Genomic DNA, 288,358 nt, shown 5'->3' with positions numbered 1-288,358 from the left:
GATTGGGACAAACTGCAGCATGTTTTCATTAGTTTCACACAATATCCACACCCTTTTTTCAAGACAGTTAACACAGATCGTATAGTAGGACCCAAAACTCTGAACTGTGTTAAATGATGGGAAAACATCTATTCACAGCTGATAGAAATGACTTCCATAATTATGAATCTCTAATCCAACTGTGTGAAACTCCTTTGTGAAACTTTGCAATCAGCAACCAGTCCTCATCCATCTATAATAAATACCACCTCTGTGTTGCTATTTGCAAGCATGGATCAAAGAGGCCAAAGGCACATAAGTAGGGGAAGAGGCCACGGCACAGGGGAACTGAAAATTCAGCATTTCTGAATTGGAAAATATGCTAACCTAATATATGGCTGTTGCAGTCCAGCCAAAAAAAGACATTGAAAAATCTGATGCAGTACAATAAAAAAATATATATATATATTTGTTAGTGTTTGTTAGTTTGGATGCGGTTCTTTATTGGTTCTTTGGTGAAGAAAGAAGGCAGTAGAAAAGCTGTACCATAATGAATGTCTGAATTTGTCTCCTAGGTGTTTATTGTAGGTCTTACATTTCAATGACAATTGATGGGCACTGGCAGACTGTGCACGAGAATATAATGATGACAGTGTAAAAGTGCAGATGCAGAGTGCAGCAGGGTTTGTTTTCTCTAGTAAAATCATCTTCAGAGAAGAAGATACAGCCCATACTGTGGTGTTTGCGTCCCTCTTTAGGCACACGTAACTATGTAAAGTACCAACAAATGGCACAGGCATATAGCACACATTAATGTTAAAGTGGTTCATATTGATAGCTGTATTTTGTTATCCATTGCGTTGTGATTGATTGAATGAATATATTCATTTGACCACAAGTTGTGTTGATTGATGGAAATATTTGCTTCTGTTGCGTCTCTGTAATGTTTTGAGTGTGAGAGCATTTTGCAAACAAAGTGTGTCATTTTGGCCAGCGACTTCTAGTTTAGAACTGTGTGTGTTCTGTCTTGAAAATGTTACTTCTGAATGGACAAATGTTCTCAAACAAATGAGAAAAACTGTAATTGACAGTGAAAATAATTATTAACTGCAGCCCTGAAAATAATTATTAGTTGCAGACCCAACAGGTCAACGTTTCCATTTATCTAGTAAACTGATGATGGTTCATAGATGGTGAATCCTAATGGCATAGTCAACTTTTCCTTTTTTATTTTTGGGGGGATTTTATGCTTTTATTAGACTTTCATGATTCATTTTGAGCAAAATGTCTTGACAATTACTGGATGAATTGCCATGAAAATCGGTTCAGGTATTGATGTTCGTAACAGCATTGACTGAGGCTCTGGTCACCCCTAATCTTTCCATCTAGCATCGCTATCAAATAACAGTTTTAATTTGTCTAATTGTTTGGTTTAGACAAAACTAATATTAGTATTTCCATCAACCACAGCTGTACAGTACCTTCTTCTAATTCGCAAACGTTGTCTTGATAACGTACCGAACATAGGATATGGTAAACATGACCTACTTTCTTCATCATGTTAGCATGATCATGGGGATATGTTAGCATGTTTTATTTTTTCCCTTTATTCACCAATAAGTGCATACACATGTAGATATTATGGTTATATTAACAAATGCAAAAAGGCAACATCAGATGTAAATAGATTGAGCCTTTATTGTCTCCCTTACTGTGCGTTCACACCGGACGCGAGTGAAGCGAATTGCACGCGCGTGACGCGAGTAACGCGCCGCCCGTAACGCCCGAGTTTCGACGTCTGACCATTTTGTTCATTCGCGTCATCGCGTCATTCGCGCGAGTAGCGGGAATGACGGAGCTAAGCTAACCGGAGCTAAGCTAGTGCTAACGTTCATAGTACAACCATTCTGCAAACTAATTAAACACACATATTTACAGAACTTACCAAGTCGACCAGTCTCCTCGGCAACTTTCACCCAAGCCTGCTCCTTTTTGTTGCGGTCTCTGTAGAGTAGACACGTAGTATCATATAGCTCCGGGTAGCCGCACACCGCAATGATAAGTTTCTCCTTCATCTCGGCATCAACAACGGGACGTCGGGGCGTCAAGACGTCACTGACGACCATGGCAAGATAACCACCATCGCTGCTTTGTTGTTTACCTCCTCTGGAAGTCCCAGAAGCGTCGGAGGGCCAAACGCCGTCGTGTTTGGGTTCACCCTATCCTGCAGAAGCGCATCCAGCTCAGCGAGTTTCACCACCTCCTCCAGGAACTCCGTCTGGATGATAGCCGCTTTCAGCGGTACTTCAGGCTGACTGGGGCCCAGTTTGAGGACCTGTTGGCGAGGGTTGGCGCCAGGATCTCCCGGCAGGACACCAATTACAGCCGCTCCATTTCAGCTGCGGAGCGCCTGTCCATCTGTCTCCGGTGAGTAGCAGTTTATTGTTGTTGACACACGCCAGTGACGTCGGGAGAATCTCAATGCTGATTGGCTTTCGCGGTACAGAGTCACGCGAATTCGCCTCAAAAGTTCAATATTTTCAACTCGAGCGATGAGGCGTTGGACGCGAATTTCGCGTCTATCGCGCCGCGTCCATCGCGTCTATCGCGTCCATCGCGTCGCGCTAAACGCGTCCATCGCGCCGCCCGGCACGAATTCGCGTCTAATCGCGTCTTTGCATTGACTTTGTATGTAATCTTGACGCGCTAATTTGCGAATTCGCGTCCAGTGTGAACGCACAGTTAGGAGATTGATTTTTCTGGGACATTTAAGAGAAACAGGGGACATAGCATTGCACAACATCTCCATATGCACACAATATACAGTATCCATATACATAAACAATGAAGTACATGTAGTTTACATTCAGTAACACACAGATCCATATATACCAGAACATACCCACTAAAAATATTGCACAGATGCCCTACACCAGATACTGCACATTGACTCCAATAAAAGCCATAACATTAAATATTGCAGAGATGCATTACACCAGATATTGCCATCCCCCATCGCCAACACTACCACACACACACACACACACACATTATTAATTTACAAAACATGTAAGGACACAGACAACGGGGGACAGCATGTAAAGTAAATTCGAAAAGAAAAAAAATGCAATAACAAAACTGAAAATGAAGAGGAAGGGAGGGAGAAGATGAAAATAAAAGTGAGAGGGTGGGAAGAAATCAAAATAAACAGAGGGCGTGATGTGTTTGGATTCCAATGCATTTTTAGGTAAGCTCTGCAGGATGGGTTTGGTTGTTCTCTCTACTCATACATACCACAGTTACATGATTATATTTACATATTATGCATATTATTGTGACATTAGCTTATCTATATGTTGGCATGCTGATAAGTTAGCACTGCTATTGTACACCTTAGTCCAGCCTCACAGAGCATGATGGGCCCTTTTATGGAGGGACATGACACCTCGTCTTTATAAGACCCTTGTCTCTTGGCTCACAACCTACATGGTTGGAAAGTAATGCATTTTTCTTTGTTTTCTTCACCTTCCTCATTCATTCATTCCCTCTCCATTGCCTTCAGTCTTTTTTTATTTTGTCTTTCCTCTTAGCACTTCCACACAAACATAAATATCTAAGCATAAATGCATCTACTTGGGTTGTAATATTGTGTGCTCTTGTTGAAACCCCTAGAAGGGTGCCCTGCATGATGATGTGCGGCTCTGCTGCTTGGACATGCTTTAGTATTCACAGGTTAGGGATGCAGAGGATTCAGTGAGCGTTTCTAAACATTATCTGTTACTTACTGTGCTGTATACACAGGCCGAGGTGGGCCAACATGCTACACGTTGAGAAAATGAACATCTCCCCACAGAGAAGACACTTCTGGCTGTCCATCCAGCTTCATTTGTAGGAGGCATTTGAACAGCTGTATCCCGGCACAGGCTATTATAGTCTGACTCAGGTGGCAGAATGGCCCCTGGGTTCAGCAGCGAGCAGGGGGCTGTAGCTATTAAAGCAGTAAGCTGTGAATTAAATGCAGACAGACTCAACAACACATGCCCTAACATTGTTTGACCAGAGGGTTTTAGGCAGAGGACGGAGACCGTGTCTGTCCAGAGGCAGCTAACTCAGCTAGGGAGATGTATTTTAGCTTTGTGTTGTGTTGTTTTTCTCAGATTCAGTCTTAGCTCAGATGTGCCTTCCAGGAGACGGAGCAGCAGACAAGGAAAAGAAATGTAGAAAAAGAAAGAAGAAAATATCCATTACAGCTTCTGTGAATAGCTTCCACTGCTGTTGCCCTAAGCATGAGGAAAAGCTGGCACAATATACACTCTATTCCAACTGGATGAATCGTGTTGTGTTTCTTGATATGTAAGATGTGTAGCGGAGTAAAAGAGATATTTTCAACACCATGTAATGGCTAAATATTTCATATCTGCAACTCATCTTCTCTGGAAGCTAATCCTGACTGCTCAAGATTCCATGACATAGTGTGAGCTCCATTTGTCTTGGAAAAAAACTGGGAGTTCTTTCCAAAAATGTCAAATATACTTAGTTTATGTAAGTTCTTGCAATGTGATCTCATTTCTTCTCATCATATTTCCATGCTTGAGCAGAAGCCAGCAATTTACAGCAAGCCGTTTTAACAATTGATCGAACCACACTCCTATCTGTAATTACATTTTAGATATCCATAATAGCATTTTTTATTGTCAAGACTGCATTCTTGGGAGTCAGAATGGTAATTAAAGATATCCATAATACTTTTTTCCAAGTAGAAATTGTATTTCAGGATATCTACAACGTGAATATACTGGTCAGACTATTTAAGATATCTTTTAGATGGCAGTTTTAATGTTTAATAGCAAGACTGGTTATATATTGCAGGTATTTGTAATTCAGTTCTTACTATTTAAAAAGAACATTTTAGATACCCACAATAACATCCTTCTTATCCACAGTAGTCATTTCACATATCCACAACATCATCCTTCCTTCAACAAGTGATGTCACTTTTTCTGTTCATGTGTATTGGGCTTTCAATTTTGGATATCCACAACATTATAAAATTCGCAATAGAATTCTTATTAAATTCTTACTAGAAAAACAATCCAGTTGTTACTAGTCCTAATTTTAATTTCAGATATCCAAAAAACCGAACATTCCAGATATCCATTACGTAATTTTGAACATTCAAAATATAGTAAAATTGTCATTATGGATATCCACCATTGGTATTACAACTAGTAAAAATGAAATTTCAGATATCTACAATTAGAGTTGTGACTAGCAACAATTGGAAATGGGATTTTCCTTAGTAAGAATTATATTGCATATATGCAGAATGTGCTTTTTGGATATCAAAAGTGACGCTGAGAATATCTAATATTGAAAGCCCAATACACATGAATGGAAAAACTGATGCCATTTGTCCTAGGAAGCATGTCACTGTGGATATCTGACATGATCTTTTAAATTGAAAGAACTGAATTACAGATATCTGGACCCTATATCCAGTCTAGCTATTAAATGTAAAAACGACTTTCCAGAGCAGCCTTTTGCGTTGTATTTTGATGCAGGGGGTAGGTGTTATAGCCTGGAAATCCAGACTCAAATCTAGAAAGATTTTGAGTCTGGCCCTCACTGATACACCCTTTCTACTCAAGGGGCGGCACTAACTGAGGCATATTAAATGCCAGTGGGGTTAACTGATATATTATGCTTTTGCCGTATCCTGTCGGCAAAACAGCAACAACGTCCTTCGTCTAGGGCAGTCTTCTGTTCCTCTCTCAAGGAAAATGGTAAGTGTAGTTGGCTTAGCGTTTCTTCCAAACGGACACCTGCTCTACCCACGAAGCCACTGGACACCCCCAAAACTAAACTACTTGGTTGAGGTTAGGAAGATATCCTTGACGTTAATCATATGAGTCAACTTACGTGACTGACGGACTGAGTAATGAATGACTAAAAACTGACGTGACAAAATAACTCAAAGTTGACTTTTTGTGTCACACAGAACCCGAATGCTGGTCTCCTGGGTCAAAGTTTTGTGTGCAGCAATTTTTGATGCACTGGGGGTGAAGGCTGGTTCTTGAAATGTTGTCTAACAGAAGAAATGTATAGTATGAGGGACCTTAAACAGAACTAAAAGAAATGCACAGTCAGTAAATGCACACATCTGATTCATATTAAGTTTAAGTCTAAACATGTGTACAACAGATACTTTGAAGGTGTTTTTCCTGCACCACATTGTGCATGACTGTTGGCTGTTGGACAGACCACATTTATTTAGAGCAGGAAGCCACTGTGCATGTAACTTAACTCTCGCTACTTCTCTGAGACAGCAACAAATACGGCAGTGTCAGGTGTTGAAAGAATTGTCTTTTCTTGGCTTGTGGTTTATGTATTTCCTACTGGAACTGAGATCCTAACCATGAAGGTTAGGAGTTTAAAAACAGCTCTCTGCCCAGAGACAAGAGACTTAATCTGTATGTGACTATTTCACTGTCATCTGTTCAATTTACACATTCAACTCAGGCGAAGAACTCAAAGAATAAACATGTAATTTCCTGTCTTCTGAAGATTTAAACCAGACACTGATGTCATGTATCACTGCAGGATATAGTGAAGGCTGTAATGAATGCCCATTTATTATCCTTATGCTGTTGTTATGAATATCATTGTTTTGCTATTCAGACAATTAACTTGGCTTGCTGTCAACCTAAAACATATTGCATCTTTCAATAAAGAAATGTTTTGTGAGATAAAAGAAGACACTGAATGTTGGACATCAAAACAGTTTCTCTCACTTTGTTGCTACCCTCAGTTTGAGTTTACTAGATGTTTCTTGTGTTATTTATTAGTTCGTCTTACATTTGAGTTACATTGTTTGAAATATATTCCCTTTGTGTACAGATTACATCATAAGGACCTACTACATTATTGACAATTCACAGAACTTCACAGTCTCTGATGTAAAGGAGGCGCCAGCAGCTGTCTTCTGCGATGCTTACATGCCAGGAAACAACATTTTGTGTAGCTGTATTGTAGACCTTTAGAGTTATAGGGCTGGGCTTATGCACACTGTAGAGTGCCAGAGACAGGATGTGATAATAAAAAAGAGGGGAAAAAATGTGAAAATTTGTCATAAATCGGAAGAAATACTGGAGAATTGTGACCCCGGGAGGAAACCGTGAGAGGGCAATGGAAAACTGAGTCTCCCGGGAAAATCGGAATGGTTGGCAAGTATGACATGTCCAGTGAAGAAATAATACAGAATTTTGTGAGATGCATGAATAAGTTATGAGTACTGGGGAGCCAGAATGTTTTGGCCAGGTGTTAAAGGAAAAGTCTCACATTTTGGGCAATATGCTTTTTCGCTCTCTGGCCAAGAGTTAGATGAGAGGATCGATACCACTCTCATCTCAATGCACTGACTAAATATAAAGCAGCAGCCAGCTAGAGCAGAACTAAGACTACAGGAGTTTTGGGCTGATTTATCCCCGATTCATCACTTCAATCACAGGAGAAATCTAGTGTAGGGCCTAGATGTACCAGTGTTCGGCCCAGATTATCTGGTAATGTGAGAGATGTACAGATCCAGTCTTCAACCTCCAGAGCTGTTCACAGACCAACCCAGTTGCATTGTACGTTTTTTCAAATCACAGATGTGTTTCCATTTTTACATTATTGTGTAGCAGGTATGTTGAAGCTCTACATTTCAACCATGCTGTGGTTAATCTTTGGTTAGATCGAGGCACAGAAAAAAATTGGTTATAATTAGGAAAAGATCATTATTTTGGCTTTAAATACCGGCTTTTCAGGGCACAATGTCCAACTGGAAAAGCAGTGAACTCTCAGTAAAAAAAAACACCACTTTTCATGGGAATTTCCCCACTGGAAAAAAAAGCAATTGGTCATTACAAAACAGCCATGTTTGGTCCCTGAAAAGTCTCCTGAAATAATGGGTTGCTAAATCACAAGCGGTTTTGCTGTTTGTTTGTCTCAAACAGTGGTCTGCAGCTTGGCAGGCGTTTCGCCTGGGTGACATTTCATCCATCCTGATGACAAAGTCACCTCATATACATGTAATCAGAACTACGTCACTTTAGAAATTTTTAGATAATATGTATGGAACATGCAAATGTAACGTACCTGTGGTGTGCAGAAACATACAATGCCAACATTTTCTTTCATAATTTGTAACATATTCATGGGAGTTAAAATCTGGATTTGATGGATTATAGTTATGATGATGTAACCAAACTGTGTTGTCAAGCAACAGCAAACATTAACATAGCCCTTGAGGCTAACATTAGCAAGTATACTAGGTTACTGTTGACAGATATGACTGAGTGTTAAAACCTCACCTCCAGTTCTTAACATTTAATAATGGACAACCTCCGTTGACCATGCCTCCCCAAGCATTGTCTCATCCACACTCATGTTGCCCCCTGCTTTTTCTCACTGCGATGTCTTATTAACATTATGGCAATTTGTCAAACTACACCAGTCACTCCATTTTGTTTATCTCTGCTTCCCCATGAGATCACGTGAGGTGGTACATTCATGCTCCTTCTGGCAGGATAATCTTGATAATATTCTGTAGTGAGTGATGCGCCATTATTTTCAGATCTTGCAGTGTGCATAATTGAGAAGAGAAGAACATCTGTGAAGTTTTTTCTTATTGAATACATTATATTCTTATTATTGTATTATTAAATAAATTAAATACAGAGAATATTAGGCCATTATAAAAAGCAAAAACTCTCAAGAGGCCCAGTTACTTTGAAGTAAAAGGAAGCTGTTGATGGGTTAATGAAGACTTTGAAACCATGAGGTAACAGTTAAAGCAGACTATGAGACAGAAGGCTGTGGTGATAAACATTAAACCTCTCAGCCAGTCTCATTACTGGTCTCGTACCTTTTCAACAGCTGACATTTTGAAAAGAGCTCCCTAAAAGGAGAGGAGAGAGTTTCTCCAGGTAGGAAAATAATGTTTGAATGATGCAGAGTTTGTAGACGTGAATATAATAAGGCACAACAAATCTGCAGCCAAACACAGATGGTGCAGCATTTAAAGACGAATTGCAGAGACATTCAAAGTGCAGTTAGAGATGTGTCGTGTTTCCTATGATATTACCCAGAGACATTTTCCAGTGATCTACTGTACTTAACCTACAAACTCTGTTGTCAAATTTGTGCAATAACTATAGAAATAAATAATAGAAATGGTAAGAGTTTTTAAGCTGTTAAGTTGTTGTTGTTTTTTTTTGTTTGTTTGTTTTTGCTGTATCACATCATATCACAGCTATAAGTGCATTTCAAGTATTGAGAGATGCCACTTTGCCTGACAAAAAAAAAAAAGGAGGCCATGACGCATGGGAATTTCGCCTACTGCTAATGCGTTGTGTTTTTTGATGAGAGGAAGAGGAAGACAGTGAGAGCAAGAGAATGAGTGATAATTGCCTCAGTGTTTTTCACTGTGAGGTTCCTGTGTCCACTGTTTCCACTTGATGTCACAAACTGTGACAATAACAATCAGCAAGTTTGATGTGTGCAGAAGTCTATGTGGAAGTCTGTGTAGTCTCAAGGAGCCTGGTGGTGTTTGCACATGATTTAATCAGTGTAAACACAGTGGATCAATGTGTGCAGTGGCTGGGCCTAGTGTGCTACTTCTCAAATTGGAGGATGCAGATTTATCACATATATCTGCCCTGCCGTCTTTGGATGGTTGTAGGGACTGACCACAGTAACTGAAGGAGAAGGTTTTCATATTCTCAGTATAAAGCACTTGCAGATGACAGATACTGGTAAGAAGTACCAATTAATGTTTCCTACAGAGTGTTTTTTCTGAAGTCACATCTACTTGCTTGTGAGTGCTTAATTAAGACTGTTTATTACATTATTAGTGTTTTTCTCGGAATTGTTGCACATTTCCTCCAAAGGATTTGGCATGTGCTTATTGTCAGAATCACCAAATTATTAGCCTAATGAGGCTGCACCACCCTATAAAAAGACATGTATGATCCAGCCTTACCAAAATACCAACACTGTACTCTGTGCTGCCTCATGTCAATGAAACTACTATCTGTTTGTGCCTCTCCTCGCACTTTGTACCAACAACAGAAAAAAACATGTCAAAGTACTGCCTCCAGTCTTTGCATTGCCATGAAAATTAGGCAGTTGGTGAGCAAGCAAAAGATGGATGCTTCCCCAAATATCTTTCCATAGCATAGACACAACACAAAGACAAACAGATGATAGATGACAAATCAGTTGAGCATTGTGCTTTCCCCATGACATCTTTGGCTCAGCATTACTACAGTTGTACGCCGTCAATACCATAGAATGTAAAAATGATAGATGTGGCTACTGGGACATCACACATTCGTTTGTGGACTCTTGTTTTGAAGCCTGAGGTTTGGCATTTTGGCTGTCACCATCTTGATTTTTTAAAGCCAGCCTATCACTAAAAGTGGCTAGCCCTTAATTATGCCTAACTTTAAACCTTAATAAAATGTAAACAGGTGAGTTATTAAAAAAAAACACTCCCTGTACAGTCTTGAACAGGGAGATTAGCTATGGAGACCGAAACTGTTTTTTTCTATCAGGCTGTAAAATGTTTATTGCTGCTGTACAGTTGGGCATTTTAGCTAGACTCAAGTGGCTGTTCTAAGAACTGTAGTTTTCGGCACTTCCGTATTGGCTACACTTTCTAGCCCCGGAGGTTGCAGTTTGGTCAATACACGTAATGAAATAGAGAACAGACAACGTTTTACAGCACCTGTCTGTATGAACAAGTTGTTTTCTTAATCTGTTGAAGAAAAAAAACATTTTTTGGGGCTGTTGGGATTGTCTTCTTGATAGAAATCAATATCTAAAGGTGAAAGAGTGGGCAGGCTCTTATGTAGTCTAAAAATCTCAACAAATCAGAAACTGTGCAGTGTTACATCAATAACACACCATGGAATAAAAAGCACCTGAAGTATCAGTACTACTAATACTACTGCAAAGCTTGTTGGTGAGTCAGACATCCAGGCCATGGTAATCTAGTTTTATATTGTAGGCAGCTGGACTTGCATGAGTTTCTTGAGGACATATCACCTCTCATCCAAGAGGCTTCGTCTTCTACTGCAAAGCTTGTTTTTCATATGAATTCTCATGTCAATATTATCAATACTGAAAAATGGGCCCGTCCAACATTAGAGCACATATGAGACACACTGACACTTTTCTTGGAGCATGCACTCTTTGCCTCTTTATTGCTTTTGTGCACATGCGCGCAGCCATCACTTCATTCAGTTTGGAGAATTCACACTAAACATTTTGTCAGTGTCCGGTGAAAACCAGATATCTCCAATATCTTTTCATTGGCTAAGAAGAACAGCCCTGTTTGTTGCTAAACAATCTCCGAACCCACTGGCTATCATCTGACAATGATAAAACCTTGCGGGTTGAGGGCCAATATTTCAGGACATCCAGTTTAGCTAGCAGATATCTGGAACAAGACTTCCTTTGCCGTGCGCTGCTCATTGTTTGCAGTCTGATTAGCAACTTGAGAAAGGTCCAGGCAACATTGCAACAAATATATATAAACTGATATCTGTACAGTATATGAATGCAGATAAATTAGGGGGGAAAAAAACCACAAATAAACAGCTATATGTAAATCGTCATCAGACAAAAGCCGATGGGTTCCGAGATTGCATTTCAGCCAATGCGTTACACCTCTTTCGCTCTCTACATGGACTGTTTACCTGTAACCAAGGCCCGCTCAAATGTGATTGGTCAAAACTCTCTGAATACAAGTGGAACCGTTACCAGAAATCTTGTGTTGTTGCCTACAGTGTCTGCATACATATGCAGATATGTATTTACAGAGATTAGTAGCGATATGACAATTAATTTTTCAGATAATCCAAGGGGTTTTTAAAAAGTGTATTTATCTTAGGAAGCAGAAGAATTTTTTCACTCTATAAAGGGACACTTAATCCTTCAGTTTATCCAAAAAAAAACTCAATCTTCAACTTTGGACATATATGGTTTTCACTGGGTGGTGGAAAATTGTTCTGTGTTTTTGCAAGCATGTGATTAATAGATTAATAGAGAACAGTAAAAGGACATCCCTGATGTTTGAATCATGCAGTGACAATTAAATGTGTTCACATGTGGCCTATTAATAACACATACATCTCATTAATCATGGCACTTGGCTCTCGCCTACATCATAGTGCCATAAAAGGTTTTGATAATATAAAGCATCAGAATCAACACTGGTGATTCTGGCTGTTATTACTTTGTATTGTATCAAAACCAAACTGTTTTTTATCAGCCAGCCGTACTTCTGGTGGGTAATTAGGCCCACTGAGGGTTCAATGCTTGAGCAGTTTTGATGGACAAAACTGGGGAAAATAAGATCTGTGATGTGCGTTTTTAACACTGCAGAGCACAAATGTGTTTTTTCTAATGTCTTCTATCTTCAGAGTGTAGCTAGATCAGCCGCCTGTCATTGTTGTATTTTACTGAAAACGGTAACAGCGAGAGAAAAGGGGGAGGGCAGAGGGAAGCAGAATGTAATAGTCAGCCAGTGGGAGGCTTATTGCTGCAGTCCACATCTGTTGAGTCAGAGTGGGAATTTGAGTAAGTAAATGGAATTGAATTTACAGTATCTCATCAGTTTGGATATATAAAGATATTTTCCCACCGATTTTAGAAGCAATTCTGAACATTCCTTGTGGTGGTTGCAAGTTTCCCTGTGGGTACGCGTAATAGAATGAGGAAAAGGTGTAAATCTGTATCGTGCACACAAGAGGGAGAGTTTTACCCATCCACAGTGGATGTTATGATGTTGAGCAAACATAGTTTCTAGCTTTACGAGCATCAAAAGCTGTCATTAATGTCTGTGTGCCCTCGCTGTAGCACTAAAGGTAACTGGCCCAATGTGAACCATGAAACAGGAGACTGATCAGGCCTGACAGTAATGGCCGCCCCACACAAACACAAATAGGAGGGAGGTTTCTGTAGAGAACAAGTCCGTACTTAAATATTGTTATGCAGTTTCTGTGACTGTGATGGGTAGTCCAGACTAACACAAGACAATGTCTCAACATGTATCCTGAGAGTGAAAGTGAAATGCACCAAGAATAAAGACTGACAGGCGCTAAATTATAACACAGTAAGTTTAACATCCTAGATATTTAACTACATTGTCGTGTCGCTTGATCTGAAATCATGTTATTCCTTGAGTGCCTTCTTCGTGTTTGGTACAAAGATAATCTTTTCAACCAAAGTTTGGATTTTGTCAAGATAAAGTTGCATTGATCCACACGATTATTGCTGCTCAGTATCGTCAGATTCAGTGCAGCAGTGTTTATTTCCTTATCCCTTTGCAATTGTTAAGCCTTTTGATAAACCACAGGCAGACACAGCTCAGCTGGATATTCCATGTAATCATCGCTATGCAGATTTTAACCTCCCTTCAGGAAAACATCTCGCACTGATAAACTCCTCAGAATGATTTCAGGAAGCTGTTTCGAGTCTTTATAGACAGTAAATCAGTCAGCTTCTGTTATTCATAAGGGAACAGGCTTGCCTTAAAATTCCAAAGACAAAACAAAAGAAGGGCAGCTGTGGTAAACAAAACACAGATTTCTTTGCAGCACACTACGTACTGTGACCTATCACAGAAGACAACTTTATTTTTGTCTCTGTTGAAATGCTGCAAGAGGGGTGAGAGATGGAAATGAGTGATAGAATCCAGGAGATTATTGAAGGACAGAGTGAAAGAAGAGCAGAGAGGACGGTGGAACAGAGGGGATATCTGTGCCTATGGACCTCAGCTGAAAGCATGATACCCTGATGGAGAGATAAGAGAAAGAGAGGATAAGGGGGGAAAGAGGAGATTGGAAAATGGGTGAGTGAAAGAGAGGCTGGAAATGGATACCACGTTGGTTGTCTCGAGGAGGAGAGGATAGCAGCTCCTGCAGATTCAGTGATGAAGAGATAGTGATTGAGGGAAAGCGTTTGAATGTAGGGAGGAAAGGGGAAGTATGGATATCTATTCCTGTTGATGCTCTGTCAAAGACTGACTCCACTGTTGTGTATTATGATCCCAGCCAGCTGAGAGATACCATCACCCAGGCATGAACTCAGGACAAAGAGAGAAAGGTGGGGACTGGTGTGAGGAAGTGAGATGCCTTGGACTCTCTCAGTGTCACCAAGTATTAGTTGAGGAACTGGAAGTGAAACGAATGAAGTGGCCCACAGAGTGAAAACTACTTGTGTATGCAAAACTGGCTCCTAATAAGCAGACATGAGGTTTTTTGGATAAACATAAACAAGGCGACTGGGGGAATGACACAAATAAGGACTTGCAGCATTTTAATGGCTGAATTATCATGATTTTTTTATGCAGGGAGTAATGCGTCCCTTTGGTTCCGGGATTAAGTATGACACACACAGCTGGGACCAGACTGAAGATGTTGCTGGGAGCATGTTCCGCTTGTCTAGCAGGGTTCGTCTGTGTCTGGCCCACAGCCAGCCATCACAGCCCCCACATGCTGAGCTGCATGCCGCAGTGTCACATCACACAAACATTTCCCCAAAGCTGGGTTCACATCAGACAGACGCGCTCCTAAAGCTATACCCATCCACCTCAACCCACAGCCCACGCCGTGTCACCCACTATGTACACAGCTGCCACATGCGGATCCCTTAGACAAACAGAATTCTGAAAATCCCCATCCGACGTGGAGTGCGACAGAGACATCCTGGACCTGGTTGAGCTGAGCCGGACGAGACGAGCTCCACCAAGCTGCTTGGATCAGGAGCCACTTGTAGCTGGCACCGCCTGGCTCCCTTAGGGCCTTTTCATAGACGCAGCCAAGGCGAAACAATGGTCCAAAGCCGGGAGAAATCACACCACAGGCCCTTTGCCAGACAGACCAAAAGAAAGACGGGGAAAGAAAGAGAGAACGAGAGCAACGTGGGATGATAAGTGAGCATCAACATTGATATATATTTTCCTGACTCCTTTATAAAGGCTACATTAGAGACATATTAAAGAGCATGATTAAAGGGGCACGTGGAGGCTGCTCCACCGTGAGGACTGTTGTCGAGGCTTTGTGGTGCTCTGTCAAGAGCCACTGGCGTGAGCCTGAAGGAGAAGGAGGCAAAAAAAGGGGACAGGTGGCTAGGGACAGGCTCATGGAAAGAGCTGAATGGATGTTTGTATTCCTGAAGGCAGAGAAGTGACCGCATGTCATCGACATGACCGAGCAGTTATTGAATAATATCTGTAGCGCCGTGTCATTCCAGGCTACTTGGAAAAGGGACTAAGCTCTTTGATCTCTGCCTAATGTGAGGGGGAACCTGGGAGTCGGAGTGTCTTTCTGATTTCTGTCTTTGTTTATCTCGCCTTCAGCAGAAACACCATGGCCCTCACTCAAGCAAACAATGGCCATCCTTCAGTGTGGGTGTATATTTCATGCATTTGTGTTTGAATGTGTGCTTGAAAGCTGAATCTGAAATTATTTTTGTTATTGCACTGTTGATTGTAATATGAAATGGGCTGATATAGAATCGTTTTTTTGTTTTCTTATTTCATTGTTCTTTGGTGGTCAGAAATGTTTTCACTGTGTGCCAGACCAAAAAGAGCTCTTGGAGTGAATCTTTAGAGCTGTAGCTCACTCTGCTTTCGGTGAGTCAGTTTCTTCTGCTTTCAGCATAAAACGTTGCATCAGGAGCAGCATACTGTTGTTTATGCATTAGTTTCTTCTGTTTTTCTCATCATTAATAAAGATGAGGAAGTCTGATTGTGAAAAAAAAAAAACATTGTGAATTAAGAGACAACATGCCTAAACCCATTCCGGAGTCTCTTTAGTGCTTCAGGCGACTGTCACAATCCAGTAGTGAAATTGCTTGTCAAAAAGCACTTACTGAAGTTTAGAGGTTATATCAAAGACAGATATGGCATGAGGTTAGTTATTTTTAAGAATGTTCAAATTCTAAATTGACATTTTTAAGACTCTCTTCACACAGACTCCATATAGATCAAATCAGTTTTCCATTTCTTTCCATTGATCTAAGGCAAAATGCATGTTCTGTTAATACAAATTAAGTTAATTGATTCTTTCTGAAGTCAAACTCGCCCGCTGTGCTTCCATGAAAGAATATCACCATTAAGTCAGCTAAAATAAAGTTACTGAAGAAGAGAAAATTGAACCATCAGTGAAGCACCACACTCACTGCATTATAGAGGTGTAACACCAAGCGACCAACTGTATGTGTTAACTCACAAAAAAAATGTCTTTGTAGTTGTGACAAATCATTCAGATTTCATTAATTTTCTGTTCAAAATTGTTTTTTCACAGCCATTTATACTCCTAATATGCACTGTATCTAGCTGCAAACAAAATGTAAAAATCTAAAACAAGAAGTGGAATTGTTTCTCCTGGCTTCCATACAGTCAAGATGCTGGCAAGGATTACAAAAACATTTTTTTATCTCATGTAACACTGTAACATATTGGGTATGGAATTAATCTGCAGAAGCTGCGGTTCATGAGACCAAACTTTTCTATGGATGTCAGTTTTCTTTCTAAGTGTGACCTGCAACAGACTAGTTGTTTTAAACCCAGTTCAAACCAAAGATTGGCAACGAGACAAAACCACTTTAGAACATTGCAGAGAAAAGTTGCAGTGGTGTGAACTGGCCAGTCTGAGCTCAACTCAAGCCAGCTAATGGTGTCACCTGCAACTCAGCTGGTCAAATCGCCAGCGGCTTGTTTTAGAATATAAAGCACATCACCTGTTTCAGCAGCCAATCGCATTGTAGTTAAGTCTGCTGGTCAACCCAAATGACCGCAGACGGCATGATTACTTGCTGCGGCAGGTGCTCCGTCCCCGCCGAGCCCTCTGTTACCATCCGTGGGTTGCTGCTGCTGCTGCTGCTCGCTGTATATGCTTATGCTCCCCAACACACACACACACACACACACACACATACATTCTCACTGACTCATTAATTGGTGCTGGTTATTTATATTACTGTGACATAATTATTATGAATACAGTCCATCTGATGTTCGTTTTGTTTTCACTGTTTCTAGCATTCCCCTCCACACCCTTGTTGTTAGCCGATCTCCATTTCCCTCCTTTTGCCCATGTCTTTCTAATCCAGCTGTGTCTTGTTCTTGTGATTAGTTTTCTGTGTATATTTACCTGTGTGTTTCCCTTTGTTCTTTGTCAGTTCATTTATGGTCATCATTCCTGCATTCTTGCCTGTGTTCATCCTGTGTTCATCCCTGCATTATTCCTGGGCTCGTATCTGTGTTCTTGATGTTGTCCATGCTGCGTATCCTGCCTAATATCTTGCGTTTGGATTTTTTTTTTTTACCTGAGATCCTCACATTTTTCCCAGTTGGTTTTCAGTTTATTTTTTGCTCTACTTTCATTTGGACTTTCAGTAACCTGCTGTATCTGAATGTTTTTTATCAGCTGTATTAAAGCTCACTTATTGTTAAAACCTCAACCGGCCCGTTAGTCTGCATTTGGGTTCTCCTTGAACTGACACGTGACACTACCTAGTTTTTAGAGGTTTAGCAGTAGCGGGGGTCAGCGATGATGGTATAAAATGGTCAATAAAACAGGTTTTTCAACAATTGTAAATCACTGTAACCATGAGAGGTTCTCGAGCATACAGTCATTAATGTGCACACAAAATATAAGGCTAATTGGCCCAGTAGTGTGTGAGATTATCTGTGGAAAGACCGTACACACACACACACACACACACACGTGCAAACACACGATCAAACGCATGATCCCATCTATGATTAAGCTTGGAAGAAGTAATAACATAGAATTTTAGCATGTACTTTATTAATTAAACAATAAAACATGATCACAAAGGGTCCGGGTGGAAATGTTAGTTGGGAAGTAGCCGTGGGAAAATACAAGTAATAATTGCATTGGGGGTTTTGTATGATTTTTCTTTCTTTGTTTATAGAATAGGAAGAAACCCAGATTAATGTTTAATTATTTTGATGTATCCATTGAAAAGAAACAAGACGGCTATTAACAAATGTCTGCCATTTGCTTTAAGTTGCACACAGTGCAAAGCTTGAACATGTGATCATGAGTTAAATGTATCACCTGTTGTACATCTTTTAAGCTTTATCCTGCACTTTATAATTACTGTGGTTAAAACTGAGGAAAAGGTATTGAGGTTGAATCTTGCTGAATGTCTGAATTTCGCTCTCAAAGCTATCTGCACCATTTGTGTTGTAAGCCCATAGTCATGCTGCTTTGGGTACCTCTGTAGCAGCTCCTATTCACACAATCAGCTGAATTTATTCTGATACTGAAGAAAAAGTCTAAATTTGCCCCCTCACTGGAGTGCAATCTTGTGTTTTTATTTTCCTGTAGTTAAATGTGCCTCACTCTCACTTAATCAGGCATGTTGATTAAGTCTCTAATTTGAAGCGGTGGAAAGGAGGAGTAGATGGAGTGGGTGGGTGGGTGGGTGGGTGGGTGTGCGTGTGTGTGTGTGTGTTGTACATAATATCAGTCAGTCACTGCAGAGGATTACAGTGTCTTCAGAGAACATTTCTGTTTTACATTACTTCATTAGGCTCCCTTTGATAACCTTTCATTTCATATTATTAGTTTTCATTTAATCCCGGCCCCTGTCTAAGCTGCTGTTTGCAATGTACTGCATGACGGCAGAAGCCTGTGGAGAGACAACTCCACTACAAGTGTAGGGCTGCGTAATTAAGCAATAAGCCACAAGAGGCCAAGCTTTACAGTGATTTTTGAACAGCTGCTGTGAGATGTGTTGTCAGGCACGACTTGTTAGCTGTACTTGAAATCAGTGTAAAATACACTTTTTATTGATTTACTGCCATCAAAAAATAGGGTTGTAAAATTAGTAGATTTAAATCCATCTCTGTATATTTTCATTGTTAGTGCCGGAGTCCACCATCCCCACTCGAGATTCCAATTACCTACCTACACAAAAGGGATTCACAGGAAAGTATGCAGTATGTTATTTCATTAATATCGGCCTCACTGTTAACTGTTCACTTACAGCTGTATCACAGCTTTTGGTTACTTCTAATCCAAACCAAACATGTACTATTACTCCTGCTAACACATTAAATTATGCATGTATTTGTCAATGAGGTTGTTTATCAGAAATCTACAAAACAAGACAATGTAAATTTGTTTGGCTGCACTGTAAACAGAGACCACTTGCTCCTCTGTTGTTTTTCTGACATTGACATCGACATCAAGAAGAGTTTACTGCAGTACAGTACTTATTAACTGCCAGTGTTGCCAAATCAACCTTAAAGGTCCAGTATGTAGGATTTAGGGGGGATATCTATTGGCACAATTGGAGCATAATATTCATAACTATGTTTTCATTAGTTTAAAATTAGCTAAGACTAAGTATTTATGTGTTTTTGGTACATTTTAATGAGCCGTTCCTTTATACCAACATATGGAGCCGGTCCTCCTGCGCTGAATCCGCCATGTTGTTTCTACAATAGCCCAGAACAGACAAACCAAACACTGGCTCTGTAGGGCCATTCGAGTTTTCGCGTCAACCAGTGTAGTTCTCCTACACACTTGGCACACGGGACAAGTTTCAGTTAGTTGCAATCTGCACCCTCACCGCTAGATGCCACTAAATGCTTCACACTAGCACTTTATATCTTAAGAACTATAACTTAAACTAACTCTCCTTTAGCCAGGACATATAATTAGGTAATAACATTTCTTGGTTCCACTGTATTTAATGTAAAACACATACAGAAAGCGTTGTGCATATTTACCAACAACTTTGCTGAGCAAAACTGAGGACAGAATCTGTGAGTTTTACTCTAAAGCACATTCCTCTGTTTTAACAAGGAAAAAACAAAACAGGCCTGGCAGTAATCAGCAGTGAATACAGTGAAGTTCATCACTGCTCATATTTGCCATTTAACCAGCACCACCTCCACCCCAGAATCTGCCCATAGGCTTTAATTCTAGTTTTCTTTGAGGGGGATGGGTATTTGTTCCTGTACCTCTCCATTTCCTCCCTGTGCATGTGCATTCGTAATTGTATACTGTTGGAAATGACGAGGTCGGAGTCTAGACACCTAACATTAGCTGTTCATAACTCTGTATTCATATATTAATAAATCTATTCAAGTTGGCTGACTGAGGTTTCAGGACATCACATATGTTGGTTGAAAGCTGCAATTTCCTAGATGCCCAATAAAGCCACCCTATTATGCATTAATGGTTCGAGCCTGTCATCTTTTGTTCATAGTCTGGCATAATTGAAATAGCAGGCTTTTAAATTCCCATCAGTTGTCTCCAAAAATGTTTGTCTCACGCCTAGCTCATTATGAGCTGCATCCCAGACAATATACAGATATTAACGAAGGACCTGTGTGACATTAAGTCAAAGTTCTGCTGCAGAAAAAGATGATTTGATTGCCACAGGAAGTATCGGTGTTCAGATGAAGCATTTAATTGCATTGTTTTGCTCCTCTTTTCTACCTTAAATTATAGCCCCTTCAAATGATTTCAAAGAAAAAAATGAGTGCTCACACTCTCCCTTAAACAATAACAAGCTGGTGTGTTCCTCCTCTCAGTTAAAACCCACCACTGGAAAGCATTTAGTGTCACTTGTGTGTAAATGGATTATGTTTTCCAGATACTATAAAAGTGGATATGAGGGCTCACTACCAATGCTTTGCATTGCTGGCTTTCTGTCTGAAACTGAAATTTTAACAAGGGTTTGTCAAAAGACCAGTAATGATATAGATATCAATATTCACGATCTCTATGAATTTGAAATTGATTTGGTTTAAGTAATGTTCTCTCCTCCTCCTCCTCCACCTTCTGGCAAATGGTAGATCTGTTTACTGCTGATAATCTTATCATATTCAAATCTCCCTCATCAACCTGTCCCTGCAAATCTTCATCTCTCTTATTGATCACCCATGTGAGATAATGAAAGCCAATCTAAGCAATCAACCGTCTTGTCTGCAGGGCTAAAGATCCGCGAGGTGATGATCAACGTGTCACGTCAGCAGGTGGAGGACTTCCATGGCCCGGAGGATTACTGGTGTCTGTGTGTCGCCTGGAGTCACCTGGGAACCTCCAAGAGCCGCAAGGCAACTGTCCGGATCGCCTGTAAGCAACATGTCACTTTGATACTGACTGACCTTATTGTCCCTGAAAAGGTTATTCCTCAAACTGGTGGCATGATGTTGTAGAAGCCGTCATTCTTTTCCATGTTCATGTATGTGAGCGGAAGAAGGTCACACATGTACAAATTCCCCCTCACGTTGTTGTAGTTGTTCTTTAATACAGGTTGTTTATTCTCTTCCCTAGACCTGAGGAAGAACTTTGAGCAGGACCCCCAAGGCACCGAGGTGCCTCTGAATGGCATGATTGTGTTGCACTGTCGTCCCCCAGAGGGAGTGCCTGTGGCTGAGGTGAGGGCTTCTTGCACTTCAAACAATGAACATTTTCTCCTGTGTTGCCTGGAGAGGAGCAGTCATCCGTCTGGTTTACTTGCAGTGTAACTCTATATTCATGATACAATGTTTTGTTACTCTCCAGCCACAGACACATATGCGCTTTTTCCTTCAGTTTAGTATGAGCCAGAGCTGCAGTTGATGAGCTGAAGCTGCCGTTTGTTTAGTTTCTCAGGCTCACTCTGTTCAAGGCAGAGAGATCATTCACATACTGGGAGTAATATCTATCCATGTGCATCGCTATGTTCTCTGGTAAAAGGATGTACGGCTATAACTTATTTAGATGTCATGTATTCATTTCACTCTCACTATCATTCCCTCTCCCCCTTCTTGGCGTGTTTGTGTGTGTGTGTGTGTGTGTGTGTGTGTGTGTGTGTGTGTGTGTGTGTGTGTGCCTGAAAGAGAGAGCCTGCCGTTTCCATTTTAATTTTTACTATGAATATGAAATGAGGCTCTTGCGGACAGTCCTGTTGAGTGGTGTGTGTTGTGCTGCGCTCTGATGTTGTGCGCCTTCATGTGAAGGCTCAGCAGGCAGATGTGTCAATATCAAAGCCTGTGTGCCCAAGCATCTGAAGCTTTGCATTTACTTAAAGGCACAGTCCACGATCCATACGTAAACAAAGTGACAGCCCTACCAGCACATTTCAAAGCACAGGACTAGAACCCTGCTACTTCTCCCAAATTGACTGACAGGTCTTTTCATCCACTGACTCATAAGTTATGAATCTTTTATGGTGCTAATAGTAAAAGCTTTGTTTACAGTCCGTGATGTTTCTACACAGCAGCAAAACAGTTTATATAACAGTTTATATTCTTAAATATGATCAGCTGAAAATTATTGATGTTTCATCTATAAGATAAACCTTTTAATTACATTCAGCGCAGCCTGATTGATTAGGGCAGTGATCCTTTTTCCTGAGTTTGGCTCTCTTCCAGCACATTGGCTTATGAAACAATGATGAGGTTAAAGAGCTGACTTGCACTTTAAAACCTCAATAACTGATTACAGGGTAAAGTCTACATCACGTTTTCCTGCCATTAATCATAAATTCACACATGGAATAGGTGTATTTCCGCTACTGTAAAAGTAACATACATTTTGTGTCTTACTTTGTTTCAAATAGTTTACACTGCAGAATCTATAGCGAGGAAAAATGTGATGCTACAAAGTAAGGTGTTTCCATTTTTAGTTATTTGTATTCTGACAAAATGACTGAAAAAGGTTTAAGAAACAAACCACAGGGTCATGTCAGACTAACACACTTAAAGGTTGACTGTCCAACTGAGTATGCAAAAATTGAACAAGCACAAATAAGCCTGCCAGGCATACCTGGCAGGTCATTACTGCCAGTGGTGTAGTGGAAGGTATACCCACCTCTTTGTCTCACTGTTTAGAGTATCAGCCAAAAAACCATTGGGATATGGAAAATACTTTGGGAACAAGGTGACAAGCTCATGACAGATTTATTTATATGATCATCTGATCCAGGTACACTACTGCATGTGTTTACATTATGTAGCTGACACTGTTACGTGCTCATGTTAGGGAAACATTAGGGATGGGAATCACCAGAGGATCCATGATATGATATTATCATGATATTTTGGTCATGATACAATGTTATTGCAATTTTAAAATATGTTGTGATATAGTGAGTATTATGATAAAATATGATCAGAGTCCCCAAAGGAAAACTTTGTCAACATCTGTTTTATCTAAAATATTTTCAGTCGGTTCATCACACTTGAGCCATTTTTGCAGCAGCAGCAAAATGTATCGAGTGGACTGAAAACGCAATTGATTACATTATTCTAGTAGTTTAATTTGTATTCATCATACTAATAATTTATATAATAAAAATTGATATTTGGCACTTTGTGACGATACAATATTGCCACACAAAAATATCGCGATACTATGCTGTATCAATTTTTTTCTCCACCCCAAGGAAACCCCTGGGTAGAAAGTGTTGCGATTTTCACTTACAGTCATTCCCTGGCTGCAATGATGGTGCAGTGACAGCAAGATGCGGAAGACTTGAATGATGACCAGTCAGAGCAGAGTGGGATATTTTGGAATGATGGATTAAAAACACAGGCACTAAAATGGAGAGTCCTCAGACAGAGTGTGAATACAGGTGTTCCAGCACAGACAGTATGAGGAAATAAGGTGTTTTTTTGAAGATTAAACATGTTCTAGTAGAAACCGTATTTAGAAGTAGGAGCCTAAAAATGAGAATATTAGGTCCTCTTTTAATTCAAGCTGAAAGTCAACACTTGTTAGTAAACATGTACCTAAAGGATATAGCCCACACATGTCCTCCAGCTGGCTGTTTGTTCTGTATTTTCATGTTAATAAAACGTTGATTGCAAGACAAAAGTAGATAAGGGCTTTAAGACTCCTTAAAGATGACCATGCACTCCTTCCACAGCACACATAGCGCACGTAAAACTGGGTTTGTTCCTTCTGTGTGTGTGTGTGTGTGTGTGTGGTGTGATGAATGATTCAGCTCTCACAAATGGAGCATCGGTGTACCACGAGTCTCCCCCATGCATTGTGGTCATCAAATAGGCAACGGCTCATGCATTCATTAATGTGACTCTGGCTAACAAAGAGAATGGTAATAGTAAATAATGCAGGGACAAATCCAGCTCCCTCCAGTATGACTTGCTCCGGGAAAAAAAATACTCGCATCAAGAGTTGGGGATGTGACTGTACTTCTCGTTTCATGACTTAAGGCATTGCTGAGAGGTTAAAGCCTTTTTTTGTAACCAGCACTGTGAAATTTGGCTCAGAGAGAAGCTGTAGCTCAGCTACAGTTTGAGTTTAAGGAATTGAGGTCATGGTGCAGTGTATTCTGTTGAACCCTATGTGTATTCCGAGGCATATTTATTTTGGTCATGACATTCATTTGAATGTTTCATATTCCTGCAATTTGTAATGGATCCTGATGGAAATTAATACTTTAACAGTTGCAGTAATTGCTGAGTTGACCTGATGCAAATGAAATGACTTCCAACTTTGCGTGCTGTTTTAAGACATAAACACTGTACAGCCGACTTTACAGCTTGAAATCCCCTTATGTCGCCGCTCTCTTCGTGTTCTCAGAGGCAACACTAACAGCAAGAGAGAGGGAAGAACTTTATCCGCATCTCGCTGTAACTAAGCCACCCGGGAGTTTACTGGGCTGCTGTGTAGGATGTTAATGAAAATCAGAGAATGCCATATTATCTGTCCCAGCAGTGATAGAGGCAATAATCTGTGAACGCTGTAAGTCCGACCACAGAGAATGTATCATCGTAAAACAGCTTAAGTCCGCTTCAGTTTATTGGTGACAAGAGTCAAGATGGCCAAATCTTTTCACTTGGCTCCACTTTTTATAGACAGGGAGCAGTTTAGAATACAGATTATATGCACTGTGATGTTGAAGTTATGACATTATTGGTTCTGTTTAGGGCATGATAATCACATAATCATTTTTATTAAAGCCAAACTGAAATTAAAATCCCCTTTTGCTAAGAAGTCAATATATACTGGATGTGCTCAGTGTTAGTTTTTGGACTTGTGTACTTATTTGGTCAGAATGTAATCGCCAAACACAAGCCAGAGCCCTGAGGTCACAGGACGACCTGCTGCTGTATTGACACAGTGGTCGTTGTTCATCACAACAACTGGACACATGAAAGACCACTGTGGGATATGTATGTGGGAGCTGCCTTAGCGGATGCTGAAATAACAAACAAAGAAGTAGCACCCAGTGCAGAGGTAGGCAGCCTGCAGCTCTGGAGCCACAGATCTGCAGGCTGCCTACCGCATCATTGTTGTAGGCCTAAAGAAATTCTTACATTCTCTAGTTGTAAAAATGTGTAGCCTACAGAATTAAAAACATTTTGTCAACTACGTCTACGGCCTGGCACCTTTACCTTACCTTTACCTCAGTAGTGTTGGCTAGTCTTGAATCTCTCTATCAAGGCTAGCTACGGACTCCAAATCCAAAAACTTAAAAGTCTCAGAGGAAAATGGAGACATTAATAAAGGGTGGACAGAAACTCTGACCAAATGTTTATAAATAGCCCACTGCTGACGAGCCACCTTGTGCTAAAACATATGAATGCTCCATTTAGACCTATTAGTAATGTTGATAGGCTATTTTAGACGCAGTACTATTTGTTACCATCATAGGACTCACATGTTTTGTGGCTCCAGACCGTTTTTGTTTTGTTTTTGGTCAAAAATGGCTCTTTTGATTGTAAAGGTTGCTGACCCCTGACCTAGTGGGAATCAGTTCTAATGTTAGCAAGTCAGGCTACTTTCAGCATGGAAGCTGATTAGTCATGCTGAGTTTTCTAGGTTCCACTTTCTAAGAGGAATATGTACTCATCAGTATGATGGGTCCTTCCAAATGTTGAATGTTTTATAGGGTAGGGCTGTTATACTTGTGTTGTTTATGTAATTACTTGTGTTGTTTATGTAATTTCTCAAAGCTTCTGTGTTTTATGCATGTTTGTATTCCCAAGGTTCAGTTGAACAAGGTCCTATCTGTGCATTTTTTGTGACATTGTAACAGATTGTGACATTTTTTCTTACTGTGAATGCATTTCTCATATGAGCAAAAATGCTCATGATAGCGTAATATGCTCTGAATCTGAGACAACACCTGAAAAAGCACTGTGCAGTCCACAAACAGCATACATTCAATAACTTTAAGATTTGAAATTTATGTTTATAATTACTAAGATCCAGTTTTTCTGTTACACTCGTTAGATGCAGCACTGGAGGTGTGTCTCCAGAGCCTTTCAGAGCCAACAAACTCACATCGATACTAACAGCTTGACAGCAGTTAAACCCGTTAATAACCATTAGATAACATTAGCTGTGTGATACTAACAGTTGGCCCCATCACTGTGTGACAGTGACATAAGATTTTACCCATTTTAAATAGTGTTTTTTTAAAAAGACAATATGTGGCAGTCAATGTTAATATCGTGGCATGATATGAATGAAAAAAAATATTCAAATCCCAAAACTGAAAACTGAATACCTACTAGTATAGGGACAGGTGTCAGATCACTAACAGTAGGGGGGGGGGGGGGGAATAATCTGGTGTCACCGTCACAACTGCTGTCTTGGGAAACGCCCACTCAGAGCCCTAAAGCTTAGACACAGTTTTCAAAAATATGTCAAAAAAACAGTTTTGTACTCTATTGTAAAATGTGAACTATGCAGAGGAGTTATAGTAATGTGTTGTTTACTTTCCTACACCAAACGTTATGGGGAATTTCAAGTTCAGTTTGACTTGAAAACAGAGTCTACTGAAATCACAATCCCTGGAGGTTAAGAATCATGGCTGTAATGATGACAGCATAATTAATGTAGCTCAAAGAAAACAATTAGAGCACCATCAGGGAACATGACTGTCACAGAAAATTACACTTTTTTATTTACTACTCAAGATTTTATAGCTTTACAAAACGACACTACACATCTCAAGCTTAGATGTTATTATGGAATGTTATTAAAAAAATATAATACTGCTGACTGATTAAGCTCAGTTGCTGAAAGCTCAATCAATCAGTATAGGGGCCGTTTGAAATTTCCAAACACATAAAAACACATTTAAAATACATGTAGGTGTTGTAAATATTAACTGAAGCATGACTCTGGAAAAACATGGCCTATTTTTAGGCCTCAAATTTATTAAATAAGCGTTTTAGGAGGTATTTGTCACAACCAGGAAAGTGATTATTTTATCCAGTCTGACTGTTGGAGAGAACTGTCAAACATCTATTATACAGCCTACTTAAAATGACATCCAAGCAAATAGCTGTTGAGCCTTGCCAGCTCTGAACAAGTGAAGTGAAAACTGTGGCTGCTGTTGTGAGGGTAAAAGTTTACTGGTGGAGAGGAAAAAAAAGGTCTCCAATAACTTCAGAAAAAAACTGTTTTACAATCATTAGCCTCACATTAACCGCCCAAGTATTCTATACCAAGTGTAATTAATCATCAAGCCTCTCATCCAAAGTCATTTGAAGTACTTAAAATGTAATTATTCAGTGATGAACATAACATTTCCAGAGATGGTGCGGAGATAAACCAAGGACACAACAAGGGTTTAGCCACCCCCGCCTCTAGAATATGCTGCTGTCAGATTTGGAGGGCTCATTTGTTTAATGTGATTTCATGAAAGTCATTGTTGCATTGAGAAAAGGCCATACATGACTGAGGGAAGGCGGAGAGGGTGCAGGAATGAGGGAAGTGAGAGGAGGAAGGGCGCTTGTTAATGAAACTCAACCTTAATTGAATCAGATGGAACAAAACCTACTGCAATGCTTTGTAATCGTCTTCATGTCACTTTCACTTCCCATTGAAAGGATTGTAAATGTAGGTCATTACATTTGCTTTCAGAATAATTGAGTGTTTAGGCTTGATGCAGGGAGGATCTGGAATGACTTGAACTGGACATACTTTTTTGGGGTGTCAAGTTTAAGATGATACCTATCTGCACTCACACACAGATTGCTCCGGGCCTTTGGCTCTCTCATCTCACCCTCTTCAAACAGCTTGAAGCTATCAGAAAAATGATACTCTGCTGCATGCTTCATGGAGCCCCTGCTGACCATTTGATGCTGCTTTCAATACATATAATGAGTTTATTTCATTTGCTCTCTCTCCTCCAGCTGGAAGTGATCTGTTACTAAATAAGATGAAAGTTACAAGGAAAACTTTCAGAGGGACACAGTGTGGATCAGTTTTCATTAGCTTCGGTTTAAATTAGCTGCTGTTTAATGGTCAACACGGTGACCTTGACACCACGTAGCCCCGCCACCAGCAGACTGCCGTAAGGCTCAGCTGGCTGGGTTAGGTGTGGTATAGTTCAACACTGGTTGCTGCTATCTAAGTGGAACAAATTTGCCAATTAAGCAAATCCGTTTCCTGTCCTCCCCAGGCACTGGCTTATCAGGCTCATTTGAGTCTGTCCTGTCCCTGCCTTCTCATCAGCATGTGCATCTCTCTATCGCTTTACCCCAAAGGGGAGACTCTAGGACTGACACAGAATGCAAATCGCACTCTGGGTTTGTACGCTTCCTACAGTGAACACTGGAAAACACTAAAGGAGGGCCAGAGTGAGAGGGATAAATCAAAGTAAAAACATGAGACAGAAAAACCAACCAGCACAAGACGATTATTTTAATTTACTTTAGCGTAAGAATTCCCTGAGATAAGGGCCCTGGCAAAAGAACACTCGCCACCAAAGAGAATTCACATATATTCCACTCCTACGATCACAGAAAGACTAAAGGAACAATTATGTGGTCAGTTACACTGAAGAAGACAGCAACTGTGGCTGCTACACATTTCCTTTTCTGTTTATTTGACTTCACTTTTACAAATGCCTTTATAGTTTTGGTGGTAGTGGTGGAACGCAACTAAATAAATGCGCTCAATCACCATACTATGGTACATTTTATGTTACTTTATACTTCTACTCCACTACATTGCAAAAGGATATATAACACTTTCAACAGCATTTACTTAGCAGCTTTAGATACATGTTACTTTGCAGATTCAGATTATTAATGGTAAAAGGTACATGGACCTACAGTTGTTCAGTGCCTTTCTAATCTCCTGACTACTCAAAGTGCTTTTATAATACATGTCACATTCACCCATTCACACACTGGTGGCTGAGGCTACTATACAAGGTGCCACCTGCTACACAGTTTAAACAAACTTTGGAGCAGTTTGGGGTTTAGTATCTGCCCAAGGATACTTCGACATGCAGACTGGAGGAGCTGCGGATCGAATCGCTGATTTTATGGTTAGTGGACAACCCACTCTAGCTCCTGAGCCACAGCTGCCCACCTTTTTTTTAACAAAAAAGGATATTTATTAATTCATACATTAATTATATTCGGTCAATTTAAGTTTAAGCCAGTTGATCCAAATCCTCCAGCTCCACATTCAACCTCACACTCCAGCTGAGCAACTCTGTCGCCCTTTTTCACACTAAATGTGTCCTTGTTGTAGTTGAGTACAGTAGCACAACTCCCACATCTCCCCTATAGTCTTCATCTACAATCCCAGCACCAACGTCAATGAAGTGTCTTGCTGCCAGTCCAGATCTTGGTGCAACTCTCCCATGACAGCCATGCAGAACTGCTATCTGGGACGTCTGTCTTCTCAGTGGTCTTATCCATAGGACCAATGGTGTAATCATATGCATTGTAGAGATCATACACCACTGTTTTAGTCGAGCCTCTGGTACTGTAGGTGTTGTGGCATGCTCAGAAAGTTTGAGGACAGGTCTGTCTTCTACAGGCTTTAACTCTGTCCTTGCTCTGTTTGATTGCATATACATCTGTAACTTCTAGGGCAGGCATGTTGCCAAAGGTTTTACAGTTAAAGACCAAGTGCACTAAACAGTTTATAAGGACTAAAGGCTAAATACTTGCCAACCAGACTATTGCAAGGTTAAAATCTCATCAAGCTTCTGCTCCAGTTTCTTGGTGGTCCAGCTTTTTAAAGATGAATTTCCTGCATTGGAAGTTGCACCAGATTAGAACCTCCCCAACTGTGTAGTACAAAATATAAATCAGTGAATGAATGATGATGTTTTGAAATAATTGAAGCTACCCATAAATACATACAGAACATAAAATTAGGCCAGACTTTTCCAGCTGCAACATTAGCCATGATTGCACATTAATGCATCAATAGTCATTAGCTATTAATACGATAAATCTATTATTTTGAGATGTGCCAGTCTGCATAATGAGTACTTTTATTTTTGGTATTTGAAGTGTATATTGATGTTAATACTTTTGTACATCTAATTAAATAAGATTTTGAATGCAGGAATTTAATTTGTAATAGTATTTCCACACTGTGGTATTGCTACTTTCAATTTAGTGAAAGATCTGAGTGCTGCTTCTAACTCTGTTCCTGATTAGGGGGGTTTGTGTGAGCTCCTCGCTTCTTTAAACACATTTTCACACTATTTCCCATTCATTCATGAATTTCAAATCAAAACTATTATTTTTCCATTGACTTAAGTGTCTTAAATGTGTTTCAGAACCAAAACACAGGCCAAAACCCTTCATCCATTTGTTAATACATACAGTGCAGCCAGTTGTGGGACAGAGAGCATCACAAACACGTTGCATCTTAAACACTTCAACAGTATTGCAGAGAGGTGACTGAGTGATCCTTAGTGAAGGGCAGATCCATATCACAGTAATCAATACTTCAACACTCAGACCTGGCTCAGTTGTTATCGATACCAACTAAAAAGGATTGATTAGAAAGTTGCTGTCTTTTTAAGTGCGGCTGCAAGGTTCTGGCAGACATAAAATGCACTGAAATAGTGCATGTTGGTGCAACTAAACAGACTCTGGTGACACAAGAATCCCAGAAGTCCACACCACAGTCATCCCCCTTTAGTCTGTTTTTGTAAACACTGCAGTTAGTCATTGATTTTGAGTAGATCTGTGAAATGGCTTGTTTGTATTATTTCTTATTACATTGATTTAAGCAACCTTTTTTCCTTAGTGGAAACTTAATATTTAGATATGCTGGTAATTGGTACATTTATTTTATAATACAGTAAAAGTACAGTGGCTTTATGTGACTTTTATTATTACATTTACATTATCATGTCAGAATTGTTTTCGGAAATTAGTGTGAATTGTCAGCTGCTCATAATGATATTGCGCAGTTCACTTTTACGTTTATTTTGTAAACATTATCCTGCCTTTTTATGATCTCAGCACAGATCAGCTAAGTATTATTTTTCACTCACTATTGTAAATCTATGAACTCAAAATTAGTAGTGTTGGCTGTGATTTGTATAAAAAATCACAGGTGGAAGAGGTGTTCAGATATTCTACTAAAATAAACCGTGTTTTCACTCTGCAATTCTGTCTCGATTTATGGCACAAAGTGCGTATGAAAGAGAGTCATGCCAGTGCCACTGCACAGTTCCATTTGTAGTTAACAGAGAATAGTAAACCTTTTGTTTATGCTGCATTTAGCTGAACTTTCAGTGCCCTTTGTATTGTGCTTCACAGCTGTATCACTCTCAGAACAGCCTAATTAAGCCTTAAAGTAGGAGATACTATCTCCTACATAGGAGATAACATGCATGCATGCATGCATGTAGGAGTTAAACTTGAATTTTGGCTAACACTGCCTGGGAAAAGATGCTTTGCACTTTGCCTCTAAGGGCTTCCGTAATTAATCCATAATGATACATTAGTAGATTATATTTTCTATTAATAATCAAAATCTACAAAGAATCAAGCAACTAAAGCTCCTACATAAATGTATAGGAGTAAAATGTACAGTATTTCTGTCTGAGATGTAATGGAGTAGATGTATATAGTATCATAAAGTAGAAGTACTCAATCAAACCACCTCAAAATGTTCTTAAAAAGAGAGTAAATGAGTAAATGTACTGACAGATGGAGAGGCAGAGTGGCATGTCAGAGGGCTCTGCAATGTGTTCCAGTCACTTTGCAGTTGGTTGCCATAATGGTGAGCAAATGTCACATCCTTTTTTGGCAAATGGTGAAGTAATGATGATGATAATATAATGTAATGATAAATGACCAGTTCTCTTTGTATGTGAGAGGTACTTTCTGGTGTAAATCGGTGATGATACTGACCCCATGAAGCAGAGTGGGTACCATGACATGACTGATCTACAATAAGTACAGTTTATTTGTCTTTATCATGAAGACAATTGTGTTTCCAGTATCAGTTACATCCATTCATAAATGGCAGGCCACAGCAATCTCTGGCCTCATGTTAGCCCAACTATGACAGTATTTTGCTGTCTGATAGTAAACAACCTAAAAAGTTTTGATCGTTAGCCATGAGCTTATCGTCAAGTGTTACATTGGCATACTCTGCATCAGATGCTGCCGACGGGGATTGTCAATATAGGATCAGGGCTTGAGCCAAGGTTTAGAGAGAGATACAAAACAGCAAGAGAGGAGGCAGGCTTGTCACAGATGCCACTTTAGTAGAAGCCTAGTGTTTATACTGTGCCTGGAGAATGAAGCTTTGATTGTGTTCCTTTACTGTAATTTGTAATGTGTGTAACATTATCAGCAGGGGATGGACAACCCTACACCTACAGTACCAACATTATATAGGGTTATCGTGCAACATGTGTGCAGGTGTGTACCCTGCACACAAATAGGTCTGTCAGTAACACAAAAATGAATACACACCAATGACATCGCACTGTCTCTATGGAAAATTGTAAATGGGAAAATAATACTTCTCTGCATTGCTTTAATAACTTATTAATAATGCAAAATAGACAATAGAAGTTTACTTGCTACATCAGCATAGAAATAAGATTTGTCATTGAAAGAAATGTTTATAATGTAATACAGTGTAGCACATCTCCGTATTTCTTGCTTTAGGCAATGCATTTAGTTTTACTCAGTGTTTCCTGAGGTGACATTATTATCCACTAACTGTTGAAATATATTTAATTTAATGGTTAAATCTTGGTACCTGTCAAGTTCAATTTTGGCACTGCTCTATAAACATGCGTCCCATCTGAATACGCGTCGGGAGAGAACAAAGGGTTGAGGGTTAATTTTCAATTCAGTGAATTCCCCCGCATTATATTTCTCCATCACACTTGTTTATAGCCACCTGCTTCCTCCAGGAAAATAGTTTTAGTTTGTATTTTTTTGTCCTGAAATTAATGTGTATTTTCAAGTAATTTTCAGGTTATTTGGACATAATATGCTGACTAGAGATAGCAATTTGTGCTTGAATTGATATACAGTGTTTGTAGTTGCACAACTGACCTTATAACACTGAACTTGAATAATTATAAAAGTTCCTCTTATCTAGTAGCTGGTGACCAGGAGCTGCATCCCCTTTAAATGAATGTGACCTTTTCTCATATCTTAACAGCACATAAAGTTGCTGTGATTTAAAGGAACTCTATGCAATATTCAGAGGATTCATAAAGCAGCAATCCAGTGTTTGCTCTGTAAAAATATAGTGGAGTAATGGTGTTCTGAGCAGAGAATGAAGTCTTCTGTGTGTGTTGCAATATCAGCTTCTCTGTTGTGGTAGGCGGTCCAGTTGCTCATGCATGTTAGTGCATGTGAGTTCAGTGTGTGTATCTACTGGTTAGCCGCTCTGCACTGCACTCATATCATGGTTAATGCTAATATCGGGACGCCGTCATGACAGAGGTGTAGCGCCAACCCTCAGCCTATTTGGTGGGTTTTCTACGCCACAGTGTTAAGTTTCTGTGAAGTGCAGTAAAATTTGATTGATGCAACTAACACACATAAAACATGGCTTAACAGCAACAAAATTAAATCACAGTATAACTCACATGTTTCACTGATAAACCAGTTGACTCAAGAAGACAGGGTTTTCCTGCATAAACGTCATGCTAACATCATTAGCATTACCCTATGACATTTCCAATTGCATAAATTAGCCTAGCAGCTAGCAGACTTTTTTCTCTACTCATATGAATCTGTGAAATGGCATACAAGACTTAAAATCCTATTTTGCAGGGGCTTCATTTTCTTCACAATTTATTGTTTCTTATCTGTGAAATGAAAGTAAATAAAAGCTTTGTTTCCACTGAGGGAAATGGTTTTCACTTTATTAAAATACAAAACAGGACATCTGTGTCTTTGCAACGTGTAGTTACATTTCTGGTAGTCTCTATATACAGACTCTACATTCAGTGAATGTAGAGTCTGTAGGCAAACCCCGGAGATCTTGCCTCTGGAAGAAGAGCGGAAGAGCCCTGGTTTCCGGTTGTATGCTGTTTGTTGTCCGTGTGATATTGACCAATCACATTTGAGCTGGCTGCAGTTGTTGCCAGGTTAAACAGTCCGTGCGGTGAACTAACAAGGAGGAACATAATTGGCATCACTGCAAACTCTGAATCCATCGCGATGGTTCAGCATATTTACTTATATGCCTCCTCCGCAGAAATCAAACCGGAATGCCAAAAAATTGGGGGTCTGCCCTCAGAGGCTGTATCGCCATCTGCCGGAAGTCAGACGCCGAATACAGCGGATGGGTTTCGAGAATGCATTTCTGGGGAGGTACACGTCAGGCTATGGAGTAGGATACACATCTATGCAGAGCCTACATTGTAGGTACATCATTAATTCAAGGCAGAAGTATTAACCCAGCTGTTAGCTCTGTCAGTACTGTTGCCGTTGTTAGCACTGTTCACATTGTTAGCATCATTCGCTATTAGCTGCTAGTCAAGTACCTCTAGCTGAGAGCCCTGTGCAGACAACCTCTGAATATTAGATATGTTATGAATATCATATAGATCTCCTTTAAAATAGTCTGCATGGAATCTGCTGCTTGTACAACACCAGATAACCTGTTGTTAACTTAGAAAAATGAGCTGTTAATAATACAACAGCATCTAAAGGCTTCATGTCTCACATTGTCAGTCATTTCCTGGTGTCACATTTTCCTTGTCTGTTTTTTCCCCTGCCATGTACCAACTTTTTCTCGTAGTTTCAGATCCTGCCACTCTCGCCTGCCCTGCAGTAACCCCTGTGTTCCAGGTTTTTCCAATCGTATGTGATCCCCCACCTGCACACCTGTTCCCACTTACCCAGCAGCCCAGTAGCATATATACTGTTCCACTTCTATTCATTCCCCACCGCATCATCTATTGTGCTTCTGCTTTAGTGTTCCAGCCTTTTTCTCTGGCTGCTTGGTTTTGACTTTCGCCATTTTTTGACCTCCAGTAAACTTTTTATTTTACCAGCCTGGTCTCAAGAGTCGTGCTTTTAGGGTCAAACCTGTTTTTAAAGAGCCTTTACATCGTCTCACGCTGACATCAGAGATGCCTTTTAGGGAGAATCTTTTCGAATACTGCAGACAACACACAGACTGTGTATAATGTGACCGTGGTAAAAAAAAAACAAAAAAAAAAAAAAACAACAGTGCTCACCTCTGTCATCCTTTTGTGAAAGAGGCCGCGGTATTTGCAGAAGGGGTGATAAAGCACAAACCTCCCACTTGTCAAGGTTAATTCCCCAGCTCCCAGATACCAGACAGGGCGGCAGTGAATTAGAGAAGGCAAACTTTGTACAATTAGAGGACGAACTGTGTACCATACTTTACTCTATATTTGTAAGACTAGAAGACCTCTCTAAATAGATAAGGGCATGTGTCAGTGCATGAAGCAAAATACAAGAACATAATGTGATTGCATAAATAATCCTTTAAAATGCATAAAAGCAAAATAATAATTGCTATGATTAAACCACAACATAAGTGTGAATTTTGTGATTGAAATAGAAATTTTGCACTTTTTTCCCACCCTGGCAGGTTGAAACAGACTGCCTCCATAATTGAGTAGATTAATGGTGGCAGCTGTGGAGAATGTAATACAGCACTGACGGCAACATAGGGGTTGATTAGACATTGGAGGTGTGAAATAGCGAAAGGCAAAAAACTATAAAGACCTAGACGGATAGAATGACCGAAGCAGCCCACCAGTGTCGTTGCTTGGTTTGTCTTGAAAGCTCCGGAGCCAAATGATGAAAAGAGTGAAATTAAAGGCACATGATGAAAGACTTCTATGGCCATCAAAAGGAGAAAAAAACGTTTGCGACAACATGACTCCTGATTTATTGATTTCCCAGCTCAATTTTTTCATCCAGGGTGCTTCGAAAGAGCAAAGCAATCTATGAGTTTGTTGGCTGTTATTATATTCCCTTGGCAAATGGACACTCTCCACAAACACACACACACATACGCACGCAAACACACTGGAGTGCAACCCAGTGCACAAACACATGGAGCTCCCAGTGGGGCGGAGTTTTTAATCCTCAAATACACTGCCATAAATCAAACCCCACTCCCTCATGCCCCAGCTCGTCGCTCTCAATGAAAAGCTCAAGCCAGTGGCACATTAATAGCAATTTACAGGGCCAGCCATGCAAGGAGAGGAGCATCAACATAGCGTCCTTTATTTTGTAATTCCTTATTACTTTCACTTACTACACGGATGCTGAATTGGTAAAGAGAAGAGGATGAGACCTACCTACTTACTCCCTCTGAATGGATGTCATTCATGTTATACCTTTACCACGAACCCTCAATCTTGTATTCAGAATTATCTTCTATCAGAGAAATGACACATTTAAAATATATAAATGTATTTCAAAACACATTCTTTGGTACTGTCTTGCTCTACATTGTCTTTGTATTGCATGAAGGTGCCTCCTTGTCACTTAAGTCTGCTAGCAGGAAAATACCTAAAAGCTGCTGTGTGCTGGGGTGCACTACCAACAGGGTAACACACCCAGAACTAAGTTTTAATGCTGCCAAACCAAAAACCTGAGCCTTGAAGAAGACAGAAGTGCATTGGGCTGGGGTTGCCAACTATCATACTTCTGGCTTGTGACACACATTCACCTTTAGCACCTAATAATTCTCCCCTTTTAGTGGTTAATTGTCACTTAAGAAGACAGCAGTGTCTTGTGTAATGTGTAATTTTCTATCGTCTTTTTTATCATCAGTGAACAAAGTGAAGGCAAGATGAGACCAATCTGAGAGGGTTAACAGGGAGATATGTAGAAACAATCAATACTGTCACAATGTTTTGTTTTTTTCTAATACAAAGAAAGCAATAACTTAATTTCTCCCCTAAAAGGTTTTTAGGGAAGTCAGGTACTTTCTTCCTGGGTGATAAATGAGTGTATTGCAATTACTGTACTCTTTAGATTGTGCCCCAAACACATCGAATGAACTGCACAGTAATATTGATCTGACCCAACATCCTCTTTCAGAAGTCACATTACATAACATTATCTGTGGCTCCAAAAAACACTAAAACAGTAAATGACTTATTCATTTTACTGTATGTGAAAATCAAAACTCCATGATCCATTAAACTAATATCAACGTACAGTTTTTTCAAGTTAAACTAACTAACTGAAGCTGTCAAATTAAGTAGAACAGTAAGAAACACAATATGTGCCTAAAGTTGCATAAAATGGAAATGATCATGTAAAGTACAAGTACCTTACAAATGCGCTTCAGTAGGCCTACAGTATACTTGAGTCGATGTACTTAGTTATATAGCACTGTTAACATGAATACATTTAAATGTTTCTCCAATTATAGCAGTTGTTAAATATTCTGTTTGTACTCAGTAGTTATACAAATTACTAACTAATTTTCTTTACATCACAATTCACAGTTAATTGGACAGTAAACAGTTTGAGGTACAATTTTTCAATTTTTAAACAGTGCACTTTGAATGAAAATAATTTGCCAGATGCATAAAGCATCAAAATAGATCATTTATCCAACAAAAAACAAATTCCGACAGGGAGAACCCTCCCCCCCAACAGAGGTGCAGGCTAAGCTGCATATTTTTTTACACCCTGATGGTAAATTGAGTCCACACACAGTATGTGTACATGATTAAATGTACAGGTAAGTAGGCACATGGCATCATAATCTCACTCCAGCCAAGTACCCAAAGTCGGCAGCCCTGCAGGATATAACTTCATAAACCTGAGGCTAGTTTCCTTGATTAATATTTAATAAATCACAGTTATGGCTGGACAAACTGTCGAGGTTTTTGCTAACTAAGCTATGCAAGGCCTAGTTTTGATCTTGGTAGGTTTAATGATGATCTTTCCCAGTGATTTGATCAAATTGTTGTAAATATGTAATAAGTATGTCATACAGTGTTCATGTCTACATTAAAGCCTGTTAGTTACTCATGCATATACTCTGCTGTTTTCAGGTTGAATGGCTGAAAAATGAAGAACTTCTGAACTCTGATGGTGCCGTTGATACAAGAGGTGACCACAATCTGATCATCTCGGAAGCCCGTCTCTCTGATTCCGGAAACTATACCTGTGTTGCCAGCAACATTGTGGCAAAAAGACGCAGTGCCACAGCCACTGTTGTAGTCTATGGTAAGAACTTCAGATTTATATTTTCTTATTTGTCTAAAGTTAGATCTCAGCTAAAAAGACTTGACTGTCGAATTCTTTAGATTTGCAGTACAGATGATCAAAACAGTGTCAAACAGCTTTCCTGTCTGCATCAAAATATCAATTTTCACTACAAAAGCAGGCTGTCAAATTGGCACCTCAAGCAAATTCCCCAAAGTCATTAATATAAAAAGCACTGCTCAACCGCAGCGTGTGGTCTTTTTTCCACACAAGAGTCTATTGAGCAGGTAATGGGCAAGTGATCCCTCAAGTGTAAAAACAAGAAGACACAGGCACAATATTTACAAGAACTCAATTATTGATGGTGGAAAGGCAATGACGTGGGCTGTCACAACTCCCTGGCTTTTATCTGCCAGTGCTGAACACCTTACGTGGAACGCTTTGTATAGCTGCAGGCCAGCAGACAGTGTTTCCAGCATTTTTATAGCCCTGTAGAGAGCTCTGCGGAGACAAAGGAGAATAAGTGAAATTATAATGTCATACGAGCACCATCTCCTTTCACACCAGAGGAATACCTTGTTAATTGGAGTGTTTCTGTGCTCACTTTACTGACCTTTCCTCCTGTTATTTTTATGTTTTTAGGGGAGGACACTTAGCTGCAGCAGGATTTGATCTAATTCTTTCTGACAGCCCGTTGTTGAGGCCCATCAATCATTAATTTTCTTAATGCTAATGAAGTCTAGACAGGCTTACTACTCCCAATGTCAGACCCAATAGCGTCTGACAGATGTACAATGGTTGAATACTAGTATTTCTTCCTGTCGTATGACAGCAAATGAGCTGATTAGTCAATCATCCTGCAATATTTTAGGCAACAACTCAAAGAAGGAAGAAGACAGAGGGGAAGTCACCATTGATCATCTTTGTAAAGACACCTCAGTCACTTTTCCTGATAAGACGTTCATTGTCACTTTTGAGTGAACCCCTGTTTTTCATGACAGAAACTATAATAGAAAGTAGGCCAGCTTCCATTCTTGCACTATCTGTTGATCACTTTCCTTTCATCCTTTGGCACCCTCAGTGAATGGAGGCTGGTCGTCGTGGACAGACTGGTCTCCCTGTAATGTACGCTGTGGTCGCGGTGTGCAGAAACGTTCTCGCACTTGCACAAATCCAGCTCCTCTCAATGGGGGAGCCTTCTGTGAGGGCATGTCGGTACAGAAGAGCACCTGCAACACACTGTGCCCAGGTGAGCACAAGGACACATTCTTCGTGCTGTCAGTGTTTGTGCATATGCTAAAAAACTTGCTTTTCCACTATTACAGGGCTTGAAGTTCTCCGGCACAGTGCCGGATATTCTGGTGCAGGAATATTTTTTTCTCGTAAATATTTTATCATCTTGCCGTAGCAACAGTGATTCAACCAGTCGTTTTAAAGCAAAGCAAAGTGATAGTTCCAACTACCAATGGTGTATCACATTACTCAAGGTAAACAAGGACTTCTAGCCAATCAGAGGCAGAGTAGGGCAGGCCTTAAGTTTTCACAGTCTCTCATTAAGTCACGCCACGGACACACCGGACGCAGAACCAAAGTGCAGCGCCCAGCAGCGGAGGCAGTTTTCAGTCGGCGTCCATGTTAACCTATCTGACTGTTCACACAGGCCAGTGAGCAGAGCGGAGCACCCGCAGAGGCTCGTGCACTGCAGCGCTTCAGTTCGGCATCTGGTCTATTTTTCACATGAGCCGTGAGCGCCTCTGTCAAGCTGGATAGAGCAGATCATACCAAACAGGAAGTTGGACACAGAAAAGACGGGAGAATCTGGCCAATTTTCAAAATAAAATAAATTTAAAAAAAAAAAAACCTGTTTAATTATGATGTTGCTTGTCTGTCTATAAATATTTGTTCAGTTTGGTCTAGACACGAGAGAGATGAAAACACACACACACACAAAGAGAGAGAGAGAGAGAGAGAGAGAAATGGCTACAGGTTGGGGGTTGCAATTCACACATACAGAAAGAGAAAGAGGCGGTGTGGTAGAGATAAGTGAGATAATTTGTGAAGCCACCAATGAGTTGTCACTTGCAAATTAGCTCAGTCAGATAGAAGATGCTCCTTGGTGTCAGAGGTTGTGAGTTCAAGCTTCAACTGATGTAAAATGTACATTTTAATGCATTCTTGTTGTCTTCCTATTCTGCCACTTGTTGCTCAGAATTGCCTAAAATTGCCCGGCCCCAACCATTTTGTAGTAGCTGATGACCAGATTTTCCTTTTTTGGTGAACTGTTCATATTTCATTATTAAAAGCCTTGAAATTGTTATTCTAGCTCCTTGATGTGATACTTGATTGATACTCTCAAAGTGCACCAGATTAATTCATTTAGACGTCAAATGTTCAAAATTTTCTTCCGGGGGGGCATGCCCTCAGACCCCCCTAGTGCAGAAGGCCCTCTAAAAAAAATTTCAGGCACAGGATTTTTTCTTGCTTCAAGCCCTGCTATTATAAACGTCTTTGCACTAAAACTTGCATGTTACAGTTATATATCACTTATTGCACATCTGTTTTGTGCATGTGTTTACACACATACATGTATGCATAATACATAACCCTGTATCTGCCTTGTACATTAAATAGGCAGGATGTTCTCATACATTTCATATATGTATACCTACGAAAAATAATGTGCTGATGGGTGTAAAGAAGGAAGTAAAGAGCGAAAGTCCACATAAGTAAATAAGTTGTTGGGTGGGTCTAAGAAACACAGGACTTTCCCAAAGGTGACTGGTGTTCAGGACGTGTAAAACCAAATGAATTTTGAGTGACTTTCAGGAACATTGTCACCATGTATCTTCCCTAAACCTAACCAATGTAACTTTATGTGAACTATCTGACTTTACATCAAGTACATAACATTTTTTTACTGGGAGTTACATGCTGGGACTATTTCTTGACGGGACACAGTGACTTTCTGAAGTCTTGTCATCACCATTTCTGTGGCTGACCAGGATATAATGTGGTTCACGACCCCACGTAAAACTACAAATTGTTGTTTTTACACTTCAACCTTTGTACAGATTTAACAAACAAGATGTACCATATTAACCAAAAGGGCACTCAAAGAGCTCTGACCTTAGTGAAGACAGAATTCCCTATCTCGCAATGTTGAGGATGCAATATACAACATTTAGCACATTAATGTAGTAGAAAACTGTTATCTGTGTCCCCACTGGGTAGCTAATTGCCACAGCTCTGCACTGCACACCACCGCGTGATCAAACCCCACCGCCGACTAGGGTTTTATTACTGCAGAGCGACACGGACACGCCACCACACGAGTGTAAATGCTTGCAATGTTGTAGGCCAACAGCGTAGGCTCTGTGTAGAGCAGAATTCCGCCTTCAGGCCCAACCTTCACTGTGCCCCCACCAGGTTACCCTGGTGACAGTGAGCTAACCCTCACTAACACTGTTGATCACACACCTCCATGTTTGCTTGTGACATCCAAGGTGAGAGCCGTGTGCAATCCTGGCCCAGACTATGAATGTTGCACACTGCAAAAAAATTTTTAAAAAAATGTGTATCTGCCCCATGATTTAGATCTGCTTTGATATTTAATTTATTTGGTCTATGCTGCACTTTTTCAAATTAGTAGTTGTTTTTCTGTAATCCTGCTAACAAATTGACAAACAAATGCTGAATACATGATTTTCTCAGTGTAGGTAATAAGTGAGATTTAGGGTTGCTGGTAAGCAGCTTTTGTCTACCTTTGGACAGAGCCAGGCTAACATTTCCCCCTGCTGTTAGTCTTCATGCTAAGTTAAGTTAACCATCTGCTGGCACCAGTTTGATATTTAACCGACTAACACTTGGCAAGAAAGCAAATAAGTGTTCAAAGAACTGAAGACACTCCGTGCACAGCCGTGCCTCTCTCCTGGGTGCCAGCCGGTGAAGGATAAACCACAGAGAACCAAAAGGAAATCAAAGTTCCAGTGCCAACAGGATACTCAGGTTAACACCTGTTTTATTGACAGGTTACTTTGCAAACAAAACCCTTTTTCGTGTTTAAAGTGCCAGTGTGTAATATTTGGCATGGTTTATTGTCAAATCTGTATCTGAATCTGAATATTCTACCCATTAATATGTTTATATAAGTGTATAATCGCTATAAAATAAAATTTGTTTGGTTTTCATAGCCTTATAATTATGCTTTTATATACATATATAGCAAGGGCCTTGCTTTAGAGAGGTCGCCATCTTGCGCCGCCATGTATGTAAGGAAGCCCGAGCGGACAATCCAGCCAGCCAGAGAACGTGTTTCGCGTGTATAAATAAACCAACGAAGACAGTGGAAGGAAGGAAGAAGGAGGAAGAAACAGCAGAGTGTTAGTAGTTTGTTGATAGAGAGTAGTGAAAAGTTTTTTTAGTTATAAAGTTTGCGAATGGACCACACTTACCACGCAACAGGAGAGAATGAACCCGAACCGTCATCTGCGAGGAAAAGAAGACGCAACTTCACTCCTTGTGATGCACTCTCTGCGGCGCTTTTCCTCCTGATGATATATCTCCCCAACGATGGTAGCAGTAGCACCGAATCCCATTCTGTGCATTCAGCCTCTCTTCTCGCCCGCTCAGCATCCAAGTTCCTCATCTGTATGCTTCGGCTCAAACAGGCATGGCTCTGGATCTGTGTCCACTACAAGAAACTCTTCAAAATCGTGTTCAAAGTCGTCCATTGCAGCTACTATAGTCCGGAGATATCACTAGGCTAAATAAACAGCTGAGCACTGTTTACAGGCTACACTGTCAGTCAGTGTGTGGACTGGAGATTGGTGGAGCAGAGAGGGGAGGGGGTACCTGCTAGGTAATGTAAACGAGTATGTGTGTGAACTGTGTGTGTTACGCTAGAAGAGTCAGAGTTTGGGACGGAGTCTTTTACCCCCTGGAGTGTTACCAGAGTTTTTGGAGTGCTCAAATAAACTGGCCTTTTTCCCGAACGCTCCTCTGGTCTCCTGCTCGTGAGGGATTCATTACAATATCGTAACATGGCTTAGATTTCTAAATAAACATTTACCTCGTCGCTAGATAGACCTACCCCTGAAAAACTCGTGTCTGCGCAAGGCTTTTTGTCCCTACGAGGCCACCGATGGGAGGGGTGAGCAAGTGAGCCCTGCAATCTAGAATTTGACCACTGATGTCACTGTTTTCAACCCATTTTACACACTGGCCCTTTAATGGAAGTTGTCAATAAAGTGTTAACCTGAGTACCCTGGTGTACACTGGAACTTTGATTTCCTTTTGGTTCAAAGCAAATAAGTGTATTTCCTAAAACGTAAAAGCATTCAGTTAAAAAGACTACAAATGTAACAAAAATGGTCTCTGTCATCGATTGCTGAAGAGAGTAAAGCGCTTCTGTAAGTTGATTTTATTACCTATAATTACAGAGGATGCTGCCGGTGTCAGAGGTAAGGAATCAGTCTAAAAGCCTGAGGTAAGCCTCGCAGTCAGCAGCAACCAGTTACAATTCACAGTGAAGGCATTGCACGTCTGCAGTGCTGATAGTGACAGTGGTTTGCATCTGAAATCTTATGCAGTGGACCTTAAAAAACAGCAAATGAAGAGAAAATGCACGGGAGATGGAGAGAGGAGTGAAAAAAGAAAAGGATACAGAGAACCTGTGAGAGAGAAACAAACAGCAGAAGCTTAGGGTGTGAGAAGAGGGGCAGAGCTGCAGTTCCAGTTATCAAAACATCCGTGTAATCTGCTCTGCCCAAGTATTTTTTTTTTTTTTTTCCAAGACAAGCTCAAATTTATGATTTCAACCACAGCACCAACATAAAGGGAAATGCTCATCAGGTTTAAGAAAAAAAAGTTATCAGTGGAAGGCAGTGCACTCCTCCAAACATTATCTCCTCTTTGCCAACTGCCTCCTTCTGAAGGATTCTTTCTCCCGCATCAGAGTTTTAACATAAACAGGGTGCATTTGCGTTTAGATTAGCAGGAAGAAGGGAACCTTTAGAGCATTTGGAGGTGGAAAGGAGACTTGATAGAGTACGGCATAAGCAGGGTGTCTTTGTGCTCCAAGTCAGCAAGGCGGCACAACATTTTGGCACCCTGAGGAGGAAAATGTTTTCGTGAAGTTAGTGGTGCAGCTGTTACCTTGAAAGTGTTTCCTCATAAACTCCCAGGGAACTAATAAATGAATCAAATTGGTTTGAATCTTTTATAAGAACTAAGGACATCCTTGTCATGTCAGTTAAAAACAAAAATCTGTGTTTTTCTTTATCTTCTTTAGTCATTTGTGCTTTGTCTGTATGAGTGTTTTGTTCCCACATTGAAGGGATGGGGACAGTGTATTTAAACAATGCATTCTGCACATCAAACCTTTATATGCGCCTCCTCCATTTACTTAAACATTTGCATGTGATTCCCTCAGTGGATGGTGGCTGGGGAGAGTGGAGCGAGTGGTCAGTGTGCAGCTCAGACTGTGAGAGGCAACGCAGCAGAGAGTGCACTGCTCCGGAGCCCAAACACGGGGGTCGGCTGTGTGACGGGGTGGCACTGGCCATGGACAACTGCACCGGCGGCCTCTGCACACAGAGTGGGTAACATCACCATCTCCCTCCCCCCCGCTTAACAATGAAACAAAAGATAGCTTAGCATCATTACTGTCAGCCTCATTGTGTTCAGGGGCTGTGTCATTATAGATCTACTGTTCATAATTTTTGGCAGTGTGGGGCTAGATCATGATCATCATTATAATCATGCTCATTACCAGCACCGTCATCCATCTTCATTATTCATCCTCTCCACTCTACATACATAACACACAGTGTGCACGGGCATTGATGCATCCACAAGTAGAAATGAAATCAACCAAGACTTGTAGCATTTAAAAGGTCAAAGAGAAACTCTCAAATTCTGATGTTTCTCTGTCTTTGCAGATCGAAAGTTGCTACATGATCCTAAGCCACAGGGTGAGTTTCTCCTCAGCTTCCATTACTTACTATAATGTTATTGTAAAGATATCACTGTCCACAACCATGGCCTGGAAGAATACTTGTGCAGTAATTTAGTTTATAAAATGACCAAACAGGACTTGATATTGATTGGCTGGAGGGAGTCAGGTAGCCTCAGTGCTCTTATTTAGTGTCATCATCACCTTTATAAATTACTTATTCTTGGGCTGCTTGTTCCAGCTGTTGCTAGGCTACACCGTTTACTATTTGCTGGAGTTGTAAAGTAACATACACCACACAAGTCTGCAGTTGATGAGGATAGTGCCAACACAGTGTTTCTATTGAGGACCCTGACACGCAGGACCTTTATCTGCAGGGTGAACTGGCAGTAAGTGAGAGAAATATGTGTGACTGGTGTTTGAGCCAAGCAAATCAGTAATATTACCCAAAAAGAGCACATTGCCACAAAATAGGAAACAATACTTATTTTGTGATGGCTGGAAAGCAGCCATGGTATAAAAGGGATAAATCACTCTGACAGCTGGGTTATGAAAACTAACACACTCTGCATGACTCATTGTGAATTCTCCCATACTTAGAAAACAGACGAGAGGTATTTCAGATGTTCTGACGAACAGGTAACATACAGTGTGTATGAATAATAAGTGGAAAATACAAGCATATTTTTTGAGTTGATTCATAGCATGTCGTTTAGCAGATAAGAAAAGAAATACATTTCTATTAAAAGCATTGGATTTCCAGGCTGGTTGTGATTTTGGTGTCACAGCTTAGACGTTTCTGACTGCTGGCTGCTATCTAATCGCAGCTGAAATGGTTAAGCAAGAGACTGTCATGATTCATGAGTGTTTTCTCAACCCTTGGCATCCATTTTCACTCCATTTACAGTAACATACTACATGTCGGATCATGTTACGTGTTAATTGACTTAACGTTAATTAAAAAGAAATACCATTAACTCTGCTATTGTTAAAATAAACACAGTGGAGTTAAACTGGATTGTGTAGGTACAATAGTACGAAAGGGACAGTTTAACCCTCAGTCAAAAATACATATTTTTCCTCTTACCTGTGGAGCTATTTATCATTTAAGATTGTTTTTGTGTTTTGTTGTGTGTTGCAGAGAGATATTGGTCGTAGTGATGTCTGTCTTCTCTCCAGTATAATGGAACTAGATGGCACTCTGTTTGTGGTGCTCAAAGCACCAAAAAATCTGAAAAATTCAATAACAATGTCTCTGCAGAAATCATGACCCAGTTACTCAGGATAATTCACAAACCTTGTTGTGAGCAGTTTCATGTAGGAACTATTTTGTTTCTACCGAACTACACCCCCCAACAGTATGACCACACCGAAGGAAGCGTGCATTTACTACTGGCTTACCTAACACCTCAGAGATAGTTGACGTTACAGCTCAGCCAAGGAGGACGCCATTAATCTCCACAGATTCTGGTGATGGGACACAATATTGGTATCAGAAGTGTTCTGGTTTTCCTTTGTTTTCTGTAGTCCCAGTTGTATCATCCAATCTTGTTTAAACGGCAGGTTAACAGTCCGTGTTGACAGGCAGAGCCCATTGGCCAAAAAGCAATCTCAGAACCTGTCAGCTACAGTGTGACGACAGTTTAACTTTTTATTTTTTATTTTTATCAGTATTCAAGTAATATCTGTTTATAGAGATTAACCAAAATCACACAGTTGCACAGAAGAGGAAGTCTTGGCCTGGACATCGGCTGGCTACACCAGAGCAGCCCAAAATATTGGCCCTCTTTATCATCATCAGATGATAGCCAATGGTTTGCAAGACTGGAACGCCATTAATGTTCACATATCACACTGTCACAAGGACCAACCTCTCTTCCATGAGTAGATGCACACTTTCTTTTTTTTAAGATTATATTTGGGGCTTTTATGCCTTTGTTTGACAAGACATCTTAAGCGTGAAAGGAAGGGAGAGGGGACAACATGCAGCAAAGGGCCACAGGTATGAACCAAACCCACAACCGCTGCGGCAAGGGCATCTACTCCACCCACTTAGCTACTGAGCACCCCAGTGCACGCTTTCTTCTTTGCAGTCATACGGTTGGTGGGTGTAGTTAGGGAAAAAGAAAATAGTTCCAACATGAAACTGTTCACAACAAGGTGTGTAGGTCACCATGAGTTACTAAGTCATGAGGTAATTTTTGATAAGAGACATCGCTCTTGAGGGGTTTTTTTATATATTTTTTTGGTGCTTTGAGCACCACAAGCTGAGTGCCATCTAGTTCCATTATATTGGAGAGAGGGCAGACATCTCTACAGCCAATATCTCTAACACTCGTCAACTAGCATCAAAACTATCTGGACTGATAAATAGCAGGTAGAGGAAAAAATATGTATTTTGATTTTTGGCTCAATTTCCCTTTAATAACGGTAATGAGTGATTAATTCTGTCAACTGAATCAACTGTCCCCAACTTCATTATGACCTCACCAGTGCCTTTATACTGTAAATTTCCACTAACACCATTATTTTTGAGTCCATCAGGTATAAAATTTCAAGCCAAGCTGCCTGTGGTTTACCACTGTAGACCCATTGCTTTGTGCATTATTATCGTCTAGGATAATGGGCCATTTATGTGTTGATTGCTGCTGCGTAGGGTTCTACCTACTAAGCCACAGGCACATGTTCTCCTTACTTGTCCTTTAACACAGTTATGTATTTTTGTTTGTCAGAAATGGGAAAAAGAATGCAGTCAGGCTGCCAAAACTTCCCAAGCCCCCAATTAACCTGCTACTGTAGCTGTTAATGCCGCTTTGCATATTTTGTCAATTTCTCCTCATTTGAGCTTCAGGCTACTTAGAGGATTTCTCTGCATGTCCTGTTTCAGCACAGATCTCATTATCTTTCAAGAACAAGCTAGCAGCCCCTTTATTTCCCACTCATTCTTTTTCTTTGTGGAGTTGGACGCTGCAGTACTGGTGGGACCAGATAGAGCATAATCATTGCCGATGAGCTAATTTAATGAATTGGTTTTGTCACATTATCCCAGTGGAACGCAGAGTGCCTCCAACGCCAGAGCCAAGCAGTGTTTGAAATGACAGTCAGGTGCTGGGTTGATTATAATCGCCTTCCTTCCGAGGTTCCTCATTAGTAGCTTTAACACTCCACGATGGAACAATGAAGCTGTGCATAAGGAGGCAGGGCAGACGAGGAATAGAAAACAAAAAAAAGGCACTAAAGTAGCTCGGAACCAAGGTAGACTTGCCTCCTATAAAAGACTTCCATATCTGTAACTCAGCCGATGTTCTACAGCAACGTAGATTTTCAGTTTATTCTGGGAGAAAATGTCTTCCAGCTTCCTAATTAAGCGTTGTAGACTTAAAAAGCAAAAGCACAAAAAAAAAAGAGTTGCTCAAAAATTTGTTTCTCTCTCTTACTCACTCTTACTTTCCAAGGTGTGGAGAGCAGCAGTGATGTGGCCTTGTATTCAGGCCTTGCTGCGGGGGTGGTGACAGTGGTGCTGCTGATCATCGCTGTCACTCTTTACCGAAGGAGCCAGAGTGAGTACGGTGTTGATGTCATCGACTCCTCCGCCCTCACTGGGGGCTTTCAGTCCTTCAGCTTCAAGACCTCTCGACAAGGTGAGCCAGCGACTTTATATGTGTCTCACAAATCCGATTTGCACTCAAAATTGAGCCATAAAAGGCTACATCCCACTGTGAACATAGCCTTCCCACCACATAATGTATCCATAGTAGTAACATAAGAAAGTGGACAAAAGAGACTCTTAGTGTTACTTGTGGTTGAAATAATAGAGGGTAGATGGAAAAGACAGGAAAAGATGATGTGTTAGATAATGATAGAGTATGTCATGGAAGTTTTATTAAGCTTCCTGTAATAGTCTGCATTTAAATCTAATAGAATTTAGGACATATCCTGAGGAGGACATCTTTGATATTTCACTCTGTACATTCACAATACGCAGCATATCTTAGCTGTGTGGTGGTGTGTAGGAGAGTCTGGTGCCATGTTGGAGCATTTAATTAATTCATTAAGATATGCACGCTGTTTGACTCCGGTAGAATCACACTCAGCACACCCCATAAATTAAAGAGAGTAGAGTTGAAACACCTCTCATTACTGCTGCTGTACGATAGCTCCAGGTTTTCAATAAACTAAAAAAGAATGACACCATACAGTAAACAGGCACAACAATTGTATGATAGTTTAATTTAGTGGTTTAATTTAGCTCAGTACAGGCTTTACTGTTTTGGTATGCATTTAAACTTATACTAGTTAATAAACTTTTTATTCTGTATCAGGAATCCAAACAACTTTAGAAATACATAAAAGAGGTTTATGTGATTCCGAAGAGCCTCTTCACCACCTAAAGATACCAAACTTTTCTTTGCTCTTGACTTTGCAATAAGAGGTTGTTAAAACGCAGTTACAAGCAAGTACTAAAATTGCTCTCCACCACCTAATTTGCATAAATACAGCCCCAGCTGCGCTGCTTCACCCACCTTGGCACAAGTGGGTTCATCTGGATTCTCGAAATGGACAAAAGCACACACACACAAGCACAACTGGCATTTGGATAACACATGCTGTGAAGATACAGCCTTAAATGTGTTTGCTGAAATTAGAAATGGATTTAAGAATTTACTCATTTTGAGTATTGACTTTTTTTTATTAAAGGTCCAGGATACTGGCAGAAATGGAAAATTATTACCGATTCCACTTTTTCCTTCCCGATTCCGATCCCTGAACCTTAGGTATCTGCCGATACTGAGTACCGATCCGATACCAGCGTGTAAAATAAAAATGGATGGGATATGAATTGTTGTATGTCTCAACTCCTAAAACTCTATGTAAAATATTAAGAAATAAATCCATAATAGTAGAATGAATGCCATAAAACTTTTTATTATTATTATTATTATTATTATTATTATTATTATCCAGTGTTGACACAGATCAAGACACAGGTTAAAGTGCAGCCACACAATTTGGTAAAAAAAAAAAAGACATTTTAAAGGCTACAGTAGAATGCTTTTTAAACTCCGCTCCGTTTCCGTTTAGTCTGCCTGTAGCGTGCGTATGCGTAATTACGTGGTATCGGATTAGTCATAGGCTGTACTCGCCGCATTTTAGGCAGTATCGTAGACATTTCCGATACTGGTATCGTATTGGTACAACTCTAAAAATGATATAATGAAAATAAGCCTGAAAATAAGAATGTTGCGTTTTTGTTACCTCAGAATGAGCCATTTATATCTACATAGGGAGTGGACCCTCGTTCACAGAGTCCGCCATATTGCACCGCCATGTTTCTACCACAGCCCAGATTGGACACACCGAACTCTGGCTCTAGACAGGGCATTCGCGTTTTCGTGACCGGCCTCCAAAGTTAGCAGCCCTCTACGAAGAGCTGAACAGCGCCGAAATAAACCACAGATTTTTAATGTGAAACTGTTTTAGTCAGGGTTTTTCACTAGTATAATTTAGCTGTTCTATTTGTTCTGGAGAGCAACAGACCTCTGTGGATAATTAAGCTCCCTGAAAAAAATCTCCTGAACATCCGGATCTTAAGTAATCAGAGAAAAAAAGGTGAGCACACATTAGCAGTTGCTAGGCTACTGCCTGTATGCAAAAAGCTAAACAGTGTCAAAGAAACACTAGTTTGTAACACAAAACTGCCCTTTTCAGTGTTTTTACCCATTTTAATCACCAGGGGTCTCATTTATTAAACACTGGTAGGATCCATACTAAAAGTATACATGCAGACAAAAGCTGAAAAATGGCATACAGGGGGAGATGGTGACACAGCACTGATGAAATAATGACTGAAATTTAATGTGGTTACAATTGAAAGCTGCTTATTGAAAAGTTATGGCTCACTAGCACAAGCGCAGATAACACTGCTGGACTGAATGTTTCTGATAAAGTGGATCTGTAAGTAACGTGTGATATGAGGCAAAATTAAATATGTGAGAGGAAGGCATCATTATTCGTATAATGATTCCTCTCGCATTTAATTTCTACAGTCCGGCTTCAGTTCACCACCTTACCATCTGCGTCCCCAATTTCCCCGTCTCCAAAATGTTTGTATGCATAGGTCAGAGATGGCCCACAGGTGCACACATTCTCTGGTCAAGTTTGTTTTTATTGATCACGTGGGAGGTGGCATACGCCTCTGTCAGGCCTTATTATATACATATATGCAGTTATAAGTGAGACCCCAGGTCCATTTATTTCCGATGATGCAACTCCCGCTGAAAACCTCCTTAACAATGAACAATAAAGGAATCCTAAGGGTGAGACAGATGGAGCCTTCTGTCCGTTCATTTCATCCTGATGTGTGCACATTTCCTGAAGGCTTGTGGATATGGATGAAACAGAGCAATACTACAGAATATCATGGAGGCAGTGTAGCATATTTCAAGCAAGATTCAACCATAGGAGATGACGGAGAAATTAAAATAACAACATAACTGAATTAATTGGTAATATAGTGAAAATAATGCTCCGTCCACATGTTGGGATGTAACGTTATATGGCTGCACAGACCATCACCGCCTACAACACTGCCTCAGTTTAAAGGTACGATATAATGACCTCCTCCACTGTCGCCTTGTTTGTTGTTTCGTGAAACTTTTGACACTGCCCTCTATTGACTGTATCTATGCCAACATAAAGAACACATGGAGTGTGAGGAGGCTTTTTGACTACAACCGAATCACACTATTTCTATGAGGTCAATGTTTCAAAAGACCCTAAAATCCATCAAAAATCAATTTAACTCTGCACTTTTGCCTCGTAATACCATAAGATGGCATTATAATATAAATGAAGTGTCAATCTCCTTCAAACATAGGATCTACACACAGATAAAGAAGGGAGACCAGACACAGGTCTCATTTTTCAGCTTGTCTCTGTAGGTGAACAAAAATATACAGCACACACCCACACACACTTTCGCACTTTATGGAGACCACAGGATGCAAGATGTGGTTCTGAATCTTCATTGCACCTCATTTCCATTTCCAATACTATAAATGTACTCACATATTAATGTCATTGTATGTAAAATAAACTACAGAACATGTAAGCAAGCTGTACAGTTTTGTATTTATATGTATATATCTATGAATTATGCATACATTTCCTTGTATTGATGATATAACTACATCAATAATTAAACTGCTTTAGGGGCTAAAATGACTGGATTTAATTTTTCAGTGTGTTTACTTCAGCCTTCTGGAGATTCTTGCTGTCTGTGGTGTAGTGCACTAAATGTCCAATAACACAAACAGTGTTAAGCTTAATCTGTAAAGCACACCATGCATTTATTACTTTATTGCAAACATCAGTATACCCCAAGCAATAAATGTGCACTGAAAACTTATGGTAACAAGCACATTTTGTGCTCTTAACAATTTTACAATTGAACTCTTATCTATTATTACTAAGATCTTCTTAGTACTGTCACTTCAGCAAAATATTAAACAAGAGGTGTATCATCAGGGTAGTGAGTCGGTTTGTGGCATTATTGGCTGTTTTGGGCATTTTCTTACATACTACAGAACTTCAATCAATTATTCATGATTTAAAATTAAAAATTTAATTTATTAGTGTTTTCATTTTTTACACCCGGCTCCCGGATGGAGCATTTGTGGCCCTGTGGTTCCAAACACAGAAACATCTGAGCTCAGAAACGTGGTGTGTTTTGCCCCACAGATTGAGGCATATTTTTACAAGGCTGGCATTATGGGTCGCCACAGCAGCAGCTCTCAGCAGGGCATAATAAAGTTCATTTTGATAACACAGCAGGAGCCAGGGAAAGCTTTAATCTTGGTCCCTGTTCTCCTTGATAGAGGGGCTAAAACAGCCCAACCTCCATAAAATCCAATATGCCCTCCCTTCCTTATACATTGCAGCCCGCTATACACTGCCACAGTAGTTACACAGTAATCATTTCATTTCAGTTCTTTTTCTGCAATCACGTCCTTGATCATGAGTCACTATGACAACAATTCGCCCTATTCCCAGCAAAATGAATCGGCAATGAGCATTCTTTTGCTCATTAAGAGAAACCACGCTGTTTACTTAACCGTGTCTTTCGTCATTATTTCATGCTCGCTGGAACAGCTGTCAACGAGTCATTAATCACAACAATATTTCACCTCACAATAAACACATTTATCTGTAACTTTTTCTCTGTTTCTCTGTGTTTCTTGGTTGATCCACAAAGTACTGTCATTTGATTCCAGTACAACATACATGCAAATGGTCACAGTGTGTGACTGATCAGTGCATCATTCTTTTCTTTTTAAATCACTATGACAACAAATTAAAGCATATTACTACACTGCAGCAGTTATAATCTGCCAGTTGTCACTTTTAATTGAGACATTGTTGCAGTAAGGTGAAAGCCATTCCTGTTTCCATGGTGTTGATATTATAGCAATAGTTAAAGGTGGATAAAGTTGTCATGACACATTTTAGGTTTTTTTTAAGTTGTTGATAGAGGAAGTCCTGTTTAAAGTGTCACTCTCTGCCAATGTAATTGTTGCTTAAGGATGTCTAATTGTTGACGATAAATATAATTTTCACTTTGGTTTTTTTGGTTTTTTTTCAGCAAACCCCCTGCTTATTAATTCATCCATGCAACCTGATCTAACAGTGTCACGTACCTACACCAGCCCCATGTGTTTCCAGGACTCTATTGACAAGGAGCTGATGGCCGAGCGCTCGCTCCTTGACCCGCTGCCTGATCTCAAGGTTAAAGGTCAGAAAATAGAAGTGTTTTGAAATTCAGTTCCCATAGTTGCCAACTACTTTTGGAAAGGTGAGAATTACAGAACAATGTGCAGTTCTGCTGCTGCAGTTTGAAGGATAATTTATCTTGCTTTGAACAGGCTTTGAAGCAATCTCAAAGAAAGCTGTGATACAAGGAAAAATGGTCATCACCTTAAAGGGCATCACCGACTGACCATGTGCGAAGCCACGTCCCCCTTAGTTACTGTTGCTGAGCCGGTCAAGCTTTTTATTCTTGTGCTGCACATATGCAGTTTGCACATTTACCACTCCAAATTTGTGGTGGTTTTTGAATGAATGTGTTTGTGATTTCAGACAGAGGTAAACTAAAACAGGCTTTACATTTATATCCAGCAACAATCAGCTTTTGCTGGCTGAAATGATGCTGGCAAATTTTATCACCTGTAGCTAAATAGTTATTTCAGTTAACATTAGCCTCATGAGCTGGTTGAGAATGCCATCTCCAATTTTAAGACTTTATCTTATACCCAGTGCAAAGCATAGTGCAGTGGAATGCAATGCAACATTCATAGCTTGTTTCAGACTGATGCAGTTGTCATCTCCACAGCCAGCACCCACAGGGTGTAAATAGTAACAGTAGTTTCTCCATGGGCGCGTAGGTCTTAAAATGAGGTGTGGTCACATGTGTTGTCAGCACAGTGCTTATTTGAGGCAGCAGAAAGCAATTGCATCGTTGAACAATAAACACTTGGTCTGAAGGAAACAGTGCAGTATTTTCCTGCTTTTAGACTTAGTTAGACACACAGGGACACGCATATGGGTTGCAGGGGAGTAAAATAATACATCATGAATGAGGGAAAAACTAATTACATTTTTCTAAAATGTGAACATAGCAGAGATCAGTGCAGAGCTACTATCTGACTCCCCATTAAGACAGACAATGTGCACATAAATGCACATGATTGCAGAGCCTAGTTTTGGTTGCTAAGCTAAGCTAATTGGACAACTGCTTTTGGGTCAGTTGATTGGTGAGTGATTGGGTTTTACAGAAACCAAACTGTATTTAATTTTTAGAGTAATCTAAAAAAAGTGCAATTTTCATACTGATACATGCGTGACTATATTAAGCAGAAACCTATGAGGCTGGAAAAAAAGCAACGTGGATGTGCAGAAAACTGCAATTCCTTTAATGGCCACTTGAGGCTGTCTCCAAAAGTGAGTCAATCCCCATAAACCCTCATGTGAAAATACCCAACTTTACAGCAGAAATAAACATGTTTACAGCCCATTACAAAAGAGGTTTCAGTCTCTACAGCTAATTCACCCATTCATGACAACTGTATGGGAGTGGTGAGTTTTTATATAACTCACCTATTTGCATTTTTGAGGCCCTAAAGTTGCACATAGTTAAGGGTGAGGTTGCTTTGAGTGAAAGACTGTCTGCAAGGTGTCAACACAGTCTATGAGTCAGATCCACCCCTCGCTCTTCCACAGCTCCACCCATTAATTGCCAAATTTGAGGCTTTAAATCTGAGTCCACAAAACAGTGGGTGACGTCTTGCTGGCTATGTCCATTATTTTTATACATTCCGTGGTCTACATTGCTGTTGAAGTTCAAAAACTAACCATATTCCTGTCTTTTCCTCTTGGTCTGATGTTTATGATATGAGTTTATTTACCTGCAACAAACAACAAAGTCACTTTTATGTCATTGTATTTGTAGGGGTGGCAGAGAGGGCAGAGTACCATGTCATGTCCCACCCTCAGACATTTCCAAGGGGCCTGGCTCCAGACTACAGAGGGGTTGCAGTAGGGACGACGCTGGGCAGAAGAGGCAAGAATCTCTTCCCTCCACAAGTCTCTTTGACTCCCAGTAGGCCTCTCCACAAAGCAACTGCTGTGTTTGGTCATGCTGGAGGCAGGCTGGTAGTACCTAACACAGGTAAGCCCAGTGTGGGGAAATTCCATTTGACACGTTCCTGTGTGTAAACTGAAAATCCTTCAACATTAAACTAGAAATGGCAGAGAAGCTGAAATCTATAACTTACGACTTTGAAACTACAGCAAAGCTGATACAGGGAATCTGGTAATGCATTTTGAAGTTGTTTGACCTTGTCAGTGTTGGTCTGCGGGGAATATGTGAAAATGTCTTGGATCGAGCAAGTAACATGAACATGAATATATTATTTACTGAAGTGATGGAGTTAGACAGCATTGGCATTTTTAGCCGACCGGTGTGTCCTGACAAACCCAATAAATATTTCTCAGTTTTTCCTAACCATAGAAAATGCATATTTTTTTGTGTTAGACTTTATAAATTAATTTTAAACGTGTTTTCAGTATTTACATTTCAAAGAACACGCTGTACACTATGAAGAAAATGTAAACATGTCTATGTAATATAAGCCTGTGATGCTCAGTCTGCCACATTATTCAAGCAGCTCTTTCTGGTGGCCTACATTCATCATCCAGTCCCTTGAGGGTCTTTATTTAACTGCAGTGTAGATTGGCAGTAATTGTTTATCATACAGTAAAATATTGCGCATATGTGTGCATCTACGAAACAGTCTGTGCGTGTTTTTGTGACAAAGAGACTGCTGGCAGCATTGATTTACAAGACCTTGGGGACTTGCTTCCGTCACCTTTTCCTGGTGCCATCACCTCTCTGGCTGTCACCTGTAGTAAAGAGACCTGACAGCCCGGCAGGTGTGTGCATGTTGTGTATTTTGATCAGTTTTTGCATTCCTGCTTCTCTGCAGGTATCAGTCTGCTGGTGCCTCACGGGGGGATCGCAGAAGACACTACCTGGGAAATGTACATGATCATCAACCAGGAGGACAGCAGGTGAGGGACTCTCACTGAGGCGGTGCAGTCTGCTTCTTAGGCTGCTCTCTTTTAATCTTTCAGCCCGTCGCACCGCATCTCTCATCCCTCTTCCTGCCACGTCGTCCCCTCCTCTCTTTGCTGAACATGCACCACAACAGACACACACGGATCCTCTCATACGGAGAATGCACAGCCCGGTGTACTGTACACATACACACATACAGATACATATTCCCACACAGCATGGGGTTCTTGCTCATCTTGCAGGCACTACAGGGGAGGACATGATGTGTCACAAATACATTGGCAGCTGCAGACAGATTGCATTACTGCCTTAAGCAACTGTCTCAGCAGAGAAAGATACACTCCATGGCTCCGGTGGCCTGTTTTATGTTTGTAGACATAACGGTGACAATATCTCTCCCCATCATGACTGGTTAGAGTGGTGAATATTGTGAATTCTGTGATGATAGATGATATTGATTAGGTTTTTGGCTCCATGGAACACGATATGCTATAAAGTTTAGATGACTGTTGCCTACCAGCAAGAGTCTATTTCTGTAGCTTTGCCGTCAGGATTTTCACAAAGCTATTACTTGAGGAGGAAATGGCATGAGAGATAAGAACCGTTTGAAAGGGGGTGTAATAACTTTGACTTCTTTGCAAGAGTCTCAAAAGGTATCTGACAACCACAAGTCAGGTTTTTGGACAAGTACTTGATTTATAGCAGACAGTATCAATGTGTCAGCATGTCTGTGTGAAACCTTGCTAGCAAGATATCACCCATAACAACACAGCTAACCGCCTGTGCTTCTCAATGAAATTCGATTTGTACATCTGAGGGAGAATCAAAAGTGACATTTAGTGCCATCTGAAATCCAACTGTCATCTCACCTGCACCTCCCCCCGCCCATTAAGTGCCAAGGGTCATCTGGGTAAAGATACAGATCAAAGGTCACTTAGGCATAGGTTGTGGCTCAGAGATGAATTAGTGGGCTGGTTATACACTGCCCAGCCTGAAGTCTCCCTCAAATTCAGCCAAGCTGCTGCCCTCCAGGCTCCTGCTTTGCTCTGATAAGCCTGATGCTGTTTACTTCTCTGGCTGCTGTTTAAGAAGCTGCAGGAGCCGTGCACCACTGAGCTGTCAGTCAAAGCCTATCTTCTGACAGCTGCAGAGTCCAGGGGAGAAATTGGATCCTTTCTTCCCATTCAAACTCGGCCATCTACATAAGACGGCGCTTTCCTCTGCAAAGAATAGGAATCGATCAGCTCTGGCTCGGTTTCAGGTGTTCGCAAGAGCTTTCGTTCGTCCTCTGGGCTTTACGAGGTTGTTTTGTGTGTGATCTTCTTCAGCTCAGCAGGGGACAGTGGGTAGTCCAAGGACAGAATCATAGTGTGACCAAAAAAATGCCTGATATGGTGTGACTCACACAACTTTGAGTCAACAAGTTGAGCCGTATCCGCCCTGTTTTTTTTATCATACATTGCAGGGGGTCATCTATTACTCTGTAGTGTCAGTCATACTTGCCTCATACTAGACTCTCATTTAACTTTTTGGTTTGTGGTTGTTTTTGATGTTATGTTATTTGTACTGTTATGTCAGTTTCAACTGAGTTGACCAACTTTATTTAGCACTAATACTTTATTAAGTCTCTTGAACCCAGGTATTTTCTGTAAACCCAGCACTGACATATTATCACCTCACAGTTCTTGTTGATGACATGTAAGTAAATAGCGCCTGTTGACACATCCAGCAGACACAGAGCAGCATTAACATTATTTGGACTGACTCCTAAGGGAAATACATTTAGCTTTAACTAAATGCTTCAATATGGTCCCCAGCTAGTCGCTACCTTTGTCTGTCTGCCATTTGATATTGGGCAGATAGTGTGCAGTGACTTTTTAGAGCTTTATGGCTGAAAACAGCTGCGTGCTGCTCCTGAATTTGACGCTGATGAGAGCAGAGAGAATGTACCAAAACAGTAAAGTTTCGTACTGTAAAATCAAAGCAATTCATTAAAACACATTAAAGGAAAACTTCAACTCCCAAAATAACCATTTGTATATCAAATACACACCGTGTCACGTTGAATTTGTGAAGAAAACTTTGTTTTCCTTGCATACCTCCGAGGTGATCAAAGAATCCAAAAATGAAGAAAATTCTTGATGAATTGCAGTCATAAGGGTCCATCTTTAACAACAGCAGAAAGACATCAAAAAATCAATTTACAAACTCTCACACAGCTTGTGTAGCATAATCCTAGTCTCATTTATCCAGTTATAGGTCCAGTGCTTCTGAAACAGACAGCCCTTTTTGATAGTGAACTGAGCTAGAAGTGAAACTTGTCTCTGCTCTCTTCAAAACCAGTCTCCACTTACAAAAACAGTAATTTTACCTTGCTGAGCACGAGAGCTGCTGCTCTTCCACTACCTCCATCAAATTGTTTGCATTACTGTGTGATTTTGGTGAATCCCAACTAATCCTTTAAAAACTTAAGTCCCACAATAATGCTAACTAACTAAATGGTCGCGACAACGGTACACCAGCAGCTCCCATGTTTAGCAAGATAAGATTACTGTTTTAGTCAACAGGGCTTAGCTTTGTAGGGAGCTTAGATAAGTTTCACTTTTAGTTCGGTTTCCATCAGAAAGGGCTGTCTGTTTGGGAAGTACTGAGCATACGACTGAATCAATGACAATGAGGCTTGGATTACACTATACAAGGACTCATGGCTTCAGTTCATGAAAAATTTTCTCTGTTTTTGGATTCTTCATTCACTGTGGAGGCATGCAAGAAAAATGTTTCCTTAAAAAATTCAGCTAACAAAGGAAGTGTAATTGATACGCTCTTTTGCGGGGGTGACGTATTCTTTTAAAACTGCTTGTTTGACAAAATCATGTTATGTATGCCTTCTTTTTTTTATCCAATGTAATTTTTAATTGTTCACTAGAATTATGTTCTTGTTTGGTTTGAGTGAGTTTAAGTAAAATATTAACTCTCTTATTAAGTCCCAGCACCAAATTTTATGGCTGTATTTGTGTTCAATTCTGACTCCATACTTCTATAAGAGCTTGAAAGACAAGACTGTCTAACACTAATGAGGCCTTGTCAAAATTATTATTTTTGATTGTGGTCTGACCAGAAAAAAAGCAATGAATGTCATGCTGAATGCTGTTGTGTAAAAAAGTAAAAGGGGTGTGTTGTGTGTGCTCCACATATGAAACAGGACTTAACTAATAACCCCGATCTATTATCCAAAATTTAACCATCATCCTGGAGTGATTTTTCTTTGTTCTCATAACCACAATCAGAGATGCTAAATAACCATCTTTAATCTTTGCTCACAGGCAATCTGGCTAATTATCATAGTCTCAGCAGCAGGTAACCTTGGTTTTCTCCGAGCCTGGGGCTGATTAGCACAAAAGTGCAGCTGCAGGGCCACGCTGCTGTCTCAATGTGTGAAATTATTTTTAGACAGCAGATCATAACCTCTTTTAATTTTTTAGTGTTGATTGGTAACAGTATAATGACGAAGTTTCGCACAGCACTCTGCCTCAGAAACTGTTAAACAAACAGGAAGCAAACAACCTAACAGCAAGTGCTGCGGGGGAAGGCTACCGTCTCAGCACACACACACACTCTCTTGATTTGGAAGTTTCAGAACAGTTCTTATTGCTGAAAACTACTCAAGCAGGATAGCAAAGCACAAACAAAAAACAATTCATTCTCTCAATCAAGTAAAAATGTCAAACATTTGTTCCAGCTTCTCAAATTTGAGAATTTGCTGCTTTTCCCCATCTTGTATTACTGTAAACTTAATATCTTTGGGTTTTGGACTGCTGGTCTGACAAAACAAGACATCTATAGATGTAGCTGTAGATGTCTGGCTCCAGGAAATAGTGATGGACAACTGATTAACCTTAAGAGACTCATTGGACTGCTAGTGATCTCAGCTGTCGTTACTGTCTTTCAGAGCCTGTAGCCGCCTGAGTTTTGAAGCTAGAGTGAAGATACTGAATAACACTCCAGAGTTAGGCCAGATTTTGTCAAAGGAAAAACTGGCATGTCCATATTCACAGAGCTCCATTGACCTCTCACCTCAAGATATCTGAATGAAAATGGGTTTTCTGGGTACCCACGAATCTCCTCTTTGCAGACATGCACACTTTATGCTAATGCCATGCACTTGGGGGCTAAAACCATGCATTTTTTTGCATGCAGTCCAAATATGTTATTTTTGCCTATTGTATCTGAATATTTCGGCATACTGGGATCCCTAAACAGTCTTGGAATTGCATAAATTGGATATGACTGGAAAGATGAGACTGTATGTGTAATGATATTAACCCCCAGATCAGCCATTTCAATGTAGTGAGATAATTTTTTGAAACTGACCGCACTGTATAAATGACCTATTGTGACCTCAAGGATAATCATAGCCTTATTAAACTTTACAGCCACAAACTAGAGACCTCAGGCATTCAGAGGATGGATGGCTTTGATAGGCTGAATGGAATTAAGGGGTTTCTCAGCAGTTTCCAAAACAGAAGTGTTCGCCAACCAATCACCGAAAAAATGACAGTTCTTACAAAAATGTTAACAGTTCTGGATACTAAATCACAGCATGAATTTTTCTGTGGTGTTCCTCAGGGTCTTGGTTCTTTAATGTGGCATTTTGCAGGGATTTTGACCATTTTATCAATTCTCATGTGGTGCTTGAATGCTTAAATTTACCACTAAATCAGTGTAATGAATGGTACCAACCCAAGAATTGCTGCAACAACTTATGTGACACAGTTGAGCATGCGAATAACCATCATATGCATTCATCATAATGTCGCTCTAAACTATTAAAGTTTGAAGAGGCACCATACCAAAACATGATGTTTGTTACATATTTATGACTAGAAAATCTTTACATACAGTGCTGAGCTGCATCTCAAATTAATCCTCAGATTCTGTGCTTTCAGGTGACGTATACCACGTCTATGAGTGGCATATACAATTAACCTGCTATCTCCACCTATACATCCCCCACCCCCTTTAAAAAAAACACAAAAAATGGTTCTATGGTGGGTCTCAGAGGGTTAAATCCCAAGTAATCAAAACAATTTATTGGGAAATAAATTAAAAATGCAATTAGATTGGAATTAGGACACAGCTATTGACTTGGTTATCTCCGGAGTAAGGTGGTACAGTGTTTATGTGTCACCATGAGAAGTGGAACCTATAAAAACGATACTTCTGATGGTTAACTCATTCTCACTTTGTTGGTGTTTCCTGTATTTGTGTGCAAACATATGGGTCCATGCTCAGTGTTCACATTTGTGATGCATCTGTGCCTTCGTGTCAGCGCCTGTCCCCGCTGCAGTTGTATTAATGATGTTGAGAAATATCCATGCTGCTCCTGTGACAACAGCACCGCTATCGTGTCCTGTATATGCGAGGTGTCCAGCCGGGCCAGCTGCATGACTGATGGTGGTCCCATTGATTGCTCTCAGTCTTCAGGGCTTCCAGCCAAGATTGGGCCCCTGGCCAAGAGCAGCTTGGCCCAGCTAATCTGTCACCAGGCTGGCCAGAGCAGGCTTCATAAGCTCCATCGACCCACGAAGCTTACACGCTGTGTGCTAAAGCCTGTCCTCCCTAGCCCCACTGTCCATTAGTCTTGGTGCTTTAATCTTCCTCTATCTGTGCGTCTGTGTGTCAGCTACTCAGGGATTGATTCATTATGAGTGTCCAAGGATTTGAGTTTACTTTGTTCACAGTCAAGGGTCACACTCTGCTATCTGAATGCTTGTTTAAGCAGTGATTCATTAGTCTTTATTTTCATATCATCCTTAACCCTTTTTGCTGCATTGAAATACAGAAAAATAGGGCTTGATTTTATCCTAAATGCATATGGTATTTCAAGATGTGTTGTTTTAATATGTTCTTTTATTGTACCTCTCTATGTGCAGTACGGTGTCCGAGGATGGGCCAGAGATCTTCTTAAGTCCTGCAGTCACGTATGGCCCACCAGGCCTTGACCTGTCCTGTCCCATAGCCATGACAATAGCCCATTGTGCAGAGGTCGCTACTGATAATTGGACCATCCGCTTAAAGAGACAAATGCAGGACAACAAGTGGGAGGTAAGCAATTTCTATTAAACTTCAGCAGCGGTTATCAGGTCCAGATTCTCTGCTGCAACATCAGTGCAGAATGTTAACAAGTGCAAACACACAACTTTCACCAGCGACTGGAATATCAAAACGATCTGATAAAACTGCTACCACTTACTTTGATGAAAATTTTCATCCTGCAGTGTAGTCATGCAAGCACGGAGCCGATTTCAGGGTTGCCAGCTCAGATTTGTCATTCTGTATAAAATTCAGCCTTTCAAGCTCTACCTCATGCTGTCATACATCCAAAAGAAATGTCAGACCAAATGCGAATGGCGGCTATTAGTCATTGAAGCATTCATTTCTTTTCCCAGTTTAATGATAATGGTATTTCAAAGCATTACTCCTTCATGAATCTGTGATTTCTGCCTTGCAGCTGTTCATAAAAATTACACAACAAGCACAATTTATATTAGGAAGAGAAAAAACCCAATTGTGTTTGTACATACTGCACACCCTGTATGTCTTTTGTTGTTTATCATATGGCAAAACCATACAAGGAGATATGTATCATCTTAATTATATTTAAAAATGTTGTTATACTGGGATCACTGATTGATTGACTGATTTAAGCTTTGATTCATGTGAACAGTAGAAAAAAAACATCCACTAAAAAGATTCAGCTACTATAGCATTATTATTTTCGTCTTAATCAAATGGTGTCAAATGCTAACAAATCACTTCTTCGTTGCAACAGTGAGTAAGTGAGTGAGGGAGTGAGTAAGGGTGAGAGGGAGGGAGTAAGGGAGGTAGTGAGGGAGTTGCAGTTAGGAATAAAACACTGTGACATACAGTAAAATGACCAAGCTCTATTTGCACCCGGCCCCCAGGAGTGAATTTGTGTTTTCTAAGGCTGACTCGACGCCGTACTTACGCCATAGGCTCTACATCAACATAGAGACTATGCTATACCCAAAAATAGCATTTTATGTGTTGTGTGTGATTTATCCTTTGGGGATTTATACTTAAGCAATATCACACGAGAGGGAGTAATGTACTGTATATCGTCACGGCTGTGATTCGGTCATAGGCATGAGGCTGCAGGACCTTGAGTGTGATATTGCTTTTATACAACAGTTCAACAACAGCTTAAACAGTAATGCTGAGTAAGGAAATGTTAACAAAAGGTGATGAAATAAATTATTTAAGTATGTTATTTAGCTCCGCAAAAAAAAAACCAGTTCCCCCAGTCTGTTGCCAGGCAACGCAGCACACATGCCAGGAACTCACAAGCTACTTTGTATTTACATCGATCTGCAACTGTGTAACTTCGTCCACATCAGCTGATGAAACGTTGGCAAACCTGGATGTTGGCACGGCCGAATTCAGCTTCCTCATCTTCTCCTGACGACCACTCATAATTTAATTCAAATGTAATTTTGGGGAAAATATCCATCTTCTTGGTGTAACGCTACTGTCAGTTTGCGTCAATGTAGCAAGGGTGGCAGTTGGTTAATTAATGGTTGCATTTATATTTATAACACCTGTGAGCAGAGTGATTTTACTGTTACATGTCCCAGTGATGTTATACTCTATATCAGCACTCATGGAATGCCTCTCGTCCAATCAAATTACTCGGTCGGAACTAACTGTTGTATAATTTGGGATTTATCCTGGCTTCATATTAGCACCCACTCGTCACTAGGCTGACTTATACAATGTAAAATGCCCTAGGCTTGTGCTAGTAATGTTAGCATCTTATATTTGTTTGACAAAAGTGTTAAGTATAAGACAGTTGTTTTGTCTGTTAACCTTGTGAGTTGCAATGGAGCCAAATTTTCTAATGTTACCTCTGTTAAATGTTGCTGTTTTCCATTGCTTCATATGAGTAGAGAGAAGTCGGCTAGCCGCTAGGCTAATTTATACAATGAAAAATGCCTTAGCCTTGTACTAAAAACATTAACATGTTGTATTTGTGAAAATGTGTCCAGATAAAGACAAGTGTTTGTCTGTGAATGCTGCGAGTTATAGTGAAGCGGGTTTGTGTACTTGTGTTTGAAATTGTCTCTATTAAACCGTGTTTAATGTGTGTTTTGAATCAACTAAACTTTACAGCACATCACAGAAACCTCAGCCGCCGACTTGTGTTTTGGAAGTGTAACTGCAGAGTGACACAGACACACCACCGCACAAGTATAAATGCTCACAACAGTGTAGGCCACGTGCGTAGGCTACGGCATAGGGTCTGCCGCGCAAGTATAAATCCCCCTTAAGATAGCGAGGGCATGACCCGCCCTACTCCGATTTACTCTGCCACTGATTGTCTTACCCTGACATTCTTACCCTAACCCGAACCAATCTCACTCCTCTAACCTAAACCGAAGCAACCCAACCAACAAAGGCAAAGAATACTAGCCATTCAGAGCAAAGCCATTCAGCAAATTCACCCCCCAGGATGTGCGCTGGACTTTGAAGCCAATTAGAAAAGAGATGTCTGTAAATCAATGGGTAAACCTTATTGAGAGTCCAACCCCTTGCGAAATGACTTGTTTTGCTATTAGAATTTGATCCATTTGGTCAGATAACACTTCTGAAAGTCTAGAAGAGCTGCACGAATAAATCATTTCATCCTCATTCAAGGCCACAGCGGGTTAGCCACTCAATCAGCGAAAGTCTCTTGTGAACTTGCTCTATAAACCTCATTATGCGGAAGATGCAGGTAATTTTAAACCTGGGAAGTCTAACTTTTTTGGCCTCATGCGCCACTGAGCCACTTTCAAAGGAAAGAATGGGTCCCGCCCCCAACATTGTATTCAGTTCTCTTTATACATCCATGATTCTCAGGGGACTTGTACTAATTAGGGACCTCTGGTAATTTGTAATAATTGCTGGAATCGTCTGTGATCTTAATCCCATGTAATCTGCCATGTCCATAATTTGCCAAGTAAAAATACAACTGCAAATTACTTACCATGTCTCACCAAACACAGAGGTCATGTGATAATATTAGTCAGTAATTTGAGATCATATTTAGGTGTTTTGCTTTCTCCGTGCCTCTCTCTGTCTCTCTCTCTTTGTCAGGCAAGAATTGTGGAGGCTGCATTGGCAATTATGAGAAAAAAGTTTTACAGCATTTTGGGTGCAGGTGGCTCATCTTGCCACACAGCATGGAGACTGTTCACAGAAAGAACAAGTTTAAATCAGTCAGAGGAGTAAAATCTCAAAAGATAATAACATGTGATGCTGTGTGGCAGAATCAATTCTGTTTGTTTGATCCACATTTTTAAAAAAGAAAAAAAGATTTGAACACTAAACACAAATGTAGTGGTGCTGTGTAGTGTGTCTGTTACAAATGACTGTGCTCATCGTTTCCAGGGGAAAATGTCAGTAAATTTGAGTAAAATACAGACTTCACATATCCCCCACCAATGCACCCAGTGAAACACTGACGTTGGGGGACAATATCTAAATCACATGAGGTCCCATGTGAATAGGGCTTAAAATGGAGAAACGGTAGTAATTTATCCACAAGAGCTATTCATAAAAAGGTTCAACAGAAGAATGTTGTAGTTCAAATGATGTCCCTGAACTAGCTATTTTGCTATGTTGAAAATGAAATTTGCAGACATATAGTTAGATTTTTTTTTTAAACTGCTGAAATGTTTATGTATGTAGTCCAATATGATACCACAGTGTGAGGTCAAAACGGATAAAGTGTGCTTTTTAAAATATTTAAGAATCCAGTATATTGCTATCTCTGTGATAGCTGCTGTGAGATTTCTTTTCTCACATCAAGCGCTTTCAGTAAAATAACACCTCTGAAAAGTCCTTCAACTCTGTCCTGTAGAGCTACTTCACAGTCTCCCAGAGACTTGTTCAGACATCAGACTTCAATCCAAACACCCTCTATCCATATCTAAGATGCTCTTTTAATGTTTAACTAACCTCAACAAAAAGCTATGGGGACCTCATCGAGGCAAAGCGATCCCAGTTTGCGTGACCTTGGAGGGCCTGTGGCTCTCTCCGCAGCCTGGTCTTTTCACTTCGTGTGACATTTACACAGACGTAATTTGCCAGTGGACGTGTTGCACAAAAGGGAGCTATCAAAAGACCCATCACCGATGGTAGCTATATGCCATCGGAAAGCAGAGAATAGGAGAGAGAGTCGGCTGAGAAGGAAGAGACAGACAGAGAGACGCAGACGGGTTCAGAGAAAGAGGGGGAGATGTTCTCCAAGAAAATGTAACGGCGTGACCCGTCTCTGTCACTGTGAAATAATGAGCCCTTTATCTCAGGAAGGATGCTTACTCAAAACCTAATCTCTAGAATTAGTAATATAATGGGAGATTGAGGTCTTTTTCCCCCTCCGTCTTTCTCTCCTTCCTTCTCCCTCGCTCTGTCTGCCTCTCAGTGCCATTCCCATTAAAGCTTGCACTTTTGTACTGCTAGAGTTTGACTCCATCATTTCTCCCCGGCTGCCTGGCGGGGATGAGCTATGTCATGGAGATCCTTCATGTCTGCTGCAGCGCTAATGGGGCAGGTTTAGGAAGCTGTGGGCCACTAAATTACCCTGCATTGCTTAATATGGCTCAGCCAGGCCATATGCAGAGGGGACCTGTGGGTCACAGTTATGTTTCAAAGGTGATTTAGGGAGGATTGAGTACGAGATGAGGAGCAATTGGCCATCGGATACAACTGCACCCCGCTAATCCATTTTGTCAGTGTTACTGTATCCCCATCTGTTTAGTTGATGCGTCATTATTCATTTGGCCCTCATTCAGCTTCGCACAGTTCCTGATCCTGAGTCTGTATGAGGGAAAGTTTCCAATTTACTGTCTGTGAAGTGCTGAAGTACCTTAATAATATTCTTAAACAATACAGTCACCTCTTGGATTTGAAATGCTGAAGTCATGCCTCTCATGGACTGTTAAGTGACTGTTATTTTTCCCTTTTGTGTATTTTTCTACAGTTAATAAGCTAATAAATGGAATAATAGATCCTGCTAAATGAATCATATTAGCAATGAACAGTGTAGCTCCCATAAAACAGGTTGAATGGTCTTCAGCTTTCAGTTTGATGGTTATATTAAATCCTCTTTCTACCTCTGCAAACAAATGCTTGGCAGTAATTGAAATGTTAATAATCATAAATCTGTATGCTCAGCTCCACTGCGTGTAGGTCAGTGCTGAATTCTCAAAACCAAAAATCATCAGTGAGACAGCTTTCCATTATTGAGCTGTTCCCATGCTTAACCCTAAAAAGAAGTGTTAATTGCTCAGGATGTGTGCTTAATGCATCACAACTAAATCTGATGTTTCCTCCATCTGAAGGAAGTGATGTCTGTGGATGAGGAGAGCACGTCCTGCTACTGTCTGCTGGACGCTCAGAGGTGCCACGTGCTGTTGGAGCATCCGGGCCGCTATGCCCTTGTGGGGGAGCCGCTGAACCACCAGGCGGCCAAGCGGCTGAGGCTGGCTGTGTTTGGCAGTCCGGATACCAGCAACTCTCTGGGCTTCACCCTCAGGGTCTACTGTGTGGACGACACGCCCCATGCATTTCAGGTATGAGGGAAGAGAGAGGTAGCCTAGAAACCAGACATATCTGCAAGCTCATGTTTTATTTGCTCTGGCAGATGACCCCCTTCCCATTCAGACAGAAGGAAACAATGAAGAGCCACTGATGAGTCCGTGTAATGAGAAAGTATATTTCTTACTTATAATTGAGTAGTTTGTCTTGTCAAAATTTCCAAAACATTAATTTCCTTTTACTTCAGGCTACAGAGGTAATAGGTCATAACACACACTGTTGTATACAATAGAAGGAAAGCACAATTTTTTTTTTTTTTAAGAGGGAAGTAAAGAAAATTGATACTTAGTATGCCCTGCCTCTGTAAGGCTATACTTAGACACAGTGGTGCTCTTAACTAAATGCTACTGCATGCGTACATGCTCACAATGGCAAGTCTGTCATTGCATTCACTTATGTCAGCATTGTAGCACCATTGGTGTTATCGCGCAAACGTTTGCCAGTTAGCAATAAAAACAAAGTACAACTGAGGCTGATGGGACTGTCATTAGTTTTGTGGTCAAAAACCAACGTGTCAGACAAAGTGAAATTGAACATAATGTGACGATGGAGCTCAATTAACAGTTAAGGGATCATTTATATTGTTATCATTTCTCCATAACAGAACATTAGTGTCTAAACTAGATTTCATGGCATTCCATCCAATGCCACGATTCCCTCGATTTCCCTCAAAACCAGAAATGTCAACCTCATGATGCCAGAGGATTATCAGTGCCATTGGGATGCATCATCTGGTCATCATGAGCGTACGGCCAGAATTTTATAGCAGGCTTTAAGGGTTGGTGAGGAAAAGCTGTCACCCTATAGGTCACCTGCAAGCAGATCAGCCAAATTACTTTGCAATAATAACCAGGTTTCCACCAGTCAATTCAATTCAATTTTATTTATAAAGCCCAATATCACTAATCATCATCATTTGCCTGAGAGAGCTTTACAGCATACAAAATCTCTCTCTCCTTTGGACCCTCACTGCAGATAAGGAAAAACAAGAAACTGAGGAGGGATCCCTCTTACTTAGGGATCTAAATCAAATCAACTTTATTTATATGGCACTTTTCATACAACAGTAACACAAAGTGCCTCACAGAGGTTAAAAACAACAAAGATCCAAACAGAAAACGAAAAGAAAAGAGAAAATCCAACCCTCCCACCCAACAAAAAGCTATTTAGCTCATAAAATTGAGTTAGTAGCTAGGTAAGAATGATCTAAAACAGAGACATAAAATGCATCAAAACTAAAACCTATAGGCTAACTAAAATAACAAAAAATAAAGGTGAAATGAGATAAGGACGTAAAAAGAGGAAGGGTAAGAATATAAAAAATAAATAAAAAAATAGGTAATAGACGGATAAATCGGTTATAAGAGGAATTTAAAATAGATAAATAAAGAGATCAGTTAAAAGCCTGATTAAAAATAGTACTGCTAAATAGTTTGGGGATTCAGTTACTCTTTAATAGTTCTTGAGATACTTCAGTTTGGAGCAAAGCGATGGACAGAATATTCATGTCCAGTATTCTAATATGATATAACTAGAATGACACTAGTCCAGTCTGCAAGCACAACCACTATATATGCCTGCATACATCTCAAAAAATAATAGAGTGATGTCAAGCAAGTGCTCCATAACAACTGCTTTCTGTATAAAGTGTGAGCAGCTGCAAGTGTAGGCTACCCAGGAGGATCACTGGTACCTGTGAGTGTGGATTGTGATAATGAGTCATATTGCTTTATTTGGCTATGTTTTGTCACTGCTGAACTTTGTCACCTTTAAAATTATATTGCAAGTTTCACAAAAAGCAGGCCATTAGTTTCCAGTAATCCTGCTTACAAACGAATTGAACTGAAAACAAAACCTCCTCTGTGGAAGTAAGTATATAAGAAATTTAAATTGCAGGGGTTTGGTGGTTGTGGCTGATGGTTTTGCCTGGGAGAATTGCTGTCTGGGTTTCTTTGTGCTCCACTGAAGATCTGCCTGTTCAGTAACATTGCCACTGGGAGATGCTTGATGACTAGGAGACAAAGAGGGACTTTTAATTACAAAGACAACAGATGCTCCAAGGTTGCTTCTCTGCCCTTAATTTGCGTAATTTAATTTGCTCTCTGTTAATTAAATGTGTTTCAGCATTGCATTCCATGTGACAAGTATTTGAACACGTTAAAATGAGACACATTCTCAGATGCTGCACCAGTTCGTCACACTGCGCTCCTGAATGGTGCTTTGTGGAAAGTTTGCCCTCCTGCTTGCAGTGTGGGCACTGAAACACAAACACACTTAGTTCTGTTGAAGTGTTCTGCAGCCAAAATATACTTTTCTTGAGAGTAATTTGTCTCCTATCTTCATAAACACACACAACTTTTCTAAACAGTGCTGATAGGTATCCTGTGTTGCCACCAGCCTTACTTCACTTTCAGCTTCATTCAAGAGGTAGAACTGCATGTGAACTGAAAGAAATTGGATGTAGGCACCAAGAGCCGGTTCACCCCACCTCTCCATCAGTCAGACATGGTTATTTGTTCATTTGTTCTTTTTTCTTGTTGTTGTTGTTGGCTTTTGTTTGTGCTTCATACGACAATTAATTTCCCCTGTGAGCTTGAAGCAGGAATTGATCAGGTTCAAGACAAGCCCTTCTCCCCCTCTCTGTGCCGTGTGACTGAGAGAAACAACACCATACATACCGGACTCACCCCTCCCAATCCCAAGACACAGATAATGTAAACACAAGCATGCAAGTACATACCAACACATGCACACAGATGTTATTGTTCTCCATAGATTAAGAAAAATCACAATACCTCAAGACAGGAAGGAAAGAAAACATAATATTGACAAAAGACTTTTGTTGAGATTTTTTCTCTGTTTATGTCTTGTCTTTGTGAACAACCAACATGTTTGACTAACAACTTTATCTCCCTGTTTGGCTCTAGCCATGTCGGTTTGTCACCCATGCAGTGTGTCGGTTTCATCCAGTTTGTGTTGTGAGAAACAGTGGCTCATGGGGGCTGTTCCTGAGCTCAATGGGATATTTCACCCCAAATCACAAAATATGTATTTTCCCTCTAACCTGCAGTTCTATTTAGCAATTAAGATTGCTTTGGTGCGAGTTGACGAGATGTCTGCCTTCTCTCCAATGCCGTGGAACTATGGCAAAAGGCTTGTGGTGCTTAAAGCGCCAAAAAAAAAAAATACATTTAAAAAACTCAACAGTAATGTCTCTCTCCAGAAATCATGACTTGATTACTCAAAATAATCCACAGACCTTGTTGTGAGCAGTTTCATGAAAGAACTATTTTCTTTCAACCAAACTAAACTAAACCCGCTAATCATATCACCGTGCAGAAAGAAGTGTACATATACTGCTAGCCAGTCCCTCCTGGTTTGTGCAGGCTGTGTTTGTGATTGTTGCAGCCTAAAATGTTTGATTTCATGGCAGTATGTCTTTAAAAATTATGATGCATGTTGCAGTGTTTATAGTCCTTTTTTTTTTTTTTTTTTTTTTTTCAAAAAAATTTGCAGGGGGAAGTGAAAATCGCAAATCCTTTTGTGATGCCTCAGATTCGGAAAGCATTATTATGAGCATTCAGTGTTTCCCACAGAATTATTTGTGATGGTGAGGGTTGGGGGGGCAGCAACAGCTGATCACAACCTACCTGTGAGAGGCTCACTACCTGTCATATTTTGCCACTTGGGCAGAAGCCCCACATCCGACACTGAGCTGTTAATCTACACAGACACTGAAATGGCTAGACGCTGTCATTAAACCTGTAAATAACCGTTGGGTAACGTTAGCCAAGTGATGCTAACAGTTAGCCCTGTCACTGTTTGTGTGTGATTCAGAGTTCTGATCCCGCAGCAGTAGTCTCATGATAAACGGAGAGAGAGGGAGAGGGAGAGGGAGAGAGAGAGAGAGAGAGAGAGGGAGAGAGAGAGAGCGAGAGAGAGAGAGAGCGAGAGGGGCTGAGCAAATCAATACACTCTGCACAGCTCTACAGTGAAATGAGATTTTACCTATTTTGATAACTCAAATCGAGTACAAGGTGTAGTTTAGTTAGAGTTTTTCAAATGTATTTTTAGCACCTTGAGCGCCACAAGCTGAGAGCCATCTAGCTCCATTTGAGAGACAGCAGACATCTCTCACACCAGCTTACACCAAATCAATCTGGACTGATAAGCAACATTACAGGTAAGAGGAAAAATATGCATTATTGATTTGGGGGTGAACTGTCCCTTTAACCATCAGAGGCCAATTTAGCTGAATTTATTTTTCTGATTTAATGGTCACAGCATTACTCCTAATGTGGAGAACCAACAGATTAAAGTCTTCCAGGGCACACACAACCTAAAACCCAATAAATAGTCATTACTTAAACCTGTGTATTTGTTTTAGCTTTGTTGTCTTACTTTGGGCATTAATTTGTGTTGTGTGGGTTTTTCCCATTTTATTTTTTGGAATTTTGTTTCATGAACAGCCAGGTAATGAAGGCTGCATCTAACAATTATTTTCATCATCAATCAGTCTGCTTTTTCCTTTTCTAAATTAATCAGTTAAGTCATTTGCTCAGTGTGTGTGTGTGTGTGTGTGTGTGTGTATGTGTGTATGTGTGTATGTGTGTGGGTGGGTGAATAAGAGGCACAACATTACAAAGTTCTTTGTGCGTCAAGATAGAAATGTGCTATAGAAGTGCAGTCCATAAACTTAATTATTATTATGTATCTTAATAATGACCCATCACAGTTTCCTTTTTTTTTTTTAATTTCACTCTTCACCGGAGATGAACCAGGCTGAGATTGGTCTGTGCGTGTTTCCTGTGTGAGGACATAAATAAATATCAACAGAAACCTTTTGTTGTACCTGAAAAGCTGTGTGCTGTACCCGAGGCCTGGCTTGATACACCGAGTCTGTCAACCATATAAAATATCTACCTTTTCTTCTCCACTTCCCTAACCCCCGGCCCACCCCCTGAAAAAAACAACCCATACCTTTCCTTATCAGGAGGTGGCAGTGGGCGAGCGCAGCAGGGGCGGGCGGCTGCTGGAGGAGCCTAAAATGATGCTGTTCCGGAGCAACACTTTCAGCCTCCAGGTGTCCATCCAGGACGTCCCACAGTTACTCTGGAGCATCAAGCCTTTCACCACCTGCCAGGTAGGCAGTTTACAGCTGTGACTTGGTGTCATTTAGCGCAAAGGAATTCAAGCAGCCAGCAAGTTTACTGTATATGCATCTTACTTACTCACTAATGTATACCGAGCTCCGCTTTCTCAGGGTCACAGAGGGACGCTGTGCACCTTCATCTTCTCAGCATCCTCTGTTCCTCTATTAGAACTCTCTCCTCTACCAGTTTTCTCACTTGGTCACATCAAAGCCAAAGGACGGCAGCAAGGGCACAGCAGGAGATCACTAAAGCGAGCTATCTCACCCACACACACACCCTTACAAAATTAATTATGACCGCCAGGCAGGCACACACACAATACACACACACACACATACACACTCACACATCTCCCAGTTATCTTCCTGGGGGTCTACATGCTGCATGTTCTGCTCTGCCCTGTGATGTTTATCCCACCAGTGACATCCTATTAGTAGAATTAGCCCACCATAGTACATCCAGAATACCAACAAGGTATTCTTGGAGAGGGGAGAGCTGCTGTGTGAGGGTCCTACAGGGAAGATGACTGTAGACCTTCATTCAGAACACCACTCTTGTCTAAAGGAGGCTTTTACAAGTAGCCATCTTCCTGTCTGATGGATGTGAAGAGAGGATGATTCATCCGTAAAACAGTGTTTTTGACCTGTTCTCACTGCGCCACTGTCTGGGTCACACAGTAGTTAGTAATGGAAGTCGAAATTGGCCTTTTAGATCCCATTTACTCCAAAGCTCTGTTACTTTTGGTTTTTCAGCTGTCACTTTTCTGGGGAAATGCAGTGCAAACTGGGTAAATTAAGGCATCTCTGTCCTAATTCCATGATGACATTACAGTTCCTGATCTAACAGATTGGCATTTGCAAGCATATTCAAGGCATATAATCAGAATTAGGAAAAGAAAACATAACAAGCCAACTAAGTGCAAAAAAAAAGGCCTGGAAAGTCTGAATTTAATGATGTGGCCTGTGCGTTTAGTAAAAAAAATCTCCAGAGGATGATTTTATGTCATTACATAGACTATTTCTGCTAATGATGTGGGCTCGGGTCTGTAATATTTATTGACCCAGTGATTGCATGTAAGACTAGCCGCACTGTTGGTTATATGCAAAAGTTGAACAAAGTACGGTAACTTGATTATTTCTCCCAGGCAACAGTAAGAAACACAATGTATAATTTATTACATTTTTCTGCACTAATGACTTCAGCTCCCTCAGATGCTAACGGGATACATTTTCATCCCTCGGGCTCTAAATGCCTGTTGGTGCTCTGTCTAACGGGTAAACCGCTTGATTAGGTAACATCATTGATTGTCTAAAGAGGCCACTCATTGAGTCCTAATTAATCATGTAAACAGCAAAGTGGGTGACAAAGCAGGACTCAAATAACTAACATCTTTGACTTAATGAGTTTGTTGTCCCCTCTGTCTAATCCTTTCCTCCCTGACCGCTGTCTGTCTGTCCCCACTCCACAGGAGTTCTCCTTTTCTCAGGTGTGGGCCAGTAACCAGCGTCCCCTGCAGTGTGCCTTCTCTTTGGAGCGATACAGCCACTCCTCCTCTCAGCTCTCCTGTAAGATCGGCATCCGACAGGTCAAAGGCGAGGAGCAGATACTCCAGGTGTATACATCTGTGGTGGAGGTGAGTGGCACTCGTGGAAACGGTGTCCTCGGTGCGCGGGGCAGTCAAGCGGCTTGTTAATAGGTTCTTTTATTACACTGAATAACTCTTGATTTGATTTAAGGCCTTGCTTAATGAGCCTCTCAGGGAGCTTTTCATGTATAGATTGCAAATTGTCTTGATAAGTCTTTGTCCTTGTCTTCATATTGAGAATTCCAGCTGCAGTATCAAAATCACCCTGACACCTCTTTCTTTTCTGATTTTTGCTTGCTGTTAGAATGAAAAGGGAGTGGTTCCCTTTTTCACACAGTCAGACTGTACCATCACCTCTCAGACAGGGTCAAGGGCCTTTAAAATCCCCCTGTCCATCCGTCAGCGGATCAGCGCCACCTTTGACACGGCTAACGCCAAGGGGAAGGACTGGCAGCTCTTGGCTCAAAAGCTCCACATAGACAGGTACCAGATGTTAAAGCGCGCTAAACCTGCATTCAGTGTCTCATTCTTTAAAGTACGCAGTTGTCATTTACCTCTTGCTGAGTCATGCATGTCTTACACAAGCTTAGGTATATGCATCATATATATGAATAGCTTTGTTCAGGTGTTATTACGGATCGATGAAAGGAAAGCAGGAATGCTGCATGTTCAGGTCTCTCCTCTGTGTAAACGTTGTTCCCACTTTGAATACTATTTTTAATCTGGAATTTAGGCACCGTGTCAGCCCTAATCTCCCATCACCAACCAGCCTTCAGTTACACGCCACACTGCTGATTTCATTATAGATCTAGAAACACATGCACACAGAGAGAGAGAGGGAGAGAGAGAGAGAATGAGAGGGAGAGAGCAGAGATGTAAGGGCCAACTTTAGCACAGTCAGAATAACTGGAGAGAAGATGCCGTGTTTTGCAGTAATAAGATGGAAGGTCTGAGACCGCTGACAGGCCAGCCTCTGGCAAGAATATGTGTTCATGTTGGCACTCTTCATTAGCAGCATCTCTACATGTGCTCCATCCTTCAACCCCCTGCTAAACTTTCCAGAGGTTGTGCCAGGTCAGTATTTGCGTAGGCTGCGGAGGATTTTAGTTGCGTGGAATGGGGTGATCTCTATTTGTGCTTCAGAAGACAAGTCAATAATCAAGAGCTTATAGCCATGAAGACTCTTAGATCTGTGCAGTCAGCTCCATCGTGCAAAAAAAGTACTGAAAGTGAGTATTCTGTCTTTCTTGCCAGTTGGAGAAACATGAGAGGGAAACGTTAAGTAAGGAACTGTGACAGAAACTATGTGATTAAGGAATTTCACTTAAACTGAGTCTGAAAACAAACATCTGTGAACGAGGAATGGGGAAAGGATTTCAGAGCTTTTTCAACCCAGTCAAACACACCAAGAAGCATGTAATGGGAATGTGTCTACCTAGTTAAGCATATTTCTGTAATTGTTTCTCTGTATGTGTGGGAGCATCATCATACTAAGGAGGGAAAGTGGGATTGAAAGGAGAAGAGGGTAGAAGGCAACAAAGGAAATCCCATTGTAATGAAACAGTGCACTCTGTTGGATAGGCATTATAACAACAGCATGGGGAGGAAATCAATATCAGTGAAATGTTGCTTGGAGCTTGTTTTTTATGCAGTAAACCATGTGTTCATAATTAAATTTCACTGTACCCATACTTTTGTTGACCTCAGACAAATCAGTTTACTTTTGACTTTTACTGACTGACTAATGGTCAGATATCTGTGTGGCAAGACAAGAAGTAAAACATTTGAAAAAGAAACCAAAATGTGCCTGTTTTTGCCATTTACAGGCTCAGTGTCTGACAACATTATGGAACAGATCCCTATAGAGATAGACCTTTTTGTTAAAGAGCAACATCCTTTTTTTTAAGTTACATTGCAGCCTGTTTCGCCGCTGCTGGCCACAGGGGCCACACTCACTACTGGACCAGTTTCAGAAATTGATGTTCCCATTAGTCATTGAGGCACAACAACTTGGGAAAATAGGGTCCAGGATGAAACTTACCAAACTTACCCTTTAAAGGGGCATTCCACCAGTTTTGTGCATGGTGTTCGGCTTTCTCGACACGAGGGGAAGGTCACGACTCAGCCCTTGAAAACAGTAGTATGTTTTCTGTTGCTCCTCTGTTTGAAAAAAATAAATAATCCTGATGATGTCATAGTGATGTCATCAGGGTTGTCTGGGCTTTGGCTTGAGACTTGAAATTTTAAAACAGAAAGCTTACATGGCAAGTTTCGGTTAGTGGCTAGAGTCTGGAAGAAGTGTTTCTTCAGCAGGCAGGAAATGTCTAATGAAAGATGCTACTGACTTGTATTAAGGGAAATGTAGCATCTAGTGTTTCTGGAGTTTCACACATACTAGGGACTACAAGTCAGGACAGTTTGGCCTTGGCCGGTTTAATGTTGGACATTTGTTTTTTTAATCTGTCTCTTGTGATTGTATTGAAGTGCAATATTACCTTTTAAAATGTCTTTGCATTGGCCTTCTCAGCATAATTAGTGCAAAGCAATCACTTCATTGCTGAACTGCTATTAACTGGTACTCTCACTTGTTCTCAGCAATTACACCTCTCCATGTGATCCCCACTCTAATATAATATTCAATTTTCCTTGGCCTGTAGGAACCTGTGCTACTTTGCATGTCAGGAGAGCCCATCGTCAGTGATTCTGAGTCTGTGGGAGGCACAGCACCAGGACACAGGGGACCTGGACTCTCTGGCCAGTGCCCTAGAAGAAATCGGTAAGGTCCAGTCCCCCAGGACCGCCACTCTTGGCTGCAACAGAGAAGAACGGGACTCAGAATTCACTAAACTTGGGTAGGGTGGGTCTACAACAGATCAAATAATGATGAACCTTTACTGCATGAACACTGATGATCAGGTGTACTAGCTAACCTATGATGAGGAGGATGAGGAGGCGCAAAGAGGACAGCAGGGAAGCTCAGTTTTGGACTGTTACTAAAGGAACACCTCTGCTAAACCAAATAGCACATACAGACAGACGGGAATCAAGGAACAACCAAGAGAGAGAGGAGGAAATGAATGGGGAAGTGTCTGTGTTACTGAGAGGCACTGACAGGACATTTTAGAAAGGGATGTAAGAATCCCACACCCATTTTTGATTGAGAAATGTCAACTCCTGACAGGTTTGATAACCTGTATTCAAGGATTATGGATATCTGTGTGAGGAGGACTCTCCGCGTAGGATGGAGTGTGTTTTAGACAGACTGCCAGTCAGGCTGGTGTTGTGACCTTCCCAGGATTGGATGTGCTGGCACTTGCCCTCAAACAGTCTTCTGGGCTGTCAAAATGTTTAGTGTAATGTCATTATGTTGTCATTCATTTTCCAAGATCTATTAACACTCCTTTTTCTTTTCTGCAGCGTGTCTCTAATGTTAGTGCTGGAGTTAAAGGAGAAAACCGAGGGAATATTGGATATTAATTTTGTCAGAACTTTAGTTGGAGACACTGTTTAGCATTTAAAAGGATGTGATGTCCACCTGCTAAAAGATGTAAGGCTGTATTAGAGATGACTCTTTGGATCACATGGAAAATAATCATTTTTAAACATCCACATGTAAAACACTTTCAACCCTACTTGCAGAACACATTGTCAAAGCAAAGGCTGCAGAAGAGGGTAAGTTACCCCACTGATGATTTTCTGCTTATTCTGGAGGAAAATAAATGTCTCTCTGTGTGATAAGTGATTTCATACCAGACAGATAGTGGGAACATTACATACACTGCAAAGTGCTGGCGTTGGTTAACTGGTGTGTTCTTTCAAGACCCTCGCTATGGGACTTCTTTTTTTATTTTTTTGACTTTTGAATTTTAAATTTTGACTTTTGAAGTGTGGCTTGATTTGAGCTGCCCTTTTTTGGGTCATCTGGATCACTCTTGGATATCATTATTTGGAGACAAGTAGCCAACTCTCACTCCCACTCCTCTGTCTTCTCTTCCCCTGGCAGAGTTGCTCCACCTGCCCCTAAACATGATAAAGTGATTTCGTGTTGAACTCTGTGTTGGCTCTGTCTTTTCACCTACTTAATGAATTCAGTTCTTGAAAGGGCCTGACAGCACAACATACTGTACGGTGGAGGAATCAGCTTCTGTGAACCTTTAAAACTTATGTTCAGCAAAGAGATGAAACATTTAGATACAAAATCAAATGTTCAGAAAGAAATTTAAGAACACACTCTGCTGCTATTTTACCATGTTGATATTGCATTGTTTAGCTTTTTTAAACTGCACCAAAAGCCAAGTCACAAGGTGGTCACCTGTGAAAGAGGCTTCTTGTCAGTTCAAAATCTTAGTAATTAGTGGCCTTTTAAAAAAAACAAAACTGTTAAGTTAGTGAAATAAGCATTCATCGAGTTAGATGAGAAGATGGATACCACTGTTTGTCTACAGTAAATATGAAGCTACAGCCAGGAGTTAGCTCAGCTTAGCATTAGTGCTGGAAGCAGGGGGAAACAGCTAGTCAGGTGTTGGTTCTATTAAAGGAGCAGTGTGCAGGATTCTTAGGATTTAGCATCACCTCAGCGGTGGTGACTGCAAATTGCAACCAGCTGACACTTCTCCCATGTGCCAGGCATGAGCTCCCAGTTACAATTCCTTCAGTATTTATTATTCAGCAGGTATTTACTGGGAGCCAAATTATCTGGAGAGGTCTCCTCCTCTCCAAACAAACAGACCCGGTGATCTAAACCAACAAAAACATTAAATAAAGCAGTTTTACGTTAAAAATCAGTGTTCACGTTGTTGGTTCACAGAAGGGCTGCTAATTACAATGGCGAATGCAAAAACATGAATCGCCCTAAGATAAAAACAACAGTTAGCAGTTTAAAGTGGGTTAGGTGTAGTAGAGCTTTGATTCTCTGTGGCCCACTGGGTGTGGGCCAAGGCAGGCTGTAATTTCTGAAAAATTCACCCATTTTGATTTGGGTCAGGTTCTCTTCAATTTTCTGGTATGTGTTTGTTTGTTTGTTTGTTTGTTCTGCAGTTTTGTTGTTGTTTTGTTTTTTATTCTTAAAATGCAAACCTTACATTCTGTGTTATGTCAGGTATCACGTATAGGCTGTGTCATCATCAACCCATCCAGACCCCGCCTCTCGTTAATGAGGAGAAATGTTATACAATCTTTATTTAAGTTTACTTATGACAGTTTTTTGACAGTGCTGACCATTCAGTGAGAGAAGGCACATGTCTGAGATGGTGTCACAAATGTCTGTTCCCACACTGAAGAGACTTTAGTTGACTTCAGCTTGTAATAAATGTTTTAATATTTAAAAATTAAACATTTCAGCGAGATTTCTGGTTCAGGCTTGGGCCCAAAAACTGCTGCCCTGGCTTGGACTAGTTTCAGGTTTGACAGAAAATTCCCTGTAGGGTCAGACCCGATCACAGCTCTAATGCGTAGGACTGTTTCTTGGTTGGGTGCATTGACTTTCCCCTGTTTCCAGTCTTTATGCCAAGCTAAGCTAAGCAGACAGATTTGAGAGTGGTATCATCTTCTCTTCAAACTTTTTGCAAGGAAATGAATAAGATCATTTCCCAAAATGGCAAAGAATACCTTTAATTTGATAAGACTCCCAGTTTTATTTTCAAACTCCCAAAGAAGGATGCAGATTCAAGCGTGCTCATGCTGGCTCTACAGTGGAAAAGAAAATTCCTCTTGATTTATGTATTTATGGAAATATTCTGAGATATCTAACTACAGAGATATGTATGTCCTTCGATAGTCTGAGGTCCTGATAATCTGTTTTCACTGAACCGTGACTGCCAAATGATCAAACTGGAAATAATGCAAACATGTAGTCTATCTGCAAGCCATCTACATGGATCAGAGAACACCACATGTGCAGACAAACTTCTATGCGGAGGGACTGATTCTTCACTATCAGCTGAAAAGGTCACTGCATAAAAAGGCCAAAGCTTGGAATACATTTAAACCTGGAAGAAACTGACTCACATGGAGGCCACTTAAAGCACTGACTCAGACAGCAGGATCTAATGCATGTAAGATACAGGAAACAGCCCAGTGAAGTCCATTCTTTGTATTTAAAAATACATCAGTGATTTAATTTTTTTTATGCATTAAAGCTTAATTTTCTGCTGATTGACTAATAGATGAATAACCTAATCATTACAGCTCTATTAGTAACCATATAAGTGACAGTCCGACCTTCAGGGTCTCTACTTTACAGTGCAGTAGTTTTTATTTTGTCTCAGTCAGACAGACAATCCAAGATTATTGTTATCACAATCCTGACTGAAGACAAGCCTCACAGTAATCTAATGTAACCTCTTGATGCTAGTGGTATCTGTCTTTAGCATAGCTGCTTAACTAGCTTTAGCAGTAGTGGAGTCGGTTATTCTCATGCACTGTTCGTACGTATACCTACAAAAAGTAATGCACCAGAGTTTGTATATAACCCAAATAATCTTCAGCCAGTAACTCATAATGGTGAAGGTTGGGATCACGTGACCCAATGCGCTGTGGGGAGTAAAGCAGTAAACAATATAAGAGTTAAAATGTGTGTCGAAGGCAGGTTGGGGTGGTGGAATAGTCAAACCAACACAGGACTTTCCCCCAGGAGACTGGTGTTTGTTTCCCATGTGAAACCAAGTAAACTTTGAGGTAATTTAAGGTGTGTTGTCACAGACCATGAGTCTTCTCCAAAACTTAACCTTCTTAACTTTATTTTCCTAAACCTAACTTTAATAACTTTGCTTTCCTATCCCTAATCCACGTAACTATACTTCCCTAAACCTAACCTCAGTAACTTTACTTTCCTACACCTAACCCACGGAGTTTTACTTCCGTGTAACTTTATATTAAGCATGTAACCAAACCTAACCGTTGATGGGGCACTAATTCATAAGATGCCACATGAACCACTGTACAAGGATACGTTGACCAGAGTGCTTGGCCTCTGGGCTATAAGAGCTATCTAGCATACTGTCAGCTGCTTAAAGCAACTTTTGATTGACTGAAATCCCGTTTTTAATTACTCTTATAAGCACTGAAATTATTCAGATTGGTTTGTCCTCGTCTAATCAGATGAACTATAGAGTTCCATGAGCAGAATAATTGTTGAGATTTTCCAAGTATAAACCACATTAATATGGACCCTTTGTAATGTAAGTGAGCCTCCAGATTTAAAGGAAATTCCACATTTTGAAGTGATTTGTCAAAGTTACATGAAACTAATGACACTTATGCTGTGACCATACTCTTATCCTCAATAAAGGGTACCAGCATGTATCTTTGTTACTCCCATACTTAATACTACGTTGACTCTTTTATTGCAGTTGGATTATTCAAATACTTTTTTCTTCTTTCTGGGATCAACATCTTCTTTCCAGTAACATATGGTCATGGATTTTCTGCTAACTTCCAGCATGCTGACAACTGTGGATGAATGTCTCCCATAGTGCCACCTGGAAGAGCAATCTTATCTGTTCAAAGCTGGGACCTCCTGCAGAGCTGCAGCGTTGGTTAATGGCGACAAACGTGCTCTTCTTGGAAAAAAGATTATTTCTATAGCCGCTCTCAAAAGAGGAAAGAATCATTCGATTTGAGAGACCGTTTCCTGAGCTATTACCCACAACATGTCCAACTGATGTATCATCACTGTAAGAGCTGACTCCTCCAGAATCAGGAGTTGACCTTTCTGCTGAAGCACAGAAAATGTCCCACATCCTCCAGGAGGCCCTGTGTGATAAATCATTTATGGTAAACTCAGATTTTATCCACTTTTTTTCATCGTATTTACAGATGTATCACAGTTTGGGATGGGATCAGTCAGATCTCCTTGGATCAAAGGAAACAGGATGTGACACTCCATTCCAGCTGTGTAGAGAGACCTTTAAGTGCGGGTACTAGAGTCACAAAAAAGCCAGCAGAAGCATAAAGAGAGGACAGTAGGGTACACAAAAAATGTATATATGTAGGCAGCAGTTCCTCCATCCTGTACATTTCAGGAAAATATCAAGACTCCACCAACAACTTAAAAAATACTGGAATTATTCCATTACACAGCCAGCTTGAAAAAGGAAATTTGTCCTGACAACCACCCTGTTCCAAAGCTGATGGTCTACTGAGCAACCAAGCTACTAGTTGTATTTAAAGAACTGGACCGTGAGACTTGATGGAAATGTTGTCCTGTAGAGAAGGGACACAGCCAAGGCGCACCACATTATTACATTAGGAGACCTTTTTACACATCATTACTTTAGTCATCGCTGCACATCTGAGTGTGATCAGTGTAACACTTAACTCCCTAATTTTCAGAGATTTCCAGTCAGGGACGGAACCACACCTCGCTATGCAGATCTATAACAGGCGGTGACAACATTCTAATTTATGCCACCTCGTAAAAAAAATTTATGGACGCTGCTGGAGTGAAGATTACTTTGGACTTTGTATCTGGAAATCTTTTTGGCAGAGGGCCTTGAAACTTCACTGGAATTGACTTTTTTTTTTTGTCTCAAGGCTTGGACAACAAGGTGTCATGCTGCCAAATCTCACTTCAGTTTTTTGTTCCCAATGCATCGAATCAAAACCTCACACACCTACCTTGAGCTTTTTTTCAAATCCAGATTTTTTTCACCTACTTTGCTGTATCAAGCTCCCCCATCTGTCATATACAAACATGGACATAATAAAATACATGCAAAATTAAAAAGAAAACAGATAAGCTTTATATGTGTTGTGCACCGTAAAAAATCACACAGTTTTCTAACTAATTGTGCCTCTCCATGTGGGTTCGGTGTCATCTGAGAGTCTGACCAGAATGTCTTTTTATCTCACCATATCAAAGAAACTAGTATGTTAATATGCAAGCTGTATTGTTCATTGCCATGCACAGTACCCACCTTGTATACACTGCAGAGGTGTTTCCTGAGAATGCTGAAGCATTTAAACCTGTTATCGCCGATGCCAGGAACTTACAGCGACGACAAGCTGACTAAAAACGATCTGACCATCTGTCACCTGAGGACGCTCAGTGTGTCCGTCAGTGTCCTTTACATAAACTCAATGACTCAGAGAGCGTGTGCGTGTGAGTGTGAGTGCGTGGAGGAAAGTTGTGTGTAACTTTTAAAAAGCTGTATTATGTGTCCTTGGAAAATCCAGCCTACAGTTAGTGCTACTATTTCAGCTTATTCAGAAGTGTGATGTAATGTGTTTTTCTCACAGCCTACTATCTTAAGATCTGCATTGCTTTGGAGAAAATAGAAAACAATGCTAACTTGAGTAAAAGTATATCAATTCATCAAATGTGGTGAAAGTTTAATTCAAAACTTTATTACTTTTTTTTTTGGTTGTTGTTTATATTTCTCTGCTTTTCTTTCCAGGACAAAATCTACTGCCTTTTAAATCTTATTCTCATATCACTCTATTTATCAGATGAAACTGCTGGAAATGTCAAAAAAATATATTATTTTATTCTTCAAATTGGTTACGTATCCAGTGCAATGCATTTATATATGTTTGATTTGAAACATCTCAATACATTCTCTGTACTCAAGATTTGATTTGCGTGCTATAAGAATGTTTATGTTAAAGGTGAAAGGTGTGACAGTCATACTGCTTATCACCAGTGATGTTCCCTTATGGCCAAGTTCTTCTTTTTTTTCTTTTCCTTTTTCAAAGATTTGCAATTTTGAAACTGTATATACTGTATTGTGTTGAAATAAATATGCAGTGAAAGCAGAGGATTCCTTGTTTATCTGTGGTTTATAGATAAAGTGAGAAATGGGTGTAACAGGGCTTGGTTGTCACTAATTCTGGCCAGCTTTTGGGGAAAGAGACTTGAACTTCCTCTAACATGTATTTTATGAAAGGACCGCTCACAGTTTCATAAAGTTCCATGTTGAAGATTTTAGTTCTTAAATGTACTGAGGCATTTATTGACTAAGGAACAAGACTAAGAGTGTAAAGCTATGTTAAAGCAGCTCTGTGAGACTGTGCTTCATAACACACAATACTTGATCATACTGCAGATCTATGAGAACTGCATGCATATGCATAAACTGAATTATCTAAACAATTATATTGACTGCAGCACCTATAAAACAAAAGCACACAAACTCAAATAAAAAAACATATTTTATATGTTTCACTATTTCTATTGGCTTCTAGCAGGAAACACAATGTCCAAATGATTTTCTTTTGGAGTTACAATCTTTAAAGGAACAGTTCACCCCCAAAAAATATTGTTCGGTCACATTGTAACCTTTGTTCTCTAAGTAAGGGGATTATCTCCCCACCCAGTAGTTATTACCATGGGAATTATCCCCATCTGGGGTAATTCGACGTGAAAAATGAATAATCTTTGGGTGGGGAGATAAATTGTTAAGTTAGAGAAATATATTTATCTCTTGCCTGTAGTGCTATTCATCACTTAAGATTGTTTTGGTGTAAGTTGTCGAGTGTTCAGCCGTAGAGATGTCTGCCTTCTCTCCAATGCAATGGAACTAGATGGCACTGGTCTTGTGGTGCTCAAAGTGCCACAAAAAATAAATTAATAAATAAATAAAATAAAAAACTTAACAGCAATATCGCTTTACCTTGTTGTGAGCAGTTTCATGTAGAAACTATTTTTCTACCAAATTACACCCACCAACATACTACCACAGAGGGAACGTGTGCATCTACTGCTAGCTACAGCTCAGCCCAGGAGGACGTCATTAATGTTTACATCTGTCATGAGAACGAGCCTCCCGTCAGTCAGTACGTTTACATGCACAGTTTAATTCCACTTTAAATCGGAATGAACGGCCATTCCGATTAAAAGTGGTCATGTAAACGGTCATTCTGATTGAAAATTAAATCCGATTAAAAGGGGTGGTTTAATCCGTTTGTCATTCCGAATGAAAGAATTTTGTGTGCATGTATACACTCATTCCTCTTTAAGTTCATTCCGGTCTTTCTGCGCATGCTTGTTTCCTTGCCCTTCTGGTGCGATGACGTATATAGCGCGCATAGCAACGGGCTGCATAGCAACGGGCTGAGCTAGAGCAGTCGGACTCGTTGCACTCACCGGTTTCCATTTGCCACAGCACGGTCTTCTGCCTCCCTTCTCCTGCTCAACAGACGAAGCATTAGCAGAACAAGGTTGTTGTCGTACTGCTGCTTTAAGAATATAAGCAAAACACGCCCGAAAAACGCACTAAGAACGGCATCGTCAAACATCTTGTTATCCGGAGCGAGGACTACAGTGTTTTCTTCTGGTAAACCTAAACACATAACATCCGCCCCGCCCCCTATCCAATCAGAAACCTTCCCTGACCCAAACCTTGCGCAGACCTGAATAAAGGCGATTGAACTGATCTCCCATGTAAACCCTCATTCGGAATTAATATTTCCCATGTAAACTACCTGGAAAGACTTTAATTCCGAATGATTTCATTCAGATTTATTTCATTCCGAATGAGAAGCCATCATGTAACCGTAGCCAATGCGTAGATGCACACTTACTTCTGTGCTGTGATACAGTTGGCAGGTGTAGTTCAGCGCAAAGAAAATCGTTCCTCCATGAAACTTCTCACAACAAGGTCTGTGGATTATCTTGAGTAAGAATGTTATGATTTCAGCAAAGAAAAAATTGCAGTCAAGTTTTTCAAATGTATTTTTTGTTATGCCTTGAACACCACAGGCTGACTGCCATCTAGACATCTCTACAGCTGATATCCCCAACACTTGGCAACTCACACCAAAACATTCTAAATTGATAAATAGCACTAAATAAATAGCACGCATGAGGAAAAATATTCAGTTTTGATTTTGGGATGAGCTGTCTCTTTAAAGATGGAACACACAGGACAGTACAGCACTAACCACATGAGAGTTCTCATATTCCGCTCTTAATTCTGGTCTTATGTTGTGTTACGGTAATGCTTGACAAAAGTGTCACATAGCAAGCGCTCCTAATGAGGTATTTCAAGTGTTTCTTTTACTGCAGTAACGAAGGTCACTTCTACAACAAATCAACACTAACACTCACAGGTTGAGCTGTGAGCAACACCAAGGATTTGATTAAAAAAACTACACTTGTTTCCTCCTGTGAGATGCAGATTTCCACTCTACTAATAATTAGTCTCTTAAAATAATTAATGCATGAAAATGTGACACTTGTTAACCTATTAATGTTATTTTGGCATCAAAACTACTACTATATACTTTAAATAATGATCATACTGATGTTGTGTTATGACTTATAATTCCTTGCAGTACACTCACATAGCTCCTGGAGCAGTGTTTTGGTTAAACCAGCAGGTAATGCATGCACTGTCTGTGGACCACAATGAGGATGTGATACTGAACTCACTGTGATGTATTAAATTAAGTACAATATCACATGAACAGTTAGATGAACTGAAAAAAACATGTGCTTTCATGTGCTGTCTGTTTATCTGCATGTATAAATCAGAGTATATAATGAAAATAGAGCCGTTTGATGTTATTCAACTGACAGTGCCAATTAAACTCCAATCCAAACAGCAGATGGCACTGTATGCTTTCTTCTTATGAGGGGTTATCTTGTCTTAGCATGTACTGGCTGTCTGTGTGTGCGCATGTGTGCGCACACACACACACACACACACACACATGCAACTGTAGGTTGTTTCCATGACATGAGGCAGTCTCGCAGGCTTGCATGTGTGCCCCTTCACAGTGTGGGTAGGGTCTAGTCAGGCCTGGCACTCAGCAGCCAGCTACACCCTGTCTGACAACGCCACATGCAGCTCAGCGCTCACCCACGAGGCTGCAGGGGCTGCAACATTCCCATTCCATTTCGATTACAGTGTGCAGCACAATCGTCATTTTGTCACAGCAAATTTTAATTGATGTGGTTTTCATTATACTTAGCCCTTTCCCACAGTAGAGCATGAATACTTTAGTTAATGTTTATCTGTTCTACCTGCTCTAGTTTAGTACTGCCACTCAGCCGTGCAAACCAGCCGGATGTCATCCGTCCCAGGCAGGCTGCAGGCTCTCCCAGCAGGCCTCTCTCTTCCCCTCCAGACGCTACACACACATCCCTGGCACAACCAGAGCCCTCTCACCCCTTCTAATACGCCCCACCCCGCTCGCCCCTGGACAACTGCTCTGACTCAAACGGATTAAAGATGACTCTCTTCTCTCACTTTTTTTTTCACCCTCTCTCTCTCTTGACTTCTCTTTTCTTTCCATGCCGGATGAAAGGCCTCCCAGACACCCACTCCATGCACATACCATTCAGGCCAGGACACACAGGAAGTCTATGTGCTGTGCGGAGAGGAGGGGGAGGAGGAGGAGGAGGAGGGTGTGGGGTGGGAAGTGGCAAAGGAAAGGAGGGAGGGCGCTCAGTACAGAGGGAGAAGGGGGGGAGGGGGGTGAAGAGAGGAGGAGGAGGAGGAGGAGGGGGAGAGGGGGGCTAAATGCAAGTCATGTGAAGCTCATGAGAACTAACCTACAAAAGTTGGAATCTTGTTTTCCTCTCAACAACTCTTTACTCTGACTCTTTTGTTTCATCTCTCTTGTCTTCATACTGTTCATCGTAAATCTGTTTCTTTCCTGTTACCGTGGCAACTTTATCTTCATCTTTATATCTTCCAAATCAGAATGTGATGCAGTCGACAAAAATAAAATACATCTCTGTGCTGATGATTGGTTATGTAGCTCACAAACACTAATTTAGTAAGGCAATAAATCTTGTTTGCACACTACTGACAGTAAATGTGCTGCAATAATTGCTGGCCACTTTCTCGTATAAACTTTGGATGCAGCAAAGTCAAGTTACTGACACCAGTTAGTTAAATTCCATGCAGTTGTTTGGAATATTTTTTTTTTAAGAGGCGCCATGCCATTTAGTTATGAGATTAGCTTCAGCCCGAATTTGCTGGAACTGTGAATAATTGCATCACGTGGAATGGAGCGTTGAGTGCATTTGTTACTCTTACAGGGTGTATTGCTTCAGTGTGTGTGTGTGTGTGTGTGTGTGAGTGAGTGTGTGTGAGTGGGCGGGTGGGCGACTGCAGCCCCAGCTCTCAGGGAACGGCGTCACGTCGCATGCTTTGAATTACTGTACTTTCGCGGCTGGTAGACAGTCTGCTGCCAACTGTCTCTCAGTGGATCAGACAGCTAACATCAGCACTGTGGGTTCTGCCACGAGTCCTCCTTTAATTCCCACTCACTGTCTTTTTCCAACACACTTTCTCTATTTTGGATTTCTTTCACCACCGTCTCTCACTTTCTAGCCTATCCATTACACACACTCACATATGCAAACACTGCTCGCTGTCTCTATTTTTAATCATCTGCACTCACTCAAACTTATCTGTCTTTATTATTTATTCACACCATTTTCTCTCCTCAATCACAGAGTATATACAAGAAAAAACAGACACCGACACCCACACACATTCCTGTATGCAGCTCACACAAACACACAGATTTGTCAGTGTGTTTACACAGTTCACCAGGCAGCTAATCTTTATGGCACTGCTGACTGAAGCCTGTCTTTTGTCGGAAAAGGCTTTAAAAAAACAGAGTCAGGTGACTAATCAGGCCACATTACAACAGCTCCATCGCTGCCTTTAACAGCCCGGCCCCTCCTGTGAATCCTGCCCAGGTGGTGCCAGGGAAAGTACTGATGACATCACCGCAAAGGTCTCAACAAAGACAAGCATTCCTCACTCAATCGTAATCTGCTGTGTTAATATGCAGCCCGACTTCAACCAGACAAAACCAGTCAAGAAGCTTTTCTCTCACGCCTCTCGCTCCCTGCCTCAGCCTCACTTTTAACCCTTTTTTTCTAACTCACAAACACCTTCAGGGCTTTGATACGAATCCTGCGACTGTGTGAGTTAGGAAGTGTGAGCTGATCTGACAATAAGACACTTGACAATGTATTTCCAGTATATTTTGCCAGGAACTCCCACACTGTTTGTCTTCTGCTTTTGTCAAATGACTTTAGGAACTTCTCTTGACATGAGCTGAATTTTTTCCATTGGTACTAAGAGGTCATTGTTTGAAAGATACACAAAGGTACTCTTCAAACATTCTCTATTCTTTATTCTTTTCATACAGAAAAATCAACTAATTTCAAGGATTTCCTGGGATTGTGACACGTTTTATGTTAGTGCAGAAGTCTGCCTTATTCAGTCATTTTTCAGTTCAACTCATTTTTTCCATTCAATTGAAAGAATTTAGCCCTGCTTTAGCAAAGCTAGTTTGTGAAGGCAAGTGTGAGACTTGTTACAGTGGGGTTTTTTGCAGTGTATATAAGAAAGAACTCTAAGTAACCATAGAGCTGCTGTACACCTTTAGTTCTGTTAAAATGTATTCCCTCCCTCTTGTATTAAACCTTAAATAACTAAAGAGCCTTCCACACCAACAACGATAACTATAGCAATAAGGATGTGAGCATCCACGCTGATGACAATCTGTAAACAGTCACACAAAGCATGTGCTGCATGCTCCAGTTATGATGGCCTGTAAATTTGGATGGATTCTGATGGGCTGTCAGTGTTTCTATCATTTGTTAAATTGCTCTGAAATTGATCCCAATATTGCCTGGGTCCAGACCTTCATATCCAATGACTCCACAGAGTTGACTGCTTCATTTGGCATCATGAGATAAAACAGCAGTTTCTTGGTTGAAATACAATTGATCCAGTTAGCACCCAAGGGGGACTAACAATCAGCCAATCACCGCCACGGGCGGGACAAACGCTATTGTCAAGCTGTTGTCTAGAGTGGTCATGCTGTGCACTTGCCTGGGTCCAGACCCTTGAATCTGCCCACTCCACCAAGTTGACTGACTGCATAGGTGGCATGCTTTCTCAATATTGCTTGACAATTTTACTTCCATCTGCACCAGTTTCAACTTAAAAGGACATTAGATTCAGGCAACCACATTTATATCTAATAATTATTTGGGGAAATCGAACCCCCCTCCCCCAACGGAATCGTTAAAAATGGGCGCAATGTTAGACTGAAGATGGAAACAATGTGTGTGTGTGTGTGTGTGTGTGTGTGTGTGTGTGTGTGTGTGTGTGTGTAAGTGAGTTTACAATTCTGTCTGATATCCCAACAATAATGTTCACTGTTTCTCCATTATAATTGTGGTATGGATTCTGCCATCCACTTCAGCTGGTTGATTTTTCAAATGTAGCACTGATATATTATTATCCCGTAAGTTGTTATGACAAGCCTGTTAGCAAATATTTGTCTATTTTACACATCCAGCAGATATGGGGTAACATTAGGAATTATTAGAATATGACTTGTTTATGGCCATCTGACAAAATGTTAGTCAAACATTCAGTCCCTTTTAGCTCTGATTTTGGACTCCACAGGGACATACTAGTACTTGAGCTACTAAATTGTGTGTTCGTGTGTTCTATGTTTATTTGCTTATTGCTAACTTGTTTTTCTTCTTCTTGATTGGTGCAGAGCAGATGGATACAAAACTAATGACATCCCATCAGCCATAGCTGAACTTTAAATGTAGTGCTAATTAGCAAATGTTTGCATGTTAACATGCTTAACTAACATGGTGAATATGGTAAACAAATAAATCCATGATTATACCCTTTAAACATAAAGATGTTAGTAATGAGGCAGCTGTGGCTCAGGAGATACATGGGGTGTCTGCTAGTCGGAAAATTTGAGGTCCCATAACTGGCCCCAATCTGCATGTCCAAGGATCCTTGGGCAAGATTCTGAATCCCAAGGTGTGTGAGGGCATGTGAATGGTTAACTGTGTAGCAGGTGGTACCTTATTTGGTGGCTTTGGCCACCAGTGTCTGAATGTGTGAGTGTGTGTGAATGGAGTAATGTGACATGTAGTGTAAAAAAGCACTCTGAGTGGTCTGAAGACCTGCAAGACGCTATACAAGTGCATTTACCACTTAAAAGTAAAGGCAGTAAAAATACCCCAAAAACGCCTAGGGCCCATAGGGTTAACATGCTAATGTTAGTATTTAGCTCAAAGCATTGTTGTACCTATACACCCTCAGAGAGTTGCTAACATAGGTCTCTTAGGTCTTGTTTTTCACAGAAAACAGCTGCATGTGACAGCTGAAAATGACGTTGGTTAGAGAGTGAAGCAAAAAAGCCGTAACAACCAAAACAATGAGCTGAAAAAATTAAAATGCTCCACGGAGATGAGGAGAACTGAGGAGTTGAGTGATAATCCCCTGTGGGTTTCTCACTACGAGCGACCCTGTTCACGTACAAGTACTCCGTTGTTAGTAGATAAGTTTAGTCCATTTGTTGGAGTTATACAAAAGCCCAGACACACCAAACCGACTTTAGAGAACTAGGCAATTAAGCCCCCCCAGCATTGCGTTGAGAGGAAGTAACTCTTCATACCAGCAAAACAGAAACAGGAAAACCATCTTTATAGTAGTTAGCCAGTTAGCACATTAACAACAAAATCCAATGTTGAAATAACAAAGCATAATTACCATGCGCCATCGAACAATAAGACGCACCATCAAGAAACATTTCTGCTAAAGAGCTCATGGCTGAAGAAAAATAATCTTACTTTATGTAACAAGTTTGTTTTGGTCTCACTCCCTCTTGAGTTTAACTCTGTGTTTACTTTCCTCACTTCTGTTTCTCCTCTCATGCTCTGAGCTGAACTGCCAATCATAGTGATTTCCAGGGGTGGGCTGGGCATAGGGAGGTTCAGGAGTATTCCCGAACGGCCGGTCTGTTCCAGGCCGCACCGGCCGGTGGTCGGAACTTTTTTCTACCCCATAAAACGCAGCCGCGGTTGACTGCAGCAGCCTGCCCTTGCAGCCGCAGGTGGCACAGAGTGTAAGGTCAGACTGGGTCAATCCAATATTTTGCATATTAAGGGGAGATACGAGCGGCCCCTCCCAATTTGAGCTGATCCTTGTTTCTATTGAAATGTGATTGGCTCAGCCGCTCTGTCATTAAACTGTTGTCTTCCTGTTAGAAAAAAAGAAAAAAAAGAAAGAGGAGCGGGGTAAATTAGCAGACGCATAGTGCGTCCAAATTCACACCTGTTCTTCTCTACGGATTTTCTCTGCGACCGTGCGTCATAGCGAGAAGCCACACATATCACGTGAAACAGTGTAACAGCAGCTTTCCGACAAAACCACTTGTTGGTAGTCCACAGTTTTCACAGCGAAAAAAATGATAAAGTTACACTAAAATGATGTATAACAGAGCTTTCATACAGCTTTGCACACACATTACTGTTGGATGGATTACTCGCGAATGCAGGGTCGCACAGATATGCCACGCATATCACATGAAAGCGCAGGACGAGAGATATAGCATGTGCATGTAGCCTTTATAATGACTGTGATATGAGCTTAAAAGTAAAGGCAGTAAAAATACCCGAAAAAAGGCCTAGGGCCCATAGAGTTAATATCATTAGATTGTTTTTATACTGCAAATAAAGTATTTGTGTTAAAATTACGGTTCCACTTGCGTCTGTTGTGTGATCGGAAAAAAGGCCTCTCCAAACCAAGCTCCCAGGCTCAATTTCAACCCCAGCCCGCCCCTGGTGATTTCATTTACCAACAGGCTCTGCCATCACCATCGGCAACTCAACATGCTGAATGGGCCACTGAGGGGCAACGGTGCGGGACACACCCCAGTGACTACATACGCTCACTTAAGGCCCAACACTGACTGATGGCCAACTGTCAGCTTGGTGTGTCAGGGCCTAAAACCTAACCATTCAACCAAAGAAGGCAATGAGTAGTTACTAGCCAGTCAGAGGGGGAGTAGAACAGGTTATGCCTTCGCTATTGTGGGAAAAAGAAATTAGTTAATACTGCAGGATAGTTGAGGTAGATGTCTAAAACAGTCTACATGTTAAAGTGTCCTTGGGCAACATACTGAACCCCACATTGCATGTGAATGGTTATTGCTCCAGATGAGCAGGCGGCACGTTGTATGGGAGCCTCTGTCACCAGTGTATAAATGTGTGTGTGAATGGGTGAATGCTGGCTTGTGCTGTAAAGCACAGTGATTCACTGACACTAGAAAAGCTCTATTTAAATGTAATCCATTTATCATTTACATGTTGTGTTTTCACCTAAGTTGTGTGTCTGTATATGTGGAAAGAAGAAGCGAAGAAGCGCACTGGATGAGTTTCATGCTTCAATCCTCCACACAGACAACAGAAACATAAACAATATCATCAACTTCTGTGTCAGGCTACAGCCCCTCATCTCAGCTCAACATTCACACTGCGACCTTTCACCTTTGACTGTAAACAGGCTGTTCTGACCCTCAAGCTGTTGTTGTTATTATTGTTGAGAGCTTTCACAGAAACTCTTGTGCAGAAGGGTGCAATCATATTAGCCCCTTTTACAAATATGGCAGATACTGGGAGCCTAAATGCCCCAGATGAATTATAAACAAAGTTGAATGTCCCCCGTATCTTATCCCACAAAGATGCTGAGGTGATGTGGGGCCGTTGTCTCTGTCATGTCCCTGCTGTTAAAAGAATGTGGACCAATTTTTACGCAAGCTCTTGTCTAGATTTCTGTTATGAATACAGGCTTAATGTCACTACTATGCATTTTTTTTTAATTTCCTAACAAAATCAAATCAAACCAAATTATAGGAAGCACGCAACAGTCAGACTGCTGAAAAATAAGGGACTATTTTTGTGTGTCTGTTGGTAAAAATAACTAAATCAGAAAATGGCTTTAAGGCTTACGTCTTACATTTAGTTTTTCAGCTCTTTGTCGTCGTCTTTTTTTCACCTTCCTAAACAGCAAGCGAAACAATACCCAGCAGGCGTCACAAGATAAGTTACTGACGCTCCGGAAGGTTTCCCTTCCCTTTATTTTCTCTGCCTTTTCCTCCACAGGTCACTTCTCTGAAAAAACTCTCCAACTCACCATCTGCTGCACACACACTTATTGTACATACACAAATATACAAACACACACACGGCCATCACACTGCTCCCACACAGGATATGCAAATCATCCTGAGCAACTAACTTCCTTTATCAGTAAAGTCAAACATTCTCTTTCAAAATGCAAATGATGAATTGTAGAATTGTCAGTGATATTTGTTATTGCACATGTCTACTACGTGAACTAATCAACCCAGTGGCCATAAATACGGACTTGCTCAGGATAAGCCTGCAAATAACTCAATCATACACTTCCTGTTTTTGAGCACGTAGTCGGTGACCTCAGGAGGAGGAGCACAGGATGTGCTCCAAGTGGAAGATACAGAGATTTCCTAGATAGCTTTAATTGGGACACATGTTTAACTTTGGCAGGAGGAGATGGGATGCATCTGTTGTTGAACTGGATGTTGTGTTGTTTGTTCCAGAAATGATGAAATGAGTGGGTGTAGAGCCTGATCGCCTTCTTCCAATGCAAACAACATAACATCTTTTATATTTGTATTATTCGCTACTTTTTTTTTTTTTTTTTTTTTTTTTGTAGCTCCAAACAAGCACACACAATACACAACTTATTTTCGTCTCCCCCTTTTTCCTCTTTTGGAGCCTAAGGTCTGATTACCTTCAGCAGTTCACTGTGAGTAAACAACATAGTCGTGTGAGAACTGTCACGTCAGTATTTTTCTCAGATATTTAGCTGGGCAACGAGGTCAGCTCTTATTTTTAGATACTCCATAAAAACCAGAATCTCGGCTGTGACCAGATCCAACAATTTTCATCAACTTCATTTTCATCCTTTTGCAATAGTAACTGTTGCGCTAATTATAGTAACTTGACCTCCCTTATTGTCCCTACCCCCTCAGTATCATGACATTGGTCACAAGATATTTAACTAACCATCATAATGTTTCATAATGACAGTGCTTTTATAGAGCGGTGAATGAGAAGTGAGACATATGCCAGACAGCCTTTACTCTAAATGTGTCCAGATATTGCACAATCCCTCTTTCATCATGCCACTCTCTGGCTAAGTGGCAGGCCTGCTATTTATTTATACTAGTTGTTTGGCTCTGGTTGTTTATTTGTTTATTTGTTTTGGTAATTATCCTGGCATGGGCCAGTGTAGGTTTGCCCAAATATCTTCCGCTTTCTCGTCCCTAGACAGACAGGCTTCAGACCCACTTTAGATAAGATTTTGTCAGCAGGAACCACATTTAAGAGGATGTTTGTTGTTTGATATAGTCCAAGTACAAACAGAGGAATAATGTTACGGTGGCATTAAATAGTGGTTGACTTCCTCTATATATAATGCAGAGTTTTTAAATTTGAAAGCTAAGTTGTTCCACTTCTCACTGTGTTAATCTTAAGTAAGTGGGAAAAAAGTAAAATTAAAATGCTCCTCAGCAGGATTAGACCTATAATGTGTCTCCACTTGAGGATCCACTGGCCTGAAGTGTGTATTTGTGCCAAATGCCACACTTTGGAATCATTCATTCACCGGCACTTATCACACATGAGTTAGTTATTACTAGTAAGTTACACATTAGATAGGATAGTTAATGGCTAAAGTGAGTTAGTCACAAGTGGATCAAAGCATGAGATGACCCATGTGAGTTTTACGCCTGTTTCACTTTATATAAATCAGTGCTGCATATTTCACGCCACAGAAATAATACTGTAACCAAACAAAAAACATGTCAGTTTTGCACTGGTGTAAAGTAACTAAGTGCATTCCTTGCTAATTTAAAAGGGTAAATTAAGCTTTTTATTTTTCTCAACCAATTAGAAGTTGTAGAGAGTACTAGATATGATATTTGATAATAATTTCAAACATGTAAAAAAAGACATGAACATACAAATGAGCAGACAGAAAGAAAGAAAGAAAGAAAGAAAGAAAGAAAGAAAGTAATATTTACAAATAATGAAAAGCATAATGTTAAAGCAATTCTCAGTGTAAAGTTACTTTCATTTACACATTCGAAAAGGAGTGGGAGAAGTATAAACTTATTAAATCCCAACCCTTCTCCATTAGTCACTGAGTGAAATGAAATGAAATGATCTTATGTAGATAAACCTATACCTTCAACTTTTCTAAATATACAATTTTTATTACCATTTAACTTTTTCACTCAAAAAGAACGTTAAATGCAGTTGTGGACAGTAACTATGTACATATACTCAAGTACTTGTACTTGAGTACTGAACTAGTGTGTAGGTTTTAAGGGGAAAATACTGGCAGAAATGGAATATAATGTAAGAAGTATGTTTTCTTTCATGTATAATCACCTGTAAATAAGAATCGTAGTGTTTTTGTTTCCTTAAAATGAGCCATTTGTATCTACATAAGGAGCCGGTCCTCGTCTATGGAGATCACCATGTTGCAGTGCCATATTTCTACAGTAGCCCAGAAAGGACATATCAAACACTGGCTCTATAGGGCCATTCATGTTTTTGCATTTTTGCGTCAGTCATCATAGTTAGCAACCCTCCATGATGAGTGTTGGAAAAATACTGATTTTTAATGAGTAATTTCTTTACTCAGTGTTTTTACCACCGAGTCTGTTTGTTTTGGAGAGGTGGACACCTCTGCAGAAAATTCAGCTCCTAGTTACAACCTCCCGAACGTCTGAATCTTAAGTTATCCAAGAACAAAGGTGAGCACAGATGCCAAACAGCATCAGAGAAACATTGATTTGTAACCTGAAACTGCTTTATTAGGTGTTTATACTGGTTTTAATCACCTGTTCTGTTTGTTTTTGAGAGAAAGAGACCTCTGTGGATAATACAGCCCCTGTCAAAACCATCCTGAACAATAGACACTGAAAGAAATCTAACAAGGAGAACAAGGAGAAGCTTCAGCCGGTTGCAATAAGCAATCCTCATGGCAAGAAGCCACTAAATCCCCCTTAATTTTACACAGTGGACCTTCAAGTAAAAAATTTTGAGGTACTTGTACTTCACTTAAGTATTTCTATTTTCTGCTACTTTATACATTTACTTAATCACAATTCAGGGACAAATGTTGTACTTTTTACTTTACTACATTTATTTACTAACTGAGATGCAATATGATGTGGTATAAATGTTGCATGACAACCTGTGTTGTACTGCTGAGAAGAATATGAATGTCCTTTTCTTTTCCCTTATTTTTATTGGCTTTTAATTTTGAATGTTGTTTGTACATTTGTAATGCACTTTTTGTTCAAATGCTGAAAAAGCAATAAAAAGTTTAATCATAAAAATCTGGCCTGTCTGCATTATTACTACTTTTTTACTTTCACTTTAAGATTTCAGATTTGAATGCAGGACTTTTACGTGAGTATTCCTACACTGTGGTAATGCTACTTTTACTAGAGTACAAAACATGTGAGTACTTTTCTACCTCTGTTGAAAACTTAAGCCAATTAATATTCAAGATGAAATGTTGTGATTGGCTCCAGCACAGTCTGACGTCACATGCAGCTCCAGAGTGAAAAAAATAATCCCCCGTGCTGCTCAGACCGGGTCTGTCTCCGCTCCCTGAAAAACGCTGTAAAGTTTTGTCAGTGACGAATAAACTCATGAAAGAAACCGGGCGACGGATAGTTTCAAAGCTGGACTTGTGCGGCGTTTGGCTTTTTCACTGTAGTTGTGTTTTTTAGAGACTTTAAACTGGTTGGTTTGTTACGCGAAGTCGCCGGGATTTCCTCTCATCTCGAAGTTCCCAAGATGAACTTCGGTCCGGTGGTCGGAAAACTTTCTGTAAGTAAAAACGACAATAACCCCCTGAATACTAACTTGTATGAATTTGTATCACTTTCTTTGATTAACAGCCACTCATGCTATCTTTATTTAAGTGCTTAAAGTATGCGTTTAACTTTGGATAGCTTCTTATGTGAAACGCGCTCGCGGCGGGACAGTTACATTATTTAGCCACTAATACAAATAACATGATGATACAAAATGTCGCCAGGACGTCAGCAGATGTTTAAAAACATCAAATACCCACTGTCTCATAAAGCTGAAGCTTAAGCCAGACAAACTTAGAGTCTTTTGTGAAGCTGTGCTGTTAATATGGAAGCAGAAATCACTGCCAGGCCTGTGAACTTGTTGGAGAAGATGAAACAAGCCCGTTCATTGTCCCGCAAGAGCTCACATACACAGGAAGCAACACTGTGTTTGTTGTTGTTATTGATTAAAGTGTTTATTTCTGCCCTGATTAACTCATCTGATGGCTCTTGTGTCTGTGCTCGATGGTGTACATGTGCTGTATCATTCACTCAGTCTCCCCAGCCTCAATATTACAGCCACCATCTGTGTTGGACATCATGTGGTCATATTGTTCAGACATTCAGCATATGATGGCTCTTGGTCTGTCACAGCGGATGTAGCTGGCCCTATAGGCGCTATTAATAAGTACACTGCAGCTATGGCAGGCTGTGTGAGTGCACTTTTGCACAAGCGAACTTTAAATCAAATTGCGTAAAGAAGTGTGTGTTGAGAGGCACAGGGATTTTTTAGTAACATGTCTGAAGCTGTAATCACGTTGACCTCAGAAAAGCCAAGAATTCACCTTGCCAGTTAGTCAATTAAAGCTACAAAGTTCTCCCAACAGATTTTCCAGTTAAGTTTATTCCACTCTTAGAACCTCACAGAGACGTCTTTTCATTCCTCTGCTGTTGTTTTTTCCATCTGTGCAGCACCAAAGCTTGACACTACTGTGTGCTGACTGTGAGGCCTTCAACTGTAGCCAATTCATTAAAGGTTCTTTGGATTCATCCAAAATATGTGCAGTGTGTGTGGGACACTAGAAGGGTCCCTTCAAACATTTTAGTGGTTTACGTTGCAGTATAAGATAGGAAATGGAAAATGAATCACCGTTCCTAATGACAGAACAAATTAAGGCTTGGCTTTTTTTTGTGGTTGATCAGGGCAACAGTGTTAGTCATTAAACTGCAATGTTGTGGCATTTCATCACAGATGCCTTCTGTAGCTCTGCTCACTGTAAATGTAGTCACTAAAGTAAATGTAACATCTGCTGATGTGCCTGGAGCTTTAATGTTTGTTTTCTGCGTTGTCTGATCTGTGTTTTAAGTCATGCAGTGTTCCATTACTGAAATCAGATTTACTTCTCCGGGTGGCAAAGTCAATGTTTATCTCTTCTGTAAACCACGGTACATTCTGGAGGCCTCGCCAGCAGGCCTTGTTGCTAAGGGACTATGGGGAAACTTCACCCCCTCCCCTCCACCCTCCACCCCGATTCCTCCCTCTCCCTAATCCCCCTCCACCCCCCACACCCCTTCAAATTGCCCGAGTGTACGTGCCTGGCCGTCCAGTAAACTTCCTGTCTAGAGTACACAGATATGCTGATATTAGTGGCATCAATTTACTTCTGAGAATTGTCATGCCCATGCAAATGTACACTAGATTGTTATCGCTGATTGCTTACTGTATGTCTGGGTGTTGGTTCACACAGGAAATATCCCTCCATGTCTCTGTGGACAACACAGACAAGGGCAGGACTGACATCTGGGACAAGTGGAGGCCAAACTGTGTCACTGGGGACTAAGCAGTGGTCAACAAATTGGCCACTCTAGAGTCATACTCTTACTGTTGCTTATTGCTGCTTTGCTTAGTGACCATGTGAACAGTTATACCCAAGCCTGTGGCTTAGAGAGGTTATATGGACACTGAATGATGCAACGTGGTGCAACCAACTCACTGTCATATACCAGGTGGTTTTGCGCCTTTTTATGTTTGCCTGCCACAGTTTCCTGTCAGGTATTAAATCTCAAGAGTGGACATTAGCGACTTTGTATCGGCTCAGTGGTTCGATGTTTTCTGAAGGAGCCTGTTGCTGTTGTTGTTGTTGGCGGCATCGTGAATCACTCTCCATGTATCAAAGACCTGCTGAGTCATTTAGGGAGTGCCACCTGTTCAGGTGCGTCCCACTCATGTAATGCATACCAACAGAGGCAAGTCAGAGCTCACACATGAATGGTCCCGCTCTGAGATAAGTGGGGAGAATTTACTGTGTGTCAAACATCACTAGATAAACAGATTAACGTCACCTAGCTCCAATCTGATGTGTTTTTTAGATCCAAATAGCAACAGATTCCATCACAGACAGTGTAAGAAGTACTCTGAGGTGCAGTACTCTCATACATAACTCTCCCATGTGTGCAGAAGTCATCTGATGGGTCAAATCACATGAGTTAGAGGTTTACTCTTCACTTTGAGGACAATATAATAGGAATGGACACTGTTTGCCAAAGGGTGCAAAGGTTTTTATATTCTTGGCACTTTTTTTCCCTTTTTCCACTTCTCTATTTTTATTTTACCTTTTTTACAATGTTTAAAGATGGAAGTGTAATGCTCATTGGAGAGCATACTTTTCCATGTTAGAAGGTAGTGGCTTTTTTGTCATCTGTGTGCAAATATAAAGAGGTGTATTTTATGTCAGTGTAATACATATTTGAAAACATTCTATTCATTTGTCATTTAAATAAGAGGAAAATCATAAAGTAGTAGGAAATCACTATTACAAAACTCCTATGTTTTCCTCCCCAAATGCCACTAAAGCAAATGTTGGCGTTTCAGTAGAGCTGACCCAATAAGTCAGTTGCTCTTTAGCTATATTGTTAATCAAGTAGTCATTTCTGTATTTTTTAAGCTTAAATGCCAACTATTCTCTTGTCACTGTTGCTCCAGCGTGATAGTTTGTTGTTTTCCCTAAATCCTAAATTATTATAAACTTAATATCTTTGGGTTTTGGACAGTTGGTTGGAGAAAAGAACATCTTGCAGACATCCTATTGGGTTTTGAGAAAGTGTGATTAATATTTTCATCTTTTGGACCTTTAATAGACTCAAATGGCAGATTAATCTCCAATGGGAATAATAGTTAGTTGCAGCACTATTAATACTTATTCAAAGATTCTGTGATTCTGTCCGTACTGCATTTGATCCAGAGAAAACCATTAACTAAATGGAAATCACCTTTAAAGTGCTGTCACGTTTCGTAACAGCAAATGTTGGCAGTGATGAATTAGTCAGCTGACTACAACAAAAAAGTCAGCTATTTTAGTATTTGATTCATGGATTAAATAACTTTCAAAAAATGCCGGTCATTTCGGAGTTCTAACTTCTAAATTGTGAAGATTTGCCACTTCTCTTTGTTTTATGTGATCATAAACTGAACATCTTTGGACTTATGGCAGTTGGTTGAACAAAACAAGCAATTTGAAGCATGTTTTTAGTGCTTTTAGACAAGTTGTAGACCTAACAATTAGCAGTGGCAAAGAAAACATATCCTTTTCTACATTAAAATTCACATTTTTGGGTGGGTGGATAGCATACAGTGATGTAATGATGTATTTGTGAATATCTGCACAGATCCATGAGGCAAAAGTGATAACATTAAACATTTTTAGTTAGATATTTCTCTATCTAATGTTACAGGCAGAAAAGCGATCAGGCATAGGAGTATTGTTTGAAGTATTTCAACAAAATAAATTAAATGAATGTGCAGTGATATGTAAAACTAAACGTATCAGTGCTAATCTCTACAGTCTGTGTAGCACAGAAGTAGGCTTACCCTAACTCCTACCTGCATTTTTGCTAGGGTGTTCATTGTTGTTCCTTGTTCACTTATTAGATTTCTTTAAGTATTTGATAATAATTTAATGCAAGTACTCGAAATTGCATAAAATGCACATCCTTACTGACAATCAATTGATAAACGGCAAAGGTGACCAGCTGATTAACTGATAATGAAAATAATTTAGTTACATCCTCAATAAGCTGAAAATATTGCAAGACGTTATTTTTATCATTATTGATTTATCTGCCGATTATTATCCCAATTAATCAGTTTATCATTCAGTCCATGGTAGTAAAAAAATACTGAAAAAAGCTATTAAAAAAAATCAATGTACTATAAAAGAGAACCTTAAAAAAAAGAATAGCAATATACACATTTGAGACGTAGCAGTCTGTGAAGTTTTGGTATTTTTGCTTTAAAAAAACGAGTATTAATCGATTATTGAAATAATTGGTGATTAATGTTCTGAAGATTGACAAGTCGATTAGTTGTTTTAGCTCTACACTAAAGGTACAGTAAACATTAAGCGGCATTTCAGATATTTGATGTAATAAAAACCCAGAGTGGCTTAAGGTTTGCCTCAGTGCTTTATCCTCTGACTTCCTGCTCTCCTGGATGAATGAGCAGATTATAACAAAAGTTTAGAGTCTTTAAGCAAACTCAACCTTTGTCCAGAGAATGGACTTCTGTTTACAAAGACATAAATCCAACATAAATTCCAGCTATTGATGGTCACTTAAGGGCTTGTTGACGTGCTACACCGGCCACATATTCTGCATTTTTGCTGTGATGTGTTTATAAAGAAGACTATAAACTGCTAGCACTTCATGGACTTTTTTCCTTTTAACACAAAGACAAGCTTTAATGGAGCTAATGTGATTGTCTCTAGAGCGAGGTGATGGATTCCTGCACATTCTTTAATCTATTAGTCATCCTTTCTTGCTCTTTTCATTCTCACCCTCCTGGGGTTGTCTTATGAGTCGCTGCTCAGCTTCTCTGTGAAGGGCCTAATCAGAATTTGAAATGGCTAAGTTAATAGCCCCACTGCTCACAGATCTCTAAATTCAATTTGTGGATGGACGTTCAAATTCAATGTCCCTGAATAACATGCTGTATGACTCAGAATGATGTTCTGTTCATGTGTGAGCTCAGCAGCCAACCCTTAGAAACCACACTGGAGACCGACTCAACCTCACAACACAAACAAATGGAACATGTGTCACACTGCACCTGCTTACAACTTTTGAAACCTTCGAACTTTCTGCAGCCCTCTCTCTTTCAGTCATCAAAACAATAGGCCCATTTTATGTGGTCAACAGTAACGTCAGAGTGTCAGTCATTTCACCACCTTGTGGTTTTACATTAACTGCCAGGAAATTCATTATAACTGTCGTCATCACAGATTATTTTTGTCTTTACATTTTTTTTCTTCTCTGATACGAAGGTGAATGTCACCTAACCTGCTCGTGACACACTGTCACTGTTGTCTAATCAGTGAAGCATACCTCCTGAGGAAACTCAAGAATTTGTGTCGTGGAGCTGCAGCTTCCCTGAGTTATAAATATCCAGCCTAGCGGATATGTTGTGGGTCCAATCGGGTGCTGGGCCTGCTCTGAGGCAGGCTGCTGAGGAGGGAACAGTTTGGAGCTGAACCCTGCATGAAGCCTCTGTATTGTCTTGAGCTTCCTGTGCTCCCTGAGAGGAGGGGGCTGCCGCTTTTCACACGCTCCCACACATACACTGTATGAGTGCTTGATATTGTGTGTGTGTGTGTGTGTGTGTGTGTGCAATTTTTGTGACTTAACAATGGTTTTCACACTATGAGCACTTTCTTCCCTAACTGCTACAAATTGACATGGGAGTCATTCTCTTCTTTTTTCTATCATTTGGCTTTATAATGATGAATGTCTCCGAGCTTGGCTGAACTTGGATTTATTTACAGGGCCGTAGCATGTGTCAGACTCCTTTCTCTTGACATAAGCTGAGTTGTACATGTCTTCAGACAGGATGCCAGTGTAATTCATCACTCTTGGAAAAGTCAGTCATGGTCCCCCCCCCCCCCATCTTCAGGGAATGCCAGGCTTCATCTGTGAAGCAGAGAGCTTTCACTGTCCTGTCAAGGTCAGCCTCGAGGGATTAAAATTGTACATTACACAAACAGTTACTGAGAACACTGTAGAGTATAGTGCAGTGTTGTTTAAATTAGATTTAGGTTTAAAAAAAACAAAACAATGCCAAACTAATATCAGACGTAAGTTTTACTGATACACTAATGATATTACGGAAGACATCCGTTACAAGACAGTGTTCCTGTTCTGTCTGGTATTTTGCTGTTAATCTCATGTTCAGATTCTACTTCATCTGTTGCATTCCTTTTGGGTCAAAGAGCCATCTGAATACAACATGACAGTATAAATAAAGACTTATTCATGCAATTAGACAAGACAACTGAGCAGTTATGGGTAGGTAATGGTGAATACCATAAAATATCAGCCTTTGTTAATTTCTGGTTTTGAATCAGTCAAGCACAAAGCCAATATTTAACTGCACAGAGCACAAATGATTAGTCAGAACAGAAAAACAATCAACTATTTGCATGATCAATGAATTGTTATAGCCATTTTTTTAGCCAAAAAACATTCTCTGGTTTGTCCTTCTTAAATGAGGGGGTTTAGTTTGATAGAAATTGGACCTATTGTGCAACACATCAGCTTTCTCTTGTTTAATTGACAAAGAGACAGAATGATCACTGAGGATATGATTGGTACAATGTTTAAACTCTCACACAAGTTGTGTCTTAACACTGCAGCTGTAAGGCAGATCGCGTCACTTCTGCTGTTACGAGATGCGGTGGATGTTTCTCCTTCCTGTGGATGTGGGAGGCCATGGTGTTTTATAAAGATTGAGCTGTGGTAAAGTCAGGGGAAGACACATGCCGTTGACATTTGAACTGAAGTAAGTGCTTCATATTTAAGTCACTTATGATGTGTTACAATGAACAGCTGTGGCAGAAAACATGTTTGTTCCATCCTCCAGGCAGTGATGTGCTGGAGTATTTAAATATCATCTGTTGTAATTAATAAATAAATATAGTAGTAATGGTTGATAATTAGCGTTAGTTTGACCATTCAGCTCCTGACCATCAATAATCCGATGAACTGATGAAGTTTTGTCAAATAAACGAAACATCATGCAGTTGAGGTTACACTCCAAAACTGAATTGAATAAACTACAAAGTGACATCTTTTTAATGGTTTCCTATGGAGTAAGCTGAAAAAAGTCATCTGAATGCATTAAAATGCTGTTTGTATTATGAGTGACATAAAGTGATATTTGTAACATAATATTATCAGCACTTAAAAGATGCATAGTGATATTTAAAGTATTACCTTTTTAAGAGGTATTTTCCTCTATCTCATAATGTCGAAGTATGGATGTACTATACCGTAACTGCCATAAATGTCCCGCATTTGATTAAAAAAAAGAATTGGCTAATAAGAAAAGCATGATATGGAGAGTCAGGTCTTTCTCGGCATACAGAAGTATAATGAGGTACATCATGTCTTATCACTTGGCTATGATTGAAATCATCTGTCCAATATGAAATAAGCCCCCTGCCCCCCTCGCTTTATATGTATGTGTGTTGTGTTGAGTGTGTGCAAGAGTTCACTGCATTTTCTGTTTCTCTCCATTTTTTTTTTATATAATGGAGCTCACTGTAATTCCCTCAGGGATATGGAGTGATCATAGCCCTCTAAATGGCCCATTGATAACCCAGGTCAGCTGAAAGGATGTCCTGTCATTTAGTCACAAATGCATTCTCAGTGTACATGGCATGTGTAGTGTTTGTGCCAAGGCAATTTGGAAGAACCCAGAGTGTTTAGAGGATGTGGAGGAGAGCTACTGTTGTCAGATAAACAGACTGTCCCTCATTATTTTATTGTAACTTTTATTAGTTTAATTACGTCCACACAAGCACAGTACTAACCCGTCATACATACAGACTGAAAGCATGACAATAGGACGCTGTTGTACCAAATAATCTGCAGCCAAGCCCACTCATTGTACAGAGGATAGAGAGGACTGTGAAGTGGACTGAACCACTTCAGCCGGGGGTTGGAGAGTTTCCAGGGATTGTGGGTTTGGAGGGCTTTCGACACTGAGGTTATGGTCACTCTAGTCTTCCTCCTCGCTTGGTTCTAGAGGTAAAACTAAGCCACATAGTGGTTGCCCGTAGTGTTTATGTATACAGTGCATTTATGCCAATGTAGTTTAGCAGCCTAAGGACATTAATTTGGACACATGTTGATGGCGTTTTTCTTGTCTGCATGCAGGCTGAGTTTGAGAAATACCACACAGCGGGATTCCCTCAGACTTACGCAACTGGGTTTATTACAAAATAAAATAGCTGGATGGAGATTGTTTTTGATTCTCACATTTGCACACAGAGAAGTGATTATGACTCTTGCCATCCTATAAAGCTGTCCCTCTTAAAACCATTCTCAGTAGCAAATTCTGTTGTTTGTCCTCAGTCTCTTTAGAGCTGAAACAATCCGTAACGGGTTCGTTGCTTGACAGAATTAGTAATCGTCAATTATTTTTATTATCTATTTAAGTCAAAAAGTCAAACATTATCAGGTTGAGCTTCTTTAATTTGAGGATTTACAGCTTTTATCCTTATTATATCATAATCCTTTTTACACAGGCCCTTCTTTACGTCAGCTTAGCTTTTTTTATACAGAGCCAAATAATGCAGGCATCATGCTGCCCCAGTGTGTGATTTCAGATAGCATGCCGGCATTCCGGAAGCTAAAGAGGTGTGATGTGTTACACAACAGCGTCAGCTTCCAGTGTGACATACGTGTCAGGGCAGCGCTTTCTAAACAGTAACAATGGCATTACATGGCAGTAACAATCATGTCTGTATCAGTAGCAACCATTCTCAGTATGAATGGCTGCTGTTTGTTCTTCATCTATTTAGAGTTGCAACAATTAGTCAAGTAGTTGATTAGTTGCTCCACAGAAAATTAATCAATTACTTTGATACTTGATAAAAGTAAAAAATAGCTAAATGTTACCTGCAAAATTTGCTTCTTTTTTTCTGTTTTATATCATTGTAAACTGAATATCTTTGGACTGTTGGTTGGAGAAAAGAGCTTCTTGCAGATGTCGCCTTGGGCTCTGGAAAATTGTGATATGACACTTATCCATGAATTAATTAGCAGATTAATGAATAATAAAAATAATAGGAGATGCATCTCTACTTCTCTTGTATAAAATGAGATTGGATCTTCTGTGCAGCCAACTTGTCAACTGCTGAGCATAGCAGGTCAGCCACTGAGGACGGCTGCACCTGGGAGTGTTTTGAGTCCAAGGTCCTGGAATGAACAAAGACTGGAAATGATGTCATCTCTATGCTGTCTACTTCACTGTCAAAGAGACACCTGAGTTTGAACTTTTGACTGGCCGTCGTGAATTATTAGCTTCTTACGGCTGGATAAATATATTTTTGGACTTTAAGCACAATTTCACATTCTACTTGTGCTTTGTAGAAGTGTAGGGTTACCTTCAGACAGCTCATTCTTTCCCAGTTGTCTTTTTTCCCATCTTTTCTTTCCACTGTGTTGTCGCGCACATGTGCTTATAAGCAGATTTTTCTCTTTTGCCTTTTCACACGGCCTTCCACTTACTCTTTCCCCAAGTCCATGTCTCTCTACATCCCCCACCCTGCAGTCATACACATAGTGTATTCAAGTCTAAAGACTCACCCTGTGTCATGCAAGCTGTTAGTCCCCCCCCACCCTTCTCATTTTATCTCCCTCCTCTTTCCTTCTCTCTTCTGCCCCCCCTTCCCCAGAATGTTTGGATAGATCTAAATGGTGTGATTGTGACTGCTCTGCCGGCCGTCTGCCCCTCCACGTCTGCCTCTCAGCGTCTTTGGAAAGTCTGACGTGAGCAGAGGGAGAGGAAGAAGGGAAAAGGCAGAGAGAGGGAGAGAGGGAGAGGGGAAAGTTCTTTTGAACAACAAGGCATGGCGGCCCTCCAGAGAGCCAAGGCTAGCGTCAGGAGTCAGTCTCAGCTCCAGCCTGTCCCTCTTTCTCTACCTCTGTTTATCTATTCTCAGTCTTTATTCCTCTCATTCTCCCACACTGTCTTTTTAGACAACCTATTCCCTGCAGAACATCCCTTCTTCAACTTGCTGTCTACAGTTTCTCACTTTGAATCGACCCTCCTCCTCCTCTTGCTCCCTCTCAACTCGGCCCTCTCCACCCTAACCTGTTTCTTTCTCTCCTGGTCGAGTGAGGTGGAGGTGGACGGGGGGGGTTGGTTGCACACAGGAGAGACAAAACCTCCAAATCTAGGCCTCTCATTTACCCAGGAGGTGTCGCATTGCGTTTGAGGCGCTTCATGGCGGTGTCACATGTCGTGGCATTCAAAGAGCCGGGGTTTAAGAATGTGGGTCATTTGAAGTAGAGGCACTAAAGTGTGTTGTTTGCCAATGAATGGGGCCTTCTCACATTGACATGGTGAAAAGTGTGTGAATAAACACCAGCGCCTGGGGGCCGCACTAAAGTGTTCGGCTGTATTCTTCTCAGTACCCCACCTATACAAGCCTGTTATTATCTAGCACATGAATAGATTTCTGGAATCACATTTGATATGGGCACTGTGCTAGGGTTAGCCGAGATACCTTATCAAACCTTTTCTCCTACACCCACAGTAGAGGAAACAGAGTCTCTGCTTTTTAAACCTCTCCTCCAAGAAAACCAGATCATGGAGTAATTAAGTTTGGTTGCCTGTTGCGCTGCGTGCAGTTATTGTATACCTCTGTATCCTGCACACACAGGGTTGTTTTGCCTCTAGATCTGACCAGCTGGATGGCTCCCGTAATTGCTTTCCCACGGCAGATGTTCAGATCAGATGGTTCAAATTAAGTTGTAGATTGCTCACACAAGGTTTCCTATGAAGATAGACTCTCCTCTTTACTGTTCTCCATCTAATGAGTTTAAGTGGGTGAGTTTATACTATTACTATTGATACACAAAAGTAATACCTTTTTTTGTCTTACCCCCCCTATCTTTCTCTCCCTGACCTTGATGATTCAGGTGTTTGTGGCAACGCTCCTCATCGGGCTGGTTTGTCACGCAGCAGAACCTCCAGCATCTCAGTGGTCCAGCGACGAAAACAAGAACCTCACCCTTCGACGACACAGGACATGTGTCGAGAACGAGCAGTACCTCCACAAGGGACTCTGCTGCCTCAATTGCCAGGCTGGTAAGGAGAATCGCATTAAGAAAAATATACAGCCAACCATACGAGGAATGTTGGCCTGCTGCGACATTTAAGCCTGAATTTCCCCCTGATCAGCAAATTGAATTGTTTCCTGATTTATCTCTGTCTTCTATTATAACGAAGCGAGAGCCAATATTTGGAATGACATTCTGTGTGAAAAAAATGAGTCAAATGTCAAACCCATAACCTAAACTGTGTCCCAAATGAGTTTTGCAAATTGTCTCTGCCTGGTCTGGAAAGAATGCGTGATGGCCAGGAGCAGAGGACAAACTGCTCCAACTCAGCAGATCAGAGAGAAGCATAAAGTAAGGGGGAAAAGTGCAGAATATGTAATAGAGGTTATTTTTAAGTCCCACATAGTTAAAAGTACCATCCATATTATGTAAAGAATTTGGTAACACTGTTAACTTTTTTTAGCACAGAACATATTTAGCCAAGATGCAATTATTCCATGCGGCTGCTAGCTGATTGAATTATTTCATTTGCCCTTCTGAATTCTAAGAAATAATTGTATTTGATCAACTCTTGGTTGTGGTTTGGTTCACATTCACTTTAACTTCATCAACTAATGTCTTTTTTCTAAAACACATGCCTCTTCATCAAATTATATGCGCACAGACAAGTAGAAGCCTAAGTAAATAAAACCTTAAAGGAATGCTTCATCCACAAAATAACTATTGGCAAATCAATTAGTCATGCCGTGTTACCTTGAATTCATGAAGAAAACTTTGTTTCAAACATATGTATTGATTAATTGATTGTTTGGGGACCACATTTGACAAGAGCAAAACTATATCAAAACATCTGTTTATACCCTCTCTTACAACTCATGCAGTATAATCCAAGTCTCATTCATCCAGTTGTATGCTCAGTACCTCCCAAACACATGGTCTTTGGCTCAAACCTTATGATTTAAAACTGTACTGAAAGTGAAACTTATCTGTGCTCTCTTCAAAGCCAGACTCTAATACTAATGGGGTTTTTTTTTGTGGAAACTATTTGGGAAGTCCTGTGCGTACGACTGGATAAACTAGACTCGTTATATACAGCACGAGTTGTTTGAGAATTTGGAAACAGGATCCCAATCAATTAGTAACTCAATATATTTGCTGTTTTCCATGAAGGCATGCGAGAAAAACAAAGTTTTCTTCAAAGTTCAAGGTAACACGGCATAACTAATTGATAAATGAATGGTCATGTTGCGGGTGAAATATTCCTTTAATGTTACTTTTATCCTGTTGTGTGTGTTAGTTTGACCGAGAGGACCTTGAAGCCTACAAACCGAGAGACACTTCAGCAGGAGCTCTTGCAAATCACTTGATTTCTTATAACTGAAATCTCCTTTTACAGTAACAATGGCAATGAGGCCTTTAGAAAATCTGCAGTATGCAGACAGATGAAGACAAAAGGTTAAAGTTAATTACAACAGAACATCACTGCTTGGTTGTGGCTTGCAGAAAAATATTTGTGTCTCTTGGGTTCTACCATTTTCCCGTTATTTTGATTCTGTTTTTTTGCATTCTTGCCAGTTTTTACCACATACTTAAAAACCTCTGTGACCACTTAATGGTATGAAATGTTAGCTTCTTTTTGTCAGCATGAGCTTTTATATAACCAGGCTAATGCTTTTTTTCCCTGAATGCACATTGGATATCAGATTTACCCACACTGAACTTGAGCTAAAACAAACTGTATTACCACTGAAACAACCTCAATACTAATACTTTATTTACTTGATACTTGGTGTCTTTGCCCACTGTTACATTTTTCCCATTCTCTACTGTGTCCAGAGCTATAACTTAAGGGTGTTAAATCCTTGGGATGGAAAAAAAATATATTTTGGGATGGTTAAAGCGCTGAAGGTAGACCTTGGCTAAAAAATACAACTGTGATTAAACTATAACATTAATATCTTATGAAGTTGTCAATGTAGAATTACAAGAGAGTGCACAATTCAAGATTGCACAAGCCCTCTGTCACACACACTGATGTGCGCACACACAGCGGGAAGATGAGCGGCGACAATGACATCTGAAAGCAGTGTATCTGTCGCAGCTGATCTCTCTGTCTCTGTCTCTCTCATGTGGTTTCATGGCATGCGTGAACTGAGTATAAAAATTCTGAGCATGACGGTCGACCAGTGGAGAAAGTCAAATCACTGTGTAGCTAAGTGAATCGGTTCTTGTCCTTTTTCCAGTCCCCATGAAATGGGCACATTAGCTTCCAGGAAACCTGTCATCTCGTCTAACGCAGTGAATCACGTTCAAGTAAAGAAAACTCAAAAAGTCCCGTCCCTCTGCACTTTTATCAAATCAAACTGCCCTTCTCTTCTTTGCTGATATTCCGTTGGTTTACAGTACAGATGCACATAACACAGTGTGATCGCTGTGGTATGTCCTGTCCCAACATCCTACATCAACAGGAAATACACCACATTAAAGTCAAGATTCACAGATAGTTTAATCGCCTGTATTTTGTGTTTATTTGTCTTGAGTTGTTGTTTTATTGTTTGATTTGCAGGAACCTTTGTGCAGAAAGGATGTGAAAGAGACCAAGAACCTGGTACCTGTCTTCCCTGTGAGCATGGACAGACCTACACAGAGCACTCCAATGGGATGAACCGCTGTTTGCCCTGTACCCACTGCCGCTCAGGTAACCAGACTGTTCACATCTTGATGTGAATTTCACAATATCATCATTTTTATTGAGTCAGTGGGAAGAATTAATGATTTGTGTTGCCAAGTCAGCTTTGTTTAGTTGTCAATTGATTGTTTTCTTGGTTCAGTGATTAATGGTTTAAACTATAAAATGTCAGCACATAGCATCAAAATCGAGAATCAAGTTCCCAGAGCCTAAGTTGTTGTCATAAGTCATTTTTGTTCATACGAGTATCCATCCAAAACCCCAAATACTAAGACAAACTATATTTTGTGCAGAAAAAGACTTATTGATCAATCGATTATTAAAATTGTTGGTTACTACAATTGTGTAAAAGACAAATATGGATGACTGTAAAAGATATGTCTACTGCAATGGAGCGAGTGCCCTGTAAATATATATTTATGGACAGCTACAGTAACTACATCACATCAGGTTGAAGCAGGAAATAGCTTTGTCATAGCTGAACACTGAAAATAACTCCCAGGTTGTTTTGAAAAGAAACGAAGAATAAGAAATTAAATAACACATAACTGACTTGCCCTTTAATTCCAAAGTAGAGTCTCCAGTGTGTCAAAGATATATTGTTTGGGAAAGTTAATACCTTTTTGTCTGTGCCCCCGCCTTTCAGATCCACTCGTGAAAATGTGATCTTATGATGTTACACAGAGTAGCAGGGCGTGTCTTTGTTGTTTTGTTTCATGGGCTGAATGTGAGCATGTTACCCGTCTCAAGAGATTTGCTTGTGTGTCTGTCCTACCTGGCTGAACTGGGTGTGGCCGTGTCTCATTGTCTCCCACACTGGGCGTCTTTGTGTCCAATGAAAGGCTGGAGCTGCAGAAAAGAGACTACTGTTACATAGGATGTGTTTTGTGCTCATTCACTGCTGTTTAAAGATAGAGCTTTGTGTGCTTTGCTCTAGTTTTAATTTATTTACAACCATGTAATAATTGATAAGGACACAGCAAAGGAAATGTGAATCAAATTTTAAGAAGTTGTTCTTGGACCACTTGCACTTTCAATGAACTGTGCCGCTACACTTAGGAACCTCCTGTTGGGAAACACCTGAAATTGACAAGGCTGCAGTTTGATTTGATGAATCATTTATGATGCCAGGCAAAGCTTTCTTGAAGTTAAAGCCCTTGTTTCACATGTTGTCTCTCTAAAGCAAAGCCTTATGATAAATGATGTGGAGAGTATTTTACCTGTAAACATAGGCCTAATTTTGGTTTTCATTCAGAACATGTTATTATTCATATATGGTATTGTTCAGATTAAGTCAACTACATAAATTGCTCAGATTAGAAAGGAAGCACACAGAAGAAGCTATTCAAATTCAGACTGGGCCAAACAGACACTTCACTCTGATTTTGCTTCCCACCCCCAACACACAAATTTATACAAAGCACCTGCCAATTTAATAAGAATAACATAATCAAGAAATTATAGTATATTCCTCAAAACGCCAGCTGCTTGACTGGTAGCTGAGTATTTACTGCCACTGCCACTTCTGAATGTTTTTATTTTTAAATGGAGGTTTGTTCTCTGACTCAGATCTTATCTAAAGCTTTGTTGCTCTCCCCTGCATGTGTTACACTGAGCATAATTATGTAACAAAACTGGAAACCATGATTTGTCACAGTACCATTTGCTCTGTGCAATAGTACAACAGGCTCTATGTAGAATCTGTATCTAACACGACACAACGATTTTCAGTATATAAATGGGTTTCTTCAGCACAGCATGAAGGAAGCAGAAAATGCTGCCTTGTCAACGCTTTGTGAAATGGTTCCACTGGCAATTTAAACTAAAACACAACAACAACAACAACAACAACAACAACAACAACTCGATTTCTGGCTTTATAGAACTGATAAAATGGCAAACAAATGTGAAAACACGGAACAGATCAAGTCACAGAACAATGTCATCTCCATGGTCAAAGTCCATCTGTTTAACTACAACTTAACTCTGTGTGCAACTTATTATACACTCAGGCCTTTTTTAATTTTACAAGGAACATTTTTTTAAATCAGTAGGTTCATTGTGAGGAACTCAACAAAATTCAAACCATGGACACTTTAAAAGTTTTTTTTTTTTTTTGATGTGATATTTTCCACAGTTAATCAGCTGTTATTTTCAAATAACTGTGTGTTCTACAATCGCCAAGAGATGATAGTGTGCTGCACGTCTGAGTGTTTAACAGCTGTTCAATAAATGAGATGTCAGAGTGTCTACGCCCCGGCTTTAGAAATAAACAAAACGGCCCCAGAAGGAAATTGTTTTCTATTGGAAAATTGTCATTAAATTTTGATTGTTGTATTTCATGAAAAGTATAACAATCATACCCATTGTCCCAATAACTTGGCAGAAGTAGCAGTAAGGACCTTCTCTGGTAAACACTGTCGTGGTCACTGAGTGTTTGTGTATACAGCCAGTGCAGACACTAGCCAGCTCAAAAAACAAGAATGTTGACAAGAGGAAAAGGCAAGGAGGAGTTTTCCCATAACTTACGATATGTGCCAAAAGTAAACACTATGAGGTAGTTATGTAAATAGTCTCTTGCTTGCCTTTTGCAACTTATGAAAATATAAATGTCAGCCTACTATATTTTTTATACTTTAGTAAAAGACAACAAAAGCCCATGTGTCTATGCAAAGATTTGGAAATTCAAAAAACTAGATTAAGCACACTTTTAAACACCACATGAATCTGCTTGGTGACAAGTCCCCAGTCTGTGTATGTGTTTATGTCTGTACAATCCAGATTGTTGCTACGAGTCATCAAGTCACTCCTTATATAGTCTTGCATAGCATAAGTCACAGCTGTGACGTATACAGGCCCATTTAGGTCATTATGATCATTACATTGATAGTCACTTCTGGTTGATGACAGGACAGACCTTAAGAATTAAGATAGACCGAGAGAGGACAAACTCTGGAGTGTTTACTCTCACTTTACTTTAAGTCTTCCAGCTGGCTGCGACAAGTAAACTCAATTTAATATGCCATCACGTGTCAGAATCAGAATCTGATTTATCGGCAAAGTAATATGATAATACTCTTTATTTATAAAGCACTTTTCAAAATGCTTTACAAGTCAACAATTAAAACTCACAAGACATAAAAACAACAACTTTAAAAAGAATTGCTAAAAATACTTTGGTAAATAAAAACTGAGGAAACAAAAGACAGTATGTGTACACATACAAAGAATTTAACTCTGGTTTCTGTTACTCTCAATGTACATAAACCGAAATGACCTTAAACAAAGAACAAGAAAGCTAAAACCTAAACATTTAACTTCTATGTAAAGATATAAAAAAAAGTGTGTAATACAGAGTGCAAAGGGTGCTGAAGTTAATGTATGGACAGATGAAGACAGAATATCCCCCAATAAAATACACACTTTTTCTCAGCTCATCAACAGAGTGTTGCTGACGCTCCTCCCCAATTTCCTGATGAAGGTGTCAAAGTGTTTTTGCCCACAGATGACTAATTGTGGACTCTGTAACCCGGGCAAAGTTGTAACTCTCACCTGTGGAAAAGTTGACTAACGCATGTCATCATTTAGGTGGAAAGGGTCATAAAGTTTTGCTATAAATGAATATCTGAAAAGCTACTCCACAGAATTCTTTAAAACACTTAAAAAACACTTCATAACTTGCCACACAATGAGCTCAGTTGTCTGAATAAAATCATAGGAAAATCAGTTTGGAAGAAGATTAAGATAATAAGAGTGTGCTCGCATTTTGCAACCAAACCGGCCCAACACTTTTTCCTTAATTGGCGAGCATGGGCATCAAATTTCTGTGAAAGGTCATCCTGTGGAGGTGGACTGCTGAATTGTTATTAATTGTGATTGTATCTTAAAGGCAAGGGCTACTGTCTTTTATGGATCTCAATTTAATAAATGAACCATGCCAGATTCTTCATCCCTTGTTATCTTGTTAAAGTTTTATCTAAGAGAGAGACATAATTGGAAACCCAATTATCTAACTTAACTTTTTTTTGAGGGGTGGGGGCAAAAAATTACCACATAAATGCTGACGGCTCACAAATTAGCCAAGAAGTCCATCATGTTCTCTCTCTTTTAACACAGGTTATTATGAGTCTACTTGCTTCACAAAGTTACACCTCAACTTTATCACTTATTTTTAAGACTCCTGTCTGTTGATGTGTCATTCACTAAAACATCATTGTATGCCCTCATTGTTATATTTCACAAGCAAACAAACATCTGCCATGTCTTTCATCTTTCCCACAACTTCACTATCCACAGATGAGATTCAAACTGCACCCTGCACCACAACCACAGACACCAGGTGCCAGTGCAGACCAGGTACTTTCTGTGTCCCAGATCAGGCCTGTGAAGTCTGCAAACGCTGTGCCAAGTAAGTGTCATTTACTTCTTTCCTGGAGTAGTTTTCAGTTCTACTCATGAACCATATCCATATTTTCCTGAATGGATGTAATTCCTAAGGTTTGACAGAAAACCAGAATAAAAATCAGAATAAGAATAATACTTTTTTTTTTTTTTTTTTTTTTTACAACATTACAGGTGTAAATCAGGGGAGGAGGAGGTGAAGAAGTGCACTCCCTTTTCTAACACAGAGTGTCGAAAACGGGAAATGTCCCCTACTGAAACCTTCCCTGCCATCCCTACACCGACGCCTACTTCTCCTGCTGACATAGGTAACTTCAGTGATGCATGCAAACCCCTTCTGCTCAACATTGGAGGCTATTTTTAAACGTAACTGTACATCTTTACTGATTTATGTTTGATTTTTCCAGTTGGTCCAGTATGCATTTTCCTGGTCATCATCGTCATCATCATCATCATTGCACTGGCTGTATGGTGGTTTGTCATCAAGCATCGTTCATGTGAATTACCATGTGAGTTGTGTACTGTATCTTTGCAGTACTGTTTCCCTTGTGAAAGATGTATTCCTAATGCTGTTTATCTGTTTTAACAGGTTCAAAGAGCCACTGTGATTCCAGTGAAATTGTGAAGATTCCTATTGTAAGTTATTGTTTCATGTTTGATTTTTTCATGTTGTGTACCTTTTTAAAGGCTTTAGAATATTGGTTATTCCTGTGTGTTAGCAGTCACAATGAAGATAGATAATCTGTGCTACAATTTGTCACTGTTTTTGTCAGGACGAGAGTGGGGCCACAGCAGAGGAGAGACAGAATAATCAGAATGCAGGTCTGGAGGGAGAAGAATCCCGCCCAGAGTCACGGCCCCTGCTGCAGGAGACCCAGCCTGGGATGACCAAGGCCTCTCCTCCCCTCGAAGATGAGGACCGAGGACTAGGAGACAGTTTGCCCAACACCACAAGTTCATCTCAAACTAGCCTCTCAGCCCTGCCCACAGCAGCTTCCTCTGGCAACACCCCACACCAGAGCCCCACTGCCATCAGACTGCCCCCTGCAGACATGGTGAGGGAAAACTGGCAGGAGGAATTGAGATTTTAAAAAAGCATCAGACAGATCTCAAATTTGTGTTTTAATTCTGGTATTTAGTTTTGAATTTGAATCATCTGTGCCACTGTTCCTCATATTTGTATTTTATGTTGCAGGATGATCCTCTGCGACATCGATTGGTGCCACTACAAGGTATGATTCTGCAGTGGGAGGGAAAGAATTCCCTGCTGAGAGACCTTTTATGCCACTTGATTTGTGCTAAAATGCAGCTGTATACAGAAAGCAGCCCTTTTTTTGCAGTTCACATCATCCCACGGGATGTCAAATAAACAGGAACTCCTCAAGATCTCATATTATCTGCTTGATAGATTAATAATCTCATGAGAGTCAGGACATATCCAAGGCTTCAGGGGGAACATACTGTTTTTTTGGGTTTTTTTGCTGTTTGCTGTTTTTTTCTCATGCTAAATTAAACATGGCTTAACAGATTAGTATGATCCTCTGTAAAAATGCTAATGTATGTACCCCCTGAAGGAAAATGCACTGAAATGTCATGTTTGTTCCCACATAGGAAAGATATATATAAATATAAAGACTTTGTCCTAGCATTGATTCCCATGTGAGGTTTTTTTTTAAACATTTAACCTAGTTGGAAGTTAGTGTTAAGAATCCAGGTCCACTGCAAGCAAACACAAACTTCTTGAGCCCCTAAAATCCCAAAATATATATTTTGTGTGCACAAGTTAATTATCTTGTGGGGACATGTATGATTTTGTGCATAAAAGTTACCTTGTGAGAGCAAATATTACCATGTGGGAGCAAGTTATATCACCTTTGAGGACTTTAGGGGCTTCGTACCAACGGGTGTTATGACAAGATAAACATTAGATCCGGAGTTTCTGTGTCAGCAGCTAACATCGTGCCATTTTGTATCTCATAATCTAAATTGTATCTTTTTATCTTTTTTTAAGGGTCAGAAAAATCCCTCAAGAAGAGCTTTGATTTGTTCGACGAGTACCTGGATGTGCGGATCCACAACAAGTTTTTCAGATTGATTGGAGTCAGTGACAACAGCATTCGGATTGCAGAGAATGGCGCTCCTGGTGACAAAGTGTATGAACTGCTGAAGAGCTGGATGCAGCGGCAGGGACTGAAAGCCGACATTAACGACCTGTTGGACGCTTTGCTAAGTATGGACCAGCGACGCTCAGCTGAGTGCATCGCCTCTGCTGCCATGCAGAGAGGCTACTACAAGCACGCAGACACACCCTGAAAGCTGAAGTAACCGGGGGGGGACTGCGAATGAAGTAAACACAAAGTACTTAATGCAAGAAAAACTAAAAGCACACAGACACTGTCGGTGGACACCGTGTCTCACGAACAGGCTTACCTCTTTGTGGCTGAGCAGCCATGTATTCGAAAGCCAGTAGTTTTAAAAAGAAAAACACAAAAAGGGGAAGGCCGAGCCGCATTCAAACGAGCTCTGAAGATGTTGACTACTTGCCAAATGCGGGGTTGTGATTATGAAAATGAAGAAAAAGTTTTGTGGTCAAATTTAAGAACATTACCACCAAAGACAACCATGAATATGTGTTCAAGAGGAGAGCAGATGAACATGAAGGTGTCCGCTTCCACAGGGAGAAATGGCTGCATGTTTTAGGCTCTAATGAAGCAACATGCATCCAAATACTGAAAGCATAGATGTCTCCGGGCATGTGTCACTCATCTGGTCCCCTACCCAGATCAAACTACACTACCTGGAGACAAGGATATACACTGGTTTGTAGGAGTGGCATTAGCTATGTCACTAATACTGTGCCTCTTTGATGCACTGACCTCTGGCACATGTAGGATTTAAAACTACAGTCATGCTCTATTTGTTGTTTTGTAGATTTAGGCTTCTCTGAAACCACATGTAACAGTTTATGAACATTTTCCTGACTAGTGGTAGGAAAATATTGTCCATTTGTTATGAGGGTCAATGTGCAGCCATACTAATCTAAATGTTTTACCTCTTTAATGCCACTTGATCTAAATTTATTTAGCTATCATGATTTCATCGTGTTCATAGAACATAGTGATTAATAAAGATTTTGTACCATCAAGTAGGCATGGGACGATATGAAAATTTCAAGTCACAATTATCCTGAACATAATAAGTTGGATTCACCATATTATCCTAATAATGATCAAAATATGCTTAAAACTCTTAATATGGCACTAAAACATACTGGAATCACTTCACATTAATATGATAATTATATCCCAGAGAGGACCCACACATTTTTACTTAGTGAAAAATAATTTAAAAAAAACAGGCTTTTCAGCTATTTGGTATGGCATCGTATCTCTCGATATTAGATATGTTTGATTAAGATCTTTTGCGTTCTTTTGAGGTTGGTGCATATGCAGCCTGTTTCTGTAGTGTTTTTTTTATTGTTGGTTTCCCAGCAGGCTCTTTGGGTGCTGCTGGGCATAATATTTACGATGATCCTAATAATGGAAAGTCACCAATATCAATTTAATGGGTGTTTTTTATTGCAATCCGCAATAAAATCGTATATCGTCCCATCCCTACAATCACATCACATTGGAGATTTACTTTCAGTCTTTGTTGTCCAGTCTTTTATATGTTCAGTGTTATTATACACACACGACATTGTAGAAGAAATTTCACAAGCTGTTTCTGTTGGAACAACTGTTAATAGTATAGTCGAATGTTTCCGTAATGTTTCCATGTAGTATGGAGAACTTCAAAGGTCATTTTATTTATTGACATATTTATTGTAATGAATAATAATTAACTTTCATTATTTATACCATTACCAAAACAAACGTCCCTGGAAAAAAGGCACACACTATATTCGTGTTGTGTTTTGCTTCAGGGCTAAATGACTGACATCAAACATTTTCAAGGTATGGTTGAAACTTGTAGTGTTGAGTTAAACTCTATTCCTGCTCGCTGCACTGTGCTTAGTGTAGCACTCTGGTCCACACTGTCACTGTGTCAATGTTACGTGTGCCATTTTTTCCACAGGAGACCACAGTCAGCAGAGTGTGGAAGCTTTCATGATGCTAAATGCAGAATGGGTCACCTCAAATCGGAGCTGAGGTGACACCAGACTTAGAGGACTAACCTGATGAGTCGAAGCATTATAATGAAGCGACTGAATAAATAATCTGTCTGTACCCATCAGCGGTGACATGGGATACAGATCTGGATTGTGTTGTCTTGGTTAGACTCAGACAAGATGAAGGAAACCTTTTCTGGATTTAAAAAGAAGCTCAAATATATTTCCCTCATTCTGTCACATGTACATACAAATGTCCAGAGAGCATTAAAGCCTCACAAAGTGTTTATGTATATATGCAGCTCTATTAACAAACCAAAATGAATATAGTGAGGTATGAAGTTATGAAGAACAACAGACACAGCGACAAGAGTAGTTGGCTGTTGAAGTTGTGACATTTTAAACTAGATTTTGCCCATTTTTCTGCAGTCTCTAATGTATAAAGGAAAGAGTTACAGAGTTTTATATTATTGCTGAAGAGTGATGCTACAGTGCTGGCACTGCCATCTATTGACAGACAATGAAAATACAGCCGGCATCAATTTCTAGGGATCTCATACACCCCTCTCACTTTACATTCTCCCTTTGACATCTTTTAAACATTTCTCGACTCTCAGACTTTATTTCTTTGAAAATTCCTGTTAGCCTTTCCTGAAGTAGCGTAGCCGTGAATAGGCTCCAGTGCATGTTTTGTTCACTCTGTGGGAGTTCCTGTGAGTGTATGTCTTTCTTTTTTAAAAATAATTTCTGTGTTTTTACTTTTACATATTTCATTGCAAGTCCTAAGCTGTTCAATTAACTTCCTCTTACTTGTGTAAAAATGCTCTGTTCAGCAATTGCCGTTAAGCCATTTCTCCCTTAGTTATTGTTTGCTTGTCATGGATTTCAGATATAAATTATGCAAATATGAGCTGTTTTTATGTCAATTTCAAATAAATGTTTTGTACAGATTACCATTTTTGACTTCTGTGAAATTTCTGAAGACAAAAATAACACAAATTAACTTGTCTTACTGTTAAATATACACACCCCACGAATCATACAATGGTAGCAGGATGCATTTTTGAAACATGCCACTAATTGAAAGAGAAGTTAAATGTTCTAACTACAATGTCTACATGTCACAATGTTGGTATTAACAGAATTATCTTGAGATCTTGAGAAAGAAGGGTCATTCTCTATTACAGATGTTACATTATACATTATATTAACTCATACAGTAACATGGACTTAAATACAATCAAGAAGCATACCCATCAAATCCTTAGAACTGGCTGTAACTGATTATGAACATGTAAGGTATATAAGGTCAATGCCACATAAATGCTACTGAAAAATGTCAGCCATAAAGCCATTGTGTTCCTCTTAGAGCAGCATGAAAAAAATATTTGTGCAACCATCTCTTCTTAAATTAATGTTTATATTCTGTACAAGGAGAGTATACAACATTTTTGGCAAAAGTAGTACATAAATACAAGTTCAAGGATAGAGAGTTGAACTGTGTGTGTGTGTGTAAATAATAATAAGGGCTGCAGTCCATTTAGCTCTACCTATGCCAGGGGAGAAAATGTTTCCAAGTGCATATTTATACTAGTAGCCTTTACTACTTTGATTTACAGGGATGGGTCACCTTGAAATCAAAAATACATATTCATTTTCTTCTCTTGGTACTATTTATCAGTCTAGATTTTTTTAGTGTGAGTTGCCAAGTGTTGGAGATATAGACTGCAGAGGTGACTGCCCTCCCTCGAATAAAATAGACTAGATGGCACTCTTGTGGTGCTCAAAACACCCAAAAATACATTTGAAAAAACTCAGCAGCAATGTCTCTTTCCGGAAATCATGACTAAGTTACTCAAGATAATCCACAGAGCTTGTTGTGAGCAGTTTCATGTAGGAACATTTTTTTTTCTGCCAAACTACACCTGCCAACCACATCACTGCACAGAAGGAAGAGTGCATCTACTCATGAACTCTAATTCTTTGGTGCGGTCTAGTTCCATTATATTCAAGAGAAGAGCAATACCTCCAACACTTAACAACTCACTCCAAAGAAATGTGTATTGTTAAATAGCACTACTGGTGAGAGGAAAAATATGTATGTTTGATTTTGGAGGTGAACTGTCCCTTTAAATGGGTTCTTTTTACAGTATGCAGTCTCAGCAATCACTTAAGCACAAGTACACAGTACACAGTAAGGTATAATGAATTGGATTGACAGGCATGGACATAAATATCAGGTCTCAAAGTGTCAGTACAGTCAGAATTCTTACAAACACACATGAAGAAACATCATGCTTTTCATATTTTCTACACCTTCACACAGTTATTCTGACATCTGTTTTGATGATGATGATGAGTTGATGACTTTCTTTGAAGACAGACTCAAATCTTCAATCAGGATATTGCCTCTCATTTACTTGCCAGCAAGTAAAAATAGACAACAGCATTATTAATCCCTGAGTGTGTGTCTGCATTCTGCATTTTTAAATGTTTTAGAAGGTTCATGTCCCCCAGTCACTCCGTGTATTTAATTCATCTTCAGTGCTGGATCATTTGAAGTGACTGGCCTTATTCCTTAACGTCAGGCGTTGGATATAACTGAGGAGATTTTCATGAGTAAAAACACTATTCTCTGTGTTATCATGGCTCCTTTTTTGCCGCCTTTGTCTCTTGTAATAGGGGTAAAAATTATTTCGAACTCTCCTAAGTACTCCATCAAAATAATAGAAATGGTCGTATTCATCATCATTAGGAAGACTGTCTTTTTGGCCTCTGATATGTTCTGTCTCCTGCTCTCCTGTGTTTTTAAATGCATCCATGGGTTCCATTGAGGAAAACGTATTTGATCCTGTTCCTGCAGATCTCTCCATACAGTGTTTCCACCCAGCCTCAGTTCGATGTATTAAACCCCTGCAGAGTGGCATATTGTCATCTGTATTCTGTGGAGGAGAACTTTGCATCAGAACATTCACTGCTGACAAATGTGAGCAAGAGCAGTGATTCATTTCATCTTACAGTTTATTGTTTTGATCAAAATAGATATTTATTCTTTAGAATTAGGCCTAGTAAATAAAGATTTAAAGAAATAACTTATAACTTATATTAAGTGGCCCATCATTATGCCATTAAAAATATTTGGTCTCAAAGATTAGTAATTTATTGGATAAAAAAAAAAGTAAATCTAATAACATGGCTATTTCCCTTGTTGAATTACATTTTTTCTGATTATAATTCTTAACATTTTTGACATAGTTGCAGCATTATCAGTTTTATCTCTATTCAGATCCCCACTTCCTGTTGGATCTAGGGTTTTTTCATCTCTGCATTGTATTTAAGCACTGTAAAGAGACAGTTCACCCCCAAATTAAAAACATATATTTTCCTCTAACCTATAGAGCTATATATCAATCCAGATTTTTTGGTGTGACTTGCAGAGTGTTGGAAATATCAGCCGTAGAGATGTCTGCCTTCTCTCCAATATAATGAAACTAGGTGGCACCCAGAAATTATGACCCAGTTACTCAAGATATCCACAGACGTGGTTGTGAGCAGTTTCATGTAGGAACTATTTTCTTTCTACCAAACTACATCCACCAAGCGTATCACTGTGCAGAAGTAAGTGTGGACAAGAGGCTCTTGCTCATGACAGCCCAAGATGCAAACATTGATGCCGTCCTCCTTGGCTGAGCTGTAACATTAACATTAAGTCAGTGGTGCTAGGTGAACTATTAGTAGATGCACGCTTCCTTCTGCAAGATGATTTGGTTGTGTGAGTGTAGTTTGGTGGAAAGGTAATAGCTCCAACATGATACTGCTCACAACAAGGTCTGTCTCCACGGCTGGTAACTCCAACACTCTCCAACTCACATTAAAACAATCTAGATCAATAGATAGCACTACAGGTAAGAGGAAAAAATATGTATTCTTGATTTTAGTGTGAACTGTCTCTTTAATGCAAAAGTTTGACATTTTGGGAAATTTGCGTATTCACTTTCTGGTGGAGTGTTAGAGGAATATGATATCGCTCTCATATCTGTCTGGTACATATAAAGCTTCAGACAGTAGCCAATTAGCTTAGCACAAAGACTGGAAATGGGGAAACAACAAAATCCATCTACCAACACCTCTAGGCAACCAGTGTTACTGTGACAGACCAAAAATAGTCAGGCACATTGTTCCCTGTAAAATGAATTGTTGTTTTTATATTTTGGTTTGCATCGAGATTAAACAAACGTGATAAAACTTAATGGAGTTAATTAGTGAACTTAAAGGTCCAGCATTTCGGGGGACATATGAGCAGAAATGGAATATAATATATTAAGTATATATCACCTGAAAATAGAATTGTTGTGTTTTTGTTATGTTAGAATGAGCCACTTGTATCTATAAAGGAAACAGGTCCTTGTCCACAGTAATCACCCTGTTTCAACACTACGTTTCTACAGTAGCCCAAAGCAGACAAACCACTGGCTCAAGATGGAGTCATTCACGTTTTTACGTCTGCCACCGTAGTTCGCAGCCCCTCTGTGACAAGAGTGAAGCTGCTTTATTCAGAGTTTCTACCTGTTTAAATCATCAGGTCTGTTTATTTTGGAGAGGAAGAGACCTTCACAGATAATTAGGCTCCCAGTAGAAACCTTCTGAATGTCGGAATCTTAGATTATCAGTGCAAAAGTTGAGCACACATTAGCAGGTGCTGGGCTAGTGGTCTATCTCCAACATGCCAAACAGCATCAAAGGAACACTGATTTGTAACATGAAACTGCTTTTTTAGACCTAATGTGTTTAATTTGGTGAGGAAGAGATCTCTACAGTTAATTTGGCTCATACTAAAAACTCCCTGTACGTCTGGATCAGAAAAAGGGTGAGCACACATGTGCAGGTGCTGGGATAGTGGGAGAGAAAGATTGATTTGTTACATGAAACAGCTTCATTCAGTGTTTTTACCAGTTTTAATCACCAGGTCTGTTTGTTTTTGAGAGAAAGAGACCTCTGTGGATAATTTGGCTCCCAATAAAAAGCGTCTGAACAATAAACACTGAAGGAATCTTAACCAGGAGATGTTTAATCTGGTTGCAATCTGCAGTCATCACCAGTAGATTCCACTAAATCCCCCTAAATCTTACACACTGTTCCTTTAAACTCTGCTCTTTCATGTGAGTGCTTTCAGCTCTAATACAACTAATTGGCTGATAGCTCTAGCCTCATTCTTAACTGACACTAACACACACTTAAGGGATCTAACACTCTACCAGAAAGTAGAGTAGAGTGTATTTCCCAAATTCTTGACACATTCCATTTTCACAGAAGTCTGGTCCTGCAACTTGACTTACCTCTGCGAGTGTGTCTGCAGCTTGTTTGTGGATTGTTTGTAAAGGTTTTGCAAATGTAAATGAGCTCGCTTTTGGATCATTTTGGTCTTCTTGTCTGTCAGTTACAGCTCCGTCTTCAGTCCCTGTGCCTTCATGAAGTTTGTTTGTATCTGCTGGGATGTCCTGTCTCATCCTGAGGCCTGAGAAGGACTTTTCAATTGTAGTTTGTATATTCCCAGTTTTACATTGTATAAATCTGGGCTCTGCGTCACTCTTACATTCTGGACTCATTGTCATCCTTGGGGTCTCTGTACTTGGCAGTCTGTCTGCTTTTCGTGTGCTGCCTTGATTGAAGATTTCCATACTTGACGTTGTCTCTTTTATCTCCATGTTTACTGGAGTTGTCTCGGCTGTATCCTCTGTTTTTGCCGTTTCTGTCTCCGTCATTTTGAGTGAGGGAGGTGAAGGTATGACTGATTCTTCTGACGGCACATTTTCCTCTTGTTTATTATGATTTATGCCCATATTTTTATGAGGGGTATTATTAGTCTCTGTGTGTTCTATTTTCCCTTCAGTTTCTTTGACCTGCGCCTCAGTATGTGCAGACACTGGAGTTACTTTACTTTCTGCTGGTTTTATATCTTTTCTCTCTGCTCTATCTAGCGCATACATTTCTAATGAAAACAGGCCTTCTTTCAAGCACTCCGCTTCAATAATAAAGATTTCCTTTATAACTTTAGTCCTGATCGGGGGGTCATCAAGCTCCTTTATGGGTATATTCACTGTTTCCCACCCAGTGTCTGTGTTCAGAATAAGTTTTCTTTGCTGTGATGGTTCTGTTTGTGTCTCCCTCTCTGTGTCTGCAAGGAATAACATTAATAAGACTTCTCTCGCCTCACTGAGCATTTGCTTGTGATCAACATCATTATTATCTGTTTTATGGGTGGCTTGTAGGATGTATGCTAATCTTTTCTGGTTTCCATTTTCAATAGTATTTGTATGTGAGTGTTCTGTTTCACTTTCCCCCTCCGGGCGTCCAAACTCGGCCTGTTTTGTGATTATCATCCCACTAAAATCTTTATTATCACCACGAGAAGCCTTTATCTTGTGCTGCCGTCTATTTAAGGATTCTGTCTTCTCTCTAGATCCCAACAAGAGTTGCTTCTCACCATAAAATCCATCATCATGCACACTGGATGCAGCCTTTAAAGGATGTTGCTTCTGAGTGCTTTTTTGCAACAAGTTCAAATGTTCAATTTTCTTTATAATTCTGACTGAATTTCTAAGTGTCCCTACTTGTGATCTATCTGAGGTTTTCATTAAAGAGCTGCCAGAGTGCAGAGTAGCAGCTCGGAAAAAGTCATGTCGACTGACTACAATTTGTCCATCATAATTCTTGGGGACTTTAATGTCGATCCCTCGCAGTGTGCTCTTTTTTAGTCTAATTTGTGGTTGTGCAATCTGTTCTTTGAATAATTTCTTGATGTTCATTGCTGATCTTATTTCACCCTCTATAAAACAGCAGGAAATAATCACATTTGTAGCAGCACAGTTTCTCTTTGTCAGCATTTTCTGCACAATGATGGCGGGTGCCCAGCTCTTGGATTTCTCCAGTAAGAAAGCTTGAAAATTGCGGCCTGAGGCATCTGTGTAATGATTCAGTGCCCATGCAGACCCTGAATCAGGATGATCTTTATCCGTGGCAATATGACGGCTTTCACTAATAATATGCAGCGCTGGGAGGTAATCTGACCTCACCAGAAATGCTGAAACACTTTTTCCCTTTCCATGAAGGAGAGAAACAACCTGGAGTGACAGGAGAGGAAGACAGAGTTAGTTACAAAACTGCCACCAGGCAAATTCATGAGCCACGACATAAAAACAAACCATTTCCAGTACACTGCTTCATTTATGTGAGCAATTTTTAGCCACGCCAGCAGCATGGCTCCAGGGATGGCAATGTCATTTGGTCTATCCATCACTTTGGGTCCAGACGGAAATATCTCAGCAAGCATTAGACTAACTTTTTATCTGGCGCCATCATCAGGTCAAAATTTTAACTCCTCCATTGATTTATGACCAAATATCTGCACAACTAATTCCATTCCCATCAGCCTCAGCTGTACTAAACTAATGAGCAAATGTTAGCTTGCTAAGACACCAACTGGGTGACGATGGAAAAAATTAAACCTGCTGAACACAAGCATTGTTATTGTGAGCATGTAAGCATGCACGTATTTAGCTCATCGTAGCCTCAAGCAGCTGCTATCATGACTGTAGACTCTTGGTGTCTAAGGCCAGGAGCAACATTTTTTAACTGTGTTTCAGCGTGCCTCTCTCCATGGACAGCTTTTACTTAGAAAAGACAAGTGTGTAGGATTTAGTGGCATCTGGCTGTGAGGTTGCAGGTTCCAGATTGCAACCAAATGAAACTTCTCCTTTGTACCAAACATGTAGTGGAACTGAGGTACAAAAATGGCATAGAGTGCCTGAGAAATGAGTCCTACAACCCTGAAATGAGTTGTCATTTTACCACTCCTGGTTCCCACGTCCTGAAGTCAATGGATTTTTTTGAATGGGTCTTTGGTTAGATGCCTGAAATAAGGCCTGTGGTTGACACACAAGACGTTTTGCTCTAAGACAAAAAATACATCAGTAAATACCCCACTTGTGAACTTCAAAACTTCTATGTTCCTTAAAAAGATGGTCGTTAACAAGTGGCTAAATGAGACTACAGAATGTCATCATGCTGAGCCACACCAAACATGGCTTTAAAGTCTTGTTATGGTGGTGACATTAGGTTCGTTTGATTATTTGTTTATAGTTTGTTTATAGCCTCAGATTTGATTATCTCGCTGAACAAAACGTGTAAGTATCATAAACGTTTGTTTGCCACAGAGCCTTTTTTTCAGGAATAATCCAAAATCCAGTGGAAAAATCCCATTGGCTTTTTGACGAGGGAGCCAGTGCAATGCTAACAAGAAAATTGCCATCCCTATGGCACTCTATTATAAAGAGCCACTGTTGGGTTGGTCCATTCTGGTCTACTGTAGAAACAAAATGGCAGACTCTGTGGAAGAGGAGACATGGATGTTCAAAGAGAACTGGATACAGCATTTGAGGCAGGGCCCTATTCATTCCTATGAAAATCACCCAGATTGTCAGCTCTACTTTTTGCACTGTGTGGCCCTTAGAGCAGGTGCACTAGAGACCTCCACTGCCTGAGCTGACTACTTCCTGTTTCGTGCTCTGCTCACTTGAATGGAGATAAAATGATTCAGTTGTGCTGTTCTTCTAGGATCAAACCCCGATAGTGAAAGGACTCATTTTGCTGGTGTGGGGAGAGTTGTGCTCAAAAAACATTATCCACTGATATACAGACGTCTCTCTCGCCATGTAAGTCGATGGGAAAAAGCCCTTTTGGGCTCAACGGCATCACACGATGGATGTAATTCCACTGTTTGGCCACTACAAAATTTGGCTTAAAAGCATGGCCAAAGAGCATGGATACCAAGAGGCGAAGCTCGTTGAATTTCTGCCAACAGCCACTAGGGGCGCTACCGCCATTTTGGACTGTTGAGCTTGGACTGTTGCGCCCAGACAACATACAAGATGTCAAGGAGAGAGGAGAAAAAAGGTAAAAGAAAACAGTGTAGTGCAATTAACTGCAACAACTATTGGTGGAACACTCCACACCTGGCCTTCCACCGTTTCCCGAAGGATCCCGACAGGTAAGAACTCCTGAGGTGTAAGTTTTAAAGTGTTTTAATATCCATTTAATATGCCAGTTTTGGAGGGAAGATAACACTTATAGAAGATTAACTTAATTACTCCTTCAAAATCACCCCATAAGCCAATCTACCAAAAAAAAAAAAAATAATAAAATAAAATAAAATATATATAATATATATATATATATATATATATATATATATATATATATATATATATGGCCTCTTGGACCATTTATATCAGAACTGATTACTGCTTTAGCATTAAAATATATCATATTAAAATAGCCTATATATTACTATTATTATTACTGTCCCCTTACTGTACAAACTAAATAAATCTTTATTCCTGACTATGTGACATCGCCATTAATGTGTTTCTTGTTAAAATATTGATTTTTTTTTTTTTTTTTTTTGGTAGATTGAGTAATTAAGTTAATCTTCTCATAAGGCCGTTTTTCTTCTTTTTTTTTTTTAAGTCTATATTTTGCTTTACAAAAACGTGAAAAAGCAGCTGTGACCAAGCTATCACGAGGTGAGTAGCATTGTAAGCATAATCTTCAGTTTGTCTGTGTGTTTTTGTATGCAAGCGGGTCTGCTGCGGTCTGCTGACGGTCCAAAATGGCGGCGGTAGGACGAAACCATGGGGGAATTTGTTGCGATGGGGCGTTCTGTTGAGCTTCGCCTCTTGGTATCCATGCTCTTTGACAAGGCTTGGTTCAGGCCCCCAGGAAGTGCACTGAAGTGACCCTGACTTTGAAGCCAATTTGACATAGTGGCCAAACCGTGTAACTACAACTCCCAGGTTTGTCACCTGATGTCATTGGGCCCACAAAGTAGACTTACATGGTGAAATAGACTTTCAAAATCAGTAGATAAGTGAATCAGGATTTGACCCATTCAGTCTGATAACATTTTGAAAGTCTAGTGTACCTGCAATATGGGCTCAACAATGCGGAAGATCCTTTAAAACCCAGAAAGTCCAACTGTTTCGGCTTCATGCTCGACTTAGGAATGAACAGACCCCCAACATCATATCCAGTTCTCTTTATACATCCATAAAGAGGACCTGCTCCATATTTAATGGCCTCATTTTAAGGTAACGAAAGCATAATGATTCTTATTTTCACATTTCTTTATTATACACTAATGAAAATGTAATTATAAATATTGTATTCTATTTCTGCCGATATATCCCCCTAAATCCTACACACTGGACCTTTAATGGCACTTCCCTCAGCACACTACTCAACTATACACACTGTCAACCGTGCAACATTTATTGATATCTGAATATGTATAATGGTAAGTAGAAAGGGAGAAATCTCAGAGGTAGTACATGTCCAAAACTGTTGCAGTTATTCTTTCAGTAACTTTATTTCTTCAAATCTGTTTAACCATAGGATTCATAGTCTACTTTTCGGTCTTAGTAATCTTCTCAATAGTGTTCTAAGGTCAGGAGGCCTCCAAGGTCTTTTCTGCCCTAAAGCTTATAGAAAGGAAGTTTCACAGTTTCTCTTTCTCAGTCCAAAGCATTGGTTGGAGACTTATCTCTCTGCTCTCCCATAAATATTCGGAACAGGTGCAAAAACATGCTGTGTGTCAGATATTCTTGTTATTAACCATGTTAAATTAGTATAAAATTAAAGCTGGTTGTTATTGTTTGTGTTTTATGATCAGCTTTGTGCTTTTAGGCAGTGTAATTTTGAGGAGGCCTGACTGTGACAGTCCCACCTGTTGTGCTGATAATTCATACACACACCAGGGAGCAGCAGAACAGAGAAAATACAATAAGCTAAAAATAATTAATGTGCTCACAGAAGATATGAAATATAGTGGCAATAGCTGTGATCACATTTCAGTACATCAACAGGGAAGGCAACATAGGGACAAAGCCATTTTGTTGATAAAGTGCAAAAACTAAAGTAGCTGCATATTGTGTTGCATTTGACACCAATTAAGACTGAAATAAGCATACCAGTGCTCGGATATGACTCCTATGGATTCTTCTTGTAAACTCCTGATGGGACAAACTGCATCCATGATGAGCTATGTGTGTCCAGTAAAAGGAGAAGATTCTCTGTTTGTGCTGCACAGCAACATACACACAGTTTCTCTGGATGCACATGCACTGGGGTTCAGTTTGGGTCTGAAGTATCTTCAGTCCTAGGAGAGTCATCCTAAGCAATTTTCTGCATAAAGTCCAACAGTTGTAATCCATGACCCAGTCCCCATCTCCAAGGGGACTCAGGTCAGAGACAAGCAGGGCCAGCAGCAGCAACCACGGCCTCATTGTGCTGAGAATGAGTGCTGGAGGGCAGCATAAACCCAACAGTAATGCTGTTATCTTAACTGCAGTTTTCTTGTCTCACTTTGAATATGCAAACTGTGCAGCAAATAATGTTCTATCTAACAAGGTGCTGTAATTAGAGAGGAAACTTTTTTATCATTTCCTCAGTGGTGGATCTCTTATGAAAGTTTAATTTTGCTACTTGTGGGTTATGTAGCTTCTGCACTTCAAATTTAACACGTTTTTATATACAAGGACAATCGTAACATTTGTTCTATGATATCTCTTTTCCATATCGCATTTCAGAGGAACTTAAAACATAAGTCTATTTATATTCTGTATCGTCCTTATTGTCTACACATAAAAACACCCCAAAGCAACAATGAATTGATCCTACTAAAGTATTTTCAGTGTATCCAAAGCCTGATACAGAATATCGTATTCCTCTGTGCCATAGAGCTCCATTGTTCCCTGAAAACTGTAAACTAACTGTTCTTTTGTTACAGTGAGCATCGACACTAGGTTATTTTGACCCAGTCCCACATACACCTTCCTGCTGCCAGAAATTCTCACAAGAACACCAATTGTGTATATTCATACACAACTAAAAATAGTCCCCAACAAATGCACTTTTCACCCCGTTTGAGTCATGTTTGCTAAAAACTACAGCACCCAGCTGTTTATTTTAAAAATGATGCCACATATTTGTGAGGTGTTTTCAAAGATATACATCTTAGGACAAATGGGCTGAGTGTCACAGACAGTGTAGGGAAGTCTGGAAGAATTGAGAGATGGGCACATTGTTGGTTTTAGATCATTTGGTGATTTGTTGACAATGAGGATTACAGCAGCATCATCACTTAATTGACTGCTACTTGCCTCTTGCAAGTAGCAGTTTCAAATCAATTACCATTTTTCAAAGTACACTGGGTTAATTGTTCATGTCATTTATTTGTGGTTTGTAAGTAAAGGAGATGCTATAGGCATGTCTAAAGTCCGGCCCAGGGGACAGCTGCAGCCTGTGGATTAATTTTAAATGTCCCGCGACTTGTCTTTCGAAATACACAATATGTTGCCCACCTTACAATATTGGTTAATCGAGCAAGAGCTCTTAGCATTTTTAACCACTATCATGCAGTTTGTAGACATGTGCCAAGTCGGAATTACGCAAGTGGAATGAATGAGTTTTCAGTAACAGATGGAAAACAAGCAAACTTATCCAACAGCAGACATTTCCTGCTAGGTGGCAGGCATGGCCACAGCAAAGAAGCATAAGGTCACCAGCAAGGGACGGTGCTTTGAAGAGCAATGAAAAAACAAGTACTTTTCCGCTGAAAGAGGAAACCGTTGCGTTTGTCTCATTTGAATATAATTTTCTTTTTCAGTAACCCACATGATGCAAGAAGCAGCTGGCCTCCAGGTATTTTCACATTATCTTACCTACCCCCCTTAAAAAAAGTTTACACACCCCTGCTATAGGTGTGAGAGACACCACATTGGCCCTGCTTGTTTCAGACAGTGCATATACAGTATATGGCACTGCCATAGCTGAAAGGTTTTGCATATTATCAAAATTTGTCCATGAGTCACACAGTGCTTAGGTCAGGAGGGCAGCAACAGAGCAGTATTGTGCCTTCGGTGTAGCAGCAGGTAAGATTCTCTGCTTGATTCAAACTAGACTTTGAGAAAAGACTCAATTATAACTAAAGTTGTTTTGTCAACTAGTCTATGTTAAATGTGAGTGCATGAATTGCATTTATTCTCTTAGAAGACTTCTTTTCATCTCCATTAATATGGCATATGTTTTTCAGATGTGTTGAGCGGTGTTAGATACTGTATGTAAAACCTTTTTGCAGTATTCCAGCATTGTTCATTCATCCTCACCAGAGTAGAAAAGCAATATTACTTTTTACTGACAGCATCACAGTTGAAATCCAGAGACAATCATGGCTGTAAAATAAGGATGATTAAAGACTGAAAGGTTTTATTTGCCACATGCTCATTCAATATGCAGGTAAAATGCAGTGCGGCATACTCTTGAGTCTCTGCTCAAAGGCTTGTGTGCAGTAAAGAGGGTTAATTAGAGTGAAAATAAGATTTAGAACAAAATGAATATAGATTTTTTTTTAAATGTGTAAATAAACCCAATATAAGTAATAATATGTGGAGTGAAAACTCTGTATTGGCGTGGGGTGTATGTATGTATATAAAATATATGCATAATGTTATATATCCACAAATTTGAATCCACGTCACGAGGAACATCACTGTTTATTTCCACAGTACAGCCTCAAGAAAAACCTGCAGTCCTGACCAGTCACAGCAGTCTCATCAGACATAGCAAAATGGGAAATCTCAACTCTGCATGCCAGATGAGTAACTACAGCAAAAGGAACGTCCGAGTGTTCGTCACAGAGAAGGCTCTGGAGATTGACGCCTTCATCGCCTCTCAGTCTGGAGGTGATGATAAGATCTCGTCCGTGCTTCCTGGAGGCAAAAAGTTCAGCTTCAGGAAAGACATCCAGTGCGTCCGTGTGCTGGCCTCTCAGACTCAGGAAGTGCCCTGGGAAGCTCAGCACTTTCTGTCTGTCTTCGTGGAGGATGAAGATGATGAAAATATTTGTTCCAAACAAATCATACACAACATGGCGCTGAGTTCTCCAGTTACTGTGCTGCTTTATGATGTGTAGACTGACACCTTTACTCATGTATTTAACCACACATTGAACACCAGTATATTTTATGGAAGTCATAGTGCTGTTAACATGGCATATCTCTTTTGACGCCTCCAATAAAATTTCAGCTCAGCTTCATGGTCCTCCTGCCTTTGCATTTGTCATTACAGAGTGAAATGAGGTTACACATTCATGAGGCGTCTCTCTGCGTACGTGACTGGCCCTCTGTGATCATCTGCTTTAGTCCAGATCTCAGGATTGTTGCTAAACAGTGGAGGCTTTATTCAGACTGGAGGTCTGTGCTAAATTAGATGACTCGCTAAGAGGTCTGCATCACCCACATGCTTGTTTTGAAAAAGAAAAAATTCACAACACCTCAAAAAAACAATGCATGCAGTCCAGCATGTTGTAGGTCTGCTTGACTTCAGATCACGTCTGCTTTAATTTTGTGCAATATAAACATGTCATACAATGTTACAGTCAGGTTTGCCTTGTAATAAGATCCAGAGGGCATGGGAAATCAACATGATCAAACAAAAAGTTAAATATACATACATATATATGGGACCTGATATGTGAATTTGTAATGGTGTTTTTGCACACAACTTTGACTAATACACTAAGCAGGATAATAAAGGGATCAACCTCGTCCCACTAACAGCATCCCTTCTTTAACCACCAGATTTGTTTCACATTAGCAACAATTTGTACTCTAACAGCCCCGAAATCAGCTGTCATAGAAAAGCTGTAAAATAAAGAGCAGAACATCAAGTACAAAGAGGGTCAAGAGGCAGATTTCACACGAGGGACAGAAGCACTTCTGGATGAGGACAAATCACAACATAGACAATTTGTTTGTTATATCTCATGTAATAGATTTTTTAAAATAGTTTTTTGTGTGTAGTAATTGGGGGGATTGAATGTTACTTAGTTCATGTACGCAAGTGATTTTGAGGCACTCGTTCATGCTTCTTTATATTTCTTCTCCACTACAGCTCCAAGGTAAATATCATCTGTTTACTGCAGAGCTTCATCTATTTGTTTCCTTACTTTGTCATATAAAACATGTGATCACCTTTTCAATTATAATACATTTGTTTCCTGTTAAAATCTCTTTCTTATCAAGTCACTTCAGTCTGTGGTCTTTAAAATCAGCTTTCATTTTTCATAATTATACTGCAGCAACACATTTTATATCTCATTTGAAATAAAAACAGGCTGAAATACTCTTAGCCAATTCTAGCTGGAAGAGACACACTAACCTGCCCAGCACTATATAAAGTAGTTAAAATAAGCTTCACCTTCACCAGTTTCAATAAGAGCACGGCTAACTGTACTTTAGTGCGTCACAATAATCCAGTAAAGTAATTTATATATATTTGCTATTAACACTTTTTTTGTTTGTTTGACGTTGTGGCGGAAAATATCTGCATAGTATTGCTCTACTTTTCATGGCAATATTGTATCGAATCAAGCATACAAAGTATTGATTTTTTTCCATACATATGATTCTGTCACAAATACAAATTAAACTACATTTTGCTTTAGTAAAAATGACTAAAGTGAGATGAACAGACTGAAAATTGTATCTTATTAGATAAAACGGATGGTGACTTTTGAGGACATCATTTGCAATTAATTTTTTTTTTTTTTTTAAATATGCATTATAATGTAGTATATGTTATCACAATACTCAGCATATTGCAAAAAGTTTAAATCACAATAATATTGTATTATTGTATTGTGACTTAAGTATCATGATCTGGTGATTCCCACCCCTACTATTATCATTCAGTATTGTTTTGGTGTGAACTGGAGATATCAGCCATACAATACACCTGCCAACCGTATCACTGCTCAGAGGGAAATGTGCACTTACTCATAGCAAGACACTTGTATCATATTGTGCTTGTGACAGTTTAAGATGTAAAAGATGTTTTTTTTTTGGTTTTTTTGGTGCTTCGAGCACCACAAGCCGAGTGCCATCTAGGTCCATTATTATCTCTACAGCTGATACACTCAGCAACTAACACAAAATAATCTAGACTGATAAATGGCACCACAGGTAAGAGGAAAAATATGTAGTTTTGATTTTGGGGTGAGCTGTCCCTTTAAGTAAAGGATCTCTAGACCTGTTTTACTTCATATTCACCACAGATACGTTTTGCAACAGTCAAACAGTAACATAAAACCATTATGTTCTACATATTGTCTAATATGTGACACTCCCTATCTCTTAAACTCACCGATTTGAGGCCATCTGTCTTTTTCTATGTCACATATATGTTGCTCCTGTGTTTGGGCCTGCTCTGTGTGCTCTTTGTGAGCTGCTGGAGCTCACACTGGTGAGGTGGTTTCTCCTGGGACGGTTCAGCTCTGCAGTTCAACTGGCAGCCTGTCCTAACGGTGTACGGGCTGCTGGTTCTGTATGGCAATGGTAAGTTACTCGACAGTTGTGATGATTATATTTTTACAGCGCTACAGTATACTCACTCTGTCGCCAGTTTATTAGGAAAGCCTATCTAAAATGAATGCAGTCTATTAAAACAGTCCTGCAATAAATCTTACCTTCATGAGGCTATAATGTTGAGTTTTTGTTGAAAATGCTTATAACAGCTATATTTCAGAGCTCCCTATAGGCGTACACAGTAGATACAGGTCAATACAGTGTGCAAACATATTATACTAAAACAATTCTGAATGAAAAGAGAGTTCCAGCAATTGATTTAGTTTTTGTTTAGTAATGTAAAATCATTTCTCATAGATGTTTGAGCTGAAATTATTTTTCAGCGGCTGAGCCTGGAGCTATTGTCTCTCAGTGAAACTGATTAAACTGCGTGGATTTTGTTATTATTTTAATTAGACATCATAATAACCAGAAAACTGAAATGAATCCATGCAGACACTGAACTCATTACATTTTTCATTGGATGAGTGCATCAGCTAAATCTGACTTCTCACTTTTATGCTAAAACGACAATATCAAGTCATTATTCAGCAATTTAAATGAAAAGCAAAAGACAGCAAAGTATAATTAAAAAGACAAATGCACTGTTTACATCATTTAATATTCAACTGTGTGTCAGACCTGGACTGATGCTGCTGGCTCTGCTTCTGTCTGTCCTGGGCCTGTGTTTGATTGACTTCACACACCTCCACATCCCTGACCAGTACTCTCTGCACAGCTGGGTGAACATCTGCACTGTGGTAATATTTGTATTCCAGGTATGGACATAAGGTAATGGATTATTAAATACACTTGAGTGTTCTCCACTGTGGTTCTGTAGCAGCCTGAAAGCTGTCCATGCCTGGATGGGAAAAGCAATCTTGAGCCTCAGACCTGCATCAGTGGTATCAAAGAGAAACTGCTCCTTACTCTGTAAGTACTCAAATATCCAACAAAGGACAACACAATGTCCTCTTTATTTCAACAGGAAAACAGCCTCAATCACAACAAAGCATTAACAAATGAATGATGCAGGAGTTGTTGCATTATAAATCAGCAGGAGCCATCCAAGACATTTAATTAAATTTAATTTCTCCATCTGCTGTGGTAACAGAAGCAGTGGTAAACTTAACAACTCACTGTCTGTGGAAGCAAAGTTTGCAGATTCCCTTGGCCTCCCCAGCATTGCCTTCAGATAAATAAAAGTGAAAGTGTTCATGTGAGTATGGCTGCCATCATATTATTGTTGATCAGTGCCAACGAAAAGATACATTTTGGTTTGATTTGATATGGATGTAAATAATATATTGCATAGAGTACATTGAAGTAATTTAAATTTTAAAAGAGTTGTTTTGTTCAGCCTGTATTCATTTGAATTAATTGCACTTCAAGCGTTAATGACTGGTTCATTCTGTGTCAGTATTTTATCTCTTTGGGTAAAGTAATGATCTAGATGACATCTTAATTACAGCTTCTGCTCAATGAAGACAGCACAAGAACACTGGGTGCAATGTGCCATGGAGAGGCACCAGATGAAAACTACATTGCCTTTCACTGATCAGAATGTTTACATAAGATGTAAGAAAAAGCGTGTGTTTGCTTTATTAGAAACTGATTGATCAACTTTCTATCCAATTTAAAGTTGCTTGAAGTTTTGTGGAAAGTACCAGTATTCCTAGGATACTTGTAGTTTGCATTAGTCATGGTAGATGGATTTGTTTTACACAATTCATAGATAATTCGTTCTTCATAGCTGACTTATGGTGATCTGTGTTAGAAAATCAGGGAATCAATCGTATCTCTTTTCCACAGAGCTGAGTTTTTTTTTTTTTTTTTTGATAAATGACAAAAATGTTCAGTATTGTTGTGACAGCTTCACAAAAAGGCTTGTATCACTAATGTTACAAAATGATTTGTTATAGAGGTTGGAACAATATGAAAGATTGGAAAGCCAAAAATTGACTAAACTGTAGAGGTATAACCACAGGAGGGAATGCTTTTTTCTTCATCATCATCATCTTTCTTAGAAGTTTTATTCAGGACATTCTTCAGCAGCTCATCAAACAAAACAGAGCATAAGCACAAAATAAAGGATTTTTAAACAATAAAAGTTATAAAACTACAAAAAGCTGCAACTGAAGCAACAAAAGATACTACTAAAACATTACACTAGGCTGTATGTCTAACTTCTGCTGAGCTTTCCATATCCTGATTTGATTATTTTTGGATGAGGCCAAGTTGAGGATTTCTTTCTTTTTCTTTCTTTTTTTTGGATGGAATAATTATGTAGGCCTAATAGAGTTTTGTGGTATCTTATTAAGAATCTGCAGGCATCTCAGCTGTGCCAGTTTGGGTGCCATTATAAATAATTCAGGTCACTTTTGTGATTAAACTGATTAACTGAAGCTGCTACTGTCCTGGCCTAATGTAGTACAGGCTCAGACCACTAGAGGTCAGCGAAGAACAGCAGTAACTCTTCAGGATATTGTCTCGGATATTGTGGATTCATATGGTGTAACATTGTGCAGTGACAAATTAAATTTCAACCATAATTACAGTAAAGTAAAATTACAGTATTTCAACATACTGGACAGCCACAATAATATTTTAGCTATCATTTTACTTTTTACAATTTGACAAGCTGACATATTGTCATCACAATTACAAATGTCAACAAAATTAACAAAAACAAACTTTCTATGTTGTAAATAAATAAATAAAAGATTCAAACGCGTTTGCCCTTCTCCAAAAAGAGGGAGAAAAAGGAAAAAGAAAAGAACATTTAACAAAGGAAAATGACAACTGTCGGATGTTGTAGTTCCCCTCCTAGACTAACAATGGCAGCATTACATCCCGAGAGCATCCCAACTTAAAAGACAAGGAAGAAGAAGCACTTCCTGTAAGGTGAAAGTTCACAAGCTAGCCCGTGACAGCAATCAGTTAGCATAGTAGCTAACTTCTCCCCGATAAAACAATTAGCTCTGTCAAAATGGATGTAAATCAAGCGAAACAGGAACACCTACTCGCATTAAAAGGTATTTTAGTGTCTTCACGACAACATAAAGATAATGTTTCCACATGATGTTTTAGGGGTAAAATAGACGCGTTAAGTGTTTCAGAGCACTGGGTTGTTGACATTTGTTGATGCTAACAGCGCTAGCTAAGATAATATTAAACATTTGCAATTGATAACATACATGCAATATTGTTTGTGACATGTGTAGCCTCAATTAGTGCTTATTTTTGAATCTCGAAGCTGAAACTGAAAGACACTTTGTATCAGTATTTTATAACAAGAATTATACCATAATAACAGTTAGCCGAATGCTGTTGTGGTGTTAGCTAAGTTAGCTAAGAAACCTAGCGTTAGTTTACTGATATGTCAATTACGCCCTGAAAAACTCTAGCTTTTTTTCTTTGAGTTGTTATGCCATTGTTATTTGTCTGTAAATATGCTCTTTTCACTGTAATATAAAGTACATGTAGAGCTACTGACAGTGAAATTATGTGTCAGACTGAACTACTTAGATTCTTTACTTTAGTAAGAGTACAAGTACTAAAGTCTCAAAATACTCCATTACAATTAAAAGTAAAAATTATCAGCATAATGTACTTTAAATGGTTTTAAGTGTCAAAAGTAAAACTCAGCACTGCAGAATGTGTCCTTTCAAAGTGATAATATTACACAATTTTATATTATTCTGCTTCAATCATTTAATAAAAGATGTAAGAGCATTTTAATGTTTTAATGCAAATGAAGCCAGTTTTATGCACTTTAATACTGGGCAGATTGATAGCAGAGTGCTGTGTCATACCATATAAGCTTATCATGTGTTTTTGAAGTAAAAAAGTAACTAGTAGTAACTTTAAATGTCTATAATAGATGATGACCTGTTGTAGTCATATGCTGGAATGAAAACCTGCATGCTCTCTGCACATGACAGGGTAATTGCCAGCAAGTACTGAAGTTATTGGCACGGGGATATGTTTAGCTAAGTGGGAGAGATCACTTTACAAGCACGGAAGCATCACCACATTAACTCCCCTACTCGTGTGTATAATTGCTAACCAGTGTCACTTTACTTTACAGTGATGCGGTTAACAAAACCAACACTCTTCACAAACTTGCCAGTGACATGTGAAAATCGAGATCTGCCAGGTAAGTCAAGTTAAATATGTATGTAACAGATCTGTAGCAGAAAAGAATTGTCAGACCAAAGTTAGTGTTGTTTGCAGGGTAACCACCACAACACAAGGTATGACACGTGTTAGTTAATGGCTTATTTTGTGCCTCCTTTATCTGTATTTTAGTTAATGACATTGAACTTGATTGATCAAAATTAGTAGCAACCAGCAAACAGGATGGGAGGCTTTGATAATACCCATTAAACCAATAAAAATCTAACCAAAATGTCTGCAGAGTTTGGTTACATAAGTTTATATGGTCAACAGTCATTTTAAGGTTGATTGCAAGATCAAGTAACCTGCATGTCTTGGCACTGTGAGAGGAAATGGGAGCACCTGTTGGAAACCCAAGCAGACATGGGGAGAGCATGCAAACTCCACACAGGAAAGCTCCGGCAGGGCACGTTCAAACCCTGGGTCTTTTTGCTGTGAGGCAACAGCGCTAACAGCTGAGCCACTGACCTGCCTTTATTAATAATGTCAGTTTGTTCATTGCAAGGTTCCTAGTAATGTGAAAGAGGACAGGGGGAAAAAGAAAACATGAATGTAAGCATGACAATCCTGGGTCTGTAGACCCTGTAGTTATTACTAACGGTTTGTTGTTAGCGTGTAGAGATTCAAAGGCCGACGTCTTAGAATAACAGCAACAAAAGAAGTCTATTTTGGACGATGTTAGGGAAGATTCTCAGTCATCCAGGTCATGGTAATTCTAAGTGCTATATCGTAGGCAACTGGACTTGCTTGAATTTCTTCAGTTCAGAACTGAAGAAGCCTCTTGGATGAGAGGTGAAACGTCTTCAAGAAGCGCAAGGAAATCCAGTTGCCTACGATACAGCACTTAGAATCTATTATGGACGCCTCCAAACAACCAACGGTGAGTTTTTACATGCACCATTACACCATTGTCAACTCAAAATATGAACGCAGTTTATATAGTGATGTGCACAAAATGAAACAGAAGGACTCCACCCTCAAAATATGAACGCAGTTTATATAGTGATGTGCACAAAATGAAACAGAAGGACTCAAGCCTCGTCAATTTTATTTATACTGCTCAATATTACATATCACAATTTTGCCGTCGTGGGCATTACAATCTGTATAGCATACGGCATGCATAGAGGGGAAAGTGAAAGAAACTGAAACTGAGGAGGGATCCCTCTCCCTTGACAGTCAATCGTGCAATATGCTGTGTATACAGAATTGATGATCAAAATAACATGGAGCAACTTCAGGCGTTGCCAAATAGATCGAAAACCAGAACTTGAACCTCACAACCTCCTCTCCTCCATGTGAACCATGTGTATTATAGATTTACAGTCTCTGATCCCTGTCCCAAATTTAGACAGTAAGCCTGCTGAGTGTTTCAGTGTTTGTTTTCCCCTCCGTTGAGAACAGCTCAGATAAATGTGTTTGCTCCGCTGGTAACTGAACTCCTCACATACCATAAATCACTTTGACATTTCCAGGTAGGATCACTATTTATACAAGGGTAGCAAATATTCGATGAAGTGATGACTGATCTTCAAGCACACAATAATGAATTAGTTGAATTTGATACTAGAAACATAAAACCGTTTCTGATTTCTGAGCACCTTTTACTTCTGAGCTGACTAATAAATTGTTGTTTGTTGTTATGAATCATAGAGGCAGATGTATTAGGAGGAGTGATAACAGTAGTAGAAGTAGTAGTATTCATATTAGTCAGTGAGTTTATGTCAGTGTGAGATGTATGTGGCTGACTTGTTGGACAGAAATTTGAACCCAATGAAAACCGCTCTGGTTCAGACTGCTTTGAAACCTGATCTTCAAAGGACCTGTTTTACTCTTTGTGTGATCCTCCCTGCAGTGCTCACAGTGCTCAAACACTTACATAAAACCTTACTGTGTCAAAACTCTCTGCAACTTATATCTTTACACAACGCACAGACAAGTTAGCGAAAAATTTATATTTTAATGTGGTAGTTAATACAAGCAGCATTGCTCTGCTGGGATTAGACAGGTGTGTGAAATATTGTGACCAACTTCTAAGATCTTAAAGCTGGCGTGTGGGACTTTTGACTTTCCCCTCTGGCAAAGAGAGTCATTACACAAATACTATTGACAGGTGCTTATAGGCGTGTGCCTGCAGGTGAGCTTAGCACATCTCCTCACACAGGAGCGCTGTCTTAAATCTTGTTTGACTTCAATCCTTCCTTTGAACGTGTAGTTTCTTTTCATCTGGACGCCTCTGAGGATTTACATCATAGCTTCCATCATACTGTCAACTTACATTGTATCAAAAGAAAACATCAGAATCATGTACAAACAGATGAAACATTGAAAAAAAATTAAAAGAAGTGCCAAACATAAAGGTCAACAAGAACAAAACAAATCTAACTAAAATAAAAAAATGAATAAAATCTGTCCCGCCTTTCGTTCTGGCTGGGTGACACGGTAAAAGACATTACTCCCTGTGTTCCTGTTTGGGAAAGTTGCCACAGACCCTCGCCACCAAAACTCCAGTGTACTGAGAAATACAGAAAGCCTTTCCTGGTGTTGACAGGTTTAATCACCTTTGTGAAAACTCGTTTGGAAAGGGTTTGAATGTAACAGATGTTCATTTACATTTGAAAGTCCCGCACTCTGGCTTTAAGGCTGATTTTCAGATAGAATCTAAATTGCTAGGTTTGCATTTTCCCCTGGAATTCACATCCTTTCTAATGCTGAGAAATCATCTTGGTGTTTAGAGTTGTCACTTTAGTAATAACATATTTTTGTTTGTTCGTTAATTACCACTATATTTGGTACAGGTTACTCCTGGCCCAGAGATGATAAGCTGCAACACTGCAACACACATTTTGTGCAAATACATCAAACATCCTTTTTGTGTAACAGTTCAGTGGTGTTCATTATATCTTTAGTTTATGATAATGACTACTAATATCCTAACATGTCTGAGATAAAAGAACCTAAAGTCATTATCCTTTTTGTGTTTTTTCCTCTACAGGGGATTTGTTCGGTCAACTTATGAGAGAGGATCCATCCACCATCAAAGGAGCAGAGACTTTAATGCTGGGAGAGATGCTCACATTACCACAGAACTTTGGGTAATAAATCAGCTGTCAGAGAATTCAGTAATATACAGGACTCTGAACATTTTAAAGATTTGACTTTTCCACATCTCTACATTACACAGAAATATTTTCCTTGGTGAGACCTTCTCCAGTTACATAAGTGTGCACAATGACAGCAACCAAGTTGTGAAGGACATTCTTGTGAAGGTACTGTTAAAAAGAGAAATACCTGTCCAACATGTAGTTCACACATTACACTTCTGATTTACCCATAACTATCCTGCTGTGTGGCGTGATCCTGTACAGGCTGATCTACAGACCAGCTCACAGAGGCTCAACCTCTCAGCGTCAAACTCCGCAGTAGCAGAACTCAAACCTGAATGCTGCATCGATGATGTCATCCATCATGAAGTCAAAGAAATAGGAACACATATGTGAGTGTTTTTCTCACAATATTTACTCTCATCTTTTTTTAGTTATAGCGACCTATTGTGCCACTAGAACATCCTCCCAATTGACCAAATAAGGAAAGCAATCATTCTGGAATTAACTACATGTGTTTTTGGTATTCTAAATATTTCTCCCTCTCTTTCAACATCCAGCTTAGTTTGTGCGGTCAGTTACACCACTCAGTACGGGGAGAAGCTCTATTTTCGGAAGTTCTTCAAATTCCAGGTGAGTTTTATTTGAGTTCAGGGCTCAACACTAACTATTAGAAGTGGTTGCCAGGCTAGCAACTAGGCATTAGCTTTTGGTTGCTGCAACTGAAGCTATGGTTGCCATTTTTCGCTGCCTTTTTATTTCAAATAATTGAGATACTATGCAGTTATATGTCAGCTTAATAATGAAGATGTGACATTAAATAATGTTTAAAAGCTAAAAAAAACTATATTGTCCCCATAGAGCAGAAAATATTCAGCCAGAGACTTTTAGTTTGTTTGAGATCAACTCATAATTTTGTTAACATACCAGAAATCCTAATGATAATAAGGAAAGAAAAACAGAACTATATAACATAAGATCAGATGTTAATCTCCAAAACGTTACTGTAAATTAGCCTATTATAAGTTAATAAAGCAAACGTATCTTAATGTAAACAGCTGAGATTCAACAGATATAAACACTCTTTGAAGGTCTAGTGTGTATGATTCAGTGGCATCTAGTTTGCTAAGCATGTGGGAGAACTGTGGTGCTCAACACAAAAACGGGAATGGTCCTTTCTAGAGCCTGAGCCAGTACTTGATTTGTCCATTTTAGGCTGCTGTAGAAACAACATGGTGGACTCTGTGAAAGAGGACCCGCTCCATATGTAGATATAAATGGCTCATTCTAAGGTAACAAGAAGAAGACTTTTTTTCAGGTGATTATACACTAATAAAAGTATTTATGAATATTAAATGCCATTTCTGCCATCAGTAGATGCCCCCTAAATCCTACACACTGGACCTTTAAACACTGTTTAAACACAGTTTGCCGAAAGTATAAGAAATCTTACACTGACATTGCAGCACATTTTTTTCAGCCCAGCTTGAAAGAAATATTAAATGATACCATTTATTGAACAGAGTTGGTGTGATGCTGTGTCTACAGGGGATGACAGCACCATCAGGTTAACGATAGCTCAGCAGGCTGTTCCGACATCTGACAGCTGACAGCAAACATCCCCAAAATAACAGGATGTCATCAGCAGCAAACATGTTTTTTACTGAGTTAGTTTCCCAAACACAGCGAGCATCATTAATCTCCTGCAGGCCTGAAGCTTGTCACTCACACCAGTTCAGATTCATTCTTTATTTAAAGACATAGCAGAAGAGGTGAGGATATAAAAAAAGTTCTACAAAGATCTCCTTGTTGGCGGCTTGGACCTTGCAAAGAGGGGTGTTAATAGGCCTATCAGTGGGTGGGCCAGCTCTTGCAGCCTTCACCTGTTTATCACCTATTATTCCTATGTTTTTATGTTAAAAAGTTAGCAAGAAGTGGTTGTCAGTCATCTCAAAATAGTTGCCAGTGGCAACCTGGCAATTGTTACTGTCTAGCCCTGCAGTGTTTTCATTAGATGGCAGGGGTTAACTCCTGTGTAAACTTGAAGGAGACCTGAGAAATGTCACAGGCCTACAACAGAACAAATGTAATTACCATCCCAGCAACAGATTTGGTTTCTTGAACTCTTCGGCTCTCAGTTTGTGCACTTATTGTAACCCTCTCTCTTTTCCTGTAGCAACCTTTTCAGTACAGCCTGTATTACCCATCCAATTTCAATTTCTTCCGTTGCTTAGTTGAAGATTTCCAGTCTGATTAGTCATTTTCTCATGGAAATATTCTTTTCTGCCAAATGGAAATACATTGTGAGAAAACGACGGGGTTCAGTTTGCAATCTATTTTCAATCAGGTTTTGAAGCCGCTGGATGTGAAGACAAAGTTCTACAACGCAGAGGTAAGTCAGCCCCGCGAATCCAAGCACCAGCATCATCCAAAATGTCAACATACAGATTCTGTACACTCATATCTCTCACCACGTCGTTCTGCAAATAGAAGAACTGTATTGTATGACATGCAAGTTCTTATTGTAGCATATTCGACATGCTTCATATCATATTTCATTTCATAGTTTGGAACATTTCCATTTGCTAATAGGAGCAGTTAGTATATAAAAGGTCTCGTGGAAAACACTTGTACCTCCAGAGGCTTTAACAAAAAACAACATACTGTATCAAGAGCTGGAGATCAAGTGTTTTCCTCACAGAGGCAACAAGCTTTTTCCTTTTCATTTTCATATCAGTAGCTTTTTATATTAGCGGTATGCAAATATTCATTGTCATCATCTTTGGCATGTAACTTCATTTGTTTATTATTGTCTTGTATTTTATTTTCTCCATTAGAGTGACCTCAGTTCTGTGGTAATTGTTCCTTCTGTTCTCATTGCTGAACATTAGCTTCTTTTAATCCTTTTTGGTGCAGCAGACTTTGTCTTTCTGGGGCCAATAGAAAGGTGCAAAGTAGAAGAATGGAAAGCAATATATGAATGATAAAATGCCTGCTGCAGATAAACAAGTGGCTGCATTAATTTAACACCCTGACATGAACTTTCCATTATTTTTCAGTTGCCCTTTCTTTGGACGCTCATGCTTTCTTGCAAACTCATCCTACACAGGGCTTTGACTTTTGAATTGAAGTTTGTGGTGTTAAATTGTGGTGGGTGGGGAGTGCATTGATTATACAGTTTATCATCATTGGCGAAATCATGCACTATGATTTGATTCTCATTTTCTATTTGTCAAGATTTTAATGATTGCATAATATTTCAGACATGAATAATGATGCTCAAATGCTTCTGAACTTTTAACTTTTGTACTGCTGGGTTGAAGGTGTGATACAACAGGCCAATTAAGGCCTAATTGTCAGTGATTTTAAAACCCAAATTGCTTTCCTGTTCCAATCATTTAGCATTGGGTTATAATTGTTTTAGAGTTTATGAAACAAATGTATTTGTTTGGATGTAATACAATGTGAGGTGTCAGGTATCAGTTGGAATGGCTTTGCATGAACAGAGATGCTTAGCTCTGTGATTTAACATTAACCTCATTCAGAATGGTTCATGGTCAGTTCTTATGAATTGCAAGGCATGAACTAATCTCTCCTTCTCTCTCATTGTATCTTACTGTATAGTAGAGGTTGCACTGTAAGTTTAACAGTTGTGAAAAATTATTGAGTGTTACTTTTCCAAAGCATCAACTAGTTGCCTACAATCCTGTTTAAACACCATGTCAAGGCATGTAAGGTGCCAGAACCAGTGATCTCTTAGACAGACGTATTCAGTAATTTTTTAAGAAAGTCATATAATGTTATTATTGTATCTTTATTTTGCTGTAAAAGTAAGGTTACTTCCCTTTTTAATAAACACATCCGTGTGGATATTAGCCATCAGTTATCAGCAATAAATGTAGCGAATTTGAATTATAGTTAACACTATGTATTAAGGTACACATATTCACCATAACAAGGTGCTAATTAGCATGCATATTGATAGCATATTGGCTCTTTATTGGTCATTATACAATCAACGCTTTATTCTGCATGATCATATTCTACAACTACTAGGACACTGACTGAGAGTTTTCCATCAATATCCCCTTAATTACTGCAGATTTAAAGGAAGTTGTGTACATGAATTATGATCTTAATGTGTTTTGCTCAGTATGGGCCTAATAAGTTGGCAGTACCACAAGAATTTTTATTCTACCTTAGTAACACTCCATAAATATGATCTATTGTTATTCAACAAAAGTGTAAGTGTTAATTGTGTCCAAATATCTCCTCAAATTAGATGTTTCTAACTCTAATATGTTCTGCATTCTAACGTCAGGTCTTTCTCATAACTTATTCACTAGTAGTTTGACACTTATTGACCCTCACAAGTTCCGTATTCTAGAGTTGCCTCCTCTTCTTACTTAGTAAATCTATTATAGCACACAACTACTGCAATTGACAGACCCTATTAGCAATAAGGCAGTACATTTTTATGCCTCTGCATTTTTCGGGATGTCTGTCCATCCTTCTGTCCTTCCATCCATCCTATTCTCGTGAATGTGATTTTTCAAGAATGCCTGAAGGGAATTTCTGCGAATTTGGCACAAATATCCACTTGGACTCAGGGATGTACTAATTAGATTTTAGTGTTCAAGGTTAGATCAAGGTCTGCGTGATGTTGTGTCTATCTTATTCTATTTATTGTGCTATCTTAAAAAGCCCTTGAGGGAGTTTCTAAAAATCTGGCACAATCGTCCATTTAGAATCAATGATGAACTGATTAGATTTTGGTGGCCAAAGGTCAAGGTCACTATAACCTCAGGTCCGTCTCATTCTCAAGAATGCAATATTTTAGGAAGGCCTTGAGGGTAATTTCTCCAATTTGGACTCAACGATGAACTAGATTTTGGTGGTCAGAGGTCAAGATGTACAGTATGTGACCTCATCTGACTCATTATTGTGAACACAATTTCTTAAGAATACCTTGAGGACATTTCTTCAAATTTCACTTGGACTAAAGAATAAATTGTTTAGAAGTTTGTGGTTGAAGGTCAAAGGTCAAGGTCAGTGTGAAACGAAGTCAAACTATTGGCTACATATGAGCTAGTTCTAGTTGTAATGAAAATAGTTTAACATTTCAGAAGTGTATCATTAATAAAGAAGATATTTCTACTTGTACTGACTTTATTATATATATATATATATATATATATATATATATATATATATATATATATATATTTTTTTTTTATTATTTTTTTTTAACCAATGAATGGTAATAAAACTGTGCATCTCAACAGACTTAATTTTTGTTCTGGGTGTAACCCATCACATAAGATTAAGTAATTTATGAACAACAGGTTTCTTAGTTCCTATCAATTAGCAATAGGAGGCTATTGAGAGAAAACTCTTAGTTAATGGCCTAGTACATGTAGGATATGGTCATGCAGAATAAGATGTTAATAAATGCTTTATAATGACTAAAAAAGCGCCAATGTACTACTCATATGCATGCTAATAAGCAAAGCTGAGAACAGAACAGTAATTCAATCACTCTGAAATGCTCTGATGCAGATGACATGGCTGCTCAAGATAATCTGATTGGTTAAAAACACTCAACTAGTTGATGTTTGAGAGACTACTGTGAATGGTGTATTGATTGGTAAAAATCAGTTTTTGTGCAACCCCTACTGTATGCTCCACTGGTCAGCACTTGCACTAACAATGTTCTCAAAGGTTCACTGAGCAAACTTTATAGAATTCTGTTTATGCGGTTAATGTTTATATGTTTGTCTTCTGAGTCTAGTTAATAAAGTGATACATTACATGACTCTCACATCACTTAGCTTAAAGGAGAGGATAACATTTTTACAAGTCTGTCTCAAAACATTAATCACATTCTCATATGTGCATTAAAAAAGTTACTGCTGTTTGTAGTTATTCCTCCTGGTCATACTAGCCTTAAAGGGATAGTGCACCCAAAAATGAAAATTCAGCCATTATCTACTCACCCATATGCCGAGGGAGGGGTAGGTGGAGTTGTGTTGGATCTCCGCAAGGGATGTGAGGACTCTAAAACTTCACCTGAGCCTCCCTCGGTATATGGGTGAGTAGACAATGGCTGAATTTTCATTTTTGGGTGCACTATCCCTTTAAAAACATCCATCTCTAGTGGAAGTGATAGGAGACCAAAAATTGCAGTTCTTTTTATGTGCATAAAGGCACAGCTGAAAGTTCAGTTGAAACTTATACAAGGCTTCAGCAGTCTGAGTTGGTCAAATCAAGTGGGTTTTTTTCCAGAGTTACCATTTTTTAGTGCAAAATTTTCACTTTTTGATTATCTGGACATGTTTCTTGTTGAGCTGCTATGGAGGGATAATACAACAAGCAAATGTCTACTAAAAACATTAATTTTAGAAGATGTCTGCTTAGTGTTTCTATTCAGACTTCTGTAGCAATATATTGGCTTTGGTTGAATTTTAAAATGCATTTTTGGGCTGTGCGTTTTGTTTCTCTTTCTTATTTTGTGAGGTGCTATTTATCAGTCTAGATTGTTTTGGTGTGATTTGGTGTGTGTCGTCGAGTGTTTCGGCTATAGAGATGTCTGCCTTCTCTCCAATATAATGGAACTAGATGGCACTCGGCTTGTGGTGCTCAAAGCACCAAAAACAAAATACACATTTGAAAAACTCAACAGCAATGTCTCTTTAAAGAAATTATGGCCTGGTTACTCAAGATAATCCACAGAGCTTGTTGTGAGCAGTTTCATATGGGAAGTATTTTCTTTCTACTGAAATACACGTGCCAACTGTATCACTACGCAGAAGGAAGTATGCATCTACTCATGGATGAGAGGCTTGCGTGCAGCATGAGATATTAACATTAATGACATCCTCCTTGACTGAACCATAATCTTAGCTGGCTCAGTGGTGCTTGGTGAGCTAGCAGTAGATGTGCGCTCCCTTCTGTGTGGTGTTATGTTTGCCGTGTGTAGTTTGGTAGAAAGAAAATAGACCCTACATGAAACTGCTCACAACAAGGTCTGTGGATTATATCGAGTATCCAGGTTCTGGAAAGACACATTGCTGTTGAGTTTTTCAAATTTTGTTGGCGCTTTGAGCACCACAAGCTGAGTGCCATCTAGTTTCATTATATTGGAGAGAAGGCAGACATCTCTACAGCCGATATTGCCAACACTCAGCATTTCACACTAAAACAATTGAAACTGATAAATAGCACTACAGGTAGGAGCAAGAATGTGCATTTTTTATTTGTGGGGGAAGTGTCCCTTTAAAATCTTGTGGGGAAGGTATTCCTTATGGCTGAGATGTTTAGGAGGAAAATTACAGCAACCTGCAACTATTCAAATGCTCATATTGATGTGTGAATGAGACAGACATTAAAAAAACTGAACCTATCCTTTAAGGCAGTAGGATTTTACACAAGCCTAACCCTCTATAATACCTAATGATAAAGTTGATGTGTTGCTCAGTTGGCCTTGGAGATGATGTCATTGTACTTAATCGTGAGTAACAAATATAAGTTAGTGACTCCTGGCCTCCCCACTCCAGACAGATGAAGTCTTCCTGGAGGCTCAGATCCAGAACATCACCACTTCACCAATGTTCATGGAGAAGGTCTCTTTAGAGCCCTCCATGATGTATAATGTCACAGAGCTCAACACGGTCACAAGTGGAAATGACGGGTAAAAGCACTTTAGTTTACCTTAATATTCTTTCTTCTTGATGTATTTACTGTCAGCATTTATACTCTTATTTGTAACTTTTTACTGCCAGAGAGTCCACATTTGGGAAAATGTCCTACCTGCAGCCCATGGACACACGGCAGTACCTGTACTGCCTGAAGCCAAAGCCGGAGTACGCGGAGAAGGCAGGCGTCATCAAGGGTGTGACGGTGATAGGCAAGCTGGACATTGTATGGAAGACCAATCTCGGGGAGAGGGGGAGGCTACAGACCAGTCAGCTGCAAAGAATGGTAATAGGATGCATTTTTGACAATCAAAGGATGTCTTTTTTCATCCTCTTATGTTTATTTTTGTTATGTTTCTGTCCTATGTCCTCCAGGCTCCAGGGTATGGAGACATCAGGCTGTCTTTGGAGATGATTCCTGACACCGTCAACCTTGAAGAACCTTTTGATATTATCTGTAAAATCACCAACTGCAGGTAAAAATCCCCAATACAACAGATAACCTTCACTACTTTTTAATCATTCAAAGGATAGTTAGATTTTGTGGGATTGTATGAGGTACTTGTCCATAGTCAGTGTTTTACCTGCAGTAGATGCTGGTCAGCACGCCCCCAGCTTGGAGAAGCAGGCTGACATGGCAGCTAAGCAGTGTACTGCTGTGGAGAGGTCAGCAGCAAATCGTGTTTTAGTCACGTAAAAAAAAATCACAATCAGCATTAGTTTTTCGCTATTTTGAGAATATTTTCTTCGCTTTACCGTGACATCAGACAACAATTTTTGATGGGGAACTGAAGCCATTATGTTGCTTTTTTCAGAGCCAGACTCCATGGAGAAAAACTGTAATTTAACTTTATTGAACACAGGAGCTGCTGGTCTACTGCTGCCTCAAACAGTTAGTTTTTTTGTGTTATTTTGTGTGTTTGGCGTTTGAAGTGGAGAGTTTGGATTCATGAAAGTCACACAATTAAGTCAACAAAAAGTCAAACTAATTAATTGAGGCAGCGGTAGACTAGCAGCAAGGTAAAGCAGTGAAAATATTCTCAATATAGGGTATACTAAACTGATATTGAGGGGTTTTTTTAGGTGGCAAAATTGTGTTTTGCTGCTACCTGCAGCAGTACAGTGCTTAGCTTCTGTGTCAGCAGTCCTGTCCTTTTTTCCAAACTTGGGGCATGCTGACAGATCTCTATTGTATGTAACACACTGACTAGGGATATGTACCTCATACAACCCCACTTCACAACACCATTTATGTGACCTTTGTGTTGCAGTGAAAGAACCATGGACCTGGTGCTGGAGATGTGTAACACCAGGTCGATCCACTGGTGTGGTGTATCAGGGCGCCAGCTGGGGAAACTCAGCCCTGGTGCTTTCCTCTCTCTGCCCCTCACACTCCTCTCATCCGTCCAGGGTCTGCAGGTAGGATCCACACTTTAAGGAAACTGATGGTTGATATTCTCGTACTGTTCTGGCTCACTAATATCCCTCACTTCTTTGTTTCAGAGTATTTCCGGATTGAGACTCACAGACACATTTCTGAAGAGGACGTATGAATATGATGACATCGCACAAGTGTGTGTGGTCTGCCCATACACGAGCAATGAGTGCTAGATATTTTATTTAGCTTTCTGTGTTTTAGATATGAATGGACCAACAGTGGAATTCTGCACATAACGTTGACATTTCACTCTTTTTGCAGCCTGAGGGGATAAAACTGTATTTTAAAATGAATTGTGAATAATATAAATCACTTTCTTTGAAAATAATTATGTAAATGTGCATAAATGTTAATAAAATCTCTGTAATCTTTGATTTCCTATTGCTTTTCAGAATTTATTTCGTGGTTGAGAAAGCCTTTGTTGTAAGGCTGGAATAATTAGCATTGCTACCAATGTCACCATGATGTAGATGACTTTTTCTTACTTTTGGAACTTAGGCCCTCTTTAGGACTCTTCTTGACTGGTTAAAGCCTGCATCTTCTACACCCAGAGATGGTCACAGACTTTCTGTTATAAATCAGCAGTCCAAGCCCAAGCCCCAAATATTCCAGTGTGCTCAAATTATTTAAAAAAAAAAAAAATAAAGAAACATTGCAAAAAAAATGTGTGCCAGGACATGGAATCATAAAAAAAATTAAGAAATTGCTGTTATTATTACTACTGGTTCGAGTATTATGGTGTACTACTGTTCTGCATGTGGTTTGTCCAGTGTCATGCTGCTGTACTTTAGCAGAAGCTGTTATTTGACTGCTATGAGTAGGTGCAATCAATATTGAAAAAATGTACTCTATTTCATAACTTTCAGATGTATTACAAAGTTGAAAACTAGAATGTAATATGGGTGTGACAGGCTATAATACTGTTCATTGTGACAGTGTTAGCATGCCATAAACATGTCATAGTCATAGTATAGTTTGTCATTTAATATGTAATAGTATGCCATAAAAGTCATTTATAAAAATGTCATAGTATGTCATAAAAATGTCATAAAAAAGTATGCACTTTTCCTGTATAGCTTTCGATCATATGCTCGCTCCCAAAAGTGGCTCTCAGTCATCAAAAATTTGAGAACCCCTAGTTAAAATTTTTGTTTCAAAATGCTCTTAATTGGTCAGTTTAGACGTTAGGTTTCTAAAAAAATAAATTCCTACAGTCACTCTTGGAGGGTATGCTCAATAAGGGTGTAGGTTGAAAATGTTAAATGAATGCTAAATGGGTGATTCCTCAAACGGTGTGAAAAGTACTAAATTGGTGGTGTGCCCCTTTAAAGTGTGAGACTGCTAAACTGCCAGGATTGTCTAGAGTGTCAGGTACATCTTGGTTTCAAACCCAGCATTGTCCACCATTGAAAGACATAATTTTACATGACAGACATCTTTCATAAAATGATGACACAAAGACAAAAACATGAGTGTGAGCATTTGCTCAATTTCAAGACATTTATTCACATGTTTTAGACAAAACATTGTGCTGCCCTAGCATACCTATTTGTTTCCATAAAGCATCTGATCTCAAATACCAGATTTAAGAGCATGCAAAATGAACACTCCCAATACTCTTGTTACTAGTTAATGAACAATTAAATAGGTTTAAATGGGGGATATTTATTTTTTTGCTAAAGTGCAATAACAACATAATGCAGGCTGCAAACACTGCTATACAATTACATGGTTGTCTTAATCAAAAGTTAAGTCGTACTCATTGAAAAGCAGTGATGTGAGTCCTACGTGTTCCCAGTAAACAAGTAGGGTCTGTCTACAAAAATAATATCAAACAAGATGCAATATAAACCTGATGTGTTACAGTTATTGTATGAGAAAAAGCTGAAATATTCCCTGTAATGCCGTTAAAGTACATTCCTCCCTCACCCTCTATGTATCATGACAAGACAAAAGGATCCTTAACTCATAACATGAAGAGGGCAGTATTTTCAGCACATACAAAACACGATCTCTACAGAATGTAAAAGCACTGAAGAAAGAATTTACTCATGTTCCCTCAGTAGGCTGAATGACTTCTTGGCTCTTTTTATGATTCAGTGTTTACAATATGTTTTGCCCTACATGTGTGGGATGCCTCATTTCATGGTCCAGTCTTTAGGCCCTCATCTCTCCGCCCTGCAGTCTTTAGTCACAGTAAAGTGCCTTCAGCCCCATCCTTGTCTCTTCGGTCCAGCTATGCCGGGGATTTGATTTCAAGAAATGGGTGTAGAGATTGTAATCGCGTCGTGTGGTTGCCCTTCCTTGGAAAAAAAAATGGGACACTGAAATAAAAAAACATGTTAATGACATAAATATATTCAGATTTAACACAACGTCAGCTGGGGTTTGGTTTAAAATATAAACACCTGAGTAGATCATGAGTGCTCCTCGGCGCTGCCGCTGAAAGAGCGGCTCCGGATGTGGTTCCTTAACTGCTCGATCAGCTCTGGGTTCTGCTGCTGGATCTGCTGCGCAAACTGTTGTCCCCTGACAGAGAGAAGAGATAACGTTGTTTACCTGCTGAATTGCTTTCTACCAGAACAATAACTCACACAAAGCAAGATGAGAAATAGTTCTGTTTTTCAGATGCAATACAAGAACAGAGAAGGATCTTATCTCCCCACATTGTGGACATTTACAGGACAGATACAGCTTGATACTAAATCAGAGATGCAAAAAGATTCTCATGATGGTTTACTTGGGATGAAATATGATCAAAAGAGAAACTGGTTCCCAACATGTCTGTTTGAGGCTCAGTGGTGTGAAACTGTACATCAGTTTTGGAGGTCATTAAACAAACTCCCTCAAAGTGTTTCCACCTTTCACATAATTTAGGAAAAAAAATGTACTGGTAACTGTCCCCAAATCAAATTTCTCTCTACTCGATGTCTGAGTATCTGGTGGTGGTGCTCTAACATCACAAACTGGGTATGTGCCACAGTTGGCAGCAGAGATGTTGGTACAGTTTTGCCACATGACATTGTTTCAGAAATATTAGATTATATTCAGACATATTATTCTAATTAACAGTTAAATGAGATGATTGATATTACTTTCATATCTGTACAGTTAATATAAAGCTACCACCAGCAGCTGGAAGCTTAGCTTAGCATGTAGACTGAAAACATCAACAGGAAGTGACTGTGCCTAGCCAAGAAATCGTTTGGCACCTTTTTATGTAACTTCATATTAACCACACAGACCAAAGAATGTTTCAAATTTCCCAAAATGTTGATTCACTCCTTTAAAGATCAAGTTTGCGATTCAAATCAAATATGCTTTTCACTGTATTCAGTGAATGCCTCCTCGTGGTCCTGTATCTGTCTATTTTGTGTGTGCTGAAAAAAAGGTGTTCAGACACAGTCCTTGATCTGTAAATGAAAAACGAGCAAAGTGGCTCAGACTGAGCCACACTACACTACATCTTAATTTCCTCTTTCACGTCCTCGACAACAAACGGAGCTACAGCTTGATAGTAATGAAAGGTTAATAACACTGGAGATATTATTAGTGCCTTTGAAGGAGCACTGACATAAGAGACAGATCTGTTTGGGTGCTGAGTTTAGATATCAACTGTCTTTCTCCACAATTACTGACTCCACCTTTAATCTGTTATATTTAAAGGATCAGTTTGCCCCCAAAATCAAAAATACGTATTTATCCTCTTGCCTATCATGCTTTTTATGAATCTAGCTTGTTTTGGGGTGAGTTGCAGAGTACTGAAGTTATCAGCTGTAGACGTGTCTGCCTTCTCTCCAATATAATGGAACTAGATGGCACTCAGCTTGTGGCTGTATCACTGCACAGAAGGAAGCATCTACTGCTAGCTCATCTCGCACCACTGAGCTATCTGACATAACAGCTCAGTCGAGGAGGACGCTATTAATGTTCTCATTGCTGTCACAAGCACAAGCCTCTTGTCCTTGAGTAGATGGACGCTTCCTTCTGCGATGTGATTCAGTTAGTGGGTGTCGTTCGGAAGAAAGAAAATATTTCCTACATGAAACTGCTCACAACGGGGGGCTGAGTAGCTCACCTGGTAAAGCAGGCACCCCCCTGTACAAAGTCGAGTGCCTTTTAGTTCCATTATATTGGAAAGAGGACAGACATTTTTATGGCCGATATCTCCAACACACGCCAACTCATACCAATCTAGAGTGATAATTAGCACTACAGGTAAGAGATTAAGCTTATATAAAGCTATCTAAAATGAACAATAATTGATAAAACAGTCCCTTTAACCCCTCCAATTTTGAGCTGATTGTACTTACGCTTCAATCAAGCTGGAAATGTCTGACAGTCCACCCACTCCTGCAGCAGGACCCCCGACTGCATTGGACATCATTCCTGACATACTGCCCGCAGAGTGACACAATGACAGTGAGTCAAAGTATGCTTTGATACTGCACTTTATACTTCACCTTGAAGCAACCCTAAATGCAATCCATTCATTTTGACACTCACAGCTGTTGTACTTGCTGGTTCTGCATCACGCTTGCAGCCTGTAAACAGAAATCCACTGTGTCTCTCACAAATGTATTATAAGGACAATTCATTTCTAAATACATTAGTTATTTTGTTTGAGAAAAACAATCTATTGCTGTACATATGCACATACATAGCAACCTGATTTAGATGTATCTTGTCATAATTGTTGCAGTAAAACTGGCATGCTTGAAGAAGCGTTCTTGGCCTGGCAGGCATTCTCATGTGTCATCGTTTAACGAGTCAGGACTCTCTAAGGCCAGACACAGTCCTTTTCACTAGACAACAGCTCGGTTGATTAACGGGCTAACTGTCACTCATGGGACTAATTAGGGAAAATATCTGGTCTAACCTTGCCAGAGACAAAACAAGCATGAGACACGTGTCTCTAGGACAAATGGCAAGTTTCCTGAACAGCACTAACCTCTTTGACACAGCCAGGCTATTTATGTACAATACATACATTAGCACTCATGCTCTTACCATGCTGATGAAGGCAGGGTTGTTGATTAGACTCGCCATGTCAAATCCCAATCCAGCAGCTATCTGTGGCACACAACAATAATGATGGCTCTGTAATATATGTCAGGTATAATAGGATATACATTATGTTACATAACCAAATGAGGAAAATACAGCTTGCTTTTCCTTACTGGACTGGTCGCTTCTTTCTGCTTCTGTTCTGCAATCTTCAGGTTGGATTTGTAGGTGTCATTCTCGGGGTCTAATACCAAAGCTTTCTTGAAGTAGGAAATTGCCTCTGGAAACTTGTTCATAGCTGTCAAAGCCAAACTGAAACCACAAATGAAAGGGACACACATAATTTTAGAAAGACCTTGAAATATTATGGAACAGATTACACACTAAAGTCCTACAAAACTTGTTTTAATAGTGTCAAACATTAAACTCACCCCATCCTTCCATACGCTTTGCTGTAGCTAGGATCAATCCCAATGGCTCTCTCGCAGTCACCAGTTGCCTCTGTATAATTTCCCAGTTTACTGTGAGCAGCAGCCCTGCAGAGGGTTAAATTCAGATCCCATGGCTACCTTTATCACTGGCTTGTTTAAAGGAGCACTTCACCCACAAAATGACCATATGTATATCAGTGACTAGTCTGAGTGGGCGGAAGTTCACTGCATAGATCAGCCTCTCATTGGGCGGAACGAGCCACCCGCTGAAGTCCTGCCCTACCACCTCTGGTTGCAGTTTTCAACACGTCCTTTTCTAACTTTTGCGGTGTTTGATCTTGCGGGGATGAAGCCATTTTTCTGCCATGGTTCGCGTCCTGAAGGCGATATTTTTGTGGGCGTGTTACACCAAAACCTGTTTCCCCCCAGCAATATTTTTGCAAGCGCACCGTTGCTGTGGCACTGCCCAGAACAATTGTGATTGGTTGAAAGAAATACAAGCAGCCGGGGCGTTTTTTTCTCCAATCCGAAAGTGAGAGTCGGCCCAGCCAGACCTTTCTTTTCTTGAGAAAGGTCTGGTGAGTGAGACTAATCAATTACTGACATGTGTTACATTGAATTTGTGAAGAAAACTGCTTTTCTTGGATGCTTCCATGGTGAACGGAGAATCCAAAAAAGGCAAACATTCTTTATGAATTAAAGTAATAAGGGTCCACTTTTAACAACAGCAACATCTGTTTACAAACTCTCCCACAACTTGTGCAGTATAATCCAAGTCTCATTTATCTAGTCGTATGCTCAGTATTTCCCAAACACATGCATTTTTGCTGAAAATTCTACAATATAAAACACTTCCACTTACGAGTAGCATGCCCTGAGCATGTGTAGGCATGTACATGTGTTTAAGCTCTGCAGGGTTCAAATAAATATGAATAAAAGAGACTTGGTTTATACAGCACAAGTTGTGTGAGAGTTTGTAAACTGATCTTTAGATATAGTTTTGCTGTTCTTAAATGTGGACCCCTATGACTTCAATTCTTGAAGAATGTTCACCTTTTTTGGATTCACCCTTCACTGTGAAGGCATGTAAGAAAAACAACGTTTTCGTCTAGAATTTAGGGTAATATGTGGTGAGAAATTGAAATACAAATGGTGGTTCTGTGGGTGAAGTATTTCTTTTTGGGATATCTATACGATGTTCAAAACATTAATATAGCAGCAAATAAGTATTTGCTATGTAAAGATATGGTGAAATAATGGCGTCTTGATCACAGAATGAAGTCAGACTATCTCTGAGCTTCTCTGTTCTTTGCTGTGGCAGACGGTCTGGCCGTGCATGCATGTTAGTGCATGTGAGTGCACATGAGTCCCTGTGTGTGTATCCCACCTCTAATATCGGGACAGCTTCATAATGAAGCATAAAGCCCACCCTCCGGTTCCCCCCTAACTTAACACCATTAGCTTTGTCAGCACTGTTGGCATTGTTGGTGCTGTTTGCGCTGTTAGCACCTTTAGTTGCTAGCCACCAGCTCAGCCACCTCCATGTTGAGAGCCATGTGCAGACAACCTCTGAAACACAGATACACTCTGAGTAACAAAACAATGACAGTGTGAAGGGTTGTTGCCTGTTTGTTGTAAATACCTATTGCAGTAGTACACAGCATTTCTTAGGTCCAGGTCAATGGCCTTTGTGTAGCACTCCACTGCACATCTGTAGTTCTCTTCCTTCATGTGATTGTTCCCTAAGAAGAAAATATTGGATTGTTCACTGAGTTAACACATAGAATGACTGTGGTTACAACACTGCTCAAAAATGATCACAGAAGTAGCCTTGCTTTTTATCATCTTCAGAAATGGTTAGTGAAACTTTTTAATAAATGCTGTTGTACCAACAACACTTCCAATTAGGGCAGATAAATAATAATTTACCTGATACTGGTACCAAGACATATTCAGGGCTATGGTGAAGTTTACCAAACATCAGAATTAAGATAAATATGTCAGGTGTTTGCTCTCATTGTATCCTACAAAAGCATCAGTTTTCTTTCAGAGGTCAGTACTTTCCACCAGAACTACAAATACAGCCACCAACAAGTCAGTGCACAAGGTGAAAGGAGCAGCAAAGTTCCTAGATGTTCATCCATTAAGTAACTGGCTGCCTTTCTGATATCACACTTAATATCTAAAAGAAACTGTGAAACTACAGTTGTCCTTGTGGGTTAAGGGAAATAGTTCCTCATTAAGACATGAACTATTGCTGGTTCCTCCAGCTAAACGTGTTAGCACACATATGGATTATACTGATACAGAGTTTAAAAGATGAAGTTATTAGCACTTCACAGCCACCCCGACCAATGCCCCACTAAAAGAAACCACTTCTTCTTCTTTTTTTTTACGGTTTCAGTGATCATAGTATATATCTTCCAGCTAAAGTCACACACTACTGAAATAGCCAGTGCACAAAGCGTACCTTCTCCATCTGCTTTTATTGAACTGTCTGAGCATGTCTGTCTATTCTCCTGAACTGAAACACATTTGAGGCACATTTAATACTGTATTTATCAATTCTTCTGCTGCTGATCACTCCTCTGTTCTCTCTGTACTCAAGCTCTCCACCCAAAAACATGTCAAAGTGTTTTGTGAAGTCGCTCGTAATTATGACATTGCTTAAATATAAGTACCTCAGACACTTGATGCTACAGAGGAAGGCACAGGTATTGGACTTGGTGAAATGAGAGTTAGAATTAAGAGACTTAACATTACCTTCATTCTTGAGTTGCTCAGCTCGTTCAATGTCTTCTGGAGATGGGGAACTCTCTGGTATGGTTATGTTGTCATTCTAAGTAAATGCAAAACAGAAGAGTCATTACATCCACATGAAATGAACTGTGAATAAAATGTGACTTTGTAGTTAATAAAAGGCCAATATTATGGCAGACATTTTGACTTGACAGAAGGAAAAGCACAGGTGGAACTAATATCATTAAGGATGATTCTACTCTATTTCGTTTTGCCAATAACCAATGCCAGTGAGCCAGCATGTGCTGGCACAGTCTACAGTGTTGACTGTGGACGTGCTTCCTTCATATGTTAAAGGGACATTTCACTTCAAAATCAAAAATACGTATTTCCCCTCTTCCCTGTGGTGCTATTTATCAGTCTAGATTGTTTTGGTCTGTGTTGCTGAGTGTTGGAGATATCAGCTGTAGAGATGTCTGCCTTCTCTCAAATACAATGGAACTAGATGGCTTGTGGTGCATGCTTCCTTCTGCGTGGTGAAGGTAGGAAAGAAAATAGTTCCTATGAAAATGCTCACAACAAGGTCTGTGGATTATCTTGAGTAACTGGATCCTGATTTCTGGAAAGTGACATTGCTGTTGAGTTTTTCAAATGCATTTTATTCTTTGGCGCTTTGGGCACCACAAGCTGAGTGCCATCTAGTTCCATTGTATTGGAGAGAGGGCAGACATCTCTATGGCTGATATCTTTAACACTCAGCAACTCACACCAACACAATCTATACTGATGAACAACACTACAGCTGAGTGGAAAATATGTAGTTTTGATTTGGGGTAAACCGTGCCTTTAAAGTATTGGTCCCATGGATTGTACAGTACCCACCTTGAGCAGGGAATTGAGGAAGATCTCTGTCAGAGGCTGTGGCACAGCAAGATGGCAGTCACTGGAGCTAATCTTAAAGGTCGTCTCCAAACACTGTATCGCAACTGCGGTGACAGGATAATGTTGGTGAGACAAATTACACTTGTGAGATTTTAAGATTATAGCAGCCAAACAATTGGTCTTAGAGTTAACAGTATTATTACGGTGAGTCAGAGCTTGGCTGCACATTCAAAGTGAGAAATCCAAACCGTCCTGTTCATATAGGATAAAACACGCCACCGCACATACTGCACATAATTTCTTGTAAATCTTTGTGAGGATAAAACCCTCTCCTGTTCAGTCTCTTTATACCAGGATAGTGAGATAAGAACAAATGCATAGAAGTACACTGAAATGATGAGGACACAAGCAGAGTGTCCTATATTTGTAAGGTATAAGTGCACAGTGAGTTGGCCTACCTTCGAGGCTCTCCTGCTCATCAGAATTCAAAGCACCGCAATGTGTTTGATCTCGTAGGAACTGCACAATAGAGAATGCCAGACGCTTCTCCACTGCCATTTTTACCCAGAAACTGCTGCACACAGGAAGTTGTTTGGGATGAAACAGAAAGGCGCCCACACAAAAATGACAATATAATTCATAGTGTGACACTTTATATAAGGGTATAAAACACATGCTTAAGTAATGCATCACTAATACATGACTCATGATAAATTAATTCAGGATTTTTACAAATGGTTTCAAGAGTTGCTTTATTAAAAAAACAACCAAGTCACTATGAGTTATAGTCATATGCATACATCTACGGTCAACAAAAACAATTTCTAGTAATAATATAACTCACAATCAGATTCCCGACACAACATCAATACCCAGCTTTTCTACTTTCATGACAGTGTTAACGTATGCTAAAACATGCCTGTCACATTCTCCCCTGATTTGTCAACTGGAAGGCACCTGCTAGATGTTTTTGGTTTTAGTGCATCCTGCTTTTCAACAACAACGACAAAATATCATAATAAAATGAATCAAAATTCACGTTCCATCCCCTAGATTGTAAATGTGACATAAACAAAGACTGCTGAGTCACGTGGCAACATGTAGATATTTCTTTGATCAAATCCATGTGTCTACAATGCCCTTTTCGAGGCAGTAAATAAATGTTTTGTATAAAGTAACTCTGAATGAACAATCATTAGGTGATGATCCATTAACTGATCATATAAACTGATAGTGACCTGCAGGCCAGTCAGGGGAACAAAATTTTCCAAATTGGGCCTCTCATCCACACCCACAATGGTGCATCGACCTTTGCACACCCCCCAGCCCTGGGACCTGCATCATCTGTACCCTCTGACCCCCCGTGACAGGGCCTGGGTGGCTCTGGTGACCTGATAATTTAGTCTGGGGGACAGCAGGAATTCATGATGCTTCTTGTATTAAAGCTTCTGAAAATGTATCTGAAGTATTTCTCTATAAGATTAAACATTCATGACTAAATAAGAAACATCTTTTGGCATTATTTATGAAGAGATTAACAGCCAAACACCCTGCTAATTTGCTTCATCAGGACTGTGTGGGTGGCGATCATGTAGGACTTCATTACTCATAGCATGAATGTGATTGAAAAAAAATATGATTTCAGGGGGTTTAACTGGTGCATTAACGTGCACTAACAAGAATTATTAGTTATGAATAAGTTAAGCACATGTTTTGTACTCTTATCATAAAGTGCTGCCATACATAGGTTTATTGTTTATGTAATGTATGGTTACATGGGGATTTTCATGGCTTATTAAATGTAGTGAAAGCTCAGTCAATTATCAAACATAGTGCTGGGTAATTATTTATTATCTAGTTATTATTCAGGACTGGATTATCAACTGGACAGCTGCCCACAGGCCCCCTGCACCTCAATTGATTTTTGGCACTTTAATTAATTGCATTTGTTCAGGAATTTACGAATAATATCGACTTATGTGGACCCTGCAGTTTTAGCTTATTTAATGGGCCTGTTATACACAGACGCCCTGTACTCACGTGGTACTCTTAAATAAAGTGCTGTTAAATCAAATTACCCAAATGTGGGCTCAATGGTAGGCTATATTTTAGCCCAGGGGCCTCCAAACAGGTTCATCCAGCCTTCTTATTATTCTATTATATCCCAAAAAATACAACTAGAAAGGATGCTGGTGGTGCATCTGGTTCTTGTTTCCAAGACAACTCACATAAGGATGAAAGCAAAAATGATTCTTGTTTGTAACAAAAAAAACACAAGCTGGCTGTTGCAGTTTGTTATCTCTCTGTCTGACCAAAGCTGCTCCGAATCTATCAGTGGCAGCAGGGGGTAAACAAGGCCACCAAACTGACTGTAAATTAACTCTAAGGGATTTGCAGATACAAACACTGCCTCATATTTCCATCACGTGCTGATGCCATTCGTTGTTACGTTCATTTAGGTCTGGCAGGCACAGCCACTCCTCCCTCAGTGTGTTGATACACGTAAATGCAGTGATGCAGAAGCTGTGATGTAATACCATAAGGGGAGACGAGATGTTTATGAATTGAATTCATAATACAGGCATTTCTGTTTTTAAACAAATAAACATACAATGCATTCACTAAGACTACAACCAATGACGCTGGCAGGTGTTTGTCATATCTAAAAGCTCGTCTTCCCGGACAACAAGGCTCGCGCACTGTGCAGCCTGACTGTGTGATGCTGGCTAAAAAACACAATCCCAACACTGTGTCAACGAGGCAGCAAAACAGGCGCGAGGAGAGGAAGGAAAGGTTGCCCTCGTGTCCCACCCAAACACTATGAAGGCAATTTAAAAATAACATTGTATCAAAGGATGCTATCCAGTGTCCCCCCCCGCCCACCTACCTGAGCTCTTATCCAGCTGTCTGCTGCTACCGCGTCATGAGGACTTGTGTCGGAGCTGCTCGCATCCTCTTCTGCGCCTGCGCAGTAAAAGCGGAAATAAGAAGCGTTTTGCACATTTCAAAGGAGAGGGAGGTTCACTGTTTCTACTACTGCTGCTGCTGCTGCTGCGCTGTGTGCGACTGAGCTGTAAGAGGAGGAGAAAGTGTTTTGTGCTGGTGTTTTTGCCCGGATAAACGCATGAAACCGCCGGCATGTGTGTGTTAAGAGTTGTAGTCTGCCGAGCGCATTGCAGGTATGCTTCAGAATAAATACACTGCTAAATATCTGTCATGTTTTGTCTGTTTAACATCTGTTTAACTTGCTACATGTAACTGCTCTTAATTTGTAATTGCTGTGTCCTTTATTTATCACCTGTTAATCAGAAAAAATGTGTTTAAGCGATAGCTCTCTGCTCTTGACTATTCAAACAAATTACTGAAATGCTTTTAAGTTTTGGCTGCTATTTGTCATAGCTGCCTCCCAAATTAATCCACGCTGTTATGAACCTGTTTTGAAAGGCTTCCGCTGCCACGCTGTGAAACTGTACACTGAGTGGACGTGGGAAAAGGTCACCGCTTAGCATGGAAAAAATGCAGAGCACGTTTCAAGTGCGACCTCTAAAGATTTATTGCTTACAGTAGAACCACCTGTTAAATTCAGTCTGAACTGTAATACTGTAATACTGTTATAGACTGACATGTGTACTTCTTAACAGCTTTTCTAGATCTCTCTTGAGAATGACCATCCAGAATGGCTCCGTGATATCTGCCAGAGACTGCTCTCAGGCAGGGAGTAAGAGAAACACACTGAGATGGGACCTGACCCCAGGTGACATCAGGATCAGGACTGACAGCCTGATCAAGAGAGTAAAGGCGGTCTATGATGACATTGGATCTCTAAAAATAGAAAATGTTTCAGTTGAAAACACCCTGAAAGCCTTGGCTAATGCCAAACTGGATTATGCATGTAAGTCTTTAAGGACAACTAATAATATTTTATAGTTTTCTTGTTGTCAAGAGTCACATAAAAAAGGCCAAAATCAACAATGCGTTTCTAATAAGTATAGTCTGTGTAGCCTCTGTGTCATAGAGCTCCATAGTTGTCCAAAACTATTAAAAAACATCAGTGCATAGCCCCTGTAGTTTTTCTGTCTCAGTCAGTCCAGTATCAATTCCAAACCTATTAGTTATCATCTGATGTCAATAAAGCCATTAGGGGCAAGCGCAGATATTTCAGGAGATACGGTGTAGCCAGTGGGTATCCAGCAGGCCTCCAGGTATTGCACCAGGCTTTGAAGCAAACTCTGGCCAAACAGTGGAATTAAATCCATCATGTGATGCCATGTGACCCCGAAAGACTGTTTCCCATAGACTTACATGGCGAAAGAGATGTCTGTAAGCCAGTGGATGATTTTTATTTAGTGTCACAAACCCTACAAAATGACTCGTTTTACTTTTGGAATTTGATCCATCAGTCCGATAACATTTAAAAAGTACAGGAGAGAGTGAAACGATTAAAAATGTTTTCCCCGTTCAAGTTAGCGGAGCGCTAAACTGCAAGTAGCTTGGCCTGCAGAAGTCTCTTTTGCACCTCCTCTTTAGGCCACACACTGCAGAAGCAGTGCCAATCATCCAAGTAATTTTATATGCAGCAGTTGGACTTTTTTTAGCTTCATGCACTACAGAGCAGCTTTCATAGGAATGAGCTGGTCCCTGCCTCCAATGCTGCATCCAGTTCTCTTTACACATCAATGATATCCAGGCTAAGACTTCCTGTTCCATGCACCGCTCATTGTTTTCAGTTTGATTAGCTACTGAAGACAGGTTCAGACAACATTTCGCCTAACCTCTACAGTATCTATCTTCATCAGACTGTAGCTGATGGGTTCCTCAATTGCATTTCAGCCAGTGTGTTCCGCTTCTTTTGCTCTTTACACTGACTGTTTACTTGCAAGCAACCAAAACTCGCTCAAATGTGATTGGCCAAAACTACTCAGACTACAAACAAAAAAAAACAGATGCTTTCGATCCCAAAATCTTGTGCCGTTGCCTGTAGATTCTGCATTCATATGCAGATATCTGTTTATAGAGATCAGTCATATAAAATTTACACTACAGCACCAAATGTGTATTAATCCACATCTGAAAATAGTCCCCAATGAACACTCAATTACTTCCTGGTTGAGTAAAGTTTGCTAAAAACTGCAGTGCCCAGCTGTTTTAGGACAACACTGAGCCTTTTTAAAAATTATACAATATATTTGAGATCTGTTTTTGAACTCATGGTTAAGTGTCACAGACAGCATAGGAAAGAGACAGACTAACACATTGTTGGTTTTTGTCTTGTTTGCAAGCAAATTGTATATTAACATCAGCCATTTTTTTTAATTAATCAGCTATTTTTCACAATACATTTTCCAATGTTGCACATACCATATTAACATCCATGATGTCTTTTGTGTTTATTCTGTTCCTTTAGCATCACTCCATGTTCTTGATTTCCCTCAGTATGTTTGTCCTTCTAAAGAGGTTCGGACAGCGAGCACAGAGGCAGATAAGAAACTGTCTGAGTTTGATGTGGAGATAAGTATGAGGGAAGATGTGTTTCAGCGAATTACTGCCTTGCAGGTACGCCTCATGTCACATCCACTTGAATATACACATCACTCACAACATAAGGGAAGGTTCATATAAGAACAGCCCTTTAATCAAACCTCTAATCAGCTAAGATAATAACAAGGTGCCAAAGTTATCTTAACAGTAAAAGATACACATTTGAAGCTAATTAAATTTTATCTGTGAAAATGTCATGCATTTATCACATTAGTTATGCCAGTGGTTGATTTGCACATTTTATGTCAGCCAGGGCAACAAATGATAGATGTGTACGGTGATCACATACCCACATTTGACCCCACCACTGGTTCCTATTTAGCATGGGGAAGAAATTGAATCTGATATATTTAGTGTTAGCCAGTGCCATGTGTTATTCCACTCAGGACTGTCAGGCTGACATCCTGCAGCATAAGTAAAGTGGAATACATTTAGCAAAATGCAAAGTATGTCTGCCTATATGAAGACATGTGTTTAGCTTTTACAATTATTTTTTGACAGAAAAAGGTCCAGGACAACCTCTCACCTGAAGAAAAGCGATTCTTAGACAGACTTGTGACATTAGGCAAGCGGAAAGGACTGCACCTGTCTAAAGATGTACAAGAGGTAATGCAATATGTGATATGATTATGAAAGCTACTAAAGTTTTGACATTGCAGGTGTAATACATTAAAGAGTTTATGTGTTAAAAGACAAGTCAGTCATCTCTAAAGTGATAGCAAGTGCCAGTCTTCTATTTTGAAGTTTCTCTGCTTTTAATTCTTGAAAAATCATGTCAAACCCCAGAAATCAATTTGACTGCTCCTTTTCTCTTCCAAGGAAATAAAAAGAACCTCCAAGCTTATAAGTGAACTCTCCATAGAGTTTAACAAGAATCTGAATGAGGACACGACGTTTCTTGTTTTTTCTGAGCAGGAGTTGAGTAAGTTTATTTGCATTAAACTCAGTCTGGTGGACTGTCTGGTATTAGAAATATGCTTTGATATTGATTCTCATGTATGTTGTTGTTCTCTTCTGTTAAGGTGGGCTAGCTGACAGCTATCTCAATGGACTGGACAAGTCAGCAGATGGGCAGTATAAAGTGACACTTGAATATCCCCATTACTACCCCCTGATGAAGAGATGTCACAATCCTGAGACCAGGAGAAAGATGGAAACAGCTTTTCACAGCAGGTGTAAAGAGGTAACTGGAATCTGATCCTAAATCTGTGTGTCCTTTTCACCTCTCTGAACACAGCAAGACCTGTTTTTAACTTCAGTTGATGCATCTGCACCTGCAGCTCAATGTGTTTACATTCACTAATTACCAGTCTACTGTATATAGAAATTACCTCTATATGGAGCTTGCCATTCCTGCGCTATATTCAAATTGCCTACTTACAGTGCATTCAGAAAATATTCAAATTCCCTTCAGTTTTTACACATTTTGTTCTTACCTGCTGGAGCCTTATGCTACAATCATTTAATATTTCCCTCATCATTCTGTTATCAATATCCCATAATGACAAAGCGTAAACAGGGTTTTAGAAATGTTTGCTCAATGTGGTATCAACATACACTTTATAAAAATATGGGATGTAGCCAACATGACGTCACCCACTGGTTTGTGGATTCTTCAGTATTTTGGCAGTCACCATCTTGTTTTTTTTTTTTTGTTTGTTTTTTGTTTGTGACCATATTATTATTATTTCTGCTGTAAATTTGTTATTTCTGCTGTAAAGTTGACTCGCTTTTTGAGCCAGCCTCAAGTGGCCATTTGAGGAATGGCAGTTTTTGGCACTTTTCGTGTGGGCTTCATTTTTCAGCCTCAGAGGTTGTTGCTTGGCCATTGAGCGTAGATTATTGAGGGATTTTTTTTTTGTTTTTCGCATAAGGCTGTAAAATAATAAACGGTAAAAAAGTAGGGCTGCACGATATGCAGAAAACATCATATCACGATTATTTTGACAGATATTGCATTATGAGTCATAGTTTCAGTGGAAATGGGCATTTTTACGTTTCATTTTTACTGTTAAAAAAACAAAAACAAATCTAAAATCATGAGGGGACTGTACAAAAGATGCATGTTCCCTTATGTCTAGAATATGATTTGTAGGCAGGGGCATCTCTGTAGCACCACAATTCTTCATTTACAACACATTTGACACATTTTACCTTTAACAAAAAATTGCAGCTCCTTTGATCTTGATATTGCACTTTGCCATAATGTGTTTTCAATAGTATTTCGATTAATTGCACAGCCCTGGAAAAAAGTGAAGGAGTCTGAATATTTTTAAATGCACCGTACACACAAACATATCAAGAGACATGATGCAAACATGTAATTCAGCCTTAGTGTTATGTAATTTTATCTTATTGATCTCAGCCTCACTGTTGCTGACTCTCCTACAGCCTTAGCAGACCTGTATTAAATTACTGCTAATGCAAACCAAACATTTCCTGCTGCTGCGAGCACATTAAAGGCATTCAACTGGTGAATCACAGCAACAAGTTGGGCCAGCCCAAGTGAGCAGTTACATGAGAGTCATGAGAGGTCACAGGCTGCACAACTATGAAGTTTCCAACTCCTTGGAAAGTATCCTGCTGCTGTGTGGAAAGCTACTTAAGCCGTGTGCAGTTTGAAATCACACAGAAAATCCTTGATAAATTGTAGTCATTGAAGACCTCGTTTAACATCAGCAAAACTATGTCAAAACATCCGTTTACAAACACTCACACACACCTCATGCAGTAGTAGTGCATTTTATTTTATTTATAGGTGCCTTTCAGAGCACTCAAGGACACCAAGTATCAGTGTAATGTATCAGTATAATCCAAGCGTCATTTATCCAGTCGTATGCCCAGTGCTTCCCAAATAGACAGCCCTCTGATGGAGAACTGAATGGAAAGTGAAACCTAATGCTCTCTTCAAAGCCAGGCTCCATTGGCAAAAACAGTCATTTTACCTCACTTGACATGGGAGCTGCTGGTCTACCACTGCCTCTATTTGTAGTGTGTTTTTTGTCATTGCGTGACTTTGGTGAATACGAACCAACCCTTCAAAACACCAAAGTCGAACAGTAACACAAACTAACTGATTGGGGCAGTGGGCAGTGGCTCCTGTGTTCAGAAAGGTAAAAATAATGTTTTTGTCAATGGAGTCTGCTTTTGAAGAGAGCATAGATTAACTTTCACTTTCAGTTAGGTTTTCCTCTTTTGGATTTGTGGCTCTCTGCAGGTATGCCAGAAAAACAGTTTTCTTCACAACTCAATATAAAAATGGTCATTTGGGGGGTGGAGTATCCCTTTAAAATATTGTGAGTTTCTTTGGCTGCACTGTTAACACATACATTAGTTACTCCTCTGTTGAATTTGTGACAAAGTAGCTGCTCAACGAGAATCTGCTAGCATTGGAGCTGGAAGTATTACACCACATTTGCTGTTAATACCAGTAACCAGCACTGTTGCTTAATCAACGGGGACTTAAGTCTTAAGGATCAAAACTTTATATGTGATATTTTGTAACATGTTCTTACTGTATACATTAGCTGATCCATATAACTTATTCTCTTTGTCCAGGTAAACACAGCAATCCTTGAACAATTAATACAGCTGAAGGCAAAGGTCGCAGACTTACTTGGTTACAGGAGCCATGCGGACTATGTGCTAGAGATTAACATGGCCAAGAATGCAAGCAACGTGTCTGACTTCCTAGGTATGACACCTTTGACATGCCACCTCTCAGGCGCACACGCATACACACACAACACGTGTGTAATTTATGATGAAGACTCACGGCATCTGATAACAGCTTTGAATTAGAAAAAGAAACTTCATGGGACAGATGGATGGGACCGAACTAGACGAGAAATGCAACACCTCATGCCTGTTGTGTGTAATGTCGTGAATGTTGCACTACATGCCTCTCATATGTAGTGTAACATGATGTATGGCTCATGATCATGGTCGTATATCACAAAGTGAAGAGAGTGGTTAGTATCTTCTACTATAACACAAATAAAAGAAATGGAAATTAATATTGGAAGTCTGCCTTAATTGTTTTAGGTTTAAAAATATTCCATACTGATTTGTTATATCACCTTAAATGACTGCAGTCATTAAATCATCAAATGAATTAAATAAATCAGTCATATGTGTGTAACTAAGCTATGTGTCGTTTGACCATAAAGATTTATGACTTTTTTCCCCACTTTACAGACACATTCTATGAAACACTGAAGCCCATTGGAATCAAGGAGAGGAAATATATTCTTGCTCTAAAGAAGCGGGAGTGTTTGATGAAGGGCTACCAGTTTGATGGACAGATCAATGCCTGGGATTTACCCTACTACATGAATCAAGTAGAGCAGTGCAAGTTTGCAGTGAACAAGGACAAACTGATCGAGTACTTCCCACTCGACGTGGTGACAGAAGGACTGTTTGGTATCTACCAGGAGCTGCTGGGTCTCAAGTTCACAGAGGTGGAACATGCTCATGTGTGGCATGAAAATGTCAAGCTTTATTCAGCCTGGGACTCTGAAACAGGAGAGGAGATTGGCCAGTTCTACCTGGACTTGCATCCAAGGTAGAAAATGTATCACTTTAGAGTTTTATTATTAATTAATCTGCTGATTATTTTTCCAATTCTGTGATTAATCATTATGTATACAGAATTGTGAAAAATTTTGTCTCACTAACAGTTAAAAATCCAAACATATTCCATTTATTATCACATAAGACAGAAAAGCAACATGTCTTTACAGCTGAGAAGATCTTACAGGGAAATTTGTGGCATTTTGAGATGCAAGGTTTATTCAGTTAAAATTTTTTTTGTTAACAATTATATTAATGGCCCACTAATTTGTGAATATAAAAGAAAAAAGTCAAAATTCTCTAACTCCAGCTTCTTAAATGTGGATATTTTCTGGTTTCTTTACTCCTGTATGACAGTGAACTGAATAACTTTGGGCTGTGGACAAAACAGTCATCAGGGCTTTGGGAAACACGAATGAAACTTTTTCACCATTTTCTGACATTTTATTGGCCAAACAACTAATTCAATAACCAAGAAAATAATCGACAGATCACTCAACAATGAAAATAATCTTTTTACAGCCCCAGTGGCATTTGTGCCTGAAAAATTACTTTAACTTGAACCCTATTTTCCCGTGGTTTTGTGTCTAAGTGACTAATAGGAACAACAACTTCCATATCTGGTCCAGAACTGAGCGAGAGTGCTGCAAATGGCAGCGACATAACAGGCTGCAGTGTAACCACTCAGGGCATTTGTGCACTGTTAATTTACACCCACAGTGTTTGTTTTTGCCACTGACAGGCTCATATTATTATAAGTGTCTGACAACATTATGGAAAGGATCCCTACAGAGATAGAACATTTTGTTAAAGAGTAAGACACTTTTCGTTTAACTGGAAGCAATCCTGAAATTGCTATCGCTAAACCAACCAGACTGTATTTAAATAAATTATACTTTTATCACTGTAAAACACACTTTATTTAAAGTTGAAAGAAACAAAAAACTCAGAGAAGCTGCCTTGGTTCATGTGTCCACTGTTCCAGTGATCAAAATAAACCCTTAATTCACCCAGTTAGATGTTAAAATATCCTGGCTCTAAACTCGCTAAAATTATTGTTTACTGGAGTAGAGTCTGGTGTGTTTGCTGGTAGCTGTTTCTGGTCTGTTGCTCGTTAAATAAAAAGTATGCATTTCCATAATGCTGCCAGACACTTAAAATAACAATCTGGATATTATCAGTGGCAACAACAAACACTTTCAGTGGGCATAAACTGACGATGCACAAATGCCCTGAGTGATTACATTGCAGCTTGTTTCACAGCTGCCAGGTGCAACCTCGCGCTAAATACTGGACCAACTTCAAAACATGTTTCCTCCATTAGTCACTTAGTAACCAAAACATGGGAAAATAGGATCCATGTTGAAAAACACTGAAGTTAACCTTTTATTGTTAATTTGATTGACAAATAGCTGTGGATCAATTTTCTGATCACGTGTATCCACCATCAAAGGAAACTTCTAGGAAACTATCAGTGACTAGAGCCCTTCATCTTTGTAATGTCAGTTATGTGAGTGTTGATGCTCTGATTCAGCCCCGCTGTGTGACATTTGCAACCTTATCTTCCACTAGGGAAGGAAAGTTTGGCCACGCCGCCTGCTTTGGGCTTCAGCCCGGCTGCAGAGGACCTGATGGAAAACGCAGGCTTCCAGTGGCGGCTATGGTGGCTAACTTTACCAAGCCCAGAAAAGGCTGGCCCTCGCTCCTCCAGCACCATGAAGTGGAGACTTATTTTCACGAGTTTGGACATGTTATGCATGAGCTCTGCTCCAAGGTAGGCCACTGTCTACATCGTCAGTGGTTTGATGTGATTTGCATGCTGTGTATTGTATATTAATTAGAACGACAGAGCTCAGACTTTTCCTGTGTTTGTATCAGACCACTTTCTCAGAGTTCAGTGGAACCCAGGTGGAGACAGACTTTGTGGAGGTGCCTTCGCAGATGCTTGAGAACTGGGTTTGGGAAAAGGAGCCGCTGAGAAGAATGTCTCGCCACTACAAGGATGGCACCCCGATCCCAGACAGTCTGCTTGACAAACTGATTGCATCCAGAGTCGCCAACACTGGTCAGACACTCACAGAAAAAAACTCTGTGGAATTTATACAGAGAGATCAAGAGTCTCTGTTGATATGTTGACTTGTTTGTCACTCTTCAGGAATGATGAACCTGCGTCAGGTAGTCCTCGGTAAGGTGGACCAATGGCTACACACCAGCCCTCATGCAGATACAGCTGATGTGTTTGCAAAGCACTGCAAGGACATCCTGGGTGTTCCTGCTACACCAGGTCAGTTACAACATTAGCAAGATTTTTTATCATTGATTAGAATTGAGAGTATTCATTTAATCATCTCCTATGAGGACAAATAAATACTCAAATCGCTGAGTTTGAAATACACTAAATGCTGTGGGGCAGGCAGGGTTTGTGTTTCATTTCATCATAATACAGTTCATTTTTTGGAATGTGTGTTAATCATTTGTAATGAGGACCATTTGATGTGATGATCAAGATCTGTCCCCTGCAGGCACCAATATGACGGCCAGTTTCAGCCACTTGGTTGGAGGATATGATGGTCAGTACTACAGCTATCTGTGGAGTGAAGTCTACTCCATGGACATTTTTTTCAGCCGTTTTAGAAAAGAAGGCATTATGAATCCAAAGGTGGGTGGGATTATTATATCCACTTATATAAACATACATCTCACTTTACGTAGAAAATGTCCTTATCAGTACATGCGTGCCTTAACACAGGTTGGAAAAGAGTACAGAAGGGTGATTCTGGAGGCTGGTGGCTCTGTGGATGGAGTGGACATGCTGAAAACCTTTCTTGGACGTAGCCCATGTCAAGATGCCTTCTTTCAGTGCAAAGGACTAATTAAGTCACAGGAAACACAAACGCTGTAATTTGATATTTTCTTAAAGAATCCTTTTATCAAAGGAAGACATATTTTAAGTTGTAAAAATATATGGATTTACTTGAAGTGTAATATTACTGTGTTTAAGCTTTCTACTCGATGATTTGCACCTGTTGTATTTGTTCAGATGTACAGTAAATTGTGGAGGGTCCTCATGATAGTATGTAAAATAGGCTTTTTTTCACAGCAAACTTTTTTTTATGTGTTTTTTTTTTTTTCCCCCAGGTCATGGAACACGGGTAAACCTTTTACTAAACATGCGTAGATATGAACCACCTCCCGATTAAATACTTTAAACTGAATTAGGCCATGTCGTATACACAGTGAGGAGGTGTGCATGTGATTTAAATGATCCTGCCAAGCATCCTCAGAGAGCTCCACTCACAGGTCCCTTTCCCAAGTAGTTTTTGTTTCATCCCAGGATGTCTGTTTTAATTCTTGTATCACTGTGTAAATTGTAGAAATATCTGTCTCAAGGGGCTCCGCTCTGAAATAAAATCTAATTGTTGTCTGGGTACTGGGTTAGACAATGAGGGATACTATTTTGGCAAAACTACTGACTGAAAGGGAAGCTACAAAAATGGGATCTGGGTATGATATGGTCTTTAGTAAGGGCTTTAAAGGAGGTAAATGTCTTGTCTGTAAAAAGATCACAGAAAAACACCGGTCCATTTCTGTGCTAGTAGTAAAATTTGTCATCTGACACAGATGGTGGGTAGAATTGATTATTTGCTACTGGAAAAAGACCACCAGCATATCTTAATCCAAAATGCTTCCCAAACTGTAACTTTATCCTGAGTGAAGCTATGACCCTGGGTTTGTTAATAGGGATTCATGATAATATCAATATGTCATTGGTATCGGTTGATATTGGCTTTAAAATGAGCTCAGAATTAGCCAATATGCTTTTTCTTAATTTACACAATGAGTAAATATATACACTGAAAAGCATTGTATTTCATGTCTCCATCTGCTGGTGGGCCATCATGATAGGAGTGTGCATGCACAATATGATGTTAATTCCACCACATGAAACAAAAAGGTAGATATATTGCTATCGGTTATGGGCCAAATAAGTTGTTAAATATCGGCTTATCGGATATTGACAAAAAATTCAATATTATGCATCCCTCCTTATTAGTGGCATTTTATGGTTATGCGGTGGTGGAGAGGTGAGTATTGGTAGAGGATTGGATGAAAGTTTCATGTGAACCCAGTTTGGGCCCTATTTATTGTCATACATAGATACCCATTAGAAACTTTAGAACTTGTCATAGCAAGACAAGCACAGGTGTTACTAATAAGAATTGATGGATTTGTAACATTCAAGTGTTTCAGTAAGCTGTGGCAAAAAAACAGCATGCACAATAACCATTACACTGAAAAAAATGCTACTCTAACAAACTTCTGAAAAGTGAAATAGCATTTTCAGAAATTACCTAAGACTGTTGTTGTAAAGTCTTACATTCAATACAGGGTTTGTAAACTTCACATATTTTGTAAGATGGTGTACAAAACCTTTGTGTTAATGCCTGTGATAAATCTGTATCAGTTACCTCCTTCAAAAGAATTACTGAAATATCTCCAGAACCAGAGGAGGAAAAGGTACTGATTACCATATTGTGGAAGAAGGATAGTTGCTTATTTTGGGGACCTATTAAAATTCCCCTGCAAGAAATAAAGTTATATATACACCAGGGGGCGCCATATGATAGCAAATGCTGGTATGTGAGTTTAACATAGTAACGAATAAACAATGTTATCGCTGGCATAACACTTTCTATGCCGAGGATTACTTTTTCCTTTTATTTAAATAAAATAACGTACTCCTTACTATCATGAATCGTCAAACTGGTGTAAATAGTGCCAACACTTATGTATATGTATACATGTAGTTTGTTTAAAATAAAATATCTTGTGTTTTGCCTGCCTCTATTTGTGCTAATAACCTATCATTGACATATTCAGAGAGAAAGAATGTTCTTAAGCAAAAGGACGAGGGGATTGACTGAAAGTGTCTGAGTGAGACAGTGAAAGCATCATCACGGGGGCTTGGTCCGTGTAGCTGAGAAGGCGACTTCTGGTGGACAGCCTACTCCTACATGTAGGCACAGAGGTCGAACAGAAGAAACCCACAGCTTCATGTTGCTCTCGAACAGCCTCAATGTAGCTTCACTCGACTCTGTCAAAGCTGCTTGGTGAAACGAAAAGGAAATTATGAGTGAAAACATCTGGGTGCGGCGTACTTTAGATGAAAAGCTTTCGCTCTGCCGGAGGTCGATTTTTGCCTTTTGTATTTCCTTGCTGAATGTCGTGGACATTTTGGATTTTTAATGCTCTGTGTCGTCAAGTCTTACCAATTAAGGGCCATTTTTCTATCGTCGGTTAGTTTGTTTGAGTAAGGTACATACTTTTCAGTGTGAAAACAATTGAGGACGACAACGTTAGACAACTTGAGGACGGCTTGCTGAGGAGAATGTGCGTACTGGGCCAGCTTCGAGCTGCTCTTTAAGGGGGCAACATTAGCTAGCTGCTAGCACTAGCAAACCCCTTACTGAACTAACGTTACCTTCAAGCAAATTTGTGAAGCTAGCCAATGCCCACTTCTCGACACATTTTTTGGATAGTACCACACTGCCCACAACCTGGACATCATTAAATGAGACGCTGACTCGACATTAATTCAGGTGAGTCTCTTTGTTTGCGCAAGTTACTGCCTCTGTCTGTGGGGCCCCATAAAACATGCTAACATCACAGCTAGCTGCGTAGCGTAGTATCGCCGAGTTCCCATTCTGGTGCTGTCCAACTTGAGCTTTGCATTATTTCCTTCAATTTTAACACTGAAATGATAATGTTAAAGCCCTTTCTTAGTTGTATCAGGCTGGTAATTGTTGTGGTTACGTTATGTTCAATTATAATATTGTGTTTTGGATGGTAACAAGAGATAGAAGCAGCTGTCTGTATTTTCGGTCAACAGCTGTACATGGCTGCCTGTTTGCGTTGTTGCCTGGCTGCCTCTTATCTATTCGCAGACACCAGCATATCAAGTATAACGCAGTCAAGCACATTTTAAAGTATCAGTCAAAAGCGTAGGTATATTTTACTGTCATCGTCAGTATCATTAACCTAACAGCTGCACTGCAACAGCAGCAGCAGCAGCAGTCACATCTTTTGTTGGGGAGCACCTTCAGCGCTTCGACGGACGAAGGATTAGTGTGCTGTATACTCAACATATCGGCGTTTTCATTTTCTCACCACTTCACTAATCAGATTACTATCCCCACTTAACTTCACTGTAAGATAATCCCGTTAAGATTTGAGATAGATGCGGGGCTAATCTCAGAGGTTGAATTTGGGAAAATTAGCAGGTCCATCAGTGCCCATCGACTTCTTTTATTTTATTTCTGTCTGTTAATCACATCTGTGGGAAATACTGTCAAGAGAAACACCCTAGAGAAATCTCAGGAAACTATGAAGCAAATAATGTTCAGGTGAAAATGAAGGCAAGCATGTGGTTGGTTGTTTATTTATTTATTTATTTATTTATTTATTTATTAACATCTATCTAGATTACATCCGTGAATGCTGTGTGGTTTTGACAGCATTGCATGCATGCCTGATAGGTTATAAACCAAAAACCAATGTGATTGTAAAGTGAGTTAGACATATTAATGGATCTCATTATTTTCTGACATTACAACACAATACAAATCTATCTGAACCAACCTGTGACAGTAGCAGGATGGACTGCTCAATGTTGCCAAAGACAGTATAGCCTATAGTATGTTCAGCAGGGCTGGAAATTCGCACCAGCCACCAGCCAAATGCTGGTAGAAAAATTCAAGTGGTTGCTAGATTTGCTTCACTCATCAGCCAAAAAAACCCCAATGGCAATCTATTGAGTGGTTGGTAAATTTTAGGATCCACCAGCCACAGTGGCAGGTGGACAAACAGTTAATAATTCTAACCTTGATGTCAAGATACAAACTCTGCAAGTATTTATACACTATGTCGATGAATGTCTTCCAGCCTGCTTGTTGAAATACAGAGGAGGCTTCTGCTGCCTTAAATCTCAAACCTTGAATTGGATGATTGTCATTTTCATGTAGTAAAACAAACACAGTATCTGATAAGCTGTCAAAGGCCACCCTTGCTATTGTAAAATGTAAACAGGCCACATCATCTGCCACTTGTCATTGTAGTAGGCCCATGATCTGAGAGCTGCCGGCCAGCTGTTTGTGGATGATTATTCAGTTATTCATAATACTGACTGATGATATGCATACTTTAACATTTCAGTGCCTGTTGTGATATTTTTCTACCCTCTTTCCCATATTCATTTAATTAAAAGCCAATATTGTGATGCAAGACTGATTTTTCAATATATGCACTATGTAGCCTACATTAGAGACATGCACAGAGTTACTACAGTGGTATGTTTCCATTAAGGTGTTGAAAGCCTGTGTTGCTGAACATTTAAGTTCCTTGTACGATCATTTACAACACACCTTATCTCTAATGGAAGATAAGGTTCACTTGAACAAAGGCACTCTATTTCACTGTTCTTTTCTCACACTAGTTCCAAAATAGTGTTGTTACAGCACACTAACAGCTTGTTGTACCACTTGGAGACGGAAAGAAAGCAAAGACTTGACAATAGCCTTCAACAAAAGTGGCAAAGTCATGTTTCCTTATCTTCATTACACACCAAAAAATGTTCCTCTGGCTTCATAATGGTTAATCCAAAGCCCATAATGCTGCCATTGTAAATTATTCCCATATCTCTATATCATACTTTGAGTCAGACAAATAAAACTCTTGAGGGATTAAACGTAGGTCACCCAGGTTAAAACCATGTTTTTCCAAAACAACCCCCAAACTGTTTTGTTCAACAGTTCAAAACTCAGCCTAGTTTTCCTTGACAGGAATACCTTTTAAAAGCCTAATGAAATGGTATCTTTACTTCCTGAAGGTGATGTAATTCCTGTTAAAAAGGGACACAGAGAGTGATCCTTCTGAGCTGTGAGCCAATGGGAATATCAGTTTAAGAGAGAAGAGGGTCAGAAGGGTGGGATTTCTTTGAAAAAAATGTACTTAATGTACTTTTTTTCTGAACACAGTGCTGTGAGCAGATGTATTATGTGATTATGGCTGCGACTGTAGGTGTGTTTGACTAATGACACTTTATATCAGACAGGAAAGCTTTTTTTCATCTTCTTCAATATTCCAGCTTGTGTGACCATATAAGTGCACATTTCCTCTCCCATCTTCAGCATGTCTGGCCTTGAACAGATTCTTATGCTTTTTCTACCCTTGTGGTGAGAAGGAAAGAGAAATGTGGTAGGGCAATGTGTCAACAATGAAGCTGTTGACATGGACTAAAGAACATGTGTTTAATGACTAAATACTCGTGACGTTGATGGTGTGTTACAAAGGTTTAGCAAATGTGAGAGAATGTCATCAAGTCAGGAAATGAGCCAGTGTACTGTGGCAGTAGCCAGTTTTCTGTGCTGATGACACATTAATCTATTGGCAATTGTTTTCATGTCATTGTGTCAGCCAAAGCAAAAGTTAGATTAGTTTAGGTTACATCTTTAGTTGGTTACCATAAGATTGTTCTGACATTGCCATCACTGTTTTTGATGCAGATAGATGTATTAAGTTGGTGCACATAAATGGATTTGCCCTGTTGAAGATTTTATGTTTTTTCAAAAAGACACATTTGTTTAATAGGTTTGTTGTGTAAGCAGCCCTGCCATCTTCTCTCTTGTAGCAGGTGCACACAGCACAAGATGTTGGGTGTGTTTATTTTACAGTCACTAATGGGCTAGCCTTAGAGTTTTCTATGCTAATGATCCTCTTAGAGCTGAAACAATTAGTCCACGAATCAATAACTCAATTGACAGGAAACTGTTAACTATACTATATCTTGATTATTTAATTTTCATATGTAGTTTTTCATGCAAGAATGCCAAATGTTACTCGGGCCGATTCAGTAGTAAAACTAGGCAGTGCTAATCAAATAAAAATCAACATCATGTTAACGGGTTGCCTATATCTTACCTAAAATGTTTTCAGAAACATAATGTAGTGTCCTGTTTAGCTGTAATAGTGAGAGTTTGTGAACAGGAAGTGGGTGCCATGCTGTGTCCTGCACAGTGAAAACAGAGGCTGAAAAAATTGAGATCAAACGATAAAATCAAGCAGTACTGAATAAATATAAACCAAGATTCTGTTGATGCGTTGCCTATTTCTTGCCGCAGGTTTTTTTTTTTTTTTTTTTTTTTTCAGAAACATGTTTTAGCTTACTGTTTAACTGTAATACGAGATTGTTTGTTACCAGCCGGTCGCCGTTGTGTTGAATGGAAGAGTTTGCATAATGTCACCTACCAACAAGGCGTTCATTGGTCCAGTGTGGTGCCGTACATTCCGGTAGTTGTAGGTTTTCTACCTCATAAGGAAAAGCGAATGCCACTGTCCTTTTTTCTGTTTTCTCTGCTCATATAGCACCAATGTCAAAAGTGTTTGCATCGTTCTACTGCATAGACAGCTTAGTCTTATGAAAAGGCCATCTCTCCAGTGGTGAATTACTTCTCAGATTCCATCCTTGCTTCTTATTTTTGTCCTGTGTGATAGTAAATTCTTGTGGTTTTGCATCGGCTGGCCAAAATGAGTAGTTTGAAGAAATTGGGCTCAAAAATTGTGATGGGCATTTTCATTGTTTTGTGAAATATTATAGCCCAAATAATCGTTCTATACTGAAATATTTTGTGTTTGTGGTGTTTTATATCATTAACACCACATCACCACCAGTGAATTCTCAACATGTGTGATTGGGGACATGTGTGCTTTACTGGAAACAGTGTAACAAGCGAGTTCAATTGGACCATGTTGATATTAGCCACAGATTTCTTTATAAATTAGCCTCATTTTAACATAACTCATATGATGTTAGTTGGACGTTCACCCAAATAATTAATTTCAGTTGTTTAAAGTTCTCAGCGTCAGCAACTTCTTTGTTGTATTTACAAACTCCCCGGCAACATCTACAGAGTAATGGTCCGTAGAAATGTTCTCACCTCAATGTGGATGCTAAAGATAGTGTCTGTTGCTTAGTGTGGTAAATGTAACCTGCACCTTTTCTCATTCATTTAATCCTACATTTTTGCTTTATAAGTTACTGAGGAGGAAGACAGAGCCCGCCCTTTCCATCTCTGGTTCATGTCAAATCTATTCCAGTTTGGCTGCAACAGAGGGAGGGTAAACATGGTGTTGACATTATCAACCAACTTCTATAACAGCACTCCACTCTGCACACAGTTTCAGTGTTTGAACTGGTGCGACGTCTTTGTTTAAGCTATTAGTAAAATACAGAGTTTATGCATGTGCTCTGACTGGTTTTGGTGGGAGTTCGTCTCTGCAGTGTTTTCCTTTGAGTCTCTCCATACGATTTTCAATGCGCAGTTTGAATCTCTGCAGAGGCTGGAGATAATTTTGTCCCCTTCCTTGAAGCAGGTGAAAGCATGCAGCAGAGTGCAAAACAATGGGCGATTGATTTCAGGCAATTACTGTAGTTACAAATTGTGTGACAAAGCAAGGTCATGGGATTAGTCAGCCACCTGAGGACAACTGTTAGTGGTCAAACCATTGTCATTTCCCTGTAGGAACAACCAGGATGAAGAGAGCAGTGTGCATATATTTCATCCTTCTGAGAGGATATTTGTTACCAAGGACCCACTAAGATTGTATAGATGAGCATGGGCCTCCTGGTGATTGGATGGATTTTTTTTTTAGCAAATATTAAACTTTCATGTCACAATAGTGCCACACTCTTCGTAAGGGTAGATCACCATGGTGACTGAAGCAGCACAGCTAACTTGATCTGGAGCAGGCTATATTCAGTCTAGGGATGTCCCGAGCTGATATTTATAATTTATAGCAACAGTGCAGTCCCACTGACCGTCCTCAGGCTGTATAAAAAGCACTGACTTCTCTCTACCAAATGTGTCTGCTCTTTAAGAGACTGTTTTGTTCTGACTATTCTTGAAGATACTTTAAGTGTTGGTGCGTGATTTTACCATTTTCTTTCTAATGATACTCCAAATTCTAAAAAGAATTTTACTTTTAGACTGCAATTAATTTATAATAAATATTTGTCAGCAAACCTGTGTAGTGGTGATTTTGATCAGCAATCTGAGATCAGATGCATAAACGATGTGTTCCCACAAAAACCATGTGTATGCCCTTTTCCACACATAAACTGGTATTTGTAAAGGAAGAATGTGTGGTGAGAGTGTGCACACCCCACACATTCTTCAGCGCAGGCATACACACAGTTTTACCTGAGATAGTTGTGGGTGATATGATGAGGAGATTAAATATAACCTGAGAGGTGGATAACATTGCTTTAGGGTGTTTGACAGTTTTACTAATTGCATTATTACTTTTGCAGCTTACAGGGTATTCTGTAAAATATCAGTCAAAGGTACAAACAGTAGAAATTTAATTTGAAATAATTTACGAGTGTTGCAGTTTATCATTTTATTTACTTTCATCTCCCTGTAAATGATCGGTTTATTGTTATCTTGCAAAGCACACAGTCGGCTTGGCCTGTGTGCTATGAGTGAATCATTAATCAACCTTTTGACGTTAAATAATCATAATGATCAAGATTTTACCGCAACTATAGTTTGCAGAATTGTGATTAATTAGTGGTACAGGCGCTACAAATATTTACAGCCGTGTGTGATGACAACTACCACATTTCTCACTGACAGGTCTAATGAGTGGTGGAATACTGATATGCAAACATATGTTTTGGGTGTTTCTACATTCATTCATGGCTGACTGTGGATGTGGAAATGAGGCTTGTGGACATGCATCCAGCGCCACAGTGATTGAGATTTTAAAAAAACAGAATCAGGCATACGCATGGCTTCATAAATCTGACCAAAATAATGCGTATGCATATTTCTGCCTTTGTGCGTACACGGAGTTTAGTCATGAACAGACAGCGTTTTATGCATCTAGCCCTTGGTGATGATCTGTGGGTCATCCGTAATATTTAACTTCCAGTTTGTTCTTCATAGTGATAAATCAGTCAAAGATAAAAGCCCATGTTTATGGATTTCTTTCTTGGTCTGTTGCCCATTTGCTATCAAAGCTGGCTTAACAAGTAGCAGGTAATGTGCATTATCTACAGCTGCAGATATCAATATTGAATGAATAGCCTATTAAGTGCAATGGAGGCCTGTCGTATAATACATGATCGAACCATGACAAGTTTTGTGAGTCTATATTTTGACACAGCATTTGTGTAATATTTGACAAGCTCTTCTGCCAGTTTTAACATACATCTGTGCATTCAGTTTCTTCCTAATGATTTGCCTGGTTCTGTGACCCAGATAGGAGAACATCTGTCTCTGCCTCGATCAGTCTTGCTGTTTATCAGCAGATATGTTCATAAAGCCAAATCCTTTTTCAGTTTTGTGTCTTCTTGCTGATTAAGACACCGCAGAGAAGCATGTTCTGAACAGCTCCAATCTCCCCCACATAGCACATGGAAAAGTGATTAGAAATAAATAAGAAATAAAAATACTGGCATGAAAACAAGACATTTATGGAGAAAACAAGACATTTATGGAGAATATTTTTTTAATGGAAGAGTTTTGAAAGGGTTTTGATTACCAAAGAGGAAAGAAAAGTTCTTAGAAGTAAACCTTGCATGAAATAGTCTGTTGTAATATCAGCTACAGATATGCGTCGTATTTGTGCTTTAAGCTGCCTTCATACTGTCTAGCCTAACTGATTTCATGTGCTGTAGGCTGGGGAATGCATTGTCTTCAGGCTGTCTGCACATGATAAGCAGTCTGAGCTGAACTCTGTGCTTGCTTGGACACAGAGTCAAACAGTACCTCAGCACAACACCAAAACATCAGCATGTATATAACTTATAAACATAACATGAAAAATGCATGCTGAAGAAAAATATGGTACCCTGGGTCAGTGCAGTCATCCTCTGGCAGATATGCCCACCATAAGGAGAAGTGTGAAAAAATGGGCTGAGTAGTAGAAACACAATTCAGGAACACTAGCCTATTTGTAACAAACTTTATATATATTTTATTCCATATACATAGTGTAGCTGTATTTTTAGGCAAACTTGGCTATAAAAGTGGGCTTCCAACAAACTGCAGTCAGCAGGCTCAGTTACATGGTATCATCTCTGAATTGTACTGTTTCAAGCAAATGCAGAATTGTTTGTAACATCTGGGACAGCGCTTAGGCTCAGTGCAGTCTGGTTCATCCATATTCATGTTCATTCATATTCACTGCAGAAGAGCATGCATCCAAAAAATATTTTTACACACTCACTGATATGACACAATTCTGGATCCTTCGTTTCAGCTGATTGTATTACTTTTGGCGCTTTAAATGCCTAAATCTTCAGGAGGATCAATGCATTGATAATTCTATTTGTTTCTGGATTTGTTTGTTGCAGGTGATGGACTGTTTGTTGTTGTTTCACAGCTGGACTAGAAAAGCCAGGGTTAATAAAAACAATTACCGATCAGTTTCCTGATAGTCTGTGGTGACACAGCATCCCTCTGAACAGACTCCATCCTGCCACCTTTTATTCATGTTAGACTATTTTGTGACCATGTTCAGTTGAGATACATTGCAACTCAAATCTGCTTTTTCTCTACGCAATATGCAAATTATTGTATACATAACCTCCATTTCCTTGGACTACGATCCGTCCTCAAGGACAAAACAATAGACTGTGATCAATTCTTGGCTCACAGACAGACAACTCTCAATAGAAATTATAAAATTTGTCTTGTTTAGTTACTATCCTTGTACATGGACACATAATGTTTTTGTTGTTACTCAAGGAGTTTATGGTTTGTTGTTGGTGCTTATTTCATGCAATGACTGACTGCACAAGCATAAAAATGACTTACATCTGCTCACACACACTACAAACTAACTAAATGGCCCTCCAGTGCGGTCTATGATGTAGTTGACCACATAATGTGGACACTTCTTCTGACTACCTCCAATTCTTGCCTGAGTCATTGTGTTGTTGGTGAAATCACAATTGTTTTTAGAGCTGTTAATTTGTAAAAGGATCGCCCAAGCTACATTTGAGTGCAAAATGCCAACAGCTGTTAGCTAAGGCATCAAATGATATAAAATTTGGTTTGTGTGCAGAAGTGGTGGGTTTGGGCCCATAAATAAGCTCCATATTTGGCTCTCAATTGCTGCAGTGTGCTGCAATTTAAGTAGGCTGAACAGGCGCAGGCTGGTCAGCACCTTGTTCGCTGACCCCAATTAACCATCGCCTGGCTGTGATGTCATCTGACCCATTTGCAGTTCTAGTATAGCTCTGTGTTTACATATGTTTGCCACAAGTGCTAAAGAACTTATGAGTCTTGTCTGTTCCCACCTTGATCCTTGAGCGTCTCCTTTGAGCGCTGATGTCATTTAACGAACACACCTTTGAACTGCAGTGAGTATACAAGTCTTTGTGTTTGCTCACGGCATCGTATTTGACAGCAGTCTGAGAACGAGCCAAATTCGATTTTAGTTTACAGTGCTCTGCAGAGTCTATTAGCAGAGCAAAGGAACAGACTGGCCAAGACATGGAACAGAAAAACGGGTATTACCAATGCTCAGTTAGCCTAGTTATATTTTAATGACATTATTACCATAGCAAACAAAACAAACAAGCAACTTTTTTACTTGGTTTCATTTCTTTGATTGACTGCATAAAGAGTTGAATTAAGCTCTGCCATTTCTGAGTGATGAGAAGGGCCAGTTAATTTTGTATTATTACCTCTGCTAAGGAGGTTATGTTTTCGGTTTCATTTGTTTGTTATTCAGCAGGATTATGGAAAAACTACTGCTGTGATTTTCATGAAACTTGGTGTAGCATGATCCAAGGCAGAATCCATTCAATTTTGGAGCGGATCCAAATTATGGGGCAGACACACAAATTATTTTTCATTTTTGACAGCATTACGAGATAGGGCAGTGGTCTGCACTACAGGTGTTAGTTTTCTGAGGTCTGAAGTTATGTTTCCAAAGTTTTTAAGGGCCCTTACACACCAAGCCAACAGCTGGCCACTGGTCAGGCCATCTGTCGCCCTGTTTTTGGTGATGTTTCCTGCACCACCGGCTGTAGTCAGCCCTTGTCAGGTTTTTTTTATTTTATTTTTATTTATGTTTTGGACAATTCAGCATGTTGGCTTAGCATTGGTAAATTAAAGTACTTTGATTGGCAGTTCAGTTCAGTGCACGAGAACAGAAACTTAAATGAAGAAAGCAAACAAACAACCAAAGTCAAGAGGGCGTGAGATCAAAATAAACTTGTCATATTAGGTAAGATTCAGCAGAAATGGTTTGTAGTTGTTTGTGTTATTGTTTGTTAGTGCACAGTAAATATCATGTGTTCTTTCAACATCATGTTCTTTAGTTAATGTGCTTACTGTCTAACTTGTGTATTGAATCTGTTCTGTCGGTCTCCTGGTTTCCCCTTTTTAATGACGTATACTACTGCCGCCTGTGACTAGTAAGAGTTATCTCCTCTCACACAGGCACAGAATGTACATGCCACTTGGCTGTTGTTGAAGACTTTGCTGTGTTTTCAGATGAAACTTTTTGGCCAGCACAGATGAGGTGAGGTGATGCGACAGTCGACCTTTGTTGCCGTCGTCAGATTGGTGCGTTTGGGCCACTTCATGTATCTTTAATCTTTTTATCTTTATTAATTATCAAGTTGAGAGGAGAATAGCAAGAGATTTGCAGAGCTCCTGATCTTAATAGATCTTGATCGTAAAGTTTCCAGCATGTCGTTATTATTTGTAACATATAAATTCAAAGTAAGGGTAAAAGTTTTTCTCGTCCTCCCTTGAAACCGTCATCCGAGTGAATAAGTTAGTTTTCAGAGAGATTTTTGATGCATTGTCAGATTGCAGTAATATATACAGAGCAAAAATCAGCAACACTTTCTGGATGACATTTATTCGGCCTAAATGTTGAGAACACACTTCGTGATGCAGAAGCACATAAATCTTATTGTGCACAGGGCAGAGTACTTCCTCACTGATGGAGCTCATGCAAACAAGATGCAGGTGATTTCCTTCACCCACCTTATGTGGTTTCACAGTATGGCTACAGTAGCGATGGAGCTATTTGAACGAAAGGCAAGTAGCTGCAAATGAGACAAGGCTGTTGGTGTCACTGCAGTGTGCCCCCTCCCCCACCTCCAACACCCCCACTTTGAAAATTGATGCTTCTCATGCTCTATTCCAGTGTGTGACGGAGGGAACTTTTGTTTGGCAAGATTCAGTATCCCAAATAGATGAGATGAGGATAAAGGCACCGAGGAGGAAGTGGAGCAGAAACTAATGGGTGTCAGTGCAGTCCAATGTGTTTGCAGCTGATTGGGACACCCTATGAATAAGTCAAAATTCTCTTTTGCTCCCTGTCTTTCTCCCCCTCTCTTTTTCTTGCCTGTTTTTATCCCTCCCTCTTTCCTGCTCTATAGCTCTATTGTGCTCGATGAGGATGGTGGAGGGATGATCCTATCTTTTAGCTGGCTCACTTTGTCTCAGATCAGCTGGCAAAGCTAATGCTTTTCCAGACATGCACAGACAATACTCTGTGTTATGTTGTGCTCTGACCTGAGAAGCAATATTTTGCACATTTCAAAGCTGAGGCTTGTTCAGGTTCTTGTTTTTTAGGCAAGCTGGATTACCATCATAAAATGGACAGATTTCAATAAAATGAGCTCATTTTCTTTGTGCATTACAATGTATGATGCACCGATGGAGTAGCTGTACATGCTTGCAGCACAAAAACAGCTTGATCATTATCTTATTCAAATTCTTGTCAAATTGTTAATTTACTTGTGTCGTATCGCTATCAATATTTCTAGAGATTCAGCATAGCCAGCATATATAGGGGCTAAGACTTTCTCTTCTGTGTGCTGTTTATTGTTCACAGTTTGATTAGCAAGTTGAGACAGGTTCAGGCAGTTGTCGTCAGATGGTTTCCGAGATTGCATTACGGCCAGTGTGTTCCGCTTCTTTTGCTCTCCACACGGACTGCTTACCTGAAGGCAACCAGAGCCCACTCATATGTGATTGGTCAATACTACTCTCATTATAAATGGAAATCAGAACACTTCTGACTTCAGAATCTTGTATCAGTGCCTACAAATTCTGTATACATTTGTAGACATCCCCTAGGTTGACAGCTTTAATAACTAAGGGTTTTAATCATAAGTTTCTTCACAGTATTATTATTATTGATTGAATTGGCTCCACTTACCCGCTTGAAACTTGTCCTAAAGCTGCGGTTGGTAACTTTGGCGAAAATAACTTTGTGCCATACTTGCTCAACTGTCACTATACTCTGAAAGAAGTAATGAGACGGATAGTCTTTGAAAAAATCATGTCTCTCTTCCTCCTCCCACTGCTTCTAATGGCATTCGCTAGAATTGCCCATGGTGCACCAAAAACAACCAATCAGAGCAAGGGAGTCTGTAATGCAGCTGTCGACCATGTAAGTCACTGCTGGTGAACTGCACTCTGTCAAACTAGGCAGCTCTGATCAAATATGAATCAAGATTCTGTAAATGCACTGTCTATTTCTCACCTCAGATGTTTCAGAGACACATTTTAGTGTACCGTTTAGCTGTAAAATAAGAAAGTTTGTGACCCAGCCCCAGACCCATGTTGGAAACAGTCGACCGAGGCACCAAGCACCGCCCAACAGCTGGAAACACGTGTAAGAAACACATGTATTTTAGCTTTATTTTTAAATGTTTGGTGCAGTTGACATTTGTCCCTGTTTGGTTTTTGGAACTTTCTTTAATTGTTTGCTAAATAACGAACTGGTGGCAACTTGAGTACTGTTCATTTCACCTGTCTCTCGTCTCCTGTGCTCTGCTCCGTGTGTGTGGACTGGACGGGTAAAGCACCGCCCTTGGTGAAACACAAAGAGGAGTCTGTGAATTTTATCAAAACGTAGAAAAGACACTTACACTGAACTGAATTGGCAAAGGCAGTTAAATTACATTTCAGTACACTGCTGCACCGAAACCCCCACGAATGCAAATGATTGATTTCCAGATTGATAGGTATTTGGTGTTATTTTAGGCTTTATAAAAAATGTTTTGCATAACAATTACTGAGAGTTGGTTCATCCTTCATGGTAAAAATCCATTTACAGTGTGTTTCTATCTATACTTCTTGTGTGTCCTCAGGCAGGAGGACCAAGTTGGCACATAGGAGGAGTCTTGCTATTTTAGTATATCCTAAACTTAATAAATTCCACCCCCCACTCAACAGCTTTATGTAGTTAGTGAAGTATTTGCTGACAGATCAAATTTTTGCTTGAACATACTGAACATTAGCTTCCACAGTTGCAGAGACAACCCCAAGCGCCACAAGCATAACTTAGCATGATGAGAGAGAGAGGTTCTTTTGACCTAAATTTGAGTGCTAATTAACGTGTACCATGGAACATGTAAAAGATCTTACAGGAGCTTAATCTAATCCCATTATACAGGTTGGATTTTTGCACTTTTCCATCATCACTCACGAGGGATTAGACAAATGATATATCTAACAATATGTACAACAAATTACATGATTAATACAACAATATGTACTGCAAGAGACTGTATAGTCTCTCACATTACCTATCTTTTCAGATCTCTGGCTGGTCATGTTATTGTAGCATAAAATTGTCATCTTTTAAATGCTACTGGTGTTAACTTTAATAAGTATTGCAAGATAATTCCACAACATTCTGATAGTTGAGTTGCAAGAGGATTCAAGCCAGTTTGTTGTTGGTGTTCGTACTGTTTGTCTCATGTGTTGGTGCTTATGCTGTCTTTTGTCTTTGTCCTTTTGCATTAGATAAGCAAATTGTTGCTGTTGGATCTATCATCTGCCATCCACTGGGATCCAGGCGCTTGAGTCCTAAATGACAAGGTATTTACATCACCGTATTTATTTCATGCAGTCTCCAATTATCAGGAGTTATGTTACTAAGGCTTAATCTGTATTTAGCTTCGTTTTTTGGGGTTCAATTTAAATTTGCCTCTTTAAGCAATTTTGTGGACTCACACAAGTGATGTGCTTATGTCAAATACGAGTCTAACTCTAACAAGAAACAACAAGAGTGCCTCACCCTGTTCTCCTGGAGGCCAAGACATGATACACCTGCCAAACTAGCTCTGTGTGCAGTCACCATCCTCTTTCATCTTAAAAAGGTAAAGAAAACTTTATAAATAGCATCATAGTTATTTCAGACCATACCCTACTGAGAATGGAACACAATGTAGTCAAACACAAGGGTTTCAGTCAGACGGTGGCTTGATACAAAAGGACTTTCTCTCACCCTCACAAACCTTGTTTAATAGACTACAAAAGACCTTTACCAAATTCTTGAGGAACAACAGATGACGGTGATTAAGACTGACATTGCTGTACTTACCTCATAATAAGAGAGGGCTCAAATAGAGTGCTGCAGGGATGATGATTTTTAGGCCAACATTGAAGTTAACATCACCCTGGTTCCCTGGACAAAAAAGCCATTGGGGTTTTTCCATTGGATTTTGGATTATTGCATAAAATAAGCTCAGTGGCAAACTAAAGTTTACAATACTTATACATGATGTTGATACTATATTTTGTTCAGCAAGATAATCTTCCCAAATGAACACAGCTTTTATAATTTTTGAAGCGTAAAGCAATCAACAGAAGTAAAAAGCTATAATGTTAGGCTACAAACGAACTACACCATGGTTGCATGACTTCAATGTTGCCACCACAATGAGGCTGTAAAGCTGCTTTGCTAGATGACATTCTGTTGTCTAATTTAGCCACTTGTTAGCATCTTTTAAAGGCTTCATAATGTACTATTGGGGTATTTACTGATGTATTTTATGACTTAAAACAAAACGTGAAAATCTCTTGGTGTGAACCACAAACCTTATTTGTAATGCAGAACCCATTCAAAAAACAGAGACTGCTAAAATGAAATCTGATTTCAGGGTTTTAGGGCTCATTCCTACACAACTCTTTTTACTAATTTTCTTTGGTATTACTGACAGGAACAAGTTTGCCATGCAAAGCTTAAGAATATTGCTTTTTCTGAAGTGCAACACTTCGCATTTATGCGTTTGACTACTTAGTTTTTTTCTGTAACTCATAGGCTCTCTATTTGCATAACTTTCACACAGCTGCAGGCTTTGCATCAATCTACATTCAAAACCTGGATCTAAACCAAGGGCAACATACTAGTCTCTAATTTCCCACTTTTTTTGGTCCATAAAATGGATATCTTTTCATTTTATTTTCATACATTTAAACAAATGATATGGAGCAGAGAATCACTGATACGATGCTAGATGATGATTACGGTACTACAGTGTGTAAGAGCGTTGCGATCTATACATGTCTGTCAGTTTAAGGACTGATACAGACTACCATAAATTAACACATTAGCAGTGGTTATTTGCTGCTTTTTTAAAGTAAGTGGGATGCATCTTCCAATTTTTTTGATTTTATGTGAAACCAGTTTACAAAGGGTTTTTGCTGTTGTTTGTAATATTCACAGCACTGCTGCATTCATGATTTTTCTTTAAAGTTGAGATTCCCTCAGTTCCTTCTTTGACAGAATATCTTTTCATTCATTGAATGAAATGTATTTGAAATATGCCAGAGATTTGAAAATGTGCCTCCAGAGGAGGAACTTTTTTGTGCAAACTCTTACTGTCAGACTTGGTTGGCAGCCTTTGTGCTAGATACTGATTTCTCATAAGTGGGTTTCTTATACTAAGTGAGTAGTTGTTCTTCAAGAGAATTAATCGGTATAACAGCTGTGTCTAGTGATGGACAGTATCTACAGATTGGATTAACTATCCTTATGCATGTGATCTGATATCTTACCAGAACATCTAATTGATTATTCCATGCACTCAGTTTCAGCTGACAGTACTTTTAGCTCTGAGGCAACTTTGCCATTATTAGACCCTCAGACTTTTCTTGATAATGAGGTGCAGGCCCTTGTCTCGATTTGTTGGACTAAAATCAACAGCCCTATAGCTGCCCGTTGGTGACGTATCAGTGATGTAAAAATTTGCAGTAACACATTTTTAAGCACTATGGGGCAATGGAAACAAGTTATGGACACAGAGAGCAACATTATTAGTCATGAGTCATGTTTCATACAGTCTTACAAATGTCAGTCCAATGTTCTCTCTCTTATAGCTCTGTTTTGGTCACTACCAGCTAGTCTCCACCTGTGTCTGTCTGCTGTTATGGGTTTCAAAGCTGCCTACTGTGGCTAAAACAAGGCTTTGAGAGTGGTGACAGTGAACCAAAATAGTGCAGTTGCGGCTCGACAGCTAAACAATAAGCTAAACCTTGATATAATGCTCCATAAAGCTGAGGGGAGCCGCAGTGACCCTTTTCACTTTATTTTTATATTGTCATTGTCTCTGTCACTGTCCAACATGCTTCTGATGCAGCTAGAGATTGTCGATAGTGGAGATAACATGAAGCAAGATGGAGACAGGGCCAGTAATCATAATTCATTGTCTTTCTCCTGAAATAAGACAAGCTGTTGCTATTGTATGAGAAAACTGTGTAAATTACAGTAGTTCACATTCAGCTCTTGATGCAGAGGACATTGTTCAGTGTGTTTTCAAATCAGTGAGAAAATTACCAAAGCTTGTTCATTACTTTTCTTTAGGAGGCCCCTTGTTTATTGTTAGATTAATACAAAAGTAAGTATTTATATGTGATTAAGAACATGCCCTTCTCCAGCCTATTTTTTTCTGTTATTGTAAAATTATATATTAATACTATTTCACTATCTTAAATCTATACCTATTCTCATTCATTTTAAGTCAGTATTAAACCATCTTTAACATAAATCATCCTCTTTTAGTTCTTTTGGTTCTTTAATTCAAAAACGTTATGTTTGAGAGTGGGAAAGACAGTATGCTATATGTCGACGCATCTTTTCCTGTGCTTTTTCATCGTTAACTGTGAAGAGCATTTAATGGGCAGACTTTATGACTTTAACAAGGCATTAGGGGAATGTTATCCATTTTCATATTCTCCAGGAGGCAAACAAGGAAAATGCGGCAGTTGTCTGCATGGATACATGGCTCTGACCTAAATGTGTCTGACCTGGTTATTGGCAAACTGCATCTCACTCCCTCTGTCTTTCTCGCTTACATGGACAAACACACAAACAGACAAGCAACTGTATCTAATACATAGCTCTGTATCTTTTTTTTACTGGAAGCATCATTTTTTCAAACATGAGTGTCACTGAGAGTGTCTTTTGGTGTCTTAAACAATATACATTTGTTATTCAAGTTTCAGTAAATACATTTAAGAAGATTTTGTCTAATTATGTACCACACAAAGCAAAAGTACGGCATGCTGTATAAATTTTATATTGCTATTGCTCTTTATGTCTGGCCTTGTTAATTTACTATCCATTCCTCTGCTATTTTCCATCCTTGGCCATCTGTGGCAGTAGCCTAGATCATGAGCAGATAGCCCTCCAGGTCTTCCCCAGCTCTGTGATTTGGAAATGAGACAAGCAACATTAGTCTGTAGCACTTGAACTTGCTGTAAATTCAGCACACTTGGTTTACTGTAAACACTAATTGGCTGTTTCTCTCGTATGTCACGGCTCAAAATAAATGGTAATGGTAAATAAAGTAACTCTGTTTATTGGAAGTGTCACAAGGAAGTGATCTTAGTGTAGAGTGAATGAGGTTCTGCCTTTGTATACAGTTTTTTTTGTGGTTGTCACATGCATAGATTAAAAGTGTGAATAATGGTACATTAAGGAAAAATAGCCTAACTCACAGCTTGCCATTAATAGCTCCCTATACTGTTGTATAATACCCACGGGGAGAGGAGTGTCAGCTAGTTAATGTTGTGGCTTAAAGGTTTATGCAGGATTTTAACGACCTTGCACCATCCTCAGAAAGAGCAAAATGTTGAAGTTTAAATGCAGTTTTCAACCAACAGAAACATTTCAAAGGCAGTGATGGGTGTGCAAAATGTCACCACAGTTTTTTTCTTGCCATTATTGTGGTTATTTAATTGAAACAGCTGGCTGTTGTTTATTTGTGCAGTATCATAGTTTACTCAGTCAAAATACTATGAGTCATGACAGGAAGGCATTCCATTGTTTTTGCAGGTTGCAAGGAGGTGTTGGCAGCTGTCACGCTATTAGTGCAGAGGGTTATGGTTGCCTGAAGGGTTATGGAGTATTGCCTGTTAGTTAGATGATTGTTTGGCTGTTTAGGAGCAGCAGAATCTTTCAAATTGATCAGCTTAACCCACTAATGATACTGCACTGTACCCTTTTAAGTAGCCAAATATTTGTCTACTGCTTTAACAGCCATGTTCATGTGACAGCAAGCCAGTGACTTTGTACTTTCTATGTTGAAACCTATTCTGCTGATCCTCTCTGGTAAAGAGCCCGAAAGCTATGAAATACTGAGACTCTTGTCCATAACCCTTATAGTTATTACAACATTGTTAACAAGGGCTAATGCCATTGTTTGGGTCACCTCTCTGCAGAAATGAATCTCATGGGCTCATATTTAAGTGGATCTCATTTTTAATTAATAACTTACCGGCAGAAGGGATTTTTGAGCAGGTCACTATTTATAACCAGCAGGGCTCTCTCCCTCGTTGCCCTGGTTAGGTCTTAATGAGGAAGAATCTGCACTCCAGAAATCCAGACTTCCACTCTGAATGACATCAGACCTAAATGTGTTGATATTTAAAAGAAAAACAAACAAAACAAAACATGATGTGGACAAAAACATTATTTAAATCACCAATGAGAGATGCTCAAAGTTTTATTAGGCTTCAAGCATGTTTGCTTGATGCTAGTTAATTTAACAATTCAATTCATTTTCTATATCTTTAGGGGAAAGGAGGGAGTTCAGGAATCTCCGGCCAAATTATTTGAAATATAAGTTGGACAGTGTAGATGATGCAACATTTATGCAAACAGTTATGCAAACCTTTCTGGCAAGTCATCTGTAGATCTGTTTGTGTCGTTGCAGTCTTTTGCTTGTCACATTTAGTTTTCAAAATGGACGGCTTTGCTGTGGATTTGTAGGACCATTGTAAAAATAGGAATTCAAGTGATAAGAGAAATGGTACAAGAGAAGGAAGAAAAACTCATGCATGTAGAGAGAGGGAAAGGACCAACATGATGAGCAGGGTGCTTTGCCACAGAGGGCCGCCAGCCATCAGTTGATAAAGCAGTCAGTTCATTTGAAAAGGCAGCTGTGCACTCTTTCGACTAATATCAGCTGCTTCTTGTCAATAAACAGAGCCTTTCTAACTACAAGTGTTTCTATGTTTCATATGGAACACCAAGCAGGTGAAGTTATTCAATAAGCCTTACCTGACATGTATTTCACTATGCTGCACACATTTAATGGGCCTCACAGCAACCTTGGCTCAGAAATCAACTTTGCTCACACACATTTGAACTATGACCATTGAGGTTAAACTGTGCCAAAAAACCCCAACTAGCGAAGGCATGACGTGCCCTACTCTGCCATTTTCTGCCTCTGATTGGCTTACCCTGACATTCTCACCCTAACTAGTCTCACTCCTTATGCCTAAACCTGCCCAACCTAACCAAGCCAACCAACAAGTCTAAACCACTAAGAGGCTGAGTAGGGTGGGTCATGCATTTGGCATCCTGAGAAAGAAAATTTAGCCAACAGGACAGACATACAAAAACCCTTGTCTGAAAGTAGCATGCTTTCTCGGATGAAAGCTGATTAAAAAGGTTCTTGCACATTTTTTGAAGTGATAGTAAAATTGATAGTCAACTACCGTCAATTGACGGCTGCGGTGAGCTTGTCTCACAGGATACCCTGTTGTTGCACATCTCAGCATAAATGACGTCAGTCTTCATGTCGCCAGGAAGTGGCTTTTCGAGACACAGCAAGGTAGTCCATAAAAGGTTGTGGTTGTATTCATGATCATGAAATTTAGTACATACAGTGTTTGACCTGCAAATGAAACATTTGCTCTCTCAGAGCAAGACGAGGCACACAGTTATTGTTCAGCAGCTTCAATGGCATTTAGAGCAGTGATGCTCAGTTCAGTTGTCCAAACAACATGTAGAGAGGAAAGACTTTGTAATGCACAGAGTGTTTGATCAACTCCTAGCTTAAAACATGCTTTATATGCAGATTGATGATGTATTTAACATTGTTTATCATAGAAACATTTCCATTATTGTTTTGTTGGCAGAAAATTTTGATTAAATTTTTATGATTTATCAAGTGATTCATGCCTAATGTAACACAAACATCAAAGGTTTCTAACCATAATGATATTTACCTTATCTAATGACCTTTTCTGTGGCTGGTGATAACAAGTAATTAGTTTCCCTTGCTCTACACTCATATATAGAAATGTAAGTCCTAATTGTATCAATACAGTAGGATTATAATCTTTAAGGCAACTGCTTGATGTGCAACAACATACATTTAATTCTAAAACAAATATTTTTATCTATTTATTTTTTTTAAGGTTTGTTTTCTTAAGTGCCAAAATTATAAATCAACTGATTAATTGTGCCAGAATTACCTCGGTTATACAGTGCAGAAATGCTGGCTTGCTCTTACATATTTTCTGCGTTGTGACATTTCAGTACTAAGTGAATTACAGGACAGACTGCTACCGGCTTGTACGAAAGGTCAGAAAATAAACATGCTTATTAATCACCTCGTTGCATGGTAGGAGGGACATAACCTTTGGAAGTGGACGGCATTATCACTTTTCTTTGTCGTTCTCTGGGGGATCCATGACATCTCCATAACCTCAGAGTTGTGAAGACCTGAACAAATGAAGAGGAAATAAGACTGTATTCACTTGCTCTAGGCCCATCCGTGTCTAAAGAAATAACGTGGGAATTATTCATTAGAGTAATTATGATAGTAATCTCAAAGGGAATCGAAATGAAGACGCCCTGGATTCAGAATATTTGCAGTCCTCTGCACTGTGAGCCAGGCTGAGTGTGCACAGAGAATAAAATGTATCCCAGTAAAACTTAAGTTGGTTTTAATTTGATGTGATGGCTAACTGAAAGGTTTGTTGGAATATGTACATGCTCTATTTCACTTGAAGAGAATATTATCAGTCTGTTGCATAGAGGTCAGCTTGTGCAACTTTTTTCATAACCACTTCAAAGAACAGCAGGCCCTTTATACACCATTCAGCAACACTTGCATCAACACAAGCATTCATCTAAGTACAATTTATTTGTGTACTTCTTACATGTTGGTTTTACTGGTCACCCATTTTGTACAAGTGGCATTATTTTATACCTTCTTTTTGATTTTTGTCAAGAGTTGTGATGAACCAGTAAATAACAATGACAAATCATAATAAATCAATACAGAATATAATGGAAAGCCTATAAGCTACCCAGGCACCAGTTTTAGATAAGACTTTTGGTTTTTTGGATGTCACCCACAACACTCAGAATTAACAACTAAGGAATATTCAATAACTTTTATGAGACAAACACAAAGCCACTCTTGCTCCACCACAAACGTTAGCATTCTAAGCAAATAGCCTAGTGGACATAGCTGGGTCGGGGGGCATCTAGTCGTGCGTCATTGCATGTGGGAGGACTGCATCTTTAAACACAGTATGTTTATAGTCAATACATGGTATTGTTGGGAAAGGTGAAACAGAAAGTGGTTTGACTGTGAATACTTTCTTTTTGCAGATACAGAGTATATTTGAATTCTTCTATTTCTTTCAAGCATTTCCTCATGTACAGCAGTATTTTGTACTGCTGTTTGCTGTATTAATGGGTTGAATTTTATAATGCTCGACAAAAAAATAAAACAACCCAAAGATAAGGGGGTGCATACTTTATTTTTTTTCTAGAGCTTTAGCTTGTTTAATACGTGAACATGAGGCACTTAAACAATAACTTGTATTGTCCAACATTTTAAAATAGATGAATTGTTAAGCCATAGTTAAACATATTCTGATACAGAGGAATGTGTGTAGGTTACATGTAAATGTTCAAATACAAGTCTTGTTTTTATGATGAGCTCTGTCTATCAGAGCGAGTCTGCTCGGAGTAGAAAATAGGGAAGATGCTGCAAAGGGCACTTTGTCTTTGTCACAGATCAGATTACTTAGCCTCATTTCACCACAAATTCAAAGAAAACAATAATGGTTTTGTTTTCTAGAGTCACGCAAGACCACTGAGACCTAAGAATGCTGGTGAGAACCAAAACCAGAGGGAGAGTGAAACTGGAACTTCAGGTTCCACTGAGCTCCATACCCCCGCTACAGATACTCTCAACAGGATTGTCTTTCTATCTATTTCAGCTGTAATTCCAGCTATCGTTTCCTGTTGCTTCGTTTCTGTATTAATGGATTGCTTCCTATGTTTAGTTGTCAAGCCATACTTAAGGGGAAAGGCAAGCATTTGAACCTGCAGCAGTGATAAAATAAAGAAGTAGGCGTGGATAGGTGTTGAAGCTCTGTTTGGGACTGCTAGGTTTGACAGTATGAAAACATTGCTCTGAGTACCTTAGTCAGTTGTTGAACTGCTGTCCTCTTAACTCAATATCTCACTGCATTATTGAGAAGCAGCAGGTCTCCTGTTGTGCCACTTGCAGTTCAATGTGGTGATGTTAATTAGGCGCCCAGAGGAAAGACTTCACTAGAGACTATGTTGTATACACTGCTCTTCAGTTTAGTTTAGAGATGTTTCCAACATCTCAACACCGTTTCACAAATACATTTTTGTCAGCCATTCTTAAAACAAGACATTTCATTGTTTAAAAAAAAAAAAAAAAAAAAAGTTACTGCAGTAGCAACAGCTTAGGGTAGGGATGTGTGTGATTAGTCGACTAGACGATTAAACGTTAATACCCTCGCTAGTAACAGGAGGAGTTTGGATCAGCATTCAAGACTAATCAGCGGCTGTTATCATCACAGATTTCTCATTCTCTTTTTCTCTCCTTCACACACAAACACACACGTGCACTTTTAGACTCAATGGATGGAACTGTATTCACCAACCTCTGTTAAAGCGGAATGTATGTCCAGGCCTCATACACACACACACACACTCACACACACACACTGGTTGTCTTCTTCCTAGGCTGAACAAGAGAGGTTCTTTGGGGCGCAAATGAGATCCCGACAAGCCTAAATGTGTGTGTTTGCGCATGTTTTTTTGTGAGAGAGAATTTGTGTGCACACCCATGCATGAGAGAGTTAACATATACGCGTGTTTTTGAATGGAGATGAGTTGGGTCGTTAATACTAAGTAAATAAATGTCAGTTGTTAACTATTATTTAGTGAGTTGTTGTCATGTTTTGTCTGTTTTTTGAGTGTTTTGTTTTTGTTTGACTAGTCGACTGGTCCAAGTTTAAACTTCTGGTCAAACATCAGAGAAGTTAGTCAATTGGAATATCCCAAGTTTAGGGATAATCTGCATTTGGGAAAAAAAGTGGTTCAGGGGGTTGTTGAAATTAATTTTTAAGGAGCTGTATGCAATATTTAGACCATATCCATGACTCAGAGTCTGGAGCAGGATTGTCTGCACACGGCTCTCAACATGGAGATGGCTGAGACAGCAGCTAGCAGCGACATGCACTACATCAGTAAACAGCACCAACAACAGCAACAGTGCTGACAGAGCTAGCATTGTTACCCTCGGGAGATATTGGAGGGTGGGCGCTAAGCGTCAGCAGAGAGGAAATGAGCGGTAAGCACTGTATGATGAACAGTGTAGAGCAGCGGTGATTAGCTAGTCATTGGTACACACTCACAGGGACTTGCATGCAGAGAAGCTCAGCTTACAACACACAGAGGTAGCATGATTTCATTCTCTGCTCAGAGCACCATTGCTCTGCTATATTTTCACACAGCAAATAGTCGTTTGCTGCTGTATTAATGCTCTGAATGTTGCAAACAGCACCTTTTAAGTTGAAGAATATTTCCCATTGTGTTGCACAACTGACACCTAAGAACTGATATCTCTCAATTGGTTAGAGCTGCAACTATATGTCAAAATCTACTGTATGTTTCCTGTGTAAAATCAGCCACGTGCTCATTCATTCTGCACTGTACTTATAAAGGTACAGAGTTTTGTTTGCAAACCAGAAGTTGCTTTCCATAGCAGTGCCATATGTTATTCTGGTCAACACTCATTGTGAAATGCACATGGGTTGTTGTAAAATTGCCACCTAGAGGTTGTGTAACTTGACATTTTCTTATGTATTAACCAAAAAGGATTATTGTGTGAATCCTACTTGGATGCACAGAGCAGTTGAACTTCTCTTTCTTCACTGGGTTTTGATGTGTCAGTGAATAATAAAAGAGGATCTCCAAAGCAAAGGACATGATCCCATTTGAGAAGAGTTAGAGCTGCATTATAGGAAGAGTGAGAGAACAAGCCTATAGTCTGTTGGCAGTCCGCCCTGCATTGAGGAAGTGACTTTTTCTTTCCTCTTCCTTTACAGACAGAGGCAATTCAAGTGTATCCCACAGGCTCTGCAGGCTGTTGTGCTTTTTTTTTCTTCTTGCATTGTTTTTGTTGCCATAATCTCCAATATAAAATTTCAGCTGTGGCCCAGCAATCCTGCAACAGTCTACTCTGCAATCTGGATCAAAAGCTCCTTTCATAAGGCGAGAGCTAGCCCGTACTAATCACATTCTGCCATATCAACCAGACGAGTACTATTTGCTATAAATAACACAAGCTGCTTGCTACTGTCAAACGGTGCACTTTCATTTCCGCTTAACCCATTACACACGCTAACATACATGCGCACACAGACCTCAACACAGACACAACACCAACACCTACTGGGGGTTATTTTGAAAGCTGGTCTGATTATTTTAATATGCCCTTTAGCTCATTGTTACCTATTGTCTATTTTCATGTCTTCACCAAGCTCCTCTTGCTGGTTTTTTGTCTTGAACAAAACAATAAGGTAGACCAGACACACATTTGATTTTTAAAGCAGAGACATATTAGATTGAGCTTGACATATTGTTTCTGACACATTCTACTGGATAAACCAGAATTAGGCCGGTGAGTGGTAGTTGGTCACTACGGAAGGACACAGTAACCTTTTGGAAACACACACAGACATCTCAATCTCCATCTGTCTCTTTCAGAGTTTACTTTCAATGCCAGTTCTCTACTCTGACCACAGACTGCCTGTTCAGAGCCCTCTGTATTTTATCAGTAGATACTTTTACTGCATGAACAGTTGAGAAAGCTCAGCTGTGTGTTTTGTGCATGACTCTGGGGGCCGCAGAGCTGATCTTACCCTTGACCATAGTCTCTATAGCAACAGCACTAACCCAGGAGGCACTTAAGTTACAGGGTAGAGGGGTTGTGACAGGGAAGTGGTTTCCTGGCCCTGACTGGGAGAATAAAGTGGGAATCTGTGACTGGCCTGCCCTCTGGACTATTTCATTCACTGTTGCACAGAGGAAGCCACAGGGATCATTGCCAGGCTGCTGAGTCACATGTCCACCATTCACACATGCCCACACATTTTTACATTTCTGAATAAATACAGCCAGTGTGTTTGGGGCTTTTAACAATTTCACGGCTATCAGGCCAAGCTGTTACTAGCACACTGATTTAAGTAAATGTGGTGCTTAAATAAGTAGGCTAAGAAAGAAGATCTCAGCCAAGAGCTTAACATGTCTGGAAATCTCCATTGCATGTCTTGAACTTTTTTATGTCAATAGTCAAATGCTCTTGATGGACTAAAGCTGGCTGAATGTAGACAGTCATCATTCCAATAACATGTAGGTCAGTGGATAAGCCTATCTATGTTGAAGGCAGTGCGGGTCTCATTAGTGTGCTGCCTTCCAGATTACTCTGAGGGGCTTCAGACAGCCAGCCTAGCAGTGCCACAGTTATCCAGCCCATTTCCCTTTCTCTGTCATCTTCAAAAAAAGTTTCCTACAAGGAAAATAAAGTCAAAGCAACACTTTCATGTCACAAAAGAAACGGGTACAGAAACTGTAACCAATACTGTATTTAAGTAGGTGGGACATAGATGTTAAACACTGATGCTGCTCTACAAGCAGTTTATGTAAGAAATGCTTCATTTGTGCAGCAGTGAATTAACTCTTAAATCAAGACCGTGCTCTGCATTATGCAAATGTAACAGACGTTCTGCATGGTTTAGAAAATAATGTTTCTACATTCTGTTGAGGCATGACAAATCTCTGACCTAATTGGAGCAGCAGAACTTTCTCCTGTAAAGATGGTTTATTTTGGAGGACTGTAGTTCCAAATTGGCAAAGTTTCTGACTCACAAGGTTATCATTCAAAGTCTCCTGGTTTTTTTTACCTATTATCTTAGTTGGCATGTGGATGACATTGTTTTTTTTTGTTTTTTGTTTTTAAACAAGGCCAGTGATATTCTGTATTTTTATTACTGTCAGCAAAGCCCCTGAAAGATCAAAACCAAAAAATGTTTTGGCTTGTCTCCCAATACTTTCTGACTTACTGTGGAAAAACAAGCAAACAAAAACTTGAATAACTTCCCTAAGACAGTTCGGCATTGTACTTGAAGTAAATTGTGTAGTTTTGGAGGGATTTTTTTCAGTGCTGGCAAAATTGACATTTGGTGCTCTAGTGAGTTTTTATGACAGTATGATGGTATTCATAGCATCCAGTCAAAATTATTTCAGTGCCCGTGTTCATTGTAATGAAGATGTGTCACTCAAAACAACAATGTACCTCATAAATTTGGTTTTAATTTGTGGACAACAGTGGAGCTCTAAGGCACATAGGAGAAAGATCAACGGTTCTCAACCCAATTTGTCAAATATCGCCGCTTTGTCAGTTGCTGTTCACATATAAATGTGATGCGCAAGGTAGCGTCTTGCGTTGATTTTGCGTGACAGCATGTCAAGTGATTCTAATTACATGCACTGTGTCTTTTCAAACTACACTTTTGTTTTCACAGGAAATTGACGGTTTCCGTTCATTATATGCATAGTCTTTTTCAATATGTACCTATAACATTGAAAAACATCATGATTTGGTTCAACATTCGCAAGGGAAGCAAACAGCGGGCTCCAAGGTTGAAGTCCGGAGATTGATGGACTTACCCACCTCCCCTCCCGCTCGTCCAATTTTCTTGCACCTTATGTTATGTTGTTACGGGCTATGTTTCAAACTGATGCCATTTGGCGGCGTTATACCCTGATCGTGCCTGGTGGCGTATCATATTGCATGAAAGGCCACTAGTCTTATCCTTTGAGTTAAAAATCCTGTTAACCAATACTACTGTCCTACCAATATTGGTTTAAGACCAAACCTACAAAACTAGTAATGTTTCAGTCAGCCTTAGCTGTACTATGTGTTAGGTGCTAAGTATTACATGCTGTGGTAAACCAGTCCCTCCAGGATCTTGCGGCAAAAAAAATTGCGGCATTTTTATGTGTTTTTTTTTTTTTTTTGCGGGAAATTGCAGCAAATGACAAAAATTGCAGCTAATGACAAAAGGAGAAAAAAATGTGCTTTTTTTTCTTAAATTACTGCCTCCAAAAAAATAAGTCATGTAATCACTTGCTATAATAATCATACTGAATATTACAAAAATAGCTGCAAATGTTTTTTATAGTTCTCTTCTTTTGTTTTATTTAATTAGTTTTAAAACATAGACTTCAATAATGTTGCCAAAAATCCTGACTGAATATTGTAGCTCTCAAACCAGACAATGTGACTGTAAAACAACATGTACTGTAAGCTACATCTTCTGTAAACATAACATTTTAATACATTCAACACATATTGTATGCATTTAAACAGTGCAAATTCGTATGTCAATACAGAGCATTTCTCCATACTGCAATGCCATTAGCGTATTTGATGACACGTCTGATGACGTTTCAAATGACTTCCGGTCGGCCGGAAAATGTGAAAAAAATGCATAAAAATCGCAGGACTTTTGAAAAATTGCAAGCCCCCGCAAATTTTGCAGACTCTGTTGAATTTGTGTTAATTATTGCAATCACAAGATCGCGATTTTTCTGGAGGGACTGGTAAACATTAGAATTGCTTATCATTTGCATGTTAGCCTTGTCGTTGCAGCATGCTGATGTTAGCATTTAGTTCAAAGCAACCCTGTACCTAAGTATAGCCTGGCATAGCTGTCAGTATAGCTGTAGACTTTAAGTCTTGTTCTGTAATATAGCAGTCTGATTTTCTGGTCATTTAACATTGTTAGATGATGTCATGTCAAAGCCATCCATAAACGTGAGATTAAATTCTTCTGCCCTCTTTAACATGTTCACAACATCCAGTCTCCTCTACCTTGACTTGCTCTTGCTGCTTTTTGTTAATCTTTCAAACCATATACACTCTCCCCACAACTTTTCTCATGACACTTTATCTGTTCTTGCTTCCTGATAACTCTTTCTTGCATAACTTACAATAACCAACACCTGTCCCCTTTCTCCATTAACCCATATCACATTCCCTCCTCTCTCAGTCCTTCTTCTCCCATTCTGAATAGCATGCGTCATCCATATGCTCAGTGCTCATTACTTAGGGTGAGTGGAGCCAAGCCCTCTGTCATCCCCTCTAGTGATAGACCAGATTACTCAGAGTATTTATACATGAGCTGCCTGCTGCTATAGCAGAAAAAGTGTGTGGGAGGATGACAGCCTCTTGGTTGTGCATACCTCATGTGAGTATGGGTGTATGTACACGTGAACCCATTTTTAATGAGTGAGAGATAGAGGGATGGCTGACTGGTCGTCCTTTGAGTCAACTTTGAACATATTTCTTTTGGAAACATTGCATCATTATTATGAAATCGACAAGTATTTAGAGTATATCTCTTTTGAGCTTTGTCTGATGTTTATTTAAGTAGCATGACTAATGCTATTGTAGGCTATTAGGTCATATTTTGAGTACTTTGTGCTGTCCAAAAAAAAAGCATCTCTGTATACACATGCAAAAATGTGTACATCTGTTAACAAAGACAATGAGTTGTATTCAGTGAACCTAATATCAGAGAACATAAGGCCTTACGTAGCAGCAACCTCCAACACAAACATGTCACACCCACACATAGTCTGCACGAACAGTGTAGGTCAAGGCTATCACAATTTTACAGCTCAGTTAGACAGTCAGGATACACAGTGAGTGAAGGACTCAGAGATTATGTGCTGTGGCGGTGCTCAGATTAGGACGAGGGGGAGGAAAAGTCACATTCTCCACATGCTCCAAGGAACAAAGCCTCTGTTGACCAGAACACATTCCATAGTGTACACTGTATGCGGTCAAAACGTCTATGTTGACCGCAAGCTATAAAAATTATACATACATCCCTGTGGCAAGTTAAAGAACGGGTTTACAACTCCCCTCTCCTCTACCCCTTAAGCTCCCAACCAGATTGAAGGCTGAAAAGATTTCCTGCCTTTTATGTATCTTTATTTTGCAGTAGAGAGAGTTTGGGATAAAACTACTAAAGGACAAGGATTTCCAAAATGACGACTGATTCATGGCCTACTTCTTTTTGCATTTTTATCCTCAGCTTCGGCCCAAATGAGGATACAGCGTACCCACGATAATCAACAGCTTCTTGTTTTTGGAAATTTCAGAGGTTTTCCCACAAGAAAAACAGAAATGGGAAACTAAAAATTTACAACATGTCAGGCTTCTCTGGGGTGTTGTTTCTTTTAAATGAAACCTTTAAAAAAGGAAGTACAATTCATATGTCTGTCATTTTCTCTTTTTTTGATCACTTGTGTTGAGCACTCATTCAGTGAACGGTGACTTGTCAGATGTAATTTATATGCAAATTTCAGAACTCATTTGCAGGACAATTCTTTGGAGGAAATAATATGATCGCGTGTGCATGTTGCAACTCATGGCTGTGTTGGAAGGTACTTCTACAGAAGTGCCTCTGCACTGAAGAGCTATTATACATTATCTACTGATACTGTTGGATGATACTGACACTGAGACCAGATTCTGAACTAGATATTCACTCATCTCTTTAAAATTCCTTAAATACATATTACTGAAAGTGTTACTGCATCAACACAATACTATATGAGACATATATATATATATATATATATATATATATATATATATATATATATATATATATGAGACTGTGAAACTATCAGTTTTCTCCTCATGGTTCTTCTAATGGCATTTGCAAGAATTCACCTCAGCAAAGGGAAAACAACCAATCTGAGCCGAGGAGTCAAACTAGGCAGCGCTGATCATATATAAATCAAGATTCTGTCACTGCATTCCCATTTTTTTCACCTGAAATATTTTCAGAAACATATTTTAGTGTACTGTTTAACTGTAAAATGAGAAGGTGTGCTTGGCTGATGTGCGGTGCTTCATTTTGGCTCGACTGTTGTAAAACATGGCGCCTGGAGTAAACTTTATCATTTTACAGCTAAACGGTATACTAAAATATGTTTCTGAAAACATTTGAGGTGAGAAATAAGCAGTGCAGTGACAGAATCTTGATTCATATTTGATCAGTGCTGCCGAGTTTGACCGCAGTTATTAGCAGTTATTCACATGATTAACATCTGCGTTACAGACTTTTGGCTCTTGATTGTTTTTGTCCACGTGTGGTAATGCCATTGAAGGCACTACTGTTTTATGTAGATGTGTGGATATAGTGACAGTTTGATCAAATATACCAATAAGTTATTTTTTATCCAAGTCACCAACCACAGCTTTAAAGGGCACAACATGGTTGTTACTCACATATATTTGTCCATAATGACAGTTTACTCACCTCCTCCACTGTAGAGATTTGGGTGACACAGAATACAGCAAGAACAAAGTTAATCAGGGCAAGGAGCACAAGCCTCCTAGCACAGGGAATCAAAAATTTATTAGAAATCAACCACTCAAACACCAAAAGTAAACAAGAAAGTGGAAATATTTGGAACTGTTGAAACAAACCTGGTAGTGTTGTAGGGAGCTCTTACATAAAATGTTATTATGATTAATGGTCAAAATAGACAAAAATATGAAACAAAGACCCAGGTTGACAAATGCTGAAATTTTTGTTTTGAAGAAGGAACTGTTTCCGACAACAAAGTTACCGTGGTTTGATCAGATCCCTTTTTCGATTATTTGTGTCTGATTGTTACACTGGGTGACACATGCAATGTATCACTTTGACTGACCATCCTGAAAATGTCTGTTTGCTCTAATGGGCTCACTGCTTATTTATTAACAGAATAGAGAAAGCATCAAGTACACCGTATAAACATGTTGCATGGTCACTTTATTGATGGGAGATATTCCTTGAAGCTTTGTTGTTGTTGTTGTTGTTGTTGTTGACTGTCGTCCTGTTATGCACTGGTCTTGCAGTCGTTAATAGTGAAAATGACATCCCTATGTAGTTTTAATTGACTGGAGGTGATGTCATTATGTCTTGAGTCATTGTTCTCAATGTGTTTTGGGACAGACTGCCGACAATAACCTGTACTGTGAAAGAAGAACACAAAACAACATATGAGTTCTGTTATGACAATTAAGTCTGCAGTCACATGGTCATGCCTCAGATGCACTGAGCAGATATCAAGATCTGTGTGTGTGTGTGTGTGTGTGTGTGTGAGTGTACATTACACTAAAAACATCATATAGGAGGGATAAAAAAAAAAAATCTGGATCTGGACACTTAAAGCTGAGATGTTACCACTCAGTATGCACGCTTTCCATTACTTATCTCTACTCCCTTTACATATCTCTCTGTTTCCCCTTTCTAGTGCCTGAGGATGTCCAAGCGGAGCTTGTTTGTTCGTCTGGTGCCGTGCCGCTGCTTGCGGGGTGAGGAGGAGGCGGTAACATCGCTGGACTACTCCCACTGCAGCCTGGAGACTGTTCCTAAGGAGATCTTTAGTTTTGAGAAGACCCTGCAGGAACTCTACCTCGATGCCAACCAAATCGAGGAGCTGCCTAAAGTAATGCACACACACTAATGTATAGAAAATTTATACAGTGGAAACCGCTTATAGTGATCACAGTAACAGTGCTAAACCGTATTTATGGATCCAAAAACTTGGGACAGAATCATTCTTATACAACTGGTGTTTAAAAAAAAATGCTTACAGTCAGCTTACACTGTTTAATTTGGGTATTTTTATATGGGACAACATGTGGAAAAACAATCTAAAACTACAGTAATTATACATATATATATATATATATATATATTCCCCCATGATGCTCTGTCTCACGGTAACCCATCTGCTTCCAGCTGGCTACCTGAGGGTGGTGCTGTATTGCGTGCCCATTGAAATCATGATGGGAAAAAGGGTCATTTTCTCTCAATGAAAAATGTTGTCTCCTCAAAGCTTATGGCTGCTAGTGATGGAGACCGAAAATGAATGTTCACGGGGGAAAGCACCTGTGGTTGAAGCCGCCCTCGTCATGTGAATTGATAATACCCAGTCACGCAATGCCCACGTAATGAAACACCTGCACTGTATCTTGGAACAGACACTAAAATTCAGTGAATAGCGGAGCAGTCCATTTCATTACTTAATATTCATATAATAAACATTCAAATGTCAATTAGATGGTAATCTACATGAGATATAAAGAAAAAGAATGGTTACAGTAATCATCAACATAAAGTGATCAATTTGACATGGACAGAGGTGATCAGTCGAAGTGGTTTTCACTATATTTCTCTATGCTCCATCTACAGTTTTTAAAACCTTTTAGTTGCATGATGGCTTTACTCATGAGGTCACTAAATATTGACTTGCTGTGTGGCAGTCTTATGAAAAACGTTCTTTACGGACACTCTTTACTTCATATTCATTTAGACAGAAGAGCCTTTGAGTGACACAGTTGAACTTTTAATCAGGACATTTAAACATCAAATATTGTACTGTGTATTTATGGTCAACTATGTACTTAAAATAAACTGTTATCTCTTCTCCCTTTCCACCAGCAACTGTTTAACTGCCAGTTGCTCTACCGACTGAGCATGCCAGATAATGATCTGACAGTGTTGCCAGCAGCGATCGCAAACCTCATCAATCTCAGGGAGCTTGATGTCAGCAAAAACAGTAAGTAAAATGATCACACATTTTCCTGTATTTTCATCTTTTTTGTTTTTCTTTTTCAGAATACTTGCTCAGGTTTGAAGTATTTTTGACTGGCAGGTTGAACAAGTCATGTAAAACTGTGTCATCAGATCATGTTGCTGAAACCTGAAAACTGACCACAGCCAGTGGCTCAGTGACCTGTGAAGTTCAAATGCGTAGATGTCCTGGTTGTCCTTGTGTTGTCGTGAGTGCTCCTGACATAAATCAGTGAAGGAATTTTTTTAAAAAGATGACATTTCCAGGAAAGCATTTCATAATTGATGCCACGCATAGATTGCTTCAGAGATATTCTGAGGTAAAATGCCACAGCATGTTACATTTACCACATGTTACGTCACAAGACTGCATGACTGAAAACCCCTTACGGGATTGATAAAGGAAGTGTACAAGCCCAGACCTGCAAGACACTATCTTCACAGTGCAGAGCAGTAGCAGGCACGAAACAAAGCTGCTGGCTCTCACACAGACTGTGAGAATATTAGTACAAGGTGCTCAACTCAAAGTGTGTTGTCAGTGGTTTGATAAAGTGGGAAGTGACAACATTTGTCAAAGGTTGACATTTACCTCTTTAAAGATAAACATTTGCGCTGTTGAATGTGAGGGTGAGCTTTGTACTGTAAGTCCTTTCAAATTTGCGTGTTTGATGAAAACTTTCCACCGTCAGTGTTGTTCTAGTCTGACATTTATAACAAGAAACAGCTGCAGACTAAAGTGTCTGAAGGCTTGACAGTTCTCTGTTCTAATGCCCAGCTGCATACAGAATCAATCAGGTGACTGTGCTATTTTAAAAATGTCTGTATATTCTTAACATCCTGTTGCATGTTCCAAACAAAGGGTTTTGTTTCAAAAATGTCAGAAGCATTAACATCACTGTCTGACATTGTCTTTTTTATTTCCCAAAAAGATGTTGAGCTCTTTTAAAATAATGTGGTAACAATGCAGGATACTGCATAAGGTGGTTGATCATCACTATATTACCTTGAAGCTAAGCAGAGCAGAAAAGGAGTATGCACACTCAGCAAAACCCTTTCACGAATAGACAAAGGTTAAAATGGTAGTTCTAATATAAATGAATGGGTGCAAAGACATCATATATTAAACAAATGCTGAAGGATGTGGTGGTGTTTTCATGAACCAGAGCTGCATGTGCCGTGTTGACATTAAAAGTAGCTTATCCTTCTTCACAAAGCACTCTGCGCTAAGTGTTGTGGACACAAAACAAAGTGGGTGGAAATAAACCTTTAGACTTGGTCACGTCCCCTTTCTCGCAGTTCGCACATTGTGGATGTTTCATGAGAACTTGCAGACTATCACTCAGTGGTCTTTTTTTTCACTTCTTCCTTTCCTGCTCTTTCATTGTGTCACCTAGAGCGCTCATCTCTGTGGTTGTTTAGAGAGGAAAGGTGCAGAGCCACTCTTAATGTATCTTCAGCACACACAATTCAGGCGGAGAGCCATCCTGCTTGTACTCACAATCCACCTGAGTTTAACATTCACAAAGCTTCTGCTAAACACAAGACGCATTATCCCTCATCTTTTTGGTTTTGACATGAGTCATTTGTTTTGTCAGCAGTAATAAAATGGTTGAGCTACAACAGCACGTGTTGAATTGATGGTCTGTAGTTGTTTTACCTTTAAACATCTTATGGCTTTTTTGCTCTTTCTCTCCAGGTATCCAGGAGTTTCCAGAAAACATCAAGAATTGCAAAGTCCTAGCTGTTGTGGAAGCCAGTGTGAATCCCATATCCAAGTACGTACTGCCCACCCACATACAAGTTTTCCACCCTTAATAACTCCATTTTGATTCAATGTTGCCAAAACATTTTAAAATTGAAGTATTGCAGCATTGGTGCAGCTTTGTGTGAGTGATGTGATTTCCGTTCCTGTGTGTGTTGTCAGGCTCCCAGAGGGCTTCACTCAGCTTCTGAGTTTGACGCAGCTCTACCTGAATGATGCCTTCCTGGAGTTCTTACCAGCCAGCTTTGGCAGGTCAGTGTGTTCTCCGGATTGGATCAGGATGAAACTGTTTCTGTATAGAAAAAATCAAATACTGTACAGTATGTACATTCAGGATGCTGACTGTGGTATTACGTGGATGTTTTGTGTGAAGCCACATGCAGTAGCTGATCGGGTAACACTGATGTGGCTGAAATTCAAATTTTGTAAAGGTATCCAATAAAATCTCTAGCTCTAAATTATAATTTACTGCCTTAACAAGCAGACATTCATATTGCAAATTAGAAATAATTACACTTGCTTTATTAGGTTAGACCAGCCAGAGAGATTTTCATTTACTGTGTAATCTATAGAAGAGCCAGATGGTGTTGCTGATAAAATATTGATCTTGACATAAGACATAATCGATATGTTTATGGTAACAATGGATCAAATGAAAATGTGAAAGGGGATGCTCGTAGTGATGAACCTACAGCTCATTGTTTAGCTCCCCAGCTTCCCAGCAGCCACCAACAACATTGGAGGTTGATAATTGGATGAATTTAGGTTGTGACATCGGTTGACAGAAATTCAATGTCAAGACAAGGTCTGATGCCAACATCAATTTGACGTAGAATACTGATGACAGATGACATTGATATTTTGTTGGTTTTAAGTTGTGTTGTTAAAAAACCAAAATCCAACGTCTTCCAAACATCTCATGTCAACGTCATCCTTACATGAAATAATGACATTAACGCCTAGAGAATAAAAGCCTACGTCTCCAAAACTTCATAATGTTAATGTCCGTACAACATGAAATTCTAACGTTGTTAGACATTTCATTCCAACCAAAATTTTAACTTGTGTCTGACGTAAGAGTCCAACGATTATCGGTGCCAGCAGGGCTGGTTTACTCTCACCTCTCATGGCATCGTTTTCGGCTATAGCAGGCAGCTGTTTTCGGCGAGGAAACAATAAAAACTCATTGTACACTACCTGCTCAGCACCAAACAGCACACAGTCACAGTTAACATCTAGTTGATGAACATGGTGGAGCATTTAGTAGCTGAAGAGACAGATATTTCCCTCAGGAGATGTCCATGAGAGTCCAAAAACAGACAAAAAAGAGTGAATATTAGACATTCATCAAGTGATCACCAGAAACAAGACTCCAAATGAACAATGATTTTGCTGATGGTACATGTAATTGATTGTAGCAATACATTCCTTAATGTGTGCTATATTTGCCGAAAAAGCTGAGCTGTCCTGCTCGTGGAGCTGTGTTGACAGTGCCTGCATATGTCAGCAAAATCTGTTGTTTTTCCTGCGTCCAGCGCTGTCATTTGACGTGACGGCGACATAGTTGGAGACAAGGAAGAACTGCAGGCTTTCAGCTTGGATTTCTAGTTTTCACCTCTGGGTGTTCAGGGGGTACACGCTAGATGCTGCTCAAAAACAGAACTTCCTTGTTCTTTTTTGCTTGTATTGCAAACTAGCTGCATTTTCAACAGTGCAGACAGTGTTGTGGACATGAATACCTTTACTTTGTTTTGGCTCACTGGTTTTCAGCCTAATTAATTTGAGCCAGAGTGTGCGGTTGAAGACATGTAGTGAAGAGAAGCCAAGGTTGCGGCTGCATTAGCCGTGCAAGAGGATATGGTGGACGGGAACCCTCCAGCTCATGTGCTATGCATCCTGGTCCATGTATTTACTGCTGGCATGACTGTGAGCAAGTCAATATGGCACACTGAGGAATTTATTGCTTCAATCGACATGGTTTACCATCAACACTTACTGGACATCCACTTGAGAGGTGGCGAATTTCCCTTTAAAAAATGATGATATGTCAGTTTTGAGTTCATAACTTGCTTATCTTGCTCCAAAGTTGCCAAAAAGGAGGCATTTTACCTATGAAATAACACCTGTGATTAAAAAAAGCCCCCCTGCTCTGTTTTTCTGCCGCATACCAAATTATTGTTTTGCTGTACTTAGTTACGTTATGATATGACATTGTTTTAAGATGTGGTTCCTTTTACTTAAAGGCAGAACAGGTTGTTTCGTTAAACCAGCTGGATTAGTCATGCTCATACTGTTTGTAGTTTACACAATAGTTAGTGTTGAGCTTTCTGATGACACAAAACATGGCTGTGCGTTGCCCACTTGTCGGCCGCCTCATCTCCTCTTTAACATACTGTACAGCATAGCTGGTTATAGCAGATAAGCCTGCAGAGGAAATCATGGCTGCTGTCATTGCTCAAAACTCCATTCTACACAATAGTGCTGTAAGCTAGAATATGATGAAAGTGTTGTTATTGGGAAGTACTGCAGAATAATTTTAAAAACTAATGGTGTATTCGTAAATCTAATCTGATGCTCTACACTTAAATGAGAGCACTGTTTTCCAAAGAAACAGAATGTTCTGTATCTACAATCATTGACAAATGGTTAAGGTAATCATATGTTTACTCTGCTTGGTGCTCCGCTGTTCTGAGAGTGGTGTTCTGAATAACTGAACGGTACATTCCAGCGCTCAGAATTTAGGAACGGTCCAGTTTGTAGCACAGTGTGCTCTGACCCTCAGAGTGAGTGTTTACGATCACACACCAAGTATGACTATAATTGAATGCTGAGTTACAGTTGAAAAAAAAAATTGCAAACTCAAGTAATTAAGGTAGAAAAGGTTACTGCAGTATGAAGATCAGATGTTAGACAGTATCATTTAAATATTAAGTGTTGCTGTAGTCCTAAACAGTTATGACATTGGCTTTTTACTTGATTGCAGGTTGACTAAACTACAGATCTTGGAGCTGAGGGAGAACCAGTTAAAGATGTTGCCAAAGTAAGTTTTTTTTTCAAACATGAAATATATAGCGTTCATTTTTTTACAAAATGAAATGAGCACTATCGCTGTAACAGTCATGCTTGTGTCATGAAGTGTGTCAAGAATTTTTACCCTTCCTTCCTCCCTATCTCCTTCCTCTCACAACCCCTGCAATGTCTCTGCTGTGTCCTCCATCCTGCCTCTTTTTAGTGTAGATCCCCTCCCGTACCTCTAACTGTAGCATTAAATTCCACTGTGTTACATAAGAGCCCCCTGTGCTTGGCTGCTTGCTGTGGCAGGTTTTATAATCCTCCACTGAGACAGTGGTGAGGGTTATTTCACCATTTGAGAAGGGTTACAGTGCCGCTGGGACTAAGCGTCCCACGAATATTTGAGAAAGCTCCAGGTGATTGTGGGGGGAAGTTACTTTCCTTTTCTGTCTTCTCTTCATGCTTCACTTGCCGTATCGTTCCATTTTATGTCCTTCCCATTTTCCCAGCGAAACTGTATTTCCCTATTTTTTTTTTTTATCCTTTCCTCCCTCTGGCTGAGTTTCCTTTGTTATCTCACTCACTTTCCTTTTTCTTATTTTTCATTGACTAACTGACGGGCCAGACGGTGCATAAAGTGCTGTGCTGCAGCTCAGAGCGGATCCTCTCCTCTCGCTGTGTTTATGTGACAGAGGCCAGACCTGTTAAAGGCTGGAGCCCTGACAAAGAAAGGACTAATGATCGGGAACGTTGCCAGAGCAACACACAAGCATTTCAGAGATGTAAACAAATGTGTGCGTGCACAAAGGGGGTGCAGCAGAAGTCTTTTCAGGGCTTCCACATAGAAAGTGAAGCCTCTTTTCTCTCAGTGCGTGGACACACACCGAGCACATGCATAAACCAAATGTTTCTCTGTATTTTAAAGAAGGATGTTGTGTTCCTCACAACTTGGGGTCATGAGCCATAGTGTGTGTTTTTTCACTGGTGAACTCGCTTTCTAGATGAGCCAGCACAGCTCATTCTTACCCCTTTCAGCTCACACGGGGGTCACTGGTGTTCTTGCCAACTTTGAGGTAAGAATGTGACAAAGCTGGCTAATGCTCAACTACATCAACATGATTAATGTTTTCATAGGGCACCAAGTGCTAAAAGAAATCACCAAACAGCTTAAATCATTTTTATAATGTGTGTATATGTCTTACATTCTCATTTTATGAGGAGCACCTAAAAACAAAACAGGCTCCACAGTAGTGTTGGTGGGCCTCTAGTTTCCATTGCTGTGCTGAATCTCACTCATGCCTTAAGGAAACACAGGTTCATCCCTGCTGTGTGAGGATCATCATATCTGTTCCCAAACACAGCTCAGTACATTTCTATTTTATCGTCAGTCGCTTTAGTTTTGTTTTGTTTTGCCAGAAGTTAATTAGTGTATCACAATTCTTTACCCTGACTCAATTACGCAATTTAAACTCTTGTTCCCAGTGTGTTTTATGAGAGGAACCGCCCTCAATCAACAACACTAAGACAATGGGAAGAACAGCAAGTTAACTTTGTGTTCACATTTTACTCTTGAAAATCGTAAAGGCGAGGCACTACAACTGAAAACATGGTTTTTCATGAGCTGGTCAATTTGAGATTTTGGGATATTCTGCTTTCATAACATGTCATCTTTCAGACTAGTTCAGATTTCTGTTGTGGAAATTTATGCAGAGTGCATTTTTAATTAGATAATGCACCATGTGCATATTTAAACAAATTTAAATAAATAAGGTTTCATGGTGGTATCTCTTAAATTAAAAGTTTCACCCTAGTGTCTTAATCATAGTGTTTGAAATTTTACATTACATATCTTCTGTGGCCGTTTAATCAAAATAAAGTTTTTTCCAGACTTTATTTTAACTTCAGTCGCCCTTACACACACCAAACTTTCAAGTTTTATTCCTATCTATATTCTGAAGGTTTCTACTGACGGGATAATTCATATAACATTCAAAACCTGATTTATAGAACATTTTACTCTGAAAAACATGGCAATAATAGATGTTGTTATGGCTGATGACAATATTTGGAATGATGGAGTGATAAAAGGGGGTCTGTACAAACCTTTGACTGGAATATGACAACAAAATGAAAAAAGAATTTTGAACCTGGCTTTATCCAATGTTTAGATTTCTTCTGTGGAAATGTGTGCAAATTAGTACAAATTTAAGTGAAAAGTGCCTCATTTGTGTAGTTAAACATAACCTTTCAGGAAAAATAATTGTCTTACTGTAGGAAAGGACTGGGGAAAGTTTCATAGTGGTATTTGTTAGTTAGAAATTTTACCCTATTCACCCTATATTGGGGTGTTTCCCCTTAACTTGCAATTCTTGAGACTTTGTTTTGCTGCCATTGAGGGTTAAATTACCCCAAAGGCATGTCATCCGTAGATTTTGAGGAATGGGAGAGTGAGTTCACTCTTGCGGCTCAAAACATGAAAGAAGCCTTTAGAAGAATATTTCACTTCCAATTTTCTGTCACTGGTAATCAGTTAAATACAGTGACGACTGTTAGCAGTTGAATAGTCCTGGTTTTTGTCTGCTTGTTTACAGTGTAGCAGAGAATGTGAGACTGTGACCTGAATGTGGAGAGAAAACTCTGGAGCGAGGCTTAGGGCTAGCATACGTCACATTTTCCATTATTTAAAGCATATTTCTGTCACGCTTGAGCTGTTGAAGGTATTTATTTCCTCATAAAATTATTCAGTGAAAGGAGTAAGGGCAGAACATGTATGCTATCCAAAACTTGACATGAAAATTGACAGATAATCATTTTCTTTTGGTGTGCTTTGTAAAGCCCTTGGCCCGCATTGCTTTTAATCCAGGCTGATTTCAAGATCTCACTCCCTGTCTGTCCTGTGTGTCTACAGAAGCATGCAGAAGCTCACACAGCTGGAGAGGTTGGACCTGGGGAGTAATGAGTTTACTGAAGTGGTGAGTATGTCAGTCGGTCTGTCAATGCCCAGGGCTTATTACTGTCCTGTTGGTGATGTTGCCTCCTCCTTCCTTAATTTCTTTTCTTCATTTTCAAAATGGAAGCTCTGTTTTTAATGTGCTTATTTGTTATCATTGCCATATAACATTCATTAATATACAATAATCACTGTGGAATAAATAACTGGCCTTAAGATTTACTTTTATCTTGTTTTTGAGCTAAGTTTCTCATCCTGTCTCTGCCCAGCAGATACACACACAGACACACACACACACCCTTAAACACTCATACTGTACACACACATCCCATGTGCTTCACCTCTTCTCTCCTCTTTATATCTACAGCCTGAGGTGTTGGAGCAGCTGACTGGAATTAAGGAGCTGTGGATGGACGGGAACAGACTGACATTTTTACCTGGGGTATAATTTACAGTCAATCCTATACACACTTTCAGAGGCTGCTGTGCCCCAAAACATCAGTTTGAGATTATTCCCCTTGATTTTCAATCTATGTGTCTGCTTAACTCTTCATCAAAATGAACCACAGTCAGTTTGCCTCAGGCTTTCAGCCCTCAGAAAACCAGCAGAGAAGGAGCTGCAGTTAGAAATTGTTCTCTTGCTGGGTGAACACAATTAGACAGTTTTAGAGAGGAAAGTGCAGACGTTTGGGTTTGCAGATGTCCCAATAATAATTACACAAAAAATCTACAGCTGTGAAGTAAGTATTTTCCTTCAACATAATTAATGTATAATGATGTTTTGAGAGTCGGAATGTGTTACATTAGAATTCATTTTTCATCCAAATGACCAGCTTGTTTGTAACTGGGTCACAATTAAAGCATTAGTTCTTCTGCCAGCATTTCAACAGCATCGGCTGTAATCACAGTCTGGCCTTTCAGAGGCAATGACGTCTGCTAGGAATATAAACCAAAACTGAATGCAGCAATTGTTTTCTGTTTTATATAAAATGTTATAATTCAACCGTGGGGTGATATCATGTCTGGGATTCCCCTACATAAGTTACCTCTACCTCTCTGCTGAGGATGTTTTGGGGATTGTTTTAATCCAATGCTTCTGTTTTCAGCCAACACAGCTACCTAATCCTCAGATAAATTAAGTGAGGGTAATGAGATATCAGTGAAAATTCAGTGTATTTAATGTGCCTCTCCATTTATGTATCCAGATGCTGGGGATGCTCAAGCAGCTGGTATACTTGGATGTGTCCAAGAACAACCTAGAGATGGTGGATGAGCAAATCTGCGGCTGTGAGAACCTGCAGGACCTTTTGCTCTCTAACAATGCCCTCACACAGCTGCCAGGCTCCATTGGTAAACATTACAGCACACACACACACACACACACACACACACACACACGTACTTCTTACTTGAAGAAAATTTATTATGAAACACCTTAACTCTCTTTCAGCTCTTGTCAATGCATCCTTCATTACTGCATCCATTTATATGTTGTAGGTGTCTAATTCCCATAGACGGCAAGACAGTGGTATTCCTGCTTAGCTGAAATTTATTTTCATAACACCACAAGTGTACCAACTTTCAGAAATCATCCTGCAAGAAATCTCCAGTTACATAGATAGTCAAAGGTGTAGACAGTGCAGAAGTACCACGGGATGTTGAGTTTTAACCAAAGTATTCTCAAAATTACGGCACAAGTATAAAACATACGGGAAAAAGTTAGGTCTTACAGTTACTCTTTTCTGATTTTATGTCATTTTCTCAGTTACTATGGAATCTTTTCTTTTTATTTTTAGTTCTTTTGGCTCATGGCTCACGGCTCTTTTTAGCTCTCACGGATGTATAACGTGACTACAGGGAATTTTAAACCGGTTATGAAACAGTGTACATTTAATACTAGGGTTGTCACGATACTAAAATTTCAAACTCGATATCGATACCCAGGAAAATATTCAATCAGTTGGTAGTTTAGGCTCAGGATGCTCCTGTTTCTACCTCACTATGTGATCAGAGATCCAGGGGTTACGGGAGAAACCAAACGTTTTTTCAGCTTCAATCTGTGACGTTGCAGTTAACATAACTTTAATAATTATATTATAATTGTGTTGTCCTGTTAAACTAACATTGTCTATTAATGTTACAGACGGGCATGACTGAAAGTTTTCTGCTTAGCTCCCACATTAATTAATGCTAGAAGTTTTATTTTAGTTTGATGCTGGCGACACCAGCTGCTCAGCTGCTAGTGAGGGGAGGGGCTGTACCTGCCGTCTGCAGCGTGCTGTGTTCACTTCACTAAATATTTCCAAAGAGTGCTTTTTCCTTTATTATTTTTGACCAAAACTGGCTGATCCTCCTGCAGCTGCGCTGGCCATATTACAGCAACAGAAATGTGTGCATGCATGCACAGCAACGACAGCAAGCCGGGTTGCAGCGAGGGCTCTGTGCCTGCCAGACGCTGCCTGCACAGCGCGTGTCCATCGGACCCGTTGCGCGCACCCAACAGGCGCTGAGGTGGCGTGCACCGTTAGTATCGATACTTTTGTAAATTAGTATTGTATTGATACTTTTCAGAGTATCGATACTTTTGACAACCCTATTTAATACTGATGCCTCTATATCGGAGGACAGCGCAACCTGCTGTGGACAGACCCAGGTTCGGCTTTACAACTGCCTTTGACCTGCAGTCCGAGCTCCAGCAGCAAGAGCTCCGTGCCCAGGAGCAGAGCTTTGCCTTGTTGCTCCACCGATCCCTGGTGATGAGGGTTCCCAGGGCAGCAGTGTTCATCTGTGGCGTAGACTATACTGAAACACAACAAATATGTCACATAGATTATGATGCAAGTGTACTCTGGTACAGAACACCATTACTAATGTGAATGCTGAGCGGCAGGGGAGTGGAGCGGGGGGCAGTCGTACTTGGGCACGGTGCAAATCATCGTACCTAATATGAAAGTGCCCTTAGATCTTTAAGGATAAAATGGAGATATTTGTAATTACTTGCTTCCTTTCATCTCTTGGGGAAAAAGCAATGTTCATATGTGAAGACCATGCTAATTAAATCAGATGAGTCTAGCTGCACTGTGCCATAGAGTCAGGGTTGATTACTGCTAAAGTGATTATGGTATTGATGACAGTATGAATTCATCCAATTAACTGCTGTAATGGATCTTCCTCTTTGTGGTGCAACAACAAGTTATAATCAATAACTGCCCTGAGCTGTTGAATGCATCTCTCTAATGCTCTCTCTCTCTCTCTCTCTCTCTCTCTCTCTCCCTCTCTCCCTCTCTCTCTCTTTTCTTTTTGCTATAGGCTCACTAAAGAAACTGACCGCACTGAAAGTGGATGAGAACCAGCTGATGTACTTGCCAGACTCAGTTGGAGGGTGAGCATAACAGCAATAGTTTTAATATGGGCAGAATAAAACCCGGAGATCAGTGGATTATTGTGCTGTTTTCATCTGCCATCCGCTGATCGCATAAAACGTCTGTCTGGATAAATCAGATATTCCCATTAAACATAATGTGTTCCCATCCTTTATTTGTTTCGGTCTAATGCTCATGATATCGAGTAACTTGATAATGGCTGTGATCATGAAGTATGAATGACAATAATTAAATGTCATGGTTCTGAGGCTTTCATATTGATTTATAGAAACAGTGTTTGTGAATGCTTTATTATAATCCTGGGCCATATGACCCTCCAGTACACTACTGATTAAATCAGGCATAGCTGTTCTCAGACTGATACTGTCTGCAGCAGGCAGGTAAACCCAGCAGCCAACACCTGCTGAGGTCATAGTAAGTGAATCAGGGCCTCGTCCTGACCTTTCACCTAATGTGAGTCATTGAGGTCCAACACAGAGATTAAACTCCTTTTTTTTTTTTTTTTTTTAAATCTGTCCACCCCCACATCCATGAGAGAGACAATTCTACACTGGCTTTTACTTCTATTATTACAATTATCCCAAATGTGAGAATGTTTCTCCTTGTGTAGTTTGACACAGATTATGTGACAAAGCCTATGGTTTAGTGCAAGGATTTTAGCTTAAGCAAACTGAGTTCTTTTTTTCATTTATTATACGTAGTTGATTTTATGTTGCCCATCCACTGTTGTCTCTGTTTTATATGCAGCAGGGAGCGGTCAGATCATGTGTTTTGGTGACACATAGTTCTGTAACAAAGTAGCTCTCCTGCTAGTTAGACTCTTTTTGCATTCATCTGTATCCCCAGAGTGCATTTGCATTTTTCATTCAGCAGAAAGCCACAGCTGCTTGGCACTTCTGTGTCAGCATGGGCTCAGTTGAAATGTTACTACTTTACATTATGCCTCATGAAGCTTTTAAGATGCATCAGTGCTGTTGTAAATGTCTGTTTCACTGTTACTGTAAGTTATTATCACAATAACTGGCATGGATGGAAGTCAGTCTTCGGTCTTGTTGTAGGATATTTCTGAGAGTTTTCAACATTGTTTAGCCATTTCTTGTATTTGTATATTTGAAGAGGGGGTTTCATGCTGCCCAGTAATGACACCTGATTTGACAGACCAAAATATTCAGTCCTTATTTTACCACGTTGGCATTCTAAATACTTGACATATAATAGGAGTCTGATGTAGCAGATTCCACAGGTTTTTTTTTTTTTCTCATTGAATTCACTTAACTCAGTTACTACTCAGTTCTATAATGTCCTTTGTGGCTCTGGAGGTAGGTTTCAAAGTGAAATAAAATATTCTCGTGGTTGTCGGGGCATAGGCGTGGAGATTACAAATGTATAACAGTAAGCCTGCGTCACAAACTGGGGATGTGGACCTTGAAATATGTGGGCAATTAACAGACAGGAAGGGTCTAACAAAAAGCTGCTACTGAAATGCATTAAAGCCTTGTGTCTACCAAGCAGTCTGATTCAATTCAGTTCGGTTCACTTTATATTAGAACAGTTATTTTTGTGTTTCTATTGTTAAAAGTTGTGGTTGATTCTAATAGAACCGTTCTGCTCCATCCTGGGGTTTTTTACCCCTCTGTTGTAGTACCTAACACACTGATCTGATACTAAGAGATGAAGCTAGAAACACTGTTGTCTGTCAGTTGGTTAACAGAATCGTCACTCTTGCTTGAAGGACTCAATTCACAAATCCGCCATTTTTAAATATACTGCCGATTGCAGCATGGACTCTAAACACTCTAGCGTTTTCTTTTCTGTTCTGAAAATGTCAGCGTGCAACTCCATTCCGTGGCTGAAAGGCGAGGTGCAGACGTTCCTCTGCATTGCCCTTGAACAGGAAATACAGCGAGAACAGTATGGAGCAGTGATGCAGCAATTACTATACAGTAACAACCTACATTTAAAAGTACCGTCCGTGGTGGAAATGCAGAACAGATCTGGAATTAAGGTACATGTCTGCATGGGTTACATATGGATTGTAACAGTACCGTACCACACATGTTTGGTAGAACCACGGCTGATGGTAACTGTAGGATCCAGGGTTGAGGTCGTAATATCCCCACATCCAATGCTTCAGTTTGATCGTTCATTGTTAAATCTGTCTCTTTAAAGTCTCCAGACTTTATGGAAGTACATTACTTGATCACTAGAGCATCCTTTTAACTTTGATATTGCAAGTTCTTCAAATGAGATTAATCTTGTTTCACATAGAATGTATTGTACGTATTGTCATTACACCACATGTTTAAATCGTCGTCCTCCTGCTTCTTTTTGCACCAGGCTGACAGCACTGGATGAGCTGGACTGCAGTTTCAATGAGATTGAAGCCTTGCCCTCTTCCATTGGCCAGTGCGTCAGCATCCGCACCTTCGCTGCAGATCATAACTTTCTCACAATGCTTCCCCCCGAGGTGAGTATGCACAATGGTGTCTGTATGTTAAATGATGTGGCAAGCCAGTCTGCTCAGCTGTAACAGCTAGCCTTGTTGACTCATGACTCTTTGATTTCCTCCCCTCACAGATGGGCAACTGGAAGAATGCAACTGTGCTGTTCCTACATTCCAACAAGCTGGAGTCTTTGCCTGAGGAAATGGGTGACATGCAGAAGCTCAAGGTTATCAATCTAAGCAACAACAAGTGAGTGTAGACTGACAGCATTCATGCATAATAAGGTTCAAGTTCAAGGGTGAAAGTAATCAGTTTTTTCTTTGTAGCATAGAAGTCATTTTAAAGCATGAATTCCAATCATTCTCTGACTCCACTTTCTCAAATGTGAGGTTTTGCTTTTCTCTGTTTGTCAGTGGAAATTTAATCTATTTTAAAGACATCACTGCAGGATTAAACCTGGCATTTTATAGACAAATCGATTCAACAAGAAAATAATCAGCAGATTAAAGAGTTGTTCCAATACCGATACCAGTATGGAAAATGCTTCTGATATTGTCTAAAATGGTGCATTGGTTATTGCTGAGTACATAAGTCTAAATCGATTTTAAAGTAGTCTCACACCTGGAAAAAATGGCAGTTTTCCCAGAAATCAATTCTTCTTCACCGCTTTGAAACCGTAGTCTACTAAACAAGTTGCACTGTGCAGCCGCTGGCAACTACAGTTTTATGGCCCTGACACATCAAGCTGATGGATGGCCATTGGTCAATGTCAGGCCAGTCAGTGAGTGTCTGTCTCCCTAGTTTTTGTGGTGTGTCCTGCACTGTTGGGGCAAGCTTAAAATCACTCTCATTGTCAGTTCAGCTCAGTGCGTGAGAAGAGAAACGGTAAGTGAGAAAAGTAAACAGCTGAGGTCAAGAAGGCATGAGATCAATTCTAAAGTTTATTTTATTTAGCCATTGAGCTCTTAAGCAGAAATAGTTTGTAACTATTTGTGTTGTTGTTCGATAGTGCACAGTCATGCTTTGTTCTTTCAATATTGGGTTGTGTTCTTAATGTTCTAACACTGACTAACTAGTGTCAAATCCAGTTTCACTTCTAAGTGGCGAATGAAATCCACCACTGCCTGCCAGTACAGAGACTTATTTCCTCTCATGCAGATGCAGAATGTACATGCTAGTTGGCCACTGGTTGTAGTCTTTGGGTTGTGTTCAGTGCAACTGTTTGGGCGAGACGCATGAGGCAACGCAACAGTCAGCCTTCATCACCACTAGTTCTCTGATGTCGGCTTGGTGTGTCTGTATCTTTTTAAAGAGGCGAAAAAGACTTGATTCCAGTAAAAAAAAGTCTAATGTTAGCCATTAGCAAAATGACAAAATAGATGATAAAAGACATCTTTATGGCATTTTTGTCTGTATGTATTTGTTCTTATTTTCCAAAGGGGTTAACCTGAGCCATGCCCTACAGCAATGATATACAGCATATATCTGTTAGAATTTTATTTATTTATTTATTTATTTATTTTTAATGGTATTGGTATCAGCAGATATGCAAGTTCAGATATCAGAATCAGTGTTGGGAAGGAAAAAATGGTATTGGAACATCTCTAGCAGATAAATCAATAAATGACAGATGAGGAGCGTTTCCTTCTATCAAGTCGCTCTGTCTTTATAGTCTAACCTGTAACATTTCTGTCCCAAAGAGTTGTTTGATTTAAAAAGTATTTACTTCACTATAAAAAGCATGAGAATCTTACTCTTACATGAACACATGCTCATTCTGAAACACAATCTGATGAATACAACATCATGATCAAAGTTTTAATTTTGTCCGGAATGAAAATGCGTGGGTTTGGAAGCTAAGGCCTGATTAAGGTTTTAATCAGGGGTTTTCCATTCCTGCTGTCCGCTCTGTGCCAAATACATTGAATAACTTTGGTCTTTCTTTTTTTTTAAATTTGAAATAGGGCTTCAGTCTGTCTGTACAGTGGTCCCTCACACACATCAATGTGCCGTACACAATCAATTTAAGGGACATGTTTGTTCCTTTACAAGTACATCACATTTGTGAGTCTTTAAGGTTTTTGTTGTAAGACAACTGAGTACCTGTTTTGTTTTTGTTCCCCTGCAGGTTAAGGAATCTTCCCTACAGTTTCACTAAGCTGAACCAGATGACTGCAATGTGGCTGTCCGAAAATCAGGTAAGATCATATGCATTATAGATAAATCACAAGTATAGGGGTTTCAGCTTTCAGACTGTAATGTGTTCTATGGACACTGTAATAGCAGCAGGGTTATGTGACTCACAACAACATTCAGCTGTAAATGAATCCAGCAAGGCCAAGTTGCTCACAGGAAAACACATTCAAAATTTAGCAAACTACTTCCAGGACATTTGATCTAAACGTTCCAAATGGCAGTGCAGGTCAGACTCAGTGATACCGTAAACTCTACATTTTTAAAATGGAGAAGGATCCTAATGAATGTCAGAAAATGCTATCCTTACCTTGTTTAAGGTCAACAGTATGGTAATCTAGAGAAGCCTGTCAGAAACCCTGAAAAGTGGTGTGACTCGAATCTGAATGACAGGGAGACAGTTTGTGAGAAAAGGCAGCAGCAACAAGGTGTGGATATCAGTACTTAATACCTTTTTAAGGTATTGACTGAAATAAGCAAGTCCCAAATATTGTAAAAACTGCTCCAGTCAAACGATACCTGCATTCCATTCTTTTGTACTAATATTTAGAGAAAAATTACTATTTGTATGGTTTCACTCACAGTAAATCACTGCATTCGTTCTTCAGTTTAATGTGTTATGCGATTTGTCCACTGACAGAGTTGGCAGATTTGCGTGCTGAGATGCCACAAAAGCGTTCAACACTAAAATGCCACCTGTGGCATTTTACACAACTGAATGCTTCCATTCACGATGCGTATTTAATTGCATCGGGAGGAAACAGTGTCAAATGAAATACTGTATTGGAATCAATATCGCTTTAAGGGTACTGGTATTGGGAATTTTTTAAAATGATAAAAAGTCATAGCAACAGCTAGCCAGAAGTAAAGCAGATGTAGAAAGTTCAAGTTGTGTTGCTTGAAGTTTAGATGTCTACCCTTGACAGAACACAAGATAAGCCTATCAAGAGGTGGAAACGTTTGAGTCTGCAAATGGCTTCAGGTCCCACTCTGTCATAGCAATGTCACTTTGAATGGGAAAGGAGTTCTTAAACTGCTCGCATCAACCTTAGCAGAGGAGTTTTAATGAGTGCAAAGGCAAAGTAATGTTGGAGAGGACGCTGCAGGAGTGTATTGATTTAGTGCGTTTGCTTTGTTCAGCTTATAAATATTTCCAGATTACAGCCTGTTGACTCTCGCCGCATTCTAAAATCAATTATCCATGCCTTTTCCTCATTCTAGCTGGTCTATTGTAAGTCTCTGTTCAAATACCTAAACAAATCATCACTGGAGAACTGCAGACATTGCAGAGTGCTGCTGGAAAACTTTGTTATGTAGAACCAGCCCATGTCACCCCTGTCTTGGTTTCAAGTGGGCTGCCTGTTAAATACAGAATAAAATTTCATTTTCCATTATTTAAACTCTTGCCAATCAATCATCAGGACAGTCTAGCTTTCTGGTGGACAAACTATACACTGGTGACAGTTTCAGAGCATATCTGTCTGTACTTCAATTTCTTATCAATTATCAGCTGACACATACGCCTATACAAAATATCTGTAATGAGCCGATATTGCCCGGTGACTCAACCTGGCCCAGTTGACTCTATTCTCAACAAGAAACTATAGAGGCAGGAATCCAAGGTCATTTGACAAGTCTTCAATGGACTGAGTGTAACCAAGCTTTTACCCCCAGGTTCTCAAAACAGACTTCCTTTAGACATGACTTTGTTTTAATGGACTATTTGTGCAAGCAGGCCTGTTATTGGTGTTTTTGTGTTGTCTTTGTGGATCAAAATTGTTATTTTCCTTGTGTTACGGCCCTTGATGGAGCCCAGGGGATGGAGGCCGTAACACAATGAAAAGAACCGGGATGAAAAGGATGATAGGAAAACGGATGGTACAAACTTAGGGATTTATTTATAATAGACAAAAAAAAACACAAGAGAGGTCTCCACGACAACTGAAAACGAGCTCTCCAAAAGGTCAGGCCGATCTGCCTAAACAGGGCAACAAAACACAATGGATATTACCAGACAGTCAAGCTACCTACAAAATAGTGCTGAATAACACACTCTTCACCAAAAGAGTAATCTTACCGACAACCGGCACACAACTGCCTCTAGAAGGGGTCAAAGAATACACACTGCTCACCAAGTGGCTGTCTCGGGAGACTCCAAGGGGGAAATCTGCCTCTCTGTGAAGGTTTTTATGCTGCCCCAGGGCCTGATGGGTACACATCACAGGTGTGAGCCGTTACCAGCCATTGGCAGTAGGAGGGCAGGGGCCAAACCTGGAGACAGCAGAGAAAAGAAAAAACAACCATCCACACACGTATGGCCCTGCAGCCGTAACACCTTGCTTTTATTAACTTGTAAAAACAACACTGTGACCCTATAAAGATGCAACATGTATATAAAAATTATTAATTAACTTATATTAGGAGTGCAGCACCTGCTGTGTTAGCAGGGCAGAAATTAAATCCAGGAGAGGCAGTAGTCGCACTGAGACACAGAGGATACTGTTGGGCAGGTGCACCAATGGTGATGAGGCCTAGGGGACACTGATGGCGCTTTAGCCAACTTCATCAAGAAATGCTTGACAGGAGAAAAAACCCCAGATGTGCTCAAGTAGTTTCTCCGTCAAAGTAAGGCCATTTGTGTTTTGGAGATGATCAGAGATAGAAACTCAGCTGGGAAGAGCTGTGGGGAATTGCTGGGGGAAATTTTGATGTGTTGTTTCAAGCACTGATGATGCAGCCCAGTACACTCGCAATGAGAACACCAGGACATTCTGTGAGCACTGTGTGTGACGACAAAGCACTGTTGATCGCAGATAGCACACTCAAACCTCCTTTTTGTCTCCCACAGTCAAAGCCCCTGATCCCTCTCCAGAAAGAGGAGGATCCAGAGACACACAAAACTGTGCTGACCAACTACATGTTCCCCCAGCAAACTAGGACTGAGGAGTGTGAGTACTGTGCATTCAACAAGACTACATTTCTCTTTTATATTCTATTCATGATTAATCTGACAGACCCTCAAACAGCAACTGTGTGCAATTGTTTTCACCAACCACTTCTTAGCAGCAGGGCTGGATTTTAAAGATTTAAGCTTTCAGTACTTATAGGCAATCATACAATTCATATCAACTTACTTGTACGACTAATACAAACACAATTTACACAATTTATAAGAATAAAACACTTCAAAGTTGATGGTCCATATCTAGTATAAAACTAAAAAATCTGCGCATGTTAATAACAGTAAATCATAGAAATCAAACTTTCAGGTAAAGTACATGCAGTTTGATGTCAACCAGCGCAATGACCACTTCCCACCTTTATTGTAACCGTCTTAAAGGTGACCTGCAAGGACTCCTGTATTCATTTTTTATGAGGGATCTCGTAACCTGAGATCAAAGCTCCAGAAGAAACCCTAGTCTTCTTCTTCTTGTCAAGCATCTGTTAGTTTGGTTTGGTTTCCTATTACACCAGACAGCTTGCCCTGACCCTGTTACATCTTAGCATCGGAGTAATTAGTGGTTCAAGATCTTTGCACTTCAACTACTGAAATGGTAGTGAGTTAGCTGCTTGACATTTGCGACAGTGATGTGAAGAACCACCAGAATATGTCCCCATACTAGTAACTGTATTTAGGTTCTGTTTCATGCTATTTTCCACCATTATCCACTGGGAGCTTTTCCAGAAGAGCTTTATCTGTTTCCTCATGTTTGCCTGGGAAGCTGGAATAAGTCATGACCTGACTGAGATGATTGTGTTTTACAACTTGTTAATATGAAGGCCACACACACCAGGTGACTCATATTATCCACTGTGCATTCACACTCTGGTATGGTGTGTTAAGTTGTAGACAACCAGAGTTCTTGACAAGATCCTATCTCAGTCTCAGCTGATAATGACTTCAATATTTATTTCCTACTCAATATGTACTTGATTTTTTTGTTTTGTTTTCAGCTGTCAACTTCTTAAATGTAGTTGCAAGTTAGCAAACATGTGGTGTACACTAAGATTTGTTGCCAACTGGGGGGTGAAGGGTTTTTTTTTAACACAGGAAACCACACATAATCACACCTGTAAGCTTGAATGACAGCTTTAAATTATATTTTATAATATTAACTTCTTAAGAAAGAGAAAGAAAGAGTTGTAGAACGGCAGCATCATCACAACCATAATTGCCACTGGTGTGACATAATTTTCTTAGTAATCATGACCTTGCTTCTCTCCAAGAGTCATACAGGAGTGATATTGAGTCAAATGCTTTGCTGTTATGAGTTTGTCATCTAAGTAAGTTGTAGTTATTTTGTCTACCACAGGAATTATAGCTTGATTCATGTTGAAGTTAGTGGCAAATCTTGCAAGAACAGTTATTGATTCTAGTTTTTATCTTTTTGTTTTTTATGTCAGTTTATTAGAAAAAACATCCAAGTATCAGTGATGCATTATTGTGTGGTTTTGTTTTTTCTTTAAGGGGTTAACTTCTGAAATTCAAGTTCTGCACAGCTCCCTCCATTTATTGGCATGCCTGATGTTGTCTTTGCGCCATCTTGTGGTCAAAGTCAGACTCGTATAAATTAAAAACAGGGAGTGACTTAATAAAAGCCTAACACTGTTATCTTCCTCTTGATTTCTGCTTTTATTTCAGACATTCCCAACTCTGACTCTGAGAGCTTCAATCCAGCTCTTTGGGAGGAGCAGCGCAAGCACCGAGCTCAGGTGGCCTTTGAGTGTGACGAGGACAAAGATGAGAGAGAAACACCCCCAAGGGTCAGTGTCAAGCTGTTGTTCACATAATTGGGAAAAGAAAAATGACTGTTCTGACATGGTTTACTAAACTGGAAGGACATTGTTGTGATCATAATATTATTTGGCAACAATCTGGACTTTGTCTAAAATGTGCCTCATGTCCCATTTCTCTAACAATTTACAGTCAACATGTTTTTTAGGTCAGTGGTTCAAACTAAAACATCATTACTATGTTTAAGAAAAATGCTTAACAGAGGGACATTGGTGCCTTTGAAATGTGTCTATTTGAAAGTGAATGCACCTCATTCTCCATGTAATTCCCATTCAAAACTGCCATTTCACCTCTCCTCGTCCCACTTCTGTCAAAACTGCAACCAAATGATTTTAGTGGTAAGTTTGTGGGTATTTTTCCTCTGCCAGGAGGGAAACCTGAAGCGCTACCCTACACCATACCCAGATGAGCTGAAGAACATGGTGAAGACAGCCCAGTCTGTGGCTCACAGGCTCAAGGAGGATGAGTCGAGTGATGAGTCGGGAAAAGATGCAAGGCCAATTGAGAGGAACCACATTGGCGTGCAGGATGTGGGAGTTAAGGTCAGCTTCAGCTTTTTATTTGATTTCACTTGAAAGAAACCTTGGTTCCCCTTTAGTTCCAGTTTAACCCTGAGAAACCTACCATAGAGCCATTTTTGTCTGTTAAGGGGGTGGACAGGGGATCTTTAGGGGGAGATGGCAGGTCAGTATTTTATGCCACATAGAAGTGGTATACATCATCTGTAAGCTGGTAACCTGAGGATTATTTGAGATACAGCTCAGTCAAGTTTTTCAAGCTCTAAATCTGTAATAAACATTTTGTTCTGGTTTGAACCCTGTTCAAATTTTTAAAGTTTAGAGTGTAGAGGGGCTTAGAACATTACTATGGATTTATATAAAGGCCAGTCCCATGCTCATTTAAGTTGTTGCAACATTTGTTACATAGATTTGGTGCTAAATATAACCTTTTTTTTCCCCATTCAAGAATTGATAAAATGGTCAAAATATCAGATTAAGACACCAAGACTTTGAAGAACACCACACAAAAAATCATGCTGTGATTTGGTATCAAAAACATTTGACATGTGGAGGTTTCTGTAAGAATTGCATATGTTTTTGCAATTACATGATGAGCACTTCTGTCCTGGAAAATGCTAAGAAACACCCTTATTGTCCATATACCTATGACAGTGATTCATCCTCTGAATGCCTGAGGTCTGTAGTGTGTGGTTGTAAAGTTTCATGAGGCTGTGATTATCCTAGTGGGCTACAATAGGTCATTTTATACAGTGAGGACTGTTTCAAAGAAATGGCCTCACTAAAATCAGATGGCTATTAGGGGACTAACATCATCACACATGAATACAGTTGGGCTTGTTGAATCCACAAGAGTCTCATCTTTCCGGTCATATCCAATTATGCAATTCCAAATCTGTTAAGGGACCAAAGTATACAGGAATATTTAGATACACCATTTTAAGAATAGCCAAAAATAACAAATTTATACTGCATGCACAAATGGTATGTTTTTTGCCAAAACTGCATGGGATTATCATAAAGTGGACATGTCTGTAAAGGGGCGACACATGGGTAGCCACAGAACCCATTTTCATTTATATAGAGAAATCAAGGGACCATTGTGAAAAGGGCCATGCCAGTTTTCCCTCTCCAAAATGTGGCCTAACTTGGGAGCATTATTAAGCTACCCTCCCGTCAAGCTCGCATGACATGGTTAGTACCAGTGTATGCCTTGGGTTGTCTAGTTTTACATGATACCACTACCTTAACGCGAGCTAAATGAGTCTGCCACAGCCTCGGAGAGAGTGTAATATCGGCCAAGAACGCTGGCGGTCCTATGGGTCTCGTAGGGTTAACAAATTGCACATTTTACATGTAAGTGAAGGAACATTTTCAATAAATAACTTATCATCTGTACTGCTTTTTTGCAGGTGATAGAGGCTCCCTGTCCTAATGGTACGGCATCAGAAGTGGAGCCCCAAGAATCTACCAACACATTGGCCCAAAACTCCTCTGCACCAGAATCAAACATTTCTGAGTCTTACACCTCTCAGACAGTCGCACTCAAATCTTCAGGGGGCGCTCTAATGAACCATGAGGACACACTAGAGGTACTCTCAGTGGTTTAGTCCTCACAATGTCACAAACATGAAATACAGCAAGCACATGATGAGTTTCAACTGAAAAAATACAGCTTTAAGATTTTTTTATTTTTTTTGTCTCCAGGATTCTGAGGAGCTGTCTGATGAAGAGGAGGAGATGAAAATTGCAGAGATGAGACCCCCTCTTATTGAGATCTCCATCAACCAGCCTAAAGTAGTAACTTTGAGTAAAGACAAAAAAGGTAAAGATTTTAAGTGACTGAAATATAACGTTTAACATGGAAAATTAAAGTGACAGTGTGTAGATATAGTATACTAACCATGATATTTTTGATTCTGATTAACAGATGATGCAGACTCTTTGCTGGATGACACAGTGGCCAACAGCAACCAGAACAACAGTAACTGTTCATCGCCATCACGCATGTCTGACTCAGTGTCTCTGACCACAGACAGCAGTCAGGACAACTCCCTGTGCACGCCTGAGAGAGAGGCAAAGATGCCCTTCCTACCAAAAGGCCGGTTAGTATCATTCTTCAACCTGTTAACACTGAGAACAAATGAGTCTTCCACCTGTTATTACAGAATCTAATGTACCTCCTTATTCTTTGTTTTAGGCAAGAGGATGAGAATATGAACCAGCCTAAAGACACCACCCCTCTTCTCCATAATGGTAACGGCTCTGAAACGTCCCTTCAGGCCCTTTTGAAAACCCAGCAGACTCCGCCAGAGAAAATGGGTGACTACGACCTGTCCATGGAAGCAAGGCTGGCCTTCATTGAGAAGGGAATAAACAATGGCATGGGAGAAACTTACACCAAGTGGGACCAGATCAATATGAATGTGTCCAAGTTGCCGACTGACAACATGGTCCAGCTGGATGAGGTGGACAAAACCAAGAATGGTTCAGTAACCCAGGAGGAGCTGGACAGCAAGCAGAGTTTTGGCAACGACAACATGGAGCATTTTCTGAATGGAAACCAGCAGGTCAGTGACTGCATCAATAGTGTGGGCAACAAAAGCCAAGCGATGAGAGTAGAGACATCTGCTGTGCATGTGGCCTCGACAGGCGTGACAGCCAGCAGTGACATGTCTCTGTCTCGCAGCACAGAGGAACTGTCTCCGGATAAAAGGGGCCATCCCCCACAGGTGATGAAGTCTCACAGTGTCAGCAACATAGAAACAGGGGGAATGAAGCTATACTCCTTTGATGGGGATGATGACTCTTACGACACAGCAGGAATGACTAGGATGGCAGGGGCCGGCCCAGGGCCAGGAGCTCAGGGTCAGAGCATAGTCAGGAGCAAGTCAGCCAGTCAGTTACTTAATGACCAGACTCTCCAGATCTACCCCGGCTCCTCTGCATCTTCCTCAGATCTGCTCTCTTCCTCTAAGCCCCCTGCCAGCACCAGTAGATATCCTGTCTCCTCCAGCATGGCCATGGGCATCCCTCCTCCTCAGTACAATATACAGTACACAAGCAGTGCCATGCCTAAAGACGGCCTCTGGGCCCAGAGGACGCCCATGCCTCCAGAGCACCAAGGCTACCTCCCCCCTCCGCCACACTCACTAGCCAACACCAACTACTCCAACCGTAATCAAGCACCTCCCTACCCTTTGCAGCCCCAGCAGAGGGGGCCTCCTATGGCTCCCAAATCCTCTGGAGACATGTGGGCTAAGGAGAGACTTCATTCTACTGGGGGCCAGGCTAGAAGCAGCTCTCTGCAGAGGCAAAGCAGCACTGCCTCCACAGCTTCCATGGGTGACCCGAGGCGCATACAGGTACCTGAAGGGGAATACATGACGTACAGGGATATTCACACCCTCGCCAGGGGGCCGCTGGCAATGAGCCAGGCCATGCAGAGGCCCCTCTCAGCTCGCACTTACAGCATCGACGTACCTGGAGCTTCCAGGCCTATTGGCGCCAGGCCGCAGCCGCACGAACTTCCGGAGAGGACCATGTCTGTCAGCGATTTCAACTATCAGCAAAGCAGCCCCAGCAAGAGGCCCAACGTCAGGGTGAAGTCTGAGCACTCGCTGCTGGATGGGTCTGGACAGGTGTCAGGAGGAGTTGGAACAGGAAGGGTGCCAGCTGACTGGAGAGACCAGGTGATGCGGCACATCGAGGCAAAGAAAATGGAAAAGGTAAAACTGTAATGAGATGATGAGATGTAGTTTAATAAGTTCCCAAAATGATTCACAATCTTGTCTTTGTTATTTGTTGGTCCTCTGACTCATTATAACAGTCCTAAAATACTTTGAATGTACCAGAGACCATTGCAACATGAAGAAAATATCTGTAAAGCCTTTCTTTAGCCCTTGCTTAAAGGGTTGATTCACCCATATACAATAAGTTTGGGTTTTGTTTGTTAAGACTTTGAGATAACTGCCTTTGGGATTACTGCCACCATCTCAATACAGTGCAGGTGAAAGGAATTTTGTTTGTGGAGTCAGCAGCATTAAAAATATCCATAGCAATGTGTCTTTGCAGAAACAATTGGCCTCATGCATAAACTTTATTTTGTATACTTATCTTAACTTTCTCTTACTTTACTTTGTATGAAGGGCATGTACAAGTTTGCCACGTTAGATTCAGCAAATGTTCCACACTCTGCATAACTTTCTGAATTACCTGCATAAACATGATGAATGCCACCTGTGCATAAATGAGCAGGCATGTTCATGAAAATTGTAAATTAGAATGATTAATGCCCTAGTAATACCATATAAGGCTACACATCCTGCCCCATATGTCTAAGTGTTACCTCGTAAAAACGGCATCCAAGAGTAAAAAGAACGACAGATTAGAGAGTCCTGTTTTTTGGAGGTCCATAATAGAAAGTCTATAATTTTTAACAGCGTCAGAAGTGGAATTAAGGGACCAGCTGAAGCCAAGCAATGCGACAAAATAACGAGTGCTGTTAATTCTGTGTCACCTGAGGGTCGTACCGTCACTGAAATAAAGAAGAAATGGTCTAAAACAGAAATGCCTTCAAAAAACCATCTTGCCACAGCAAGGTGATTGATGACTGCAATGGGAGGGTGTCAAGAGCAAGTCTCCATCACAGCGATGGTTGACAATATACATGCCATAAATAGAAGATGTTGCACTGACAGACATTACAACTGAGGATGTTTTTCTGGACAGGCATAAACCTGCATGTGAAGATACAGCCTGACAGTGATGGTGTGATATATAACCATTTCTTTACTTAGAATGTGTGACCCTATCAACATTATCAACCCGCAAAAAATGGACTTTGAAATCAGATTTATACCCCTCTGATCCTACTGTTTTGTTTTCCTTCCTTCAAATGTTATAAATGTTACATGTGAAAGGAATTCTCAAACAGTCGTTCAGTATTTTCTTTTGTTTAAAAGAAGATAGATTAGACTCTGCACCTCAGCTGGGACCACCATGTCACCGTCTGCTCCCATGCACACATGTGGTGTCTGGTGAAGTAAAATGTGATGTGTTAAAAATTTTCAAAATTGTCAATTAATTACAGCATGATTGATATTGTAGTGTTATACAAACGCATAAGTAGCCAGTGGAAATAATGATGATAGGCTGTATAAATATGCTAAATTTGGCTCTGTGTCTCGGTTAATGCGAATAATCCATAAACTTTAGTGTAAACCGTTTTAGGCTCTTTCTTGTGAGAGATGTTGAGTTTTTTTAAAGTTCGCGTCACACACATTGCCATACATTATTGCATCAGTGGCCTTGGATCTGAATCCACTTTAGAATCTACTCATTGAATCTTAATCCTTTCGAATTCCTTATGAAATCTTCTTAGTTCTTAGGTTGTTTGGAGGGGAATGAAGACATCTCTTAGTTAAAAATATATAATGTTTAGTCACTTACTTTATGTCTTTGTAGAAGTCTGTAGTTTCAGAAACAAGTAGAAGAGACTAAGACAGAATGTGAATGAGAGGTTTTGATAAGGAATTTGTTTGCTGCAGAGCTAAACAAGTATGGGTGTTTGACCAACTTGGAAACGGATCCAAATGGAACCGATCGATCTCTGTATCGGGGTGTCTAAAAACTTTGGCAAATAAAACCAAACCTGTATGGCAAAGTACTGTTAAGTTTATTTGGGTGGATTGACCCTTTAATATGGAGTTTGACATTTACAAAAGTCTTCTCACTCAGCTGTATGCAAAGTATTTGTGATTCACTGCATGTTTGTGTTTATATGCTGTAAACCTTTCTGTTGTGTCTTCTATGTCATCACTCATTTGGTGGATTGCATGGCCGCGGCTGACATGTTGGTTGTTGCTGCTTGTTCCGTGTCGTCCCTCTGTTCAGAATGCACTGTCTCGCTCCTATAATTCCAATAATGCTCCGCTGAGTTGGTCTCACTACGGCAGCTGTAGGGATATGCATGCCAGCCAAGGGTCCCTGGTCTTTAGTGCCAGGGACGGACAGCCCTATGGAGCTCTGGGCTTTTGTGTGAGTACTGTGAACATGAAGTTAGCTCCTGCAGCTCATACCAAGCCAGGGCTTCCAGTTCCTGCTAGTTTCACATCCTTTAGAAGAAAAAAAAATGTCTGTTTCTGTCTCTCCTGGATGATGAGAAGTGATCACTGACCCTCAGTCTTTCACATGTCCTTTTAATGGACAAGTGAAAGTATAACGTCTCTCCTAACATCTGATTTCACACGCCCTCAGACCATGAACATGGATGGATTCTAGTCTGTTGTGTAGCTCCTCTCCTTGAAATGCAGTTGACTTGTTTAAACGGGGCCTGCTTAGTTTTTGTACCATCATCTAATTGGTTTCAAGGCTTTACTTCTGCCATGATACAATGACAGAAAGACTGATCTATACATCTGGCATCTGACTAAAGTGATCAAGGCTGCCACTTAGCTTTAGCTAATTTAGAAATTAAAGGAATATTTAACCCCAAGTTACCATTTGCGTGAAAGACAGCAAAACTATATCAAAATATCTGTTTTCAAATGCTCACACAACTCGTGCAGTATAATCCAAGTCTCATTTATCCAGTCATATGCTCAGTACTTCCCAAACAGACGGCCTTTTCTGACAGGGAACTGAACTGAAAGTGAAACAGACTCCATTGACAAAAACAGTAATTTTACCTCACAGAACAAAGGAGCTGCTGAGCTACCAATGCTTCCATCAGTTTGTTTGTTCGTGTTATTGTGTGACATGTCTGAATCCAAATTAACCCTGCAAAATACCAACCAAGTCAGGCACTGAATAAGGCATAAATAACTTCCATTTAGTTCATTTAGTTCCCCGTTGGAAAGGGCTGTCTGATTGGGAAGTGCTGAGCAAAAGACTGGATCAATGAGACTTGGATTTTACTGCACAAGTTGTGTGAGCATTTGCGAACAGATGTTTTGATACAGTTTTGTTGTTGTGAAATGCAGACCCCTATGACTTCAGTTCATCAATAATTTTCTCCATTTGGAAATTCTTCATTCACTTTAGAGATATGTGAGAAAAACCAAGTTTTCTTTTTCAGTTCAATGAGCATGGGGTGAGTGACTGATATACAAATGGTACTTTGGGGGTGAAGTGTTCCTTTAATTAAAATTGTCTTCCTCACAAAATGTATTGGCCTAGTGGCATAATTATTAACGTCTTCTACATCTCATTGTAGTAATAAACAGGAAAGATGTTCCTGTCTTCTGTTAACAGAGACTTATATTTCTAGAGAAACATTTACAGCAGATCTGTATTTCTCTGAATCCAGCTCGCAACAAAAAAGTGGCATCCTAAGCTGTGATGTAACAAGCTTGTTGGAGGAAATTGAGCTTTTTCAGGGCAGGCTCTTCACCGAGAAACCCTACCTTCATTTGAGTCCTAGTTAGTAATCAGATATGACACATCATATATGGTACAAAACACCCCAGTTAAACCTGCCAGGTGCTTTAACATGATAATCATCATCCCGTTGTGCGTATCCTGTGATTGTAATCCATCTCAGCAACCGTGAAATTCTTTTTCTTTTTAACTGCACTTTAAATCCTTATTTTGCTCATTCATAATCTTCACTTCAACTTTTGATCACTTCAGAATCACTTCATATCTTCTCACTTTGTGTGTGTGTGGGGGTGAAAACTGTGTTTACAAAAGGTAAGTGGTTAGAAGTGTGTGTCTAAGTGATTTAGAAAGTGGGTATTAGAATTTGTAGACATAAAGTGCTTGTGCACTATCCAAGACTAAGATGTCTAAGAGTGTTGTGTAACCCCTTCCCTACTTAACATTTAAGATTCACTTCATCTCCAGCAAGCTAATATTGCGAGTTATGTGCTGCTTAGTGTCTGAATAGACACTAAACACAATTTAATCTCAGTTTTTCATCATTTTAATCAGATGTGTCCCTTTCACCTCCTTCAAAAACAACACATCACTGCCTAATGCCATTACCAGACATGAGAAATGGTTGTCAGTGTCTGTCTGTCTTGATCATTATCCCTTGATGTAAATGAGTTTCACTGGAGTGAGGTTGGGGCACACTGTTAATGATCACCACTGTCTTCCCTTTCAGGATGATGTGTTTCCCCAAGGGCAGCAGAGCTACACCATGGACCCCCACAGAAAAGTAGGTTTAATACAAACTTTTAGCTGCACAGTAAAAATGTGGTTGTGAAATATCAAAATTTAAAAAGAATAATAAAAGAAAAGCCTCAGTTCATCTCTGTGCGTTTTTGTTTCCCAGGTGCCTTTGATGAACGGTCAGATGGGGCCTTCTGTTCGTCCCCAGGTGAGCCAGTCGTCCATGGCCCGCCATCCTTCCAGGGAGCAGCTCATTGATTACCTGATGCTCAAAGTCTCCCATCAGCCCCAGGGCCCTCCACGCATCCCGCTTGACTCACTGCAGCAAGAGGTGATGGATGGTGTCAGTGTGAAAAAAGTGCTTAATAATAAATTTGACTTTGAGGATATCTTTTATTGGCTAGACTGAAGTTTGATTAAAAGAATAATTTGACACAGGGACCTGAACCGTAACCCTTTCAAGGCTAGTGTTGACAACTAGTGTAATTAACAGTGAATGATTATGAATAAATGGCTAATGAAAGTATGTGGGTGTGTTTCAGATCCGTGTGAAAGTGGAGAAGAATCCAGAACTGGGTTTCAGTATATCAGGAGGAGTGGGAGGTCGGGGAAATCCCTTTCGTCCAGATGACAATGTAAGTTTATATATTTCATACCATGGTCTGAGTGAATACTCCATTCTGATTGGCTGCTGGGTTTCCATTAAAACTTGTTATAGGACAACTACTAAGAAGTGCAGGTGAAACTCTATGTTCATCGTTGTAAATTAATGCCCTGGCTACATGATAATATCGGCATCTATCTAATGTGAGTAACCAGAGCAACAGGGAAGCAGTCAACGCTCCATTTACAATTTGTTCTAACACTGAAGGCAGTCAGTGCCTCATTGTCTTGACACCACAGACTGCAACACACAAACTGCAGTAGTACACTGGCCCTCTGAACTTACTGATATTTTGTATCACATCAGTGACCATCTCACATCCCATTCGCTATTCAACTCGCTGTTTCATACGGTGGCCAATGAAGTGGCCGATAGCCAGCTAGTCTTGTTGTTAAACATACTGTCAAATTATATTTACTATTTATCAAGTGTACATAATGTTTTTAACCTTGAATGTTGGTTGCATAACGTTAGCTTAGAATCTCCCGTTGATAAGCCGTATCTCAGGTTCATCCTGTTTACTGGAGAATTAATAACGTTTCCACTGCATGAGAACCTTATGGGATGGTAATGATTGTTCCAGGTATTAGGTGTCACCAGGGAAACCGAGCTGTGACTTGTGAAATACTTGGATTTTGACCACAAAACACAAGAAAATCTAAATGAATATTCTTTTTACATTTCTGTTCTTTAGCAAGTGACCATGGTATAAAAACGATAATGCCCTTGGGGGTGTCCATAATCAGGAATTAATGGCCTCTGTGGAGGCAACGGTCCAATTCGCAGCGAGGATGGGTCAGGTCTCCTCATCACCCAGAAATTCCTGATAATTAACACCTCATCAGGCATTATCCCACGCTTAATGTGCCATACATAAACAATGTTTAATATTCCATTTCCTAAGTTGTACTCTGCACCCACTTTAGGACAACACTCAGTATAACTTAGTGGCTTTTAGTTTGTACAACTAATATAATATTTTTCCAAATATGATTTCAGGGTATATTTGTGACAAGGGTCCAACCTGAGGGGCCGGCATCTATGATTCTTCAGCCTGGAGATAAAATCATCCAGGTAATCTGTTGTCTGTACAAATATCACACAGCTCTCATCAACATTTTTGTAATTAGTTGTAGGTTTATTGGTAATTTTTCCCCCCATGTTAACCAGAATTCTGTCTGTTCTCATAGGCAAATGGATACAGCTTTGTGAATATCGATCATGGGAATGCAGTGTCCCTCCTGAAGACGTTTCCAAACACTGTGGATTTGACTATCATAAGAGAAACGCAAGCATAGACTCAAGTGAAACTGACCTCTGAAGCGTTTGGAGGGGGGGACACGAGAGGAGAGACAAACAGAGAAATTAATGTTGACTCTCATATTTTTATACACAGAGGAGACTGACCTGTTGATACCTGTTGGGACTATTTATAGTAGAGATCTTCATAGCCTTGATTAAACGGGGAAAACCACTGAATGTAGTGGATCAAAGTGAGACGGCGGCAAACCTCTGCAAGTACGAGTCCTCAAAAGGCCATCACTGTGGTATATATATTTTTATACATAAGAAGCTGAAGATATGACCTGCTCTGATGCAAATAATTACTGTGGTCTCTGTACAGATCATCTTTTGTTTCTGTCCAAAACTCCTTTGTCATGAATTAGGTTTCATTTCTGCAAATTGACATGAACTGACCACTTAGGGACAGAGCTCCCTCTCTTCTGTCATCCAATTTGCCTTTTTTTTTTTAAATAAGCGTTTTATTTAAGATGTTGAAACCATATTCTGGTCTGCCGTGCGATCTTATATGGAGGACAATGTTACGTGCTTTTCATGTGGAGACGAATGTAGATCGAGGAGGTGTTTGATTTGTTTTTTGGAGAGATTTTTTTTTCTCTTCTTGGGAGATCGAAGAGTTGAGATGAGGAGATCATCCGCCCCTGCTTCCATAAACACCCTCCAGCGTACACACACTTCTGTCTTCAGCTCCACTCAGATACCCTCACAGCAACTGCTCTGCTTATCACCTGACCAGACCACTACCTGTGCTGTGTGGAAACAATAGGAGTGAATCACAGCTTCTCAGATGTTGAAGAAATGCAGTCTGCATGTGATCATTTAATGAGACTGGAAAATGTAATATTGGGGGAACTGGGAAAGGAGAAGTGTAGCATGTGTTTGCTCAGCCTTAACCTGTTTTGCCAGTCAGAAGTTCTTCTCTAAAGCAAGAGCGAGTTTGATGTTTTGGGAAATACGCTTCTTTACTTTCAGGAGGGGTGTGACATGAGTAGATTGAAGCAGTGGTAGCTATTGATCTTCTCCAATCTTTTTCCTGCCAGAAAGCAAGTGACTTCCCAAAATGTCAAAACTGTTCCTTTAAGCAGAGAAAAATATGGCGGTTATGCTAGTTAACCAAAGCAAGTTTGGAAATAGTGAACAGAAGGCAAAAGCAGGAGACAACTTATGAAAGAGATTTGAATAAGAACAGGTCAAAGTTTCACTCATGTTTTATTTTTAAAGGGTAACTGCAGTGTTTTTTCACCTGGACCCTACTGTCCCATGTTTTGTGGGAACAGCAGTGTTTGAAACTGGCCCAGTATTGAGCCAGAGCGGCGGAAAAACAGGCAGCAACAAAGTTATTGTTTTTGTCATTGACAGGATCAGATTGTTATTGTTAGTGTCTAACAACATTATGGAAATGATGCTCCTCCTGACATAGGCCATGTTTTTTTAAAACCAGAAACAGAATGGCTTTCACCAAACACACCAGACTCTATTTAAATATGCAGTATTTTTATCATCATAAGATAAACTTCATTTAAAGTTGACAGAAACAAAATAATACTCACAAACACCATCTTGTTTCGTCTTTCCACAGTTTTAACAATCACCAACTCTGTTTGGTTGAAATAAGGGATTAATACACACAGTTAGATGTGAAAACATTCTGGCTGTATACACGCTAAAATTGCTGTTTATTAAAATGGAGTCTGGTGGGTTTAGCGATAGAGATTTCAAGGCTGTTTCTGTTTAAACAAAAAGGATCTTATTCTTTAACAAAAAGCTCTATCTCTGTAAGGATCCTTTTTATAATGTTGTCAGACACTTAAAATAACAATCTGAGTCTCTCAGTTTTCACACTGAGCAACTGCAAAACACGCTGCAGTGAAACCACGTCAGTTTACGTCCACTTAAAGTAAACTGATGTAGTTTCATTGCAGCCTGTTTTGCGGCTGCTGCGCTCTCGTTCCCATCAGTCACTTAGACACAAAAACATGGGAAAATAGGGATCAGGGTGAAAAATACCTGAAGTTCCCCTTTAAGGGCTTCATCTTTCAGGCAGCCATTGGTGAGATGAGTGTTTGTTTTGCAGGGGTTTCAACATCTGTCAGTTTTATTTTTTACATGGGAGAAGACCACAGTTTGCCTTTTATGTCTATAGAAATGTTTTATCATACTTTTTACTCATCACTTTGGAGCAGTTTCTCAATCATTTTTTTCTTTGCTGTACAGAGAGTAGAGTTGGGAGAGACAAGTTGTCAAGTGCCATAGACCTTGAACTGTTTGAACAGGGGAGGACCTTTGACCCCAGCACCCAAGCAATATTCACATGTTCACAATCTTCTGAGTACGTTTGCAGCATAATGGCTTCAAAGCAATATTTAAAGCCTTTTATTTTCATCCAGAAAAACAACATCAGATAGCATTTTTTAAAAACACAATCTTTTAGTAATCACTGATGATTTTACATGATTTTTATATTGTAAAAGAATCATTTTTTGTAATGAGATAGCACAGGAGATATATATAGCAGTGCTTAAACAGAAAGATTTCTCTGCATTGTGTAGAAGTGAATGTTTGTGTCACTTTGCCTGAGAGCTTTTTATCATGTTGTCGCTTTGATTAACTCCTGATGTTCGTTTGTGCAAAATAATCAACTTACACTGTTGGAAAAAACTAAAACAGTCAAAGCTGCATCTCAGAACATTCCTTATGTTTGTCAAAGAACTGTGTCAGAAGGAAAAATGTGATTTTAAAGGCAACATGACGTGACTTCTAATTCTCTGTGCACCTCTGCATTTATATTCATTCACTGGTAAATGACTCTTCAGTGAGACGTGTTTCCGAAGAAAAGGAAATGATAAAATTCAGTAAGTAATGTCCCCATAAATTCCAACAATACATTTGTGACCACTGAATTGTTTGTACAATATATAATAGAATTTTATCCTACAGTGTTTCAGCAAATGGCATTCCCTCAACTTGTTTACAGTAGATTGTGTCATCTACTCTTCCCACATATAGTTAAGATTGACCCATATGTGGCACTGTCCAACCAAAATAAAAACACTGTGGTATTTAAGAAAATGAAATATCCCTTTTTAATAATAATAGTCGTACTGTTTAAAGTTAGCTGTTCTAAGTGAAGCTGTACCCTTCATTTACAAACTTAATCTTAAATTAGTACATTTTATTCACAAGCAGATGACATTGATAATGAGCATTTCCCAAATTTCTCACAGAACGTAGTATTTTACATGGATGAATTGTTGTGTACATTATTTGTATTAATTTTGTTTTTGATGTCTGTTGACTTTCTAAGAATAGGGAGAAACATTTCTGAGGTAATGGTCACTTTATGTTCATGGCAAAAAAGAACGTATACAGTCTGACATCGTAGACAATCTAGGGAGACAAAACATGTCGTTACATTTTCTTCATTCATGTCAGTTTCTTATGCTCCCGTATTGTTCTTATTTATTTAGCAGTCTTCTGTGGTTTTTAGACCGTACTAATCAAATTGTAAATACTCTTAAAAAAGTGAGAAAAGAATTAATAACGGCATTAGTGACTTGCGATTGTAAAACCAGCAATAAATTGCAATGCAGAGGCACTCGTTTTAATGTATAGCTAGTATTTCTAAGGTTTCTCTGGAAACAGCCACAGTGAGATGATGATTGATATGCATTTATCCAACATTCCAGATTTTGTACATAATGACCTGTTTCTGAAGTAACCTGTGGAAAATAAACTAATGCTCTTTAGAAAGGATCCCTCTGTCTTCATTTCATCCTCTGGGTTCATCTTTTTACACCAGTGCAGTGAATGAGTAACACAGTACATACAGTGCAAATGGACGGTCCAAGGTACAGGACAACTGTGAGTGTATTCAGGCTGCACTGGTCACAGTATAAGAGATGTATACAGTGGTTAAAGTAGGGGTATAGCACCAGTAAAACCACAATAATGAGCTGCATGTAAACATGTCACAAAACCTGAAAGATTACATGTGTACTGATGTGTGGAATCACATCAGGAAGTGCAGACATGATTGTGGCTGAAAACATGTAAATGCTTCAGAGGTTTTTGGAACAGTGCAAACTCTTCCTGCCTGTTTCTTTAACCTGGTGTGTTGTATTTAATCAGTGTAAGACTGCTGAGGGCCTTTTACACACTCAGTACTGCAGGAGGAAGCACTGAGCATCCTGTTCATCTGAAACATCTTCTTTTCTCCCACAAGTTAGTTTCCACTAACATGTTGCACAAATACTAAATATTACATTTGAAACTGAGGCAAACTGAGACTAGACTGAGTGTTGAGAGCATTATGTCAAGAGCTGAGCATGAGCTAAATTGTCACTGACAGAGGATAAACTGTGGTGGCTGCTGTACCTCTGACGCCACCCTCAGGTCAAACAAAGTAATATTTTATGTCTTAATTTTCATCCTTCCAGTATTTCTGTGTGGAATGATCACTACATCCTCACAGCATGGATAAAGACTTTTAGTCTTATTGTGGAGGAAGAATCATTTATGTTTGTCTTACACACCCAAAGAAATGCTTAATTACTTAATGAAATATTTACATTACTCAAAACTGTCAACTGTGATTTATATTACAAACATGGCAGCAGAATAAACCATTTAAATGCCTCAGAAACCAAATATAAGTATATGGAAATTCAATAAGTAAATGTCTGTTACCTTCATAGATTTGTGTTATAAAGGGTGTGTGTGTGTGTGTGTGTGTGTGTTTGATCTTTTGCAGTAGCTGAAGGTCTCTGTTCACTTCTTCTCCTCTTCCTGAAGTGTTTACAACCTGTCCAATATGTTCATCTTCCTTCTTCCTGATCTTTGACAGTTTCTCAGAACTTTTGAATGTGTCAATGCTTTAAAATGACAAATTAATCCAGATGACTCAGTGTAGCTGCCTGTTTAAAGAGACTCCTGGTGGTGAAGCTGTTTTAGCAGCATTTTAGCCACTAATACATTTAATGACACCTGCAACTGATTCACTATTTAAAAAGCTTCACATGAACTCAGCATCATTGAAGTTAAAATAAAGCTCACAATACATAGTACATACTATATATGTCTGAGAGTTGATTTTATTCAATTCAACAGTAAACCAGTGAAGTTTAGAAATTAGTGTAACAGAGTGCTCAGTGGACGGCTTTGTGTGGTTTGGTTCACATCCACTCTCAGGAGCCCCTGAACACAAGAGGAGTCCTGCCCTGAAACAACAAACACGTGTGCTCTTTGTGTTACACTGAGGAACACTGAGTCTGGGTCTTTCTTCTTTGCTGCTTCCTGTGTGAACGTTGGAGCTGCACATAATCCTGCAGACTGACAGTAAGACATAAAATAAGTGATAATATAAAGATAAACAGCTTCATGTGGCCAGTTTACACAATAACATACATCACTTTATTTATGTTTCTATAAGTCAGAAGCTCAAACTCACCTTTTAGTCCACAGTGAACAGCAGCAGCAGCTCAGGTGGTGGAGAAAGATAAGAGTAAAGTCAAAAATGGTCAATAAAACAAAAATATCTTAGTAAAATAATTTTTTTTAAAGAAACAAAAAAGTGAGCTCACACTGACCTTCTTTGTCCACAGTGAACAGCAGCAGCTCAGGTGGTCGAGTAAGAGAGGAAATAAATAATGGTCAGTACGACAAATTATCTTTGAATTATTTAACAAGTTATATATAGATAAACAGGCTCCTGCACATTAATTACATGTCTTTATATTAAATCTTATTCTGATCTATGTCAATAGAATGCAACATCCACATTGAAATGTAATACACTGTCATGATAAAGAAATTATAAAATGTGAACAACAACATGGTGTTTGTCATGCTGTTAAGAACTGAAGTGTACCCCGTGTATTGTAAAAGACAAAGGCCTGTTGTGACAGTACTCCTGTTTTGTGTGTAACACATTGTGATGTAAGTACATGAATATATATGTACATAATATAAATTTTAACTGGATTACAATACAGTTTGTAATTAACAGTCATGATCATAAATGTAGCAACAGAGTTTTCAGTATTAAAGGTTGTAGCAGTATGTGACAGATGGAAAACAGTGGTATATACTGTAGGTGGTGTTTAATTTCTTCAATAAAATAATGTATAAATCCCTATAGACAGAAAATATCACCTTTCCAAAAACTGCTGTAAAAATATAATATATTAATATTTTTGCCACTTTGAACAAGTCAATCTTTTAGAACTACTGTAGCGTGAAATATACATAAATATTAACTATGTTTTGAGGATTTTAATTGTTTAATGGTTTGTTTCATAGCTCTACTGTTTTTATAGGGGGAAAAAAAGTTGAAATAATTTCCATAAAATACATGTCAAGGAGAATTTAATAGTGAGCTAGGTCAATGAACTACTTCAGCCTGAAATATACATATGAAATATTAAAATGAAGATTCTGTTGCTTTAATGGCAGGAAGCAGGCTGATGCATCAGTTGTATTGGTCATAGTTACACAGTAATGCATGAGTGAGTTGCATATCCTTGTTTCTGTGGTGGAATGACATATCTCATATGTTTACATACTTCCTGTTTGTGGCAGAGGGAGTTACAGATTGCACTAAGTATACATAATGTTGTATGCATCAAAAAGACAGCATTTAATTTTTCTGTCAATTAAATCAAAAGAAAGGTGTTTGATGAGACTACTGTGTTGATGAATGTAACATTTCTTCAAAGATGTACATTCTTTCCTGATGTTTGTAACACTGTTATTGACTTGTACTTGAAATGAGGTGATTTACTGCAACCCTCCAGGTCAGTCTCTTGGGTTCAGAGACATAAAATTGATAAAATAAATGGAAATACTTTTAAGGTCATTTTTAAAGTAATTTAAAACCTCTTGACCAGTTGAAAGCTTGAGTGTACAACAAATGAATGCAATCATTGTCAAACTCAATTTAAAAAATGTAAAGGGTTCTTATGAAGTGGTGTGAGCTTATATTTTGAAAGTTGTAGACATTAGCCATGTGACCTAATTAAACTTTGACATGTGTGACAATCAAACAACACATCCATATTCATTTGAAATCATGTGACCTAGTGGAAGCGTGCTTGATGTCTACCGGCTGCTGTGAGGATATAAGTGACATCAGACAGGCACAAATATATACTAGTTAATGTCAGTGGTGAAAATGAGCAGGACTACGTGTATTTAATCATGAGTGCTGCAGCACAGTTGTAGCTACAGGTTTGATTCAGATTCTAAATGAGGCGAAATAGTTTGACCTGGAGATCTTGTATTTACATGTTTTTGCTATCAGGCATTTATTTAGGAAAATGTAGGAATGAGACACATGAGCTGGTCAGTTTGGTCAATGTTATCCCAAACACACACAGCAGGCTTGTGTCTGTCAGAGTGAAGCCATTGTTATGCTAATTACATGCAGTTGAGTGGGCCAGGCAGAAAAGGGGGAGACAATTACAATGTCTAGCCCACAGCTGACACATTTGCTCATGTAACTTTCAGAGGCACTAGCTCATTTCCTGTTAGATTTAGGTCAGTGGTGTCAATGAGTGATTTGTAGGTCTCGAGTTGACAGAGAAGCCAGTTTTGGTTTGATGTTTCTACACCATTCTTACCGGGCGCGCCACAGCCATTTTGGGGAAAAATTGTCAAAAGGTTTTGTGACATGTCACCTTTAAGAGGCACTAACTCATTTGTGTCCTTCAGCAGAGGTCCCTAATAAACGCAGCAAAAACAATAGGTGAGCAGTCCTCTGCCTCCGGGCTCGGTCCCTAACCCTATAATGCCAAATGCATCAAATCTGATACAAACATTTCTGAGACCTATTGCATCCCCTTATGGTAAAAACTTCACTCAAAACCCTCTTGTATCCAATCTGATACTTGTCTTCCACCCCCTGGTGGATACCTTTATCACTACAACAATTCAGACACAGTACATGGGACAATCCAAGATGGCCGCCTTCAGATAGTTCCCAACTCACTGGATCAAGGTAAAGAAAATTGCGATTTTTACGATTTTCCAGTGACATTTTCTATGAAATTTTTAGTAATATTCTACCATGAGCACTTCATCTGTTGAAGCAAGTTATAATTATTTAATTTTTTGCATTTTAGTATATAGTAAAATTGTGGATAAAATTTGTGTTCAAATTTGATACTACAGGTAAAAAGTGGAATTTGGTAGCAAATCTCTTAATTGTCATTATCTTTTTTTTCTTGGTGCAATATGCATTATATTGATCATTGTGTATCATAAAAATGTTTTGATCAATCAGTTACACAAATTACAGATTGAAATGCGATATTTACAACAAATAATTGCACTCAAAAATGGATAAACCTATATTTCTGTACTTTAGATGGCTAAACGGTACAGTGCTGAAGATGTCCTACGCTTCCTTGATGGCAATTCAAGTGACATAGAGGAGTTAATGTCTACAGATGATGAAGTGTTGGATAAAGATTGGACCCCTAATGCAGACTATGATGAAGAGAACTCTAGTACTGGTAGTAGCAATGAGGAAGATAAAACTCTTGATGATAGGCTTGAAGAGGAAGAGGAGGGTCTAACAACGTCACAGGCGACCAAGCAGCGTGGAAGAAGTAAAGTAAAAAGCAAAGAGGAGAGGAGAAAGGCACATACAGCTGCTGAGATTGATAAAAGTGATGACCAGATTAGCACAGAAGGAGGAGGTCCAACAGTAACACAGGCCAAAAGAACAAATAAATCTGCAAAGAAAAAAGTGAAAACGAAGGAGTACAGGTGGAGAAAGGCAGAATTTGACCCTCCAGATGTTCCATTTATTGAGAGTGCTGATGAAGGCATCGAAGAAAGGTGTGAGTTTACACCTTACATGTATTTCAAACAGTTTGTCACTGAGGACATGATACAGCTGGTTGCAGATCAAACAAACCTTTTCAGTGTGCAGAAGGAAGGGAAATCAGTCAACACAAATTTCAAAGAAATTGAGCAGGTTCTTGGCATGTACATGTTCATGGGTTTGGTACAGATGCCCAATGTAAGGGCCTATTGGGAAATAGAAACAAAGTACCCCAAAGTTGCCGATGTGATGTCACGTGATCGATTTGAGAAATTGCTGACATTGCTGCACTTTCAAGACAACCTCAGTGTGTCTGAAGATGCAAAGAAGGATAAATTGTGGAAACTGAGGCCATGGCTCGAAAAGCTACAAGAACAATGCCTTCATATCCCTCCTGAAGAACATCATGCAGTTGATGAGATAATGATTCCGTTTAAGGGAAGATCTCATCTGAAAGTCTACATGCCAGCAAAACCCCACAAATGGGGATTCAAAATGTGGGGACGTGCAGGACAGAGTGGTTTCCTGTATGACTTTGATGTTTGTCAAGGGGCAGCAGATCCAGACAAGGAAAGGTCTGAGGTTGGTGTGAGTGGAGATGTTGTTCTCAAATCGACATCAACCCTTCCTGCAGGGAAGAACCACAAAGTGTTTGCGGACAACTATTTTACATCACTCCCACTGTTGGAACACCTGTGGCAGAGAGGGATATACTACCTTGGCACCATCAGGATGAACAGGGTACCCAACTGCAGCATGAAGGATGAAAAAGACCTGAGGAAACAGGGAAGAGGGTCCATGGATTACAGAGTCAACCAAAACAACGTGATAGTTGTAAGGTGGTGTGACAACAAACCCGTCAACCTGGTGTCCTCTTTTGTCGGCATCACTCCCCAAGACCACGTGAAACGCTAGGATCGGAAGACCAAAAAATATGTCATGGTTCCCAGACCATCCATCGTGGAAACCTATAACAGATTCATGGGGGGTGTGGATCTTACGGATATGCTGTCTGCCCTGTACAAATACAGCTTCAAAACCAGAAGATGGTACTTGTATATCTGGTGGCATAGTGTCACAGTGGCACTCATCAATGCTTGGTCCCTGTACCGAAGAGACCTGAAGGCACTGGACCTAGAGAAAAACACCATGCCCCTGAGAAGATTTCAGGCATCAGTTGGCTTTTCCCTGGTAAGCACAGGAAAAGCAAAAGTCAGGGTTGGCAGACCACTCTCCTCTCCACCACACTCCTCACCACCACACTCCTCACCAGCACAATCACCATCATCACCACCACTACAGGGGAGGTGGCGATCGACCAGTGTGCCTCTGGATGTGAGGAGAGATATGGTCAACCACTTCCCATCCTGGGAAAAGCGACAAAGGTGCAAGCACTGCACAGGACACTTTTCCCATGTGCGCTGTGGAAAATGCAACGTCCATCTCTGCCTGAACAAGGACAGGAACTGTTTCCATGATTACCACATGGCATAATAAAAGAAAAAGTCACTGGAAACAATCACAGTTTTAAAAAATGAAGAGGCTGATGTTCTTGTTATCGCCGTAACTGCTGTTTTCATGATTACCACTTGTCACGATAAAAGAAAGTTACTGGAAAAGGTAGCAGTTTGAAAAAAATAAGAGGCCGATGTTCTTGTTGTATCGCCTGAACTGCTGTTTTCATGCTTACTACTGTTCATAATACAAGAAAAAGTTACTGGAAAAAGTAGCAGTTTGAAAAAATAAGAGGCCAGTGTTCTTGTTGAATAGCCTTAACTGCTGTTTTCATGCTTTCATAATAAAAGAGAAAAGAAGAAAGAGGCCTAAAGAGGCTGATGTTCTTGCTGTTTTGCCAGAACTGCATGTAATGCCCGATGTATCATTTACGATACAAATGGAAAAACCTATATGCAAATAATTTTTTGTAATTTTTTTTTTTCAAATTTTGTGAAAGGGCCAAATAAAGGTTCCAGATTCAAGAATTTTCTGTCCATTATTTCTGGGGTCAGGCATTACAGGGCTAATAATGAGAGTAATAATAACAGTTTACAATAATTTAATGCAAATTTTGTACTAAAATTCTCTTTCAATGATTTAAGCAACATTAATAAAAGGCTAAATTTGACAGGACATTAAAAGATGTCTTACCGGCAAAGGAAGTGATCCACCGCCTGACTCGGGCCAGCAGGTGCTCCATCGCGGGGGGTCCGGACGCCATCTTTCAGCAGGTAGGTACAGCTGGAGTTATCTCTCAGTGTTTTCTTGAGGGTTTTGTAAGGCTCGCAGGTCAACTTGTGTCAAGTCTCAGTGCAAAGGGGAGATTTCGGAGAGGCGTGCAGCTTTTATATGACCTCGGTAGAACGACACCGTTCTGTTTCCATGACTTTTACTGACGCACGTGCGTGCGTGTGCGTGAGTGGATGAGAGATATACTGTCATTTAATCTCAATGCTTTTTACGCACAGAAACATAACAAGCGGCATTAACAGTAACTATTAACACACACTCTCTCTGTCTTCCTCTCTCTCTCTCTCTCTCTCTCTGTCTCTCTCTCTCTCTCTCACACACACACACACACACTTCATCTCCTAATGTTTTCCTTTGATGTGAAGTGTTTAAGAAAATACACAGGACATAGTTTTATACAGTCTATGACAGCAACAGTCACTAGCCTTTATAAACTCAATATGTCACTGAATAGAAATTAACAGGTCAACAAAATGAATATTGCTCCTGACATCACAATACTACATAAAGACAGTAATGTTATATAATAAGTATGACTGCTGGCACAATGTTTATGTTGTGTAAACCATGATTGTAAACCATAAAAGCGATGAATGAGAGACTGTGGACAGAGCAGATTGAAATATTGCTTTCTACATGCTGAACACGTGTATTGATAAAGTATTGGCTTTTTACTGGTGAAGGTTTTATTGTGCTTACTTACAGTAACAAGCACAGTTCCATCAGGAGAGACCAAGTGAATGAAATAAAGATTACTGTTTAATACAGATTAGAGGTGTACAGATTAATAGATGATGTAATGAATATGAATTGATAAAAAGTCTTTGGTGCTTGGGCTACCAAGGGAGATGTGCAATGGAGCGGCATCTGAGCAGAGCAAGATAAATGCCCCATGGAGTCCAGACACTGGTGGTGGTAGTGGCGGGTGACTCTGAGACTGAAGACTGATGAGGCTGATGAATCTGTAAAGACTTGGTGGTGGTGGTGAGGTCCCTGGGTTCCTCCTGGTGCGGGACAGTGCCTGTCTTCATGTGGCCAGAGTGTGTAGGCAGTTCCTAAATGACGAAGGCATTGATGCCATTGACTGGCACTCTCGTTCCCCTGACCTAAATCTAATTGAGCACGTATGGGACATTATGTATCGGTGCATCTGATGCTGCCAAGTACCGCCACAGACTGTCCAGGAGCTCACTGAAGCCCTGATCAGTTATGTACCATGCTTTGAAAGTATCATCCTTTGTCTTCATAATTTTATAATGTAAGTGTCCCAATATAACAAAAAAAAATTGTCATTTGATGTAAAAGTTTTTGAGTATCCATGCCTTGTGGGCTTTTTTCTCTAAATTACCTCATTTAATTTTAAGGCCCTGAAAACTTCTTTCCTCGCTCATCTTGTCGCTATAAGTAATGAAGTAGGTGGAGGTCAAAGGGGAAAAGGCGATGTCACATACACCAATCAGGGTAAAGCAACATAAATCAAATCTGATGAAACTGCACCCACACAATCCTGACAAAGCAGATAAACTAAGTTTTTTAATGTGTCATAAACGTGTACATTAAAGTGTAATTGAAGTCACAGCATTTACTGCTCTGCATCCCATTTGAAGTAATTCACAGCGCCCAGGATGTGTCTGCAAATCAGGTCTCTGGATTCAGTTTCTCAGAGAGCTCAGAGCTGTTGTCGGGAGCTGTAATGAAAAACACACAATTATTCCACTCATCCTGCACTGAACTGCTGTTAATAAACAGCTCTTTTGTACATTCCGTATGTATGATATAGTTCAGATTAGTTTCTCGTCAGGAGCAGGAGGGGACGGCAGATGACTTTTGTGGACCAAAAAAAACCGAGTATTTTTTAAATAGAGGTTGGGACATTTCCAGCCATGTTTGTAGTGACCTAACTGGTCATTTTAAGCCAAAACATGTTGTTTTCCTCACCCCGACAAGGTGTTTTTTATGCCTAAACCTAACCACATGTAAACCACAGCATTGGCACAAGATAAAATTGAAAATCTGTGGTTTGCAGAAATGTACAACACCAACATTTATTCTGGTGATTGGTTATTGGAATACCAGATAAAAAGGAATAAAAACAAGTTCTACTCATGACATGGAGGACATTCAGCTGGAGAGAAGAAGAAGAAGAGAAATAATTTCAGTTGTCACAGTTTTAAATACCAGAATAATTTGTCCCACCAAATCTGATCCACTCTGTTACTTGGCTATTACATTTTTCTATCATCATCATCATCATCATCATCATGCAACAGTCTGTTGGTTGCGTTATAATGGGAGTTGAGGATTGTTTTACCCTTTGTGGCTTATAGTAAAAAAAACCTAAGCGCCCCAAAAATTACATGACAGTATCTTTAAGTCTGGCCTCTCACCTTTCTTCTTTTTGTAAACAGTGAATCCAGTGGCAGCCATGAGGACGACAGCAAGAACAGCCACTGCAGCAGGGATGGTAATGGTCATGTCAGAAGGCTTCTCTGTTGAACAAAAAACAATGATAAGTCTCCAACCATAAAGACAAAGCAGGTTAGAACATCAGAAGTACAGAAGTACATCCATCTATTTATTAATAGCTGCTGTACATATTCATCTAGTTATGAACCAATTACACGTGATGCTGGTTTGTCCTGCAACAGGATGCATGCATTGGTTTGAAAACAAAACAAACTGTACGAAAGAAGCTAAACCAACATGATACCCGACTTCTGTTTGGAGCTCAACTTTTGTGAGTGGCTTTGACACATACATTTGCAGCTGTTGGCCAATTTGGAACCATCTTGATGTGCCGACTCTTGATGTAACAGAGCATGAGAGTAAAAAATGGAGGAAGCTATCACATTAGCTATCAGTGAAAAGGTAGCGTGCAATAAGTCATAACTTATTATTTGGTTAGTGACCGAGGTAGGTAGCCTGTTACATGACCATTTGGTAGCATGGACACAAGAAGCAAACAGTCCCATTCAGCACCAAAGAGGTGAACAATCAATGAGTCATGAACTGCTGCTTTCTCACATCTGTCACTTCTGATCTCAGTCTTACCCCAGTTGGTCCTGATCACTGCTTTGTCCAGTTTGGTGATGATGTCATCCTTGACACCAGAGAGATGAAACACACAGTCGTACCTCCTCCAGTCTTCAGGTGGGACTGATGAAAGGTTCAGGTCAACACTCATCTGGAAGGATCCATCATGGTTGGGGAGGATCTCTCTGTGGTCCACGTCCTCATGAATCTCCTCTCCATCTTTCCTCCAGAACATCATGGCTCTGTCAGGGTAGAAACCTGTAGCGTGGCAGCTGACTGGAGAGGAGGGAGACTTCTGGAGGAGAGACACTGAGGGAAGGTCTGCAGAGAGAGTAAGAGAGAGATATAGAGAGAATGGTAGGAGAGGTAAGAAAACAGGGAAAGGGGACAGGCTCAGCTTTGATGGAAAGTGATGTCAGAGGACACAAGAATTAGTCCCTACTGGTTGGTGAGGGCTCTATCAAATCATACTGCCAAGAAAACAGAGGATGGCCCAAAAAAGTAATGTCAACTGGTTGGAGTGTAATAAAATGGCAGTTCAGTCTGAGCAGACTGTGTAAACTTTGTTGTGTCAATGAAAGTACATCAGGTCATGTGATCCTACCTGTTCTCAGCAGAGAGCTCTTGCCAAAGGCCACATACATCTTCAGCCACTCAGGACAAATTTGTGTGATGTAATTTTCATTGTATTTTATTCTAACTTTTTCAGTATCCCATCTCAGTTTGGTGATGACAGCCTGTGGTGTTGGAGCGATCCATGTCAATGTCTTCAGGTCCAAAGATATGAAGTCTTTGCCATTGTAACTGTACTGCAATAAACCATTAACCTCTCCAGTCTCATTGTCCCACTCACAGCCAAACATCTGCTGTAAAATATGGATGCCTGAGAGACAGAAACAGAGACTGTAATTCACAATGATGATATCACCAGTGAAAAGGTGATCTTAAACATATTGTGGATGGCATGATGTGATCCTCCCAATCTTGTGGTGTGCTCATGATTCAAGAGCAGATACTTCGTGCACTTTATACGAATGCTGAAAGTTACAATTGTAGAAATTGTCTTATGAACTGACACATGACTGCCAAGTCAGTGTCATCTTGCATTCTGTGCATACGTTACATAAACAGTGACACCTGTTAGACACCTGCAGTCTCAGATACAGTCCCAGCTCTAAATACCTTCCAGATTCCTTTTATGTGCACATGCACACTTGCACAGACTTTGCCAAACAAAAAAAAACAGGACCCAGTAGATTTTAGCAGTAAAAAGTGATATAACATAAATAGATACTGTACCTCTGGTTTGGTTGAAGCGCTGCTTTAAACCATACATGGTGGCTTTGAAGAAGTTTGGCTGGCCCTCAGTACACTCTTGGGTGTACCGCTCCAAGTGCTCGGGAAAGTTTTGTAAAAGATTTTTCATCCAGTCCTGTTTTGGTTCTACTGTGTTTTTGTTGCTGTCACAGTAACCTATCAGAAGTTCATCAACCACTGCAGCAGCAAGAAATTCTGGGAAGTTTGGGACTCCAGATGACGCAGTTATGAAAAACATCAGGGAGTGTTTCACTGCAGGACAAACAAGGTTTATACATTCAGTGTGAATAAACACACATCATCATCATCATCATAAAAAGCACACTCATCTTGAATATGATGGATTCAGTACAGTTCAGTGAAAACATAGTCTTATGTTGGAGTAAAAGTGAGCTACACTGGAACAAAATACAGAGCTGAGTGGAAAGTGATGTAAAGATTTGAAACTGGATCTTACCTGCAGATGAAATGTGACAGAAGAGAAGCAACAAAAGGAACTTCATCTTTTCTTGATTAAGACACGAGGGTTAACAACCAAGCTGGCTCACCTATTTTGTTTTCTATGCTATTTCCTCTAGGAGGGAGGTGGGGTCTCTGTTCTGATTTAGGATAGGTGGATGTTACAGTAGTTGAGAAACCTGTTTCACTCCTTGACTTCAGTCTTGAAAGACTCCTATACATTCTGCAAGTCACCAGATATCACTGTGCTTCTGTGTTTGAAGCCCTGAAGCTTCATAAGGCTTCATGCGCCCATCAATAGTTCAGACTTTACTAAATTAGGGACTGTATGAAATGTATTGAGGTGGGGAGGGGGCTTTCCAGCATTATTAATATTTTCTTTGAACACTCCTTAAAAATGTAATATCCTCCCCAATATCTTAAAATAATATATTTATGATAAAAATGACAAATGGTGAAAGTACAGCCTCTGTATGTTTCAATAAAGAGCTGTTACATACTACATGGTTATTAAAGCTTTGTGGCTACTGATGGACTTGTGCAGCACAATATGGATTTCCAATAAGAAAATTAAACATGAATTTAATCAGATATTTCTGACATGCTCACTTAGACTTTAACCGGTTCTATGTTGCTTCTTTTCTCCTACAGACCTGGGTTGTAACAAAAGTTTAGAGTGTAGTGAAAGATTAGACTGTGTCTCTAGAAAAGTGTCATCTGACTTTGTCAGAGATTGTGTAGCCTAATAAAGTTTAAAATCTTACATCTGTGTCACAAGTTTTAACACTTATTTGCTCTGACAGAAACAGAAAGCACCCCACAGAAATTAATGCATCATAGATTTTAGAGTAATTTTATTTGACAATAATGATCCTTAAACAAAACTATTACAGATTATTAGGCTATCAACACATATTTTAACATGCTGAGTGTTGGTTGAGAATCTGGAGAAACCATGAGCACACTTTGAGAGAAATATACAAAGACATTGTTTTTACCTTTTTATTGGGGTGGCAGTAGATTTTTCCAGTAAAACCTCGGCAGATAAGAACCAAACTATAGGCATGTCTAGGGTATAAATAGAGGGAAGTGACTGACTGTTAGAGTACAAACCTATCTAACTCATGAACACACATAATGCTTACTTCACTATAATGCACTATATCAACAGCCATAAAACATTATAGATGTGATTTATAATGAATTTTAAGTGTCAAGTGTCTTATGGATGCTCTTGGGAAAAAGGAGAAAGTGGAGATGTGGAGTGAACAGGAGAGCCTCTTTGACATGTCCTCTCATTGTGCCACGACAGAGAAGAGAAGAAAAAAGTGGGCAGAGTTTGCTGCACCCCTCAAAGTCCCCTGTCAGTATGTCATATACCAGGGGTAGGCAACCTGCCACATGTGGCTCTTTAGCCCCTGTCCAGTTGCTCCTTGAGCCTTTGAGAAAAGAAGTCTATGGAAATTTATTCTATGAATCCAAATGTTGCTGAACCTCGATAGCAGTGGCTGGTTAGCTATGGATGCCAAATCCAAAAAAGTAAATTGAATAAAATAGAGAATGTAGTAGTGCGTGGACAGATTTGTTTGCTCTCACTGCCAGCTCTGCAAAATTTAAGTACCAGATAATTATTAATAGTACCCTGCACAGTGTCCACCTTGTGGTAAAACCTATTAACAAATGTTTATTTAGACCATAAGTATACGCTAATTTAGACTTAATAGGCTATTTACCTTGATTATAAGGCACAAACATGTTTTGCGGCTCCACACAGATTTTTTCATATTATTTTTGGTCAAAAATGGCTCTTTTAATGGCAAAGGTTGCAGACCTCTGTTATATACTATAGCAAGCTAGCTAACCACCGCAGGGGCTGTTTGCAAGCTACCGTTAGCCACTCGGATTTTTGCTATTAGCCCACGAGCTAACAAGCTAACTAAATGTTTCTACTAAAGAGTACTAGCTTCAAAAATCAAATCAAGTAGCCATTTGTATGAATGAAGCTAGAAATGTGAAATATACCACCATTTGCTTGTAGGCTAAAATTAACCATTCCAGTTTACGTTAGCTTACAAGTAACCCTGTCTGGGATGGGGCACAGATACATGTAGATGCCGCCCCTGGTTTGTAGGATGTGTCACTACCACTGCCATAATGGGTCAGGGCTCATTTCTGCCCAGACTGTAGACTTGTAACGTTATAGATCGTAATGCAGAGTCTTCGAAAATGTTGACTCTTTGTGCTGCTTTTGGATGTTTTAATGACAGAAATGCCCAAACCAAGGAACAGGGAATCACATTTCACAAGCTGTTTTACAATGTTTTACCTTTATAAACATGTTAAATTTGTTAGAATCATTCTGTAAAGATAAGACCTACAATATAATCATATAAAACCAGGCCTGACTGGCCGGATACTAAGTTAAGCTAACGCTAAATTAAGCTAATGTAACCTTATGCCAGGTAAACAAAAAAGGTGAACATTTGTTTTAAAGTAATATATAATGGGAAGCTGCTTAAAATTATATCTGTCAAACACATATTTTGCTGTGTGTGTGTGTTGTGTTAAGTACTCCTAATTTAGTGTTAAACCTGTTTCAAAGCACTAACATTTTTAACCTTTGTGCCTAAATTCTAGCTAACGTACTGCCGTTTTTCAGATGAACTTGTTTTGTGTGTTATGTTAGGTTCCCAAAAGATAAAGTTATAGGACAGGCGTGGACAGCAGCGCTGAGGAAGAGAGACTTTGAGCCTACTTACCATTTACTCATCTGCAGCTGTCATTTCAAGTTTAAGTACTTTGACAGGACTGGACAGACAAGCCGTTTAAGGGAAGGAGTGATCCCGTCAGTTTTTAAATTTCCTTACCACCTTTGCATAGTTAGCATCATTGGAAAGTAAACGATCTTTTAAAACTACTTCAGCCTGAAATATACTTATCAAATATTAATTATATTTTGGGGGTTTTAATCCTTTAAAGGCCAGTATGTTTACATAGCTCCACTGTTATTTTATTGGAAAAAAACAAACAAACCAAAAAACAAAAATAATTTCCATAAAATACATTTCAAGGAGTAGGCTATTAGATTATTATTATTATTAGGCCCTAAGATGGGTCAATGATTGGCAGCAACATTGATTTTGATGCAGTTATTTTATTTGCAGTGTCAAATTTAAAAAAAAACTCACACTGGAGGTCCTAACGACAGAAAATGTTAGCTTCCCAAAACTGCTGTAAAAATGAACGAGAGAGAGACAGAGAAAGAGAGTGCATATGTGTCTGGGTGTAAAAGTCCAGCTCAGGTGGAGCAGGCTGCAAATGGATACACTGTGGTCCTTGCATCTAAACTTCCCACATCTGCAGCAGGTGCTGCCAACACTTCTCTTTTTGTCGGTGCAAATCTCACACCGCCTCCTGTCCTGATGAGAGAGGGGCCTGCAGCAGCACCCTGCAGATTTGTGACTATTCCTGCAGCTACTGACGAGTGGGGGAAGGCGCCCTCTCTTCTTGATGTGTGGGGTCACCAGCATTTCTCCTACCTCCTTAATGTAGAGCCTCGTCCTGTATGGTGTCTGCTGCTGCCAGGATGGCTCCATTGATGTCCACTGGATGTAGGCGTTGTAAAGTGAAACGTCAACCAGAATGTGTAAGAGGGCCAGGGGCCACCGATTTGTTCTCCTCCTGCAGGAGTAGGTGCCAACAACCTAACAAAAAAAAACAAAACAAAACCCAAAACAAGACAATGTAAATAAATGATCCAAGTATTCTTTCTCATGATACACATATTTATTTTAAATGAAAATGCTCATTTGAACAAAAACAACATTTTAGACAAGAACATAAGAGTAGGAATAAATAAATGTCTGCGTAACTGATGCGTAATGGCACCTTATCAAGGTTGTCAACACCTCCTTTGCATCTGTTGTAATCTTTGATTTTGATGGGCTTTCTCTTCATTTCGTCGCTTATGTCTGGACTGCAGTGTTTCGTGCTTAGGAGCAACACATACTTGCCCCATTGGGGGATGTAAGAGACCAGTGTGTGGGTCTTCGTAAAAGCAAAGGGGGAGGAGAAGACGGTTTTTGCTCTTGCCTGGAGCAAATGAGGAGGAAGCTTAGGCTTGTTTCTGTGAATTGTGCCAACCAGGGCCAGTTTCTTCCTGAGCAGCTCCTCTGCCAGTGCGAAGGAGGTGAAAAAATTGTCATGTCATGATGTGGAGCCCCTCTGTCATCTCCACGACAACCCTCATCCCCTGGTTGACTTCAGCAGGATTGCCAGCTGTTTTCCCTGTGTACACCTGCAGTCTCTAGGTGTAGGATGTTTTGACATCACAGGTTGCCCAAATCTTTATTCCATATTTGGCTGGCTTTTTTGGCATGTACTGCCTGAAGCTGCACCTACCTCTGAATGGGTGTCTGGGCTGAACAGCATCAGCAAGCGGTGTGTCCACATATCCCAGACTCTGCGGAAGGCAGCCAGCTTGCCATCGCGGCATAGGGGTCAAGATAGCTTGTTGTCGAACTGCAGTGTTCGGCTGATAGAGAAACCTTTTGTGGGTCATTGTAGCCCAGAAAATGCTCTGCCCTGATTGCTCACGCCAGTGGCTAAGGGTCGATTCATTATTTGAATTGTATGTAGTTATTTTGTATTATATGTAATTATTATGTATTATTATGTAATTATATAATAGACATTTTACATACAGTAAGAAAAAATACTTTGACAGTAATTACAGAGTATAAGTTCATTTTACACATGATAGAACTGTTACTGTCTACATAAAATATTTTTGGTAAGAAAATAAGCATTTTTTAATCTGAGTATCTGCGTGGCCTGCTGTCCCAATATGGCGGCTGTGTTGAGGTATCGCTCTGATTAGCTAACTAGCTAGCTATAGCAGCATACTCCCTGGCAAGCTTAAAGGGTGCAACAATTTCTGTCCGCTTTTTTTCCTTTTTGAAGTTAACAGTTTTGCGAATAGTGACCCTGCAAGATCCCCTGTCTGCAAAATCTTATTCTGTGTCTAAAACCTCTCATGACACATCATCTTTAGTCTTTGAAGTCTTGTCAAAGTATTGTAGTGTATCTTCTTCTTCTTTCAGCTGTTCCCTTTAAGGGTTGCCACAGTGGATCGTCTGCCTCCATCTAACCCTATCCTCTGCATCTTTTTCTCTCACACTAACTGACTTCATGTCCTCTTTCACTACATCCATTCTAGTGTGTGATCGGCATTAATTGCTAATGAAGCAGCATGGATTCCTTTAAAGCCTTTAAAATGCATCAGACTTAGCACCAACAATAAAATGTTATTATGAACCATGCATTATTATAGATGCATTAATATGTACTTCACTTTACTAAACACATGCAATGATAACTTATGATACTGCATGGACTATTATAGCTTTCTATGAGTCCTCACTACAGTTGATGAGGTGTGTGTAGGTGAGTATGGGTATTTATAATGCATTATAAGCCCCATCAGTCAACTTCTAGTTTATAACCAGTCAAGAGCATCCATAAGACACTTGACACTTAGAATTCATTATAAGTCACATCTAGAATGTTTTATGACTGTTGATATAGTGCATCAGTAACCATTATGTGCCTTTATGAGTGCAGTTTTGATATCTGTTGACTTTTTAAGAATAGGGGGAAGCATTTCTGATGTAATGGTCACTTTGTATTCATAGCAAAAAAAACAACAAAAACAACAAATACAGTCTGACATCGTAGACAATCTAGGGAGACAAAACATGTTGTCACATTTTCTTCATTCATGTCAGTTTCTTATGCTCCCGTATTGTTCTTATTTATTTAGCAGTCTTCTGTGGTTTTTAGACCGTACTAATCAAATTGTAAATACTCAGCCACAGTGAGATGATTGATATGCATTTATCCAAACTAATGCTCTTTAGAAAGGATCCCTGTGAGTACAGTTGTGAGTGTATTCAGGCTGCACTGGTCACAGTATAAGAGATGTATACAGTGGTTAAAGTAGGGGTATAGCACCAGTAAAACCACAATAATGAGCTGCATGTAAACATGTCACTAAACCTGAAAGATTACATGTGTACTGATGTGTGGAATCACATCAGGAAGTGCAGACATGATTGTGGCTGAAAACATGTAAAGGCTTCAGAGGTTTTTGGAACAGTGCAAACTCTTCCTGCCTGTTTCTTTAACCTGATGTGTTGTATTTAATCAGTGTAAGACTGCTGAGGACCTTTTACACACTCTAGTGTCCTTTTTGACACCATCAACTCTATTGTACTGCCACCTCCTCCAGTTTTCTCAGACACTGACTGTAATTCTTTTCTTAAGTATTTTGTTGATAAAGTCAACACTGTCAGAGCAAGCATCTCCCCATCCTCCATCTGCCCGTTGGTAACCCCAGCCCCACAATTTTGAACTCCTTCTCACCTATATCTATAGATGACCTCTCAAATTTGGTGTCGAAAATCAAGCCATCATCCACCCCTTTCAACATTCTACCTCCATCTCTGTTTCTTAAAGTCTTTAATTCCATTGGCCCATCTATCGTATCCATGATCAATCTCTGCCTGTCAACTGGCTCAGTTCCTTCCCAATTGAAACATGCTGTTATGCAGCCATTGCTGAAAAAAACAAATCTTGACTCTTCCCTCCTAAAAAACTACAGGCCTATCTCCAAGCTACCTCTTCTCTCCAAACTCCTGGAAAAAACTGTTGCTGGGCAGCTCTCTTCAGTGATAGATTCACATATGTTGTATGACACCTTTCAGTCCGGTTTTCGGAAGCTGCACTCCACTGAAACGGCCTTGGTTAAAGTTACTAATGATATCCTGATGGTGGTACTAGATCTCAGTTCAGCTTTTGATACAGTTGATCACAAGATCCTCTTGCAGCGTCATGTGACACTTTTAAAAAACAAGTGAAAACACTGCTCTTTAGCCAGGCCTTTGGTTAACTAACTCCTTTTACCCCATCAATCTCTTACTATTTTTTTTATCTAATGTTTTATTTACATTTTGCACTTTGCAGACACCTTGTCTTTTGCCTTGCTTTGTTTTTAATGCTTTGATTTGTGCTTTGTTTTTAATATTGTGTTATATTGTTGTACTTGCTGTGTCTACTGGAAAGCACTTTGTGATCTAGTATCTGTGAAAGGTGCTATATAAATAAACTTTACTTAGTTTACTTACTTACTGCAGGAGGAAGCACTGAGCATCCTGTGTTCATCTGAAACATCCTCTTTTCTCCCACAAGTTAGTTTCCACTAACATGTTGCACAAATATTAAATATTACATTTGAAACTGAGGCAAACTGAGACTAGACTGAGTGTTGAGAGCATTATGTCAAGAGCTGAGCATGAGCTAAATTGTCACTGACAGAGGATAAACTGTGGTGGCTGCTGTACCTCTGACGCCACCCTCAGGTCAAACAAAGTAATGTTTCCTTATTTTTTTTTATCCTTCCAGTATTTCTGTGTGGAATGATCACTACATCCTCACAGCATGGATACAGACTTTTAGTCTTATTGTGGAGGAAGAATCATTTATGTTTGTCTTACACACCCAAAGAAATGCTTAATTACTTAATGAAATATTTGCATTACTCAAAACTGTCAACTGTGATTTATATTACAAACATGGCAACAGAATAAACCATTTAAATGCATCAGAAACCAAATATAAGTATATGGAAATTCAATAAGTAAATGTCTGTTACCTTCATAGATTTGTGTTATAAAGGGTGTGTGTGTGTGTGTGTGTGTGTGTGTGTTTGATCTTTTGCAGTAGCTGAAGGTCTCTGTTCACTTCTTCTCCTCTTCCTGAAGTGTTTACAACCTGTCCAATATGTTCATCTTCTTTCTTCCTGATCTTTGACAGTTTCTCAGAACTTTTGAATGTGTCAATGCTTTAAAATGACAAATTAATCCAGATGACTCAGTGTAGCTGCCTGTTTAAAGAGACTCCTGGTGGTGAAGCTGTTTTAGCAGCATTTTAGCCACTAATACATTTAATGACACCTGCAACTGATTCACTATTTAAAAAGCTTCACATGAACTCAGCATCATTGAAGTTAAAATAAAGCTCACAATACATAGTACATACTATATATGTCTGAGAGTTGATTTTATTCAACAGTAAACCAGTGAAGTTTAGAAATGAGTGTGACAGAGTGCTCAGTGGACGGCTTTGTGTGGTTTGGTTCACATCCACTCTCAGGAGCCCCTGGACACAAGAGGAGTCTGCCCTGAAACAACAAACACATCTTTGTGTTATATATGAAGGAAATATAATACAATGTCTGCTGTCAGCATCAAGGTTATTTAACATCCTGTTGTACTGATGGACTGTTAAGTGTGGGCCTGCAGACTGAATCATCTCTAATGTCACATTATTAATCTGTCACAGGTTATTTTAGTGTAGTAAACATTCACAGGCTTCATCTGTCACACTGACTATAATACAATATATGTCAACAAATTAGCTATAAGAAATATCATCAGCATATGTGGATGTATTGCTATTTGTGTAATGTTAAGATATTTACTTAGTGGACTGAAACACAGACGACCACTTCTCTCCAGCAGTCATGTCGAGGTAACTGTGGATGTGCTGCAGGAACACTGAGTCTGGGTCTTCCTTCTTTGCTGCTTCCTGTGTGAACGTTGGAGCTGCACATAATCCTGCAGACTGACAGTAAGACATAAAATAAGTGATAATATAAAGATAAACAGCTTCATATGTGGCCAGTTTACACAATAACATACATCACTTTATTTATGTTTCTATAAGTCAGAAGCTCAAACTCACCTTTTAGTCCACAGTGAACAGCAGCAGCAGCTCAGGTGGTGGAGAAAGATAAGAGTAAAGTCAAAAATGGTCAATAAAACAAAAATATCTTAGTAAAATAATTTTTTTTAAAGAAACAAAAAAGTGAGCTCACACTGACCTTCTTTGTCCACAGTGAACAGCAGCAGCTCAGGTGGTCAAGTAAGAGAGGAAATAAATAATGGTCAGTAGTTATTATTTAACAAGTTATATATAGATAAACAGGCTCCTGCACATTAATTACATGTCTTTATATTAAATCTTATTCTGAGTTACTTTTTTCTCACTCAGAAATTCATACTCACTTTTTTTTCGTCTGTGGTGAAGAGCAGCAGCTGATATTCAGCTCATCCAGTCGCTCTCTTCAGCTCACCTCCACCTCTTCGCATCAGACTCCTCCCCAGCGCTGTCGTCTCTGGTCCTCTTCCTGGAGGAGCTGATGCCAGGAACCTCGACCTCCTCGTCAAGTCCAACGACATCGATCTCAGGCTCCCCGTCCTCTTCAGGTTCGACGTACCTGTTCCTAGCAAGAATAGCCTCAACAGCGTCATCAATGGATTCACCATAGCGATTAAGATGAGGCTCAGCAGGAGGGACAGCAGGAGCAGCATCAGCAGAAGCAGCCGAAGGATGAGGAGCAGCAGGAGGGTCAGTGTGAGGGAAAGTAGAAGGAAAAGCATAGGGAGCAGCAAAAGGATGGGGAGCAGCACCAGGAAAAGCAAGAGGAGCATAGAGGTAGGGGTAAGGAGCGTAGGGATAAGCATAAGCAGGGTAGGGAACAGGGTAGGGAACAGGATAGGGAGCAGGGTAGTATGCAGGGAAAGGTGGGAGGTGCTGCTCACACTCTACATTACCACCCTGAGGCTCAGCCTCCTGAAGTCTGTCCACGACATCCACCCCGACAGGGACTGGGTCATCGGGGGGGCTCTCAGCAACAGGGCGCACAGTGCTCAGAGGCCACAGGGAGCCAACTGAAGAAAGAAAAAAATATTTAAAAAACGTTACACTCTCCACTTCATAAAACAGACTGAAACGTTCACAAGCACTGGAATATAATCAGTATAGACACTCCTTCATAGTTTACATGTGACCCTGTACTCTTAGAGATATGGAGGTGGTTCAACAGCTTATTAGATGAGATTCAACAATTCAGCTGTTTCACTTTATCTGTCGATGTTTAACAGGTTATCTGTAGAGTATATGTGACAATTCATGAACATACCCACATACTGTCAGAATAACTTTGTTTTCACTCAACCTGTGCAGCATGGGTTGATTGAACAGTTCAAGTTCAACTAAATTACTCTGACAGAATGTAGTAAATTGTCACATTTATTATTTAGATAAGTAAAACAGATGAATTGTTGAATTTTAACTAATAAGCTGTTGAAATGTTACAAATACTCTATAAACTATCTGTAGACAAACTGTCCAAATAAAGTGTTCCTGGCTTTGCCTCTGCAACACATCTTGTTTCTTAAAACCACAATAAAACTCAGACTAGTATAACAGGAGTCAGAACAGGCCACAGTTTTGTAGTGTTGCGACATACATCGCCAAAATGTTTGAGCGCACAGACCTGTGTGCGCAATGACGCACGCATTTTGAGGAATTTGTGAAAATATGTTCACTAATGTGTTCAATTTTTTTTTATTTAAGAGGACCCGACAACATCTCCGGATACATTTTAAGCAGCAACCTCGCGTATCCACACAGAGGAGCGGGCCCTGGTTTGTTTCCACCTGCACGTGCTGACGTGTTGACGTTTGCTCCTAAACGTTCCATCGTCTCCATGGCGCACAAGATAAACTCATTTTGGCATCGTTCAAAAACTGGCCCGGTCGCCATCTTTACCTCCGACAAAATATGGACAATTCAATCTCCTCAAACAATATTAGCAGTGTTTTCAAATCACTACACAATTATTAACACCTTCCACACCTGTCCCGCCAAACTCAGCACATGTTGAGTGTACTCAAATAGCGGCACCCTCACCACATTATAATAATCATATTTACACCGAGTAAACGCCAAATATCACCAAAACCCTTGTTTTCCTAACAGGCCGACTAATATTACATTGACCGTTACAGTTTAGTCCACAATGATATAATAATATCAGGCTAACAACAACAATAGTAATAATAAGAGTAATAATAACAATTTACAATAATTAAATGCAAATTTTGTACTAAAATTCTCTTTCAATGATTTAAGCAACATTAATAAAAAGGCTAAATTTGACAGGACATTAAAAGATGTCTTACCGGCAAAGGAAGTGATCCACCGCCTGACTCGGCCAGCAGGTGCTCCATCGCGGGGGGTCCGGACGCCATCTTTCAGCAGGTAGGTACAGCTGGAGTTATCTCTCAGTGTTTTCTTGAGGGTTTTGTAAGGCTCGCAGGTCAACTTGTGTCAAGTCTCAGTGCAAAGGGGAGATTTCGGAGAGGCGTGCAGCTTTTATATGACCTCGGTAGAACGACACCGTTCTGTTTCCATGACTTTTACTGGCGCACGTGCATGCGCGCGCGTGAGTGGACGAGTCCTGAACAAATGATGTCCCTACTAATGAGGTCAGTGCATTTAATTTGAAGGTGGATTGTTTTAACTTTTTTTAGACGCACTTAAAACATTTCTTTGGTAATTCAACTCAGTCACTGGAATTGATCAATTTAAAAAGAAATCTGCATTTGTTTCTCGTGGAGCATCAAATTCTACACGCTACCTTCAGTAAGCTTGTTGAGAGATGCTCTAGTGAAATCCAGACAGACTCAGAGAAATCAATACATCAGCAGAGTGGAAAGGAAAGCGTTAAAAGATTTGCAGAGTAACTCTAAAATGATAACTAAACCAGCTGATATAGGAGGTTCTATAGTGGTCCTGAAAACCATTGACTATGTTCATGAAGCCATGAGACAACTAAGTAACTCTGCTTTTTATCAGCCGCTGTCCAGTAACCCTTTCTTCTCAAGTAGCAACAAATATTTGCCAAATTTTCCTGATATCTATAATGACATGAGAAAGATATCATAAGTGTGTAGCAGTGACAGGACTACTCATACGCTTTACTAAGTAGCTCAGTACTAAGTAAAAGTAGCAATAACAGAGTATAAAAAACCCCACAAGTTTCAAATTAAAGTCCAGCATTTAATACTTTACTAAAGTAAAAGTACAAAAAGGCACCATGAAAAATTACAACAAAATAAAAGATATACCAGTTTAGAAACATACATCTTCCACTCACTCTAGTGTCTCTCCAGCTCATGTCCATTGATGGCAGAAACACATTAGCACAACAGAAATGCTAAAAGAAAATGAAATGTCTTTAAATGCATCTTCAGTGTCCATGTACGTAAAAGCATGTGTACATGTGTACAATACTGTCACTCTGGAGTCGTATATTCTTCGTCTGCAGCCATGTTACTCTGACCCACAATGCTACTGACCTTTGACATCACCACACAACATCCCATTTCCCACAATGCCGTCAATTAGACTGTGGTCCTGTTACACTCTGCATTAAGTAATGACCTTACATAAAAGGCAATACATTTTTTACCACACATTTTTAGGTACCTTTTAGACACATTTTTAACAAACATTTTACCTTTTTAACACCTTATTTGTTACATTTTTATCACCTTTTAATGATTTTGGGAGCTTGTATGATTATGAATTTATAACTGAAACATACAAAATAAACACTTACACACTAGACTACACTGAGCATGAATATGTAAAAACACATAACCTCTTAACTGTAGTAGAGGCCTTGTTTTTAGACAGCAATTTTAATGACATTGTTTCAAGAGGTCTGTAAAATTGCATTGTAATGTAATTTAACAATGACAGTGACTAAAAAGCAATAGCTGGTCATGGATGGATTAATGAACAGGCCTACCAGACACAGTACTGGTGGCCCAAAGGGTCAAAATTCAATTAGAATTAAAATTCAATAAAAGGATTTTACATTCATTTCTATATTGTTCTGAATCAGTGTCACCTCCTGGTCATAAGGTCTCTGATCTGACATCCAAACTATCATGTCTGTCTCTTACAGTAAACATTTTCCAGATGACCACTTTCAAAAGATAGTTAGACTAAAAACAAAAAAAAAACATTGATGCTGCACTTTTTTCCATTAAATTTGAGCATAAATTGTACTCAAATCCTTGTATCAATACCACAATGAAAAAATATTTCCTTAAATGTTATACAGAGTGCTACAGTTTATCTGATCATCTTTGGAGAACAGGCTTGTTGTAAGAATAGACCTGTGTTATAATATTTGACAAATGAAAGTATGGAAACCCTTTGACATGCAGGAGGTGTGACAATGCTCTGATTGCTTGTTTCTCTGGCAGCTGAAACATTGCAGGGTTGTGCTGCTCTCTGGTGGTAACAGAAGAAAAGACACAGTTTAAGGTTAAAGATTCAGTGCACTGCTTAGTAAATAAATCCCAATTTGTGGTAGATATCGGGTTGCAGTGTTTTTTTCATCCTCACACTTTTAAGTAAAAAGTTTAAGTTTAAGTAGTTTTATTGTTTTATGTTTCAAGCCTGATAAACATCCTCAAATCAGATCCCAAATATTAAATAAATATGGATAAATATACGAAGCTGGCTTCATTACGGAAAATGTCTGTTTCTCTTTTCATGAGAATTTTATCAATTAATTGTACATGTACTGACTTTAAAAAATGAAAAAACATAATAACATAAACATAATAATTCCCGTCATTCACAGTAGAAATAACTGTTATGATCCTAAAGTTGTTGTCCACTGTGATACTCGGTTGCACACACTGTCACATCTAAAAATGTACAATAGCCCTTAAATGATGGTCTTGTTGACAACAGCTATAGCAGCTGAGGCCTTTAATGCCAACACGGCCACTGTTTTATGAACACAGAAGAAGAGGGGCGTTTAATCACAGTAAAGTGCAAACAGCATCAGGCAGCACATACAGAAGAACAGAACTCATGAGATACAAGAAAAATCAACAGTAACAAAAGAAGAGCAAAATACAAGAGAACCAACCAAAAGACTCTGATGAACCCACACTCACCCAACAGAAACATGGACTGATCTCACTGCCCGATGAAGCAGTCATTTTGTTTCACAGAGCAGGACCAAAGTAACTAGCGCCCCCCTCACCAGATCTGGATCTTATTCTAGGTATACAGGGAACTGTCCACCTGACGGCCTCAGAGCCCTGACTGGCTTGAAGTCAGTCAACAGCTCAGAAATGCACCAAAAACCCAAACCACTACCTTTTCCCACCCACATGGAACAGGTTCTGTTCTGGTTCCTGCACCTAATTTGACCCTTTTTAATTTCGTCTGTATTGGAAGCCGAAAAGTCGGTTCCTAGCTATAGCAAGTTTTTCTTGACCTAAAGTGCAAAATGGACAACATAATTGGGTGTTTTATTCCACAGGGTAAAAAGAAAGGATGCAGTATTGCACAAAATAGTCTCCTCCGTCTTCTTATTATAAATAGTTGCTTCATGCTTGGACTTTGGGTAGAAACAAATATCTGTAATAACAGAACAAAAGCTGGCCAGTAATCAGTATCATCCACCATCTTGCTACTGCTGACTACTTCCTTTGTGCATTGTGTTGACACCATCTGTTGAAGGCACATCTTTGTAACCATTACAATGGTTACAGTGGTTACTGGTGGAAACACAGACTGGTTCACTAGATAGCACCAAGGTTCCAAAAATCCTGAACAAAGCCAGTTCAAGAACCAGAGCTAATTTGGTGGAAAAGGGGTGTAAGTGTATTAGACTACTGTTACAACTTTAAAACTGATTCTGTGTCGCACTGAGAGCCTATGAAGTCTTAAATACTGAAGCTACAGTATATGTTTGGCTTTGTGTATACATGTAGCCTCAGTCAGACAAATGTATGAACCTGTTACTTAGAATCAGTCAGCCAGAGATTTAAATCCTGATATGATATGCTTTTTCAAGTAGTTAAAAGCTGGTTGTGTTACTGACATGACTTTCAGTGTAAAAATCAGAGTCCAGTATGACTCAGAGGTTCCTGGTTTCCTTATTATATCTTCTACTAGTATCTCAGTGTTTATTTCAAGCTATGTGTTTTCACCATATGACTGACAGCAAAGATCATGTGTCCTCATCCAACTTCTGTGTAAATACTGAATGTTCAAGTAATATTAATATTAGCTACTGCAACTATAGTCAAAACCAAAAGAGACAAATATATGACAACTGGGAACTTTATTGAAAAGCAGTACATTTAAATCTGATATTCATTCATAGAAAATACAAAAGTACCATCATCAGGCCCTGCAGCTGGCTGTGCCGTCAATACTCTGCTGAGCCCTCTGACAGGAGACACCATTTTCTAAACCCGATCGATGTATCTTTAAGCTGTCTTTAAATCCTTCAATCATCCAAGCAGAGTCGATACTCTGCTGCTTTATATCTACATGGTATCTGCTCAGGCTAAACTACAGTGGCTGGCCTCACTGGCTTGATGGGAAACTTCATGAGTGACATGTCCTGCTCAGTTGTCCAACCACCATCACTGTCTTTTAAAAAACAGACAAGCAACACATTGTTGCATCAATGTAAAATTGATTAATAAATATATAATACAATAAACATTAAAGATAAATTTACAATGTGAAATGAAACAATTACATTTAAATATCAAACACATAAAGTATACTTCTTCACTTTTACAGCAAGAAGCTTTCTTTCAGCCTCTTTTAGTTCTGTGAAGCTTTATAATATGACACATATCAAAGTGTTCACTTTGTTTTTCACAATCAGGTCTCTGGATTCAGTCTAAGACAGAGCTCGTAGTTGTTGTCAGGAGCTGTGAGGTCAGAAACAAAATGTCAATGTGAAATTCCTGAAGTCTCATCTTTCTCTGAACATTTAGAAAAAATAAATGCAGGAAACAGTCTTGGAAAAAAAAATCATCTGCACAATAACTTGAAACACTTTTTAATCTGCAGCATAAAGTGTGTTTTAGATCAGTTGAAATAGAATAAAAGTAAGTTTTACTTACGAGGCAGGGGACTTTTGGCTGAAATCAGGAAAAAAAGACAAATCAGTTCAGTTACAGCTGTAAATGCCAGAATATCTTCTGTCACCTTTTCCTCACTGAATGTGTTCCCCTCTTCTACTCACTCTGACTCAAAAATAAATCCATTCTACCCTTTTGTTTCATCCTGACTTTATGTCTTTACTGATCTCTTCTCTCCTACATCATCGTGGCACAGTCACATTATCATGACTAACAGGCTCTGAGCCTTGAGACGCTTCCTGTTGGTTGCTTCAAAAGTGGTGCTTATTTATTCAGTTCAAATGCAACCTGGATAACAGAACTGGAAAAGTCAGTTTAGCAGATGATGTTTGCATTTTTCTCTCTCACCTTTCTTCCTTTTGTAAACAATGAATGCAGTGGCAGTGATGAAGACGAGCAAGAACAGCCACTGCAGCAGTGATGGGGACGGTCACGTTTCCAGGCCTCTCTGTTGAACAAAACAAACAAACAAACACAACTTGTCTTGTAGGTTTCATCATTGCCCTTGTTCTGTATTAATTCTGAGTTCAGTAAAGAGTGGACAGGCAGCACAAAGCTGTCACTTGTGTGGTAAAGACAATGTGGTGTGTAAAATTCTTTCAAACTTTCTATGACTTTGTTAAGTCCTGTTAAGCTTACATGATCTGACCAGTGATCCTGGATGAGAATGTGCATTGGTTTGATTACATTCTTTAACTGGCTTATTATTATTATTAGTTCTTAACTTCCCTCAGTCTTACCCCAGTTGGTCCTGATCACTGCTTTGTCCAGTTTGGTGATGATGTCATCCTTGACACCAGAGAGATGAAACACACAGTCGTACCTCCTCCAGTCTTCAGGTGGGACTGATGAAAGGTTCAGGTCAACACTCATCTGGAAGGATCCATCATGGTTGGGGAGGATCTCTCTGTGTTCCACGTCCTCATGAATCTCCTCTCCATCTTTCCTCCAGAACATCATGGCGCTATCTGGGAAGAAACCTGTAGCGTGGCAGCTGACTGGAGAGGAGGGAGACTTCTGGAGGAGAGACACTGAGGGAAGGTCTGCAGAGAGAGAGAGAGTTTTTAAACACTCATTTATTCAAATAAAATTGTTCTTCATTTACAATAGTTGGTAACAAAGACAATGGGAGTCTAATATACATTTAATTTAGCTCTTGGCAGTGGGGCAGCGGTCATGCACTTATCGGAGGTTTGGGGGTTTATAGCTGTCATTGAAAAAATGTGCCAATATCAGTGGCCATTTGCCTCATTTGCCTCTCCTGACGGCGCGCCCCTGACTTTGAGGCCTATAAACCCAGTACAGAAGACAAAATTAATATTTTTTTGATAAATTGGCATTATTATAAAATTTGAAAACCAACACAAATAAACAATAACAAATTTTTTGACAGCTATTTCAAAAATACAAGGAAAACTTTAAGACAGTAATCACATGGAAAACATAGAGACAAGATGCTGGGTACACCCTGAACAGGCCGTCAAACTATCACAGGGCTGACCACTAAATTTAAATTGGCTGTACTCTGACTTTTTAAAATAATTCTAGTACTTTCCCTGGCATATGGAATAAATAACATTGATTTATTATTATTTTAACCTGGAAAAGCTTTTTCAGGATAAAACACTTGGGCGTATTAGTTTTATCAATGACCAAAATGTTATTAATAAATGCCGGATTGGATTTCTACTAAACTCTGCTACAACAGAACACAAAAATACCCTCAACACACCTTTTCTAAGTCCCTCCTCTTTTCGCTCTGGGCTCCAATATCACAACAATTTATCGATAGCCTGAAAACATTCATTATATCTGTAAAGCTATGTGTCACCCTGAACTAATGAATGTAAGTTTCTACAGTAAGGAGGCTAACGTCAGGTCAGGACCATGGCCTGTACTCAGTAATAAATACATAGAGCACTTCACTTCACTTTGACAGGGAAAAGGGGACAATTAGAAGAAATCTTAAATTTCACACTCCAATTACAATCTGGCTAAAAATCTTCCAATTTGTTTTGGAACCAATAATTCTCTATGGCAGCCAGATTTTGGGACCAACATTTAATCATGAATTTGACAAATTGGACAAAACAAGTTCTGTAAAAACTCACTGCATGTCCAGTGAAAGACGCCAAATAATTCCTGTAGAGCAGTACCTCACAGTGAAACTGCGAAAGGGCAATTCAATTTTACAATCACCTGAAAAACAGTGACCCAGAACAATTCATATCCATTGTAACGTAACTGAATATCACAGACTGCAGTGTTTTTGTGTACATTGTTGTTTCATCATGAAACTTTGTCAGGTCATGTGATTCTACCTGTTCTCAGCAGGAAGCTCCTCCCAAAGTTCAGATGCTTCCTCAGCCATTCAGGACAAAACTGGGTGAGGTAATTCTTCCAAAGCTCATTTCTGGCTCTCTGTCTGTCCCAGAAGTGTTTGGTGATGACAGCTTGTGGTTTTGAAGCCACCCATGACTCTGTGTCTAAGTCAAATGTTAGGAAGTCTGCTCCATCATAACCATACTGTTGATATCCAAGAACCCTTTCAGTCTCATCATCCCATTCACAACCATGCATTTTCTGTAGAATGTGGACACCTGAGAAAGACAGAGAGACAAAGACAAAAAACAGAGTGAGATCACAGCCCAGTCATCTATTATCAGTTGATATCACGTTTACCACAGAGGCACACTCAGACACCAGAACAGAGGATCTACGCCTCCTGCTGTTACTGGCATGATGAAAGCCACTTACAGCCAATCATCATCTGGACAGTGTGGACGTCTTAGAGAGACACAGAGGCAGAGACTGCTGGAAACACAGTGACACCCTGACACATACTTTTTGAACCACAGAGACACACTGCCTCCACTGCGACTAACAGCCATTTGCTTACTGATAATTCTCATTTGATACTGTCAGGTGGGATGGACACACTGTGGTCAGTACAGTAGAGTCGTGCTGTTAAACTCTTTGTGATCTGAATGAGACATTCACCTCGTCATCCTGTCAGCCAGCTTCATTAAAACACGCTGCTACTCCACTCCTTTAGTAAACCAGGCAGAGTTTTATGGACCACTTTACTGTTGACAGCTCAGTAAAATTATTCTGATCTCATCTAGTGGAGATAAACTGTTAATGATCTCTGTTGGTTATTATGGGATGGACAGAAACACTGTATCAGTGTCGTATAGCAGAATCCAGTCGTCTCAGTCTCAGTAATGTTTGTGTGTGTGACTGTGTATTCAGGAGAAACAATTACATACTTCCAGTTTGGTTTAAGCGCTGCTTCAAAATGTGGAATTCTTCTTTAAAGACTTGCTGGTACACCTTACACTCCTGTGTGTACAACTGCCAGTACTGTGGATCCTCTTCTTTTAATTTTTCCATCCAGTCCTGTTTGGCTAATGCTGTCTTGATTCTGCTGTCACAGTAACCCGCCTGAACGTCATCAATCAGCATAACAGCCACAACCTCTGGGAAGTTGTGGGACTCTGGGACTCCAGAGAATGCAGTGAAGAAAACCTTCATAGAGTGCTTTGCTGGAAGACAAACAGGTTTTCAGGTTTTTTTAAAAAAAAATTACATGCACATATTTAATGCTAGAACATTTTATTATTACTACTAATCATAAGTTTGTTGAAAAACATTATTTGGATTTTAGTTCAATCAAAATGTGCCAAAAAAGTAAATAAAACAGAAAGACCCTGTTTCTGTGTTTAATAGCATTATTTATTGGAAACGGTGCAAGAGTCTAATAACTCCATAAGAAACCCAGCAGTTACATGACACATCTCACTGTGTTATCACTAATGTATTCAGCATGATTCAGACAGTCTAGTCAAGTGGAAAGTGAAAGTGAAACTAAATTACAAACGTGCCCTGGAGACGAACTTTCTTTATTCCTGGGAAGGCGAGGGTATGACCCGCCCTACTCTGCCTCTGAATGGCTCATACTTATATTCTTACCCTTACTCTCACCAATCACAACCCTCATGCCTAAACCTAAGCAATGCAACCCTAGCCTCGCGTCACCAGGCTCTTCACATAAAGTGCCGTAGAAGGCAACCACTACGAGCCAATCAGAGGAAGAGTAGGGCGGGTCATGGCTTTGCCATCATAGGGAAAGGAATAGCGGTCCTGGAGCAAAATACTCTCTGTATTTGAAGCAAAGAGTTAAAGTATGATCTTACCTGGAGATGAAACATGACAGAAGAGAAGCAACAAAAGTAACTTTATCATCTTGTTTTGATAAAGACTTGTGGGTAAAGGACCGAGCTGGTCCACCCGTTATGTCCTCTGTTCATGCAGCGCCTGTGGGAGTGTCTGCTCCGACTCAACTCAGTTAGGGACTGTACCAAACTTACTGAGGTGGGGAGGGGGGTGGAACTCCTGTTTCATTAAAAAAAAAGAAGAAAAAAAGCAAGACCATGTAGCATTAAACAATGTCAGACCATCAAGACCATGTAGTCAATTCTGTAAACACAAATACCAAAAAAGCATCTTAGGAATGTATGGGCAAATTAAAATAGGTATCTGATACTGGATACTTCTACTGTTATACACATATGATTATTGTCACATATGTATACTATCATAATATATATACATTCAACATATTGTACCACAATAGCTGTAATTAGAATTATAATATTATTACTTTCATTAATGTTGTTGTAAGCTATTATCATTACAGTCTGTCCTGCATCTCTCTCTGTCTCTCTCTGTCTCATTGTGTCATACGGATCACTGTTAATTTATTATGCTGATCTGTTCTGTACAACATCTATTGCAAGTCTGTCCGTCCTGGAAGAGGGATCCCTCCTCAGGTGCTCTTCCTGCGGTTTCTACCATTTTCTTTTCCCCGTTAAAGGGTTTTTTTGGGGGGAGTTTTTCCTTATCTGCTGTGAGGGTCATAAGGACAGAGGGATGTTGTATGCTGTAAAGCCCTGTGAGGCAAATTGTGATTTGTGATATTGGGCTTTATAAATAAAATTGATTGATTGATTGATTGATTGATTGATGTTTATAGCTATAATTAAATTAGTGCTGATACATTAACCTGTATAGTCACGTTTTGTTGTAGTTGTAGCATTATATAATAATGTAAGTATATAGTGCTTGACATTTTGTAACATCACATCCAAAATATATCATGGTATTACAGATTTGTTTGCATTAAAGTTTTTTATCTGATCTTCTCTTACAACATGTAATCTGTAAAGTAACAATGTATTAATGATACAATGAAATAATAAAAAATACGATAGTTTCTTTGACACGTAGTGGAGCACAAATATAAAGTAACATATAATGGAAATGTCCAACTGTAGTACAAATACCTCAAAATGTACTTGTGTGTAGTATTTAAGTAAATGTACTTTTATATTTTTTCACATTACATTTTCAGTTACCAACTACGCTATTCATTGACTCTGTAGATGAACTAATGCCACAGCAATATTATTAAGATGTTTCCACATTTTTATGGGTCAAAGGTAGAGTCCTCTATTGTCATCCGTCAATACAAAACTGTCAATCATTGTAAAAAAATTCTGCTTCTCTTTTAATATTTATTTTGTTACTTCTGCTCATGAATCCATATCTAAATATTTTTTAATGTTAAGTGGCTGTTGTTGCAGATTCACTTAGGCTACTGTGGAAGCTGATAACACATTAACAAACACTGAGTGAATGAATGACTTTATTTTGAAATGAAACAAAACAAAACAAAACATAAAGAAATAAACAAGACAAGGATAGCAGCGCCTGAAAAGAAGTGGGTACAAGTAAAACTTATACGTCTCTTCCCCTTTCTTAAATTTCTTCTTTTAACTCATATATTATATCAACAATTTCCCAAATTTATTCACAACTATATAAAACTATCCCCAGTCAATTTACCACCCAATTAAACAAATAGGTAATAAACCCAGTTTATTTACATCCCAAGTACCACCCAGTGTTAAATAAATACACTGCATACTAGGAAAAGTTTTTGTTTATCAATTTGTTGGGTGAGATTATGGAACAGGTTTACTGTGCAGTTGAAGGAATGCACAAATATGAAACAATTTAAAATAATGTACAAAAACATGGTGTTCACTAGGTACAGGGAGGAAGGAGGTATTGAAAATCACTAGGTGTCATATGGGTTACTGGTTATTTGGCTGTTTTCTGTGAATTGTCTGTGTTATGTGTTATCTTGTTTATTTTGTTATGTGTATGTATGTGGCATTCTAGAGATAATGAATTATCAAATGAATAACATATGAACATAAACAAATAATAATGTACTGTAAAATTACTAATAATAGTATTAGCTTCTAATGAATATTAGAAGATTAGTGGAGGTATATAGTAATGTATTTGTTACAAATATATTGCGAGAATTATGAAGCTATTTAATAACACATAAAAAAGTCATTTTGTATTGATATATAACTTAATCTATGATTGACATGGGATATTATATTTTCTGTAATTCAGGGGTGAGTATATAAGTTTCACTACTTCTTACTCCTTTTCGAATATGTGCATTTATTTCTTACTCTGGCTTTCTTTTTTTTTTTTTTTCATGTTCATTTGTTGTTATGCTTCTGTTATACTTGCTTTCCTTGGTTTTATATTATTTGCATATATTCAAAATAATCTTATCAAAAATAATAAATAAATAAATAAATAAATAAATAAATATGCACTCTTACGCAACCTTTCCTCACAGATATGTCCAAAAAATATTTTTGTATAGTTTTTAAAGATTATTTTTTGGGGGCTTTTGCCTTTAATAGACAGGACAGTGTGAAATGGGGAGAGAGAGAGTTGAGGAACGACATGCAGCAAAGGGTTGCAAGCCAGAGTCAAGCTCGCGACCGCTGCGGTGAGGCATCACCTCTATACATGGGGCGCCGGCACTATCCACTAAGCTACCGACACCCCTTTTGTAGAGTTTTCAAAAATGTATTTCTATTTGTGCTTTGTTTCAACTCATCAAGCAGCCCATTCCACAAGTCCACCCCATACACTGAAATACAGACTCTTCTTAGTTGTACAAACATTGTTTTTTAAAATTCACAATCATTAACAGATTAAAATGACTACAAACTCAAAAATGAATACAAATAAAAAGGAAAAAAAAAAAGCTCAACTACACACACACACACACACACACACTTAAAGTGCAGTACTTCAGAAAACAACAGATTCTAAAAATAGGAATTCATAATAGCAACAACAACAATAAAAAAAATGTTACAACAGATAGAGAGATAACATAAATTTAAATACACATTAAGAGATTATAGAGCAACTGCAGAAGATGTAAGAGGCCGAACAGTTTCATTTTGTACAAGCAGGCCAGTAATATATATAATATATATATATATTTTATGTACAAGCACTAGGTCTTCAACAGTGTGTTTCAAGAGTGGAAACTTTAAACAGAAGTCAGCTTAAGGGCTGGACTTCCTACTGATCACCATCAAAGACAGATGACTGCCTAGTACCTAATGATATAGACTAGATAAAGTCCAATACTAATAAGTGTTCCAGAGAGAGTCTGTAGGAACAGCTGAACAGTAGCATCACTTCTCTCCAGATGTTGATAGGAGAGGATTTTTCTCCACAGGTGTGCTTCTGTTAGCTCTGACTGTCACTTAAATGATCTTGTTTGTAGTGTAAATCAGTTCATGCTTGGCAGTCTGACTGATCCTGTAGGGGTATAGGGGGACAAATTATATACCGTAAAACTTAAATTAAAAGCTAATGGTGCGTTCCAGGCAGGCTTTTGAACTTGTAAGTCAAGACTTCAAGTCACGAGTTACGACTTTATAGCATTCCAGGAAACTGGCAAACTGCCAGTTACTTCCTGTTTAATGTTGAACATGGCGAACTGTTTGTTTGTGCTTCCCCATTATTTCTATCGCCAAAGGTGCCTGCTCCTTGCTCATTTGAGTGAAACGGAGGAGGAGAAACGGCGCATAAGGTCACAGATGCTATTATACTTTTTATTTTATGTTATGTGTGTTTGGAAACGTATTTTGTATTGATTATTCTTGCACTGGAAACCAGCTGTTAGAGCGGCTGCCAATAATGCGTTAACATTAGGGTTATTTTATGTCTATTTCTCACCATGTAAGTTATCACCTGCAGCAACACCGCACCCAAGGGGCTGCCATTGTTGTATAGAGGAGTAAGGTAATTGGTTTAGAGGGCTGTGTGACGTCAGAAAGCGTAACTGGGAGTACATCGATCTGGTACGAGTTCACGGGTGGGAAGTTACAGGTTTGACTGCCGTTCCAGTGCACTTTCACGGGTTACAGGTTGTGAAAACACGAGTTACGGGTTGCCTGGAACGCACCATTAGTCCCAGCACCCAGTCCTTTTCACTAGCCCAGTGTGACTACACATTTTGACAAAAGCCTGTCTCAATTAGAGGCCTGGTCTGGTTGCCAAGCAGTTCATTTTTTTAATAGATGCTCTTTGGATGTATACAACTGGGTTGTTGGCTACCTCAAATTATGTGTCCATTCCTCAGTTACCCTGTAAGTTATTCATATTCCTTTAGTCCTAAGGTTCCTCAGACCAAAAGAATCAAAGGGTTTTCATACAAATGAATGCAAGTGGTGAGTATTGTTTTAACAGAACAAAGTGGTATTGTGTTGGTATGCTGGGTGTTGGAATCCAGATAATCTTGAGCCAGATCCCCTTAATCTAACTGCCCATTTAATCAGTCCACATTTAGATCACATTTTTAACCAAACCTTTTTAACTGGCATCATTCCACTTTCTCGGAAAAGCGCATTTGTATCTCCCCTACATAAAAATGGTGACATCTCTGACCTCAATAATTACTGTCCAATATCCATACAGCACAATTACAGCTGCAGTTTCAGTCACAGATAACATTGTCTCCTCCCTGGATAATAAACAGTGCCTCTCAAAAGTAGGGCCCGGCTGATTTAATCGGCCGATTATAGCCATTAGAGAATAATGTTAACACTTATATTTTCATCACTAAAAAAATGCAGGGAATATGGTGTTTTACTTATTTTATTTCCCAGAGGTTTACTGCCTTTTTGCACTACATATTTCTGATTTATTTTATGTTTGAATTGTTTTTATGCTGCTTGCCCCACATAACAAAATACCTCAGTCTTTTGCAGTTACTTTTTTATTGTTTGTTTTCAAAGATGTTTACTAAAAAAGTTGTAATTTTTGCACTATAACCTACCTCTGTTAAACTGGCAACAATAAGAAGAACTCTGGTACTGTGAACATACATGTGAATGTCTTAATTCATTTAGACTTTGCATGATTATTTTATTTCCCAGAGGTTTGCTGCCTTTTTGCACATCATATTTTTGATTTATTTTGTGTTCAAATTGTTCATATGCTGCTTGTTTCACACAATTTCTGATAATAAAAGTATTTGAAAATAGTAAAATGTTCTTCCTTCAATTTATACCTTTGTAATGAGTGTTTAAACTATATTTAAGCCATCAAAAGCAGGTATTTCGGGGGGGTTTAAATTGAAAAACATAAAAATTTAATTGGCCGATATATCGGTTATCAGATTTTTTTATTCCATAATATCGGAATCTGCATCAGCCCCAAAAAATCCATATCGGTCGGGCCCTACTCAAAAGCATTCGATACTGTTCATCATAAAATTCTACTTCTTAAATTACAGTCCACAGGCTTAGATATTTTTTCACTAAACTGGTTCCACTCTTACCTCACTGACAGAACTCAAGACTGTTGTCGCTGACGGTGCTCAATCAAGTCTACTCACTATCAGAAACGGGGTGCCACAGGGGTCTATCCTTGGACCATTGTTATTTACATTATGCATTAATAAATTAATAAGGGTGCTTTTTCCAGCTCTGAAACATCTCAGAAATCAAACCTTTCCTTTCATCAAACCACTTAAAAACCATCACAAATGCCTTGATCACCTCCCGACTACACTATGGCAATGCATTATATCTGGGTGTCCCTAAATCTTCCTCGTCACGCCTGCAGCTTGTCCAGAATGCTGCTGCAAGACTGATAACTGGCACAAGGAAAAGAGACACCATAACACCTGTGCTGGCATCCCTGCACTGGTTACCAGTCAATTACAGGATTGAATTCAAGGTTTTATTGTTTGTTTTTAAAGCTGTTAATAGCCTGGTTCCCCAATATATTTCTAAGCTCTTATGTCCCCTTTTAAATTCCAGAGCACTCAGATCTTCAAACCAGCAACTTCTGGCTGTGCCTCGATCGAGGCTAAAGGGTAATGGGGATCGTGCGTTCGCTGTGGCTGCACCCAAACTTTGGAACAGTCTACCTCTCTCCACTAATGATTCCCCATCTGTGGACACTTTTAAGGCAAGACTTAAGACCCACTTTTACTCCAAAGCTTTTGAGCGCTCTTAAACTCTTATCCCCCATTTTAGGTGTTTTGTATTTCCACTCTCCAATTTGGGATTGTACTGCTATGTATTTTGATCTCCGCACTTTGTTATTCTTTGACTTTACCTTTATTGTACAGCACTTTGGTCAACCTAGGTTGTTTTTAAAAGTGCTTTATAAATAAATTTGATTTGATTTGATTTGATAACATAATTCTCCCAAATCAATATTTTACGTCCACTTTTTTTGCTGATGATTGTATCTTATATGCCCCTAGTTCTACCCCATCCCAAGCCCTGACTCATCTACAGACTGCCTTTGATGCCCTACAATTATCCCTCAATAACCACAGACTAGTTGACCACAAATATGTGGTATTTTTCATAAAGGAAAACTTACTGTTTGCAGGTCTGAATCCTGAAACACAGATGAGAGATTACAGAATTAAATGTGAAGAAAAATCCAGAATTTATGAAACAAAACTCTTTTGCATGTCTTGTATATTTCACAGATTTCTGCTTTGAATGTAAAGGTAGAGAGCAGCTCTTCTACATCATATACAGTACATCTGTTGAGGACTTCTATGTTCTTTCGGCGGTAAACTACTAACCATCAGCCAGCTCACACTTTTTTTCAAAATACTGATCCTTTCCAGAGTAAAAATAATGGGTTTTTTTTATCCTTGCTTTGAACCTGCATGTTAAATCAAACAGTGGAGAAAAAAAAACTTACCATGATTGTTACTCCTGCAGATGCAGAGTCCAGTGATGCAGAGTGTCAGCAGCAGCAGTCCTACAACAACTCCAATAACAGCACCAGCAGGAAAGTGTGAGGGAGAAACTGGAACCACAACAGAACATTCACACTTTGTCTCTACTACTGGATAGAGATCAATATGTTTACTCTAAGATGACTGTGATGACTATAGTGTTATCAGAACTGATAGAAATAATGACCACAACTGTATAACATTCATTCAGTATACCTACAAACATAATGTAGTACTGCTAAGATTGCCAACCCCATCATGTTTGGAAACAAATGCATGCTTGTAAATAAATGCATTATCAAACGGCGAGAAGTGCTGCAGTTTCTCTGACTGGAAAACTGTGCACAACAGACTACAGTCACCCCAAGTTGTTGTTTACTATGAAAATAAGACAAGGAAGAAAAGGATATGAATTTGTAAATCACAACCACCCTGTTAGCCTGAGGTTAAAGATTAAGCTCTAAAAACCAGTGCCAAGAGTTAACTTCCTAACAACTCGTCTGCATTTGTAGTTATGATCCAGCTTTAATGGACAAAGATTATAAAAAAAAACAAACAAAAACAAACAAACAAGTGTTTTCAATTTTTCATCAGTCTTACCCCAGTTGGTCCTGATCACTGCTTTGTCCAATTTGGTGATGATGTTGTCTTTCACACCAGAGAGATGAAACACACAGTCGTACCTCCTCCAGTCTTCAGGTGGGACTGATGAAAGGTTCAGGTCAACACTCATCTGGAAGGATCCATCATGGTTGGGGAGGATCTCTCTGTGGTCCACGTCCTCATGAATCTCCTCTCCATCTTTCCTCCAGAACATCATGGCTCTGTCAGGGTAGAAACCTGTAGCGTGGCAGCTGACTGGAGAGGAGGGAGACTTCTGGAGGAGAAACACTGAGGGAAGGTCTGCACAGATAGAGGGAGAAAGAGAGAGGAGAGAGAAAAAAAAAAGACCATTACAGGCAGTTACAATTTGGAAGTGAATAATCTGAGAAATAAAGGGCAATTTCTAAACACCTACTTTTACCAACTTGATCTTGGCTAAAAATATTCCCACCTGTTACTGAACCAAGTTTACTATATGGTAATGAAGTGTAGGGCCTCCTGACAAACACAAAGTATGAGAAGGGGGATAAACACGCTTTTGAAACCCTGCACACTAAAATGTGAGTATCCTCGGAGTCCCCAGAATAACAACGAACAATGGTTGTCACGCTTAATTAAGCAAATTTCCACTTTAAATCAGAATCCAGACAAATTCTTTAATCAAATCCTGTGAGCCCAAGTCCTAATGTTACAGAGCTCCAGACAGTGGAGAGAGCTGGTTCTTTAGGCTCAGCTTCTAAAAGGTACAGGGTCTCAGCACAGCCCTCAAATTAACTTTGTCAAACACAGGTCATCCTGTCTTACAAATCTCAAAGTACACTTCAGTGCAATGTAGCACTGAACAGACAAACTGAGTGGTAGATTATCAGGCAGCATCAGCAATGAGAAACTGAGAGAGACATTAACTGAATACTGACTGAGTGACCATAGTTATAACTCATAAAAGGGCGATCATACTCAAAAGTGGTACTACTGTATCATTAAAGAATAAACGTTTAAAACTGAGGAGGCATTTTGTGTCTATGAAATCACATCAGGCCATACCTGTTCTCTGCAAAGAGCTCTTTCCATAGTTTACATACTCCTTAAGGTTCTCAATGCACTCGTGTCTAAGGGCATACTTCCAAAATATACTGTTGTATCTATCTCTGTCCCACTCGTGTTTGGTGAAAACAGCCTGTTGTTTTGGAGCGATCCATGTCTCTGTCTCCAGGTCCAACGATATGAGGTCTTCTCCATCATAGCCATAATGAAGATTAACATTGACCTCATCAGTCTCATCGTCCCATTCACAGCCATTCATCCTCTGGAAAATGTGAATACCTGAGGGAGGGAGAGAGCCTTTTAACTTCCTGTCTGAAAAAGGTCAGGCAGCATAAGGTCAATAACACCAGTCACGTAGCTGCTTACAATTCCAAATGGAGACTATATATGTTTGCATCTTTACAGCAAGCAAAGATGGAAAAACATTTCATCAGTAAAAAGTGAACACATACCTCCAGTTTCGTTAAAACGCTGCATCAAACTCTCTATGGTGGCTTTGAAGGTGTGCTGGTTACCCAGACAGATAGTAGTGTACCATGCCAAATGGTGAGGATTGTTTTGGAATAATTTATCCATCCAGTCTGTTGTGACCTGAGGTACTTGTCCAATGCTGTCAAAGTAACCTATCTGAACTCCATCAACTGAAGTAACAGCCACAAACTCTGGGATGTCTCTGATTCCATGGGAATAACTGAGCACATACTTCAGGGAGTGTCTCACTGTAGGATAAAAACAGTTTAGAGTTAGGCCGCTTTGTTTTTACACTCTTTTTGTTTTTGTACTTTTAGCTCGACTTTGGTCTGAACCAGCTTCTTAGAAAAATATCTGTCTCTTTAGCTGCTGGATGCTCCCCTTTCTTCAACCAGCTACTTGCTTCCTTTTGTCCATTTGCTGTTTGATGCTCTGTTGGCAGTGTGCAGTCTGTTTATCAGAGCCTGTTTACTAAAAGCAGACAGACTGAAACAGGAAATGTACTGGTTAAACAAGATACTGAGTTAATAAGCTAAAAGCTATAGCTGCAGAGTTGGGTGAAAATGTGCATGGGGTTTACTGTAAAGTATTATTCTAAATTTAAAGACTGTGAAGGGTGGTGTAGTTTTTTTAATTC

The 288,358-nt window shown here is 39.6% G+C and overlaps 11 protein-coding genes and 1 pseudogene across 19 annotated transcripts in view; 6 read left to right on the top strand and 6 right to left on the bottom strand.

The window, feature by feature from the left end:
- LOC125905544 (netrin receptor UNC5D-like) overlaps positions 1-81,187 on the top strand; it is a 236,520-nt gene extending 155,333 nt beyond the window's left edge. The window contains exons 1-17 of one of the 2 annotated variants that reach the window (XM_049603561.1): positions 2,265-2,406; positions 21,009-21,152; positions 21,354-21,457; positions 38,287-38,461; positions 39,522-39,689; positions 44,871-45,035; positions 45,379-45,411; positions 48,848-49,033; positions 54,034-54,183; positions 55,897-56,115; positions 56,933-57,017; positions 62,958-63,129; positions 68,430-68,660; positions 73,679-73,828; positions 75,307-75,471; positions 75,728-75,906; positions 78,081-81,187. In XM_049603561.1, coding sequence (XP_049459518.1) covers positions 21,029-21,152; positions 21,354-21,457; positions 38,287-38,461; positions 39,522-39,689; positions 44,871-45,035; positions 45,379-45,411; positions 48,848-49,033; positions 54,034-54,183; positions 55,897-56,115; positions 56,933-57,017; positions 62,958-63,129; positions 68,430-68,660; positions 73,679-73,828; positions 75,307-75,471; positions 75,728-75,906; positions 78,081-78,279 — 2,505 coding nt within the window. In that variant the 5' untranslated portion in view covers positions 2,265-2,406; positions 21,009-21,028 and the 3' untranslated portion in view covers positions 78,280-81,187. Of the gene's footprint in view, positions 1-2,264; positions 2,407-21,008; positions 21,153-21,353; positions 21,458-38,286; positions 38,462-39,521; positions 39,690-44,870; positions 45,036-45,378; positions 45,412-48,847; positions 49,034-54,033; positions 54,184-55,896; positions 56,116-56,932; positions 57,018-62,957; positions 63,130-68,429; positions 68,661-73,678; positions 73,829-75,306; positions 75,472-75,727; positions 75,907-78,080 lie in introns of those variants that run through there. The other variant, XM_049603559.1, reaches the window with a different exon arrangement.
- A 17,657-nt stretch (positions 81,188-98,844) lies between these two features.
- On the top strand, positions 98,845-122,347 carry tnfrsfa (tumor necrosis factor receptor superfamily, member a). The gene is made up of 10 exons (XM_049603931.1): positions 98,845-99,103; positions 110,050-110,218; positions 112,757-112,888; positions 117,176-117,287; positions 117,455-117,588; positions 117,688-117,789; positions 117,870-117,916; positions 118,054-118,335; positions 118,476-118,512; positions 119,292-122,347. The coding sequence occupies exons 1-10, from the start codon at positions 99,071-99,073 to the stop codon at positions 119,591-119,593; spliced, it is 1,350 nt and encodes a 449-aa protein (XP_049459888.1). The 5' UTR covers positions 98,845-99,070; the 3' UTR covers positions 119,594-122,347.
- Positions 122,348-122,480: 133 nt separating this feature from the next.
- Positions 122,481-132,730, bottom strand: LOC125906373 (uncharacterized). Its single transcript, XM_049604991.1, has 3 exons — positions 132,416-132,730; positions 126,728-128,512; positions 122,481-124,333 (listed from the first exon to the last, which is right to left on the bottom strand). The coding sequence occupies exons 1-3, from the start codon at positions 132,728-132,730 to the stop codon at positions 123,944-123,946; spliced, it is 2,490 nt and encodes an 829-aa protein (XP_049460948.1). The 3' UTR covers positions 122,481-123,943.
- A 7,996-nt stretch (positions 132,731-140,726) lies between these two features.
- Positions 140,727-154,637, top strand: trappc13 (trafficking protein particle complex subunit 13). Of its 2 annotated transcripts, XM_049604547.1 has the most exons (13): positions 140,727-140,883; positions 141,939-142,007; positions 145,023-145,122; positions 145,212-145,296; positions 145,396-145,523; positions 145,692-145,764; positions 147,479-147,523; positions 147,969-147,986; positions 152,688-152,821; positions 152,913-153,111; positions 153,201-153,301; positions 154,097-154,244; positions 154,329-154,637. In XM_049604547.1, the coding sequence occupies exons 1-13, from the start codon at positions 140,838-140,840 to the stop codon at positions 154,434-154,436; spliced, it is 1,254 nt and encodes a 417-aa protein (XP_049460504.1). In that variant the 5' UTR covers positions 140,727-140,837; the 3' UTR covers positions 154,437-154,637. The 2 variants fall into 2 exon arrangements, with proteins under 2 accessions (XP_049460504.1, XP_049460505.1); XM_049604548.1 differs by lacking the exon at positions 147,969-147,986.
- A 1,135-nt stretch (positions 154,638-155,772) lies between these two features.
- Positions 155,773-166,289, bottom strand: sgtb (small glutamine rich tetratricopeptide repeat co-chaperone beta). Of its 3 annotated transcripts, none has more exons than XM_049604747.1 (12): positions 166,210-166,289; positions 163,781-163,896; positions 163,323-163,426; positions 162,465-162,540; positions 161,344-161,443; positions 159,702-159,806; positions 159,444-159,582; positions 159,274-159,336; positions 158,770-158,807; positions 158,577-158,660; positions 156,672-156,792; positions 155,773-156,587 (listed from the first exon to the last, which is right to left on the bottom strand). In XM_049604747.1, exons 2-11 carry the CDS (start codon positions 163,878-163,880, stop codon positions 156,681-156,683), a joined length of 921 nt encoding a protein of 306 aa, XP_049460704.1. In that variant the 5' UTR covers positions 163,881-163,896; positions 166,210-166,289; the 3' UTR covers positions 155,773-156,587; positions 156,672-156,680. The 3 variants fall into 3 exon arrangements, with proteins under 3 accessions (XP_049460704.1, XP_049460705.1, XP_049460706.1); XM_049604748.1 differs by having other exon boundaries at positions 163,781-163,893; positions 166,210-166,286; XM_049604749.1 differs by having other exon boundaries at positions 155,773-156,566; positions 166,210-166,241.
- Positions 166,290-166,347: 58 nt separating this feature from the next.
- nln (neurolysin (metallopeptidase M3 family)) lies at positions 166,348-178,268 on the top strand. Of its 2 annotated transcripts, none has more exons than XM_049604781.1 (13): positions 166,348-166,501; positions 166,964-167,214; positions 168,727-168,875; positions 169,362-169,466; positions 169,680-169,782; positions 169,883-170,043; positions 172,419-172,554; positions 173,058-173,424; positions 175,005-175,206; positions 175,311-175,497; positions 175,588-175,716; positions 175,955-176,091; positions 176,182-178,268. In XM_049604781.1, exons 1-13 carry the CDS (start codon positions 166,461-166,463, stop codon positions 176,332-176,334), a joined length of 2,121 nt encoding a protein of 706 aa, XP_049460738.1. In that variant the 5' UTR covers positions 166,348-166,460; the 3' UTR covers positions 176,335-178,268. The 2 variants fall into 2 exon arrangements, with proteins under 2 accessions (XP_049460738.1, XP_049460739.1); XM_049604782.1 differs by having other exon boundaries at positions 166,350-166,395.
- A 141-nt stretch (positions 178,269-178,409) lies between these two features.
- erbin (erbb2 interacting protein) lies at positions 178,410-246,418 on the top strand. 2 transcript variants are annotated; one of them, XM_049603702.1, is made up of 27 exons: positions 178,410-179,032; positions 192,278-192,352; positions 210,210-210,404; positions 211,403-211,520; positions 213,231-213,309; positions 213,459-213,548; positions 216,280-216,336; positions 219,217-219,280; positions 219,626-219,700; positions 220,464-220,608; positions 222,568-222,640; positions 224,979-225,108; positions 225,219-225,334; positions 227,214-227,283; positions 230,127-230,226; positions 231,921-232,042; positions 232,442-232,615; positions 234,004-234,183; positions 234,299-234,416; positions 234,522-234,696; positions 234,792-236,319; positions 238,487-238,630; positions 240,699-240,752; positions 240,870-241,037; positions 241,249-241,341; positions 242,370-242,444; positions 242,561-246,418. In XM_049603702.1, the coding sequence occupies exons 3-27, from the start codon at positions 210,219-210,221 to the stop codon at positions 242,666-242,668; spliced, it is 4,242 nt and encodes a 1,413-aa protein (XP_049459659.1). In that variant the 5' UTR covers positions 178,410-179,032; positions 192,278-192,352; positions 210,210-210,218; the 3' UTR covers positions 242,669-246,418. The 2 variants fall into 2 exon arrangements, with proteins under 2 accessions (XP_049459659.1, XP_049459658.1); XM_049603701.1 differs by lacking the exon at positions 238,487-238,630 and having other exon boundaries at positions 178,412-179,032.
- A 4,616-nt stretch (positions 246,419-251,034) lies between these two features.
- On the top strand, positions 251,035-252,411 carry LOC125906372 (piggyBac transposable element-derived protein 3-like). The gene has a single exon (XM_049604990.1). It carries the CDS (start codon positions 251,035-251,037, stop codon positions 252,409-252,411), a length of 1,377 nt encoding a protein of 458 aa, XP_049460947.1.
- Positions 252,412-255,381: 2,970 nt separating this feature from the next.
- LOC125906218 (major histocompatibility complex class I-related gene protein-like) lies at positions 255,382-258,611 on the bottom strand. Its single transcript, XM_049604695.1, has 7 exons — positions 258,551-258,611; positions 258,076-258,345; positions 257,381-257,659; positions 256,795-257,097; positions 256,131-256,232; positions 255,854-255,868; positions 255,382-255,431 (listed from the first exon to the last, which is right to left on the bottom strand). The coding sequence occupies exons 1-7, from the start codon at positions 258,594-258,596 to the stop codon at positions 255,382-255,384; spliced, it is 1,065 nt and encodes a 354-aa protein (XP_049460652.1). The 5' UTR covers positions 258,597-258,611.
- An 8,047-nt stretch (positions 258,612-266,658) lies between these two features.
- On the bottom strand, positions 266,659-269,708 carry LOC125906371 (NADH-quinone oxidoreductase subunit I 2-like). The gene is made up of 5 exons (XM_049604988.1): positions 269,640-269,708; positions 268,952-269,114; positions 267,355-268,343; positions 267,092-267,234; positions 266,659-266,791 (listed from the first exon to the last, which is right to left on the bottom strand). The coding sequence occupies exons 1-3, from the start codon at positions 269,706-269,708 to the stop codon at positions 267,742-267,744; spliced, it is 834 nt and encodes a 277-aa protein (XP_049460945.1). The 3' UTR covers positions 266,659-266,791; positions 267,092-267,234; positions 267,355-267,741.
- Positions 269,709-274,489: 4,781 nt separating this feature from the next.
- Positions 274,490-288,358, bottom strand: part of LOC125906217 (class I histocompatibility antigen, F10 alpha chain-like) — a 30,258-nt pseudogene continuing 16,389 nt past the window's right edge.
- Positions 278,838-288,358, bottom strand: part of LOC125906215 (major histocompatibility complex class I-related gene protein-like) — a 16,050-nt gene continuing 6,529 nt past the window's right edge. Inside the window, exons 2-7 of one of the 3 annotated variants that reach the window (XM_049604692.1) lie at positions 287,703-287,969; positions 287,251-287,562; positions 286,204-286,506; positions 285,567-285,674; positions 285,234-285,251; positions 278,838-282,149 (exon numbers count right to left, since the gene is read on the bottom strand). In XM_049604692.1, the coding sequence (XP_049460649.1) occupies positions 282,121-282,149; positions 285,234-285,251; positions 285,567-285,674; positions 286,204-286,506; positions 287,251-287,562; positions 287,703-287,969 (1,037 nt within the window). In that variant the 3' untranslated portion in view covers positions 278,838-282,120. Of the gene's footprint in view, positions 285,252-285,566; positions 285,675-286,203; positions 286,507-287,250; positions 287,563-287,702; positions 287,970-288,358 lie in introns of all 3 variants that reach the window. The other 2 variants (XM_049604690.1, XM_049604691.1) reach the window with 2 other exon arrangements.

This window comes from Epinephelus fuscoguttatus, linkage group LG18 (assembly GCF_011397635.1).
Source record: "Epinephelus fuscoguttatus linkage group LG18, E.fuscoguttatus.final_Chr_v1".
NCBI lineage: Eukaryota > Metazoa > Chordata > Actinopteri > Perciformes > Serranidae > Epinephelus > Epinephelus fuscoguttatus.
Note: the sequence above shows the minus strand (reverse complement) of the source record. Positions and strands in the feature narration are given on the sequence as shown.

Coding starts and splice junctions, on each gene's coding strand:
- nln (XM_049604781.1), top strand. CDS start 166,461: ATGTGTGTGTTAAGAGTTGTAGTCTGCCGAGCGCATTGCAG. Junction 167,215..168,726: donor TGCCAAACTGGATTATGCAT/GTAAGTCTTTAA, acceptor CTGTTCCTTTAG/CATCACTCCATGTTCTTGAT. Junction 173,425..175,004: donor TACCTGGACTTGCATCCAAG/GTAGAAAATGTA, acceptor ATCTTCCACTAG/GGAAGGAAAGTTTGGCCACG.
- tnfrsfa (XM_049603931.1), top strand. CDS start 99,071: ATGAACTTCGGTCCGGTGGTCGGAAAACTTTCT. Junction 117,917..118,053: donor AAATTGTGAAGATTCCTATT/GTAAGTTATTGT, acceptor TGTTTTTGTCAG/GACGAGAGTGGGGCCACAGC. Junction 118,513..119,291: donor TCGATTGGTGCCACTACAAG/GTATGATTCTGC, acceptor TCTTTTTTTAAG/GGTCAGAAAAATCCCTCAAG.
- LOC125906372 (XM_049604990.1), top strand. CDS start 251,035: ATGGCTAAACGGTACAGTGCTGAAGATGTCCTACGCTTCCTTGATGGC.
- LOC125906373 (XM_049604991.1), bottom strand. CDS start 132,730: ATGAGGCCGTGGTTGCTGCTGCTGGCCCTGCTTGTCTCTGACCTGAGT. Junction 128,513..132,415: donor GGAGTCATATCCGAGCACTG/GTATGCTTATTT, acceptor CTGTCACTCCAG/GTTGTTTCTCTCCTTCATGG. Junction 124,334..126,727: donor CTGCAGACACACTCGCAGAG/GTAAGTCAAGTT, acceptor TCTCCTCCACAG/AATACAGATGACAATATGCC.
- sgtb (XM_049604747.1), bottom strand. CDS start 163,880: ATGGCAGTGGAGAAGCGTCTGGCATTCTCTATTGTGCAGTTCCTACGA. Junction 162,541..163,322: donor TCCTCAATTCCCTGCTCAAG/GTGGGTACTGTA, acceptor GCATTTACTTAG/AATGACAACATAACCATACC. Junction 159,583..159,701: donor AAAGCGTATGGAAGGATGGG/GTGAGTTTAATG, acceptor TTGTGGTTTCAG/TTTGGCTTTGACAGCTATGA.
- LOC125906218 (XM_049604695.1), bottom strand. CDS start 258,596: ATGAAGTTCCTTTTGTTGCTTCTCTTCTGTCACATTTCATCTGCAG. Junction 257,660..258,075: donor GCGCTTCAACCAAACCAGAG/GTACAGTATCTA, acceptor TCTGTCTCTCAG/GCATCCATATTTTACAGCAG. Junction 257,098..257,380: donor GAGCTCTCTGCTGAGAACAG/GTAGGATCACAT, acceptor CTCTCTCTGCAG/ACCTTCCCTCAGTGTCTCTC.
- erbin (XM_049603702.1), top strand. CDS start 210,219: ATGTCCAAGCGGAGCTTGTTTGTTCGTCTGGTGCCGTGCCGCTGCTTG. Junction 219,281..219,625: donor GTAATGAGTTTACTGAAGTG/GTGAGTATGTCA, acceptor TTATATCTACAG/CCTGAGGTGTTGGAGCAGCT. Junction 234,184..234,298: donor ACCATGAGGACACACTAGAG/GTACTCTCAGTG, acceptor TTTTGTCTCCAG/GATTCTGAGGAGCTGTCTGA.
- trappc13 (XM_049604547.1), top strand. CDS start 140,838: ATGGATGTAAATCAAGCGAAACAGGAACACCTACTCGCATTAAAAG. Junction 142,008..145,022: donor TGAAAATCGAGATCTGCCAG/GTAAGTCAAGTT, acceptor TTTCCTCTACAG/GGGATTTGTTCGGTCAACTT. Junction 145,297..145,395: donor TGAAGGACATTCTTGTGAAG/GTACTGTTAAAA, acceptor GATCCTGTACAG/GCTGATCTACAGACCAGCTC.
- LOC125906371 (XM_049604988.1), bottom strand. CDS start 269,708: ATGGCGTCCGGACCCCCCGCGATGGAGCACCTGCTGGCCGAGTCAGGC. Junction 269,115..269,639: donor GTGGATCACTTCCTTTGCCG/GTAAGACATCTT, acceptor CAGCACGTGCAG/GTGGAAACAAACCAGGGCCC. Junction 268,344..268,951: donor GTGCGTCATTGCGCACACAG/GTCTGTGCGCTC, acceptor TTCTTTCTTCAG/TTGGCTCCCTGTGGCCTCTG.